The 288358-nt window shown below is 40.6% G+C and overlaps 7 protein-coding genes and 1 long non-coding RNA gene across 15 annotated transcripts; all 8 read left to right on the plus strand.

The window, feature by feature from the left end:
• Positions 1 to 13434: 13434 nt before the first annotated feature.
• map2k5 (mitogen-activated protein kinase kinase 5) lies at positions 13435 to 84199 on the plus strand. Its single transcript, XM_055045032.1, has 22 exons — positions 13435 to 13830; positions 14047 to 14095; positions 15117 to 15184; positions 18872 to 18941; positions 20639 to 20679; positions 21930 to 21997; positions 22100 to 22148; positions 24303 to 24367; positions 28899 to 28938; positions 29059 to 29127; positions 30464 to 30545; positions 31192 to 31253; positions 33815 to 33863; positions 33976 to 34049; positions 35042 to 35092; positions 35219 to 35290; positions 36982 to 37011; positions 42231 to 42257; positions 42597 to 42629; positions 69904 to 69965; positions 70950 to 70995; positions 83537 to 84199. Exons 1-22 carry the CDS (start codon positions 13705 to 13707, stop codon positions 83636 to 83638), a joined length of 1335 nt encoding a protein of 444 aa, XP_054901007.1. The 5' UTR covers positions 13435 to 13704; the 3' UTR covers positions 83639 to 84199.
• On the plus strand, positions 62736 to 63486 carry LOC129369545 (uncharacterized). The gene is made up of 3 exons (XR_008606950.1): positions 62736 to 62816; positions 63094 to 63164; positions 63236 to 63486. It is a non-coding gene; the product is annotated as an uncharacterized LOC129369545 (long non-coding RNA).
• Positions 63997 to 67529, plus strand: LOC129369544 (uncharacterized). The gene is made up of 7 exons (XM_055045033.1): positions 63997 to 65277; positions 65358 to 65474; positions 65565 to 65591; positions 65705 to 65791; positions 65933 to 65980; positions 66082 to 66137; positions 66937 to 67529. The coding sequence occupies exons 1-7, from the start codon at positions 65217 to 65219 to the stop codon at positions 67009 to 67011; spliced, it is 471 nt and encodes a 156-aa protein (XP_054901008.1). The 5' UTR covers positions 63997 to 65216; the 3' UTR covers positions 67012 to 67529.
• A 10175-nt stretch (positions 84200 to 94374) lies between the features above and the next one.
• Positions 94375 to 107252, plus strand: skor1a (SKI family transcriptional corepressor 1a). Of its 5 annotated transcripts, none has more exons than XR_008606959.1 (9): positions 94375 to 94999; positions 95977 to 97723; positions 98228 to 98312; positions 98393 to 98464; positions 98632 to 98694; positions 99610 to 99684; positions 99804 to 99878; positions 103217 to 106231; positions 107021 to 107252. XR_008606959.1 is itself a non-coding variant. In XM_055045136.1 (8 exons), the coding sequence occupies exons 2-8, from the start codon at positions 95987 to 95989 to the stop codon at positions 103312 to 103314; spliced, it is 2205 nt and encodes a 734-aa protein (XP_054901111.1). In that variant the 5' UTR covers positions 94375 to 94999; positions 95977 to 95986; the 3' UTR covers positions 103315 to 107252. The 5 variants fall into 5 exon arrangements, 2 of the variants coding, with proteins under 2 accessions (XP_054901111.1, XP_054901112.1); XR_008606960.1 differs by having other exon boundaries at positions 103217 to 105849; positions 106108 to 107252; XR_008606961.1 differs by lacking the exon at positions 107021 to 107252 and having other exon boundaries at positions 99558 to 99684; positions 103220 to 103232.
• A 3937-nt stretch (positions 107253 to 111189) lies between these two features.
• Positions 111190 to 172490, plus strand: LOC129369623 (E3 SUMO-protein ligase PIAS1-like). Of its 3 annotated transcripts, XM_055045156.1 has the most exons (14): positions 111268 to 111288; positions 125568 to 125684; positions 142484 to 142979; positions 157987 to 158071; positions 158148 to 158286; positions 158371 to 158505; positions 159471 to 159576; positions 161498 to 161571; positions 161804 to 161964; positions 163580 to 163716; positions 163993 to 164236; positions 164771 to 164910; positions 165722 to 165762; positions 166963 to 172490. In XM_055045156.1, the coding sequence occupies exons 2-14, from the start codon at positions 125670 to 125672 to the stop codon at positions 167308 to 167310; spliced, it is 2121 nt and encodes a 706-aa protein (XP_054901131.1). In that variant the 5' UTR covers positions 111268 to 111288; positions 125568 to 125669; the 3' UTR covers positions 167311 to 172490. The 3 variants fall into 3 exon arrangements, with proteins under 3 accessions (XP_054901130.1, XP_054901131.1, XP_054901132.1); XM_055045155.1 differs by lacking the exon at positions 125568 to 125684 and having other exon boundaries at positions 111190 to 111288; XM_055045157.1 differs by lacking the exon at positions 111268 to 111288 and having other exon boundaries at positions 125511 to 125684.
• Positions 172491 to 173371: 881 nt separating this feature from the next.
• Positions 173372 to 186612, plus strand: rxfp3.3a1 (relaxin family peptide receptor 3.3a1). 2 transcript variants are annotated; one of them, XM_055045159.1, is made up of 2 exons: positions 173372 to 174445; positions 186377 to 186612. In XM_055045159.1, the coding sequence occupies exons 1-2, from the start codon at positions 173583 to 173585 to the stop codon at positions 186477 to 186479; spliced, it is 966 nt and encodes a 321-aa protein (XP_054901134.1). In that variant the 5' UTR covers positions 173372 to 173582; the 3' UTR covers positions 186480 to 186612. The 2 variants fall into 2 exon arrangements, with proteins under 2 accessions (XP_054901134.1, XP_054901133.1); XM_055045158.1 differs by lacking the exon at positions 186377 to 186612 and having other exon boundaries at positions 173372 to 175336.
• Positions 186613 to 187599: 987 nt separating this feature from the next.
• Positions 187600 to 195644, plus strand: LOC129369625 (mortality factor 4-like protein 1). The gene is made up of 12 exons (XM_055045160.1): positions 187600 to 188077; positions 188570 to 188616; positions 188753 to 188820; positions 188950 to 189036; positions 189607 to 189687; positions 189950 to 189975; positions 190374 to 190462; positions 191406 to 191507; positions 192683 to 192771; positions 193311 to 193483; positions 194237 to 194321; positions 194818 to 195644. Exons 1-12 carry the CDS (start codon positions 188038 to 188040, stop codon positions 194900 to 194902), a joined length of 972 nt encoding a protein of 323 aa, XP_054901135.1. The 5' UTR covers positions 187600 to 188037; the 3' UTR covers positions 194903 to 195644.
• Positions 195645 to 197488: 1844 nt separating this feature from the next.
• uacab (uveal autoantigen with coiled-coil domains and ankyrin repeats b) lies at positions 197489 to 235749 on the plus strand. The gene is made up of 19 exons (XM_055045161.1): positions 197489 to 197709; positions 218143 to 218273; positions 221214 to 221302; positions 222357 to 222421; positions 223734 to 223791; positions 224437 to 224507; positions 224739 to 224845; positions 225288 to 225469; positions 225664 to 225701; positions 225999 to 226055; positions 226214 to 226321; positions 226535 to 226567; positions 227367 to 227459; positions 227685 to 227715; positions 227829 to 227878; positions 228531 to 231167; positions 231879 to 232031; positions 232890 to 232955; positions 233108 to 235749. The coding sequence occupies exons 1-19, from the start codon at positions 197662 to 197664 to the stop codon at positions 233177 to 233179; spliced, it is 4089 nt and encodes a 1362-aa protein (XP_054901136.1). The 5' UTR covers positions 197489 to 197661; the 3' UTR covers positions 233180 to 235749.
• Positions 235750 to 288358: the final 52609 nt, after the last annotated feature.

Here is a 288358-nt window from a genome sequence, read left to right on the forward strand (position 1 = left end):
ATGGTTCTAATCAGGACATACAGCTTCAGGGTCTAAAATGTTAATTTTTCCTGCTGCTTACAAAGTAGCCTTTGATTTTCTGTCAGGGCACTAATTACAGTGTTGTGCCATTAGACAGGCAGAAAGCTTTGTCTCGTCTAATTATGAGGTAATCATTGCCGTGGAGCCCGCATGTTGTTCTCACCTCTCGGTCTGCGCCGTTTCCATTTCGTTTCCACACCTTGCCACGGTCGAGACTGTCGTTTTCTCCTTCAGGCTCACTCTGCGTTTTCCGCAGAGTTTTTGCGCGTTTTCGCAGAGTCGCCTCCTGGCGACTGGAGTTGTGGTGATGCGGGTGCTGTTAATTACTGGAGTAAACGCTTGAATCGCGGCCAGGACCCCCTTTTTTATTTTTCTTTGTGGTCGCAGAGAGGGCCGCGGAGGCGAGAGACAGAGGCCTGGAAAATTGTTTCTGCCATCTGGGGACCGAGAGGAAAGGAGAAAAGGGTGGAGGGAGGTGAGGGGGGGGGGGGTGAAAGGGGGTGAAACAGCGGCAGACAGGAAGGCCCAATTGGTGGCCAGAGCCCGAGGGTTCCGGGGTCCATATGGAAAGGGAACGCTTTGCCTTGCGCTTTATTGCACACCTTGCTGTTTTAATCAATGGCAAGTCTGTTCACAGAGCCCGGAGCAGCAGTGGTTGCTTCCCATCTTCTCGCCGCAGACCCAAACTTTCCCTGCCCCGCTGCACTCCGACACTTCCCACCAAACCGCCCAAGAGCGGCGCGACACTTCCGGGGTCTCGGAGGAAATATTTACCCTCTGTCGAAAGGCAACAACACACACACAAAAAAAAAGAAAGGAAGAAAAAAAAAGAAAAGCGTCTACTCGGTAATGATAATTTGATACTGCAGTTTTGGCTCCTGCCTGTGCTTTTCTAATTTCCCAGCAAAGCGCGATGAGAGAACCGGCGCCCGCTGCGTCTGGAGCCGTTTCTTGAACCGGGAGGAGGGAGAGAGGAGGGGCGACGCCATTCCATCTGAATTCCTCTCCGAGTGGTAAAAGCTGTGGAATTAGGCAACAAAAAGGCGACGAGACGGGCGCTAATAACGCCATAAAAGCCCCAGCCAGCGGTGGTCCGGCTCCCCCATCATAAGCCCACGCTGTTCGGAGGCACTTCCGGTAATCACCCCCCTCGGAGTGAGCGCGTGTCGGGGAGAGACGGATGGAAGGCCCGGCCCACGGGGGGAGGGCGGCCACGAGCGTCAATATTGTTATTAAATTAGACCCGTTTTTGACGCGAACAGGTAGAAAAGCCACTTGTTTGAAATCGAGCTCGTGCTGGTTTAGTGGTCGTGGATCAGATGAGTTTTAACGTTGGAGCAATTACTGGGGTGCTTAAAGGTTTTGTGATAGAACAGCGTGACTAAGACTGTGTATGTGTTTTATTATTATTATTATTATTATTATTATTATTATTATTATTATTATTATTCTGAACATGAACACGTTCAGATTTTTTTTTCTACATCTGGACACTTTCTAAAGCATTTATATGAGATGAAGAGTCCAACTTTATAAAAACAGAAGCGAAACGCCGTTGAAATGAATCATATTCAGGACAGAATCACAGTGACTTAATATTATATATAAAACAAAAAAATGACTCAAGTTAATCAGTTCAAACAGTCTTCTACGAAGAAGGTAAGACAATCGCTAACGAAGTTGGGTCTGGTTGAAAAAGTTGCACCAGCAGCAATGAGAACTATGACCGGGTTGTGAAGCCCAGTTAAAGTTTTAAGAGAAACACAAATTAGCGACTGGAGTCTACTTGCACAGGGTATTGGCTACATTTGTCGTTACTTCCTGTTAAAAGTAATTTGATTGCAATTACCCGATAAAAGTTATTTTAATTATTGCATAGCAGTACACTGTTACTCAAATGGTACTTACTTGCTAATTACATCAAAATTGGAGCCTTGTAAATGAGAGCCCTCTATTTATGCATGATGTAAATAAGCATTCCATATTTATTTGCTTAATAAATATGGCATAATGCATTATTGTCAGACATAACAGAAATAAACACTTGAATTGTCCACTCTCTGTTGATACTTTTGCGTAATAGATAAAAATAACTTTTCCAACTTAATCACTGAAATAATTGCTATACTAATTTAATGAGATGCATTGCAGTTGTCAAATCATTGACTCGAAATAGTTGCAGTAACCTGTAAAACCTTGAACTCACTTTTGATTACCTTCTCGGTTGTTGTCTCACTCCATGCGTAGAAGGCAAAGCCACGGCTTGTGAAAGCTTTGAAAGCGAAACTCACATTTACCTGTGAGTCAGTGGCAGGGGAATATGAGTCACTGCCACAAGCATCTGCAGCATCTACTCCTGAAAAAACAACTTGAATTCCTTAATAAGTGGTAAAAATCTGAAATATTAAATAATACGCGAGTTTAAATCCTTGACTTTTCTGACCTGCTGTAGGATCTAGCTGTGCTGCAGCGCTAATGCTAGCTAAAAGAAGAACCGCTGATTTAGTTTTAAATGCCACTTTATTTTGGAATAGGCTGCATGTAGAGTTAAACCACACAGCTTTTATGATGGGACGACTTTTTTGAATCCACCTTTTGACTCAGGTGTAAATGAGGCTTTGTAAACGAGATGTTTTTCATGGTACATCAGCACATCATTCAGCTCCTCCTCTGGTGCAATAAACATCTTGCTCGTTAGCATCAGTGTCCCTTTATTTGTCAACCGGCCCATGTTCTGGATCCAGCAGGCAGCCGCGGCTCTTCTCCTGCGTGTCCTTTGGCTCCTTGTGTTACAGCCCTCTCCATTACTTGGATTTTTTGATTAAATTTAGCAAACTGCTGCCGATAGCTGAATTGTCCAGCCACTCTCAATTACCGTCCAGGGAGGGTACCTGAGAAAGCTTAACGCAGCAATTAACAACTTAATTAAGTGCCACAGCCATTGTGCCGTTTCTGGAGCCACGCAACAAGGGTTATATTGATTGTCGGGGATTGCCAGTTGGCCCCCAATTGATCGCCCAATTGATTGGCTTGGATAGGCATTCTGGAAGAGTCGGGGAGGGAGACGGTGTGCGCCGTGTGTTTTGTCTCAGAGGAAGTAGCCGTCATGCTGCAGTGTGACACACTGATAATGACCTGCCAGACTGGCTGTGCGGCCTTCTCCGATCCCCCTGGGTGTGTGACGCGCATGTCCGATGTCAATCACTCCCTCTCTGTCGCACACAGCGCAGAGACAGCGACTCCAATCCTGAGTCACATCAACGGTCTGCTCCTGCTAAATACACTTGACAGGGATGCTGTAATAAATACACACTACAGAATGCACCTCATCTTCCAATGCGGTTACTTCATTCACCCTAGTTCTCTGAGAAGAACTGCCTTTCTCATTGATTTAGTCAAATTTAGGTCTTTTGTCACAATTATTGTTTTAAGAACATCACAATGAAATAAACCCGGATAACGACAAAAAGGCTATAAATAATTATAATTAGTTTTTAAGGAACACGCTGACACTTTTTAAACAACTGACAAAGTCTTTGAGGAATGATGGACTACTTGGTTTTAACTGTGGACTCTGTTTTGTTTTAGCTTTTCTATCATTTTTTTAGTTGTTGTTTGACTCACTCGTAGGAAGACTTGCTGGCTTGCTTTGAATCTTCGTCCTTCTGCACAACCAAAGTGAGGTTGAATTTTGAGGTCTCAAATATTTTTTTGTATTTCTACAACACAAACACAAATGAAAAGGAGCAAATAAAATGAATATCTTTTTTTTTTTTTAAAGATAAGTTTGTCAAGTGCGTTCTTTTTAAACATGTTCTGAACTGAATGCCAGAAACATGTGTCCTTATTTTATCTGGAAAATGACGTTATGCAAAGATAAAACTTACATTACTGGTATGGTGGGTAATGCAAAGAGGTTCAGACTTTTTAAAGTTACTTCAGCAATAAAATCTTTTTTTTCTTGATTTGCTTGGTTGCTTAATTATTTAGGAAATCTGTAAAAACTGTTATGTTTTGTCAGATTATTCTTAAGCGGTGTCTGGTGCATTGAACCCTCTTTTTTTTTGTCCCTTTATTATTGTGGAATAAAGCAACAAATTCAACTGAAGGAAGTGAGACCAGCAGGGCTTTAGATGTTTGCATTCTTTGGTATCTTCCTGGATGGGCCCTGGAAGTACTCTCGGAGTCATTTTGGTGGAACAGGTACACATAGGGAGGATTAAGCCTGTTCAATGTTTTCTCCATTTGTGGGTAATAGTTCTCAGGAGTTCAAGAGTGTCAGTAAGGTTCTCAGTGACCCTCCCAGATTGACAGACAGCTTTTCTCCTCATTTGTTCTTGAATATTTTTAGAGTGAGGCTTGATGTGTTGCTTTTGAGATATTTTTAGCCTATTTCATGTTATTATGAGATGTATTTGTATTATACGGTGATTCTGCAGGTCGGATAGAAATCGGGATGTGAATTGTAACATGGAAGTCAGCTTTCTAAGGAACTAATCACGATAAACAAGACAGACAATTATGTTTTTCAGATTTAAATTGTTTTTGTTTCTCAAAATATGTTGAGACATTTTAAAACTGCTTTATATCACATTCGAGGACATCTTGGGTGTATTATTAACGTTTTCAAAACATTATAATGTAAAAAAAAAATTACAAAAAAATAAATCTCTGACGCAAATATTTTATCAGAGCACTATATATGACGCAAATAGCTAAAATTAAGGTGAAAAAGAAAGAGTGATGCACCCAACAGTATATGCACACACACACACACACACCCACACACACACACACACACACCACACACACACACACACACACACACACACACACGCACACGCACACACACACACACACACACACACACTCTGAGGTGATCCCAGGGGGGCAGTTAGGATGCAGGTTTGGATGTGGTGGAAAGACGTCAAATAAAATGTCATCTCTTATTGTGTCAGTGAAGTAATTCTCTTTTAAAGGCGTGACCTCTCACCCTAGAAGAGCTTGGCCAATTGCACAGCTCCACCACAAAGTGATAACAAATGACTTGAAAGTGCAAAATGGGGAGGCAGGGCTGGGTCTTGGCACGATGAACCCGTTAGGCCAGGAAGAGGATTTGTCCAAATCGATTCAAGATTGCTCACTGTTTAAACTGTGAACCCAACATTCAGCTTTGACCTAATTTAATTTATTTTACTAATTGGTTATGGGAGTTTCAATCATTTTTTCATTTTATATTTTTTTTTTGTTGCTTGGTTATGGAAAGACTTCTTGAAAATCCTTATTCCGACACTTTATCAGGACCATCATCACCATCATGTGCGATTAAACATGACTTTTGCACAAAATAAATAAATAAATAAATACAATTTTAGGTCACTCATTCAGCGGATGGTGCAGGGATTTGTGGTTGTAATGAAGCCTAGGCGTAAATTCAAACTGGAAGACTCTTTAGCCCCACCTGCATCATCCAATCGGTGCATCCTGTTAATCAACGACGACCTATCATCGCTGGACCAAGCCATGTCACGGCCAATCACCGACCATGCCCCGGTTGATAAGGACGTCCATCCAGTGGACGTCCATCTTCGCTGCTGCGCTCAACCCACCTCTACCCCTTCTCCACCTCCACTGTCCTGGCTCTCCAGGCATACTTCATTCACCGACCTCCACCACTAGTATCGGGTCCCAGGGGATGACATTCCTATCAACATCGGGAATGCTCATCCGAGCTTATAGCATCAGCTCGATGTCCTTAGCCAAAGACTTAATTTATGCATGTCAATAAACTTTTCTAATCGCTTTCTTTCTCTGTCCGAGTCTCTCCAGATTGAAATGAAAACTGTGCCGGTCTATATGTACATCAGGGTGTTTGACAGGCTCAGCTTTCACTACAGCTGCTGTGGCACTGAGGCGCTCAACTTATGACCTGTAATTACATCGCCGCTTCCAAATCTCGCCAGAGATGTTTGGTTCCGGCTAAATCTGGATTTTTTTTTTTTTTCCCTTCAGCGGGTCTGATGCCCTCAGATTACATGTGAGACATCAACTGTGCTGGAAGCAGACAGTCTCACAGCAACATTTTGGCAACTAAAGCAAACTTTGACATATTTTTCAAGGCAAACAACCAAACTAGTTGAACCGTTATTATTATATTTAACAAAAGATTAAAAAAAAAAAAAAAAAAACATCTCAGCGATTGCCTTGTAAATCTTATATTCCTTTTAATTTGCGGAGGCTCCAATACTTAAACAAGAGGTGGAGGGAGGCAGGATGCGCAGCGTGGCCGACAACAATGCCCTATAATATTCTTTGGAAATGGTTTGCATTAATTTGCATGCAAACTTGTAAAATAGAGAGGAGCACAAGATCCATCCATCTACTGGGACACATTTGAAGGTTGGGTACAGGTCGCATATGTTTGCCCTTCCAGCGTTCTGTCACATTGTGGTGCACCGAAGCCTCAGCTGCAGGATGGCAATTTTTAATGAAAAATTGGGGGCCGCCACGTTCAGGTAAGACCCCTGGAGGTTGTGTTTCTGGGGCATTGTTACATCCCACAATGAGGCGGAGGGGACATGTGCGTGCACAAAAAGAGAAAAAAAAACCACACACACACACCCAGACACTCATGCATACACATTTTGAAGACAACAATCAAACCCAAAGCAGCGGCTGATATAGACACTCGTGTGTTTTCATGGAAAGGGGACATTTTCTGACGTATCCTTGATCATTTCAAAGACTCTAACGAACATGAGAAATTAAATGTCTCAAAGCCTGTATTAAGTGCTCGATTAAACAGCTGAGGTTATTAAATTCTTAGAAATTGAAACATGGTGCTTTACAAAAACAACCTACCTTTCACTTGTTGAAAAATATAAAACAGATATTTTTTTTCTTTGCAGTTCAAGGCCAAGGTTGCTAATTCTAGACTCAAATGCCTTAAAATGCAAACATTTCCCACTCTGCATTATATCAATCCTTTTGTATTTTTCATCATTCATTTAATTTGTACAGTATTTGCATAAATCACAAGCGAAATATCCTCACAGTTTATAACCATGTCATACATTTGAAGTTGATTCCTTTTTAAAAAGCTGAAAAATAACTTGTACAATGCCACATAAACATTTAAAAGCATTTATGAAGTGCAACTTTCATGTGATTTACGTTTCTGCAAACTTATCTGTGGAGCACTTTTGAATTTGACCAAAAGCAGCTGCCGGGGAGTCATCAGTCGGTGTGCCAATGGAAATGTTTCCTCAGTGTTCAAAAAATATTCTCTGCCACACACGCATCCCGCAAGCTAAAAAAAAACTGCATAATATTCTCTCGTCTGGAAGTTTCTGTTGTCTGCATTTTAATAAAACTTCGTACTTGTGGTTTGCTGTCAAGTTGGGCAGGAACACCTGAGTTTCATCAAGAATATTGATAGATTTTCACAAAGAGCTGCATTTTATTTCTGAGTAAAAGAGAAATAGGGAGGAAATCGTCTGCAGGCCACATTTTTTTAGATTTAGTTTTTTTTTTATTCGTGCACCCTCTTCCTTGGATACTGTTTTTGTTGCTCGGTAATGAAAAAAACTGTTTCAAGAAGACACACCGTAGCTTCTGGTTGTGACGTGACAAACTGGACTTTGAAAGCACGTCGCTCTTTTTGTACTTTTGAGGTTCTTCGTTCCAAGAATGTTGGTTTCTTACTTTTTCGTCGGGAGAAATGGAGACGCCTTAGTTTGCAAAGTTTTAATGTTACCTGTCATCATTTTTACCCTTGAACAAATCTACTCTGACATAAACTTCCCGGAGTATAAAATGAATGAAGACAAACACATACAAACGGGAAAACGTGCAACTCTCCATGCCAACGGTGGCACACTGGATCCTTCAGATGCTGCATGCAGAATTATTCTGGGAACCACCGCAGTGATTTATAGCCGGTATTGACCGTTCCGAGCTGAAGGCCAGACAGCGGACAGAAGGTTAAAAATTTTAAAGCCCAAGCGATCTCGTCTGACAGGCGGAACCAACACACACCTGCAGCACAACTTTCCACTGACTCACTGCAGTATCAGGTAGGTAGATTGTCATGAATTAAAAAACAAGCACAGATAGGCCATAATGGCCTACTTCACCAGCCACAACCTGCTATCTGTGACCCATGACACATTTGCAATTTTAGAAATTCACACCAGAATGTCTTTATGGTTTTAAAAAAAAATGTATTGATTTCCGGGAGAATTCGCATTTAATGCGCGGGACATATCTTCCGTGTCAGCCTAAGATAAGACACGACTCCTCAGAAAATTACAGCACAAAGCACTTCAGCGACCAGTCCAACTGCTTGTCTACTTTCACTGTTTGCTTTGTTGTATTGCCGTACATAGGTCATGTAAAGACCGACCATAATGAGATCTTTCTCAAAGCAAAGGTCAGAGGCATCGCTTACAGCAGGAGATGGACCCCAACACACACCAACGCACAGTCACCAAGTCATTTACCTCATCTTCTATCAATTATTGACATGTTGCTCCCAGCTGAAAAGCCGGCCAGACTTTCCGTTGATCTGTTTGATGAATATTTCAGCTGACAAACAGGCCACCTGAAATACTGCACCAGAGCAATGTGTGGTTGAAGAGAGGTCATGCATCTTGGCCACTGTCACACACATACATGGATGTGTCACAGTGTTAGTGTTGTGCTGTTTAGAGTGTTTTTAGTTCAGTACTTTCATTCTTAGTTGTCTTTCCAGTGGTATAATTAGTCTTGTGTCTTTCTAGTAATATTGTTAATTTAATCATATCTGAAGCCCGGCCTGGCGGGCATTGTGGGGCATTGGCCGCCCATTCATTTTGCCCTCTCACCCCCGTTAAACCCGTCTGAAGCTAACACACTCCCTATAAAGCACTTTAGGGGTTTTCATGTATTTGCTTCTTGCACAACACAACAAAAACTGTCAGCCTGAAAAAATATGGGCTAGCATGTTAAGCTTGGATGCTAACAAAAATGTTGGGTGTAGTATTGTCAAAAAGGAAAACAGTAATAAGATTTACACGACTTCACCCTGCAGCAGGAAGGACGTCAACTATCCAGTGAATATCATTTTTTTTTATATGTCGTGATCGGTTGGACTTTGCTTTTAGTGTGTATTCAGGTTACTATGAGTGTGGTCTTTGATATTTTGGAGCTGCCATCTTTAGCCACTGTTCCTGTCCACAAACCTCCTGATAATGAGTTCAACCTCCAGTCATCACCCTCCCCAGCACATAAAACCTCTCAGTGTTGTCAGCCCTTTGCCAGATCCATCAGTTTTATTCCGCTTTATTTTTCTTTTTCCAACAACTGGTCCCCGTTGTCTCCTGTGATTTTTGTCGCCTGGGCTGTTCTCTCCAGCGTTCATGCTGTTGTCCTGTTGCTTGTTCCACTGTAGCCCTGAGTGTTTCGAGTGTTTCTCTCTTCGTTCTCCCATTTTTGCGAGCTCAGGCTTAAAGTGCGACTGATGGCCACTAATCATATCTCTGTGGCCGGGTCTACAACAATCACCAATGATGAGCTAATCCGCCGCCAAGCAGTTTTTAATCGTCTTCTTCAACTATGGCACGGCGAAAAACAACCATTTCTTTCCATCTGGAAACACACCAACAACAATTCATTCATTTTCTTGTCTTTATTTTTAGTTTACTAAAATGAGATGAAGTTTAAAGATTTGTGTTTATGAGAATAATCTCCTTTATTTTCAAACGAATCAGAATGAAACTTCACAAAAAAACAGAAAACCGGGTTTCTACGAAAACTGAGCTCCATTCTGAAGAGAAATGTTCTCCGTGATTCAGAGCATATTTGTGAAAACACACTATAAAATAAGAAGCATTTATGTCTTACATGTATTAAAGTCAGTTGACCACAACATGAGAACAAGACCAATGGAGCTCAGGTTAACTGGTGAGATGTGTTATTTATGCCAAGCTTTGTTCAAAAGCAGCCTCAACGGAGGGGACACACCTCATAAATTTTCTATGGCCCCTATGAGCAGGTCAGAACGGCACCAATATTTCCTCTTTATTAGAAACAACACGGAGCCATAAAGGGCATCTTTGAGGTGAATTTGAAACACTGGAAACGTCAAGGAAAGCATGCTGCTCAGAGACCTGAGAGTTAGTCACACAATCCATTTCTCGCAGGCCCGACTTGTCCGTGAATTGGAGCACTTCCTCATAACTCTTGGCGACTCGCAAACTCCCCGTGCTTCATCACAGGTCAACTTTTGAGATGAACTTTAAAGGAACGTGTAACAAATGATCGCAACAGCTCAGGCAATTCATATCTGCTGAAGTGCCATAACCCTCTACACATCCTGACCTCAATTTGGAGCCCGTGTTTTGAAGGCCCATCTGAGGTGGATGGTATCGATCTGAGCGCAGACTCTGGCAGCACCAATAAACAATCAGCTTCAGGCTTCAAGGATGAGGAGACACATCTCTATTTCAGCTTGAGGGCTTGGATATCTGAGTTGGGACGTCACGTGGTCCCGGACAGATGGCGGGGACACAATTTTCGTACGTTGCTCGCATCAGATCCTGTGCTTTTGTTAAACCGGAGACACTTAAATGTTCCTGAGAGGCAAAGGGGATCAAACGTTTTTACAGTGATGTGAAAAAGCTGTCAGAGTCATGAAAATGTATCAAAAAGCAACACTTAGTGACATTCAAGAACGTTTGAGAAACAAATCTCCAGAGGCAGAAAACATTTTCTCTGTTGGAGATCTGAAATTAAATTTGACAGGCTTGCTTAGTTATACTGTTTTAGTTAGAATCCATATCATTTAGCTTTGACCTGCCTAGATTATTGGACTGAATCTGACTACATAATATCTCTACATATAGATTACGTTGAAGTGTCTTGAGATGACATTTGTAGTGAATTCATATATAAATAAACTAAAACAAATAGAATTGACGTTCATCAGTGTGGACAATGTTACAAAGCCATTTCTACGCCATTTGTGTCTCCAGCAGACCAGAGTAGGAGCTACAAAAACCCAAAATATGGAACAGGATTGATTTGTCCTCCAAAATTAATCCAAGAGAGAATCAACAACTCATACAGGAGGAAGTAAAGACCCCAAAACAGCATCTTATGGCCTGCAGACTTCACTTTCCTTAGCTTGGATCAGTGTTTATGATTCAACAATAATGGATAGACTGGGCAGAAACAGCCAAAACCACTAATGACTGAAAGGAACATATATGAAGAAAAACTCCATCCAGACTTTTAGGAAAATGTTCAATCGCTGACGAGACAAAAAGTGGAACTTTTTGGAAGTCATGTGTCCTGTTACATCTGGTGTAAAACTAACAAATCATTTCAAATTGTACTGGCAGTGCTGTCATGGGTCAGAAGGGGGGCCAGATGTAAGAAGCAGCTGACACACACACATGTCCATAAAGAAAACATAACATAAAGCGAAAGAGGCAGCCTTGCTGGGCAGCATTATTTCTGTCTTGTTTACTTGCATTTCCCTCTTTGCTGAGAAAGTTAAATAAGTGTGCCTCATATATTTAGAGTCAAACTGAACTCACTTTGTGCTAAGCAGCTTGTCAATAGCAAGGGGCGGAAAAAGCATGGAGCAAAAGAGAAGCTCTGATAAAATGGCTCTTAATTACCAGACAGCGAATGCTGGCCTTCCTTTTCCACTTTCCCCTCCGAGCTAAGTCAGGAGTTTGATTTCTGATAATGTGGATTGCTGACTGCGCTTCGCACTGGCCGGCCCCTAAAGCAGAAGGACCTAACGTCAAGCCCTGGGAGAGCATGTTTGACAAAGTGCCATATAGATCCTGTGCTTTTCATCAGAGGGCACTGCTGGTGGAGGCATTAATCAGATTGCTTGATGGCCCTGCCTTGTCTCCCCTTTACTCTCCTGTAACAATTAGACAAAGTAATAATTTCAGGCATTACATGGAAATCAATGGGTCTTTAGCCCAGCTGTTGGTACGGGTATAAGTGATGTGATTAGTTCAGAAAGAGTCAATAGACCCGTAACGTTTGTGTGTCTGTTGGAGTCTGTGGGAACTAGACAGAAACCCTGCACGCCATAGTTAATTTGAACGGTTTCTTTTCGGCTTTCTTGAAATGAAAGCATTTGGTCGAAAAGTTCATCCCCAGGCCAATCGGGGGTGGGAAAGGTTGTTTTGTAACCTTCTTGAAACCCAACCTGCCACGGTGCCTGGCAGCGCACACAAGCCCCAGGGATACGATTTCAAGTGGCACATCTCTGCCAGATCGGAGGAATAGGGAGAAAGAGCAGGCTTTAACAAGTTCTTATCATTACACATAACCCAGGTCAACAGAGTCAGGTATCAGATCTGGGATCAGTGCGCTGTAAATTAACACAAGACCAGACTTCCCTTTGTCCAAAGATCAATGCCTTGTTGTTAGAAGTGCAATCAAAGCTGCAGGGAGCCACTGCTCCTCAATCATAAGGCCGTAATCAACAACAGTTTTAAGTGCTCTTTTGTTTTACTTTCAATTAAGTTCTAAGGACTGATGCCAAGTGAAAACCTTTAAATACAAATGCTGTGTTAATGATGTGAAAAGGGAACAAAAACTGGTGCAGTTTTCAACTGCAGTTACCATGGCACTGTGGATCAAATTTTTACAAAAAAAAAAAAAAAGTAAAATAAAATCTCGATTTGCTTGTTGAATTTATTACAAATATCTTTTTCTCCTCTGCGATCGAAAGATCAATCAGGGACATTTACGCAACACAAACATCTTTAGAACTGTCATTTATTTGTGATAACAGTTTTTTATCCTGTTATGACCAAAACATTTCATCCTTCTTTATCCATTTAGATGGTCCAGTTTATCTAACAAGTCTGCTTTTTTGGACAGAAGATGGACAACCCGGAGAGAAATTAGAGACACGCCATGCAGTGGGTGACAGCACTAAAATAAAATACATTGCTGTATAATTAACCAAAGCATTGACTCAAGAGATGGCAGTAGTGCAACATTTTGAATGCAAGCTGCCATTAAAAACAGGAGAAGAGAGTAACTTTGAGCCAGGTGTCACAACCAAATGCAAAAGGAACACAAGAAAGTCAGAAAACTTAACACAGATTATCATTCAAAGTGGTTTAAAACTGCTGCAATGTGTTCCTTATTTGTGTAAAATGTGTAACTTCAGAAATTATTAACTTAAAAACTCCAAAACGGAGATGAAATGTCATATAATTAATTTATTTTTAAGAATAAAAAGGTCAATTGTCTAAAATATTTTTTACATAATCTTAAACTGAACACAACATTTGAGCTATGTTATGTTTGAGCTGTCATTCGTTTTAAAAACTTTAAAAAAAGTTTAGATATTCCAAATGCGTCTCTTATTTTGAAATTCCCTGAGCGGATGTTGATTCGGAAACGCTGTCCGTGCTGCTTCCTCTGAATTAGCTTCCTAGCAAAACATATCCTGTGTTCTTGCATAAAAGTTGACTTCGGAGCTTAGAGGAAAAACATATTTGTTTTCCAGTCTGAGGTTTTCCAGGTGATATGTCGTGACATTTTTGAGCCAGCTCCGTCTTTTCAATTTTCACGTCACTTTAATTGGGGAGAAGCGCTGCAGGAAATTAGCTCACTAGCTTCCTGACAACCGAGGAGGATTATGAGGTTCATGCTTCCGTTTTTATGCTCATTTTAAATCACCCTGTGGAAATGGACACCGAGCCGATAGTAATCCGTATAAAGACACCTTTAGGGGACATGGACTCATCCGTGGACTATCCGTCTGTGTTGAACTTCAACGACTTGCTGGTGAGTCAGTGGAGCTAAAAGAAAACGGTGTTTTTTTCTACATTTGTGTCATTTTGAATCCAGACACAAATACTTACATCTGTTCCATATGAGCGTATCGAGCTCTTATATATGTATTTTTCTCTAAACTTGTAAAATCTCACGGGGTGTCATTAAATAATACATAGCTGTTGTTCTGCTTAAAATCTTTGTAATTCTCTCTGCCAAACATTTTAGGTCGCAATCAGAGACGTGATGCCTGAAGCCACTGTCACAGCGTTTGAATGTAAGTTTTTCTTTCTATTTGTTGCATTAGAAACAACCACTGCACTAAAACTCAGTGCTGGACTCAGCCTGTGTAGATAAGTTTATTTGATAGCTCAGATTTCTATATCTCTGCCAATGCATGATGCTGACTTTCTGTCTCTCACTGAGATTCCTATCAGACTGTTTGTGGAGAGGTGAGGAGAAACCAAATGCAAGTGAAGTTTATTGTTTTACTGTATCAAGTAGGATGAATATTACTGTGTCATTGTGTTACTGTAAAAGTACATTTGTGTAAACTAAATGAGTAGGGAACTAGTAGTGGGCAGAATTATTATATGACTTAATGACTCAGAAGTGACTCAGTACTCAGAATTTGTTCAATACATGCATTGTTATGGCATATGCATGTATTGACTGTAAATATTATGTATGAGTTTATAATAGTTTGATTAATTTGTATGCACACTCAAATCTGTAAATATAAAAAAAAGCAAAGTCAACATGATGAAAACAAACAGGTACACTGACAGAATGTCAAGTGTTGATCTAAAATTTTCCTCAGACATTTATTAACTTGATAAAACAGCAGAAAGACGATGTGTCTAAGTTCATTCATAATGAAGGGCACCTACATGTATTTCATCCCCATGGCATATTTATCTATTTATTTCTCTTCATGGTTCTGTAAAGAAAACACATTCGTCATAATTAATTCAGTCTGACGCATAAGATAAGATTTGCTTTTTGATATTTTCCTTTTTCCACTGATGTTGTAATCATCATTTGGACTAGTTGACTGTCATAGCAAAACTAATCAAACCAACTTAACTATGAACAACCTCATCCTGATGGCTGTTCTCTTTTGTATTCATGTTACATTAGTTCCTCAGGGAACATTATGACATTATGATTTGAATATAATCATCAGCTCTCAAAGTGTGTATGTTGGAAGCTCAAATTTTAATGTGCATAATTTAATATACTTAGTCTTATAATCTATGACTCACCATTCTCTGTCTGTGTTTCCCTTTTTTGTTTAGATGAAGATGAGGTGGGAGACAGAATTACTGTACGAAGTGACGAAGAACTCAAAGCTATGTTGTCATATGTGAGTATATTAATGAAAACGCATAAAAACAACACTTAATTAATTGTTGTTTTATCTGTGCACCATTTATGTGAAATGTCAAACCATTCAATTCATGTTTGTCCTTAAAGATAATCAGATTCAATTGATTTCAATAACTCTCCATGTCTAGTGTGCAAAGTGACATGTTTGTTAGAAAGCATTTTAAGGACAGAAAAATAATCAATCATATTAATAAATTTGACTTTTCCATAATATCTGAGTTAACATCTATGAGCTGGAAACTTAAAATAAATATAACACAGCTCGAGCTCAAGTAGTTTGGTAAAACCGTGTTTAGGTTGTAGGCAGCAGAAATGCTCTCAAACACAATAACACAGCTACCCTCTCAGTGATGCCGTCTAATTCAGTGTATTTTTCTATTCCACCATAGTTACTGATCATGCCACGGACAGTAAGAGTAATGGCATGTAATTAGTTTCTGTATGAGGTACACTGAAAGCTAAATGAACTGTCAATTTTTATTATTTATTATTCAGTAGTTAAAGTTTTGCCTCATTAAAGAGCAGCCCCCCTGGGCTGCAGAATTGTTCAAAATCTACTTTCATCTGTGGATGTCTTTTACCCCCCGTCAACTCACAATGATGCTGCTACTGCCACAGGCACGATTTAAACTCCTTGTTTTTTTGGCCATTTTTATCACTTGTGGTTGCTTTTTAATCATTATGCAGCATAGGGTAGCAATGTGATTAGACAAGAAAAGAGGCAGATGTTAGAAGGAGATGGAAAAAGTATTGACCTAAGCCACAATCATGTTTTACTTGATGCTATCAGCGTGGTACTTGTGTCATTTTGTCCTTTGTGTGGTGTGTCCTGTTTTATGTACTTTATCCACCAATCAAAACAGAGACTTAACGTAATTTAAAAAGTATTCAAACAATCTGGACAATCAATCAAAAATGGTAGTAAACTGTACATTTTGATACAGGATACATATTGATTCCTGATTGACCAAAATGTCTCATCTAGTCATCTAACAGTGTACCTGATTTCTTCCAAATGGACATGAATTATAACTTTTCTGATGTATTCACATTACATTAGTTTCCTTACATTTGGGAAGAATAGGCCTCCTAACTAAGTGCAGAGAGTTTGCATAATTTTATTGGCAGCTAATTTAAGAGAAACCCAATTAATTCATTAAGAAACACTTTGCCCAAACGTGAGCTGGGCATTATGAAAAAATTGACTTTTTATAAATTTCTTCTCAGTCCAACACTTCTAAGAAAGGCTGTAGACAACATAATGGAGGAACACTGTTGTGACGACTTGCTGAAGGCGGAGACTTGGAAAGAGCAGAAGCTTCTGAAAGACACAGAATTCAATTTCAAAGTGTCAATTTAGGAAGTCAAATCTCTCTGAAGTAATTTTTCACATCTACATGTACTTTGCTCCATATGCATATATTTTAAATGTCATTGCAGTATGTTTCTCCATCCATTGTATTCACAGGTTCCATATTTAAAGTCCTAGCAAAGTGTGAGTATTTGTGCTACATTTATACAATGTAGCCAAAAAGGGGCTAAGAACCTTTGAGAGATTTGAGTCGGAAAAAGTTTTGGCTTACAGTATAAACATGTAGGAACTCTGCATATATTATCTTTCTCTTTTTATGTATTTGTGCCAATCATATTCCGAGCATTTTTTCATACACTTAGTGCTTTATACAAATGTGACGTGGTTGAGCGTAATGTGCGACCCTGACCTCCAAGCTTTCTACCAAGCACAAATATTAGGTATTCACGCTGCACTTCTGTGCCCACACATTTAAAAACTCATTTGTTCATGAATTTTTGCCAAATGAGTCCAAGAGTTCTGTAATGGCTTTCCACTCATGGGACCACCCGATGTACAAAAAGCTGCTGATCACCTGGAAAATACCGAACACACTGGAATATAATTCAAACCACTCAAGTACATGTACTTTAAATGCATTTTTATTTCCATTTGTGGTTGTTTGCTGTGGTTGCCACTTGGCCCTCCGCTGATGTCCCAGTGGATTTTGACTTCAGTGTTATTAATTCCAGGTGAGCAGACAGCCATTATGTGAAATTAATAGGAATTACAGGAAACAGCATGTTGGGTCAGAGGTGGGGTAATTCATTTAGTATGTCACTTTGTGAATGCAGGTGTTTCTGTCTGGATAGGTCAGATTTTTTGGGGTGGGGAAAAAAAATATAATTACTTTTACACATTTTCAAAATCAATTTTTCTTCTTTTTTTTTTTTCCTTCTCCTAGATTTCTGCTTGCCAAAAAAAAAGACACTTCTGGTCGCTCAAATTAATGCTCAAATTCACAAGTTAATTAACGGGGGTGTGCAGAGGGCATCTGTTCTAAAAAGTCTTGCACTTCTTTGCAAACATTGATTGCTGCTGCATGCTCCTGTGAGACCGGCTCGACTTCCAGGCATCTCTAATCATTGTTCGACACCTTGAAAGACAGACGCCCCTGTTCAAAGTTAAAAACTGCTCTATGTCAGGTGCTAAAATAAAACATATGACCCCTCATACTCCCCGTCCACACTCATGCGGCTCCCCCTGGAGGTAGAGACTCTAATTCCATCGCTTTTACTCCCGTTTCCCCTTATTCTGCTAATGATGATGAGACCCACACTTCTCCTGTGTGTCCCTTAAGGCTTAGCGATACCGTTTGAGTTTGGACACTGTTTAGTTATTGGCCAACAATGGAGAGTGTCTTTTAATAACACACCTACTAAAGATTAGGTGGTAATTGCGGCTTTAATCAATAAGCCAGCTGAGCGGAAAATTAAAGGTACATGAAGCCCGATCTGCTCCCACAACCTCAACACACATTGCATTTTCTTCCCCTTCTTCTTCTGCTTTTTCTTTTTCGGTATTAGGACGTATTGTTCAGATGTGGCCTAGTGAAAGTGCTGGAGGGTAAATGCAGAGGGCTAGGAGCGAGGAGGGGATCTGACAGTGATAAATAGGCCTTTTAATAACAGCTGTGCCACTTGGGTAGCCATTCTGATCCATTCCCATCCAAGCCGGTCCCATCGTCCTCCCTCCCTCCTTCACAATGAGAGAGCAGATTTACATATTGCTGTGGCGACTGCCTTATTCACACTGGATAGAAAATTAAACACAATGAACTCATGTAGGTTTCCTCTACAATACAAACATTTTCGCTGTTTTTGGTATTTTTAGGCGTTCGGATAGAAATCTTGAAAGGAAAACTCAAAAGCACACCCACCCACACACGTTTCCATGCGCAGAAGCTCACTTTAACAGATGGTTTGTTTAACTGAAACATCAATTATTGCATTGCCTTGGCAAGCAGCTGAAAGGCTCCAGAGTGCGTCTGCTCGTGTTAGTCCTGTAGAATATGAGTGTTTGGTGAGCTGCTGACCTGGAGGAGAAAAGGGTTAATGCTACACTCCCTCAGAACAAGCCCACAGGGCATTGGACCTCATCGGCAACAGATTTCAGCACAGCATGCTCACTTTTTTTTTTTTTTTTTTTTTGAAGATGCTTTGGAATTATTCTTACCTAGCTAGAAAAACATCTCTTTTCCTCAATTTTTAACCTAATTGTTCTAGAAACAAGGATGTTTAAGTTGTCTTTTGTGCATTAATGGTCAAGCTAGTATTATTCTTAAATATGTTATTTTTTTCTTCTTGATTTTAGTACTGCAACACGATGAATGAACAGCGCTTAAATGGACTGATGCCAGACCCGCTACAGATTTTTCCAAGAGGTACAGAGTCTTAATTTATAATCACACTAGGTTAGAAGAAGGCTTCCAAGATATTTGGAAAACATGCCACTGGCATTTTGCCGTTTAGCACAGAGGTGAGGGCAGAAGTTGCCATTGAGTCAAATTTTCCTCTTTCTGTTTCGTCATCACAGTCTTTGTCCATGAGTTTTGCATCTGGTTTGCGGAAATCTTTAACAGATGTGGGAACAAAATAGGGCTGCACGATATTAGAAAATCTTGCTATTGGTATGATATTGATAAATATTGCAATATTTTTCAGTTTCTTCTTCCTTCTGTTTCTCATCTGTCTTTGAATCACTGTGTGACCTTTAGCGTTTTGGGCGACGTTATCAGTGTCCGATGCGAGCATCCGCTGAATCTTTTGGATGGAGTGTAATTGCATTTGATGTTCACTCCAGATGAAGGATAGTGGCCAAAATACTAAAGATCATAGAATAAGTTTTTTATTAACCAAGTTTGCTACACTGATGTTAGATCAGCTCTCCAAGCAGCCAAGTCTTGCTCCTATAAACTAGTGCTATCTCAGTGGGTCAGACTAAAGAACCGCTTTGATCAGGAGCTGAAGGCTGGTCCATTGTAATCAACAGCCAAACAAAATGCGAGGTCCATATTTACAACTACAGCTACATACACACATATATATGCCTAATTTAAGACAGAAGAAACCATGTCATCTTTTCAGAGTTCAATTAACATGTAAATACCATAATCTCACTTATTTTTATATCAACTGCTTAAGTTGTTAGAAAAACTTAGAGTTGATCAAGTTGCTTTTGAAGTTTTGTTGTGAATCCATAAACTGCATTTCCAGCTTAGTTATTAGCTAACTTACTGACTAGTTCTCAGTTAGTTAATCTTTTTATATTGCCCCACAGAGGAGATAGACCCTACTTGAAACACTGTGTGTCACACCCACCTGGAGCTCGATTGATACCGATTACATCAGATATCAGAGGATCAGGGATCATACAGCTTTTCTGAACACCGGATGCTGCTGGAAACAAATTTTAAAAGGACGATGTTGATATGAGGCCATCTGTCTGCCAGGATTCTGAGATAGATTATGAGCTATGTGAAGTTAAACTCCCATGTCCCGCTTTGAGTGTAGAAATTCACAATTCAAAAGCTGAAGGATCAACAAAGTGATAGATAAGAAAGATGATGATTTACTTTCACCAATATATCAACATAATAATCACTTTTTTAGTGAGAAATGATCACATTTTCTTCTCAACACATTATCTAGCTCTGTAAGTATTTACCTCCAGCATTGTGTAGCTTCTTCTCTCAGTGGTTTTAACACACTTGCTTCTCCAGTACTTACTTTTTCAACACCACGTTAGTTTCCAGTTCAAAGTCATACAAGATCGCTGGCCTCAAGGGCGGAGTGATAAAACATTCTTTGTATCTCTTTTACTCTGTGAGAGTTGGTCTCTCCTTTATGTCCCCGCTCCAACTATATGATTGTTTTGTTTTTTTCGCCTCTTTCTTTTTTACCTGCCACCAGCTCTCTCAAGAGCCCAGCATCTCAGTCACTCTCATTCTCAGACCAACCCTTGTGCCATTTCATCACCTTATTCTTTTTTTTAAATTATTTATAAAGAACTGATTTCTTTTCAACACATTTGTAAATGGTCCAGTGATGTGTTCTACAATCTAACCAATTACTGTTTCAGCCGGCAAGACTCCAGGGATCCGGAACATACATGGCCTGAAGGTACCCATCTCAATAATTGTTTCGGCTGCCTTACACGGGGAGCGTGGGGGATGGGTAGGGCGGAAAGTTGAGTCAAATGGATTGGTAATGCTGTGTTCCACTTATTGAAATGTCAATTGAAGTCAAGGCTCTCCTTTTCTTTCACTCATTCTCCTTTTTCCATGTTTATGTGTGGAGATACGCGGCTCCGTCTGTCAGAGGGCTCGACTTTCTCCTCCTGAGTCGGTCTGGATTCTCGGGAAAGTCGTTTAGCATAACGGCGTTCCTGAGAAATCCCTGATTCCCCTCCTGAGTATCGTGATCCGTAAGATAGGAGGAATATCAGCGTTGGTTAGAGCAAAATCAGGCAATAAGAAGATGTCATTGTTCAACCGTGAAATTGTCATTACAAGCCCCCAAATGGCCTTTCCCCAGACCTTCCCCTTTTATGTTCGGCATATGTTGAAAGTCGCTGCTAATTATCATGGGTTAAATGACTTGACACCTCCTCCATCTCTCCGGATGATCCATATTACATCCATCTGCATTTCAATGACAAACTCAACCCCCACTAAAACACTGAACTGTTTTTATTTAACCCATCCTCAGAGGAGCTTTTGTAACACCCACTGAACTGTGTCAATTTTTTCTTTTCTTTTCCTGTTTTTTTTTTTTTTTTTTTTTTGAGGTCAAGGGTCTGTTTTGAGAAGATGTCGTTCTCCAGAAACCTTTAGCCGTTTGGTAATGTTTCCCCTTTTTTATAGCACAAAAGTAATTGGCCAAGAGGAACCTTGTGTGGCATTTAAATTAGGTTTTTCTGGGCACTAATTAAAGGGAGAATCCCCCAGCTTTTGTGAACCCAACACATTGGTCTTTTGACCTCAATTTAGGAGTTATTTTTAGTATTCCCTTTTCAGGGTCTTATCTCTTGATTTTTCTTTTTTAATATATATCTGGGTTGATTGTGAAGTGCTCTTGAATAAACAGGTACAGTTGGGTAGACATAGAAACGAGGGAATAAAGTCCCTAATGAGGCATAACATCTTAATACCTTAACTTGCCGATTTATTTTAATCAGTTTTATTTTCTCTAGTGCAAAGCCACATTATTGTACATTAATTTTTCCCCTTCTTTGCAACTTTTCTTGCTTCTCTTTCTTATAAAAACACTGCGCATTTATCCTTCATGAACATATCTGTGTTTCCATCTGTTTGTCTTTCACTTCACGCACTAGTTTGTTTTTGTCACATTTGAGTTTGCTCACCTTCCAGGTTAACACGAGACCCAACCCAGCCAACGACTGCACTCAGGTTGTCCCAGACTCCTTAGCCAACAACAGGTGAGTTTTTCTCACCAAGAAGCTTTTGTGACAGTGCATGGGGTAAGCTGCAGCTGCTTGGAGGGTAGAAAAGTTGAGAAACATTTGGTTTCCTTTGTCCAGTTTGAAGAAATCATCTGCAGAGTTGAAGACGATCTTGACGAATGGGCAGGTGAGTTGTCAAGTTGTCAAATATATACTCTCCACAAGATAGTACTGGCAGCTAATTTTAAGACTTTGACCAATGAAAACTTTCTGCGCACGTATTTTTCATTCTCACATTCATAGTCGGGTATTACTATGCTTGGGAGGAAGAAAATCAGCCTCTCAGGTTTCTTCTGCAAACCGATGAACTAATAGATATGTTGCCTCCCATCTCTTGCACATCTTTTATCCATTTATTTTCTCTCTTTTTACCTCTCTGCTCACTATTAAATAAGTTAGTTTAAATTTATCAAGGAGCTTGTTTGAACAGTATGCTTGAACATTTGCAGTCTTGCTTAAATTATATTTTGAATGCTTTTTTTCCCCCTTCGTTATTAAAAAAAACATTCCTTGGATCCAGTTTGGCCTAAATGAATGTAGTTTCAGTCAGCATTCACCTGCATCTGCAGCCTCAAATTAAACACTTAGCTTAATCGTTATAACTATTTGAAACAACTAATGTTTTGAGAAGATGTCAGTAATGTTCAGACATTAGTTGTAGCGATGGGCAACATGGTAAAAATATTATGCCAATTTATTTTTAAACAGTAAAGAAACAATTGCAATTTATTTCACAATCTACATGAATAAAATGATATCCGGTGAAGAAAAAAATATAGTGGAGCCAAAGTGTAATAATGTTTAGAAACGTAGTTTATTCAGTTTGAACAATTTTGTCAACATGTGTCACAACACAGTTGGCATTATATAACTCTACAAGCATGCTAAATCATTAAAAGGCATTGTAGCTGCAAACAATTAAAATGGTATTTTAGAAAAATAAGCAGCTATGATACTTGTGTATTATGATTATTATTTACAAAATTTATTTCAATTATCGCAGCTGACTTTATTGTTACTATTAATGTTTGTTGTAGTCTCTTTACTCATTTACCTAAGTCCATTTCCCTGGTTTTTCTGCCAATTCATCCACAATACCAGAAACTATCTTATCTCAGCTGCTTGAAAGTTAATGTTTGAAGATGAAGGAAAATGAGGGAAATTATAGTTTCTGAGTGGGAACATGCAGTAGATCTTTAGTGAATCGAATATCCTTTAAAGATGATCCCATAAGCTATCATGACTTTGTGATCGCTTACAGAGTATTATCAATAGAGCCTCCCACCTCTACTCAGACAGTTACTGCTGTTGAACACCATTCTTACACTCATTATATGCAATGAAGGAAGACAGGAGGTAATATAAAGAAATGCCACAATTAAGATACAAAATGCAAAAGTTTATTTCAAGCAAAAAAGCAGCTATTCTTTAATGAAACAATTGAGCACAAGAGTGCATCATCAACATTATGTAAATAGTATCCTGCCTTGATAATGAGACCAACACCTCAGATTTTTATGTCCCAATTACGTTACAAAAAGGGATAAATGTTGTTTTGGCATCATTAAGTAGCAAAAAACAGCTAGTGTGTAAAAATGAGTTGCTGAATAGTTTTATTTTTTATGCTTACAAAAGTTAGGGTTTTGGTCAATTTGCAAATATTTTGAGACGTGTTGAATTACCTTTGGTGTGAATGCCAGCATTTATTTTTTGCAGCAAATCATCATGTTTTGGCTGATGGCTTGTTTTTGTCTTAACAGTCTTTTTTTGTTTAGTTTAGTTTTTTTGATCAATAAATTCCAGGTATATTCAGCTAAATTCTCCAGAAATCAGAATTAAAGCTTTAATGCTTGTTTTAGCATGTTAGGGAATTTCTTTTGGATCCAGTTGAAAAAAATATATAATTTTTTTTAAAGAGAAAAGCAAGAAAGGACAATTAATGTTTTTTTTTTTTTTTTCGATTTAATTCAGTTCAAATGAACTTAAATGATCAAAAGAGAAAAAGACAGCTTTAAACTACCCATAAGTCACTGCATTTCTCACCCAAACCCAATATCCTTTTATAAATTGGACAGCAAGTGTAGTATTGATCTCCTCTTACTGCTCCTCTGTTTTCTCTCTGCATGTCGCTGAACTTGGGTTGACCTGAAGCCTGCCTTGTTTATGGCTTCCAATAACAGTGTAGCCCCTTCTGCTTCACATGGGCGTCTCTCCTAAACAACGCTGTCCTCCCTACTTCCACAGTACCATAACCTGCATACATGTGTTTGCTGCCCTGTAGATAAATGCCCAGGATCTACACTATCAGGAGCAACTTGGCCATGGAAATGGAGGCACAGTTTATAAGTGAGTATTGCTCACACATGGGCAACCAGCATCAGAAGCACAAAGTGGCCTGCTGTAGATTGAGATGTATTGAATTACCTGATCAAGCAACTAAAATGGTTTTAGTTACGCTAAAATGTGAACTTTTCATAGTAAGTAAAATGCTGCTGTGCGGAGAATCCACCATCCTCTGATTCTCTGTTTGGTCATTCATCTCTGTGGTTGGTGTGACATCTATCAGGCTGGTTTGTAGATGTTTATTCTGGTTCGAAGGTTGCAAACATATATGATATTGATTTGGGGGCTATAAGGTATGACAGCCATTGACTTAATCGGTCTGGAGAGTAGCACTCCGCCCGCCACCGTAAAGAGCTCCATCCAGTAGACAAATGTATTACAGACTTGCTGCATTATGACAAGGTTGGCATTTCTGTTGCTCTTCTATCTTTCTCTCCCCACCTTTTCTTTCCATTTCCCATCAATTCTCCCCAATTGAGCTGTTTTATTGAGATTGAAGTATTGATCACTGCTAAGACTAACCTTGACTTGACAGAGCGCTCTGCTTCAAAAACCGTCCTCAGCAAAACCTGTAAATTTTCCCGTCATGGCGCCGGTACAAAACCACACTTTGTTTCGTTTTCCGCCTTTTGCCCTTTTGAACTTCTTTCACTGCTTTTAAAATTGTTTCGGTAGGCTTCATCCTTTAATAGTTAAAAGGGAATAGGATTGTTCATCAGTTTGGCACCAGAAATGGTTACACTGCACTGAAGAAAGCCAATAATGCAACCCCAACAAATTCTCTGGTCAATTTAGTCCAGTAGAAATCTATATGCATTGGTGCTGAAACTGACATGGTTGAAAGAAGAAGATTAACAAAAAAATACGGGGGTTAATAATGGGGCTCTTGATATCGAATGAGTACTTTGTTTATAAGTTTGTTGCAAAGTTTAACTTGAGGAAAACAAATTTCATTTAATATAGGTATTACCTACTGATCATTTAATTTGGGCACATTTAATCATCCTTAGCTGTGTTTTTGAGCCAAACTCTCCAAAAGTATTTATATTCTACATTTACAAACCCTTTGATGAAAGTGTTTGTAATTTTATGTGCTTTATAATTAAGTAACTGGAACAAAGTGAATGAAATGATGTTGAGTTACATTTTAGCAGTACAATGTTTGACAAATATAATGTTGACAAACAAAAATCCATCCAGAACAAGATGTTCACATGGTCGCGATGAGCCAGAGGTCATCATAGGCCTCTGTCACACTGCTTTATAGTACGGTTCAATTGGAGAGCCGCTGTGTTTTCATGGAGTATTTATATACATACGCTCATGGTGTGAGTGGACATTATAAGGTCTTATATCCTTGTCAGTCGCTGCTGTTTGGTGCGGCTTAGATTGGGTTCATCACATGTGAATAGAACTACAAATGGCTCCCCACCTATTAACCTCCTACCCTATTTATGACCCGGAGTCATTTCGACTCGATTGAATGTTACCAACACTTCAGCTCTTCACAGCCACACTTTGACCCTACTCATCCATCAAAGTCTGCCTCCTCCACCCACCTCACCCCCCCATTTTTTATTACACACTGTTCACCAATCTGACCGGCGTTACAGCTTATAAATACTCTAGCAAGGACACACATGACTCATGGATCCAGCGGGGCAATTAAAACATCACATTTGCTTGGATGTGACTGTAGCGACATCTACTTAGACACCCACACCTGGTTCTTCAGCATCGCAGCCCATTTTCTCTATTGATTTTGTTTTCTCACCTCATTGATTAGAGCGTGTATTGAAGGGCTAAACCTGTTTGGTTAATGGTTGTGAGATTCTAGGATTGTATCTTTAGTAGTAGATTGTCTCTCTTAGTAAAATCTAAATCAGTTCAAGTGAAACACTTTCAGAATAATGCAAGCCTCTTATGTATCCAGATGTATTTGCACTTACAGCAAAAGTCACATAAGAGTGTCTTTAAAGTCTTGGAAAGTGCTGAATTTTAAGTATTTTTAAGTTGGATAACAACTAAAATAGCTTGGAAAACTGTTTGTATTTCCCAACCTAATTCCCTATTTCCTCCCAAAATCTATTGAGACTGTATATTAGTGATAGGCTCCTCTTAGCACAACTTGCACGCAGTAGTCTTTTCTAGCGTCCGATCGTTTTTCAGAGCAAGGATGAGTGTAGTATTGATATCTCCATTGGGCCGATGTTTGCAGATGTTGCTGTTACATCAGGTTTACTGGTGTACAAGAAACATGCAAATTCAAAGGTTCTGGCTCTGGATTTTCATATGTATATAGAGTCTATGTAATTAATTAATCACAAATGAATGGGTTAAAGTCCTGGTCCTAGATTTGAACTTTAACAGTGCAAACAGAGATAAAGTGTCGACACCAACGGAAATTTGACTCTGGACAAGTTGTTCCATTTGTACTGGGAAGTCTGAATCACAAGTTCTGAGTTGGACAAATCATCTGTGTGTCATTTGTCTTGACAACAGTTTAAACACTTGTAGTTCCTGCGGAGAGGGAAGAAACTTATTATGTTTGTGAATGTTTGTATTTAGGCTTCTTTGGAGCCCATTTATGTCAGACAGGATGTCCAGCGAGAAGCACAGGTAGAGTGTCATTTATGTAACCCAGCCGAACACGTATGTCTGTTAGCCCTGATCCAAAAAGGCTCGTGTCTGTAACCCACAGCCCCAAGTTTAGAGGCATCCTGAGAGGCCCTATGAATACTGCATGATGGAGCTTTTATTACAGAGCAAGCTGGAGTGTAAATAAGATCCAGGCAATGGGGCACATTTACTAGGGTCAGATCTGGGGGAAGTGACGGTGGGGGTGCCTACGTAACCTTGTCCCCTATCCTCCCGCTGTCACTAGCTTGTCACTGTAACTCATACGAGGATGCTGGGCCCTGGGGTGGTCAAGGCCAGCCTGAGAATAAAGCTTTGACCAAGCGGTCGTCACGACCTCTTTTACAACCCTGATGTGCTTTTTGTTCTAACTTTGACCTTTTTAACTATTCTACGTGGGATTTATACCTTTGGTTTCCATCTCGATGCATCTGTTTTCGAATCATCTCTTTGTTTACCACTCTAAATAACTGAAATTGCTGCCCAAGTGTTATTTTGCTGTGTCACTCCTCTTCTTAGCATGTGGAGACTTCTCTGTCACAACTACAAGTCGTTTGGTATTGCAGTAATTCTTCTCTGAATCGCTCCTACACATGGCTAAGTCGGTACATAACATGTGTACCCCTGCAGTCCTGCATCAATTAACATCCTCCTCTTAATTAAGAGGCAGCTGTCATGCTTAAGTGCTATTGATTGTAGCTAACAGGAGGACAGAGAGATCAAAATGAAAGCGGGGCCATCAGCTTTCTTCCACGATGAGGCATATGATCAACATTCCTTCTAGGAAATCAAACATCCCACATAAGTCAGGAAATGTTTAAGTTTATTATTATGCAGCCTTTTCATTTCCATCGTTTTGATTAGGCTACATGAGAAATGATCATCCGTTTTTAGTTTGGTTTTATTAGAAAGGTGTTTTTTTGTCATACTTTAGTTACCATCCTGGCTGCACAGGATAGCCACATTAGGTGTTTGCCCTGTTTGTTAATACCTGACTCAGCTCTAATAGTTGCCATTAATTAAAGTTCTGGGCCAGTTTAGGAGCGTGTCCCGAAACAGCAATTTGACACCCCAAAGTTGGACACATTAAACACACTTTGTACCATTCTCACAGAGGGCCTGCTGCATGTCGTTGGGTAAGGATCGCGTGTCTTAGACCTGCAAATCAACTGGCCCGCGTGACGTACACCGAACCCACCTCCTCTTCATCACTTGACAGCTGTCGTACAGTATTCGTCCTTGAAGACTGTATGTTAAGAGCTGTTGAGGTATTGTCGGTGCCACTGTAAACCGACCTTCAAGGCCGGTAACTAAAGCCGACGCATGCTGCTAAGGTGTTCGCTAATTAAATCATCATGGGGCCGGTCGGCGACTGCAACTCTAGACTCAAGTCTGGGACGAATAGAGAAAGGCTTGCCTTGATCTGGTTTTAGTCATTTAGTCATTGCTGATTTGAACAACAACAACAAAAAAATCTACTTTTACTGTATTTTATAAGGAAATCAGTTTTGTGGTTTTCTGGAACATTATTTCACTTGCTAATAACAGTGAATATGGCATTCTTAGACAAATAAAGTAGTGGTTGTTACAGTTACCTGTCCACAACGTTAATGAAAGCCTGAAAGTAGGTGGAGATTTGTTTGCAAAGACCTTGGCATATCTTTTGTGCAATAGAAAGGAAAAACTGAACTTAACTGTGATTAAATCAAGAGTGAAGAGATTCACAGCTGGTTCTAAAAACTGACTAGGACCTTTCTAAAGATAAAGAAATAATTATGCATACAGTTGTTCTTTTAAATTCACACAGTTGAAAACGACAGAGAAAGGTAAAGGAGGCAATTTTTAAGATCATGATTTGAATATATTTGACCATTTGTGTTGGGTTTTTTTTCTCTAGAGCGTACCATGTTCTCAGCAAGCGTGTTTTAGCTGTCAAGGTGAGAGTTCCTCTGGTTGTATTGACTCCTTCACTGTGTCTTTCCATTGCACTGAGTTTTTTTTGTTTTTGATTTAATAAACTACTGTCTCCTTTCTGTTTTTGTAATGTGTGAGTACAGGTTATTCCTCTGGATATTACAGTGGAGTTACAGAAGCAAATCATGTCAGAACTGGAAATTCTCTACAAGGTTGGTGTCTCCAGTTCTCATCTGTTCCTCTTCAGCAAAACAATTAGTTTTTCCTAATCCTGAATCTTTTTGACCTGCTCTGTTAATTAACTACTGACTTAAGAAAAATACGAATAACAAAAGAAAATCACCACAAGGTTCATAGAAGTAGCCAAAGCTAAGTTGCTGCGTTGCTATGAGGTGCTTTATTAAGATCAATAGTTATAACATTTGTTCATATAAAATACATTTTGATCTTTGGATTAAATAATTGCAAGTAGTAGATCTGCTTTAACCAACTCTGCATCATTTAGGCGTAGAATGATTCACAAAACCAATCATTTAATCCATTTCATGTTAAAGGGCTCCTGCTTTCACTTCATTGGGTTTTATGCAATATTCGGTTTTTCAAACATCAGTTATTATGAAGATCATGACACAAAGTTACTGTGTTGTGATCATCATACTAAGTCATCATACTTTTGATACTAAATCAGAATATGCTGCAGATTCTCAAAAGGGTTTTTGCTTACTTGTCATAAAAAGGCCTCAAAATGTTTGCCTTAGAGTCCATCTCAAAACATAATCTGTTATTCACAATCAATTCCTAGCAAACAGAAAAAATCAAGTTTTCTTGGTGGTAAAATGCAAGAAGTTCAGTTCCAGAGCTCATCTAAAGGCGTGGTGAAGTTTGGAGGTGACCTCTGCACACTGCCTGATCCCTTCTACTTGTGATAAAATTCCACAAACAGCTGCTTTTTGCATGCTGTCATTTACTCAGCTCTGCTTCTGAAAGCAAACCATTATTTCAAAAATGTCTGTAGGATCAGGCTTGGTGCCAAAACGCTGGATTTTATACAGCGCTGGACATGGAGGATGATTAGCATAGCTGATTTCAATAATTTGGGGGGATGAACCAATATTTTTGGCAAAATGGTGAAGGAAAAGCTACCTGGTAAAATGATAGATTTATTAGGTCCTATCAATGGAGTCATATTTAGCTGCTGATAAATATGGGTAAGTCCTTAAATACAGTATGGTTTATCTTTCAGTGATTAAATCAAGAGAAAGTCTGAGAATACAGCTGGCTGTTTTATTAAATTGAGAAAGCTTTCTGCATTGTGTATCAATATATTTTTTATTTCTCCCTTAGGATGTACTGCAAACACTGTTGCCATTATTAGACACAATGAAAGAAAAAATTGAAATGATAAACATAGTGGAACAGTAGTTTACTTTAGCGAAGAAAGACAGATTTTTTTTGAGCTAGCAAGATGGCATCCACTTTTCCGACTTTATAAATAAATAAAAATGCTTTGGGTTTTTCTTAATTGATCAGCATCTTCTTTATTTGCAGTGCGATTCGCCCTACATCATCACTTTCTTCAGTGCCTTCTTTGTGGAGAACAGGATTTCCATATGTACAGAATTTATGGATGGTGAGTTTTTCTGCTACGTTGCTTTCTCGCTCGCTACCTACAGCTACGCAGAAGAGACTTGAGGGAACAGCCCAGCTCTGTCTCTCTGCTGAGTATCCATTTACACTTCTGCAGATCAAAGGATCGTCTGATCGCCGTGAGCTGCTTAGCATCGCTGTGTGCTAAAAGCTACAAGGGCGTGATAAATCTTGACTGAAGTGCATTTGGAGATGTATGCACTGGTGTGAGATCGGGGACAGTACGGTTCTTAGGTGTGTGTTTGTCTAAGTGCGTGTTAATGCAATGATTCCCATGTTTCACACATTCAGCAGTACATCAGTAAAGTCTGTAACTTCTGACTACTTCATGGAACTTTTCTTAACCTGAGTTATTGGGAAAAGTAAACATTATCAATTATTTGCATCATAGAAGATGGAGTATAGCAAAAATTATTATGTTATTATGTTTGACATCACAGTGATGTTGAAATTGGAGTTTTTCTTATGATTCTGGAACTACTTTTTATAAAAAATAAACAGTTTTGAAGTGAAATTCAAACTAAACTGATATTTACTTTATAACAAAATCTTAAGCCAAGGTATTTTTCCCCCACTCAAATTTTACAAACCCAGGCCTACAAAGATCTTTGTTTTTTTTTTCCATGCAGGTGGATCTTTGGACGTCTACAAAAGAATACCGGAGCACGTTCTGGGAAGGATTGCTGTGGCAGTAAGTTTCTGAGCACAATGATTGTCATATCAGATATTTATTTTAGTAGAGTTAGAGAGAGGATGCGTGTCGATTCCTTTTCTCTCATATTTTCTCGTCCCTGTTAAAGCCAGCTTTTTGACAGAGGCGGCCTTGGAAGTCGATTATTGCATGGCTCTTTTCCACACTCATTACCCTCCCTCCGGCTCCTGCTCCTCTTTTGTGTTGCTTCCCCTTTAACTTTGTCCGTAATCAAACAGTGACAGCTATTTAATCAGTGCTAATTCTGTTTCACAGCTTTCCCTCCTTTCTACTGCCACAGTTGTTAATTATCACTGAAAGAAAAGCACCCGGGGAGGTTGCCAGTTGTTGCTCTTGTACCACAACCTATCAAGACAGTTTTGTGTTTCGTTAATTTCATTCATCTCTTTATGTGGCATATCAGTGATGGATGACAAAAGCCTTGGAAGTGGCTTGCATATTGTGTAAATTGTGTGACAAACATTTGAAAATGAATGATAGTTAAACACCCATTTGCCTTTCTAAAGAGGATCTATCAGGTGGAAGAAACAGTTTACATGTGCCACACATCTTTAAAAACTTCAGGTTAAGGAATTAACCCCGGTTCTCTGAAACTTTTGTTTCGGTATACCACTATGGGAGACGACGCCAGCGCCTGTCCCCCAAAATCCCTATTTCATTACGTCAGTCTTGACTGGCTGGTAGAAGAGACGTCAGTTCCAGGAGGAGGGATCTCCTCCCAGTATAAATGACTGGCGTCACGCAAGCGATCTTCAGTCTTTTAAGCACACCTCTTCCTCGCTCCAGGCAAGGAGGGTGATCTGGTGAGACACTTCCCTTGTGGTTCAGAGAACCGGGGTTAATTCCTTAACCTAAAGTTGTTTTTCAACATGGCTACTCCCGTATTGCCAGATAAGCATACTCGAAGATACATTCTGCAGTTATCTAAGTGTGGATCCCACGCCCAGAACTGTGTAAGCCAGAGTTTGTGCCGTGACATTCAGTCTATAGAACCTAGTGAAGGTGTGAGGAGTTGCCCAGCCGGCAGCATCACAAAGGTTTGATGTTTCAGGGTATATCTCCAATGGTATACCCTGAAACAGTGCCCAGGTTGAGGCCATGCCACGAGTGGCAACTATTCAATCAGTGCACCTCCTACAGTTTGTAGACCTGCAGAAAGTGCAAGGCCTTTACTCTGATGGGCCATAGCAATAGCTCCGACTATCCAATGGGAAAGGCGTTGCTTCGTTAGGGGCTTCCCTTTATGTGGTGAAGCCCATGACACAAACAGCTGCTCAGATTTGCGAAAACCAGCTGTTTTCTCCACATAGATCCTAAGAGATCGCACAGGGCAGAGCGAATGCAGTCGTTCATGCGCCTGAGAGGAGAATGGTGAAGGGCAGAAAGCCATCAACTCCAAAGGGCGGCATGGCAATGCCGGGTTAAAAACCTTTGGTATATAAACCAGATTGGGTTTTAGTAAAACCTTATAATTCGGCTCAGTTAATCGCATGCAGGAGGGGTTCACTGAAGAAGCTTGAATGTCATTTCACACGTTTGGCAGAAACCAATGCAACTAACAAAGCTGTCCTAAATGAGAGCACTTTCAGCTCAGCCTGCTCCAGGGGTTCAAAAGGTACATGTGACCAGGCATCAAGTACCATCGGTAAATCCCTTGAAGGAGTGAGGCTTTTGGACACTGGCTGGAGCCGCCATGCACCCTTCATGAACTGGCACACCAGAGGATGTTGCCCCACTGTTTTGTCTCCAAAGAAGTGAAACCAAACTGGTGTGAAATACTATAACGTATCATTTATATATTGTTGCTCCAATGAAAGCAGGCCTGTCTGCTTTATTTAATTAACATTTCTGCCAAGGTTGGTTGACATTATGAATGTATTTGTAAGCGTTTTAAAACACGAGTGGTTGGGTTTAAACAATGTGCTCTCTGACAAAAACCTCTACCTGTTTGAAAACTCCGGTGCTCATGTTTTACTGTGAGACCACCAGATTGATTTGGTTCAACCAAAAACGTATCGGGTCATAACCACGGCTGGTGCTAGACCCGGCTCTTATCTGGTTCTGTAAAAGAGCCGGTCTACTTTTCCACCACCTGAAAGCAGGAGCCACAATGTTACGCAAGTAAATGTCCTTCAAACTGTTCAACAACCAGCAGGGCTAATGAATCACAATACCAGCTGCTGAAAACAGGAGTTAATCACAGCTTTCAGAGCAAAAATATTTTAGCACCACCTGGAGACATCAAAGGATTAACAGAACTGAGTCAGAGATCAAGTTCATGTATTCTGCGGAAAATAATCAGCCGTGAGCGCAGCTGTGAACAGGGTGTTGACCTGCTTCGGCTCTGACAGCTGATTTCAAAATAAACAGCCATTTTTTAAATTAATTTTTTGTTACTCTGCTATGACTCTGGCATTGTGTTACTGTCGAGTTCTGCTCCTGTGTTTTTACATTTGACCGAACAAAAACGAAACGGAGTTTGAGATCTTTGTCTGTTTAAAGTCGCAATCTTTCTGTTTTCCCGATGCTCGTGTCCCCAGGTTGTAAAAGGCCTGACATATTTGTGGAGCCTGAAGATACTTCACAGAGGTGAGTAAGGTTGCTGCTTTATTAAAAAAAGAAAAAAAAAAGGGCAGAGTTGATAAAGACAAGTGGCAGAGTGCTGATGTCGCAGTTCTTATCAAGCAGTTTGTCTCCACAGATGTCAAGCCTTCCAATATGCTGGTGAACACCCGAGGACAAGTCAAGCTGTGTGACTTTGGTGTCAGCACGCAGGTACTCTGATTTGTTTGTGTTGGAGTGAATGAAAGAAAGCAGGATGGAAATGCGAGGAAGCTGTGGAGTGGAGCTGCACCGCTCCTGTGCATTCATAGTGTGCGTGCGTGTGTGTGTGCGTGCATGTGTGTGTGTGTGTTCACGTGGTCAGCTTGTCAATCACAGAGTTTATTCTACACTCAAGACATCAGAGCCATCCCCAGGGTCATCTTCTCACATTAGTGCCCCCCCCCTTCCATTGTTCTGCATCCTCTGAAAAAAAAAATCACTTGCTATAATTATGACACACACACACACACACACACACACACGTCGAGCCACATTGATATGTATTCAGTAGATTGGAGGGGAAAGCGTGGGCGGCAGACAATAGCCTTGTCATCACGTGTGCGTATGTGTGTGTGTGTGTGTGTGGGGGTGTGTGGGGGTGTGCGTGTGTGCGTGTGTGTGTGTGTGTGTGCGCGCACGCGCCAATGTGTGTTTTGTAATGTAGTCATCAGGGACAGACCTTCACCGTCCCCAAAACACCCAGGGCCGTGGACTCGGTTTTTCCTTTCAGCATCCAGGCACGCAAACAGTTGCCCTTCTTTGGAAAATTGGTCTCCCATTCATAACCTTCACTTCCTTGGTTTCCTAAAGGTGAACACGTGTCCCACCCCTGTTTTTGTTCTTTTTTTGTTGTTTACTTGTGTTTTATGCATGTAAACCCTTCATCCTTGCCTCATATTCAGGAGGACGTTTACCAAAAAAAAGCCTTATGGGAGCAGACAGACATTATCACATACACAATCTGATGCCATCGTCTCTTGTTTGAGTCCTGAGCGCAGCCCACTCACATGATCGTAGATTTAGAGAATGCAAATGACCCATAGCTGTTGTTTTATTTTTGACATTGTAAATCGTAAAACCTGTTAATGTTATTTGTGTTTAACTATTCATGTAATTTTAAGCTTAGTTACTTGATGTGAGGAGTCTTTTCTTTCCTTTTGCAGCTGGTGAATTCTATAGCAAAAACCTATGTGGGAACCAATGCATATATGGCAGTAAGTTTTCTACTTTTTATTGTAATTTCAGGTGAAATTTTGCATTTTGATTTTTAGATACATACATTTTTTTGTTGTTGTTTTTGGTTTGTTTGAAGAATAAGCTAACTTGTTTTATCTCGACAGCCTGAAAGGATATCAGGAGAGCAGTATGGGATCCATGCTGATGTCTGGAGTGTGGGCATCTCTTTCATGGAGGTATGCTATTTTTTTTATTTTATTCATTTATTTTTTTGACAATAACTTAAAGCTTTTCCTTCTATATTTCACGCAGAAAGGAATGTGAACATTTTGCAAGGAGAAAAATATCAAATGCAAAGTAAGGCTGTGAAGGGTGGGAGTTTTCAGAAACCTTCCACGGGTTTGGGATGAGCTGGGAAATTTCAGAAGTATTCAGACCTTTTATGAACATTATGGAGATGTATATGAATCAGATGGAAATCAGAAAATTTGATTCTGATTCTGCAATGTCATATTTGTGCATTAAACATTCAGAAAAAAATTGAAAGTAATTTCACTTCACTAGTCATAGGGAGCAAATATATTGCTTCAATTGTTTTGTAGATTGGAGTTCTACAAATGTCTTGTGACGGAGGAGTTTATGCACTACGCTACGTATGTCTACGTAGAATAGCATAGCTGCACTCAGTTGTACTGGGATTAAATCCAGTTGCTCTAGTCAAGATGTTGCTGTAATTTATTTTCAATAGATACAACAACCTTTTCTTGGGAATTTCTGAATATAAAAAGGAATAAGCCCAGATTTTGCACAAAGAACGTCTTTATACATCTACAGCTGAAACGTAATGGCTAATATCAATTATGATGTGTGTGTCTGTGCACGGTCATCTTATTTCCCATCACTCTCCACGTTGTTGATCTTGTTTGAGAGACACACCGCTGTCTAACATTTCAGCTTAACAACTAGACTTCCCCGTTCTCTCGTCTTCCCATTTGCACCATTGATTTTCCATCTGTTTCTGTCTGCAGTCGTCTCTCTGCCATGCAACAAACGATTCATGCCTCTGTCTCACCTTTGTTTGTCAATAATGTTTAATTCAATCCCCCTAACCAAAATGGATGAGCTCAGTATGATGCAGTCCTGTTGAGATTATTAACAAATAATTTGTGTGCTGAAGATGACCCAACTCTTCGTTGCCTGCTACCGGTGAATGCATTAAGCAAAAAAAAGGAAATGGCCTTCAGTTTCTCTCAGTTTGGGTCAATCTTTGAGCCACAGCTCCATCTATTTGTGATGGAAAAAAAGAAAATGTTGGTTTTTGTTGTCATGGGGACACTTTCAGATGAAAAGTACCTACCTCGTCAACATGTTCTAAAGGCGGCCATGTCTCACATAGCGTTTCACTTAAAATAGCACAAGTACACGTTTTATTACGCAAGGCATTCACTGCGTTGTCTTCTTGTTCTTTATCTGTCTATGTTGTTCTGGGGGGGATTGTATGGAGGTTATCAAGTAATAGCTGACATTTGACCAAGAAGCATTACCAGCAGGTGGGCACTAAGCTTACTTTGAAGGCTGAATGTCTCCGCTAGTATTTCAGCACCCACATTCTCTCACTCTGTCCATTTCTGAATGTTATGCTGTTTGAGTGCATAACATTTAAATATACATTTCAATATAAAGCTTAATGGTGTTCAATTAAGCTCCCATGGAAAGATTATAGCCAGTATTTGCCACAACATTCAGCCCAGTTGTTATTAGGATTGAGTGTCCTAATAAAGCGCTACATAATTTTGATGTTATTAATATTTTCCACTGTTGGGTTTTTTCACATAGGAAAATAGAAATTGTATGAAGTGTTTTTGTAATTTGTCTTTTGATGTTTTAAGATCTCCTTCTTTAGTAATTATTGTTCTTCTTCTTACAGTTGGCTCTTGGCATGTTCCCGTACCCTCAAGTAAGTTGCTTTTAATTTTTTGTGTTTGTATTTGTATTAGTTTTTATAAGTATGAACTGTTCTTGATAGATCAATGGGAGTACCTAAAATGTAGTGAGACATTATGCACGATTGTTAAAAGCGATGGTTTCAAAACTTCTCAATATTAAAGTCTTAATGAGCGGCTAATGATAGCACCACAATAACTGGTAGTTTCTCTGGCAAACAGTGCTACAGCGCTACCCCTCTCCCACCTGTTGCTGTGCACTTTTGTCTTTAGATGGCCTAATTAATAACCAGCTTGTATTTCTTGAAGTGCTTACAATAGTTTTTAAGTGTTGTATAATAGTACAAATTTCACAGTACTATGAGATTTGACAGTTTTTTCTTTCAATTTTTCTGCTACGCTTTTTTCTAGACTTCCTGTTAGTCCGTATGAAAATCAAATTAAGCATGAATGTTTAATTTAAAACAAAAGCACTGATCAAATTTTATGTGATTCCAACAGCAGCAGGACGATTTGTTGCTTTTCTGTTTTTTTAAAGGGATGATTAGTTAATTAATAATGTGTGTGTAAATAGTGGGAGGTCATGATATTTCTAGTCTAGGTTGTTTTACCCCCCAGCAAATTCCTGTGTGTATTTTCTTGGGGGGTGGAGGTTTTGCAGATAGCTCCTAAGTGACACTGATACGCTGATAATCTTTGGATTTTTTCGTTCCTATTCGTACTGATGAATATTTGTTGTTTAGATGCAGCTTTCGGTGTATGAGGCTGTTTGTCTGAGCCCGTTCCCTCCTCCTCATTACAGTAAATTAAAATCCTCCTCAAATGTAATTGCTGACTACAGAAGTGACTTCCCAATCCCATCAAGTCTTAATTAGTACTTTAAGTTGGCTTTAACTTGCTAATCTGGCCCTGAGCAATCTGAAGCTGGTCACCTCAGGTTACTTGCTGACTGCTCCTCTGCTAGGAATATAAAGAAGCGGATTTATGTTCAGGATGTATTGTGTGAAAATCAAGCTCTCTGTCAAATAAAGAGCCTTGACTTTATTTTAAGGATATTAGATTTTTGTATAAAAAAACAAAGTTATATTATCTTTACGTTTTTCAGTCTTGACAGGATGCCAAGGACGTTGTTGGATTTATGTAGACTGCATGGTAAAATTTAACTGTTGGGGAATGAATGAAGGAATCACCAATTCTCTAAAAGCCATCCACTGTATGTCTTCATTTTTTTGGTCACATCTATACCAAGGGTATCTGCAATTATAGAGAGGCGTGCCTCTCCTTTATCTGTTGGCTAGGTGAGCTAAAATACCGCATTTCATAAAAATGAGTATACGCCACATATTTTTTATAATTATTTTATGACATATTTTCAAGAGTCAAGACCCACACATATCTATTTGTGTCTAAACTGCTAGATGAGTACACCCCTAAGTCAGAAAGTCCAAATCATGCTTTAAGTGTCATCATTTTGTGTGGCCACCATTATTTTCAAACACTGCCTTCACTCTCTTAAGCTTGAAGTTCAGTAGATCTTCACAGGTTGCCATTCAGATCTGGAGACATGCTTGGCCTGTCCAGCACCTTTGACAAGGTAGTGGTTAGGGAATACTGCAGTGAACTGAAATCCTGAAAATAATGCTCTGCTTAAGTATGTCACAGTATACAATGTATGTATGTATGTTGGCACGTCAGTAAAGTGTAGAGCCCCACAGCATGCAGCAGTTATGCAGGCCTAAACCATGACAGTTGAGAAATGATTTTATTTGAGTCATAAAATAAAACAATCTCAGTCATAAAAGGCTTGTGAACGATGCAGTTGCTTCTCCAGAACCTGGAAGTTGACTGAAATAATTAAATATATGACTTTTCACACAGCCCTTCCCTCTTCTTGGTGTTACTTCTTTGTGCGATGCCACTGCCTCTCCATCACCTAGGATTTACACCTCATGTGTCTCCGCTGTGCTGCGCACTTTACCGACAGAAATCAGCCATTATTGACCATGCTGACTTGGAGCATGAACATCACTGCATCAAAGCTGAAAGCAGACTTCCAAGCCAAAGTTGACAGTGTCTGTGAGTTTGATGAAAAGCAGCTGGATACAACATGTCACCAGATCAAGTCCCCCTCAAGTGTGACCATTCCTAAATAAATACATATACATGAGTGGGACTTGAAGTCCAAAAAATGCAGTAATTAAGAATTAATCTATAACCTAGTCGGTCTGTTTACATAATCATTGAGGCTGATTACATTGTATTGCTCTTTCTAATGTTCATTCTCAAAATGAGTCATTGTGAAAGGGAAGAAAATGTATATTTCTATGCAACAATACACATCTGCAAGTCAATATATGGCGAGTTTATGTTTGCGAATTTTCGTCTTGAGCTGGTCTAATTTTGGTTAGACGTTCCCTAATTTAAACTAAGTTTGTCATTCTTATGTAGTTCCTTCTTCACCTAATGATTTTGAGGGATTGCCCAGAATATTTGGAATATCTGTCAGTTGTTTATGCTCTCGCGTGTCCAACAGTTTCCTTATTTCGGTCTTAATTTTCCCCTAACTCCATATGGCACTCGAGACAGTTCACCTGCAGGCTGTGGCAGAGCTATGTGGCGAGAACGCTCGGATCCAGCTCGTGAAGCGCAGCCAGCCAAAGTCCTCAGGCCTAAGCTGTCTTTTTTTTTTCAGACGCTGGCACAGCTGTTTGTGCAACTCCCCTCATCCCCCCGCTATACTTCAAAGAAAAACATTTCAGCACAGACCAACGAAGTTGGTTAAGATCGCGAGTGAATTTGTGACACACAAATTTCAGCCTTAAAGTTGCCAAGGATACTGGAAGAGTTACGCTTGGCTTGGAGGCATTCGTAAATTGCACTTCCAAGGAAAGCCAATATTGTGTTTGGGATGTGTCATTCATACTGTAAAATTCTGAGGACGTCTGCTTGTTTTCTATTTGCTTTTATTTGCAGCTTTTTGTTCAGCTGGCGCTCATTCATCCTTTTGTGTGTGTGTGTGTACATGCAGAGTGGAGTCATCACCTCATGTTTGCTATGATTAGAGATGGTCTCTTTAATTCCACTTCACCACATGTTGGGATTCATTTGCGTTCTTTGTCAGGAGTTAATGGAGTTTTGCGCGGCTCGCTCTGAAAGTCTTTGAAGACACCAGACCTGATGATGTGATGTGTATACAGCCGCCAGCAGTATTGCTTCTGATTGATTTGTTGTCGTTTTGGTTTGCTCTATTGTTTTGTTCATTTTTGTCATATTTCTCATATTTGAATAGATTCCCGAATGAAATATCGTGACATTCTGAGTTTTTGTTTTTTTTTCTTTTTTAAGATACTTCATTACACATCACTGCATCTGTCAAAGACTACAGTCACTTTCCCTCCGTTACTTTTTTCCCCTCAACATAAATACAAAGATTATAGTTTCTGTTTCTTTTTTTTACTCGCTGGGTAGTTGTAAACAAAGTTCTGTGTATTTTTTGTCTATCATTTTAACCTCCTTAAATACACGAAAGTATGTGGTTTTAAAATCAATGTGGAAACGTTTGAGGTGCATATGTATCTTTAGATGCTGTCCTAAAGATATGCAAGTATTGGTTTCATGGTAATGAAACATCTAATGTTTATGCAGTAGCTACCTTGTTATTGTCTCTCTTGTTATGATCTCATTACAATGTCAAAACACGCACACTTTTAAATATGATTAAAATGTATATATAAAGTATTTAGGAAAGGAAATCACAATCTTACATATTTTGTGAAGTTATATTGAGCAGGCGGAAAAAAAAAAAAAAAAGTTGTGCATTTGAATATTGATTTTGTGACTTCTGGTTTCACGCTGAGCTTTCCAAGAAAGCGAAAAGCGAAACTTCATAAGCTCAGCAGAGACGGAAAGCTGATGTTTTCCGCAAAGGCATTCATCATGTTGTGTCACAAACACACACATACACAGAAGTAAATACATCCTCATACACAGTGCTGTCGTCTTGTATGTGACATTATAGAGAAGAAAAGCCAGAAGATCTCTCTTTTTTTCCCTGTTTGATGATCATATCAGGCATTGTTTACCCTCAGGATGAACATTCACCTAATGACTTAGGTAAACACACAAATGTATTGAATTCTTCGTTTTGAAACGTGGCCGTGCTGCTATATAGAAGTACAATAGGTCCTCAATTATGTTTTAAATAAGTTAGCCTCCCTCTTTCCAATTTCAAGCCCTGGAGCAGCTTGCAATTCGGTTTTAGTAATTATTTCAGAGCAAATTAGTTTTCCATAGTTGCTTTTAATGTGTCTGAATCAGGCAAAACTGGATATAGAGGCAGTTTAGGAGTCTCTTGGTATTTACAGAGTGCGAAAACCTGTATTTAATTGAGTGAATCAATAAGTGCTCTAATGCACTGTCAAAAAACGTGGAGAAATGAGCAATCTTTTCAGCTGAGCCCAGGTTTTAAGCCTTGTATCATTTATTCTGAGAGATGAATGTATAAATTTAAGGTTTTTAGAAATGAAAACAAGTTGTAGTGAATTCATCCCTAGAGGGGTTTTGAATGGGAAGGCTTAATGCTTTGCTTAGCTCCACTGCCATTTCATGCATTTTAAGTTAAAATGGCATGTCTACATTTTTCAAATCAAAAGCCCCTTTTCTACTTCATACATTTTTAAGAACATTATGCTTTTTTTTCCATCATAGCTGTGTGTGCGTGATTTTTTTATTTTTTTACCAACGTCTTTCCAGAACTAGCCTAAATCTTTCACAGAATGTTCTTTTCCTCACTTTTAAGGACCTGCTCCCGTATCTCCTCACATTTCTTCCCCGTACAAGCAATACCTCCTACCCTTTAGTAGTCACTTAAAACGCACCATTATACCTGTAAAGCAGACATTCAGCGTGGCCCATTGTAAATCTCCTCCAACGCTGTTTTACAGTTATTCTACATCCCAGCACATCTCGATAACCTGGAGGGCAGGAATAAAGAAATGCTCAGAAAATTAGCATTAGTGGATCTTTTACCCCCATTCCCCATTACCCCAGACCAAATTTTAATACGTACTCACAAGACTAGTACGTACTCACAAATTGCCAACAGGAAAGCAATAATTTTCTCCTAGTGATCATAATGTTTCCAAGTGCATCGTCTTGATTATGACACACTAATTACATATTGCCTCATCTCTCTCTTTTTTTTTTTTCTTCCTTCTTCTGTCTTGCCCTACAGATTCAGAAAAACCAAGGATCTCTAATGGTAAGTTTTATTGCTATGGAATAGGGTGCAAGAAGCCAGAGGTCTCCTTCTCTGCATACAGTCTGTCACTCTTGGTTGACTCTCTCATTTAAAAAAAAAAAACTCACTCAGATTGGATTTTTGCAGCAAATTATTAGATTATGCCTAAACTGCTGGTATTACATTAGGTGCTATAATGGAATAATAAAAACCCTGCTTTGCCTGAGCTTGCTGCATGTGATTAATCTTAGTACTTTTTTTTTTTTATCACACAACTGATTTCCCCTATTGCCAAGATATTCCATGTAGGCTAACGTTTCTCCCCCCTCACCCCCGACTCCTTCTGCTTCTCCTCGTCAGCCTCTCCAGTTACTGCAATGCATCGTTGATGAGGTGAGTCGCCGTCTTATGTGCTTCTGCATCTAAAGTCAGTCCTAATGGCCCGGAAAGCTTATATTTTGTTTCCTAATGAAGCAAACCACTCAGGCGGCTTTGCTCCCCATTCACTCAACCCTTCACCCTATGCAACAGCCTCCGGCAGCAGACGTATGCACATTACTGTAGTGGAGGCTGGACTCGTCACGAGTGACAGCCGCACAAAAACAGAGTTCTGAATTCTGTGGACTACAAGAGCCAGAATTATGTCGAAGCAGGATTTTTTTTCGTACCTCTATTATGTAAAAAGGTAATGGTTATCTTAGAGGTTGAGGTTGCATCCTGGTTTCTGAGAAAAAATGTCTGAAATCAGGAGCACATGGGAATATAAGTCTAATAAAAAATTTTGCAAATTTAAAAGAAGAAGTCATGTTTTGCGTAGCCAATTCTAGTCTTCCTTTTAAAAAGACATCACACGACAGGGGTGTGTGACACGAGGTCAAGCATGGAAATTTATCGAGAGCTGTGAAATGTTTTCACTCCTGTTTGTCCAACTATATTCGTTAGTTCATCCATCCATCGAATTTTCCCTCTTTCCTTTTTTCTTCCATATTGATCCAGTAAATGAATTGTGAACTTCTGTGTTTAATTATGAATTCAGTCAAATTCGGATATGGAAACATGTAGAAATCCTAACAATTGTTGTACCAGCTACTCATCCTCTTCAGAATGGGCTTCTGCTGCCAATTAAATCTAAAATGTTATTTTTATTAAACAGTTTATTAGATACCGTTTAAACCAGACTAACATGCAGGGTAAACCCACCTAAGCATGTTTGTTTTTTGATTTATTGCCTTGCTGTTGTCCTCATGAATACTGCATGCGAGCGCACACACTGCCCCTCATCAGAACCAGCAATCACATATTCTTCATGTTTTTTTCCCAGAGCTTTTTGCTGACATTCACTAATAGCCAAAATGCCTCAACAACAACAGCCACCCACTGCCCCCATCACCAGCCATATTGCACATTAAACATACTGTGTCACTTGTCCTTAACTGCCTATGGATTGACCGTAATTAATAATTAAATGCTTTTGGTTGTAATGGATTGACCTGGGCTGAACTGTTCATTAGTCAGCTCGACGTCGCGATCACTCAAACTATTTTTCCCGTGCCCTTTGCTGTCTCCCCTTGAAGGGAGAGAAAGCGCTGTGTTGTCCCTGCCGGAGCAGCAGAGCCTTACTGTCCCTGCTAATTTGGTGCCTTCAAGGAGGAGACAATAGGATAAGCTCTGCCTGGAAAGATGGAAGTCACTTTGAGAGAATCTGTATCCTGACTAATTAACTATTTAGCTGAAGTACATTGGTAATCGTTGAGGCACAACTGGTGTGCGGATACTGGGAGAGCCTACTCTGTTTGTGTGTTGAATATCATGTAAAAAGCTAACAAATTGGGACATTTGACACATGGCAGCAGAAATTTAGGTTTTGCCCTCAAAGAAAGCAGATAAGCAGAAAAACAAAAATCTGTTTTAGCTCGTTTATTGTTGGGAAAATGAAATGAACGTTTTCTGGTAAAGGAATCCCAACAGCTAAAATTTACAGTATCAGTGTAAGGATATGCTTTTTGCTGAATGAGTTAGTCATTAATTATAATAAAAGCTAAGGTTCGAGCTTCTCAGATATGTTTAATTTTATGTCTTACAATTTTTGCAGTCTTATAAATAAAGGACTTGCTGAGAATTAAAAAAAATCCTGTTTTGATTATGTATTTTACCCTTTAACGTATCAATCATAAAACTAAACTAGCTTTTGTGTTTAGTAAAGGTTCAACAGAGATCAGGGACATAAGCTTTGAAATTTAAATAGGTTTTTAATTTTGCAATGTCTTAATTTTCTACTGAATTTAACTCCACTACCTCCATCAAGCAATCTGCCGCACGTTTTTCTTTTGTGCTTATTGTTTGTTACTTTTAATGGCTTATTTACAGGCAAAGAAAAATCGGAAGCAGTGATTCAGTGATGCACACCCACACACACACTATTGTGCACCTCTCCAGAAAAGAAATGAAAATTTAAACTAATGAACTCTGTAGAATTGAGAATAATGGAAAATGATGAAAATGTTTTCTTTTGATCAGTGTTTATATTTACAAATGCTCCTTTTGGCTTTGAGATCCTCTATGATTATTCCTTGCTGCTTTCCGTTTTTGGAGGTATGGCTTACATGCATTCAAACTTTTTTTTTCTAGAAAATAAATAAATCTTTGATTTTTTTTTTCTTTCAAAATTAAAACAAAAAAGAACTTTCTTTTTTTTTTCTTTTTTTTTCTTTTAGTCAGAGGCATTTGACAAGTGGAGCTGTATGGTTGCAGAGTGGGGGAGGAGAGAGCATCATGCTGAAGATTGATCACTTTTCCATAAACAGATTCAGAAACTTTGATAAAAACTCTTCATATTACTTCAATTACAAGAAATGCCAGACATTGACATCTCTGACTCTCAATAGAATGAGTCAGAGATGTCAAAGTTTTATCTAAAAGTTTCTTATAAGGATAATAGTGCGGAATTCTTTTTTGGTTTCAAATACATTTAAAATATTATGAAGATGAGAACTTGGGATGTTTTCACTCCTGATTGTCCAGTAGACTCTGTTTGATCGGGGACCAAATTTACAATAATTGTTACATTTTCATTTGGTCCGGTTCTTTTTCACACTGCATTGTGTTAAATGAACCAAACTCTTTAAGAAAATCACACAAACAAACAAACAACAAAAACACAATTCCCCTCCTTGCCTGTGGTGGTGCTGCATCAAGAACCAGTGAAGAAAATTACAAAAAAATAAATAAATCTGAAGAAGTCTGCTTTTGGAGCGCTGTCCAGTCTGCTTGGTGTTCAAACCAGAGTTCATTCAACCAAAAAGAGACCCAGGCTTTAGGTGGACCAGAGTGTGATTTTTTTTTTTTTAATCTGAATCAGAATTTGCTCATTAATGCCTCCCTAAATAAATTAGACTTTTTAGACAATAGAACTAGTGTTTAGTAAAAGCAAACAAACAGGGCTTGCATGAATGCACCCTAAACTTATCTGCGTGTAACGTTAAGGCAGCTACTCAAAATAAAAAACGAGGTGGGGATTTCTGCCAACAGACTTTAATTTTGCTACATTTGTCCAACATTTTCTTGTATTAAACGCCTTGAAAAACACTGATAAAGATGGCAGACAGAGCAGAGGAAAGCAAATATACTGTTATTACATAGCAAATAATTGCTGCTTTATTAACCTTCATGACACAGAGAATGGGGCTCATTTAAGACCACATGTATGTTTAATTGACGTTAATTTACTTACTCTTCACTTAGATTGTTTTAGTGTGTCCCTGAGAAAAAACGCCCGCGCCTCTGAGCCAAGGTCTTAATTTGGAAGTTCTCTGCAGTCGTCCCCTCCATCTGTCCGCTGTCCTCTCTCATTAATGTGCCGCCTCTCCTCTGTTTGTTGAATAGCAAGCGGCTTCACCAATAAAGAACTCCCACTTTATTCTCAAGCCTGTAATTACTCTTCTAATTTTGCCTAATAATTGCTTCATGGCAATGACATGTATATTTACTCGTACCCTGGTAGCACGCGCGCGCGCCGTCTTGCAGTGGAGCAAATTGACAAGCAGAGGAATAATTTAAACAGGCCAGTCACTTTCATCAGCCTGCTTGTCTTTTGTGCCATCGCCTGCTGCCACATCAAAGCTGCAGCAGTGTTGCGCTCAGCTGGAAACATGAATAAATGCATAACGTGTTTGTGTCTGCGAAAAAAAAAATAAAAAAGGTGCATTAAGGTGCATGCAGATATGTGAGGAGTGTGGACAGAGGTCTAATCTACACAAAGGATGCATTTACTTGCTTGGTCAACTCTTTGAACATACTCCGGGTTTAATTTTGAGTGTGCATGCAGACTGTAATGTCTGTTCAGGGTTTCACCGTCTAAGCAGAGAACATACAGTCGGGCTTGTCGTGTGTGGTGCTCAAGGGCATTTGTTTGTGGGTGCAGGTTTGTGTATGTACTATGATATATTGTTCATCCAAGCGGCGACGTGACTGTGAAGTGCAGTGAGATTATGAGGGAGCCATTCCTTTGTTAATTTAAATGGGTTCATGCATCATGCTTTGCGGGAGGCTGCCGATCAGAGCATTAAGGAATGGCAAACACAGCCCAGAGGTGTTTTCACTGGCACAGCAGGGTTGTGCTTGTAAAGAGGTCTAATTTTTGGCATTTGAATAAATGCCTGGCTTTGAATTCAGATTTTAAGGTTTTGTCTGTGTGTGTGTGTGTGGGGTGTGTGTCTGTGTGTGTGGGGGCAGGGTGTGTTTGCACAGGTGAACTAACAAGACATTTCGCCTCTATACACGCAACACAAATGGGACATTTTGAATTAGTGGGACAGTGCCGATGTCCTCATAATTCTAGCAACAAAAAAACGATTGGAGGGGGTTTCAATGGATGCCAAAGGGTTAAATTCAAAAATCAGGCAAAGTCCCAATTATTCACATTTACAAGACATTTGTGTGTAACCTGTGTATCGCTTTTACGCCCCGGGTGGTAACTATGGGTACTGCACCTTCTCATGAATTATTCACACAAGTGTATTTTTTTAGACATGCTGATTGGCCAGCATATGGGAGTCCCTGTAATGAAGGTTTTTGTGCGGAAAATGTGTGTTAAATAACAATTCTCCTAAAAATATGCTACTTTATTGAATTAAATTCTGGCTAAGTTAAAACAGTGATCATATTAGATGTACTAAAATCTGTAGTTGGCTGTTGGGTGATTCATTTCAATAAAGTTAATCTTTAATCTATGGTTTTATAGCATACTGAAGGAGTAGGAGGATTAATAACATTGAGACTAAAATGTCAGTGGCATAATGATATGGTATTACTGACCATAACATATTTTTGGATTGTAAATTAAATGTTGAATGATTCAAAGATAGCTGTTAATAAATCTTGGGTGATTGAAAGATAATTATCACATGCAAATGTAATAGTTTAGGTGTAGGGACAAACCTTATTCAACTAAATCCTAACCTACAGTGATGCAACTCACTAGATGTTGCAGATTTAATGAGAAAATATTAATTTACTAAAAAGAGACATAGACATGGGCAATAACAGTGAGACCTGGAGGGGGCATTTCTTCCCTAGAGGGAAGAAATGGATCTCCTGATCTGAACCTGAGTGGTGTTCAGTTGTTGGACTTCTGTCCAACAGCTGGAAGAAGTTGTCCAGTTGGTGGACAACAACTGTCCAGTTGGTGGACAACAACTGTCCAACTGGACAACTGAACAACTGTCCAGGGACAACTGTCCAGTTGTTGGACAACTGTTCAGGGACAACTGTCCAGTGTTTGGACAACAACTGTCCAGTTGGTGGACACAACTGTTCAGGGACAACTGTCCAGTTGTTGGACAGTTGTCCAATTTTCCAGTTGTTGGACAACTGGACAACTGAACAACTGTCCAGTTGTTGGACAACAACTGTCCAGTTGGTGGACAGTTGTCCAGTTTTCCAGTTGTTGGACAACTGAACAACTGTCCAGGGACAACAACTGTCCAGTTGTTGGACAACAACTGTTCAGGACAACTGTCCAGTTGTTGGACAGTTGTCCAATTTTCAGTTGTTGGACAACTGGACAACTGAACAACTGTCCAGTTGTTGGACAACAACTGTCCAGTTGGTGACAGTTGTCCAGTTTTCCAGTTGTTGGACAACTGAACAACTGTCCAGGGACAACAACTGTCCAGTTGTTGGACAACAACGTCCAGTTGGTGGACAACAACTGTCCAGTTGGTGGACAGTTTCTTTTTTTAAGCCACAGGCTTAAAAAAAGATTGGTTCTGTTCTGGGACGACTGTCAAAATTCTGAAGATGATGATCTTCATCATGATTTTTTTGATTTTGCATAAAATTAAAAAAAGTTTTAGACAATACTGACCATCCTGCTATTTCAATCGAGTCTCTTCAGCCAGACGTTTCTTCAGATTGGTTGTAAAACGAACTGCTACAGGAGATCTTTCTTTGCTGTTACAATCCATCATAACTCCTTAATTAGATAGGAGTTTAATTTCCATTTTGAATAAGCAAATTACTTTTGAATTTAATTGAATAAAGACCCAATGAGATCAAGATATACACCACAGGTCACTAATAGGTGGACCCTGGTCTGCATCTAGAATAAATGAGGTCTCTTGCGGACCCAAAATCTGATACCAAAACAAAAATGACAACCTAAAATTTTGTTGAGCACTGTTTGATTTACTGGTGCAGATTTTACTGACTAAAGCCAGTGTTTCTCAACCCTGATCCTAATGTTGGGTTTATTTTGTTCCCCAACCTGCAAGAATCAAACAAACACCACTTACTTTTCTGCAGAAAAGGGGAGAGAGCCAGACACGGACAACCAATCGCTAAACACTGTCTGGGCTCAATTCCACTGGCTCTCAGTCCCCAACTGCCTTTTATTATGTTAACTAACAAAGGGTGGGGTTTTTCACACAATCATACAAGTAATTACAAACAATTGACCAATATACTACAGCTACAGGATGTTCTGGAAATCTTCCGTTGATGTCCATTGTTGGAACACAAGGATGGCCACTCTCAAGATACAGATAAAGAATCAACACAGCTTGTAACACAGGAATGTGTGAAACATTTCTAAACCTTAACAGAACACCTAAGAGATAGTCAAAGGTATATATATATAGAGGAAGGAGAAAATAACAACAGAATAATATGAAAACATAACCATTCAAATAAAAGTAAATGAACTAAGAGATTTTTTTTTCCTAACATCCTCACAGCTCCCCTGTCCTGCATGTTTAGGTTAGGGGTCACCAACACTAACGCCCAAAGGGACCTTCTCAGTTGGACCTACTTCTAAAATAACCATTACAGTAAGGAGCACTAACAAAGAATAAATTTAATTAAATGTTTTTACATTGAAGTAATGACATTTGTTTATTTTTAGAGTTCAAAAGAGGGAAATTGTTGGAGAAATTGTGACTTTATTAATCAAATATTAGTTATTTTCATAAACCTTGTCATCATTGTAGAATTAAGAATGTTTCTATGTGTTGATTACTCTGATTCCTTTCTTTACAAGATGTCACTGATGGGAAGCAGAGACAGCAGGTTCCTGGAGTATCTCTTGGTCAGAAGTTCAGCTATGTTGACCTGTTGGACTGCTATAAAACTGTCTCTGTGAAGATTCACTACATGTTCTGTTAAAACTCTGTGTCCGGAATGAGATTATCTAGTGCAGAATAATTTGTGACTTAGTTAGTGAATGACAATCAGCGCTGTAGCTATGTGATAAATATGCATAGTCTGAAATGGGTATTGTAGCTGTGGAAACTGGCCCCTTTTAGGTCGAATATTTCCTGTGGATTATGTTTTGCCAGATTGTACATGCTCTACAGAACTTTTTAGCATATACATTAAAACAACCACTGAAAAATGTTGCTGAATTATATGAACCATCCCCCTTGTGGAAACGTGACAATTCCCATGAGACAAAATTGATGCAGCATTAAAAAGGCTCAAATGGATATCTGAGCCTTTTTGAGGGGTTTCTCAGTTCTCTGAACTGAGAAAACCCACCCCGTAGGCCAGCTCTGTCTCTTAATGGCCTTGATGAATACCCAATCACCTTGTTCCACCCCCTGTGGCTCTGGTGGAGACAGAGGGTCCTCTGGCAGTGAATTTGCATTCACTGCCAGAGGACCACTTTCAGAAAGTTCAATAAAATCCATATGCATAGTCTGAAATGGGTATTGTAGCTGTGGAAAACTGGCCCTTTTAGGTCGAATATTTTCCCTGTGGATTATGTTTTGCACAGATTGTACATGCTCTACAGAACTTTTAGCATATACATTAAAACCAACCACTGAAAAATGTTGCTGAATTATATAACCATCCCCCTTGTGGAAAACGTGACAATTCCCATGAGACAAAATTGATGCAGCATTAAAAAGGCTCAAATGGATATCTGAGCCTTTTTGAGGGATTTCTCAGTTCTCTGAACTGAGAAAAAACCCCACCCCGTAGGCCAGCTCTGTCTCTTAATGGGCCTTGATGAATACTCAATCACCTGGTTCTTGTGGAGACAGAGTGAATTTGCATTTACCATTTTTGTAATGAAAGGTTTTTGTGCGGAAAATGTGTTAAAAACAATTCTCCTAAAAATATGCTACTTTATTGAATGAAAATCTGGCTAAATTAAACAGTGATCATATTAGATGTACTAAATCTGTAGCTGGCTATTGGGTGATTCATTTCAATAAAGTTAATCTTTAATCTATGGTTTCATAGTATACTGAAGGAGGTAGGAGGATTAATAATATTGAGACTAAAATGTCAGTGGCCTAATGATATGGTATTACTAACCATAACATATTTTTGGATTGTAAATTAAATGTTGAATGATTACACAGAGTGTGTCAATTTTGCATTTTCTCGCTGAGATAAAGCTTTTTTGGTCTGAGCTGGGATTTCTTGTCACACTGGATTTTAACTCTATCTGTTCTCCTCGCGAGTAAGAAAGTATCTAACTAAACTCTCTTGTCTTTCCTGTGTTTAATAGTGTTTAAACCTGACAGAAATTATAAAAATGTTTAAAAAATGCTTTATGTATAAAACTTTCTGCTGTTAAAGTTCAGAACTACACACACACTGCACAGGTGAATTAACAGGACATTCGCCTGTATAAACACAACAAATGTGATATTTTGAATTAGTGGCAAAATATGGGAGAGCAGCAGAATTTGTAATGGTCTCTCCCACGTGGGGTAGGTGGGAGATAGGCCAGCTCTGTCTCTAATGGCCTTGATGATACCCAATCACCTGGTTCACCCCTGTGGCTCTGGGGAGACAGGGGTCGTCTGGCAGTGAATTTGCATTTAACGCCTCTTTAGCCTGTAACACCTGGAGTCTGTCAAAAACCTCCTTAACCTTTTTTTGTACTGCCTCCAGTGGAATAATTGTTCAATGCCCAAAGTGGATTCATATTGGAGAACAGCTCCAGCGTCGTATCCAGTATAATTGCCCCGGACTTCTGCCCAATCCTTCCCTAAAGAAGAGTGCATAGCTTGACCAAATTTATGGCCATTTAGTCCATAGGAATTATAAATTCCTTCCATGTCTAAGATCCATTGATCAGGATCTTCCTGTGGGGGAGGTACACCTTCCAAAGAGCACATACACACACATGCATGAAGCTGGTTCTGACATCATTTAAGGACAGGTTAAAATTATGGCATGACAAGCAAGCGCTCATTTCTGTTACTGAAAGCCAACGTAATAAGTGATCTAAGTTTAAAAATGTTCAGTTATTAAATCTGTTAGTTTTTAAATAGTTTAAGTCCAAATGGTAAACAAAAATATAAATCAAGCTTTTTTCAATTTGTTTTTTTTCTGAGGTCAGTCACTTGTCAACATGCAGTTTTCTTGTTTACTTAGGTTCTTCTTTTGACTTGACATCTTACTTTCACTCAGTGAATGAGAGAACATCAAAAATCAGAAATCAAACATACATGTTCAGCTCCCTGTTCATGACAATAAATATTGTCAAAAAGTACTTGAATAAGACTGAATTCATTTAATTTGAAAAGCAAATTAAGGCATGCAGTTGCTGAAACAACTACCTAGCTACTAAGATTTAAGTAATATATATATTACTTAAATATATATATATATATAATATATATATATATATATATATATATATATAAACTGGAAAAATACCAGGGCCTTAGGGAGGAACTGGAGAGGGCCTGGAAGGTGAAGACCACAGTGGTGCCTGTAGTCATCGGGGCCCTCGGGGCAGTAACCCCCAAACTGGAGCAGTGACAGATCCCGGGAACAACATCAGACATCTCAGTCCAGAAATGTGCAGTCCTTGGCACAGCCAAGATACTACGTAGAACCCTCAATCTCCCAGGCCTCTGGTAGAGGACCCGAGCTCAGAGGATAAGAACCACCCGCGGTGGGTGAGAAGGGAATTTATTTTATATATATATATATATATATATATATATATATATATATATATATATATATATATATATATATATACTTTTTCTTCATATACTATATAACTTTGGTTATTACGGAAATGACACCTGTAATAATTGGAAATCAATATCATGAATGTCCCAGGTAGTGGATAAATAATTAATCTATCAGAAAACTAGTGAATGATTTGTTCATCAAAGAACACTAAATTGGAGAAAGAAAAGGGGTGGAGCCTTAACCCCTCTGCACCTGGCATTTTCCTCCCAAGACTGATGTTGAGCTCTCTGCTTGGAATGTACAATTATACTGCACTGCAACTCGGACGGATGTGGATAAGTTTGTAGGTAAGTCTTTTTTTCAAGTTATTTTAACATAAGCAAGGTTTACTGATATTTGCAATGTGACTGACATATATTTTCATGCAGCACTTCCTAATTAAGGCACCGCTAATGAGCAAAAGCTAGCTTGTGTTGAGAAAGTGACCACTTAGAACACGGGGCCACATCCAGCCCGCCGTGTAATCATATCCGGCCCGTAAAACCATTTACATTATCGTTATTTATGGCACGTCTATATGAACAACGCCGTCGAGAATATCCCTTTTTCGCCGTGCTGATAACACAATACTGCACAGAACTACACATCCCACAATGCAACTACACATCCCACAATGCAACGCTTAGGCTGAGACCTTTTTCACGCTTCCGGGTTTTAAAGCCGATGTGGGGTTGGACAACTTCTCGTGTTAAAGGCTAGGAAAATGGCTAATTCTCGGCGCAGTTGTTTTTGTTCAGTCCGTTGTTGTTCATGTGTGGGTTAAGAAAACAGCCATATCTGTCCTCCGTTGGACCCGGACCAACGGAGGCAGTGGATCCAGGCGATCCGAAGAGATGAAAGTCCGGACTTCTGCATAAAGTCGGGGAGTACTTTCGTATGTAGCCACTTCTCACCGGAGGATTTTGTTAGCGGATCCAGCAGCCGTCTTAGCTGTTCCTTCCCGGTTTGCCTGGAATAACTTCACTGCACCGGCAATGAGAGAGTCTGCTTTCGAGAGGGCTAAGAAACGGCAGTTTGTCCTCTCAGAAAGCTAGCTAGGCTAAAGATGCTACTGCTATGATTATATGGCACATCCACCCGCAGGTAAACGTCTAATTAAGGTAATACATTGTATATATTTTCCATGTAAGATCATTTCAGTAACTGTTACTATAAAAATATACTGCTCAAAAAATAAAGGGAACATTCAAACAACACAATATAACTCCAAGTACATTAAACTTCTATGAAATCAAACTGTCCACTTAGGAAGCAACACTGATTGACAATCAACAATGATTTTGTTGTCAGCACATTCAGCTTTGTACAGGACAAAGTATTCAATGAGAATATTTTATTCATTCAGATCTAGGATGTGTTATTTGAGTGTTCCCTTTATTTTTTTAAGCAGTGTATTATTATTATGACCATAATAATGAAATAATAAGATTATGTGGTTATATTTTGTGGAGATTATGCTGTTTTTCACAAACTGTACTGGCAAATACATTTCAGAAAGTAATCAAAATATTATTGAAATGTTTAAATTATGTTTGTCTCCAATATTCCACGTAATTTAACAAACTAAGTTAAGCTTCATTACGATGTTTGTGTGGTTCATATACTGTGGCTAATGGTTAGTTCGCTAAGCTATGTCTTTTCTTAACTTGATAGCGGTGGATATATTTTTCGTGGAAGAACTTGTATCCTTTCACACGTTTGTTGGTGGATGAATTAGCCGCTGCAATTTCCCCGCATCAGCGAAAGATAGTTCTGGCAAATTAAGTAAGGATATGAAAAGGACAGGAGGAGGAGAGGCATTTTTCAGAGTACTTGATTTACAGTCACCAAAACAGGAAGTGCTGCAGCCCTTTCAGATACAGCTTCCGGTTGCCGTGAAAAAGGTCTATTCAGTCTTGCTATTACAAGATATAGCGCAGATAGCCGAAGATACTCCTCACAATGGCGAAGAGAAAAGTTGATTCTGAAAACAGAACTTTTAATAACCGATGGGAGGCTGAGGATATGTTTATTGACATTGCCGGTAAACCCACGTCTCATTTGTAGCGCTAATGTGGCTGTAATTAAAGAATTGAATCTAAGACGGCACTTCAAGACAAAACGTAAGGATGGAATGCGACTTGGCGTTCCTGGCTGACGTAACAGCTCGTCTTAATGCCTTAAATCTGCAGTTCCAGGGACGTGACCGCATGATCACTGACATGCATGACGCACTGAAGGCGTTTCAAGTGAAGCTGCTTTTATGGGAGAACAAATGCAACAGTGCAACTTATCTCACTTTCCCTGTTGCCAAGTAATGTTGAACCAAGTCAGCACAACTGTGTCCCCAAAAACGCACTTTGCCAACAAACTGAGCACACTACGCACTGAGTTCGCACAGCGGTTTAGTGACTTTGAAGCACACAAAAAAGTTGAGCAAAGAAAACGGAATTAGGATTGTTATTTCTAAAAAGTACATATTTTATGTATATTTCCAGGTTTTATAGAATGTTCATATTTCTACTTTTGACAGGAGATATTTTAAGGAGAGCAAAATCTTTTGGGATATTTAAGTTGTTTTTTTTTTAATATATACATTGACATAGGAGCAAAGGAATTTGAATGTTATTTAATGTTAAGTTGTTTAAGTTAAGTTCTAAGTTGTATAATTTAGAATATTTTTTATTTAGAGCAAAATAATAAATACTGTAAGTAATTTAAGGTTTAAATTTAATATTCCTGTCTGTTTTTATTCATATTTATATCCCAAAAAACATTAAGTTTAAGTGTGTTCGATAAATGTTTATCCTGGGTGGCCCGTGACCTTAAGTGTGTTTTTAATTTTGGCCCCTTATGTAAATGAGTTTGACATCCTTGACTTAGAACAAGGTTTAAACACTCCATGTGTTAATTGAAATGGCCATTTAAAAACAGGAATTAGAATGTTACATTTGTGTTAAAACTGACTCGATGTCAACTAGAAACAAAAAGGACAACATGTGCTAATGGCTGCTCACTTCAGTTATGATGTTAGCATGTTCAGCTAACCTTGTCTACTGTTTTACATTTTCATTTTATAAATGTTCAAGAATAGTTTCATTATAGAATACAGTGATTCACATTGCATACCTCATAATCCATATTTCTTTTTTGCAATTTATGGTGCAGTTAATGTAAAAATAAATAAATATTACCAGAAGTTTTTTTATAAGAAAGTTTAAATGCCCAGATCATTCAACAGTTTCACATGGTGTGATTTTAACTTTTTTTGATGTTTCCTTTCTTAACTAGTGCTTTCTAAATATTTTGTAGAAGTTGTTGTTGGCTAAGTTAAACAAATATGAAAATATAAACACCAGCTGCAACTGAGGTTAAGTTGCAGCTGGTTAACATAGAAGTGCAGTCCTATGTTAATTTCCATGACTGTGATAAGAACACAAAGCAGAAAAAAAGCGATGAATAAGTGCATTTATTCATGAAGGAACATCAGACATCAAATAGTGTGGAGTTGTTCCCTACTCAGTCCTGTTTTTATTAAATCAAAGAGGAGCTTTGTTATGCTTATTGTCAATCCTGGTACTAAGGACCACTGCCTTGTATATTTTCCTGCAACTTTTAGATGTCTCTCTTTTTCAGCATACCTGTCTCCAATATTAGCACAGTAGAGGTTGAGGACATTTCACCATGTAATCTAAGAATATAGGACAAGTTGCATATCTAAAAGTTACAGGACATTGGCCCTTGAGTAATGCAGTTTGAGAACACTGTCTTAAGCATTTCCTTATTGTGGCACAGCTGATCTGAGTGAGTTACATTCGCTGTGCTGAAAAAGTGGTATACAGAGTAGGTAATACAATCATTTGATTTTGGTGGAACAAAACCTAAAGGGCAGTGGGCACTGATACCAGTAGACGGTGTAAACAACTGGAATAACTTCTTAACGGTGTAAGTTATTGCTTGCTGCTCTGACTTAGAAAGAATATATGAACAAATTGTACAGGAGTTCCTAGTTTAATTATAATTTAATTTTGCAAATGGTCATTGTGGTTGTTTAGCTGCTGTTCTGTTTAAAACTTGATGGTGATAATATATCCATAGATTTTCTCAGTCTATTATTAAAGCATATGTTACTTTTATTTTCTCTTGATCACCATAGACTTTTTTTTTTCTAGATGCAGACAACAATGAGGCCACACAGATTAAAAATCAAACCAACAGAGGAAGCAGCTCATTTTGTGAGTCTGAGTAAGGACAAAGATGGTTTTTATGTAAAATACATAAATTCTTTTAAGGGTAAGTTGACAAGCCATAGTTTTTAAATGAGATTTTGATACTGTGGGCTGACAATGACATTTCATATGGTCTAACAGGTCGAGGAGTATTTAGTAATTGCCACTTTCAGACTGGAGCCTTCTTATTGGAATATCGAGGCGATGTCATTAACAGCAAAGAATATGAAAGACGGGTCAAAATCTATCATGATGCCCTGAAGGTCTTCATGTTTGAGTTTCGGCATAATGGAAAAAAGATGTGGTATGTAAATTTTAAAAATAACTAAAAGTAATTATAAAAATTATGTTTGAATTGTTTAAATATTTAAATATTTTTAAAGTTTTTAAAAACTTGAAATCATCCCAGAATTATATGGACACTGTTTAATATCTTGTCATCCTTGGCCATTGAGATTTTTCTTCTTATTTCAGTGTTGATGCAGCGAGAGAGGATGGGTCTTTGGGAAGACTGGTTAATGATGACCATTTGAGCCCTAACAGCAAAATGAAGACAATAACACTGAATGGAAAACCTCATCTCTGTCTCTTTGCAATTAAGGACATAAATCCAGGGCAAGAGATTACCTATAACTATGGAAACGCTGAATGGCCATGGAGAGTGAAGGTAAATAACTAGAATTTCTGAAAGCTATTTGACAGTCAATAACACAAAAATGACAAAATTTAACAGAGTACACAGTTTGTTTGCGGTCTACTCCTAAGGTGTCTGCTCGACACAGTCCCAGCAATAATTATTCCTGTCAAAACACAGCATTCCTAAGACTGTGTATAAATAACCCAGAGAGGAATGTGGTTTTCTATCATTCGGACCTTGCTTAAAATACTATTGCCAAACAACTTGCCTATCTTTGCCGCTGCTCTTTATACAGTGTTACTCTATAGTGTTCTAACTTGAAGTCAATATTAAATGAATCTTAATGACTCATTTGCTGTCTTCTCCACAGGTTTCTGCTCACACTGACAAAACTGTAGGTGAAGAACCGATGGGATCACTGTCCTCGTCTTCTGAACCACAGGTGAACAGCTGTCCGAATTGCAAATCTTTGTAATTTTTTCCACGGGTATATTAGTGGAACTGGGTTTTTGAGAGCATAGACACAGTCCCAGCATTGCTTGTTCCTGTCAGGGAACAGCATTATGAGGTCTGTGTGTAGATGACCCGAAGAGTAAGATTGTTGGCAATCACTCGGACATTGGTTTTTGAGAATGTAAACACAGTCCCTGCAATGCTTGTTTCTGTCAGGTGACAGCATTGTGAGGTCTGTGTGTAGATGACCGGAAGAGTAATGCTGTTTGCAATCACTCGGACCTTGCTTAAAATACTATTGCCAAACAACTTGCCTATCTTTGCCGCATCTCTTTATACAGTGTTACTCTATAGTGTTCTAACTTGAAGTCAATATTAAATGAATCTTAATGACTCATTTGCTGTCTTCTCCACAGGTTTCTGCTCACACTGACAAAACTGTAGGTGAAGAACCGATGGGATCACTGTCCTCGTCTTCTGAACCACAGGTGAACAGCTGTCCGAATTGCAAATCTTTGTAATTTTTTCCACGGGTTATTAGTGGAACTGGGTTTTTGAGAGCATAGACACAGTCCTAGCATTGCTTGTTCCTGTCAGGGAACAGCATTATGAGGTCTGTGTGTAGATGACCCGAAGAGTAAGATTGTTGGCAATCACTCGGACATTGGTTTTTGAGAGTGTAAACACAGTCCCTGCAATGCTTGTTTCTGTCAGGTGACAGCATTGTGAGGTCTGTGTGTAGATGACCGGAAGAGTAATACTGTTTGCAATCACTCGGACCTTGCTTAAAATACTATTGCCAAACATCTTGCCTATCTTTGCCGCATCTCTATACAGTGTTACTCTATAGTGTTCTAACTTGAAGTGGATATTAATGAATCTTAATGACTCATTTGCTGTCTTCTCCACAGGTTTCTGCTCACACTGACAAAATTGTAGGTGAAGAACCGATGGGATCACTGTCCTCGTCTCTTAAACCACAGGTGAACAGCTGTCCGACTTGCAAATCTTTGTAATTTTTCCCACGTGTATATTAGTGGACATTGGTTTTTGAGAGTGTAGACACAGTCCCTGCAATGCTCGTTCCTGTCAGGTGACAGCATTATGAGGTCTGTGTGTAGATGACCGGAAGAGTAATGCTGTTTGCAATCACTCGGACCTTGCTTAAAATACTATTGCCAAACAACTTGCCTATCTTTGCCGCTGCTCTTTATACAGTGTTACTCTATAGTGTTCTAACTTGAAGTCAATATTAAATGAATCTTAATGACTCATTTGCTGTCTTCTCCACAGGTTTCTGCTCACACTGACAAAACTGTAGGTGAAGAACCGATGGGATCACTGTCCTCGTCTTCTGAACCACAGGTGAACAGCTGTCCGAATTGCAAATCTTTGTAATTTTTTCCACGGGTATATTAGTGGAACTGGGTTTTTGAGAGCATAGACACAGTCCCAGCATTGCTTGTTCCTGTCAGGGAACAGCATTATGAGGTCTGTGTGTAGATGACCCGAAGAGTAAGATTGTTGGCAATCACTCGGACATTGGTTTTTGAGAGTGTAAACACAGTCCTGCAATGCTTGTTTCTGTCAGGTGACAGCATTGTGAGGTCTGTGTGTAGATGACCGGAAGAGTAATGCTGTTTGCAATCACTCGGACCTTGCTTAAAATACTATTGCCAAACAACTTGCCTATCTTTGCCGCATCTCTTTATACAGTGTTACTCTATAGTGTTCTAACTTGAAGTCAATATTAAATGAATCTTAATGACTCATTTGCTGTCTTCTCCACAGGTTTCTGCTCACACTGACAAAACTGTAGGTGAAGAACCGATGGGATCACTGTCCTCGTCTTCTGAACCACAGGTGAACAGCTGTCCGAATTGCAAATCTTTGTAATTTTTTCCACGGGTATATTAGTGGAACTGGGTTTTTGAGAGCATAGACACAGTCCCAGCATTGCTTGTTCCTGTCAGGGAACAGCATTATGAGGTCTGTGTGTAGATGACCGAAGAGTAAGATTGTTGGCAATCACTCGGACATTGGTTTTTGAGAGTGTAAACACAGTCCCTGCAATGCTTGTTTCTGTCAGGTGACAGCATTGTGAGGTCTGTGTGTAGATGACCGGAAGAGTAATGCTGTTTGCAATCACTCGGACCTTGCTTAAAATACTATTGCCAAACAACTTGCCTATCTTTGCCGCATCTCTTTATACAGTGTTACTCTATAGTGTTCTAACTTGAAGTCAATATTAAATGAATCTTAATGACTCATTTGCTGTCTTCTCCACAGGTTTCTGCTCACACTGACAAAACTGTAGGTGAAGAACCGATGGGCTCACTGTCCTCGTCTTCTGAACCACAGGTGAACAGCTGTCCGAATTGCAAATCTTTGTAATTTTTTCCACGGGTATATTAGTGGAACTGGGTTTTTGAGAGCATAGACACAGTCCCAGCATTGCTTGTTCCTGTCAGGGAACAGCATTATGAGGTCTGTGTGTAGATGACCCGAAGAGTAAGATTGTTGGCAATCACTCGGACATTGGTTTTTGAGAGTGTAAACACAGTCCCTGCAATGCTTGTTTCTGTCAGGTGACAGCATTGTGAGGTCTGTGTGTAGATGACCGGAAGAGTAATGCTGTTTGCAATCACTCGGACCTTGCTTAAAATACTATTGCCAAACAACTTGCCTATCTTTGCCGCATCTCTTTATACAGTGTTACTCTATAGTGTTCTAACTTGAAGTCAATATTAAATGAATCTTAATGACTCATTTGCTGTCTTCTCCACAGGTTTCTGCTCACACTGACAAAACTGTAGGTGAAGAACCGATGGGATCACTGTCCTCGTCTTCTGAACCACAGGTGAACAGCTGTCCGAATTGCAAATCTTTGTAATTTTTTCCACGGGTATATTAGTGGAACTGGGTTTTTGAGAGCATAGACACAGTCCCAGCATTGCTTGTTCCTGTCAGGGAACAGCATTATGAGGTCTGTGTGTAGATGACCCGAAGAGTAAGATTGTTGGCAATCACTTGGACATTGGTTTTTGAGAGTGTAAACACAGTCCCTGCAATGCTTGTTTCTGTCAGGTGACAGCATTGTGAGGTCTGTGTGTAGATGACCGGAAGAGTAATACTGTTTGCAATCACTCGGACCTTGCTTAAAATACTATTGCCAAACATCTTGCCTATCTTTGCCGCATCTCTTTATACAGTGTTACTCTATAGTGTTCTAACTTGAAGTGGATATTAAATGAATCTTAATGACTCATTTGCTGTCTTCTCCACAGGTTTCTGCTCACACTGACAAAACTGTAGGTGAAGAATCGATGGGATCACTGTCCTCGTCCTTTGAACCACAGGTGAACAGCTGTCCGACTTGTAAATCTTTGTAATTTTTCCCACGGGTATGTTAGTGGACATTGGTTTTTGAGAGTGTAGACACAGTTCCTGCAATGCTCGTTCCTGTCAGGTGACAGCATTATGAGGTCTGTGTGTAGATGACCGGAAGAGTAATGCTGTTTGCAATCACTCGGACCTTGCTTAAAATACTATTGCCAAACAACTTGCCTATCTTTGCCGCAGCTCTTTATACAGTGTTACTCTATAGTGTTCTAACTTGAAGTCAATATTAAATGAATCTTAATGACTCATTTGCTGTCTTCTCCACAGGTTTCTGCTCACACTGACAAAACTGTAGGTGAAGAACCGATGGGATCACTGTCCTCGTCTTCTGAACCACAGGTGAACAGCTGTCCGAATTGCAAATCTTTGTAATTTTTTCCACGGGTATATTAGTGGAACTGGGTTTTTGAGAGCATAGACACAGTCCCAGCAATGCTTGTTCCTGTCAGGGAACAGCATTATGAGGTCTGTGTGTAGATGACCCGAAGAGTAAGATTGTTGGCAATCACTCGGACATTGGTTTTTGAGAGTGTAGACACAGTCCCTGCAATGCTTGTTTCTGTCAGGTGACAGCATTGTGAGGTCTGTGTAGATGACCGGAAGAGTAAATACTGTTTGCAATCACTGACCTTGCTTAAAATACTATTGCCAAACAACTTGCCTATCTTTGCCGCAGCTCTTTATACAGTGTTACTCTATAGTGTTCTAACTTGAAGTCAATATTAAATGAATCTTAATGACTCATTTGCTGTCTTCTCCACAGGTTTCTGCTCACACTGACAAAACTGTAGGTGAAGAACCGATGGGATCACTGTCCTCGTCTCTTGAACCACAGGTGAACAGCTGTGTGACTTGCAAATCTTTGTAATTTTCCCACGGGTATATTAGTGGACATTGGTTTTTGAGAGTGTAGACACAGTCCCTGCAATACTTGTTCCTGTCAGGTGACAGCATTATGAGATCTGTGTGTCGATAACCCTTAGTGTAATGTTTTTGGGAGCCTGCTTTAATTTCTTCTCCACCTTTTCCAGGCAATTTGTCTAGCCTTCCATAGCTTTTTACACAATGTTACCAAAGTTAGGGAACAAGAATCCCAGAACTGCATAGTTTGTGTTTGCACATGACTGGAAGTTGCCTACAAAATTATCACTGAATGCTTTCAGGGACTTCTTTTATAAATGAAATGCATCCCTCAATATTCAGTTTCTGAAATTTAAAACCCTTTTAGATCAGAATTGCACTGACATTTTTAACAATGCAATGTTTTTTCTCCAGAAATGCAACCATGTTGTACTGCACTCAACATTTTCAAGCATTGAAAAATGCACACATTGCTTGGACCTTTTGTTGCCCTCAGGTGGAATGGTGTGAAATGTAAAGGTGAGTTTTTCTTGTGTGGTTATTACTCCTTTAGTATTTTCAAAGTGGATTAGGATTGGATTTCTAATTGACTCTTAAAGTTTAACATGTATAGATCTTGTTATTCACATGTAATGGATGATCAAATATGTCATGTTTGTGATTAGTTTTACCTATGGAAATCATAGATTGCTATCTCTACTAGTGAAAATATTTAAATTATGATTTGTTATACAAATTACTGTTTAATAAATACGTCCATAAAAACCTTAACTTTACTCCCAACCTTTTTTTTCAGATTGTTCTTCTATATGGCACAAGATCTGCTATAAAAAGATTCAGAGGACTGATTTTTCACCATCTTCATGGGTAGGTGTCTTTAGTTCTCCTTTTGGAATGTTTTAAAAGAGCAATACTTGAACAATCTCTTTCTTTTTAAGGTTTCTGATGAATCATCTTCAGCTGATGATGTTTCAGACAAAGAATACATACCTGACTCTGTCAGTTACTCAGATAGTTCAGTGGAACTCTCAATAGATGATTCAAATCATTTCAAAGGGACTATTCTTGATCCTGGATTCATTGCATCTTTACCAGACTGTCAAAAGAGTGATGGTGCAGAGAATGACTTGGCTGAAGGTTTTATTTCTGAAAGTGAAGACCGTGCTAAAAAGGTTGTTCAGAAAAAGAAGAAAAGGTCTTCTGAAAATAAAAACATTGACGTTCAAACTGAAGGGAGCTCTGTGGAGCCAGTCACCGGATCTGAAGCTGTTGAAAGCATCCAGTCTACAAGTATATCATCATCAAGAGATGGAAAAAACTACTGCTTTGTTTGTGGCAAGCCCCAGTCTAAGATTGCTCGACACTTAAAAGTCCATGAGAAGACAAATGCTGAAGTCGCTCAAGCTTTGGCACAACCAAAAGCCTCAAAACTGCGAAAAAAATGATAGCACAGTTGCGAAATAAGGGGAACTCTACTCACAACAAAGAGGTTTACAGAAGTGGCAGTGGACTGCTAAAAATCAAACGTAAACCCAAGCTGAAGTATAACATAAACCAGTATGTTCACTGCATGTTTTGCCAGGGGTTGTACCTTCGGAAGCACCTTTGGCGGCATGCTCGTAAATGTAAATCCAAACCAAGAACAACTGATGAGACAGGACCAGGAACAACTGATGAGACAGGACCAAAAAGGGTCTTGAGCTTGGCCTTAATGGCGGATTCTGGACTATGTCAACAAATATCCCAAGGTGTTTTTAAGCTCCTAACAGTCATGAAAGATGATGAAGTGTCTTCTGCAGTGCGAAGTGACTTTTACATTCTACAGCTTGCACAATCATTTTTCAATAAACATGGTCAAGATCCCTCCAAACATGAATATATTCGACAAAAGATTCGTGAAGTTGGAAGGCTTCTGCTGATCCTCCGGAATGAGTTTTCTATATACAACATTGAAGATGCTGTCAGGCCCTCAAACTTCCATGTACTTGTTCAAGCAGTCAAGAGAGTATCTGGCTTTGAAGAAGACAGTCATTCATATAAAACTCCTAGCCTTGCTTTGAAATTAGGACACTCGTTGCACAAGATCAGTGACCTTATATGCTGCACAGCTTTAGTATCAGGGAATGATGAGCTTAAAAATTCATGTCAGGCTTTCAAATCACTTTATTCATCAAAGTGGTCAGAACTTGTTTCTCACAGAGCTTTAACAACCTTGAGTGACAAGCGCTTTAACAAGCCTTCCACGCTTCCCTTCACTGAGGATGTTCAGCGTCTTCACCAGCATTTGGAAAAGGTCGCAAATTTAGCATCTGACACTTTGAAAAGTGATCCGTTACCACAAGCCTATAGGGAACTGTGCAGAAGTACATTGGCAAAAATCATTTTGTTCAACCGAAGACGAGGTGGAGAGGTTTCTAAAATGCAGCTGTCTGCCTTTCTAGAGAGGGACACCACTCCCTTGCATAAAGATGTTGCAGTTGGTCTTACAGCATTTGAACAACAACTTTGTGCCCATTTCAGCAGGGTAGAAATAAAGGGGAAAAGGGGACGAAAAGTTGCTGTGCTTTTATCACCAGACATGGTTCAAGCCATCATCCAGCTCATTAGCAGAAGAAAGGAATGTGGAGTGCCAGACAATAACACCTTTCTTTTTGCTAGACCCAACTGTCTAACCCCTTACAGAGGACAAGACTGTCTGAGGGTTTATGCAATGACAGTGGTGCCCAAAACCCTGAACTTCTAAGATCAACGCAACTTCGCAAGCATGTTGCAACATTGTCCCAAGTGTTAAACCTACGAAATCACGAACTGGACCAAGTTGCAGACTTTCTGGGACATGATATACGTGTTCATAGAGAGTATTACAGGCTACCAGAGGCTACGACTCAACTGGCAAAAATTTCTAAATTGCTTCTGGCAATGGAAAGGGGGACTTTGGCAAATCTGCAAGGCAAAACACTGGAGGAGATCGAAATTGAAGGTACTTTTCAAAATTCTATGTACTTGTTTGGGTTAACGTTTTTATTTGTTACTGAACTGGTTTCGATTTTTCTTTTTTAGATGAGTTGGAACTGACTGACACTGAAAGTGGACAAAGTGAGGTTGATTGTGACCCGTCCCCACTTGTAAATGATACTCAATGCTCTACAAATCAAGAATCTAATGAATCTTCTGGTGGTATGAATATCAATCATCATGCCTGATGTAATATTACATGTTTTTAAAATTAGACATTCAGGTGTGTTCTGTTTACTTATCCAATTACAGATGGTTTAGGAGAAGAGACATCACAAGGTACCTTGTTTTTCTTTAAATTTTGATTACACATTGCTAGAAGATTTTGGCATTTCTTAAGGTTTTTCTTTACCCTCCTTGACAACATTGTTGGAGTTTATGCTATATTCTAGGGAGAACATCCTCTATGCCATCTACTGAGAAGCCGTCAGGCACAGTAGAAGATATGACTACCTTAAAAACCCTCCCCCCACCTCACGGTTAATAATTTAGTTTCAATAACTTAACATAGTAATCATTGCACATTATAATATTGAGCTTTAATTTTGGCTAAAGGTTAGGTTTCTGTGCAGATAAGACTAATATAACAGACAACTTGTTTGTATCTCTTAATTTGACAGGATGCAGAAAACCTCAATCTCCTGTTGAATTACCTGGGACCTCTTCTGGTATGACTTATTTCAATTAACCTTTCATTGGGCATTTAGTGACTTATTTTTAATTTGTATCTTTTAATTTGTTGACCTGAAGTATTACTAATGTATTGTAGGAAAGGGAACGGAGATTATTGCACCACCAACTGAAAAACCTCAGAACCCCAAGATGGTATGACTGTCTTCCTATTCATAGTGGTTTTTAACTTAGTGGTACGGTTTAGAGATACTGTTTTAAGGCTCATCATAACATATTACAATAATTGAGTATTATCCTGAGCTTTAAAAAGACCAGTAAGAAACATGCAGAGAAGGGGTTGGGACTGTGCAATTTTTAAAAAATAAAGCTGAAACAATCTTACAAAGTTAGTTGCTGATTATGATCAAGTAATAAATTGCTTAAAATCAGAATGGACAGGACAGAATCAATCAATCAATCAATAAAATTTTATTTGTATAGCACATTTCAGGTACAAGATATTCCAAAGCGCTTTACATCATAAACACAAAGTCATGCAACATAGAATAAAATACCAAGTGTTTTTTTTTTCTGTCACGGAATTTAAGCGCCTATTACCGCCGGACTGATATGAATGATAAGCATGACCTGGTTCTATAACAACAGGGTCATAAAGCTTGCAGCATAATATAAAATGAAGCTTTGAGTGATAGTTCATATTTGACGTGCCAGGCCTGTAGCTTCATAATTTCTAAGTGTAATAAATACAGTGTATCACAACTTGGTAATCAATTTAATAATTAAAAGAAAATTGGAGAAAAATAATTTTAGTGGATACATATAGGATTCATGTGGTGACTAAATGCACATTGAGAATCTAATTGTCAAAGGGTTGTCTTTAATGAACACAATAAACAGAACTGGAATGTAAAACTTTATCACAAGCATACTTTTATAGCAGATTCCTACATATGATTTATATTTTAAAGAGTAAAATTGTCTCTGTTTGTAGATTTTCCTGAAAAGGACCATCCTCGGAGAAATCAAAAACGGCCCTGGTCGCCTACAGAAATTGCAGCAGTGTTGAAACATTTTCAGAAACACATCGACACTGGGAAGCTGGCAACTTTAGTTGAAATTCAACAGTGTCAACAGGCAGAACATCCTGCTTTAATAAATCGCTCACTTCAGAACATAAGAGACTTTGTTAGAAATCGTGGTGTGTCCAAAAAGAAAAAAGAAAAAGCTAAAAATGTCAGATAAATCTTCAGCCTAGATGTTCTAAACAAAACCTTAAGAACGTTCAACCTTTTTTTTGGGGTTTTTGCTTGTTTATTTTTGCAGTTTCTATAATGTGTTCTGATTTCTAAGTTGGTCCAAGACTGATGTTGTGTGAATAGACTGAACAAAACTTGAACTCTTAATCATTTTCAAAGTAATTCAGAAGATTGATTTTCAGGTTGATGAAAAAGGCAATGCAAAATTGTTCTAGTAAGTCTGTCTAAGAGCTTGTGTTTTGGTTTGCTCCCAAAAATAAAAATAGCAAAAGACAATGTCGTTTGTTTATTCCATAATACATTTTCATTTGTGTAGGTCTGAACATTACCTTATTGGTAATGAACTAGCACTATATTGCTGACCATATTTCTTCTTGATTTTTTTCATATTTGGACTCAGATTGTTGTAGTCTGTGCCTGTGTTTATGACAAATGAACACTACCATTATTGCAGGGTGTGGATTAAATACCATTTGATGCTCATTTTGGTACTTTAATATATTTTGGGGACATTCTTTGAAGTCTTATTTTAATTGTCCTTGGAATGCTCATTGGTACTTATAGTGTATCCTTATGCAAGAGGCGTGGCTTATCTATCTAATTATCTTTGTCCTGTTAATGTTGGAGATAGTCCGGTCATTATATTTAGAGTTGTGTAGTGTGTATACGCAATTTTAACTGAGATCTTTGTTGAGTGGTTCATTGAAGATTTTTTGACACATTCAGCCGGTCTGTAGAGCAAGTGGAAAGGGGTGCTCCTGAAATTCACCCCCGTGTCTGGTTCGGAAAAATTGACCTTAAAGTTCACCCGGACCAGTAGGGGTGTGTGTGTGTGTGTGTGTGTGTGTGTGTGTGTGTGTGTGTGTGTGTGTTGTGTGTGTGTGTGTGTGTGTGTGTGTGTGTGTGTGTGTGTGTGTGTGTGTGTGCGTGCGTGCGTGTGTGTACACATATCTAAAAAGTGTTTTTTGTGCAGATCTCTGGAATTAGGATCTACTAAATAATCCACCTACAAACTAACGTTTTCTTCTTAGATCTGAACTTTATCAGTTCTATTAAAGCCCACATTACCTTCTGCTATGTTGCAGTGGTTCAAAATTGATTAGATCTTTAAAAAATGAAGGAATAAGAAGAAGACTCAACTTTGCTTCACTTCTTTTTCTTTGTTGAAATTGACTACCATAGTTGCAAAAACAACAAAAAGCCCTATTTGTTTTATTTTTCTGTTCTGCTGAGAGCACAAAACAAGAACAGAAGCAGAATAAATGGAACAAAGTGAAGTAATGAGGTAAAGCGATGGTTGCACAGATGGTTTGCATGACATGGTTCAGAGAGCCAATGTTGACAAAGTACATGTCAAAAGATGGGCACAGGGTACAGGTTGTGGATCTTTTCTCCCAGTTTTTGGTTGGTTTTAATTCAGACATGCATTATAGAGCATTTCAGAGGTAAATAATATAACCAGTAACCCAATGTAACATCTGCCAAGCTTTTATGGATTCATATATACTTTTTAAATGTGCTATTACTTGAGCACATTTTTGAAAAGTCAAGTTTATTTTTATACTTTGAATGTACCTTAGTGAGTGCATCCAATGTGTGTAATTTCTGCAAGATATCCTACAAAGCTGGTTCCCATTCTGCATTTATCAGTTGGGGAATAAAACGCTGCCATGTTTTCAAAGCAACAATGTATTCAAAAAAAAAAAACATACATGAATATCTTTTCTTCAGAAATGTAGCCTTGATTTGAATGACCTGAAAACGTTCACGGCAGCTTTTGTCATGTTGGTTTCTTTATCTGGTTTCATTTTTCTGTGCCATTTGGTGGGTTGCTTATATTTGAAACCTCAAAGCCTCTTCAGATTCGGATTCCTTTATTTCCTCTTCATCCAGCGCAGGGCTGGGACCAGAAAGTGGCCCTGACATTTTTGGCCATGCTGGCCCACCCTGATTATCCACACAACATATGAAGGCACATGAAATACGATTACAGGAGTAACCGTGTCTAACGATGTCTCCTCCTACAGACTTCCATACTGGTAGAGACGGCCACAGTGTCACAATCACCATCTTTAAATTAAAGCGGATGTCGAAAAATTTTTTTTTTTTTTTCCAGTTTTTTATGAAGTATGCTATTTATACAAATACACAATTCTGCCCATAATGAACCCATGTTTAATTCAAAGCAATGTTTCATTAATATTAGATGATGATAACAACTGTAAGCTCTAACACCTCGAGACAGGAACGTTATGACAAGCTAAAATATTAAGTTGGACATCAAATTTACTCAGTTCACACACACAAGTTTGTATTTCTACCCGTATTGTTTGTATTGACTTCCACTTATTTTAGTAACTGCATTTATGCCGACCTCAGACATTTTTCCTAGACCTCACCTAAACTAAGTTCACTTCTTAGACCCTCCTTAGGCCCAAACCCCGGGCCCCAGAAGAAGCTACGCACATGGAAGTGGTGTGTTTGAGGTGTTGCCTTTAAATACATCCACATTGTGCCGCAGCCGCTTACCAGGTTATGACATCATCATCATGAGCATTCCCAAATGTTTTAAAGGCGTATTGAGCTTCGTGTGTGTAAATTTCTGATCTAGCAAATAGAAAAAGATATTCAAAAATATATATATTTTCTGTCCATAATCGAATTGTTGTTTTCTAAACAAATGGGTTTGTTTCCTCCTACAGGACCCTCCAGTTCTTCCCGTTGGACAGTTCAGTGAAAAGTTTGTTCACTTCATCACTCAGTGGTGAGTCAGACGAGATGTCACCGGTGCCAATATTTTAAAAATGATTTGTACTTAAAACGCTTTCAACTGTTAACAATTTTTGGGTGATTTTATGTGACATTTGTGTCGTTTTTGTGACCAACAAAAACCCACCAGCTCTGACTCCAGTGTGTCAGGCTGAGCAGTTCAAATCCCTGCAGGCCATATTTGTCGTGAACGGGTCAAATGATCCTGAATGAATCAGGGGTATTATAGTGTTTAATGGCATTAAAGTGCGTGTTCCTGTGTGTGTGTGTGATTTCATTGTGTCGTCGTTGGCTTGAGCCATCATATTTGGGTCTGCTAGCAATAGATTAAAAGCTGTCCCTTTGACAGTGACTGCTTTTCTAATGCATGAGGACAAAATCCAGTGTTTACCCTGTTTGCCTCTGATTCATTAGCCACTTGTAACCTTTACAGTTAGGCAAACATTTACATGCACTCCCAAACCACATGCATGCTCTGTGTATGAGTGTGTGTGCTCAGTGCTCGCCAGCAGACCATAGCAGCTGCTGTTTGTCCCCCATGGCGGCTGTATTTGCTCACACAGGACACCTCTCTGCACAGGTGCTCCGTCCTGCTTTGGTGCAGCGTTTGTACTCTACTGTCTGACTATTCTTAGACGGTCATGGCCCTTTCATTATGATACATAAAGCAGTTTCACGACTAACTGCACACAGTCCCCCGTGTCGGTCGTTCTGACGGATCACAGTAAACACAATATGGAGGACACGCACACAAAATTCTCTAATTATGTGGAATGAATTACCTGTGTTGTATGGCTATTCACGCTTTCTTTTCTCAGCGTCTGTGGCATGAGGGATTTTTTTTTAGAAAGACTTCTTTCATGTATCAATTAATTGATGAAAGTATGCATATATAAATAGAACAAAAACAGCTCTTTTGCACTTTGCAATACAGTGAATGATGACTGGGTGCCCTCCGTTTGTGTCTCTCTTTTCTCAGCATGCGAAAGAACCCCAAGGAGAGACCTGCACCTAATAATCTCTTGGTAAGTTAAACAGTCTTCTGAGGGTATAAAAACATATATATTTGTTTGTTGTTATTGTTGTTATACATGTGTAGAGCTGGCGTTAACATTTGTGTGTTCTGGTAGAGTTTCAAGTAGTTTTATTGGTGTGTTTTGGAAACGCAGTTGGGTTTCTGGCTGTGATTGAGGTGTCTTGGGTCAAGGACCCACCATGTTGGTAGCAGCTTGTAGAAACAGCGGGAATGAACTTTTTGCTACCAAAGAACGATTTCATATCACAGAAAACCTTGAGGCATGTTTGAGACCTCCTTCAATAGTATTTCTTTCAATTTCACCACTTCAAACGCCGTCTTATGTGAACCACGCCTGGTTTCACGAGAATCACATCATTTCTTCATTGAAAAACTTGGTTTCACAACCTTGTCAATTTTGATCTGTTGACATTAAGAAATTCAAATGAAAAATTAAAGCGCCGTTAATGTGTCTGCCAAGCGTTGAACCTAAACAAAAAGAAAGACAGGTCTGTCATTGCTTTATCATCTTTTTAAAACTTATCAGTCGACTTTTATTCAGTAAAGGTCGACTGATAAAATGTAATGAAAGTAATTTCATTACAGGTTCACATCAAGTTGTTGGGTTTCTTTCCACTATTTAATTTATAGTCGTCGCTTCATTTTATTTAGGTAAATTGTTCTTTTTAGAAAGAACAAGTAACATCAATAAATGTCCTGGAAATATTAAGAAAAAAAACAAATTTAAAGAATTCCATCAAATTGGCGAACAAGTTTTTTTTTTTTTTTTTTTTTTGCTCAGAATAACTCAATAATTTGTTTATCTTAATGTTTGTTGCTATTTTTAGCTTTTGGGTTTGTTGAATAGGGAACGATTTTGGCAATAATCAAAACACCAGATTATCTGAAACTCAAAATTGACTTTGCCAAGTTTTAGCTCTTTCTGTCTTGTCTGACAGCCAGGCCAATGCGTCTCTGGCCCGGTGTGACCTCGACAGTTTTCTCACTTCTGGCATTAGCACACGAAACCGGACATTTACTCTAACGGGCTTTTAAGAGTTGCAACACAGCCAGGATTCTGCATGAGGGAGCAATGACGGCGACTTGCGGGTCCACAGAGAAATGAGTGCTGAAGGTTGGCGTTTGCAGAACAGAGTGCTGCAAGGTGTAAATGCAGAGCCGCTGGCAGATTGCATGTTCTCAGTCTCGCACCAGAAAGGAGGAGTAAAGTAAAATGTTGGCTGAACAGGGATTTCAGATTCATTTTTCTGCTTTAAATATCCATTTCCGTTCACGCAGAACTTTCCATAGGAAAATAAGTGTTGCTTCTTCTTCTCATAAATTTTAACCTCTTAACCATTTTTAAATTTGTAAAATGCACCAATTAGACATTAGGATAGTTATTAGATATTAGGAAGGTTGTTCCCTTCACATTGAACTCAGGGTTGAAGATTTCTAAGCAGAACATCGCCCAAAGCGTCACTCTGACCCCACAGACTTGTCCTCATAGTTCATCCTTGAGCTTTTTTGTCCCCTTTGTTTTGCCCTGGATAGTGTCTCTGATGCCCCACTTGTCCCCAAGCACAGGGTGTCCCCACTGTCTCCTTCTTCCTTGTCTGCAGTCACAGATTACTGGACCTGATAGCTGCTATCTTTGTCTTTTTTTATATATATTCCTTTCATAGTCACAGATTTTGCCCTTCCAGCGTTCACATTCTTCGGGTCGGGTCAGTGCTGTTCCAATGCAGCGCTTTACGTTCCTGTCACTGTTTCTTTTTCCTTCACGTTCTCGTTGTGACACACTCATCTGTGATCCCTGAGCTGTTTGCTGAATTTCCTCTATTTTTGACTCCATCTTCCCCTCCATCCTGCTCGTCTTCTCTTTACTCATATATTTCTTTCCTTCCTGTAGGCCTTTCATTTCTTTCCCTGCATGATGAACTGAGATACAAGGTCGCGGATGCCTGCCTCTGTGTCACCACTGTGCTGATTGTCTTTCTCTCTCCTAGTCTTCATTGGCCCTTTCCTCCGCACCTCTCATTCTACGTCTCCATTCCTCCGGCCTCCTGAGTACATTAAAACTCTTTTCCTATTCTATCTGTATGTTAATGCACCAAGTCACCGCTCCTCTTCTCTCCTGTGTCGCACACAAAAAGTGCAACCATTTACTCTCATGTATTTTTTTTTCTTATATATTTATATATTTATTCATGGAAAGTAATGTAGAAAATCGCACAATAGCGCTGGGACTGAGCAAATAATGTTGGTTTATGACTGTATACATTCACCTTGCTGCTATTTGTTTATCATTAGCTTTCAGCTTGTGTTCTCTCTTATCGGTGGCATAGATATTCGTGATGCTATTGTTGTTTCTGGGATCACGTCCCATTAGATGCTCTTTGACGAGACAAACCTTTTCATCCTGCTCACGTACTTTATCAATGACCTAAATTAAGGCGGCTAATGAAAGAAGGTGTATTTACCACACAACACAAATGTCTGAAAGTCAAACTCAGCTCAGGCCAATATTCCTTTGTGAGAACTTTCTAGAAAATGTTGCCATTGACCATTACTTTATCACAAAACCTGAAACATTTATTGACCAGGCTTAGTTAGACCTGTGACTGTAAAATGTGTTTGGCAGTTTTTATGTCATGTATATATTGAGACAAACTGGTTTGTCTTCTTCTCGTGATATGGAAGAAATATTACTGTCTTTAAGATGTAGAGCATCCTCACTTGAGAGCAACTGGAAAAATATATTACTTCTTGGTCCACAACGTCCCACCTGCATTTAGTCTCCATGGTAAACAGGCGCTGTACAAGCGCATTATAACATCAGCTATAGTCATCGCTGTTTCCATTACAGTTTTAGGTTTTATCTCAGGTATACGCCGCTGCAAACGGATGTAGGGTTTGCAGTAGTCGTCTGGACAGAAGGATCCCAGTTTCCACTGAAACATTTTCTGCTATTAGGAGTCATAACAGTCTTGTTAACATATCATGTCATCATGACGGTTTTTCTCAATTTAAAACATTTTGATTGTGAAATGAATGAAAGACCATGTTTTGCTTGTACTTATGGAATCAGTTTTAAACATGTGGGAATCACACTAATATCATGTCTAACAACACAGGAACAAGCAGGAAACGGCTGTTTAAATCGAGATTGTGAAAGAGCTGGTCTCTGTGAAGGTGAACTAAAGCTTCACGCACTATTTGGATGTCTAAATACCTGACTGGAGCCTGAGGGAAGGTTTAGACAAACTCACGAAATAGAGATGTGCCCCAGCAAAGGAAAACCTGGAGGTCAGGTACCGGAAAAACAGCCTCATCATGTAACCAGACAGGGAGTACCTCCATTTTCGGACATTCATTATTTACTTTCTGGGTACCCGCTTCTGCTTCTGCTCCAGTTTCAGTCCGGTCTCTCAGCTTGGTCTCTCCTGGCTCGCACAGCTGCTGTCTGCCCAGGGAGTTCACCCTAAGACTGGAAGGCTGTTGGATATTTTGCTGTTGCTCTCTTGTAAAGGATCCTCTCTCGGCAGCACGTTCTTTAAGTACACATGTGGAGCTTCCCTAATGTTTACTTGGCTCACGACGGTAACATCTAACTCAACATTCAATAAATGCTCCACAAAGAGGGAAAAAAGCAAATATAAGTTACACCTGACTACTAGCAAAATTGTGACTTGTTGCATAGAAAATACATTGAGCTGAATAAAACAATACAATCGAATTTCAACTATGTTGATCCACACTTTCAGTCCAGCTGAGCGGACAGAGATGTCCTGACTTTGTGCTCAAGAAAAAGGCACAGAGTTTTTGCCGCATCTACATTAGATTGCATTAGGAAAAATAGATTCTGTTTTTATAAACCAATTTGTTTTCTTTTCATACAGACCGTGTTCCAGTTTATAAGCAAAAAAAACTGACCCAAAGCAGACATGAAGGACACAGCATGACTACTAGAGAATAAAAGGACAAGGTTACATTCTGTTGAGTTTTAACCTAATCAGATAAAAGATCATAACTTTAAAAAGCTTTCACGTTTTACAAAAGTCATTATAACATCACCTTCATTGCTTTATGGACAGTCTCAAGAGCACAGGCGGTAAAATGAAGATCACATAGTTCAATCTAATGAAGCCTGAAGGCTACTTCACTATTCTTGGTCAGAGAAGTAAAATATTTATATTTTTGTAAAAAAAATATATATATTTTTATATGTTACATACTTGTTAGGTGTTTTGTTGTGAACGCTGAAGTTTTTAGCTAATGTACTGCATGTTATGAACTTTTTATTTAACCAAGGTGATGAGAACTGAATCCATTCTCTTTGGAAGTTTGATTAAATGTTGTAATAACAAGGGGAGCACGGTCATATCAGCCATTTTTCTCAGCGCTCTGACTGTATGGCCTCCAACACAAAACTTACCCTCTGTTTTGAAACCACAGATCCTCTTCCCACTCCTCAAGATGACCCTCACACACCAACAGTCTGAGCAAAGCCAAAGTCACTAAAGTCGATGCATTGCACAATGAATTGTTCATTCCTTTGAAAAGATCAACAGGAATATTAGATGCACATGAGACTTACATGTGAATTAGTCTGAAAATTTGTTGTTAAAACTCAGATCCACAACATCTGTTACTTCAACTTCCACTCAGTCAACAATCTTTCCAGGAATCCTGTAGTGTCTCGATCAACAAATTCCTAGAATGACTCCTTTTGTGAGTTTTTTAAGACTCACCAAAAGCACTTTGCAGTGATCCTATTAGAAGATATGTCTCAACGTTTCCAAGAGTTAATATAACGAACCTTTCAGTAGCTTGTGATTTTCACTGCATCGTTTGTGCGCCCCGTTTCTCTCCGTTTCGTCTTGGTCCTCAGCGACAACCTTCTCCTTTTAGCGCCCTTGTAAACGCATCCCTCCCATTCTGCTTATATATTCTCCGCCGTCCGTGTGTGCGCTGGCAGATACACTCAAATATCTTAGCCCCAGAGAGACCAGATGAGCCCCTCGGTTTTTCACAAAAGACGCCCCTCTTTTCTTGCACAAACGCACGTTATTGGGGAAGAAATGGAGCCGTCGAGCTTTATTTTGTCCGTAGCACATTGAGATCTCATGCACATATTCTTTTTTTTTTAGGTCTTTTAGATCTGATGCACCTTGTGACTTTACTTTATAGTCCTTTAATATTAACACTGTGACCTGAAGCATTTTATTTTTCTTCAAAGCAATAACTGAATGATAAATCTGATTTGCTTTTTATTTCCAATAATTTATTGTCTTGGGAGGATTTCTATTATGAATTATAGTTTTTAAAAAAGTAGTTTTAAAGTTTTAAGCTTTTCGCTCTTTAAAAAAAACACGTCTTAATGTTGACATCAATACATGTGCTTTTTTTTTCACATTTGTGTTTTCGTATCATCGCATCTCTTGTGTCTAACCACTGGCGTCGTCTCCCTTCTAAACTTTTCTGTCAGCGCCTTCCCTGACGCATGTTTTCACATTTCACCCGTGTTTTCATTGATGTAAACCCCATTGACACTTTGGGGTTTTGCTGCTGCTGTCAGTTTTTGTATAAAAACTGGATTTAAAACTTATCTTATAATCAAGATCGAAGACACAAAGCAATTTGACAATAATTGCTAGTGTAAAATAAACAATTTTGCCTCACTTGTGCAGCAGTTTGAAGTTGAGATAATATGAAAATGATTGACAGAAAGTAACAGTATTTTAAATACAACTGAAAAGATAAAGAAAAAAGAAAAGCTACCGCGCTGAGGCAGTAACCCAGAGTGATCCAATCATTTCTGAACGCGTGTGTTGTCATGCAGATGCTGCAGTGTCAAAAGGCCAGCACACATTGGTGGGGGTCGATGTTGACAAAGAGCTTCTTATTAATTATAATCTTATAAATTTGAACCATGTAAATGCACAATAGCAGCGTTTTGGTAGTGCATGCCACTTCTGAGTACAAAGTTTCTCCTGCCCCATCTGATTTTCTAGTGACATCTCTTCAAAAAAAAGAAAAAGCATACAGGAGAGTAGACTAGGGATTTGTGCTTCAGCACTTAAGACTTCCTTTGAGTGTCCTAATCAAAGGGTGAGACGGATGCACTGTGGAGTGGCTCAGGCAAATATTTGCTCAAAACAGGAATTAAAACTCATGAGCAAATGCCTCTGAGACTCTTTTGTAGCACTTGGAGTTTGCATGAGACTACTGTAAAGTAGTTGTTCAGTCAATCCCACATTTAATTCAGTGGCATAAAGATATAATTTATCCACTGCGCCACAAATCCTTCTAGTCAGATTCAAGGATTCATAACATGTTTATTGTCAAATGGTCGACAACCAAGGAATACAGCAGATACCTTCCAACACCCAAGTTCCCCGTCTACTGTAATTACAGAGTTCTTAATTAAACCCACCATTCCTTTTTATTGGACTCTAGTCTGTGAATCATCAAACTTTGTTTGATCTGCTGGTCTCCCATATCAGCGTTTGTGTAACAGGTCCATGAAGAGTGCAAGTGGTGCTGGAAGACCACCAACGTAGAACTTTTTTTTTTCTGTTTATATTGCCAAATGTTACGGCCACTTCTAAAAGGCGCCTGAAATAAGAACTTCTAAGGTCAAACTTCTAAGGTAGCTGTGCGTGTTTCCTAGAAGGACTCCAATTCCTCTGTAGATTCTTCTGTGACAAATGGTGTTGCTGCGACATTCACTGTTTAAAATCAGAGCTCCTGGGAGCCCTGTGCTCCTTAAGCGAGGGCATAAAATATTAATTCTTCACGTCCAAATTCTCTCGAGACAGCCGGCGCACAAAGGTAGATCTGCGACTTAACGATGGACAGAGACGGACAGAGCTATGGATCGGGAAAAGGGGTGTGTGGACATTGAATGCGCAGATTGTCAGACGTTGAGGGTAAATGGCGTTTCAAGACACCTCAGAGAAGTTTGGATACATCATAGGACAAGTTTCCAATGGGATGTAGTGATTAGCATGCAAATCCATAAAGACCTAGTTATTCTATCTACCTCTTCACCTTTTTCTCTCTCTCTCACACATACACACACACACACACACTCGCCATGTTGTCTCCAACACCATTCTAATGAGGTGATGACCAGTCCCTTGTTATAATTGCCCCAAACTGCTTTTAATTTCATCTCGGCGTATTAATCATGCGCAGAGTTATTTAAAATCGCATAAATTAATCTTGGATTAAACAGACCCTTCAAAGGCTTCAAACAATAAAAGTGTTAGGTAGAATTTCCCCTGGGTTTGGGTCATTTCCTTCTGAGCAGAGCAGTTGCAGGTGATTATCCCGGTTTGATTTGGCAAGTCGGTGATTAATGTAACTTTTAAACGAGTCCTTCTCCCCGTCTCACCTCTGACCCTGCTTTAATACGGCGGAAAGTCCATCACCTTGAATGACCTGATCCAGCGAGTAGTTATTCACTCTGCCTTCATAACTCTTCTAATGAAGGTTTCAAACTTAATTTAAGGTGCAGGTAATTTAATTATTACATGATCATGTGTGGAGGAGGGAGAGGAAAGATCAGGAAGCTTTGGTTTTTATAGTCCAAGTCTATTTACCCAATGAGGATTTAAAATTAATAAATAAAAATAATAGAAAAAAAACAAGAGACAAAATATATTTCTTAAAGGTTCTCCTTCCTTTTCACTAAGCGGTAGATTAAGGCTGCTTGGACCGTTTACATTTTTACGCCTTCTTTTTTTAACAGCATTAACCAAAAACAATTAAGGGCCACAAACTGAATTTTACTAAAGATATCAATAAAAATAGAAATAAACATAATAAAAGTGTAAATGAATAGACTTAATCATTATATAAATGATAACATTTTGATTGAGCTTTAAATAACTCTTTAAATCCTAAACCGTGTCAGTAATTGAATATTGTTCATTTGTGCCAAGAAATAATCTGAACCTCTCTCTTCTGCATGTTGTTACAAATTTGAAACATCACAGATAATTCAGTTAATATTTTCATTCAATTTTAATCTCAAATTTTGTTTTCAACTTTTGCATTGTACCGACGGTCAGATTTTAGATTTTTATCCTTCCTGCCCATTTACGGTGAAGATTTAAAACAATAAATCCTTCTTTTGTGACCAAAGCCACTCAACATTAATTCACTGAATTTGTTCTTGAAAGGATTCTTAGTTGATTTGTCAATACTGAAATCAACTCAGTTTCCTTAAATTCCTGGGGTTTTGCTTGTAGCTTCTAAAGAGCAATTTTTCAATGAGACCTGCACTAACTCTATTTGGGAAATAAAATTATTTTAAAGAAAACATGAATTGATTGTGTTCAGAAATAAATAGTTTTAGTCTTTCAAGAGTGGATGATTTTTGTTTTTTCTACAAACCAGGATGTAAACCAGTCTTAATTTTCATACAGGGATTAAGGCTGAAAGTAGTTTTTTTTTAATTGCATCTGGATTTACTAGATTGTATCTATACAGTATTTTTCCAGTCTGTCTTATTAATCAAAGGGTTTTAACATATGGACTCAGACATGCATTTATCTCGTGCTTTTCATTGTACATGCAACACGTTTGGTTTTTAAGACTTCCCGCTGTCCAGAGTTTGACCACATCGGATCCTTTGGTCAAACCAGCGAATTTCCCCACCTCCCAATCTCCACCCACCTCATTATGATGTGCATGTTGCATATGCACTGGTGCGTTTTGACAGCCACCTTCGTCCAGGTCAGACTCCAGCAGATTCCTCTGGTATGTCGGGGTTCATTTCTGGAGCAGAGGTTCCTGAAATTGATTTAAAACAAGAAAAAAGGAAAATGCCACTTAGGACTTCCTCTTTATTCTTATATCACTTGTTCAGTGCAGAGACAAAGAAGAACGATTGATGAGATGGATGTCCAGCTCTTAGAGGGGCACCCGGGAGCGTCCGCTGTGTACGCGGAAGTGTGTCTCTCTCGCCGACACACACATGCTCGCACGGATATGACAGTAATTAACCTCAGACTGTGTTAACCCTAGCTGCCCATTAGAAGGGCAAAAGGATTGATGGGGCTTGCGCCAGTCCTTTACAGTCCGTACACTTTGTTCACAGTCAGAACACTCTGAAGTATGCAACCGCTTCCTCTACTGTGGTGAGTTAAAACATTAACTGTGAGTAAGGGACCCTGGTGAGCAAGCAAGCAGCAACAGTGTTCACCCCGAATTTGATTTGAGAGAATTTTCATGCCCACATATTTCCCTGTGTAGCCAGAAATAGACCAAAGGACCCCTGGGAGGGAGGAAGTGGAGCATCTCCACCAGTGTGTCCTACTTCTTTGCTAATTATACGTGGTGTGAACCTGTTTGTTTGCTGCTGAGAGGTGTTTAATGAGTCCACAGTGTAAAACTGACAGCAAACCTGCAGCGGGACACAGACAATGGCAAATGGAAAGCGGTTTATCCTGTAACTAAACCGGCTTTAAACAGTAAGTTGGCAGCAGAATGCGTGGTGGACGTTAGAATCGTGTCGTTAGTCGGGAGGCTTAATCTTCTAAACATTGAGGGTCAGAGACATTTTACTTGTGTTCTTGCTTTTTGTGTTTTCAACAACCAACAATAAGTAGGGGATTGGTCGTCGTACCCATCCTACCTTTTACAATTTTCTCCAACTTTGATGGAACCGAACCTCATTATTTAGTGTCACTTGGACCCTTACCCATCCATTTATCCCACATTCATGTCTGGGTTAATTTACATGACTCTCCTTCAAGAAACTGATAAATCATCAATTGTGACTTATTCCTCTTTTATACAGTAACTGTATCTGCTGTGTAATGCCCGTTTGTGTTGTCTCTATGGATATTAAGCCTGCAGCAGATACCAGCTCAGGTTATACTCTATGCTTGTTGAGGAAGTACAAAATTACTGCCAAATGTGTTCATATAAGACTGAATCTACTTTCATGTGTATAAAATGTATTTAGATGTTGTAATATTTCAGTGTACTGGCAAAAATTAATAGATGGCACGTAGCAGTTGTGGAAAACGATTGGTTTTGGCACAATGCTGTCCAAATATAGTTGGGAAACAGCCAAAAAATCGTCTCATTGCAAGTACATGATGCTGAAACTCAATTAGAATGTCGGATCATCTTTTTTTCTGAATATCAGAAGGAAATTGCTCAGGAATGAGTATTTTTGTTCTTGTGTTGAGATTAAAATGGAGTCATTTTTATGCTATCATTTTCCTTTCTGACTTGCTGTGAAGAGCTGCAATAATACTAAAATCAGTTCATTAGTATTAAGCAAATTGTAGTGGTAACAATGAGTGTGAAATGTTTTAAGCCGGTATATTTTGTATTTTTTTAATAGTGTTTAGGAAAATCTCATTTATATTTAGCCTTTGTTTTAGCTTCATTGATCAGAGAAGACGCTAGTTTTGGACATTTTCTTCCCACTAAGTACAGCTGGGTTCGGTTTGCACTAGACTATCACTTATACATATCCTCATATGAATGCTTAAAAAACATTTATTATGTTAACTGGTCTCCTCCCTGTCCTCTAAATATTCGGTGAGATACAGAGGACTGCTGCATATTCCACATATTTTTCTTTGGAACATAACTCCAAATTATTTGCAAAAGACTATTTATGGATTTTTCTATAGAGCACATCTAATATATTGAATAAAATGTGGCTTTGGACGCTGACATACCCATCAATTCCACTTGACACACTATTGGCTGGAGATGGTAAAGCTGCCAATCCGGGAGTGTCATTTATTTTCCTTAACACTGATTGGCTGTAAGCTAGAGGGTAGAAATAAGGAAAACCGTAGATATCAGTTTCTGTGACAATCCTTTGGCGGATTCCACTGTGCTTATTAATACACAATATGGTATATTTGGTGTGTGAACTATTAAAACAAGTATTTATTTAAGTGTTTTTAGTGGGAATCTTAAGTATTCATAGATTTTTGTCTGTGGTCATTTGCACAGTGTAGATCCCGACTGTGCAAACAGGAAGCGAAGTGAACCAACAGACTTCTGATCACTAAGATCAATTGTAATCCTACTTGATTCAAATCTGTTTTCAAATTCTGCCAAACACTTTAACTCATGGCTTTCTTGCGCAGCATCACTGAGACGTGTGCTCCGTCTAGATGAGACCAAACAGCAATCCCGATCTTTTTTTTTTTTCTTTGATCGATCTCCTTGTTAGGATCCACACTGTGCACCACTGAGGTGATCTCTTGTTGTTCTGGTCAGACGTTGTTGAAATCAGCGGTGACAAGTTCATTAAAGCCTCCTTGCGAAACCTCTGCCTCTGTAATTGGACAATGAGACATCGCGACGAAAGTTCCTGGTCAGCCTGAGTTGATTTGTTTCATTTACAACCTGCTCCCCTTTCATCCCTGACCTCCGGCTGACCTCTGCGACCTCCCTCCACCCCCCCACCCCCGGCTTCTGCCTGGACAGCCGTCGAGGGGGATCGGGTGACCGGGTTCTGCTCCGACCGCGATATCACATGTGACATCTCTTTTTCCAGTCCTGCTGCAAGCGTACACCGTTTAACAGCCTTTACGAGCCGTCAGTCACCAGGCGGAACATATGCGTTTTGATTTATTTGTTTGCTCTGCTAATGAAACGCAGTCAGAGTTATTCTGAATTTCATTTTTAAAGCGTTTTTATTTATTTCGGGGGTTTTTCTGGGGTTTTTTTATTTTTTATTTTTATTACACATCTCACTTTATATCCCCATGCAGCTCAAGTAGGTCGTTAAAGCCAGGATGTTCTCCGGAACGTCGTCACTTCAAATCTGTCGGGCATTAATATTTAACAGGTTTTATTGCTGTTCTTGTTTACTTTATTTGGATTTTATCAATATTTCGTGGTCCATAGTTGGGGATAAACACAAATCTCACAAATTCTTGTACAGAAAGGCCTAATAACGTTTGCGACTCCCGTCTGTTGGGTAATAAAAAATAATAATGTGGAGTTAAGTGAAAGAAACCTAATGGCTGTTTGACGTGTCTTTGTTTTTCGTGAGGGAGCTCACTGCCTTTTGATTTTGCAACCGATCTGGTATTTTACCCCTTCAGAGTTGCTGTGGAGGTCATGCAGTGATGCGAGCAGATATTTGGTGAAACTCCGACTGTCATTTCAAGATGAAATTAAACCAGTGTCACTTCCAAAGCCTTTCACTGCTAAAAACTCGCAATCTTACAGTCGTTTTGGTCTTTTTTCCAGTGGAAAAAGACGAAACAAACTTTTCAGCAAGATGTGGCAGCTTGTGTTAAGTAAATAATTTCTTAATATTGTCAACAATAGTTTAGATTCTCTCAACAAAATATCAATTTGAGTTGAAGCCTTTTTTTGATCTCTAATAATTTCCTACCATTTAGGAACAATTTTAAAAGTTTAAGTGGAAATATTTAGAGGATTTTAATTCCAAGTTTTTGGTCAACTCATGAAATGCTGCCGTCTGTCCCCAAGACGTCTGTCAGTCCTTTCTAAGCGACCATTTGCTTTCCTGCTTGTTTCTGCGTCTGCAGGACCATTCCTTCATAATCCAGTACAACGACGGGAACGCCGAGGTGGTGTCCATGTGGGTCTGCCGCTGTCTGGAGGGGAGGCGATCTCAGCAGGCCCAGTGACGCGTCGGGCGTCCTCCTGCTGTCCAGACGCTTACTCACCGGGACGTTTGACACCAAACCATGAGCACTTACTAAAGCCTTCAGGGCCGAGTACGTCCACATGCACTGCATTAACGACTGGGTAATAACTGTTACATACTTTATTTGAGAATCTGTTTATTTAAAAAGACTAGGTGGACAAAACACGGAGGAGCTCGCATCCCGGGACGATGTCCAGACTTTGTGCGGTCCGAGTTTCGCTGTCTGTCTCCATCTTGTGTAGCAGATGCTCTGCCATGTTTGTTATTATTGTTATTATTATTATTCTTGGAGAATTCTGAGAATTGACTCAAAGGATCAGAGACAGTACACAACTTCGCAAAACAAAAAAAACACGAGTGGCCGGCGGAGTTTCGCTCTGCCGAGCATTGCCTTCAAGTGAATGTCAAGGTTTCCTCCTGTGAGTAACTGCCCGTCTTCTGTGCCTGGTTTTCATGTGCTTTCATTTATTACCTCAGCAACTTTAAGTTGTCATTTGATATTTGCCAAAAAAAAAAAAAAATAAAGAAAGCTCCCATTTGTGCTTCTGGTCCAGAACAAATGTTTCTCTTTAAACCCAACGGAGGACAAAAAGAAAATAGATGCCACTGGAAGTTTTGGGGTTTTTTTGCCTCTCTGTGTTTTGTGACATTTTGTCGTCAGAGATCTGATCACTCTCTGAGGTGTGTGTGTGTCTGCAACACATTCGTTTGACTGTTGGTAATCAGCAAGCTCACCGGCTCTCCACGAACAAGGAAGAGGATCACGCGCTGCGTTTTGAGACGGAGGGACGAATGCACACTTCTCACTCTGCACCTTTTTCGAGCCGCCTCCGAGACACTGGCCTTCATCTGCCTCTGACTGTCATGGCCGCTCCTTTCAGAGACACATTTCGTCTCTGAAACCTTTGGGAGCCACAGACCAAGACAGGCATCGGTCTCATGATTTTAGTCTGCAGAAGCGGCGCTCATGTGTTACAAAATAAGCTCGTAAGGGTAAAAAAAAAAAAAAAAAGCCTCAACTAGACTTTATTTCAGTTTAAGCTAATTTAACCTTTGGTTTTCTCATTTTTTTAATCAAAGCACTGAAGTTACTGTTTGGGAGGAAGCAGGATCCTCTCACATGAGCTCCCAATGGTTTCAGTCAACAGAATAAAACTATATGTGTAGACTCTATGTTATAAAGAACATCAGTGTATGAACCTGGTCATTTTCTGGTAAAAGTATATATATGTACTTTTCTAACATTTGTATGACATTACATCAGCCTTAACATATAAGCATACATTACAGTCAAACAAAAGAAACCAGTTCAGTTTGGAAACCAGTTCAGAAAACTGTGATGTCGTAATGAAAGCATCACCTCTTTGTAATTATTTTTTTATCCGCCTTTGTTTTTCTTTCCTTTTCAGTCTTCTGACAATGAGCACCACCTTTCTATTCTTTTTAATGTTTCGTTTTCCACATCAAAACCACAAAGCCTTGGAAAAGTGTTGCGATTCAGCAGAATTATTAATGCTGTGACTTTACCGACGGCCTTTTTTTGTCTGGTAGTTAGTGTTGGCACATACTCCAGGTATACTGTTTAAAGTGTTTTGGAGTCTTTTTGTGTTTGATTTAAAACAAATGTATTAGTCTTGGTTTTAAACTTGACTTAAAGTTTAAAATTAAGACAAAGAAATGTATCTGTTCGGGGGGAAATGAGCAATAAAAACTCGTTCAAAAGCCACAGTAGCGCCGGGTTTTCTTTCTTTTTTTTGTTTTAAAGCTGACAGCAGTTTTTGACATGAATCTGTATTTGTAGTAATTTGGGAACTAAAATCTATTACTTCTCTCTTTGTTTTTTTTTGTTTTTTTGTTTTGTTTGCTTTTTTGGAGTCAGCAAAGAAAAATTTGTGTTTTAAATCGGGCCAAGAACGAAGCCTTGAGGAACGCCACGCTGGAGCCTTGTTCACACAGATTCACTTTTACCAAAAAAAAAACAAAAACTAAGAAGTATGTTTTAACATATTAGGCAGAGGAGCTGGCTTTTATGCATAACCCATTAATAAAGCTACGTGTTAGCCTAGCTTGCCTTGGTTTTACTGGAAGCATGAGACCATTGTCCAATGCAACTAGCTGTGGCGAGACTCACAGGTTTATCCACGTTTCAGTGTTCTCCATCTTTTTTTACCATGTTCATCTTTAAGTATTAGATACGACTGGAAGCGAAACAGACCCGCAACGTGACGCTACCACCATCCTAACAGCTAGCACCGCGTTCTTTGACCTTTTATTTGTCGCAAATCTCTCAGAGAATTGTAATTCTAATCTGTTGATCCACATCCCTGGTCACTGCATGTGTTTGTACTATCGTTTCACCCTAAGAAGTGAACTTTTAAGCCCCAATGGAATGACGTTCATGCTGTGATGAGTGGATGAAAACTTTTAAAGCAAGTGTTGGGGGAGGGGGGAAATTGAAAAACTGACTCTTCTGCGGGAATGTTTTGGGTTTTTTCTTTCTCTCTCTTTCTGTTTAGCTTTTGTTGTAATAAAGGCAGAAGGCAAGGAGCCTCAGCTGGTCTTTATTAAAATAAAACAAATAATAGCCTGCATTCAGAGAATGGCCTTCACACTTAACAAGGCCTTAAACATGGTGGGGTAAATTAAAAAAACAAAAAAACAAACATTGTCTTCAATATTCTGAAATGCTGCCATCTTTCACCGCAGTGACCCGACTCTGTAAGCACTTTCCATGAGTTCAGTTGTAATTTGCATTTCATAATTAATCTCCGTCCACCTTTAATTAACACCTGATATATTCTTGAGCGGTAGTTTCCCACGCGACCTGTGAGAGGCGGTTCAAGGCGCGCGGATCCGCGTGTTGAGCGCGAGGCCGACGCTCGCGCCTCAAACGACAAGGACGCGCCGCGTTTCCACCGCTTTTTGTCTGGCGACTTGGAAAAAGCTCGAGTTGAAACAATGCGTTACGTCTACCGCGCGCGTGTCGTAACCTAAAGAAAGAGAGAGAGAGAGAGAAACTCTCCTCTTGTGCGGCTGAACTTCATTAACTCCCGAAGGGAGAGAGGCGCGTGCCGTTTCATTAAGGAAACGAAGGTCACGCATTAACCCGCAACGCGGGAGAGTTTTCACCTTGAACCCCGTCGGCGTGGCGTCGCGGCGACCTCGCTGAACAACTCGAGTTTTTTCCCCTCACAATTCGTCTGAATGGCGAGAGAGAGAAAAGAAATGTCGGGCCGATGAATTAACGGCGTTCAGAATGCAGGAAGAAAAGGAGGAAAACGTCATTATTATTATTTTTTTTTTAACATTAGTCGTGCATTAAATTAACACAAGGCATTCAAATGTGTTCGCTCAGATCTTTGTATGCGGAAAAATTAAGAGCGAATGAGGTCGAGCTCGTTTTTGGAAAAAAAAAATTATTTTTTATTCAATTTTTTTATTTATTTTTTTCTTCAAACAAAGGCCGAGAAAGAGAAAGAAAGGAGTAAGAAAAATCACACAGAGCGGAGCGGGGAATGGAGCTGCAGCTCCGACAGGTGTAATGTCAATGTCGTTCATTTGCAAAATACAAAAATAAACGATTAAGGGTTTTGACGTGAATGGCGCCGTCGGGCAACTAAATCCAACTCGTTTCTATCAAAAACTTTTTTTTTTTCATTTCGCCACAGTTTTCCGTCCTCTTTTGACTGCGGGGACATTTTTAATCATACACTCTAATCCCTTTCTAGTCCCTGAATTAAGCAGCACAATGTTTTTGATATGAAATATAAGTTGCCTCGAACTGGGTGGCTTCTGTGCGCGGATGTGAACGTTAGTTATAGATGAGACTGTTGCCATAAAAACCAGATTCTCTTTGATGGAACTTGTTTTTTAACCAATTTGAATAGTAAACTGAACTTTGAGACTTTTACAAAAACATGTTTTTTGTACTTCTATATTCATTAAAACTGTCACCATGTCATGACAGTGTGGTATTAAACCGATGCTACTATTTAATTTCCCCTTGAGATCCGGATCTCATTATCAAGAGGGACCTGGGCAGAAGTCTGCAACTCACAGCAACCCGTCGGTTTTTCCACGGTCAGAGCTGAGGGGGGAGGATCTTATCGCTGTCAATTAGTTTTGTGTATGCGCTGCTCAAAGTGCTAATGGTGGAAAAGACCGTTGATCTGCCGTCTGTCATCGGTGGCCATGACTAGCTAACTAGCTTTAGCATCCGTGGCAGGCTGTGGTGAATCAGCAGTAGCTTTGCAAAAAAGCAAGTGATTGACAGCGCTAAGACCTTCCTCCTGGCTCTCATTGGTTGTTTCTTACTGGGCGGTGCCAGTTAGCACTGGCAGCACTGGGAAAAGGTAGAAAAGCTGGCTAGCTTTTCAGAGTGACAACAAAATGACAATTTTAACAAATGTGTAAAAATATACTTTTTAAAAAAATAAACATTACTGCAGTTTTAACTGCATTGTTTGATACCTAGGTTCACATGGAACATGTGCTTCATCAGATTGAATGAACCTTTTTTCTCTTGTTTTGATAAAGATGTATATATATATATATATATATATATATATATATATATATATATATATATATATATCACGATTCTGCAAAATAATCTACATTCAATTTGTACTGTCTCCACAGATGTTAAAGCTATAAAATTTCAACACTCAACATTTATGCCACTGTAAAAGATCTTTAGTGTGGCTGAGGTCAAGAGTGTTTCATATTAAGACAGAGCAGGAAGCAGACAGCGGGTGAAGTTGGAAGCTAAGACAGAGGAAACCAAGCGAAGGAGCTCTAACGTGAAAGCAGCACAAGACGACTCAGACTGAGCCATCGACTCGACTGCATAACGACTTTGACAAAGGTAAAGATTTATGAAATGTTTTTTTTAATACTCGCCTTTCTTGTTTACAGATGTGCCGTGTGAGAAACTAAGTCCCTGAAGAAGCAGTTCTTTCCAATTAAAAAGGAACACTTCATAAAAAAATGTTTTGAATGAACTCAGAAATTATTATTTTAAAAAAATCATGTTTTTGAGTAAATGTGTTTTCTTGCATAACCAAGTTGTGCACTTTTGTCATTAACAGCAGGTGTGCATGCATTCTCACTTACACCGTGTCCTATTTGTACCCATATATGTGTCTAACTGAGGGGATTGCAGCACATAATTGCAAACTAAAGAGCAGAAGAACTATTCTTGAGACACTGATTCTTGAACATTCGAATCAAATGTGGTGAGGTAAAAAAGAGTCAAGAAAATGCATCTGCCAAAAAAAAAAACTAAACTTTTTAGGCTTTTCATGGATAAGAAACACGTCAATGTTACAAATGTGGCTCTGCGTGTTGAGTCCTCAACGCAGCTTTCCAGGGTTCAATTCCCAACCTTGAGATTTTTGCTGCATTTCTCCTCCTCTTGCCCCTTTTTTCTCCTCTTTTGCTGTGGCTGTTGTCCTCCTGTCTGCTACAGAAGCTGTTCTAGTGACTTGCCACAATCTCTCCATTGCCTGTTCTTCCTGGTCTTGAGTTCCTTGCCAAAGTGGTCCAGATGATTCTCCTGGACCACTAATAATTCCTCAGCTTCATCACTGGTTCCAATGCCATTCGTCAGAGCTTCTCTAAGTGTGTCCCATTCTGCTGAGTTTCCTTCCCTGGAGCTTGTTTCAGGGATCTCTAACTCTCTTGTCCTGCCAACCAACCAGACACTCTGTGAGGGTCTCCAGATTCCTATTTCCACCTGCATCCTGAAACCCATCTTCTCTACCACCAGCGTCCAAGTCCAGCATCACTGGCCTGCTGACCCACCGTGTGGCCCCTCCACCCATCCCATTTTGGTTGATTTTTGGTTGTTTTTCATTCCTTCTGCTCAGACTCACTCAGGCATCTGGTAGATACCTTTTGGGGAGCAAGAAGTTGTGGGCTTCAGTTTCCTCTATATCGATCTTCTCCTGTTTATTTGCTGTATTTTCAGTCATATTTATTGCAGAAAAATCCCTGTTAGGACTTGCGCTGTCGTTGGGTTACCGGTTTGAACCCCTGCTCCGTCTGTCTCCGTTGTTGTGTGCTTGGACAAGACATTACGCTCGCTTTCTGGCAGATGATTTCCAACTTTCTCTAAAAGATGTAGGTCAGGGTGTGGAGATGAGGTCGGTGTGTGTCTGGTGCGCCATTTCTATCTAGACTACTCCATGTTTTGGATAATTATCTCGTTGAAATCAAAGACCTGATTTTGATTTGCTTGAAGCTTGCAGGAGTTCATAAAGCCATGCATTCTGACAAGGTACCCAGGGCACTAAAATGTGTGTGTGTGTGTGTGTGTGTGTATATTTTAAATTAGCCCATGGCAACACACATTCTCCACTGTTTAGGTCCCTGCGTTTCAGCACTAAACCCACCAGGAGTGATTCTTGCTGAAACAAAGTTCCCAGTTGAACTCCCAGCAGAGTTTTGCAAACTTATGTCTGTGCCGAAAAAGACTTGACTCCTCTCATTTGCCCCAAACTAGCAGTTGGCCCTCAGAGCGGCTCTAGTCGATGTTTTGGACATTTGAAGCCCCAGAGATGCCTCTCTAGCAGTGAGCACTGGAGAGGCTTTCACTGCCTTACCGTCCTGCTCATTGGGTGACATGATAAACTACCTACTCAAGCCTGCTGTAAAGTGCCAAAAAAAAAAAAAAAAAAAAAAAAAAAAACACGGCCTACACATCAGGTTGTATTTGTGTGGATTTACAGATTTCCTGTAAAATTATGCAATTGAGATTAAAAAGAAAAACTCAAGTCTTTTAAGGGTTTAGTGGCAATGGCACCAAATTAATTTGCACCTTTGGATTTTTTTTTTCCATCCAATAATTTTGTATACATTTTTTTGTTAAGTCATAACCACGCACGCCAAATCCCAGGTGTTGATTTAACTAAGCTGCAGTCTGCAGGGGGCCCTGGTGCTGACCGCTCAGCCCAGCCTCGCTGTGTCATTCTTACCTGTCACAAGCGCTTTGTGTGACATGTAAATTGTAGCACCAGATGATCTATGGCTGCGCTCCCTGTGACCTATGGTGATAATACGTCTGGTTGCAGGAGGGAGGGGATGCGGGCTGCATGAGCCGCTCCGGGATATTGACCGCGCTTTGTTTGGAGATGCGTCTTCATTTGAAGCCGTCCGGGACCCTCATATTCCCAAACTCCCAACCGAGCCGCGTCTCCGCTTTGTATCGGCCCGATGACCTTTTTTTTTTTTTTTTTTTTTTTTTTTTTTCTTGTCTTGCCTCCCAGTCCGGCTTGATTAGCGCATCTGGCGGGACAATGAGTGGCCGCCCTGTACGCAGCCATTACCCGGATCCCTTTATCAATGTCCTGTAATTAAAATGTCACCGTTTAATTTTCGAGCCATCGCTTTCCTCTCGGCGGAGTCTTTCCTCCAATAATAAAAAAAAGAAGTGCAATCGAAATGCTCTTTTAACTGGAAAACAAAAAAGAGAGACGGAGAAAGCGTTTAAGAGAGCCGAGCAGAGGGGGATCGATAGGCCCTTTGGTCCAGGAGGAGGATTGATTGGTCTCTAAAATGGGATTTATAGGGGTCATGGTTTTATGGGGTGCTGATACAACTGTTAATTAGAAAACATTTGGCGACAATTGCTGCCGTTATTAAACCTGTCCCGGTTGAGCTGGGCTCCATTGATCTTTTTACATCATAAGGCGAGACGATGACAACAAAATGCGGAAGAAATGAGCATGCTTATTATTATTATTATTTATTTATTTATTTTAAAGTGCATGCATTCATTTAGTTCTCATGGATGCGAAAAAAAGTTTCGTAGTGGCGGTGAAGTTAGGGGTCTAAACCGACAGGGGCGCTACCAAGGAGGAGCAAGGGAGGCCAGCGGCCCCTGCTGCAGATTAGGTAGTCAAACAGTCTTGTTTTGTGTATATATATATATATATATATATATATATATATATATATATATATATATATATATATATATATATATATATATATATATATATATATATATATATATATATATATATATATATATATATATATATATCTTATAGTGAATATCAGACAGGAGAGGAAGAACTTTTTTTTAAAACAAACTGAAAGTTTTTTTTTTTAATTCATTTTAACTTCTGTCCTTTTTGTTTTATTTTATGCACCTATTTTTTTTATTAAATTTTTTTTTACTATCCGCTTTCAAAGTCCCGCTCTGACTTTGGGTCCTCCGGCAGCCTCAACATCCTCTGGAGATGGCCTTATTCTCAGAGGCTGAGTATTATTAATAACATAAAATGCATATTTTCTTATTTGTCATGTCCATGGACAGTTTTCTGCGCAGCGTCAAAAGCAAAAGACCATCTAACATTTTATTTTATTTTTTTATATCATCAGAAATGAGAGGTATGGTCTTTCTTAACACAAAAGGTCGAATGACTAAATAAAGAAAATGAAAGGGGGGGGGAGCAGCAGAAGAGCATGAGCATGCTTATTATTATTATTATTAGCGTGCTCATGCTTAAATTTTTTATTTTTTATGGTTTTATTTATCAGCTCCATCTCCTCTATTTGAGCGTCGTGCTGAAGCTCACCTGCTGAGTTGGGGACGGACACCTGAAGGCGCGCTACTCCTGCGGGCTAAAAGCTTTTCTGTCGAGCGCATATCAATGAGGCCGGGGTAATTTGTATCCAACGGGAATAATGAAGGGCGCTCGCGTAAAATTACCGCTGAAATGTCTCTAATTAAAAACTCCTCGCTGCTGATCTGCGGCCGCGTCAGCTCACGTTTCTCCCGGAATAAGCGGCGACAAAAGGCTGCATTCAGCTCGGCGGCCTAAATAATTAAAAGGAGAGGAATAATTACAGTATAAAATTGTAATTATTAGGGGAGGGGGGGAAGGGGGGGCATTTCTCCATGGCGAAAGAGGAGAGGATGCGCCTATAGGATCAGGTTCTGCATCAATATTGCAGGGAGGTAAGAGAGATAGAGATAGAGAGAGATAGAGAGAGAGAGAGAGAGAGAGAGAGAGAGAGAGAGAGAGAGAGAGAGAGAGAGAGAGAGAGAGCTGCACGCAGGCTGATGAGCGACAACATGAAGGCGTTCTTGTGTTTTGTTTTTTTTTTTTTGTTTTTGTTTTTTTATCAAACCGTCCAAAAAAAAAAAAAAAAAAAAAAAAAACACGCGTTTTGCATCTGGTAACAAATTCGCTGCGTGATCAGGGCCGGTCAGAGCCTTTCAGGGTCTGCTGTGCCCTCTGGTCCCCCTCTTCCCCCCAGAACCCGCTAACTCCCATGCAAAACGTGCTACAACGAGCCACTTAATGCAAGTGACAATTCATTGTTCTGTCACAGACTTGGCTGCATGATGGAGCCATCAGAAGAACTTTTTTTGGCCGAGCGACTTGCCTCGCTGTTTCACGTTGCGTAAATGGCAAACCGAGTAGCAGCTGTAAATATTTGTCTGAGGGTTGATTTTTATTATTATTCTTTGCTCGACTTCTTTTGGTGGAAGTTCAGAGTTTCCTGGGCTGCGTTGAGATGCAGGTCATTACTCCCTGATAGCAGATACGCCTCTTTGGCAACTTATGTTTTGTAGCAACCGGCCATAAGTCAGCTCGTAGCCGTCAGAGGAACCTTTTGATAACATATGATTGAAAATACTTTTAGGCGTCATGCAGTAAATGCAGTAGTTTGACCCTCGAAAGACAGTCTGTTTGAAAAGAACAGGAATGAATGAAAACTGGGCACAATATCTGGAGTTCAATTGTACAACGCTGATAAAAAATGAAAATGGGGAAAGGGAAAACCGACCCACATCTGGAGCACTTCATCCAGATGTTCTGCATCGCTGTTAAAAATATATGTTTATTAAAAAAAAAAAAAAACATCTTGGCTTAAAACTGACCATTTGAACAAAGTAACTCAAAAAATGAACTTATGTGCCATGTTGTCTAATTAGCTCAACAGTGTCTTACAATAAATCATAGGCCAATAAACATATGAGTCTGATATATTTAAAACGTTCGTTATATTATTGGGTCATTTGATCAAGGAAAATTAATTCATTTTTCACTGGAAAGGAATGCTACAAAGTGCTGTAATGTGTGTTTTTTTTCATTTCTTTATCTGTTATTCTAATTCTGTTTTTGCAGCATGCAAGTTTGTTTTTTTTTTTTTTTGTATTTATTATTTATTTATTATTGGGGGTCTCACCCCGTATGATCAACCCTTTGAAAGGCTTTCTAGGGACACCCCTGCATTTAATATCAATAGTTTTGACAATATTTACTTCACTATGGTGCTTCATTCAGGTGTCATTGCAAAAAGTCAGAACTCAACCTGCTTAAATTTCCACGCATCTGTCTTTCATTAGCGTCCTCCTTCCTTTCAGCCTCTTTCTTCTTCTTTTTTTTTTTTTTTTTGTTATTTATTTTTTTATTACGTCCCTAAAGCTGCAGAAGGTGTTTTTTGTGCGTGGCGAGCGTGGAAACCTGACAGATGGCCGAGTAACTTGATAAATAATCCGGGGCCCTTTCCGGTGCTCTGTCCGCCCTCCGCAGCGCCACGCGTGCTGCAGCTCGCTTTGACTCCGGGAGCAAATTACGCAAGACGCGCAGTCGCAACCGAGCTGATCCTTAATGCAAATGTAACGCCGTGATCGGTTTGACCCCGGCGGGGCCTCCAGAGGGTCTTCACTAACTAGAGTTTAAAGGGGCCGCCTCACACGCCGCCCACTTGACTGCATCCCCGGCGAATGCTGCACGTTTCTGATAAATCGTCTTATAATTCGCTTTTGTGAGTCGATTCGGAATTAGCAGGAGCTCGCGATAATCTCGAGGCCACATTTCTCCCAACACGGGGGTCAGCGGGGGCTTAATTGTGGAACTATCTCTCTTATCATCTCCGTGAGTCAAAAACAATTGCGAATTATCCAAAGCGTTGTGCAGCTCGGCGTGTGTTTGCGTGTGCGTTAGAGGAGGGGAGGCAGAGAGGGAGAGCCATTACACATCAGCATGACAGCAGGGAGAGCAGGAGGAGGAAGAGGAGGAGGAGAGAGGTGCCATGTGCTTCCTGTCTACCCGCCATTCACCTCCCTGAGCTCCAACAGGATGGAGGTCCTGTGCGCCGCTGCTGCTTCTTCTTCTTCTTCTTCTTCTTCTTCTTCTTCTTCTCGCATTTCAGCCAACTGACATAGAGTTCACACTCTGCGGTGTTTTGTCCCCTGTTTTCAATCGTCGTTTCCATCCGGGACGCATTGATCCTGAAATTTCATCTCCTTGTCGTTTTTATTTTATTGTTTTATTTTTCCACTCTGATCGTCGCTGGAGTGTCTTTTCTGGAGAGAAAGGTACGTGGTATTCTATTATTATTATTATTATTATTATTATTATTATTATTATTATTATTAAAACTTCAATTAACTAAAAAATACCTATATCAATGTCTACATATGTTTTGTTGCCATTTCCAGCACGAATCGAGTTCGGAGCACGCGCGTCCCGTATCAAACTGTATCACTCGGCCGTTAAACTTTAATGAAAACCCCGCGTGCCAGATCTCCGCGGCCTCCATTACGCAGTCCGTGGGCGCAGGTGAACGCGCTCGCGCGTTTGCGCGCGCGCGCGCGAGAGAGGGCCCTACTCCAACCTAATTCCCGGCTACTGTCTGAGGCTAATCTGCGCTGAAGCTTTAATTATATATAGGGCTGGTCTTTTATTAACAATGCGGGGACGCACGCTTGGATCCGTGTAATTACCTGAAAAGCAGCTTACAGTTGCTCTTTTCCTCTCCGCTAAGCGCATTGGCGCAGCTCAGGCGGCGCTCTCCTTCTGTCCCTTTCCGTGTGTAAGGATCTTATGTGACTCTTAAGTAGCTGCTCCGTAAGTGCTGAGCCGATTTGAAGATAAGGGGAGCAGAAGAGGTCCTCCTTCCACGCAGGAGGTCACCCAAAAAAAAAAACAACAACCAAAAAACCAAAAACAAACAAGAAATCCGGTAGAGGAGGCCGGACGCGCAAAAGAAGAAGAGCTCAGACTGATTTCACTTTTGCAGTTATAAAAACCTTCATAAACTATTATTATTTCCATATTTGTTTATTTATTATTATAACTACAAGTAATAATACAAATTATTAATGGCATTATTAGTGTTTTTATTTGCATATTGATTACTTATTTAGATTTAAATTAGCACCAAAAAATTGTTTTGGTTAAATAGTTGATATAATTACATTATTTGCTTTTTTGACTATATGCCTATAATAAATGGTTGTACACCCCCCAGACCCCCTCCAAGCTATTTCAGCACTTTGTTTTTGACCGTCAGGCTTCCAGGGATGGAGTCGATGCCCGGACATCTTGGAGACGCGGGACGAGACGCCAGCTCTTCCCCGAGTTTGAAGCAGGACGCGCAGAGCTTCTCCGGCCCAAACTCCCTCAAACCGAACCAAGTGAGTGAAACCTCCCTGTACGGGGTGCCCATCGTCTCTCTAGTCATAGATGGGAAAGAGAGACTCTGCCTGGCCCAGATTTCCAACACGCTGCTGAAGAACTACAGCTACAACGAGATCCACAACCGCCGCGTGGCTCTGGGCATCACCTGCGTGCAGTGCACGCCCGTCCAGCTGGAGCTGCTGCGGCGCGCCGGGGCCATGCCTATCTCGTCCAGGCGCTGCGGCATGATCACCAAACGGGAGGCCGAGCGGCTCTGCAAGTCGTTCCTGGGGGCGCACAGCCCCCCGAAGCTGCCGGAGAATTTCGCCTTCGACGTGTCGCACGAGTGCGCGTGGGGCTGCAGGGGCAGCTTCATCCCCGCCAGGTACAACAGCTCCAGGGCGAAGTGCATCAAATGCAGCTTTTGCAACATGTATTTCTCCCCGAATAAGTTCATCTTTCACTCCCACCGCACTCCGGAGTCCAAGTACCTGCAGCCGGACGCGGCGAACTTCAATTCGTGGAGACGGCACCTGAAACTGACGGACAAGAAGCCGTCTGAGGATATAAACCACGCGTGGGAGGACGTTAAGGCCATGTTCAACGGGGGGAGCAGGAAAAGGACTCTGCCCATGAGCGGGTCGGGGATGTCCTCGTCGCTGAAATCGCAGGCCTCGTCCAGCTTGGCTCCAACTAGCTCCCCTGAGGTCCCTCACAAAACTTTACGGTGCGACGAGGAGCAGGGAAGCAATAACTTAAGCTTGGCGGGCGGCGCGAGGAGCTACCCGGTCATCCCGGTGCCCAGCAAGAGCTTTGGCATGCTCCAGAAGATCCCCCCACCTCTGTTCCCTCCCCACCCGTATGGCTTCCCCAGCTACGCGCTGTGTCAGAAAAAGAGCGACGGAGTGACTGAGGGTAGCAAGCCCAGTGTTCCCGGGGTGTTTTGGCCCGGCGCAAAGGACTCCCTCTACCCCGCTTTCCCCATGTTCTGGCCCGCAGCCGGTGGCCTGCCCATGCCGCCCTATCCGGGCTCCCCGCCCAAGCCTCCGGCAGAGCGGCCGGGCGTCCGGCAAGCCGAGTTGGACCTGTCTGACCAGAGCGAAAGGGGCGCGAACACACCCAAAGACACAACCCCGCACCCCCACCACGAGCGCAGTCCCAGCTCTCAGTCCTCCTCCGCCAGGAACGACGAGGACAAGTCCGGGGACGAGGCCTCCCAGAGGAAGATCAGCTACATCTCGGCCTTCAGGCCCGTGGTCAAGGACGCGGAGACCATCGCCAAACTCTACGGCAACCGGGACGGGTTCGGCGCGCGCCCGGGCTACCTGTCCCCGGATTTCATCAGCGAGAGCTCCAGCTACAGGTCGGCCTCTCCGGACAGGGACAGCGTGGTGGACGAGGAAGACGACGACCCGGACGTGGACGTGGAGTCCAACCGGGGTCCCGAGGAAGAGGAGTCGGGCCTGATCTCCCCCGGTGGGGACCTGCGCGGTTCCCCCGCGCTCGAGCGGGTCTGTTCTGTTGCGGAGGAGAGCCAGGAGCGGCCCGACGGCTCCTCCAGCCCCGGGGCAGCTGGGGCATCACCGCGGGGCTCGTCGGATGAGAACCGGCAGATGCGCAACGGCTCCCCGCTTCATGAGGTGAGATTAGATGAGATGAAGCTTTAATGATCCCCGGAGGGAAAGTTAGACTGAAGCAGCAGGGGTAAATATGAGAGAAATGGTGACCAGCACGGACTTAATCAAAGGCAATTGGCCTTTGTACTTTATACAACAGAGAGAAAATTAGTAGCTCTTGAGCAAGGCAGCAGGACTTTTATAATTTTTTATTATTATTTAAATATAGGCTATACATAAAAAAACTACTACAACGGTTATTATTATTATTATTATTATTATTATTATTATTATTATTATTATTATTATTATTATTATTATTATTATTATTATTTCAACGGACCTGGTCAGTTACTAGTCATAATTTTAAATAAAAGCCTTTAATTATTACTATTATTAATTATTATTATTATCATTATTATTGTTGTTGTTAAAAAAAATTAAATAAAACAGAGCTTCTTTTTTTTTTTTTTTTTTTTTTTTTGAATGGCTGCAATTAATGGCGTGTAATTGCCCTCTGTCTTGCAGGTGTACCCACATGAAAAGGACGGCCCGGCGCTCCTCCTGAGCGAACCTCCCGCCTTCGGCTCCAAGCAGTCGAGCAGACCCAGCGGTGAGATTATCGATCCGATTCATTCCCGGCTGTTCGCCTTTTAACGCCAAAGACAACCGTCCTCCCGTTTCTCTGTCCAGGCGTCCATCACATGACCGAAATGCAAACGCAGCGCGGTGCGGCGTCCTATCCGGAGCAGACGGACAGACAAGGTTTTAAAGCATCCTCTCGTGTATTTCCCGATGAATATGATTGTTTAGCCTACAACTGAAAGCTTGAAAATCATCAGATGATTTTTTTAAAAAATATAAAAACATTGTTTTAAATTCATATGATTTATTTTACTGTTTTTATTTTTGTTTTGTTTATTCTTTTACAGGTGATGGAGCTTTACGCATCGACATCAGCGTCCACGAGAGAGATCTGGAGAACATGGCCAAAGGTAGGAAGCGCTTTAAGCCTCAAAACCTTAAAGTTAACACATCATCCGCAACAATTCACGACGTGGCAGCGATTTGGACGGGGAGGAGGGGAGGGGGGGGAGGAGGAGGTGCAGATCTTATTTCCTTGTTTTTATTTTTGATCGTTCACGTTTACGAAGCGAAACTGGGGCCCCTGGGCGATTTAAAGAAACCCAACGCGCGCCTGAATAAAACCAACCCTCGGATTTCCACCTGATTCGAAAAGGAAGCCGCTAAAGGCGCGAGAACACACACACACACACACACACACACACACACACACACACACACACACACACACACACACACACACACACACACACACACACGCACGCACAAACGCGCGCGTCCAAGTCTCCCGAACGCGAATTTGCATTTTATAGGCCTACAGTGTTTCCATAGTTGTTAACCACTTAATCACGAGATGTAGGAGTTTTGACTTATTATTGTAAGGGGGAAATCGTTTAGAGGCTATTAATATTTTAACGAACAGAGCCGTAACCCCGAGGCGCGGCAGCTAATTATTTTACAACGCTTGGAAAAACCCTGGGACTCCGTTATTATCGTCTCCACCTCCAGGCAATGCATGGCAATTACTGCGGCAGCCTGAGAGAGAGAGAGAGAGAGAGAGGGAGGGAGAGAGGGAGGGAGAGAGAGAGAGAGAGAGAGAGAGAGAGAGAGAGAGAGAATGGTTGTTATCAAGGATAGAAATACACCTGAAGTCGTTTTACTGCAGGAGCTGCAACAGATCCTTATGAGTAGCAAAAAAAAAAAAAAAAGAAAAAAGGATGTGAATTTGATGAGGTGTGTTTTTTTAAATATATATATTTTTTACTTGTATTAGTTTGTGGAGATGCGATGGGATCGTCCGTCTTGACGCTAACGTCTCTTTCCAGAAGAGTTGCAGAAGCAGCTGGTGGAGCAAGTGGAGCTGAGGAAGAAGCTGGAGAGAGAATTTCAGCATCTGAAAGGTATGAGAGGCAAAAAGTGAGTGCGCTCGGCGAGCGAGGAGCCGTCAGAGAGACGAGAAGCAAAAGGCGAGACGCAGAGCGAGTCTGTCCACACGATGAGGGTCCCTTGTTCTCCTCAGATAATTTCCAGGACCAAATGAAGCGTGAGCTGTCCTACAGGGAGGAGATGGTCCAGCAGCTGCAGATTGTTCGAGGTGGGTCTCTTTCTGCTGCCCTGGCAAGCAGACTCAGATCGGTCCTCCTTTAAGTTGAAGCAACACGACTCCTTGTCCGTTGAATCCAGCTAGCTTCTCACGCTCATAAAAAGGAAAAAATGACACTCGCGTGTTTGAAATATCAACACACGAAGTTGAGTTGTGTTGGGTTGCCCCCTCCCCACGCCGCAAAGCTCCACGTTCATTTCTGATTTGGTGCCATGGCCGAGGTGAAAACTGAAACCACATTGTTTTGCTTGCAAATGTCATTTTCTCCTAAATCATGTTCTGGAAAATTGAATAGACAGACCATTATGTAGCTCTGTATCGGTTACATGCAGCAGACATCAACTAATGCCACCCGTTAAAGGATTGGTTTAACGTTACAGTCGTTTAAATACAAGGTTCAAGTACACAGAGGGGTCACTCTAAATACCACAGGGGCAAACGGCACACATTACACTCCTCCACATAATGCTCACCATTTGATTTTAGTCTTATTTTTTTCTCCCTTTCCTCAGTAATCCTCGTCGACCAGGATTTTTTTATTTTATTTTACTTCTTTAATCGACGGTTTGTGCAACGAGCCTTTTTAGCAGAAGCTGAACGGTAAATTTGATCTGGTCCACAGGGAGAAAACAATACTCACATTTTCACCCACAAGCTCAGAAAATATATGCAAGAGCTACTTTTGTTGTTGTTGTTGTTATTATTATTATTTTTCAGTCAGCCTCTCCTTTCGTCAGTGGTCAGTATTTACTGTAAGGAAGAGTTAAAGTGCAGGCCCTCATTTTTCTAGCCTGCCTCCAGTGGAAAGCACCATTGGCCATTCCTTCGTTTCATAACGGCTGGAAGGTATTTTTATTGTGAGTGACGAAGACAAAGAAAAAAAACGACTCAAACAAAGATGATCTGACTTAATAAAATCAAATTGTCTGTCGTTTAGAGCGATTGTTTTATTTATTTGTTCATTTTGCCGAAAATTGTGTTTCTGAGATGAGACCTGAGCTCAGCTAATCGGGTTGTCGTTAATTTTCCTTCAAAATGTGTTTCTGCATGGGGAAAACATGCAAAAAAAAAACAAAAAAAAAAACGACAGTGCAATTTATAAACCAAATTAAACAAAATGTGACAATTTTGAATGTAAGTGTCATTAAATGAGCCTACAGAACAACCAATTATGACAAATTTCTCTTATTTCTCTTATTTAACTTTTTGGTTTTTTTTGTCAAAAATACTTCTTTTTCTCTCTTTTTTCTATTTTCATCAGAGAGGCTTGTTGGTGCTCAGCAGGACAGAAAATCTCCCAAACCACTTCTATTTGGACCCGCAGTTAAACTGGATGAAATAAACAAACCTGCTGCTTTTCTCTAGCAGAAGCTGAAACCACAAATATCTCCCCGAACGTCGATGTTCGCAGTTACGCCATCGGGAAAACTCAATAGCAGGGGGTGGGAAAGCCAGTTCCGCAAGAGTCCGCTTTCTTAACGTCGCGTGTGGCCAGATTGTTTTGTAGATTTTCTTCAAAATGCAAATAAGGTTTTCAAATTTCCGATGACATTCTCGTGGCGGTCGAATCATGGTTTCAAACTTCAAAGCTGCACTAAAAAACAAACAAACAAACAAACAAACACCCACATGATTGTGAAACGGTGTTAAAATGAAAGATGAAGGGGAGAAATGTCGCGTTGATCATTATCACAACAACTATGACAACATCTACAGAATCCAGTTTATGAATTGTGAAGCTTCAGGCTATTGGATGTTTCTCTATCCCTGAGTTGTTTGGTATTTAAATACAGTTATTTTCACTAGACGCCAAGACTATTAGACACACATGCATATAGACAAATGATGGTGCTGGTAAAAGTTTGTCTAAGAAGAACAAGAAACTGGGCGACTAAAGAAAGAGAAAATAATCTGAAAGCTCAAGTTTGAAAGAATAACTGGTTCATGGTTAAACCTTCTGTATTTGCAGGGTTCAGGCGGTTTGCTTTACTAAACAGTATCGGTAATGGAAGAAACCAGGTATGAAAAAGTATGGCCGATGAGTTTATGAAAACCAGAATATGTGACAAAAATCAATGAACGACACTTTGACGTTATTTGGAGCCTAACGATTAGTCAAAGTTGCCGGTCGACATCGTTTCTGAAAGACGTGCGAAAAAAAAACTCTTTGAGCTGCTAGAACATTAAAACTCTTATGTCCACAGACAGGAAAACACAACAAATCTCAGTAAAATAAAATAAAATAAAATAAAATAATCAAAGGCCCCTCCCATCAGGAGCAAGTTGGTTGAAAAGTGTTAATCATCGTGTCCTTTTGCATATCTTTGCTACACTTTCCTTATTTCTCCACCTGCTGCCATCATTTACCTGAAAGTGTGGCACTTCATCCTTGACCAAGAGAGGCAGAACAGCTAAAGCATAATAAAAAACAGCTTTTTGACTGATTTCTCTTATTCCCTGGAGGAAAATCGTCTAGCAGCTGCAGAAGACTCTAAACTGTGGCAGAGATTCGCCTCCAGCAGGTCACAGAACACACAGCCAGAGCTCCAGTGCAGCGGCTAAGATCAAAATGCATTCCCGCGTCAGGGCGGTCCAGTTGAAGTTCAAACGTAAATTAAATTGTTCCTTTAAAACGGCAACAAGGAGCAGCGTGACGCAGATGTGAGGAAACTCACCAACTTCCTGCAGCTTTCAGCTTTTCTTCTGAGCTGCGGAGCAGAACAGATGAAGGGCAGCAGCTGGAGATGCTGTCAGTCCACCACTCAGACATGTGATATTAACAAAATCAAATGTCATATTTCTGTTTAGGACAGCTTCTATTTGTTAAGTGTTTAAGGCCAGGAATCAAATCCAGACACCGGTTTAGGCTTATTTGTCCTGATATACATATATAAAGATTAGGCTTCCACTCTGTGCACAGATATTTTCTGGAGGTTTTGTGACGTTTTGTCGAATGAGATCAAAGTGCTTAAATTTAAGATTTAATGAAAAAGTTAAACACAAATTTTATGTTTCATCCTTCATGTTTTTTTTGTTTTTTACTTTCAAATGCTCAAGAGATAAACTGAACATGGTTTGTTTTAACAGAAGAAACAAAGTGGACATTTTTTAATGTATTTATTTTCATAACTTCTGAAATTTCCCGCTCGTTTGTCAACAGAAACAGGTTGCGCGTTTGCTCTTTCTTCAAACGCGCCTGCTGCTGCAGCGCCGCGCTTCGGACAGGCCTCATGAAACGTGTGGGAATCAAAACAGAACCGGTCACTAACCGAACTCTTGTTGTTGTTCTCGCCTTCATGTCGTCACCGATGGGCCCCCTTCGCCCCCAGAAGCTCACGACGCCCTTCACCATTTCTCCTGCAAGATGCTCACTCCCCGTCAGTGCACCGGCGCCTGCACCTTCAAGCCGCCCCTGCTGCCCCCTTAGTGCCGCCGCACCCCAGCAGCCCGAGGAGACACACTCACGCCCCACACACACTCAAAGGTCCGGCCTCGAGAGCCTTCATGTGTCCACCTCTCCCACCTGTGACCCCGGGACTGCTCCTCCTCCTCCTGCTGCTGCTGCTGCTGCTGCTGTGTGGATACATCTCTGAGAGAATCCGTCAAGGCTCCGGAGGAGACGGACTGGGCCGCGGCCTCTCCTCCAAAGAACCGGACTCTTGTGTCAAAGAGGAAATGTGAGCTTCACGCTGCGAACCGGAGGACTGCTGATCCGAGGCTGCAAAGCTCAAACCAAGGAACGAATGGAAACTGTCTGCTCTTTCACTACTCTGAAGAGAAAATACATTATATACATACAAATATATATATATATACACACATATATATATATATACATATATATACACGTCATGTGACAATGTGCAATGCTTGTATTTATTACGACATTAAGTTAAAAGCTCATTTGTTAGATTTTGTTGCACCTTTGAATATGTTTTTACATGTATTTGTAATTGATCTTGGGTTTGTACTCTGTGTTTGTCATGAAGCACTTTAACCGGACGACATTTCCAAACACCAAAACTCCCTCCTCCAGCTCGTCTCTGCGCGTCACAAACGCAGCACTTCAGGCTCTCGCTTCAGGCCGTAAAGAAACGTTCTGCAGCAAGCTAAAAGGAAGCAGAAGAGAAGCAAAACACGCGGATGCATCTGTTTAAGAACGCTTCTCACTGTCGCTTTCTGTTGAATTCGTCTGTCTCAGCAAGCTGAACCGAGACCTTCTTTCCTTTTTTGTCCTTTTCACCTGAAGCGCTTTTTATACGAACACCGATCCAAGTGTGTAAACTACAAACTGCTTCTTTTTTTGTTTGTTTTTTTTTTTTTGTCGTTCGCTGAACTCGTTCAAAAGAAGAATGGACTCTTGCTTTCTGACACAAACACACCGTTCTCCTCTTTATCCCTGTACAAATTCAAATAAAACCTGAAAAGCTGTCTGGGCTTCATGTCCCTGACTTTTACTGGTTTTGTTTTGTTTTTCCCTGAGTACCCTGGTGGGAGCCTGACACCTGCTGGCTTCTTTCCAGAACAGATCCCCTCTCCTCCCTCCCTCTGCCCCCTCTGCCCCCCGGGGGGTGGATCGGGTTGCCTCCCATGGCTGTTTGAGCTCAACATGATCTCTTTCATTAGGCGTCCGACATCAGCGCATGACATGTCCAGTCATCTTCCACTGCTTGACGTGGAGTCGGGGAGGTTAGGGGAGGCAGGTTGATCCACTGGTGAAATCTAATTCTTCAGACGGGACGACTAATAGATATTGATTACCCTGCGCGCCTCATGCTGAGACAGATACTCGCATAATGCCACCAGTGCAGGTGGAATGCTAATCGCCCCCTGTGGCAGAGCTTGTAACCCTCTGAGTGCCTGACGAGGTCCAGGAGATGAACAGCATCGAGACATTGGTGGGGATGACTGGGGCTGGTATGTGGAGACAAACACTGATGGATTACTTGCCCTGTTGAGTTTTATCTCGGTTAATCGACCGGCTGTCCCTGGGATTATTTGGAGGATTTGCGATTCTCTCTGTGCTCGTTTTGTGATGTTTTGGGGGTTTTTTGGCACGTGTCACTCGCCTGTGATTGTTTTGAGATCGACTCTCTTTCTGTTTGCTGTTCTTTTTTATACATATTTGCAGGTTGATTTGTGTTTGTTGATTTATTTTTAATTTATTTCCTTTTTTTTTGAGATATTGATTTGTGTCTTTTTTTCAACCTTTTTTAAAGAAATTATTTAACTTTTTTTTTTTTTGCTTGGTTGTTTTGTGACCTTTCTGTGACCTTTCTGTGACCAGTCAGCGACGTCTGGCCTGTGAACAGCAGGCCCTTCTTCAGGCACAAGGCGCTTTACAAGCAGACAAAATACGGTCGTCATTTTAATGTCGTTGTTTTGTGATTTTCCTTTTTTCTTTTTTTATTTGTGTCATTGTGGTTGTTCGAGAATAGTTCTGTGTATGTTTTTGTGTTATTGTTTAATGTTTGTTCATTTATTTTGTATGCTCGGGTTTTCCAGACTCTAATTTCAGTTTAAAAAAAAAAAAGTCTGATAAAATAGTTTTTTATTTTTGCATTTTTTATAGCCTTCTTGCATCATTCTTTAATTTCCTTGTGTTCATATTGTGGATGTACACAAACAGAGCCAGGACAAGGTACATGCAAGCTAAGCTGCTTCAGCTAAAGGTCCATTTCACATAAATTATTGCTAAAACCTCCAATATATTCAAAACAAAACTTGAGATAATATCTTTTAATTTACAGAAATTGTAGCTTTTTATTTGCTTGAGGCTCAAGTAGTTTGCTGAGGAAGAATTTCATTGATATTTATGTTAACATATGTGATCTACTGTTGCTGGTTGACTCATTTCTGCTGCTCGTGTCTTCAAAACCAATCGATAAATAAACGACAGATGGAAGCTCTTCTCTGACTGCTGAGTCTGCTGTACTCCACACACATCTGTCACACCAAGCAAGTAAGTCATACTTTGCCTCCACAGTTTAATTATGCCTATTTATTTCAGAAATAATGTGCGCTGGAATTTGGGGCTCACAAGCCTCAAGCGGCTCTGGTTTCGGATGTGAGCAGGTTTCCTTTCTGTGTCTGCATATTGCTCATGGTAAAAAAAATAAAAAATACAAAGTGTACGCATGCTTGTTAGTCCTTTCAGTGTCAATTTCTCCTTCTTATATCTCTGTCTTTCTGTTGGATCAGATCTCTTTTACTTTTTAAGCTTCTGTTTCAGGAGGTTTGTGTTGCTGGTGTCCCTGGAGTCTCTGCTGTCTGCGGTGAAGAGGAACAAAACTCTCCTCGTTAAGATGTTGTACAAAACTATTCTCTCTCCCAAAGACGAAAAGGTAAACCGGATTATTTACATTTTCCAGCAACTTCTGTTACGAATATTGCAAGTAAAATCATCAGCACCGCAGTTCCCTTTTGCTAAAGGACTAGTAAAATGTCCTGTCATTTTAAAGAGTCCACTGCATGGGCCCACAGCATCACAGATCCTCCACCATATTTTGAGATTGTCCAGGTAACGTCCAAACGCAGTTTGGGAAACTCCACAAGTTTTTCCTGAACATCACTCCCAAACAGCTGGTGAGCATAAAAACAGCATCCAATGGTTATTTTAAAGACTTGGGAACTCTGAGGTGCCTCCGTTTGCTGCAACGTCAAGCTTTGAGGTTTTAATACCCGAGTTCTGCTGTCTCTTTCTGGCTGCAAGATAAACTAAGTTTCTCTCCCAACAGTTCCAGCTGTGATGGTTAACGTGTCATGTTTTATTCTGTTCCAGCAGCTATTCTGATTTGAGTCATTTTCTAAAGATGAACACTGATCCATCTTAAGGTCTCGTTGTGTTCGTGTGTGTGTGTGTGTGTGTATGTGTGTGTGTGTGTGTGTGTGAGCTGCTTGGACCTTGTGCAAAAGCAAACGCTTTTATTCGTACGACATTCAGCCGATCAACCATGTTCCACTCAGAGATGTACAATTTACACTTTGACTTGTTCTGGGGTGACACAATGTGACGGTTTCTACATTGTGAAAGACGGAGAAGAAAATCACAGAAACAAATAAATGATCCACTTTGACGTGTCTTTTTTATTATTATTTATTTGAACTTCTTCACCTCATATTTTCTTCACCAGGGTCTCTAAGCCATCGTTTTCTTGATGTAGTGTGTGTTTGGTGCCACCGTCCGGCTGGAGGCAAAACTACCAATTCAGCACAGCCACAAAAAAACTGAACTGCACCAGAATCTCACAGTGACCCCGGTGAGCCGCACATGACTCTGTCTTTACAGTCAAACAAAGAGTAGAGTGGACTGCAAGGAATAAATCAGCTCTGGACTGGCATGCTCTCCAGTCTTACCAACAATTTAAAGGTGAAAACAAAACTTTACATGTTAATGTGGGAATTTTTGCCTGAACTGAATAAATATTTTAGTTGAGTTTTTTTTTTGTGTGTGTGTCTTTTTCTAAAAGTCGCAGTGTGAGATTTTGTTCAGCGATGAAAGATGAAAACATTTTCTAGGGTTTTTTGTTTTTTATTTTTACCAGAACTACCAATAAATATGGATGGCATCATGCAAACCACCCCATTATCAATTTTGTTTCCCTCTACTTTATTGCTGCGCAGTTTAATCAGAAGGACGGATTCAGAGTTGCCTGCATTGCATTCAATGTCTTGATTACACGATGTAGTTTTGGACGTTTTTGTCACGTGCCGGTGCACCGACAGAGTCCATTTGTTTGATGTCAGGCCTACATGCTTCACTTTAAGTGCATCGATGGATCCCATTCACAGTCATATCAAGCATTTTGTAAGAAGAATAACTCTTTATTTTTGCTTCTGGATCTTGCTCTCACACTATTTGCTCCCTGGGATGTGGATTGATTATTTGCTCGACAGTCATTTGTGGTCAGTGGACACCTGTCCCCTCGCCGGGCATCAACAATGCAACAGATGGCAACGACACATGATGACATAATGAGGCCTCTTCAAGCGACAGAACTGGTTTGTCAATAAGTCTTTGTGCATTTGGGTTTTTTTTTTCATAATGGATTTGTGCACAAAGCCAAAATGTGTTTAGTGTTATAAAGTTCGGTGCAGTGTGGCAGAACAAACCTATTACAGTAAGCAGGGATGTGAATGTTTGGTAATTGTGCAGGATAAACTCTGGAGGATTCACGTCATGCTGGATTTGTTCTCTTTTGAAATCACTTGGCGCCCCCTACTGGCCTCCAAAAACAAAGTAAGGAATAGTTTGGGGGTTTTTTTCTCCATAAAGGTACCATAATAGGAAGATTCCTAGTTTGAGTTTGAGCCAAATTGAAAAACTGTGAAAGAAACAAATGAAGGCTTAAAATATTTTTAAATACTTTTCATATTCACTCCTAACAAAGATGCTCTTTGTGGCATCAACAAAACATGCAGCATTAGAGTGATAACATTTTTTTGAAATTGTAAAATCATCAAAAAGACCCCAAATATTTGTCAGCTCTGATCTGCAAAGAACTGAACTGATCCACTGTTTACAGAGGCAGAGAAAACATCATGCGACGGCCAAGGTCTGAAGCAGTATGTAAACATGTGTGGCCTTCAGCTTGTTGAGCCACAGCATGAAGGAGAGTCAGAACCTGGCTGTCAGAGAACAAAATGTGCTGAAGGCCGTTTGATGGAGGCCGACGTTTCGAATTGAGGAGAAAGTACCAGGTTTGCATTTAAGTTTTGGTTGTGTAAAGTTACAAAAATGACAACCCAAGGGTTGCAATTGCAAAAATAGTTTTGCAATTTTAACTTTCGGTAGAAACTTTCTGGCGACGGGAAATTTCTGAAAAGAGTCAAACGCTTCCAACATGTTGGGATCAGTGTTAAGTTTGATGGGACGTTTTTATCATTTTTTTTAGTCAAAGACTTTTGACTGGGATGCAATTTAATTTGTTTTGCATTTTAGTCAGTCAACTAAGTTTACTTAAATAACTAGAAACAAGAATTGAATTTTTATGCCCCCTTATAATGTGACACCACAACACCTAGAGGAAATATTTAGTCATTGCAAGCAACTAGTCCCATCTTTTCAGACAACTAAAATTAATCTTCATACAATATTGTGGTCTTGTTTTTTATTTGTTGTCAAAAACCTCAATATTTCATTATAGTTGTTCTCTTTCTACATGGCTTTTGCCTAGTTTTAGTTTGTGACTAATTGTTGATGAAATATTTTCATTATAGTTTCAGTCAACTGAATTAGCACGAGTTGGATCAGTTTTTTGGACATTATTTAATGGTTAAAGCAACTCAGTACTTAATTTATATTTTCACCTTGTCGCCATTATATCTCATTATGTCTTTCGAATGAAAGAAAGATAAATCGCTTTTCAGATTACCACAAATCTAGATAATAGGACAAATGTTGGGTTCTGTGCCTTTTAACCATTTTACTTTTTTTCTACAGGGTTTTGAAGACAAAACTATTGAAAACAGTTCAGAAGGTTTAATTTTTGTCATGTCAAAATTCCTACAACTCGACTCTTCTCCTTTTTAACTTTTAAAATTTTCTCTTTGTCAACTTCTGGGACAAAATCTGACTATTCTTGACTTACAGTTTTTGTTCAGGGCGTTTGGTGGATTTTTCAGCTCACTTAGCATTTATGTAACAGCTTTTGCATTTAAAAAAAAAACTAAAAACAAACAAACGGAAACAAAAACCCTACAAACTACAAAGCCTGGCTGATAACTGGCAAAATGCTCAAAGTGGATTCTTCATTCATCAAAAGCAAGAATCATGTCATCAGAGTGAAAAGTCCTTGTGTGTTTATGAACAATATATTCAAATAGCTTTGTCATGATTTCACTGTAACTGTTTGCCCTGTTTGTTTGTTTATTTGTTTTTTGTGTGTGTGAAAACAGTCTGGTCTTGGTGACACTAACTAAAAATACTCAACAGGACAGCACTTTGCAGCCATTTGAACACTAACAAATACAGTAAGTTGCAGTTAGTTGTATTTTGTGAGTTAAATGAGTACCAGACACTGAATGTGCATTTGCATTTTTACTGCCCGTTGCTGTACCTGTTTGCTCACAACATTACGCAAAAGAATGCACAAATTTGTTTTCAACGAACATTAGAAACAGCCTGTGGGTAAAGCTGTGCACGTCTGTAAACATGGTCAGTGAGAGCTGAGAGACACTGTTCAGTTTGGGAGACATTTTTGAGACATAAGTGCAGAGAACATTACAAAACAACAGAGCGTTGCATATGCGCAATCGACATATGGACAAAATAATTGGCAATTTTCTGGAAGAAATGGCAAAAGGCATCGATGATACGCAAGGGTCTAAATGTTGTGGATGTTGAACCAAAGGTAGGACAAGTGTTATTTCCTGGAGTTGTTCAGCTCTGCTTTTTGACCTGTGCTGAGCGAACTGACCACAGGTAATTAAAAAGGGCGTGTTGTTGGAAAAGGGGTCAAAGTGCAGAGAGAGAGGATGCAAAATGTCAAAGTTCTGCTGTTTGATTTACTTTGTTATTCTTGGTTCAGTGCACGGCGCTCCATCATGCTGGCAGATGCACCGAGTTGCTCTCAGAGGACTTTGATCAAAGTCCTCTGAGAGGACTTTTTTTTAAATTATTTTCTTGGCAGTGATCTTGTGAAGCACTGGGACCAAGGCCATGAGATGATCAGAACTCCACGCCACGCCGGCCACATATCAAATCTCACTTTTTATTTTTCTTCTCAGGACAAATCATCTCCCACATGACCCTGAAAATCCAAAGTAGTTTCCCGTTGTGCGTCTTTGTGCTTTCTGCAAAATTTCAGTCCGTCATTGTTGTTCCTCTTGGACAAAGGTGGTAGAGCTAGTTTGGTTTCATGCAAAGAGATGAAACCAAAAAGCTACAGGAAGACAAAGATTTACAGACACATCTTAGGTCAAAAACATTGATTCACAACTTGCATTTATTTGACCATATAACATTGCAGTTTTATTAGCTCATAAACAAATATTTATTTATAAATATAAATAAGTATAATAATTAATAATAAATAATTAGTTGTAATCGTTGCTTGTCATCATGTTGAAGTTTCTGTTTAAGTAACTTACACAACTAAAGGTGACACAGACATAGCTTTACCAATAAAACCACTGTACTGAAACTAAACAAGCCAGTAACTTTGCATAGATGAAACATATATTAATGTAAAATAATAATGTCTTTTTTTTTTGCCGTTGTTCAAAAGTGGACGGACGGAGGGATGGATAGTTGTTTTTCCCATCTTCGGGTGTGCTCCTGAACGCATCGCTGTCGCTCTGTGCGCGCTCACGAATCCCCTCTGCGCGTCCCAGTCATGTGACAACACCTCAGCACGCCTGCGCACAGAAATAGAAGATGGCGGAGAGTGCGGACCTGAAGGTAAGGCGCAGCCTGAAATTATCACGAATGTAAGCCGGTCCTGCAGCGCTTCATTGCGGCTCCGTGCAGTTCCGGAGGGGACTGAGTGTCGGGAGGGCTCGGAGCCGGTCGGGCTGAGCGTTTCCCACCGAAATGCGGCAGAAACTTTTTTTTTTCCCCCCCTCAAATCCGCCAGCAGCTCCTGCGAACATGTTTATGTTGATGTTGAGAGGCGCTGGTTCTGGCTGAGACGGACGCCAGCTCCTTCCCGGGCGCCTGTCACTCCTCCCGGGTCCAACCGGGTCTGCAGGGGTGGAAACTGTAGGGTTTTTTTTAGGCGAGTTTGTCCTGCGTGCCGCGGCGGCAGCCTCCAGACTGCGAGGCGGGTTGAACGCGAGAGCAGCTTCTTCACACCTGTGAATCCTCAGTTCAGACCCGCTCGTTGCTTCCACGACCCGGAGATTGTTGTCGATATGCAGCTTCGATTGAGAGCAGAGGCCCAGGCTGCCCGCAGGTGGATGCAGCTCACCTGGCCTGGACCAGTAAACCTCAGGTTTAGTTTACCTGTTGATGAGCCAACACACCTGTGTGTGTGTGTGTGTGTGTGTGTGTGTGTGTGTGTGTGTGTGTGTGTGTGTGTGTAACGGTGCGCAGGCTGCTCACTCCCGTTATCCCGGGGTCGGTAATGCATGAGGCTCCGGGATGATTTGATTAATCGATTGTCTGATTTTTAGAGGTTTTCTTATGCCGGTTTCTTGGATCTGTCCAGCCCGTTCAAGCACTGTACCGACTGGGTTCGGTACGGTGTTTATTGGTTTGCACCGATTCGATTTGGCCGGGCCGATATTTGTATCGAGCTGGTTTGCAACGAAGGTTGTCTTATGTTAGTTGGAATTAAGCTCCAGTAAAGTGTTAATTATGCACTGTTTGATTTCATCCTCAAATGGATGAATAAAATTCATTTTGTCATTGAAAGAAGTGGAAAAAAAAAGTTTTCCATCCAAAGCCAACAGATTTCATAAGTTAGTCTGAATACAAATGGTCAGTTTTATGGATATCTCAGTTGTTATGAACTGATTACAAGGTTATCCTCTTTTATGCATTACAGGATATTTCCCTAAATTGTCAAGCTTTTTTTGCTAGTTTGTTTTGTTAAGTTGAATCATTGCACCAAGCCAGTTGAATTAGTTGAATTGTTGAAGAAAACAGTGGGAATTCTTTGTTTGAGGGTAAAACAAAGGGCCCAGGTTTTGTAATAATTGGACAGCTCACCACAGCTGGCCAAAGTAAAATTGACCCAGTTCTGACATATTTAGTTCTATTTTCATCACGGCTTCTTCTAATTAAGTTCTTCTCTGCAGGTGTTTGCGGCGATTAAGTGGTTGCAAATTCTGAAACTTTACGGATTTCTTCTGTGTAACTTCAACCTCGTACCTCTATTAAGATACGTCTTGTGTTCCAAATTATTATGCAAACTGGATTTAAGTGATACTCCAGAGGCTTGGGGTGCATGAACCTACTATTGGGCCCCTAACCAGAGCAGAAACGGTGGCAGTGGGCCCAGCCGTACATGAAGATTAATTTTCAAACAGACTTGTTCACTAATGACTGCTATGCAACCGTGGATGGTCCAGATGGACGCAGTAATGGATTGGTGGTGGGCGGCACCATGTCCCAACATGGCTGTGACATCAGCAAGGAGGTGGTGGAGTCATGCTTTGGGCCCAAGAGCTGGTCGGCCCCTTCAGAGTCCCTGAAGGTGTGAAAATGACCTCAGTAAAGTATGGACTTTCTGACTGATCACTTTCTGTCATGGTTCAAAAAGAAGAGCCGAACCTTCAGAAGCAAAATCATCTTCATGCATGACGATGCACCATCTCATGCTGCAAGGAATATCACTGTGTCTTTGGCTGCTGTGGGCATAAAAGGGGAGAAACTCATGGTGTGGTCACCATCCTCCTCTGACCTCAATCCTATTGAGAACCTTTAGAGTATCAGAAGATGTGAGGGTGGGATGCAGTTCATATCCAACAGCAGCTCTGGGAAGGTTTTCTGACATCTTGCAAAGAAATTCAATCAGAAACTTTCCACAAACTCACAAGTTCAATGGATGCAAGAATTGTGCAGGTGACACCAAAGAAGATCCTATGTTAACATGTAACTCTGTCTGTTAAGATGCTTCTGAAATAGCTTTGGATTTTAGTACATGTGACAAACTTAATGCTGCACATTCAAAGAATGACTGTTTGCAGTTCTTTATGATCCATAAAATGTTGAGAAAATCTGCTGTGCATAATAATTTGGAGCAGTGCATTTTGAGTTTTTTATTTTTGAAAAAAATACTGTTCTCGTGGGGAGCTTTGTTCAGTAAAATTAGATTTATACTGTAATAGTTCATGACTTGAAAATTATACTGACCATCATTTGCATTGACTGTTTAAGAAAATCAAAAAAAATATCCCTTGCATAATGTAGTTTGAATTTCTTTGTCTTTTTAAAAAATGTTCAACCAAACACTGGGTTTGCAAATCAGCCCAGGGCTAGAAAACCTCCGTACAAACAACCGCTGCGTTGTTTTTAACATGCAACATTGTTTGATGTTCTGTCCTTGATGAAATAAACTTAAATTCAATTGAAATTTTATCGTAAATTAATCAATAAGGAAGGCTAGAAATTAGTGGATAAGCAAACAATGTTGTGAAAATATCAGATGATTAAACACTAAGAAGCAGAAAGTCTTTCAAGGTTTACTTTAAAATGTAACACGTGGTTTTATGACGCGTCTTGTGTAGATCAGACTCCTTGGTGTCGTATTCGCTTTTTCCTCATCTGTGTATCTCCTTTCTTCTCAAACTTTTTTTTGCCATACTTTGCTCCCATTCTCTTTCTGTCTTCTTGATGTTCTTTTCCGTCACTCTGTCCATTGCATTTTAAATAAACCCAATGCAATTTCTAATCCGAGTTTATATAATCATGTCAATGATAAACTTCTTGGTACTCAGACAGCAATTCAGTTCTGAATGCCATACCGCCAGACAGGACGTAAGCGAAAGATCAGAGAAATAAAAGAACTCTTTAGCTCGGTATTTATGTTATATTCTTCATTTTTGTTTCGTCACATCAAAGGTTGCAATTTTGTTAAGAATTATTGATGGCTGTGGGTTTTGTTTGTCCAACAGAGAAGCATCTAACAACTTCATTCTTCGGTCTGGGTTTTTTGTTTTTGTATAAAAATATCAATGTTACGAAATGCCAACAGAAAATTTCTGAAAAATATTTGTAGTTGAAAACCCTGTTACTGAATTATTCACTCTTGCTTTCTTCCCAATTTAAACACAAGTGTCAAATATGTCCCTCGGTGTTAGAGCCACAATGTCCTGAACATCTACGATGCGCAAGACTTTTCATCGCAATGCCTCTGACCAAAAACCACACATCCACTCAAACATTAAGTGAACAGAGAAAAATATGTAAAGGTCGGCGATCTTTAAGCGTGGAATAGGCATTGAGTGTAACAGAAAGACGTCCAGAAAGAAACTAAACGTGACGTGTTGCTGGTAACGTTGTCTCTGTAAGAGAGTTGAAATGGCTCTGGCCTCCACAGGCCATCATTATTTTCAGATGTGCGGTTTCAGATTCAAAGTGTTTTCTGGCAGCCATTGACACAGACAATGGTTCTCGTGGATTTGTCATCCCCGTTGCACCAGCGACGCATTTTAAACGGACTGATTGCTGCAGATCTGCGTTCGGTTCAGGTTTCATGCTGATACATCAAACTGGACGTTTTCATACCAGTGAAGCATTAGCGCCCATAAAGTCCCGACATGTTTACGATAACTGTGATTCATTTACGTCCTCTCTCACTTTGTTTGGAGATAAATAACGGAGCCATCATGCTTTTAATTCCGTTTCATACTTTATGGAGGAAAGTTGACCTTTCAAAATAAGAGGGGGTTTTCTCTCCGTGTGAGCAGAACCAGCCGTCATGTTGACCACTGCAGTTGCCAAGTCTGCAGATTTACAGTTGTGACTGGAGATTTATAATGTGAGTAAACAACTGTTTGCGTGCTTTCATCTGCCGTTTGAGCGAAACAGTTTTTGCCTGATCATAACACATCCTCTTAATATAACATAGTTATGTTTTTGCTGAACGTGGAAATGAGTCGTCATGAGGTTTTACTTGCTGTATAAAACATCACAAAATTATGAGGAAAAAGAGCCAGCCGCATATTTCAAAAGCTCCATGCAAACTCTCAGAATTTTTCATGATGTCGGCTTTTATGGAATCTGCAAAGAAACCCAGTGAAGATCTTTTTTGAAAACTTTTTTTTAATGCTTTAAGCAGATCAAATAACTTAGTTTCATTCAAGAACCAGAACTAATAGGATCACTAACATCCTGGCTTAAATGGTAGCAGTTTGCAGGAGCTTGAACTTATGACCCATCATGTTTATTATATCTCACTTATATATATATATATATATATATATTTTTTTTTTTAAATTTGCATGCACTTAAGCGAGCGTTATGGCTTCATATTTATTGAGCGTTGCTTTGAATCCTGTAGCCACCTGGAGTTGGGTCTGTCCTAAAGGAGACTGAAACAGATTTAAACACTTCCAGGGTTGTTTTATTCAGTTAAAACTCCCCTCATGCAAAATAAAATCCATCCCCAGGACGTTGGGAAGAGGCGATCATGCTTTCTTCATTTATTAGGCTCCTGATTGTATAGTTTAATACTTCACATCCTGAATCAATGCATAAAGCTGCCGTGCAGTCATCTCCCATGAAATCCTCACGAAAGCCTCTGATGTTGTTAACCCCCCTGTCCCCCCCTCTCACTCCAGCATGTCCTGTTGCATCGCATTTTGTTTGAGAGGAGTCTCGATCCGCCTTTAGCTCCTTTGAACTGTCTTCTTTCTTCTCGGAGCCGCTGCAGCAGCAACCTGGCAATACAAATGACTGTCTATGTGCAGGCAGCTTATAGGTGGAGACAGTCTATTTGTAGAGCCTCTGGCTAGGTTAATCCCTAATGATACAGGCCCTCGTCTTTGCTTCCCTACATCCTTTCAACACCTGCCTATGTCTTTTATTGCCGTTGTCATTATCGCCGCACTTAATTTCCAGTTTGAGCAGAATGAGAAGTTCAGGTGGAAATGTCAGATTGCGCGATTGCTGATCTCGTGAATGCTACACGCAGCTTTTTAAGACGTAAAGGTTTCGATGTGAAGCTTGTTACCCAACCCAGAAAAAAGGAGAAATATATATGTATATCTATAAAAAAAAAGAGTTGATAAATGGAGTTATGATGTGTAGCAGCGCAAAAACAGATGTGATAAACCACACAATGCCAAACCTGATGCAGATGTTGCATGTTTCTTCTGCCCCAGAGATGTCAGAGATGTTTAGCGTGAAAACATCTGGAGCAAACTGTTGTAGACGGTTTGTTGCCTTTTTAACCCATGTTCTCAGTATTCAGGGAGGTTCAGCAGTCGACCTGCCAGACAAAGATAACAAACATGTTTTGTCACTTCAGGCAACGTGATATATGTTCTACATGTTCCGCCCAGTCAAAGCGCCATTCGAGCTCCATTATCATCAGACTTTTCTTGCCCCGCGAGAGTACACACTTGTCTGCAGCCATCGACTTTTGTGCGGTTTTCGGAGAGACGGAGCTTTCCTCAACTCCTGTGGTGATTTAGTTGCACAGTGCTGTTGCTGTGGAAACATGTCACATTTGAGATGGACATGGGTCGGCAGCAGCGTGGAGCTCAATTGTTTGTTTCCTCCTGGAGGAAGGAGACAGACGGAGAGAGGAGAGGGGGGAAAAGGCATTTTTCTTCCAGCATATTTTCCAGGCTGTTGAATTATTTCAGGTATTAGAGATGTTTTGCTGGGAAACAAGAAAAAGTAAACGGTTGGAAAGTTGGGTTCATCAAAGAATATTCCTTCCTTTCTACAGTGGCACACATCAGGAGCGCTGTGTGTTCAGAATCAATAACTCCCTCCATCTGCGGCTTTCTGCAATGGTGATTTGTGACTTTTATGACTTATCAAGCACTTATTATGATTATTATTATTTGCTGCTGTGTGGCACAACAGTCAGAGAATAACGTACACCAGCATTAATATCCGATTCCTAATCAATCTCTGTCACAGTCAGGTTCTCTATTCAGGACACTCTCTCTGCAGTATGATGGACCACATTTAATGAGTCTTTAAATCACCAAAATATAGAATAAACATCAGCAAGAAACACAGTACTTTCATGTTTTATTTGCTAAATAAGAAAACCATGACAAAAACTAAATATTGTACTCAGGGTCTCCCCCAGAAAACTTGCTAAGCCCGGCGTTTGGGGCCAAAAGCAGTCATTCAGCGATCTGCATTGCTTTTGGATTAAAAAATGTTTAAAGTTGACAGAAATTTTGCAAATATAACTTTATTGGAAGATTAATACCAAAACACCAACAATTATTATTCTTATTTTTCTTTAAAAAAAAAGCAATCAGTGAAAAAAAACTAAAATAGATGAATAATGTAAAGCCTGGTGACCCGCCAGGCTTATAATACATGTGGCGTAACCCTGCTATTTTAAAATGTTGCTGTAGATATATTTGTTTTCTTATAGCTATTTTAGTTTTGCTGAAAAGATAACAGGTAATGAGAAATAGTGTAACACACAGAAAAGGTACTGAAACAAGCCGGTTTTCTTTGAACTAGTCTGACTTTGTCTTTCTTTATTTCTCCATCACAGCTTTTGCAGGACATTTCTTTTAAGTTAACCTTATCTTATCTGTGTAGTACATAAAAGTTGTTAAATGTTTTTTCTTGCAAGAGTAAGTATTTCTAAACAACCAACTTTGTCTTTCTTTCAACAAAGTCAAGTTTATGAGAGTTTCCTTCCTCCAGCCAGCTTGACTGACAGTGTGCAGCAACACACACTCGGTCCGTTACTCTGGTCTAACACGTGACAGTGAAATAAATAACCCGTCATGCGAACTGACGCTTCCTGGTATTAACTAGAAATTAGAACAACAAAATGACTACAGCATGTAGTCCCAGTCAGTGTTGGCGGTCAAGCTGGGAGTTTTCATGCTTTTATTTCTCTTGATCACTTCTGGTTGAGGTGAATGACTGATTAGTTGGCCTTAGCAAAACTTTGTGACTGTGGAGATAATTCAGTCGTCTGAATGAGACGTTTTGGAGGCGGGATACAGCCAATAACCGCAATAAATCTTCATCAGTACTTGGAGACGGAAGGACTTTGTGAAACCACACAAAAGGTGGACGGTGTGCTGGTGGTAATGATGCCGTGCAGGATTGTGAGGTGTTGAGCTGAAGCAGTGAAGCAATGTCAGTGGTGTGGAGAAATAAATATAAAATTGGTAAAAATCAACCATAACAGCAAAGTTTATATTGATTTTTATAGGCCCAAATACTCCTATTGGTGCAGTTGTGCTGACTTAAATCTGTTAGAGGATCTGGACAGGGAGATAAAATATTAGGATGATGGCAAAGATACATCCATCCTCAAAGATCTGGATCCCAAATTAAAAGATTAATCATCCAAATACCATTTGAAACATAAAACATTATATGAAAATTATATAATGCTGTAATACAAACATTAGTTTCCATTAATATTTAAAAGAGTATATCTCATTTTCAACTTGCCATCTGAAATGAAAAATAAAAACATTTTGTTTTAGCAGCTACCTACTGCTGCAATGCTAGCAGTACATAGCATTGTTTTACCACCTACTTCTATCTTTTTTTCCTCCGAAACGCATCTTGGTTAAAATAATTTTCAATCTAAATCTGATGGCTAATGCAGGTCCTACTTTATATCAGAAATAAGTAAATGTTCACTTCTGGTAAAATAGAAATTTGACATTTCTTACCGTTGATGAATATGAAATAGAAACTGAAGCATCCGTCTACAGTGGAAGAAAATATTTTTTGTCATGAAACGCATCAGATGAGGTGACGTAATAACTCGTGCTTACTGGAAAATATGTTTTTATTGCAGTCTGACCAGTCGCAGCCGCGACACTGACCTTTTGACCTTAGGGAGTGCTGCTGAACCCAGCGATTCACCAAACGCTCCTCATTCTTCAGGAAGTAATCCTTTTGGATCTGCGAGAAAACTTCAGACTGCGCTTCTCTGTCTTCCACTTGTGAAATCTCCAAATTAGATTAAGGACAGCAACGCACAATGTTGTAATCATCATCAAGTGATTAACTGAAAAAGCAAGTTATTTTTTTTGTGAGATAAAGGTTAGTTTGATTAAAACGACAGCTTGTTTGTTTGTCCTCATCTGTTTAATTAGTGGACCATTTGTCTGTGGCAGAGTTTTAAAGTAATCTCTGTTTTTGTTTGTCAGAAAAAGCTGTTTGGGGAATCTTGTTTATTGACCACAGCGTCTCTGACTCATAACGAGCTGTGTACAGTTCTGCATCCTTTATCACCCCAGGTAATCTGATAAAGCCTCTGCTTCACCTTTTTACAACTCTAATTGCCTGCAATATTTATCATTAGGTTTCCTGAGATTGCTGTTTTACAGTCTGATCTTTGGCCAAATCGATTTGTTTCGTTAAAAACAGGAAACTATTCTTAGAATCACAGCGAACAATATCAGTGTGGATTGTTAAGGCAAAGGTCCAAATAGCCCATCGGAAAATATATGAGCTATAAGTGACCCGTAGTGTCCTCCATCATATACCTCACCACAATTTGTGAGGTTCAGAATATCAGCTGCTAAAGAAAAAATGCATCGAAGATTTATCTGACTGATCTGACAGTGAATTTTTGGATTAATTGTATTATATGCATTATTTTTTTCCATTGTTTTATAGATGAGGTGGAAATGTGCCACACTGTTCCTCTGTCTTTTTTCTCTTATGAAAGAAAAGAAACAAAAAACGCAGGATGAGATACAAGATGCTATGAGATATTTTGGGTTCCTAGCTGGAGCTGCATGGCATTGGAAAAACGCGCAATATTGTTGAATATTGTGACAAATTTGGCTGCAATTACCCTAAATTTCCCCCACTGTTTTGCTTCCTTTAAATTACATCTACAAGTTTTAACATCTTGGTCTCAAAATCTATATCATTTTTGAAAATCTGCGATTTTCAATTAATCGAAGATGTTGCTGTCCATTATTCATCTCATACAAGATCTTACGATATTGAAATACCCCAGTACTTCTTGTTCTGTTGAATGCTACCTCGCGAGTGCTAGTATGACTTTTCCTCATCCTGTGATGAGGAAAAGTCATACTGTGATGCTCTCAAATCCATCACAGGATTTGAGAGCAACTACTCTCAAATCCTGTGATGGGCAACTTTTTGGGTTTTTAGGGGTGAACCGATTGCAGTTTTCTGACCGGTCACCGATTAACAATCCATTATAAAGCCTGACCTACCGATTCCAATTTTGGCCAATACCAATTTTTTTTTTGTCTAAAATGTTGCAAAATGTAGCAAGAAAGTTGACGAGTTGCCAACAGTGAGATGATTATTGTTAACAGCAAACATATAGACCTGATCTGGTGGGCCGGTCTGCCAGTGAAACTTCTCTCACAGCAGAGCAGAAAAATAAACCAGTTGATTTAAATACCTTTGCTGAGGTAGATAAAATCGGTAGTTAAGATCGGCTTCACATGTAAAAATCGGCCGGTCACCGATTTCCCAAAATTGGGGAAATCGGCACCGATAAATTGGTGCTATGACAACCAGTGACTTGATGTCTAGGAGTATGTTGAGCGACATCGCAGTCACAGCACACACTGTCAGCGGTCAATGCTGTACTGCAGACCATGCACTGTGCTAAGATCTGAAGAGAGAAAAAGAAATCCTAACGAAAAACATGTCAGTTTATTGAATTTGTTGTAAAATCAATAAAAATGCAAAATAAAGGCCTTCTTGTAGCATAAACTTGATCTTTGAAGTTTTCTTGAAAGCAATATGAAAATCCGATCTTGTTCTTGTGAAATCATTATCATGTCTCGTCTCGTCCTGTGAGTTTTAGGTTTTGTTACGCCCGTAATTATTTGCATGACGTGCATCAGATCAAGAGGAGTTCTTGTGATTGTGACATTAAATACGTTGACATCTCAAACATTTCAATTACTGCAGCCAAGTACACAAGTGCAGTACTTGTGTGCAAATTGTCAGAAAGGTAGATGGCACCTTGGATGGAGAGTCTTTTGGGACTGAATCCACTTGTCTTTAGGTCGTAAGATGATGTAACCATGTGTTAGACTATGTTTTCAGGTATCTTTAAAGGGACGTCTCACAGCATTAGTAAAGGGTTTTGTGTTTGACATAATTTTGTGCTTTAGCCGTTAACTTAAGATGCAACAAACCACTTAAATTTGGTGTTTTTACCTCTTTCTGCATCAGTGTCACGCATTTGAAGTTAGATATAGAGCAAAAAAGGAAATGAAATCTTATGAACACATCAAGGCTCTCATCTTTCCTCCTACTGAAACTCCGGACCGGAGCTCAGCGACGTAACCACATTTACGCGGTCCGTATATGCAGTCAAACATCAAAGAGGGTCCTCTCATGATAAAAGGCATCTGTGGTCCTGCCCAGCCTGTAGTCTGCTGCTCCCGTCTCTGCCATTCCCCTTCATCTCAAGTTCTGCCAACCTCTGCCAACCGAGCTGGACTGCAGCAGAGAGCGAGCACAGCTCCTCTTTTCTGTCTTCGACATCCGGCTTTGCACTTTTTAAGACGGCCACTCCGTCTTTACGAAACGGGGGATTTGGTTCTTCTCGTTCACAGGCGATTTTGTTAGCATTTACAAACGGTGCGACTCGAGCCTTCGCCATCTTGGCCTCGGATCAGAAACGCCCTTGTCAACATTTTACGATGCTCGGCATTGAACACAGCTGGTTTTAGATGTCTATCTTCCCGCGGCAAGCTGGGACTAGACCTCAGTAGCCTCAGGTGTGGATGAATGGCGTTTAATGATTAAAAGAGACGTCTTCCAGGTCTATGTCCAGTTGGGTTACCTGATCCTATCCAGCTTCAAGAAGACATGCACTCATGTACGTCTTTATCTCCCCCAAAATGTTCTTTTGTTTGAGCCACAATGCTCACCGTGATTGGGGCTCCAGAGAGAGGAGAGAGGGAGAAAACAACAGGCGGAGGCATTTCATAGTTAAGCTTGAGTCAGAGAAGCTGGAAGGCTAAGAGGTGGGGGGATGGGAGGACAAAGAGGGGAGGAGGCTGGCGCTCAGTACAGAGCCCTGCAGCCGAGAGTTGGAGCTTTATATAATGGCCAGGTAGTGTTCAACCTCTGCTTCCACCCCCCATCCACCACACACCTACACACACACACACACACGCACACATGCACTCACACACATCCTGCAGAGACTGCCTGGCACAACATGAGCCTCACCATCTCCCAGCCTCCAGGGATTCAGAAGAACTGCAGTACTGTTCACCTTCTCAAAACCAAATGAAAGAATTGCACAGGTTTATTTTAGCCGCGCAAGTAAACACAGAGAGCTCAGCTGTGTTTTTCTGGATAACAACAAGGCAGATATTTAGGATTTGTACTACCTGGTGATTTTTTTTTTTATTTTTATTTATATGGCTTAACAACAGGCGCAGGTGAAATGAAGTCATTGATTTTCATGATTTTTGTTTATGGCTGCAGGTTGTGTTAAGGGTGGAAACTTCCAGATTTTGTTTGTCTGAGTTTGTTTGTTTGAAGATAAAACGAAACAAACAGATTTGACCGTAATTTAGCCAAGCAGGAGAGAAAAACAGTGATTACATGTGAGTGGTTTTGGTTTGTCTTTAATTTGACTATTGTGTGTTATTATTCCACTTATTTTTTCAAAGCGAATCACATCTGCACTGATATTCCACCCTGGTCTTCTTCATTACGGGAGACCGGCCGATACCTGCAGGTGAAACCAATAGTATATTTTTTAATCTACTCTGGAAATGTCTGGAAATCAGCCACAGTCCCCATTTCCTCCACCATGAGAGAGGGTTTACTGACAATAGACTTAATATGATTTTATCATGACATAACATGATTTTTATAGTATTATTTATTTCATTTTGTATGTTTTTAATTTGATTCCAATTAGGAAATGTTTACCATTGTACCGGGAGCTCGGATAAGTTGTAGTGAAAACTTTTGACAACTATTTTTCATACACTTGAAAGTCTTTAATCATCCCATATTTGTTTATGTTTTACTTCCAACCAGCCAGATCTTCTCCTAAGCCAAAAATGTTTTTATTTGTATATTTTGTCTTTTTTAAAGACAAATTGTGACACCAGCGGTTTTGTTTCTGCTCTCGTCTAGATACCTCGATACCTGACTAATTTATTAGGAATGTTGTTTATGTTATGTAAGCCACTTAACCCTGACCTGTGAATCATTCAGATATAAATAACTCAAGGGATGGTCCAGTGTTGTGTCAATTTTGGCTTAAAAAACCCAATAATTATCTGCATGGATCGCTCAGGTTCTGATTAAAAGTTTTGAGATGTAATTTTCAGATACTGTTAATTTGTTGTAGACGGACATTAAACTTCGTCACGGTCAGTTTCATGAGTGTAATTGACAGTTTGTTGACTCAAAGTTACTCAAAGGCTTTCAGGCACTCCGGGAGAATTAGGACCGCTTCCTAATATTTACCAGAAAAAGTTTGTCTCCTTAGAACTAAATGATTAACAAATCATGTGCAGTTTAACTCTTAAGAAGTAAAAATCAAACATTTTTTTTTCTTTTTAAAAGTGAATACTTTTCCTGATTAAATAAATAATAACTGATTAAAGAAATCAGTTTCTTTTGTTTTTTAGCCACCAGTCCCCTAAAAAAAACAACCTTTGGCTCATATGATTTTGACAAAGTCTTGCTGCTTTCAGACTTCACATTCAAAACATTACAGCTGTCTGAAAGCCTAATTCTTCTTAGAAAAGCTCTATATTTAACTTTGCATGTCTTTTGTTGAAGCACACATTATGGACATTGTGTTTGCAGAATATATGTGTTCTAAAAGGCTTCTCTTTTGACAAATCCAAGCCGCAAATGGGTCATATTCTGCTCATATTTTCTTACAGTTGGAGCATTTGCCAGCAGCGTGCCTGGTAATTAGATTAACTGTTAGATCATAATCCCCAGAGTCCTGTCTCATAAAGTTATAGCTGGAGTGTTTGTTTTAGATAATTGATTGCAGTAGGAGCTCTAAAGGCAATCCACATGTTTTCATACGCAGTGATGAATGTTCGCTGCCCCCACCCTGCATGACTGCAGACGTTTTCCTGAAGGTTTTCAAGTGTAAATTCAGGGGAGTGTCGAAGGCCTGGCGTCAAAAACAAGGCGTGGTCTGGAGGCTCGCGTTTCACCGCATTACTTCTCTGTGTCGTCATGAAAGGAAGAAACTATTCGTGGTATTTTTTTGTCCCAGTAAGCGAGGGAAGCAAAAGAAATGTTTGCATTTCAACATTTTAATCATTCCCCTCGTTAAATGGTACAGGAAGTAATCATGGGTAGAACTCCCTTCGTATTTTTAAAGAGGGTTTGAACTGGAAGGCTTCCTGGTACCATTGCAGATGTTCTTTTTCACACACACACAGGGGGTAAAATATAATTGTGTTTGTGTCATATGATCGTCATGTGGCTGAGAGCTGCACTTGACGTTTTGTGCATGCATAAACCATTTGGCCGGCATATGCGATCACCGTGAGCTTAATTGTGTCCAGTAGTGGTGCGGTGTTGACCCGCTGTGTGTCGGGTCTGGAGAACGTGGCTGCAATTTGCATGCAGCTTCAACTTGAGCTCAAATACTTTGCATTGCAAGTGATATCTGAAATAATTGTTTTGTAGGGGGGAAAAAAATGAAGTGGAATCGAAAATTGTACAGGGGAAGTTGGCTGAATTTACTCTCTAATTTCAGTTCAGGCCCTGAAGGTTGACTGTCATTTAGATACAACTTGAAAAGAGAAAAACTGCAAGATTTTATGCATGCACTGAAAATTATGTGCATGCAGTAACATTACTGGTACGCTAATAGCCTCAAAGTTTCGTGGTAGTTTACACTGAGTAACATTTATAAAATATGAGACGCATGCAAAAACAGCACTGTGTGTACTGGCTGATGACATGCAAAGTTTCTCAAACTGTCCAAAGAAAAACACCCTTGTTAGGTAGACATACATGGTAAATACAACAGATGGTGAAAATATCTTAGGTATTTAACATTTTCCTCACTCTTCTGCTTGTTTCCCAACATCAATGTTTTCTCTCTGATTTCTCAGCGTTTAAGCATCTGACCCAGCCGGTGTTAAGACAAGTTTGGTTTCAGTGGCAGAGGTGTCCATCTGACTGGCCAGACAAGTTCTTCCCATCCCATATTAGGCATGTCGCAAGAAGCAGTAAGGCACTCAATCGCATGCTAAATTGAAGCGAAGTCATTTTCCATGTACATGATTTATTGTTTTTCTCTCTTTCTACCAAAAACTGGATGACAAATTGACCTTTGGACCTTTTGCTGAAGGACATTGTTGTTTACAGAGACGTCAAAACTCATTTTATTTATTTATTGTTTCTGTTGTTGAGTTTATGTTGGATATTTGAAATCTCTTCCAGTTGCAGTGTTAAATGTTCATTACAATTTAAAGTTAATTGGTCTAGGTAAATAATGACACATTTAATTCAAAATTACATTAAAAGTGTCTTTAGTTACCAAATGACACTTCATGACAAAAAGACTCCTTCATGTTCATGAGAGGTGATACTATGTCATGTTTATGACAATGTTATGTCAGTCATATGCTCATCCCATCAAATAAATTGCTACTTTTAATGGAAATGTTAACCTTTGATGTACATTTTAGCACCAATGATAAGAAAATAAAGGTAACAGGATAGTTTTCAGGCTCTGTTAGCATGACGTGTGCAAATCATTATTGTTTCCATAAGTAAAATGTTTAAAAAAAGCTTGATAAAACGAGACCCTAAATATCAGTCTGGAACAACTTCTTTCTTCTCCGAGAAATAAAATCATGACAATAGCTTGGCGCTTGCAACCTTTACCGAGGAAGATTTTCTCAGAAACCTGACTGCGATGCCAGCCAGTCGCCCGTTTCGGAGGCCACTGTGTCTCCCGTCAGATAAAACGGCCCATTCAGGACCAGTCGGCCGCTGGCCAGTTCCATCCCGTCTGCCCTCATCAAACAGGCGTCCATGCTGCCCGTTTCCTTTCATTACGGCTTCAGCACAGGCCACCGCTCCGAACTGCAGCACCGCAGCGCTGACAAGAGTGTTTTCTGTGACGGTGAGGTTTAGGTGTGTGTTAGGATGGAGATGAAGCGTGCATAACTCAGTGTAGTTGTTTGTGTGTGTGTGTTTTTAAAAAATATATAATCGGGTGTTTACAGGAATCTTGAACTGCAAGAGAAATGCAACGTTATACAACTTTGAAGAAATTTAGCTTTGGAGAACATTTTCTCAAGGTTATCTTTGTTGCAATTCTGATCCCAGCTGAATCTCCGAAACAATATCTGAGTGACCTTGTCGTGCGTTATCTGATCTGTGGGGGTTTTGGACTGAAGTCAAGGACATTCTGCTTACAAAAAAAAAAAAAAAAAATCACAAAGCTCACAACCAACACGGTGAGCTAATCATTTAGCGGGACAGAAACAGCTTTACTCGGTCGAATGCCTACTTCAGAAACACTGGGTTCGATTCAGTTTGCTTCTGTAGTTCCAGTTGACAAAGCATGTAATTTCAGGCGCTTTACAAAAAAAGTAATTTCAACTCATGCATGGAGTGACGGCATAGAGGAAAAACTTTAACAGTTCAGTGCAAGCGGCCGTCTGCCACGACCGACTGGGGGTTTGGGAAGACGTAGAAAAGAAAAGCAAAAAGTAGTTGACAATGACACCAATTGGAGCGCAGTAGGAGAAGAAACTAAACAAAAGTAAAGCGATAGCTCAGATAATCTAATCCTTAGAATTAAGCACGAGAGAGAAAGTTATTTGAACTGTCACTTTAATTGAAAAGAGAAGTTTTAAGTCGAGTGTTAAAAATGGACAGGGTGTCTTCCTCACGGACTGAGAGCTGTTTCCACATGAGAGGAGCCTGATGACTTAATGATCCAAATCTACTTGTAGAAAATCTAGTAACCAGCAGTAAACCAAAGTCCTCTCCTATGAACATACGGACATTTTAATATTATCCGATCTCCAGCTGCAGCATTTTTGGATTAGGTAATGATTAGCTGAGAACTTCCTGATTGTAAAAAATGACAGTAGTCCACCCTTGAAGAAACAAACACATGGACTAGTTTTTCAGAGTCTCTCCTTTTTGGCAACATTACATATGTGGAAGAAGGAAATCCTAGAAACCTGTTCAATATGATTTAAATGACATATGCTGGTCGAGCGGTTCTTAAAAACAAGTAATGAGATTTTGTTAAACTGTGTCACTTTTTAAATGGCTTTCTATTGTTTTACACTTTATTAATTAGTTTTATTTTGTCACCAGGATGCTGTGTATTGCAGACTTCTCTCCAGGTCCCTGTTGAAAATGAGATCTACATCTCAACTGGTTAAATAAAGGAAATAATTTTTTAAAAAAGACCAGCATATGTCATTCTGTACTTAATGATCAGAGGCCAATTTAATGCCATTCAGATCACATGGTGGACTACACAAGTTATTTTTCATCAGGTCTGGTACAAAGACAACAACAAAGAGAATTTAAAAGAAGAAAGTGTGAATAATAAATCTTTGATCCTCTCTGAGAACGAGGTGTAGATATTTTTGTAGCTTCCTACTTTCTAAATCTGCAGATGTCCTGCTGTTCATTAATACTCACATATTTAAATGTTTCTATGAAATAAGTGGTCCAAACTCTGCCTGAATTTAACTTTCTATTGTGATTGATGGAATCTCATCATTTCAATGGATGGGAATTTATTACAGGCTGTCAGGAGCTGAGCAAGATGAATCATTCAAAGTTTTTAAAAAAATTTTTTTTAGCTTATTCGTTTCCAGGAAATGACAAAACTTATAGGAAATTCGGCGTCAGGAAGACGCAGTGAGACAGAACTGTGTAAAGTCATAGACGGCCATGTCGTATACACTTGTGAGAAAATGTGATCAAACGATGAAGCAGTTCTTCATTAAGAGATTTTGATGTCTAATCTTTGGTTTGACAATCGGAATGAAACGTGCAAATTAAACAAAATAAATCGATATGAATGTTTTCTGACCCAGGAAGAAGTTAAACTGTGTCACTGTGTCACAGTCAATCTCAGTTCAAATCACCCACAGCATTTCAAAACATTTAAAGCTGGACTGTGATTAAGGAACTTCCCACTTCTTGGTTTTCAGTATGACCCTAACAAATTTACGTGCATGTTTTGGGTTCTTAACATCTTTGAGGATGTAGTTGAGTTTAACCTTTAATTTATTTACAGATTTCTCATATTTTTCTGTGACACAAGGTCTAAAATCACGTGAAATCCTTCTGTTGCAAACATTCCCATATCACAACACTTCCAATGTTTCATTATTCAACATATTTTATTCCTGGGTTTCAGAATTTGGTTTATGAAGAAAATTATCCCAGACGTCCTGGTCTTGGGTCGCCTTCCTACTGGGCTGTTTGTGATTCTGACTCTTCTTGCTTCCTCATTTCACCAAGTAAACAATCTGATATTTTCCAAATGAGCAGGGAAGAAGGCGTGACTGATGCGTTCAAGATCGCGTGGGGAAAAATGAACTTCCGACAAATGAGATGCAGGCCAACACTGGTTGCTGTGCAAGTGTAAACCCAAACAGTCCCGATGTCATTATTGAGAGCGTTCAGTGTCGCCATGATGTTCGCTCTCACTGCAGCAGTCAGAGGAACCAAACTAAATGTCTAAAACCTTCAAAATCTGCATCATGGTCGCTTGATGTGATACACCTGAGGGTAACGTTAGCCATTTTGTGTAGGGAATAATTCACCATAAATTCTTTTTTTTTTTTTTCAATTTTATTTTAGTTTTTGTTTTAAGTGGTCAATTACGTGATTATGTTTTTTTTTTTTTTTTTTTTTATTAAAACATTCATTTGCATTAGCATCTTGGTTAACCGGATTTCCCAGTTTTTCACAACTCTATAAAGTAAATAATCAGCTCTTTTAAAATATTAAATACTTGTCAATGATTGACTTCTGGTCAAACTTTTTATTTAGTTGCTGCAGCATTATCGCCATGCTCATTTCAGAAATGTTTGTTGTGGTTTTTTCCGTGTCCATCCAGACCCCCGCCATCAGCTCTCCCACCCTCTCCCTCCCTCCAGCTTTTTCACTGGAGCTGTGGAGAATTTCATTCGGTTTGGAGGCTCAGCTGCAGGCGCTCTCTTCCCCCATCCCCCACCCTCTCTCCATCCGTCATTCTCGCCAGCTCTGGACAGAAAATTATTACCCTACACACTGCTTTTCAGTCTGACAGGAGTTTGCTGAGTGTCTGCGGGTCTTAAAAACCCTTAAAAGACAAAAAAAATTAAAAATAAATTGTTCCTGGAGAAGGTCTCAGAGTCGGTTCCGAAAGCTGTGCATAATTTCACCCTCATGATGTTTGACGTAAAATGACAGGCTCTCAGCTGTCAGGAGACGTTACACAAATTGGCCATCAGGGACAAAATTATTGAGTGTCGATATTTCTGCTTGGTGGATCCATTTTTCTCGATGATGTGTTGGGACACTTTTATGCTGATTTATTTGATTAAATTGTTAGACATTCATTTACAAATTGCCTGTAAGTGGAGCAATTTTAATCTATTACATTTGAATTCTAGTTATAAATACAGAAGGATTTCACGTGTTTTATTACGTGTTCTTGTTTGGAAAAACTGTGTTTTTACTTAACACATGTTTTAGATTGTCATGTTGGGATTTATTTATTTTTTTACATAATTTGAAACATTAAATTTGCCGCTAAATGCTGTTCCCTCTCCCTTTCCTGGTAGGCGTAGAACAAAGTTGAACGAATGGAAAAAAGAAATGATGGAGAACAGTGGAAACCTTTGTGGTTGGACGTTTTCATTCGGGTTTTTATTGTCCGCAATTAATGCAAAGCCTTGATGCATTTGTCACGTTCCAGGCCAGAATTATTACATGTGAAAAAAACAAAAACAGCATTTTGTACTAGAAGAACCGCAACATGTCGTAGGAGTCTGTGGCTTTTTCGAGTGGTTCAAACCTTTAATGGCCTTTTCTGATATTTACTCACCTCAAATGTGTCAAAGAGCGTGTTTTTCTTGACAAGTTTGCTGGCAGAAACGATTAAGTTTCCAGACTTAATTCTTCACTTGCTAATTAACTGGTGAATGTGTATCAGCTAGTTTGACTCCACTTTCTCTAAACCTCCACATGTCTTCTGTTTTACACATTGAAACAAATTTATAAAGTTTAATTTCTGTCCTTTTTATGAAAAAAAAGAAAAGAAAAGAAACCAAAGCTTTGCCACAGTTTGCCTCCAGGGAGTCTAATAATCTATTTACTCATTTGGCCATAAGGTTCTACAGGCTGTGTAAAGATAAAACACTCTTTTTAGAAAAGAGGCTCAAAAGGTGATGTTTTAGATTCCAGATAAAGTCTATTCAGCGGATGTTTTTTTTTTTTTTTTTGCAATCGATTAGTCCGCCCTCAGGAAACCCGTGGACCCTCACCGAAACGCAACATGCCTGGCATTACCAGCAGTAATCGTTATGTACTTTTCAGAGAATTGACATGATCAAGATTTTCTCCTCCATTGCTGTTTGCTATTTACTTGAACCCAACTCAACTTAGTGAGCACGCTGAAAGCACGAGGGGTAAAGAGTCTGAACATCACTAGAAACGGGTGGAACTGTTTATGAATTTAAAGGCAGCATTAATTGGCCGTAAAGCTGCAGCCTGGTGTGCAGGCAGTGGGAAGTTTAACCAACACTTAGGCTACTTTCTGAGATGCTGCTTCATTTTCAGGTTTTCTTCAGTGTACTGCTGCTGCTGCTGCTTAAATTTGGGAATTTTATGATGATAAACATTTGTTCATGTCCTAAAGCAGCTATCTGCATGTGCCCATGCAAAACGATGGTAGCGCTTTATCAGTATTTAATACTAGTTGGCACGCTGAACTTCTTGCTTCTTTCTATTTTGCGCTGCATCCCAGGAGCTCTTAATAAATCAAATAACAGTCCCCAGGTCTTAGTAAAATGAAATAACTGCAAATTACACTTTTTAATTAGTGGCCCCATCAAAAAATAAAACAGATAAAAGCTGACCATATTTTTTGAAAAAGCCGCCCATTGCAGGCCTGTTCCAGTAGTCACTCACCACTGTTCTTCGATCCACAGTTTCTGGTGCAGAGAAGGTTCTGGTGCCTTGTCTTTCAGAAAACAATCCATGTTTCTCGGTGAAGGCCGTGGGAAACGCAAAGCAATCCACAGCAGCCAGTCTCTCCCCTTTAGCAGGCTCGTATGCAGAACTCCAGCTCCACGCATGTCCCTCCAGTGCACAGAAAAGTTGTTGCACTTATTGAGCAGACTTCCAACAAACTCCTCCAAAAGTTGCTGCAGACTCCACGGAGTCTCCACATTGCTTTTGTTTCTCTCCCCTTCGTCTCTCCTCTTGGTTAGTCCCGCCTCTTAATGAATCATAATTCAGGAGAATTTTGATCAATAGTCAGTCGGTCACTAGCAGTGCCTGACTTTAGGCAGAACAATATAAAAATACACAACACCAACACTGACGCACTTGGTCAAATCAACAACAAAAATTTTCCTTTGGATACTCAAGGAGGTGGAAAATTTTAATTCTTACTTTCTTAACATTTAAGAAAGTAAGAATTTAAAGAAATATCCTTCGACACCTTTACGTATGTGACATATTGTTTTGTATGCATCCTCATAAACCCATCATTATTCCGCCACAGAGAGAATGATATTCCCTCTTAAGTTTGCAGCAACTTCAGAGGTAACTGCAAACTGATAGCCTCTATGAACTGCAATATAACGGGATTTAATGTGATTTATGAAGCAAAGCAAAGATGGCAGCTGCAGCAGGAATCTGTTGTGTGCACCGAGCAGAGGCACATCACGGTTCACAATTTGATGCCGATGCTAACGTGGAGGACGGTGCACAGCAACTTCGCTCATTTTTGACACACTGCGTGCATTTTTGCATTGCAAAGAACTTTGTCTTCTCTGCTGTTCTTTGTGCCGTAGTCTGCTGAATGCTGGGAGTTGTAGAGCACGCCCCTCTGGCTCCGTAATCCCAGCTGTTTGCTCTGAAAGCACACACGGCCTTTGATCACTGTGGATTGGCTGCTATAATATGAGTTGGATGTTGGAATGTCGTCAGACTGGTACATCGAGAATTTTGGTATTCGGCTCAGCTTTTTCTTTCACAACAGACCGGAGCAACAGACCGTAGCGTTGTAGATGAGTCCCCTAATCCATCTGTCCACCCCCACTAAACAACTCAAAACAAGAAACCAATAAACTTAAACGTCACTGAAAGGAGTTTAAGCATCTTAAGGCATCGTAGCTCATTCACACTTAGGAACACCTGTGTCAGATCAGCCCCTTAGAGTTAAGCCCCTTTTACAAGGAGCAATCCACCATTTTCTGGAGGAGAACTATTGTCTCACACATATTGGAGCCGTCTCATCCTGGCTGCTTCAGTCTCAGCTTCAAGCTGCTCCGGTTCACCCTGAAGGTCACTCCCTCTAGAACCACTTTCTCTACTGAAAGTGCAGAGCAAATTGTGACGTACCCGAACCAGACACCCTCCTCTCCATGACTACTCCTTGAGATCCTGTCCATGAACAAACTGGATCAGAGACCAGGTGCAAGCTCTGGTGGAATCCAACTCACACTAGACATAAGTTCGAATGTGTGCCAGGAATGCAAACGTGGCCCTTGATTGAGTTTTACTAGATGACTCGTAAAAGCATCCTGGGAACCCTGCACTCCCTCTACACCAGGGGTGTCAAGCTCCAGTCCTCCATGGCAGCTGTCCTGCAACTTTTAGATGAGCCTCTGCTGCACCACATCTGAACAGAATAATTAGGTAATTAGCAAGACTCTGGAGAACTGATCCACACAAGAAGGAGGTAATTAAGCCGTTTCATTCCAGTTTTCTATACCTGTGGCACATCTAAAAACTGCAGGACAACGGCTGTGCTCTACACGCTCTGCAAAATACCTCTGGGGACCCGTGTGGATCGGAGAACCAATCTTCCCTCAGCGGTTCTGCGGTCTGGTCCGCTGTTCCACAGACAGAACGAAGGCCACGCTGCTGGATCTGAGGTTGAACGATCAGTCGGCACCATAAAGCAAACTTTCCCAGGGTAGCTAAGAAGTTTACACGCACTGTTCGTCTCCGATCTGGATTAGGGTCTAGTTCCCTTAATAATTGTGTGATGTTTTTCTTTGTTTCACAAAAATAAGCAAATCTACAGTAAATCGAACCTGTTTTGATTCATTCATCTTGATAATTGTAGCAAACATGCTTTTACTATCTGTTGATGCACAGCCTCCAGCTGGTTCACAGACGCTTTGATTTGTACAGTGTTTCAGCTTTCACTCATCTCATAAATAATATACCTTAACCTCATGTTTTCTTGAACTTAAACTGAGCTTAAACAATAAGACGGTTCACAATTTCAATAAATTATTTATTTATTTTACCATCTTTAAAGCCCTAAAATGGACAGCAACTACTCTCTTTAATAATCTCGCCTTGGCCTCATATAATGTCCTAGTATTTCAATGTTTTTATTTTGATTTAAAAAAAGTCCAGAAGAGAGAATGCTTAATGTATTTATACATTGATACTTTTTACTGTGACTCAGGGAAATTAATTTGTATCTCATAAAAACAGGGCTTTATGACAATTTGGGAAAATAATAACCTTTTTTCATTAAAACATATGCCTTTAACATATAGATGATTTATTTGAAAAGTAGTGCCTCAATGAATTTGTTTAGTGATGCATTCACAGACCAAAACAAAGTGGGCTTTTTCAGTGTTGAGCCATTTGTCATTTGATTTGTCACTTTTGACCCACTGATCACTGATTGGTTGCACTAATTTAGCTTTAGGAACTGCCAAACGAGACAGGATTTGACTGCGCCGTTTATCACTAATGATCTATTCCCTCCTTAGGTCTTTAGCTTTTAGAGGAAGAAATGTGAACAAAGCGGCATCTGTTGGTTTAGCTCTGCTCCTCATTCAAGAACAAAGCTTTCCGTCTGTCTGCAGTGATGAGAAGGATTTTTAACATTTGGTGGAAAACATATTGTGCACAAAGAAAGATTTCTGGAATAAATCATTTATTAAACAGAGCTCGAAGCCTCACGCTGCTGACCGGGAATGCTGAAGTGAATGATTGACAGCGGAAAGAAAGGAAAAGGAGGAAGGGGGGGGCAGGCAGTGAACTGTTCATCTGTCTCTCCTCCAACACTTCCCTTGCCACTTCTTTTTCCCTCCTCCCTGTTTGTTCTCCCTCTATTTTTTGAAGCCAGAGGAATGTAACACATCCGCAATGTGGTGGAAGTGTGTTGTGTGTCGGTGTGTGCGCCAGGTTTATTTGAGGCACTGTTTGTGCTTTTGTGTATTTGCCTTCCTTTTGTGTGTGTTTGCTTTGTGGCAGCAGTGGGCGGGGGAGGTGGGCTTGGCGTGTGTGTGAAACGATCGGCAGCCAATGTCACCATTTCTCCACGTCGCCTCCCCCCCACCCCCTAACTCACACATTTACATGCATATTTCATGAAACTTGACCATTCATGTCGGCAGCAGAGGAATTGATAAACTGCGTGTTCATGTTTGGATAATTCCAGATCATGTTGAATTATCCGGCATTGTACGAAGCACATATGTGGCAGACCGGGAGTCTATAGGCGGCTGCACCTGTGATTGAGCCTCCTGCTGTCTTGTGTTTGAATGATGTGTTTTTATGACTGCAGTGTGGTTCAGACCAGAGGCATTAGAATTGCATTCACATATTGGCGCCTGCCTCCCGCTTGTCTCTGTGTGTATTGGCAGAAAACAGGTCTGGTTTACTCTGGGTGGACCTGTTACACTGTGCAGCCACAAGTTTCTGTTCTGCACAGGAATCGGCTTTTCGGTACATGATGGTTTGTTTGCAAGTAGTGTGCAGTGTTAGAGCAGGTCTCAGGGATTTACTGAAACTGTGTGAAAAATTGCACAGTCCGCATTTTGTGGCAGCGGCGCATAAGATGCAGCTCTGTCACTTCAGACGGTGTGAAGGTTAGTTGGCTTTCAGACCTTTGGTGTTAAACGACCCCATGACCTGCATCATTCTGCAGCCAACGTATCAGGAAGCGGAGGTTAGGCCTGATGAAGTCTAACTTCATCAGGTGAGACTTGTGCATGTTCAAGAAATAGGATATGATTCATAAAATAAAATAAAAATAAGTGCCTGGTGGGAAACATAAAACATGAAGGTTTTTTTTGAGGTGTTAATTAAAGGAAGATGGTTTAAATATAAATAAGTTTGCTTCAAATGTCAAGTTTAACTCGAATGCTACAACAAAATGTTCCTTATTACTGAATATAAGGAATAGATGGAGACCACCTGTTACCCCAACAGCCCCCCGCCCTTTGCAAAGCTGCACTGTAAATAAGAAATTGTTCTAATCCGTCCTTCTAGGTAAATAAAGATGAAGTAGAAAAAAAAGAAATCCTAATTTCAAGACTCTTTACCAAACAAATCGGTCCAATTCAGTTCAATCTCTAACTCCAGTTTAAATTCACTTCCTCCAGTCAGATACTTTAGAGTCAGACTCATGTTTCATCCAGATTCAGGTCCAAGTCTAAGGAAAGGAAAACACAGCAGGATGTCTTCAGGCGTGTTTTTTATAGGAAAGAAAAACAAAATGCACAAAGCTAACAGAAACGCAGGGAACCTGGACAGTCTGGAAAACTGTGGAATCTGATTTCAGTATTTAATAGATTCACATCAACATGGAAAAATGTTTGTGTCTCTAGTCTGTATTGCTGATTGTGTAAAGGACAGAGAAAATGTTCCTTCCGCCATCTTTTATTTATCGTCCCTGTACTTCCTTCCTCGTGTCCATCCTTCATTATTCCTTCCTTATTCTTTCTACTCTTCCCTCTCTTGTGCTAGAAATGTCTGCCATATGTTCAAAGTGAATGTCTTTATTTTATTTTAATACACAAAAATTCCGAAAAGTCTGAAAAATGGACTATGGACAAATGTGGAATGCTTAGAAATCTTGGGATTTCGAATGTCTAATGTCTCCATCTTGGAAAGAGACATCACTGAACCACTGAAGAAGAAGAAGAAGAAGAAGAAGAAGAAGAAGAAGAAGAAGAAGAAGAAGGAGCACTGAGGTGCTGAGCAAGGAGTGGTTTATATGAGAAAGAAAAACACAGAGGATGCATAATTCAGATGAATTAATTTTGATTAAACTCAGATATTATGCTTTTTAAATCAGAACGGCAATATCGCAGAAATTGCAATATAAATGTTTGTATCATTAAATTGTTAATATCAGACATTCATACTAATAAAATCACCACAAACCTTAACATTTTCCATTTAAGGTAAGGGAAAAAGTGACGAGGGAAACGATTAGGGGGGAAGATGAGCGTTCATCACGTTCGATATTATTATTGCAACATTTAGCAGTGACAAGTTTTCCTTACAAGAAAGTCAGAAAACATCCTATTTAGTAGCTGTCTGTAAAAGAATCCTTATTCATAATGTGTTGTTAAACTAATTAAAAGATCTTCACATAAAATTTATGCTGGCCTACTTGCAGCCTTGTGAATAATCTGGTTGCCATGTTTTTGCTCTGGGTCGTTTAAGCCACTTATTATCAGCAGTACTAAGTCTAGACATGGCTGGGTTCCTGGATAACTATTATCCAAATGCGGTATGTCACTTTTGGCTCCAGTTCTGACTTTTTGTCCATCATTGTCACTGCAGAGTGGGTTGAGATGATCAAGGCGGGTTATCAGCTTCTGGCAAGGCTGCATTTAAAATCAACCACTATGGTTAGGAGGCTCATTATTTGCATAGAGTACTACTTAAAGTTGCCATATAATCAAAGTTGACGTTTAGTCATTTTTAATAAGATGCCTTCGGCAGAAATTGTCACACAGAGGAAACAACAGAAATCCACAGGAATTGTAAACCCGCTTTATTTAAATAGCAAACGTTTGTTTGTTACTGCACTCAGACTGATCCTTCAGTGAAACATTTTGTACTTTTAATTTCTATTGGGGCTGGTTCCCAATGGAGCCGCTTCTTCTTTTTTAAGCGAACTGGATGATGAGGCTGAAACACTTTTGAGTTTCTATTCTTCCATGAACACCAGTAATTAATCTAAATCTATATGGAATAGTTGTACGGGAACACTTCCTGTGAATGCAGAACAGAAATTGTTTTGCGACATTTGCAGAGTGAAAGTTCAGTGTGCAAAAGTGGAGCATGACTTACAGTAAAGCGTGAATCGTTTGGGGTTTCTGTTCCGTTCAGATTTACTGGTATTATTGCTGCGCTTTGGTTTTAATCACACGGCTCGGGTCCGTGGTTGAACCAGCGTGAGAGGTGCGCTTTACACCTGAGGCACTCGAGATAAAAATAAGTTGACATTTCCAAGGATAATTGTCACAGCAAAGTGCAAAAAGCTTCAGATTTCAGTGTTGTCTCAGACTTTGAAGGAACCGGGACAAAACAATTTAAACCAGACTTTACAGTTTAGTATTTCATCTGTGGATAACCTCTGAAAACTATGGCTATTCGTTGAAGAACAGACAGGTGCCCTGACAAAAATGGATTAAAATTAGTCTGAAAGTGTTTTTGTTTTGTTTCTTTTGCAACATGTTTCTTAGTTTCTGTGTAAAAAGCAGCTGCTGTGGTTAGGTCACAGAACGTGGCCCACATATGTCGTGTATATATTTCTGTCATTTCAAATGTCAACTGAATACAAAACACATAGGTTACATGTGGCTCCTGTGAACATTGCTGCATGAAACTGATGCAGTGTTTAATACTTTTTAATCAAGCTACATTCAAACTTAAGTAAGAAAATGTTCATCAGGTGAGGTTTTGTCGCCGTGAAACAAAACGTATTTGAAAAGTTAAGGTTGCATTTACTTCAAAAGCAGAAATGCAACAACTATTATAAGTACCGATTAAAGCCTTGCATTGCTTTAAATACGTCAGTGTAGCTTCAATAATGTTGTTTGTAGTGTTTTTGTTTGTATTTTTTTATACACAGAAACATTTAGAGAACAAATGTTCTTTAAAAGTTTAACCTAAAATAGGGCACAATGTCCTAAAATTAAAATATCGCCTGGTGGCACTTAAACATGAGTGTGAAATCAGTTTTATCTTTTAACATATTGGTAGTTAAACTGGAAAAAATCACACACAATTTATGTTTATAGAACAGAGTTTAAGGTACCATCTTTAAATTATACAATTTGGTCTGGCGAGACGATTCTTCTGCAAACTGTTGTTAAAGCCTAAAGCTGGATATTTTTGTTATTTATTTCCTCTTTCTGTGCTATTGTTGAACCTGCTCCATCCTACTGTCCCGTGGGAGTTTGGCTCTCAGCCCTATTTTAAGTAAAAAAAATAAAAATAAAAAATAAAGCCTTCGTGGGTTTATTCCAATCCAAAGAAAAAAGTCTTGCTTAAAAAGACCTGTTCATTGTTTATTCTTGTTTTATTTGTTTGTGCAGAACTTGGATTGCTTTTGCGAACAGGTTGGACATTTCTAACTTGATATCTTTATTTTTATATGGCGTGGTTGGGTGAAATGCTGTTTTTGTTAGGAACTCACAGCATGGTTGAACCTGTTACTTTATGTATTTGTTTGCAATGGTGAAGCTCCTAACAAAGCAGCAGAATTGAGTATTGTACTCATGAGTTGGTGTGAAACTAGTACCGCAATAACCACAATTAATTATTAATCTAAACAATCAATTTTGCTTCTCGAAAGGTTTTTTTTGTCCCCCTATAAATTAGACTGGTATTAGACTGGTTCTGAACCATTGCCGACCACCGAGAGCTGAAACCCGTGAATACTCGAGACCCCTTCAAGAGACGCCTGGAGCCGCTAAATTTAATAGTTCAGGCACCAAATCTACCTGAATACACACAGTGGAAACCATCTTAGCACGACTGTAAAGAAGCTACAGTCTTTATTTCTGCTCTTGGGGGATTCAGCCAATCGGCACTAAGGAACATAAACGCTTCTCCTGGATTGGCTGTTTTGTAAATGAAGCGACCCAAACAGAAACAACAGAAATGCTTTAGAATATCGTAAATATGCTCTACAAAACAGAAAACAAACGTTTTTCTTTTGAACTTTGAATTGCGTGTATAAATTATTTTTAACATTCATCAATAATTGAAGCCCTTATTATTTATGCAGTTACATATAAAAATTAAGCCTTGACTATTCAGATTATATTATACATTACAATATTACATATTCTTTGATAGTCATCGGTTCGGTCATCACTGCAATCTGTTTCTGTTTTATATTTCAACCAAGAGGCAATAATAGAGGAGGTTTTAATTTTAAAATGCCTTGTATTTAATAAATGTTTATTTTTTTAGGGAGTTTTTCTTGTTTAGTTTTCAGTTCCTTATCTCTCTGTGTTTCATAATAAAACCTACAAATCTGTTTATTATTACTAACCTCGAATTCGAGCTTTGGTAAAAGTTTTGAGGAAATAAAACGATAAAAATAATAAACTAAGATATTTACGTCCACAGATTGTTGTGGCTTAGAAAATCAAAACTCAATGCTGCTTGCAATCAGTAATACTTATAACAATGTTATGTGTGCTTCTTTGTTTCAATTGTTATCGACTGAAGCAGAAAGTTAGAAGAAGCACCAGCTTGATTCAGAGTTTAAATGTGCATGTCTTTGTATCGTGAACGTTTTGCTGTTCTGTGTGTTGTAGAGTTACACTAGGAGGATAACAAGCTCATAATAGCTGGTTAATTAATGGAGCTTTGTGCTTCAGTAACCAACCTGCAGGTGGCTGCTAACACACTCCCTGCTCACAGCTCTTCAACTACACTTCTTATAAAACTGTAATTAGAGTGGTAGGTGGTGGGTAAGTTATGCTTTCTGGGGAAGAATGCTTTAGCCTTCTATCAGCCAGCTAACAGTCAGTGTGCAGCAGCAAGTTGGGAGTAGGTAGTGCCATGAAAATCTGGCATTTCTCATTTTAAACTGTAAAAAAAGGGAAAAGAGGAAAAAATATCTGCCTACAGTCTTTAGGCTTGGATTGAGGATTTTTATTTATTTATTTATTTATTTTTATTTTATTTTTTTTACATTTTTGCTTCCCTTTGCACAGTTTGTTTCCTTCGTGCTTTTAATTTTACTTTAAGGTCACGTTGGCTGAGAGGGGGGAGCCCAAACCAGTTCCCCCACTTCACTATTGTAAACAAGAACAAAAACTCTGCGCTCGTTTTTTACTGGGAATCAATTGAACGCGGTTCGCTTTTGCTGGTGGCATTTTGCTCACACTGGGCTTTTCTCGACGTTTCCCTCTGAGAATAGAAAAAGAATTGAAATGTCCTTAATTGTCCCATTGAGGGGAAATGCAGGTGTGCTGTGGGTTAATGCCGTCCAATGTGTTTTAAAACGCCACGGCTCAGCAGGGGGCGATGGACTGCAACATCAGATTAACGATGAATAGGAAGTGAACATGTGGATATGTTTGGTTTCAGGGCACTCAGTTCTAGCTTTCATGTGTAACTTTGGAGTACTGTCATTCAGAGAAGGAGTTTACCTGCTTGATTCATTCTAAGATGTTTTAGGTTTTTTATTTTTGGACAGGAAACAAGTGAGAAATAAATTTAAGACTCAAAAAATAAAAAAGCTTCAGAAAACAAGAATTTTGGATCAAGATGCCTAGATTGAGAAACGGACTCAAAGTGAAACATTCCCGCATCACAAACTGCCAGGGTGTGAATGAGGAACTCGTATGCAACCTTGAAATTGCACGTTTGTTTTATTTATTTTTTATCCCTTTGAGTGTTACTGATTCTAAGTTTTAGTTCTCCACACAGATAGACTGCCCGCACATTAAAAGTTAAGGAGGATTAACATCGAGTGCCGGTTATCTATCTAAGTGAAACTGCACACGTTACGTTGGTTGGGCCTTTTGTCGCTCAATCTGATCATTTCCTTTTGCAACTTTACTCTCTTTGTTCATTTTTTGGAAGTCTGCTTAAAACATTAAAACTGTACGTATGCGCCTGAGCTTGACGACATGCTGCAGCTAAAGAATGAAGTCAAGACGCGGCGACGCTAAAAACTCGAAGTCTGACTCCAGATGTGAGTCAGTTCTTATGGACCTTTGGGGTAAAATGCCAAACTTTACAGCCAGCTGAAATCAGGCAGGTACAGGCCGGTATAAACATATAGGGCATTAACATTCGAAGCTACTTTTAGTGTTCTGTGAAACATCTTGCAGATAAATGCTTAAAGTCGAATGTTTTATCACACTTGTCCAGATTTGGTTTGGTCGTCAGCGATCTTGTTTTATTGATGATTCCTTCACATATTTAATTGAGATTTTAGAAAGATGGATGTAGGGCTGCAAACTGACGATCATTTTAGTGATCGATTAACCTATCTATTATGATGACAATTAATGAATTAATCGAATTAAGAAAAATTTAAAAACATTAAAATGTATAAGTAAACAAATGATTCAATTCCCTTTTTAAGTAAGAAAATAAACATTTGATTGCATACATACGCGACTGATCATTTGTTGCAAGGGACGCATCTGCAGTTAAATAATGACTGACATCAATATGCTCAACTCTTTCTGCTGCACTGAACATCAATTCACTAATTAATAATTGGATTCAAACTTTGCTTAATAGAATAATTTTACTAAATTTGAACAAGGTGAAGCTAAAACAGATTAGAAAATATTTAAAGACAAAGTTTTTAATCTTTATAAATATATATATCTTTATCTATATATATATATATTTTTTGTTTGTTTTGTTTTATTTATTCCAGTTAACAATTAATCAGTTACTAACTCAATTATTCCAGTAATCAATTCATCATAATTAATCATTTCAGCTGTTTCATGTTATTAGCACTGAGGTTACACGTCAGGAGTTTATTCTCATTATTTTTGTCTCCCTCTCTTAGCAAATGGTGATGAGCCTGCGGGTGTCGGAGCTGCAGGTGCTGCTGGGCTACGCGGGGCGCAACAAACATGGACGCAAGCACGAGCTGCTGACCAAAGCGCTCCACCTGCTGAAATCCGGCTGCAGTCCCGCCGTGCACATGAAGATCAAAGAGCTCTACCGAAGACGCTTCCCTGCCAAAATGGTCTCCCACCCCGAGCTGGCGCTGACCGGGCCGCACCACCCGGCTTCAGTCGGAGTCGTCGGGGGAGGCGGGGCGGCGCTGCCTGCCGGCTTGACGCAGCTGGCGTACGAGGGCCACGCCGGTCACGGCAGCGCCCCGTCGCCCGCTGCCTTACTGCCCCTCTCGCTGCTCGGACCCGGGAAGCACGAGCTGACCGCGCTGACGCACCACCTGCCCACTTCGGCCTCGCTGCACCCGGTCCACCCGGATGTTAAGCTCCAGAGGCTGCCTTTCTACGACCTGCTTGACGAACTTATCAAGCCGACGAGTCTAGGTAGGTAGAGAGTTATTGTGATCTGCAAAGTGAAGATACAAATATATGTATTTGGTGTACAGTGCCTTGCATAAATACTCATAGTGCTGCAGATATGTGTGATGCACTAACGCTAATAGTGGCTGTGAAAAGAAATAATAATAAATTAATGCAACTTGAAATTCAGCCTCTTTTTCAACTTCGAGTCTGGAAGAGTAAGAATGCAGCCACAGTTTTCTAATTTCACTTGATCAAGTCCAACTCGTGTATCCGCTCCACGTCTGCAAAGAGTTGTGGAAACGCCTGCATCAACTCTTCGACGCCGCTGATATAACAAGTGGCAGCTTCTATTCTTAAAAATTTGTACAGATATTCAAACATTTTTCTGCTCAGAAAACAGCTGCAAACTTTTTTTTGTCCTCCTTTCTGTCTAAACTACTTTTTCCAAAACACATTGACATTTGTGACAAAACGTGAAAAAAATTCAATGTGTTTGGAAACCAAGTCCTGCTGCTCAGCCTCTGTGTTGCTGCATATCTTTACAGTTCGAGTCATTTTTTTTCCCCTTACTCCCGTTGGTTTTCTTCCCGTATCTTTTTCATCAAAATATCTTGTGAGCGTGAAACTGACCCAAAAATATTATCAGAGAGGTTCTGGATATTTATATGAGCGTATTGTTCCTATAATAATCTCAGCGGCAGGCAGCGCAGACACCGACATTTGTAGTTCGCCTGTTTATATAAAAAGGCTCCCTGCCAGCGTCTGTGTCGCACTTCCTGGTAAAATGGGCTGACTGGGCGAAGGAAACTTCTCTCAAGGCTTCAGAATAAACACGAAACACTCTGGGTCCCCTAGAACTGGAGGTGAAAATAGAATCTGGGCTTTTTATCCGTGAAGCTGAAAGAACCCAAAACGTCTCTTGTAATCATTGGTCGTGGCTGCGGCTGTTAATGTTTATCGGTTAACGAGCGCAGCAGAAGCCGTTTTACCCTCGTAAATGATCACATAAATATTTTGTCTCGGGCGTTGTGCAGTCGTGGGTTAGGTTTCAGGACGTGCTAAACCATGATTCTTTGATTTATTTATTTATTTTGCCATGTGAAAAAGTATTCCCCCCCCATATCAGACATGCCTTTTCTCTTTAAAGTGGGTGGCAGTTTATCTAAAACGAGTCAAAAGTCTTTCATACCCCTTAAGTCAGAGCGCCGCAAGTGAGATGGTACACAGGGTGTTTCAAAAGGTTTGGTCACCAGCAGACAATCGTTGCAATTTTGGCCCTCAATCGAACCGAGCTTAACGGCTACCAGGTGTGAAAATACCCTTCGGCTTGTGCAGGTCGGTTTAAAGAAAAGATAAAACAAGATTTAAGTCATTTGCGACATATTAAAAAAATGGTTTACTGCAGAACATTTTTAATTCTCTTATTTAAAACCAGGGACTCGTGTTGTGGCTCTCTTCGATCTCCCGTTTTGGTTTGAGTTTGAGTTGTACAGCAGCAGCTGAAAATGTGGTTCGAGTTTTTTTTGTTGCTGTGGGAAAATTTTCAAATTTGACTTTGCATTACAACCCACTATGCTCTTTGTGTATTTGTCCCGAAGCAACATTGTCGATTAACTTTTACGTATTCACAGTGCCGCTATGAATGTGACATGGAGATGGAAAACAATAGAATATTTTAGTTGCCATTTCAAGACTCTGCAGAAGCATGAAGATGTGCTCCTTGGAGCTGAATAAATAAAAGCAATGTACAGAACTGGTACCTCATACACAGGCAATAGAGAAAATAAGGATTTGATATACCGCTGATTAAGTTTTTCCTTTTACAAAGAAGGTCTGTGAGTTTTGCCGTGGGTATATCTCAACTCTAAGAGACGGTGTCTACGATAAAAATCCAAAAACTCTCAATGTTTGATTTTAAAATAATTGTTGCGTGAAAGAAGGATTTGATGCAACACGTGGCACAGAAACCAGAGGTCAGACGTTTCTTCCTGCAGTTCTCGCCCAGGTTTGCAGCAGGGATTTTTTTGCTCCACTCCTCCATACAAATCTTCTCCCCATCTTTCCTGTTTCAGGGCTGTTGTTAGGCAACATGGAGTCACACCTCCCTCCAAAGATTTGATTTTGGTTTCATGTGTGGAGGCCGGCTGGGCCGCTCCAGGACCTTGAAATTCTTCTAAGGGAATCGATTGCTCTCTGTGTGTTTAGGTCAGTAGCTGCGTTTTCTGTTGACCATACACAAGGTTTCAGAAATTAATTTGCTTTATTGAAACGCAGCAATTTGTGGGGGGGAAAAAAAACAACAAGTCCTTTTAGGCTGAAAAGTTTTGTCGCAAGAAAGCGTTTTTTTTCTCTGGCCATATCAAAATTGGTTTATTTTGTGAAAGTGCGATGAAACGCTTTTTTTTTTTGCATCACACGAGTCACATGATCAATAACCGAATGTTTCCACTGCAAGAAGATGACAGGAAGTAGTTGGAGCATGATAAATCATCACCAAACTTATTCGCATATGATTTAAATCTAGTTACTTAACAGAATCACAGAAATTGCAGTTAAATTTTTTTTTTTGCAGAATATTGACAAAGTTTTTGCACACATTTGTAATGCAAATGGGCTGAGTCAGCTACTGACCCCTTTCTGAGTTTAGGGAAGGAGATTGTTGCCCGAAATCTCACGATACACAACCCCCATCCATCCTCTCTTCCGTATGGTTTGCCATAACCGTATGTTTTTTAGTAGCTGATCAACAAGTACTGCGCTTTGTCTGACTGCATGAGGACTCATAGTTTCAGTGTTGCTCCATGCTTCTTCTCTACGCTTTACTTCATTACTTAAGAGACATTTCATTTGGGCTTTATCTTGGTTAGATTTGTCTTTGCATTTCATCTGGCAGCCAGCCTGTACTTAGCATAATAATCTCTGGGCTCTGGGATACATTGCAAATATATGAAAATGTCTAGATTTTCCTACATTAGCATTTTAATGGACTAAGAGGCTGGCTTGTGATTAATTTGCCTGCAGATGCATGTACAAACACTGCGCCTGCAGCTTTGTCATCACACCATCCTTCTCCTTTTCTTTCCCTCTCTCTTTCTCCCCGTTTCCTGCACATGTTCCCTCCTTCGCCGCCTCCCTTCTCTCTCTCTTTTTGTCTCGCTCTCTCTCCTTCCTCTCCATGGCCATCCCTGGTCGAAATTTGCATGTAGAGTGATGAAATCACACAGGCGTACACCTGTGCCTGCGGAACCCCTCCTCCCCCCTTATTTGAATTTGAATCGAGCATTGTCACTTACAATATTTTTGAAACGGACTTTCCGATAAATAATGCATGTGTTGCACTTACTGGTCTCAAAGAAGCACAAAAAAGATGATTGACAAAGGCATAAAAACTTGCCAGAGAATTTTGTACGTCGTTTGATGAAACTACATATTTGTGTTTGCAGGAAGGAGAAGCTTTGAGGCGATGAACCCTTTCAGCCCTCATAGCTGAGACCTTCTAAACCAGGTTTAATTCCCATTTAGAAAACATATATTTTTGCTTCCAGACAGTTTTTCTCTCTCCTACATGCATCACTTTCTTTTTTTTTGTTTGTCGTTTTTTCCTGAGAGCGACTCTTTTTTGCTGGTTTCTCGCTTTCTTCCCATTCTTTCGGCTCCTGTTTTTTTTTTTGCTTTCACTTTTTTCCCCCCCATCTCCCTTATCCTTATTTGCTGCCTATCCTACTCTGTATTTTTCTTTCTGGTGAAATAATAAATGTCATAGTAGTTCGTACAAAAGTTTATGTCATAACTGGAATACAAGGTAAACCTTAAAGGTACAGCGTCCATAAATAATTGTCGCCTTTTTGGGCGTTTTAACCATTTTGTTGCTAATGTTCAACCAGCAAATTCATATCAAAGTGAATACTGATTTGTACAAAAATAATAATGATATAACATGTAGCATAAGAGCGAGTATAGATGATAGTGTGTGTTGGTCTGTGAGTGATTTTCATAAAAGTAAGCAATCAGTGCGTCTTTTCTATACCAATACAATTGTCCTTTAGTTCACCTAAAGAAATGAATTGATTAAATTAGATCTAAATTGTTGCGAGCTCTTTTGTTTCTCTCTCACTTTTCTTTTATCTTGTTTGTCTTTTCTCTAATTCATGTAAAGCACTTTGAATTGCCTTGTTGCTGAGTATCTGCTATATCAATAAGATGACCTTTTCTAGCAACAGATGAGTAACAAACGAAAGAACCGGACTGATTTTTGTCTGGCTCAAACTCTTAATTTTTCTTCTTTTTTTTACGGTTCCCGACAGCAGCTGCTTCATAAATCTGCCCCTTTAACTGGGCCGTGATTACATTACTCTTTGCCTAAATTTTAACATTTCACTGGTCGGGGGCAGTAATTTATTTTTGCACCTATAGATGAGTTGCGCTATTTTCTAAGTCCCTAAATTGGATTTAATAAGAACTGGGGCTTTTTTGTAAGTTCTGGCTAAGTGGATTTGACTGGAATGCTTCTGGGTCTTTTTTTTTTTTTTAATATATAAAACTGGATTTAGATCATATGAGCTTCTCTCCCACAACCAATTGAGGTAATGAAAATGTGCAATAAAAAAAAAAAAATGAAATATGATGTAAAGACATGAGTTTCCATGCTGAAACGCCCTCTGCTGCAAACAAACAATCCGACGCATGAGATTAAACTATGACCGCTAAGCTTAACGCATGTAGAGGAGGGCTTGAACGCTTAATGCTGCTTATAGATCAAGTTTATAGTTAGAGAAACACAGCACTCTGTCGGAGCATGTTCTCAGGTTTCCTGCCTCACACTGATTTGTCTCAATACCTGGGTTTCTTCTGTGCATATAAATGTAGTTATTATCACTCTCACACCATCTTCCTCTCCTCCCTCCCGCCTCTCTGTGCCATTATCCCTCCCCGTGGTGCAGTCCTGTGCTCTCTGCTGAGTCTTATCACTCTGGGGAATAAAGGTTAGGCGGCCCACGGCTCAGCCCTGCCAGCATCCTCCGCTCGATGGTCTTAGCTCCTCCATCCTCTCCTTGATTACCATGACGACCTCACGGGTTGCACTCTGTCTCATCCCCATTGTCGGCTGTCCTTCTTAAAGAAAGATGCCTCATTATGGCTATCATTAAGCACACACACGATGATTAAATCAGCATGTGTTACGGAAAAGGACAAAGGTTTTGAATAAATTGCGCGTTTCCTCTCCTTCAAAGTCGATTTTTTTTTTTATTGATTGTTTTTGTAAAATCTAGACCTTCAACCCTCTTTTTTTATTATTATTCGCTAGGATTTTATTATTTATTTATGTATTTTTTTAAGCTTTAGTCAGCTAGGCAGTCTGCATTATGTCTTATGATGCACGTTATGGGGAACAATCCCCTCAGTATGTCTGTCAGGTTGAGAGCTCTGCAGGATTTAAAAAGAAAACTATTCTCTCAATGACAGAAATGTCCCACAGTAGAAAACACTCTGTAGTTATGACAGTTTTTTTGTGGTAAAATGCTGAGGAAATGTGATTTATATATTTATTTTTGCAGCAATTTGCGCTCTTGAAATCCTGTGACGTGTTCACAATACGTAAAAATAAACAACCATATAGAAGTTCAGCCTCAGCTGGAAACGATTAAAACCAAGGGCAGCCAAAATGTGAACAGCTGCATATTGTCACAGATTAAACACTTCACATAAAGGATGATCAGAAATCCTGAACGTGGATGAAATGACGTCTAGATTCTGCCTCCTGTAGTTGTTTATTCATCAAGCAGAGAAAAAGACGAAACGTTTTACTGACCAAGGCGTTTTCAGTGAAGCTGCAGCTCGACTCTCTGGCAGAGGAAAACCAGAGCTAGGTTTTTATAGAAGCTGTTAAAAAGCAGCATTTTCTCCAGACCTGAGTTAGAACTGGACTGACTTTGGTGGAAAAAAAAACTCTACAGGATGCAGGGCTGTGTAGTTCTGATGTCAATATTAAAAAAGGACGTCAGTCTATAAGTGGCTAATCGTAGCTTCTGCTCCCGCTGAATTTCTGACCTTCCTGACCTCTCTGACCTCTCTCTTTCACTCCTGCAATGTCTGTGACCAATCCCGTCTGCACCCACCACTGAAATGGAGGCACTTTATGGCTCAATGTTCATTGAATATTTCAGTGCAGGTCAACTAGAACAGAATAAATAAAACACATTAAGTTAAAAAAAAAAAGATCTCTTTTTAATGTCGAATTGGCACGTAAATTGCATAACTGCACTGAAGAAAAATATACATCATGTGTAAAAATTAATATGCAAGAATGTTACAAAAATATATGAAACTCCCAAGAAACAATTGAAGCAATAGGTTAGATTTGGAATGACTGGAATTAAAAATAAGCAAAAATGCTGCTGTTGCATCTTTCTTTTAATAAATACACACAGATACCAAATGCTCTCCTATTTATACAGGCTTTTAGTTAATTATTTTATCATTTATCTTATTCTGGTGAAGCATTTTGTGATGTTTTTTGTAATCCGCAAAAGGCGCTATATTAGTAAAAAATCACTTACTCTCTCTGGTGGCACACTGGCCTCTCAAAATAAAACTTGCATGCTTTTATATTGAAGAAATGTTTTTTTCTATGTCATTTCCTCCCGTTGGTTTGGGTCTGGCTCATCTGATTTTTGGGCGGTGAATTCTTCCTCAACAGATTCTCTTTGTTTTCTGTGACAAAAGCCTGTGTTCATGAAAGTAGTCATATTTTAATTCACACGTGTGTTTATGTGTATTTAAGACATAGACCGATTCTACTGTTTGTTGCTATTTTTGTGTGTCATTTGAACATTTATTTTTGTAAAAGAGATTTTTAATTTCAGTAGGATTTCCATGGTGAAATCTAGGTGAATAAAACATTAATATTGTATTATTTGATTCATTAAATCAAATATTTGTTGTTTTCTCCACCCTTCCAACATTCTTGGGACCGGCCGTCTATTTTTGCTGCCTTCTCCAGCTTCCCTTAAAACCTTTCACTCCCACCAGATTCAAATAAAATCACAGATTTAACAAAGTAATGTTAATTAATGCAAACAAATTAAATAATAAACGAATAACCTCTTGTTTGTAAGAAGAAACCAAGAGTTTACCAATTTCCGATCAGGAGTTGGACTGTGTCAATAAATTATTTGATAAGCTGGTGGCTAAACATCTAATTGGAGAAATAAGCATAAGCACCAGTATTTGTAATAAACATTAAAAATTTTACTTTTTTAAACAAGAAGGGGAAAAAAATTGCTTTATTAAATTATTAAAGTAGCCATATCAACATTTCTTCAGCAGCACAAAATGTACAATTTACAACTCAGTTGCAGCCTTTCCCACCAGTTAAGATAATAAACATTCGATTTGGTTTTAATCGCCACTGTTTCTTTCCAAAACAAAAATCACAAGCAGTTTGGAGCATATCAGTCCTATCAAGCTTTAAAGCCATGCAAATGGGCGGGATGAAGTTTTCTCTGTGGCCTGCAGCCTTGTCTAAAGTCTCGTTCCCCTTTTTCCATTATTTATTTCATGCCTGTGTCCATTTTGAGAAAAGAAGAAAATCCACAGCTTCATTCATCAATTTCCTTAAATATTTAAAATATTCTACTTTGTTACAGAAACTAAAAAACCAAAAGAATGGAAGTGAGTAAAACCAAATCATATCTTCTTTTAGTATTACAGTCTGTCTTTAGAGAGAGGTTATTACTGCTAGTGAAATCAGATTTAATTTATTTTATTAAGATGTTTTTTCCTGCTGCTGCTCCGCTGATTGGCTGATGCCAAGTTCTCTAAACGAGTTCAGAAGCAGTTTCAGTCATATTAGCTGCTTTATTATAAAATAACTTGTCAGAATGTAATTATCAGCTCTCTTCCACCCAAGCAGCTGATACAGCTTTCAGGGCAGCTGTATCAGTTTTGAATTATTGAATCATAAACTCAAATACGAGGTCTGGCCTTCCACATGAGCTTTCACTCTTAAAGTTCACAGAGTAGATCTAATCAAACGCAGCACATTGATCATTTTCCTGGTTGGCCGTAACAATAGCAGGACGTGACCGTCGGGCATCTTGTTTTGTGCTTCCGTTGCTCACAAAAGAATGAAATCCAGAGTTTCTGGGTAGTATTAAAAAGTCTAGTTACAATTTTTAAAGGTTATTATGGCAAAAGGGCCCTTTATTTACAGAACTCGTTTACAAGGCTTTAATCCTTATTCCATTTTTATGTACTTTGTACATAAAAATCTGAATCTCTGAAAAATGTTGCAAAATTTATTTAGTGAGCCACTTTACAAGCATGTAAAGTGGCTCACTGTACAAAAATATTTAAAAAGACAAAGTTAAACTGTTTTATTTGACTTTTTGGCTATAGATTATTTAGATACTTTGTTTGAATTTGTGGGAGGAAAAAGATAAAGCTATCGAAGATCAAACACTGTGCTTTAAGGAATTGTATTTAGTGAACAAATACAATTTTTACAGCTTTTACAAGTATAATACAATATCACACGCTTTTTTTTTATTTCATACCTTTGTAAAAATGAAATTTATGTACAATCACCCGGTTGCAAAAATGTGTGCACGCCCTTAAACTTTGCTGAATGAGCTTTTGTTTTAATTTGTGCATTATGCTCGTAGACTGTCAGCATACCAGATCTTAACCTGGTCATATTTTCCCACTGTGCTTTGCCAAAGATCTCAACATCTCCTGTCCACACAAAGATTTCAGGAGCTTGTGGTAATCACACGCAGAGTGAAGTTTGTCATCCGTCCGTTTTCCCTTATTATCTCCAATTATTGATAACTGTTTTGTTTTTTTCTTCTGTCCCTACAGTCAATCAATGAGAAGGTGTGTTCAGCTGGGGCTGCTCTGTCAGATTGAACATATCTTCTGAAAATAACTTGTTAGCGAGTATTAAACATAAACTTTTCATTAAATCCATATTTCTGTGTTGCTGTTTTTTTTATTCGTCTGATAAGATGTTCTATGGAGGTCCAAAGGGGAATTTTTTTTGGTGTTACCTTGCAATAAAAGTTGAAACTGAATTAAAAGAACCAGTAAAGTATTTGCGGCACAGTGTGCACATTAACTCGCTTCAGCTAACAGATTTGTTTGTGTTTCAGCTGAGTCACATTAAAGGTGGAAAAAGTTTTGAAATGAATCGACGTTTTTAGGTCTCAGAAACCTGTGTATATAGTTTTGTTGTATAATTTGTTTAGGCCGTCATGGTGGCTATTTCTTTGACCACTTTGCTGCATGCGAAAACACAAGCTGATATTTACCGGCTCGTACTCTGACCTCTGCGTGACCCTCCTCCAACTGAAATTTTCATTTCGCTGTCAACAACTCCGCCTTCTCGCAGCAAATGAACATCAACAACAAGAGCCTTGGCTGCATACAACTATAAACAGCTTGCTGTGAATGGCCTCCATCTCTCCGAGCCTATTAAACCTGCATTATCCTGTCTGAGTTGGTTCATCATCAACTCCGCGAGTCGTTTCATCAGACACATCCGACCCTTTTTAAAATTGTGAACATTTGCAGCTCTGCTCCTTTCGTTCATCTCCTGCAAAAATAAGTATTTTCCTCCTCTAGAAATTCATTTAAGAGTTTTTTTTTCTTTTTTTGCAGTGAATGAAAGATAAAATGATGTCCATGTGGATTTTTATTGTTTTTTTTTTTATATAAAGCCATGGCCTAAAGGCGATTTGAAATGCCTTCTGCGTTTGGTAATGGAGATTGCAGAGCAAGCTGACTGCCCAGACACCTTAAATGCCAGCCTTAGTGGCCCTAAATGAGCCTTGTCAGTTTTCCTTACTTTACAACATCCATATGCAGATAATGAAGGTAATTACTGCTGTCAGAGGGGCAGCGAGGAACGTTTGTGGAACAATTTTTAGTTGTCATTGTGTTGAAGTGTGGGCGAAACATCCAGATCTGACCTTTTGTTGTGGATCCTTCCAGCGTCAGAATTTCCCTTTTGACTGACACAAGAAAGAATTTCTGGCTTTGTTCTGCTGCTGAACGTTGTTTTATCTTGTGTTGGTTGCACAGTGCCTGGCAGGCTTTTTGTGTGTTTGTGCCTGTGGTGCAGAGAAAAAAGTAGCAAAGCCACTAACAAGTTAATAAACTCCAGCTGGGCTTTGTGGTGCTGAAGACGGGCTACACGGTGGAGCACATTCTCTGAAGTTTAGCTCATGCAATTTCTCTTAAAGGCAGAATGAAATCAGCAGCTCAAACTTTCTGGGCTTGTGCTTCTCGCGTTGTCAGACTGCTCGTTTGTTTCAGAAACACGCGCTGCGGTAGCCACAAGCTAGCAAGCGGCCCGCTCCTTTTGTTTTCTCACAGAGGAGGGTTGAATGGTTGTGCAGTGAACGAGAAAGTTGCTGTGGTACAAAAAATGTGACCAATCTTTAGTAAAAATGTCTTATTAGTCGGTTTGGGCACATTTATAAAGGACAGACCTCCGCTGAGATCTGTTGCGCAGACTCACCATTAACATTTAAACGTTTGATCACTCAGGATCCGGTCAATAAATTGTTCACTGATGTGTGGAAAATCCAACGAAAGCGCTTCACTTTCAAACACACTTTCCAGAGGCTAGCCGCTAAATGCATAAAAATAATTCTGCAGCATAAAACATCGGTACACCGGTCAGCACACCACGGGCCCAACACTGTGATGAGAACATGACTGCTGTAAGGACCAGAGTTGGTTTTGTTGGCTTCTTTTAGTCTGCCATCTGAACGAGTGACCTCTGAACCACCTGGAAATGTCATCACACCAGCCCTGCGCGGTCCGCTTTAATCGAAGTCTGGTCCGTTTGCTTTCGTAACGGCACAACATTGTCCAACCGGATTGGTATGCTCTTAAAAGTGCAGTGTGAGAGTGATCCAAAGCACATCAGACCCGAACGCATGCAACGACAACGATAAAAGAGAAAAAAAATAAAAAGCAAACACTGAGGCACAACAAGAACGAAACAACCAGATTCTTCCCAGAATAACTCGGAGCCATGGACTCATTTATTGTTTTTCTCCTGTTTATGATAATCATTTGTCGCATTACGTGCAGGTCCATTCTGTTTTCAGAACAATTCGCAATGTTTGCAACTCAATTCATTTAAACTGCTGGGTTGTTTTATCACCAGGTGGTGTTAATGAACGCTGTGTGAGACGGTGTGTGTGACTCCATTTGCATCACTGCTCATAAATAATCAGAAGTCCCAGCTACGATTAGAGAGAGCTTTTGATACACACCGGTTATAAAAACAACATTTTATGAAATGGTCTGCAGGTAAATGCAAAAAGAAAAACTGATGTTTTTCTGCTGAAAAAGTTTTTTTGTGTGTGTGTGTTTTTACAGAAGCTGGTAATAGCCAGCCCTGGCCTAACACCAGAGCAGTTTTTTTTTTTGGAGAAAAAAAACAACAAAAAAAACACAGAGAATCAGGTTTCTTTATCCGTAGATGTTCCACACAATAATTCAGAGACAAATAACAGAATAAATGTCTGATGCTCCGTCCTGAGTGATCACATATGCCGAGATAATCTGAAGTTGTGCTATTGTCAGCCCAGGAGTGTACCCAGAATAATGTGAGCTGCTTTACTAATATGCTAATTGTTAGTGGCGTTACGCAAAAACAAGTAATCACATTTATTCTTAGTTGTTCAATTGATCAATAACTGAAGAAAATTAGAGACCTTGAGGAAATTATTTTCATTTAGTAACAACAAAGTGATAGGCAAAGAGAAGGTTCAGTGGATTAAGAGGTATTATTGTTACATTTGTCCTAATCATTATTGAAAATCAAGAGCAAACGAGGAATTAAAAACAAAATCTAGATCCCAAAGCTGGTGCTGATTTACAGGAGCAACATCTGAACGAGGGAAAGGAAACATGTCATTAATAATGAGCCAGGGTGGAAATTGTCTCTGGTGTCTGATGTTAATGTTTGTCTGCTGCTGAACACCTGATGCCACGGTTCAGTTCAGAGGCTGGCTTCCTGATCCCAGCTCGGCTGATCGGCTGTCCAGGTTTGCTTTAGGAATTTGATCAAAATATTTTCCGGCCCTGCATAAGCACGAAAAAACAAAACAGAGGAAGGAAAGTTATTTCTGCGCCACGTAAAAAGATATTTTTACGGGCCCCGGGTTTCGGTGAGGCACCGAAGTTATCCTGGTGGACGTAAAATAAACTCTCTGCTTTCTGTGCAGCTTGATGTTGGATGCAGTTTGTTTCTGCTGCTGAGTAAAACGGCCACGACAGAAAAATGCACTTACCACATCAAAGTGTCTCTCCAGCCCAGTTATCAGTCCGAAGGCTGAGGGGATTTTAAACTCTGCTGTCCCCTCGCTACTTTCCATCATCCTGTGTGGTTATTCCTGTCATTCTCCTGTAAACAGCATTCTTCATTAATGAGCTTCAGAGCAGCTGGGAGGCAGATTTTGTTGTTTTTGGACTCAAAAAGCCTCCCTTTTTCTGGTGTTTATGTAGAACTAAGATAACCGGACGCTGAGACTAGTTCATATTTACCTGAGAAAGATGATCCTGCTCTCTGACGGCAAATGAAGCATTTATAATTTCTCCTTTTAAGGAAGCGTGCACCGTCATGGGGACTTTGAGTTTCATAGAATACGGGATAAATGTGACAGATCCTATTTCATCGCAAATAATACGGGGAGAAAGAGCAGCTTTGTGGTTCCAGTTCACAGTTTGTAATGCATCTATTATTTCCTTATCATCAAACTGATCAAACATTTCGTTTTCATCTTAAATAAACCATTGTCTAAGTTTTTGTCTGGAGATGAAGGAGTCCATCTTCTATCTCCTGGCCAGGCACACTGAAACACTAGCAAAAAGAAAAAAAAAATCCACTACCACAGACAAGAGGGTGAGTTTCAGAGTGATTGGAGAGTGAGAGAAGGGGAGAGAGAGCACTTTCTATTTATAACCTGTGTGCCCGGAGAGGAGAGGAGAGAGACTGTTGTTGGAAAGCACACTCACGCTTTGCGTTTGTTCTGCAGCACACAACGCTGCAGCTCAAAGGACGCAGCGACATGGATGTCAAGTTAAACGCGTTGCACGTGAATGCTAAGGAGTGGGAGGAGAGATGGGTCATTACTGGGAAAATTAGTCGCATTTTGAACGGCTGATGGTGGAAGGAGCAGGATTGGCCTGTTCAATCCTCCACAGGAACTATAGCTCTCAGCCCCCTCAACGCCTACATGGAAATAAATTACCAGCATGGACATAATCCTGCTGAGAGTTTGTGTTTGTGTACGCGGCCGTGCAGGTTCCCAGAATTTTGTGAAAGGTTTAGTAGGTCTAGTTTAGTAAAATCTATTTTAAAAAAAAAGTTAAATAGTAGTAGCAAAAAAAAAAAAGTACTTGATCAAAGTCATTTTTAGTTCATGCAACATATTGAAAATAATGCAGATATTACAGGGTTTCCGAGGTTTTTTTTCTCCAGAAAAGAAACTCACAGTTTGTAAAACGGTACGTCTAAAAGATGTTTTTTGTTGAAATACACACAAAGGCAGAATAGTGTGAAATTCAGCTGCACTCTGTTGAGACTCATTTTTGAAATCACAGAAAGAAAGTCATCGGTTCAAATCCCAGCCAGAGTCTTGCTCTCTTTCCAGCATCTTTCCAGATCTCTCTGGGTCCCCGTTTCCCCATTAAAAATTGCACATTATGTTTACTGGCCTCTCTGAGTAACAATAAAAAAAACACACTGCTTTAAAAACACGACATACCACAGCTTTAATAATGCCGTTTAGGATCCAATCATTTAAAACGAGTGCAAACGTGTTGATGAGTAATAACTGTTATTTTTTGCACCTTTGGACAAATCAGCCTCAGCTTGCTTGCATTCTGCATATTCCTAATGCCCCAAGCTGTGAGGCTGCTTCTTTTCTTTTCTCTTTGGTTTCTGTTCTGGCTGAAAATAGTTTGGCATATCTTCTAAAATCTGTCATATGAGGGAACCCGTAGTGTCTCTGTAGTTATTTATGAACTGCATTTTATTCCGAAACGCCTCATTTTTAGCTCCTTTCTCCTTAAGTCGTCTCTCATAAAGACCAAAAACGTCCCGGCCCGAGTCAGGATGTTCACGCTTTCTTTATAATGCACCGGTTTAGCCACAAGACAATCATCAGGCGTCTCAAAGAAGCAAAAGGAAGCCGGACCCAGATGACTAAGCAGCTCATGAGAAGCCTCTGTGAGACAATTATTCCAAACCTTTTACCTTTGAGGAAGTTTTATATCCAGACAAAGCTCCTACTGGAAGTTGAAGAAGTGCTCAGAAAAGTGACATGTAGCCATTGTAGCTCAGTTATGCAAATATATTTAAATCAGAACACCTCTTTGTCTCTTTCTAACCTCCCGCTAACACTAACTTATTCTCTAACTTTACGAACCTGCTGGCCGGGGTCAGGAGCTCCGGTTATTTCCACCACCTGTGGGTGGGCCTATAAATAGAGCAGGTTTTTATCCCCACCTCAGTGTGAGGTCTCTTTCTGACATCCAGCCGCTCGTTAGCAGGTCTTTCCACTGCAGATGAGATCAACCGCATAATGATTTTCTTCAAGAATGAAAATCTCGGCACCCTGCTGTGCGCAGACATCTTCGCTCTTTCTTGCCTTTTATTTGTCAGCTTACTGTTGCTATTTACTCTCAGTTTTGGTTCCATGAGCAGAAAGAGTCACAGGTTGAGGTCATCAATCAAGCAGAGTTTTATCAGCAATTGTAAAATCAGGATGAAAGAAAACATGGTTTTAAAAAATAATGGGTGGTCTGTAAGACATGCATATGTGACGTGCCTTTTTTTTTTATTGAATATTATTTCAAAATTAAACTTTGCTTAAGCTTTCATACCTTTCATATCAAATGTGTGAATTTGACCTGACATCAAATTATCTCCCTAGTTTCTTAAAGTTCAAATTAACTTGAGTTTTGTTAATAGTAAAGACTCTGTTCTTCTGTCTTTGTTTCTCCGCAGCGTCAGACAACAGCCAGCGGTTTCAGGAGACGTGTTTCGCCTTCGCGTTAACGCCGCAGCAGGTCCAGCAGATCAGCAGCTCTATGTCAGTACAACGCTGATTATTGCACCGCCGTTGAATGTAAGGTTGTGCTGATGGTAATCGTCGCCTCTCCTCACAGGGACATCTCGGGGACCAAATGTGACTTCTCAGTTCAGGTTCAGCTGCGGTTCTGCCTGTCGGAGACAAGCTGTCCTCAGGAAGACCATTTCCCTCCCAATCTTTGTGTCAAAGTCAACGGGAAGCCATGCAACCTGCCGGTGAGGAGTCCTGGTCGACTCGGCGTCTTCGTCTAGCGTTTAACGAGATTCACTGCGAGTCTCACGTTTCTTTCTGATTTTCAGGGTTATCTCCCTCCAACCAAAAATGGCGTCGAGCCCAAGCGGCCGAGCCGGCCGATCAACATTACCTCACTTGTCAGATTGTCCACCACAGTCCCGAACACCATCGTGGTATCGTGGACCGCAGAGATCGGAAGGGTAGGAGCTAAACCCATCTGCTCTTTCTCCTCTCAGGACAGTGGGGGGGTCTGAGAAAATCCAATCTGTTTTTTAATCATTATTATAAAATACCCGGTAAAATAATTAACTAAAATTGGCCATGCCAGTCTTTCTGTCAGTCAAATGCATCAGGCTCCTTCTCAAGCTAGCATAGCCAGCAAAAGCCAGAAAGTATGAGGCAGCATTTATGCTAAGCACATTTAATAGTTATTGAAGGGAGAATAAAAATTTATGCTTATATATCAACTTTTACTGATACACAAGCACCAATAAATGCTTAGATCAAACATTTAGTGATGTTTGATACACCACTACATTTTTAACATTTTTCTGTGTCACATTTTTGGCAAATGTAACTAAAAATCCTCTGGCATCACATTTTTATCCCCTTTTCTTTCTCCGAACGTTTAAAATATTTTTTAATTTCTCAACATATAATTCTCACTGAAACTGTTCATATGTCGTTTATTTTGAACATTTTTTTTTCTTTTTGTGTTAACCTGAATTATTCCCCTTTGCTTGTCATCGTTTGTTAGTTTTCAGACGTAACGATCCTTTCCATAAGCAGGGCCGTAAAGTTTTCACACCGCCGTTAAAATCACATTCACACCTTTCAAGTTACTTGGCCAACAAAAACTCAGATCATTCATTTAGGCCTTTCGCAGTTTGATTACTAGACAAACCAGTGAAACAAATTTTGGCTGTGTTTAGAAGCTTAAAGTTCTGCTGAATTTTAATTTTAACATTACACGTTAAAAGTCAACATGTAGTTCTTAACATGTAAAAATCGCATGTTGATTTTCAACAGGATTAAGTCAAACGAATCCTGACGATACGTCCTCAGCCCAGTGAAGGCAACTTTTGCGACACTAATGAGTCATAAATCAGCTCTTTTTGACTCTTGCTGGCTGTGACTGATGTTGTGTCTTAATTTGTGTGTGCAGAGTTACTCCATGGCAGTCTACTTGGTGAAGCAGCAGTCCTCCACAGTGCTGCTACAAAGACTGCGGGCAAAAGGCATCAGAAACCCAGACCACTCCAGAGCGCTCAGTAAGAACCGCCAGCCTCTCTCTTCACACATGAACTGATCCGATAAGCTGCGATGCTTCAGGGCCAAAACTGTTCTGATTCAAATCTGTCCTCGGCTCTGGGAAAGAAAAAATAAAAAAGTTGCTAATGATCTAATCTCCACGTTGAATCAAAAGTACTCAGAAGACTAAATGGGAACTGGGAGTTTTCTTCACCGACCACTTTCAGTGGTACGGTCTGTGCATTGAGGGAGATTTAAACAGAAATTTACTGACACAAGCTGCTGTGTGATTATCTGTATGGGACGATTTTAATCGAACATTTCCTCTGACAGTTTACAGATCTGTTTCTGATCCAATACTTTTCTGAAAGCAATGTGAAATCGTACCGGCACTTGTGACAACGTCAGGTTTTGGATTTTAAGATTTAATGCATTTTCCTGGTCATCATGGCGGACAGCTTCTCCCCCCGTCCTCCTCTCCTCACCAGTTTTGCCACGCATTGCAGTCATGATGACCAGGAGGCAGAACCTTAAATCCGCTTGGAAGCTCACCCCGAGCAGAACCAGTAAAGTTAGGATTTGTGTTTCAAAAGACTAAAAAGGACGTAGATAAAAAATAAACTGGTGATGAAAACACAGAACTTCAACAGATTACAGTTTTTGTTTAAGATATAAACAGACCAGGTGTAACAGTTGCCTCGCATTGCAATGCTCTTTCTGTATCAGTGACCAGCATTGACATCTGAAGAAAGAAGCGGAGTCTATGAAACACAAAAGATTTATTGGCGCTCGCTCTTTACCCCAAAGACGACATCACTTCCGCTGCATCCTTACCTCCAGGCTACGAAAAGTTCAGCGTCTGCCGCCCATCAGATCTCGTCGTGAGGCTTTAATTTGCAGACATAAATAAGCATGCAAACCCTGCAGCTTTCTTTTCTCGTACAACCTGGCCTTTCCTCCGTCTCAGGAAATCTGGGTTCCATCATTAAGAATCCCAGCGCCAAATAGGTCAGGCACAAAAAAAGAGACTGAAGGACACAATGCCTAATGTGGAGACTAAATAAAAAGGTCAAAAAAGTGTTAATTTAGGGGTGGAGACACTTACACAACGATTCGATTTTTTTGAAAAAACACTTACAAACTAATGCCTGTCAGTGCAAGAATCTACTTAGAGCAAAAATGTCAGCTAAATAAAACTAAAAATAATGTAACAAATGACTCAAAACACATATAAAGAAACCACAAAACCATATGAGAGAGAAAGCTTCTCCAGCATGCCATGTGAGACTACAACCAGAATATTATCAGATTTTTGTAGTTTTTCTGTTCTATCATAGTTTCATTCAGATTTGTTCTCTTTTGCATCTTAAAAACTTTCAAATCATTTATGAAATCTTTCTACGTCCAAACCCCCAGGGATTTTAACAGCTACAGGCCATTGTAATATATCAAATATATAAATATATCAATTTCTAATCAAGTTTTGGATATTGGCTTGAATTGCACATTTTTTACATTGCGTTTAATTCTTAGCTCTTAAGTTATGTAGCTATAACTGTTAAACAGTCTCCAACTTTATACGTTTATTCATTGAGAAAGAGTCTGCAGGCAAGGTTGACGTAGGTTCGGAGAACAATTGGTGGCGTAAATAAAATGACTCGAGCGTCTTTCACCGGACTGACTTACGGCTATGTACGTTAAACTAATGGAAAACATCCTCAGTTCAAAGTACGTTTGTAGTTTTTGTTCCAGCCAGACGGTAACTAAGAGTTTCGAAATGTACCTGAAGGTTGCGGTGCAGCGTGAAGAGCTCCTGCATTCATTCACAGCGCCGGCCTGGTGTCTGACAGTGACTGAGCGAGCACATCTGGAAGAAGAGCTCCTTCCATCTGTTTCTCACTGACTCATACGGCGCTGTTGTCCTTTTCCTCTCCCCTCCAGTAAAAGAGAAGCTCACGGCGGACCCTGACAGTGAAATCGCCACGACCAGCCTGCGTGTGTCCCTGCTCTGCCCGGTAACCACCTTTCCTGCTCCTCATTCGCTCAATCTTGTGTTAAGAACATATATAAATGTATAATTATCTAGTCACGTATTGCTCAACACGCCGCTGTCTGCGTAACTCTTCTTAAGCAACGTCCTGCGTTGTCATGTGGTCTTGGCATGTTTTTGGCGCTCGAGAGTGTAATTCACCCCTAATCCGTGTTTCCTCTGCGGGTTCGCCGCCCGTCGGTGCGCTGGCGGTGCAGCTGGGGAAGATGCGGTTGATGATCCCGTGCAGGGCGCTGACGTGCTCCCATCTGCAGTGCTTCGACGCCACGCTTTACATCCAGATGAATGAGAAGAAGCCCACCTGGGTCTGTCCTGTCTGCGACAAGAAGGCCCCGTATGAGCATCTTATCATCGATGGGTAAGTCAGACAAAGACACAAGCAGCCTCTGAGTTTTATGAAGGAGATGTGATGATTAACTCTCTGAAATATTCTTTTATTTGTCCAGACTTTGCTTCCTGAAATCTTCTAATGAATATGGCATAAAGCTTTCCGAATTTGTTTAAAAAAGTGTTTTAACTCGGCCTTTGACTGCTTTTCTCCTATCTTCGTGCAGTACTTAAAGAAAAATCTTTATGCATGAAGCTTTTAGTAAAAAAAGATTCAGTGCAGAAAACAAGAAAGAAAAAGTAGGTGGTAATAAAATGCTTTAGTACTCACTGGATAAGCTGATTTTGGAAAATGGCCAAAAGGCCTTTATTTTACATTTTACTTCTGGGTGAACCTCTGTGTCTGTTGTAGCTGAGCTCAATAAACAACTTTCCACCAATCAGCAAAGTCAAAGTCCATCAAGAAAAAAGGATGCATTTTATAAAGGAAAGCCTTTAAAAAAATGAAACATTTTAAAAGTCACAAAAACAAGGGAAAGGCAGAGACACAGATGCTGCAGGGTTGAAGTTAGTGCAGAAGAGGAGTATGAGAGTAGAGAACAGACAGTGACCCTGATGAAGACCAAGTTTGATCTTAACATGTTTATGGTCGCTCTGCACTTTAGAAAAGGAAAGTTAGAATATAGAAAATACTAGATTTTATATCATGTTGTCTAAAAGTGAGATTTTTCCACAGCTCTCTTTCTTTTCCGTCTTTGCTTCTTTTGTTTTTGTTTGTTTCTACTCGTATTTCTTTTATTTTTGTTTTCTTTTTCTTCCTTTCTCTCTTTCTTCCTTTGATATTTCACTTCTGGTTTTCCTTGGTTCCATTTTCAAGGCCTCATCACTGCCACAAATTCATTGTGAACTTCAGTCATTTATCTTTTTTTCAATTGTTAATTCCAAACTTTTATTGTATCTTAAAACACTAAAAAGAGCATTTCTTTTTTATTATTATTTCTCATTTTCTTTGGCATTCGGACCGCTTTACTTGAGAAAGCCTTCAAAACCACATTCTGTCCAGAAGTCTTCATTTTGATAAGATCTAATCTCGTCTTGTTCGTACAACAACGATATCATGTAAACGTCTCTTCATGTGAGCTAATTGCATCGTTACGCTTTTCCACAAAACCTATTTTAAGTTGGATCTATTATTAAGGAAAGTTGTTTTCCACAAATTAGTTGCTGCTGCTAAACTGTTCTGTCTGTCAAGCTGTCATATTTGATATTAGTCACAGAAAGTGAGACGAACTGTCTCTCAGTGACAGACTGATTCTTACAAAATGACTAAATGTTAAATGGGATCTTCAGGCACTTGTTCATCGCAGCCTGTCACAAAGAGACAACTTGTTCCCATTTGCTGCATTTTTCTTTGCTGCATTTTTGTTCCACTTGAAAGCCAAGACTTTTAGACATTTTGGATCTGCGGTCGTTTTTTTCGATTTATACGTTGTGAGCGAACTTTGAAAGAGAATGTGCTGCGTCGATCTGGAAGACGCTTTTAAAAAAAACACTAACTACCGCTAAGATCATCTGATTGATTCCAGATTTTCATTTGAAATGAATTATTTTGAGCTAATCCTTGCCTGCCCTGTGTCTTCTCCCAGACTTTTTGTCGAGATCTTGAACAGCTGCTCAGACTGTGACGAGATCCAGTTTAAGGAGGATGGCAGCTGGGCCCCCATGAGGTCTAAGAAGGAAGTGCAGGAGGTCTCCTCAGCTTCCCTTAACAACGGGATGGATGGTGAGTTTTGTGGGTTGGGAAGCCAATTCGGCTAAAAAATAAAACCAAACCGATTCATGTATGTCCTCTGCCACTTGGTTTGCATTGTCCGTTTTAATTTGCCAAATCGTCAGAAATATTACCTCTGAATAAACTGCCTCAATGCCAACAAACACTCTATGATTCATGTTCAGCAGATCAGATGAGTTTTCTGAGCTTTGGAGAACCTTCTGGGTTTTTCTGGCTCCTTTCTCTGTGAATCCCGACCCAAACTGAGACGTCTGTGCTTCCCCTCAGGCTCCTGTCGGACGTCCGAAGGCTCGGATCAGCACAGCTCCTCATCCTCCAGCCACAGCGACAGCAGCCACAGCAAAAAGGTGGAAGTGATCGACCTGACACTCGACAGCTCCTCGGACGAAGAAGAACCAGATTCCCCGCCGCCGCCGCCTCCTCCTCCGCCTTCCTCTGCAGCACTTCCTCCTCCGGTCAAAAGAGCGTGTCCGTCTCTGTCTCCGACCTCGCCGCCTGTCATAAACAAAGGGTGAGTCGACCACAGGAGCAGGGATGGACGTTTATTACTTCGTTTTACCACTTATCACGCTAAATTTCTTATCACGGTAGAAATTTAGACTTATTTTTGTCATGATAAATTCCAATTGATGATGTTTAAAACCCTCCAAACGGTCCGTACTGTTGGGATTGTTAGTGTCAATAAATTTGAAAATGTGACCTGATGCGATACAAATCACAGTTCTTCAAATGACTTGTATCCTAAAGAATCTTAATACTTAAAGGGAATGTTTTTCAAGATCAGTTTTTGTGGTGACCTCAACAACCGTAAACAATAAAAACCCAGGATAAGGAAAATTTGGTTGACTTTTAATTAAGCAAAGTAGCATGGATACAGTTTTCTTTCATCGCTGCATTTTCTGCCAGATTAACTTTCATGGAGACTTTACTGCTTCAATTTTCCTTGATGAATCTTGCGTTGGTCTCAGCATTCTGCTCAAAGCGTGACGGTGGGCGCAGCGGTTCTCTGACCTCTTTGCGTTTTCCGTGTGCACGCGCTCTGCAGGGTGTTGAACCTGCACCACCAGGCCTCTCCCGTCAGCCGCACCCCCAGCATGCCAGCCATGGACACCAACTACATCCCTCCGTTGCCCCCGCTCATCCAGGACTACAGGCCCTACTACCACACCCCCAACGACCTGTCAGGTAACAACCAGGAATCCAGAAACGTTTTCCAGATCTGGATAGACAATGAAAATATCTGTTTATTCCAAACTTTTTTCCCCGTCCCAATGTCATGCTGTCTCTTTTCTTTTCTCTGGACTTCCTTCCTCTTGTTCCCTTTCTGTCCATTTTTCTCTCTTTCCTGTCTTCTTCTTTCTTCCTTCCTTATATGGGCCCCTCTCTGTGCCCTTCCTGTCCTGCCTGTCCTTCCTCTCTTTGTTTTGCTTGTTTGTTTTTTTCTGCTGTACTTATCTTCTTCCATCCTCCTTTCTGTCTTTTCTGCTTTATCTGTTTCTTGTTGTTTCCTCCGTATCTCCATTGGCCATGACCTCTTTATTTTTATCTCTTCTGACCTTCCATCTTTCTTTCTGTCCCTCCTCTGTCATGTCTTCCCTTGTTTCTGTCCTTCTTTTTAGTTCTGTCCTTTTTTTTCCTCCTTTCCACCCTTGTTTTCAGTTTCTTCTTACTGTCTTGTGCCCTTACTTAGTTTTCTGGAACGTTGGATCTGGAAAAGCATAGATATGAACAACACAGACGAGTCTTATCTGGACATTTTGGACCAATTAAACAATAGTTGTTAGATACCAAAGAAGAAGAACGCTTTGGACTGATGACTTGTTAAGAATGAGCTGCAAAAAGGTTTTCGTGGGTGGGCAAACCTCATGTGAGACCTGTCCACGTCAGGTCTTCATTTTTTGCGCTGTTTTTGCTTGCAGGTTCACGCTGGCGTGTGCCATCCCCCAATTTCTAGATGTAATTAACACCGACTTTCCTTTGTGCTTTTTTTTTCCAGAGTTGAACTTCTTCTCTTTCCTTCCAGGAGACAATCATCAGGTACGTTCAACTGTACACAGGAATACGGGGGTGTTCCTGTGTGTCACGTAGCACAGGAATAACCCCCAATAGTGTCATGAACGCACCGTCTCTACTTGGACCGTATGCAGCCAGCTACTGGTGGGTTCTCGGTGACGAGATGTTCCCTGTCATAAAAAGAAATTATTTAAATAGACATATCCTAATTCTGAGTAACCCACCTAAAATTTTAATTTGACACATCTTGAAACCTGATGATGGAGGAGAACGTCACATAAAATCCTTCCTGTACTCCTTGTTCCCACTTTTTTTTTTTTTTTTTTTACTGCTTTTACTACTGGCTCTTAGTCTCAATCTGTACAGGAGCAAAACATTTGATAAATGAAAGTCGTCTGGTGCAGCAGAAACGTCGGGGCACTTAGCTGAAAGTCGTGTGATATCCTGCTGCTTTCGCTCCGCCGTGTCGGTGTCAGATTTCTGCTGCCAGCCTGGAACAACGAAGCCGAAGGGATTTTAAATATGACTCACGGTGTTGGAAATGTTTTGTCTAACATGTTTATCGCCAAAATATTGCCAACTGTTTCCTTTCTTAGTTTTTCTTATACGTTGAGGGTGTTCAGAGTGGGGCGCACTGGACATTTGCCACAGTTCAGGTATAAATTACATTAAAACTATGACTTTAAATCGAAATCGATAATTTTTTATTTTTTTAAATGCGACACAAAGTGTTTTTTGCTTTCCCTACGTTGTCATGCTGACTACGAACACATCTAGTCTAAAGTACAGCTTGTTGCATCCAAATGTGCTTTTAGTTGTTGCAGTAAAACTTGGATGAATACAGGAAGCGTTTTCAAATGAAGACTGACCGAGAATAGACAAAATTTTCATTTTACTTTTTTTCTTTCGAGATCAAAGTAGCAATAAGCGAGAACAGGATGCCTTTCGTTTAACAAGGAAAACCCCGTAAAGCTCTGGATCCACGATGCAGTTCTTCCAAAAGAGTCGGATTACTTCATTTAGCTAAAACAGTTTATGCTTAGCTTCTTTTTGGTCATTTTAGTTTTTAAAGAATGATATTTTTTTGTCCTGTGAGTGGTTTTGAGCTGACGATTTTGCTCATAAAAGAACACACACACACACACACATCTATACACACACACACACATATGTTTATATAAAATGCTGTCCCACTAACAGCTCTTCCTCGTTGCCGCCCTGCAGCATTACAACATGGTCATGGCGGCGGCTGCCTCGGCCTCAGAGGACCACGAGCTCCTCCTCAACCGGTTCCTGCCCTACAGCACCTCCTCGTCGGCCTCCCAGCTGTTCCTCGACCAATCAGGTACCCCCTCGCTGACGGCGCCGACCAACGGGGTGAGCAGCACGGGCGGCGGCGGCTTGGTCTCGTCCAGTAGCCTTCGAGACACTCACTCCACACACTCGTCGTCTTCGCACTCGTCCTCACACCCCTCACACACACACCCCGGGGTGGTGGCCAGTCGAAGCAGCGCCGAGGCGGCAGTGGCAGCTATCTACGGCGGGATACCTGACGTCATATCACTGGACTGACCCGAGGCGGGGGGCGACGCTCTGGGCCCAGCGTGAGTGCAGTACCACGCCGGACCCGGTGCTGACCGCAGGGTAAACGTTTCTTGTTTTTTTTTTTGTGGATTTTATTTTATTTTTTTGTTTTGTTTTGCTCCAGAGATTAGACCGGCCCCATGTCATCGAACTCTGTCAGCCTTTTCGGAGCCATAATGTGGAGAAAAGCACTAAATATCTGAGTAGGTGACATCACTTAAAGGGAGGGGGAGATGGAGGGATGTGGATTTGGTGTTACTGACCTCAGATGAGGAACCAGTCCGACGTTTGGACCACATCTGATCTTTACTGGTACAAACTTGGCACAAACAGCGGAGATGCTGCCCGAGTGAAAAAAAAACACGAGGTTGGAGGGTTCCTTACAGTTTTCTTTTTCCCCCTTTCTACAAAAACAAGGAGCAGCACCGTGACCAGAGAACAAAATCTATTTTCCTCTTTTACTTTTCTACGTCGGGATCGTTTTCAGTGTAGTGAGCTGCTTCTGTCGCCGTTTCCAGGCGGAGGGAGGACTGGACCTCCTCTCCCTTCAACACCTGCTGCCATGTTTGCTTAACTTTCCATCCGCATCTCCGGCAGCAACCACGTTCCTTTTGCTTTCCTCCCTCTTCGACCTCATGTCCAGATTCATCGTGTATTTTGTTTTTCTCTATAATGAGACTGAGTTAACAGTTGAATCATGTCGTAGTAGTTTTAATATTCTTTTTAACTTATGTATGATATTTAAACAGTGAAATATGCATTCCCCTCGACCTTCAGGTTGATTCTGTGTTGGTTATTTTCACTCCTTGTAAAGAATCTGCCGGCGTACAGCATTTAAACTGTTGAAGCTATTTATACTTGCCAATTTTGACTTTTAGCTGGAAGATATTTTTTCTTTTCTTTTTTTTTTGCACAATGCCAAAAAGTAGGTACTAATATGAAAGTGATCCGAGTGCTGTTGAATGTGTGTGTGTGTCAGTGTTTTCAGTGCGTTTCTCCGGGTTCAGTGTGTTGCTTTGCGTCTCGCGGCCGACTGTCATAAAAGGACTTTCCGACGAAGCCGTCGTAGCAACGCCGGGCCTTTTAAAGACACAGTCGTCCGCAGCATGCGACCCAGCTTAAAGCAGTGCCTGTTTATTCTGTGCTCATGTTTGAGGAACCTTGCAGTAATGTCTTAAAATCGTCACTTTCTGCGTCTGACGGTTTTGAACCTGCGACTGGTTGCCCGCACCCATCCGGGGGTGGAAAGCTGAGTCAGGACGGAGCGCTTGCGGCTGACGTCTTGAGAAGTGAACGAAGGCGGCCTCGGCAGGTCAACGCGGGCCCCGCTCCGAATTAGACGGTTTAAAAATGCATGGCCTGCCAGGAGAAAGCCTTGAGTGTCGGAGCAAAGCGCGTTCGCTGTGTTTCACGCATGGTTTGCTCGTGAATGTACATTTTTAAGACAACGCACGCTTTCGTTTGTCGTTGTCCAAGCCGCGTTTCCCCGACATCCTTTAAATGTTCCCAGCGTCTGGCTCTATGAGCGTCTCTCTGACGTCCCCCTTCCAGGCGCCGGAGACAGGCAGCGTCTAATTATCCCAGCGATCACGAGATAATGGGCTCTGACAGCGGCTCCCGTCACCTCCCGTCCCATTCCTCGATAACCGGACGGGGATCTGACACGGGGTGACCTCCTCCCTCCCCCTCTGCTCTCCTCTTGGCATTTCTAACTTCATTCCTCGCTCCTCTCATGGGAACCAACTCCTGCCTCTCCGTGGGACTCCATCAGCTGGTGGAGCAAGTTCTGTTAGTGCGTTTCCTCTGTTGTACAGTATTTTATTTATTTTGTATCCTTCGTGTCTATATATTGAATTTTTTTTTACATTTTTTAAAAAAATTGCTCAGTGGCTGAAAGCGAGTGTGAGTCACTGTCATGCGGGAGCTGATTGTGAAAAGATTTTATTTAATATGCATTGAATAATTATTTAGCAGCAGCTCGACTACTCAGTAAGGTGTTGTGATGATTCTCTAGGGAAATAAATGCCACTGTGCATTTACTCTGGTAGCAGACTCTGGTAATCCTTTTATGGGCACAAAACGAATGCTTAATTAATTCATGCATGATTAATTGTTTCTTTTGAATTAATTGTGTCGTGTGTTCCGGAATGCAGCGGTGTAGAAAGGAGTGCAGAAAAAATAAATAAATACAAAAATAGGCTACGCAACCAGAAACCCAGCAGACAAATCCAAATATTAGGTCGTTTTCCGAGATAATAGCATAAAGAATAAAGATGATACACGTTACACAAGCTAGGAGGCGTGGGCTGGTTTCCACTATGTTTCATGTCCTCTTAATTTGAAAGTGCAGAGAGGAAGTGCCTGTCTGTTTGGAGCAGGTGTGGGAACTAGCGCCACCTATCAACCAAGTTGCTCCGATACAGACAACTGTATAGGAGCACACTTTGCATAAACCCTGAAAGTATCATAAAATTTATTCTATGTTTTGGCTTGCCTCACAAGGCTACATGGACCATTATATACCCTGATGTTTTATTTTCCTTCAAAAACCTGCAACATTTCACCCCCATTTTTTGTCTTCCACCCCCTGGTGGAGCACTGAGGCATTACAGATGACCTGTCGAGGTTTTTCTAGAAGTCCAAGATTATCTGCAGGTGACTGATGGGAGTTTTGAAGCTGCACAAAGTCGTTTTCTTTGAGTCGGTCACAGTCAGATGTGTGTAGAGCAACACGATGTTTTACTCAACCAAAAGAAGCAAATGTTGGCATTTGTTTTATTTTTTCACTCAAGTAAAAGTAAAACCTTTCCATACAAAAAATGAGTAAGGTGAGAATAAAAAAAAGCGTTCCTTCGAAATGCTACTCATGTATTTAGTAATTGTTTGATTGCAACACCTGATGTGATATTTAGAGATGATGGCAACAAAAAATATGCAAACAAGTCAAATTGTTATATGCAGAAGAAAGATTTAGCTTTTCCAAATCAATCTGTTTCAACAGAAACCTTAGAAAACTGATGCTTAAAATAAACGTCGCTAGTTGCCACCCTCCTCTGCTCCCAGTGAGTGAAGCGTAAAAAGAGTTGGTCGTTTATCCAAACTGGTCTTAAATTGCGACGTTTTACCCCAAAACCAAACCAAGAGAGCGCTCACTGTTCTGGTCACTTATTAAAAAGTAAACATGAAAAAAAAAAAACACCTCAGAAAAAGAAAGAAAAGAAAAAAGACAAAGCGTCGCCACAAATAAATGCAGCACTGAGCTTTTTGTTTTGACCCTTCATTAATTTAAAGATAAGCATTGCTAGAGGGTGCGCTCAAAACAGTTTTTAAAAGTGAGTAAATTATTAAGTGTACAATTTGATTTTTAATTCATACAGATAATTATTTTTATTGGGAAATTATATTGAAAAACATTTATCCTAACATGTGACTTAAGGTATAAAAAAGCTGAGAATTTTTTTATCATGTTCCAAATTAGCAGTTCAGACTAAAATGTCTTAAGTTAAGCTTTAAACAGTGATGTGTTCAAAATCAAAGTGGCAACTAAAGCATGTTGTAATCATTTTTTTGTTTTGTTTCATTTTTTTGTTTTTGCTTTTTAGCATTGTTTTAAAGCAATTAGATTATTTTTATATAGTTTTAATCATTTGTTAATAGCATAGTGAACACTGTGGGATTATATTCCAGGTTGTCATAGCGTGAGGCTCGACGGTAAACAACCGTCTCATTTTTAGATCTGCCTTGTTCATATTCACACCAACTCAGCCCGTTTACCTCGTGTTACCATCTGGCGCCGGTTCAGGGCTTGTCTGTTCGCGCGTCGACGACACTGAAAAATACATCGCGAGGGCCTGAAAAGCTTTTCACTCCAGCCGTTTGGATCCGAGTTGGACGGCGCCCTGTTGTGCTGAACGCTGAGAGGCAGCCAAGCTGTCCTCCTCCTCAAACATCCTTTGTAAAGTAGCACAAAATTTTTAAAAAAAATCTCCATTTGAGAATTTTAAATGTATGCTGATTATGAAACTGAAACAGGACGTCCTTCCTAAATAAAACATTTGAAAAGCAGCTTTGTTTGCAGAGTCCTGCAGGGCTTCTGGACGGAGGTGCAGAGAGTTTCCCTCCAGGCCATCAGGGAGTCTGTAAATCTTTAATCCTTATCATTCAGACGCATGGACAGAATGTGCCTTTAATATAAAGCGTTACCAGATTCCTGCTGCTCCACCCCCAAACCCCTCCGCCCCGCCCTCCCGTGTTGGGATACTTGACGAGACAGTCACTGTAACTGAAAGCTTTTGATTGCGGCTTAACTTATTGAAGCTTCTGTCCTCACTCCCGTCATGCTGCTGACTTCATGACGGCCAGGGGGCGCCAGAGCAAGCTGTGTTGAATGTGTTTCTGCTCAAACATCACAAGCTTCTGTGTGGGATTACCAAAAATGATGAAGTTGGATCTCCTCCTGGTTTCTCTCCACTGTTATTATTATTATTTGTGGCTCTTCAACAGTGGACTCTGGGAAAGCAGCTCCTCTCTTCGGTCATCCTCACCTTAACTTAAAGGGAAAAAGTGTTTATATTCTGTCAGTATGGGAAAACCCTGAAAACCGAACGTTCAGATCCAAACGTGAGCCGTTCGATGTCCGCTCGTATGCGTCTGTTTTTTTTTTTTTTTTTTGTGTGTGTGTGTGTGTGTGTGTGCGTGTGTGCGGGAGCGTGCGTGCGTGCGCGTCACTTCAGAGCGAAAGGAATAAAAATAATTTATATATTTTTTAGAAAACGAAAGTTGTAAAACAAAAAAACAAACAAAAAAAAAGACGACTGTGGCCAATAAAGAGTCTCACACAGCAGAAATGATCTCCTTCGACGGACTCGAGTCGACATCTGCACTCACTGCCTTATTAACAGGTTTCACAGCTCCAATCTGAGAGAAAGAAAAACTTGTTTTGACAAAAAAAAACATAAATAAAATAAATAGATTTAAAAAGAAAGAAAAAAAAAGGCTTTTCATGGACGGAAGGAGGAAGACGGTGTACAGTAGACCCACGTCAGTTTGTACAAATATACCAAGTGAAAAAAAAAATATTTATTACCTGCATTGGAAGAAATTGTTTACTTATTGAATGTTACTTGTTTATGTAGAAAAGTAGATGTAATAAAATGCATTCTGCTACATCTGTGTGTTTCAATTTATTTCTGGAGTTTGCCTGGTTTTTTGTTTTTGTTTTCATTTCGAAAGAGAAAAAAAAAGCTGATTTACCTCTTGCTGCTCAGCTGATTTTGTCTTATTTCAATCTTATCAAACACTTGCTGAGGTTTTCCACCAGCGTTTTCCTTCATTGTGTCTGCCCTTCATTCCTTTCTTCCTTTCTTTCCTTCCTTCTTTATGTCCATCCTTACATCTTCCTCCCTTTTGTTCATCATCTCTGTCCGTACTTCCTTTCTGTTTTTCTTCTTGTTTCTCACTTTATCATTTCCTCTCTCCAATGTCCTTCCTTCCGTGTGTCCTTTCTCGTTCTTTTTCCTTCTTTCCTTTCCTTTTTGTCCTCTTTTTCACCACCTTTCTTCCTTCCAGCCCCCTCTATCCCCCAGATGTCATATGATGGTGAATTTTGTATTTTGAGTGTAGAGCACTGAAAACTGGAGTTGGACTCGAGTCTGGCATTTTTACACAGATGAACGCAGATGACCCTTCGCTGTCGCTTGGCCGCTGGGTGGCAGCAGTGAGTCGTTGATGAACTTTCAGCTTATTTTGAAGGGGACTCGCTCAGTTCCAGTTTTGCGTCTTGGCGGCTTCAGGTGCGACTTATCTAACAGAGTCATGTCAGCATCATTTATCCGTTAGATTTGAACGAAACAATTTGTTTTTTTTTTTTTTGTTTTGTTTTGTTTTTTTATGCTTATGGCGAAAATGATTTGGGTTCGTTTGCGCGCAAGACTGATGGATGCATCCTGCTCACCAATGAGCATGTAACTCCACCCATGGTCTAAAACACAGAGACAGAGAGAGAGAGAGAGAGAGAGGGGGGGGGGAGAGAGAGAGAGAGAGAGAGAGAGAGAGAGAGAGAGAGAGAGAGAGAGAGGGGGAGAGACAGAGAGAGACGGTGGGTGGAACTGTCCTGTCGCCAGGAGCCGCAGGCTGTCATATGAGACGACTGTGCGTCTTCAAGAGGAGATGAGAAGTTGGGATGGCAGCACTCCAAGCTGCGCCTCTGTTTGGGGATAAACGTCCAGGCGTTTGAATTAAACTCCCCAGATGCCAGCAGCATGAGTGAGGTCAACGAGAGCGACTTTCTGAACAGGTCCCTGTTGCCGGACCTCTTCAGCAACCTGGAGGACATCGACGTGACGGCCGACGGGAGTCCGGTCCTCAGATTCGTCATCTGCCTCGTCTACTCCGTGGTGTGCGCCGCGGGGCTGGTCGGCAACCTGCTGGTCCTCTTCTTCATCAGGGTCACGCAGGAGCGCCGCAAGTCCAGGGTCAACTTCTTTGTGCTCAACTTGGCGGTGACGGACCTGCAGTTCGTCCTCACGCTGCCCTTCTGGGCCGTGGACACCGTCATGGACTTCAGCTGGCCGTTCGGAGACGCCATGTGCAAGATCATCCTGTCGGTCACCGTCATGAACATGTACGCCAGCGTCTTCTTCCTCACCGCCATGAGCGTGACCCGCTACTGGTCGCTGGCCTCGGCCTTGAAGAACCGCACCGTGCAGAGGTCGTGCTCCGCCAAGTGGGTGTGCGCGGTCATCTGGACTCTGGCGACCGTGGCCACCGCGCCCACGTCGATCTTCTCCACGGTCACCAACGTGACGGGGGAGAAGCTGTGCCTGCTGAGGTTCCCGGGCGGCCAGTACTGGCTGGCGGTTTACCACATCCAGAAAATAGTCGTGGGCTTCGTTCTGCCCATGTCCATCGTGTCGGTCAGCTACTTCATGCTGCTGCGCATCATCCGCAAGCGCAGCATGAAGACCAGCAGCTCCAAGCGGAGATCCCAGGTGACCAAGTCCATCAGCATCGTCATGCTGTCGTTCTTCTTCTGCTGGATGCCGAACCACGCCATCACCCTGTGGAGCGTCCTGGTCAAACTGAACGTCGCCAACTGGGACAGCGCGTATTACATCGTCCACACGTACGTGTTCCCGCTCACCGTGTGCCTGGCGCACACCAACAGCTGCCTGAACCCGATCATTTACTGCCTGATGAGGAAGGAGTTTCGGGACAAACTGCGGGGTCTGGTCCGCAGGACATAGAGGTTTTAAAGGCTCAGGGAGCGAATCAATGACGCGCTTAACGCGTTCCGCAAACTGTAACCAAGGCGCTCCGGATGCGCAAATTGGAACCCGTCAGCACGCTTCTTGCCGCTCACCTTTATGATAAGATTGTTCTGGCTCGTTCAGAGCTACATGAATGTGTTTTTTTTTACGTTAAATTATAAAGAAATTAATTTGCTACGTTGCTATGCGTCAAAAAAAAAAAAAAGTCGTCCACGGGTAGTGCGTAAAAGCGTGCGCCACAATCTGTGTGTTGTGCTTTTGGTATCAGTCGCTTTCCATTTCCATGTTTTGACTATAAGTGCATTTCTAGGAAGCTGATGGAGCCGCGCGCATCAGTTTTCTCCCCCACAAAAAAAAAAAAAAAAAAAAAAAAAAAGCTAAAATGATTATTGTAACTATGGGCAGCAAAACCTCATGTGTGCCAATAAAACACAGCAAGTTCGGACTATTCTTATCCATTTATTTATTTGTCCAAGTGTCTTAAAGAGCGATGACAGTCACACAGTTTTGCTTTAGTCAAAGTTTGATCTGATAGAAACAGCAACAGAGTGGAACAGAGCAGAGGGGCTCAGACATGAGCAGCGCAGCGGAAATGGACTTTGAAATGGGCACCGACGTTCCCCTCGGTGTGACGCGTCACAGGAAATTAGTTCCATGGACGCGCAGAACGCGTCCATGCAGTTAAAGGACTGAATCACAATAATGAAATGAAATGACTAGAAAGAGACCAATTACCAACAGCCTCATTTTTGTGCCACATTCAGTGCTGCGTTTCTTTTTTCTTTTTCTATAAAAAAAGGGGGTGGGGGGTCACTTGGTTAAAAACAAGACTTTAGTTACCTTCACTGACTCTCATCTGAGACTCACCTCATTTACCTCAGAGAGAGTTTTCTGACTCACTTGAACTTAGAAAGAAAAGAAGAAATACAGAAACATAAGTATGTCCTTCCACTTGGGTTGATACCACTTCTTTGTAAATTAGTATTTTCAAGGGTAAAAAAAAAGAAAAGGAAAAAAATATCTTAGTAAATAATTTTTCCATCTAATCTTAACCTCTCAAAGTGGCTTCCTTCGAGGCCATTCATTCTTTTGGAAAATGAAAAAGAGAAGTTGGTAAATAACTAATGACTTGCCGGGCGCGCGCGCACACACACACACTGGAAGGGAAATAATTAATCAGGCACTAAATCAGTTCATGTTAATGAAACATGGCTGAGCACTGGGAGTGGATGAGAGTCATCAGAGGAAGAGCAGCGCGTCCAAACAGTGTTCATGCACGTGTGTCACGTCACGTCCACCGACTTCAGTGTGGTTTACTGATGTTTTATGATGCATGGTTTTTAATTTAATGTGTTCGCAACTGAAGGAGAAGGAAACATGCAGCGTTTGTTTGTATTAAACCCCTTGAAATCATTTTTCGCTACATTTGCAATGTTTTACCACAGAGAAATTGCTTTTACCTAAGCCATTCTTCTTGCAGCTCTGGCTGTGTGTCTAGAATCACAATTTTTCAGAAATGTGTATATCTGCTGTAGCGGCATAAAAAAAAAAAAGAAAAAAGATTTTTTATTTTTTGTATTCCCACCTGCGAATCTCTGCAGCTCCTCCAGAGATGTGTAGCTCTTAGTTGCTCCTGGCCTGTCAGTTCAGGGGAACAGAAATGCTCAGGTCCGTCTGCAGTTTCTGCTTTGAGATGATGGCTTGAGCAGAGCTCTGCAGGACCGTCAGAGCTTTCTAAAGCGTTTTCCTGCTTTAAACTTCCCTACAGCTGTCTGCCGCGTCCCTCAGTCTTCATTAAATTGTTTGCCCTCTAATTCTCTCCAACAAACCTCCGAGGCTTCAGAGGCTGTTTGTCGCAGGGCCATGAAATATGAGAGAACACGTGGAGAATTACAAAATGTAAGGTAAATAATTGTGAGACATAATCAGTAGTCAAGGACAAAACAAAACAAAAACAAAAAAAACAACAGCAAAAAAACATGGTTGTAAAAGTGGACGCCGTGCAAAGAAAGAAAACGGACCACAATCAGACTCTGAAAGCCCAAACCAACACCTTTTCCTTCATACTTTGCGTCCAGGGAGTCTCACATTCGGCTGAAAATAAACGTTCAAATGCTTTTGTTGGTTTCTGAAGGTCTGTATTGAGTGGTATGCTACCAGACATTTGCTAAACTTTGCTAAAGAGGTCACTCAGTTAGTCTGAAAACTCCAGGACAGATTTCAGGACTGGCGTCGGAGACCCCTGATCCACAAAAATTGAACTATTAATCATTCATACTCCACGCAGAGACAGGTTTTATCTCCACAGACCACAGAGCAAAGTGCATGTTTTGGGGATGTTTTCAGCATTTAGCTGACGACATCCTGTCATAAAGATGCATCTAATTCGCTTGGATCAATCCAGGAGAAACATCTCTGATTTCAAGTTTGACAAGCACCTATAACTTGATTTATTAAATATCAGACTTAGGAAATGACTGGAGTTTGTCACATCAGACAGAAAATCTGAATTTGTGTCCAAATGTAAAACATTAGGGGACAGCTGTCCCTTACTCTGCCTTTGCACTGCGAAGTACAAGAGAGAAAGACCAGCTGCACAGTGGAGTTGTGAGCTGCGCCTATGTGCAACACCGAAGGGACTCTGTGATAATGTGCTTGAGCTGCAAAAAATGATGAATGTATAAAGGCAGGAAAGATCCAGCAGATTTTAATCCGCTCCGCCATCTGGAAGCTGGCTGATTGGCAAGACCTTTCATTTTTCTGCATGCTGTGTCTCGGATTCGCTGTCATCAGAATTAAAAGCTTATCCAGACCAGAATTTAAAACAACCAAAAAGTCCGCAAATCACCCGCAGCCCTGCAGAGCACGTCACTGAAGCAGCACAGGCCCATCTTGATGCAGAGCAGTGACAGCCGAAGCCTGGAGGAGGGCTATAAACGTCCTGTGGGACGCCTTAAGGCCCGATCCTAAAGTAAATCATGAGAAAGGTTCCCAAAGTCGAGAACTGAACTCTGCAGGTTAACGGTACCGGCCCGATTTTGCTTTTTCAAACAGTCAGAGTCACTTCATATAAAGTTTCTGACCTAAATAACATGTTTGGGTAATGCAGTTGTTTTTCCCCGTTCTTCTTATTTATATGTGATATGGCGTAGAAATCAATTCTGCCCTCCAAAACAAGGTCTCTGGAGGGCAGAAACAAAGGGCATGAGGATGCTGAGGGTAGCTTTCCTGCCCACGGCCGTCAGCTTTTTGTTGTTGTTTGTCTTTACATTTTGTCATTACTATTCCACCTCCAAAAGTGTGTGTGTGTGGGCCTGTGTGTGTGTGACCTGCATGGATGAACCTTTTAGTCATGTGTATGAGAACTGTATGGATTACAGGAAAAATCGGTGACCGAAAAAAAAAAAGAGAGAAGAAAAAACACAGAATTGGATTGTAAACAGGAACAGCTCAAACTATGAGAACCGTCTTTGATCATTTGGGCAAAACTGTTTCAAAAACATCTGTTCTGGTCGACGGTTTTTCACGTTCAGACATTTTTTTTGCCTCCCCCCCCTCACTACAAATATCACATGATCTCAGTCCTACCAGCAAACATCGCTGATCAGGATCAGACTCCGAACTTGTACAATTTTAGTCGTTTGCAATGCATGCAAAGTAACGTTTTTTTTGTTTTTGTTTTTTCAGTGAACTTTAAAGAAGAAGAAAAAAGAAAAACTTAATTTTCAGAAATCCAGAAACCCACTCAGTAGAAAACCTTTACTTTTGGAAAGATTCACCACTGCATGGTGTTTTCAAAAAGGTCTGGAGTTAAGAGATTGTTTTTCAGCATTTTGTTTCTCAGACCAAAGTTTCTTGAGGAGCTGCTAACGGCGAATGAGCCTCTGAGCTCTTTCAAAGAGCCAAATAAAGAGCCGAAAGCAGTGAAACATCTGGAGTTTTGTCTGTCTCCTGTATTAACTCAGGAAGAAAGTATTGCGTTGACCCATTCTTTGGTCCCTAAAGAAACTATAAGGGCTCGGCTTTTTCTTTATTCACGAGAAACTCATTGAGAACGCCTCTTGTTTATAATTGTTGCAGCTCTAGTTTTATCATATGTAATTGCATTAAAAAGGATGCAATTAATCTGAGCATCTACGTCCAAGATGAATTTATGCAAATTTCTGACGAGACACATTTCACAAAAATACGCTTTTCTGTGTGTTTTCTGACAAACTCAGAAGTCGATACTTTCACCTTTCTTAATCCTGCTCTCATTTTTCTTCTGTAAAATCTCAAAACCAAAACACTGAACAGGAGCATCAGAGCCTGTCTTAATTTAAAACAAACACACAATAAACCGTTGCATTTTTAGCCCATCGTCATCACGCATGTGCTTTAGTTGCTGCTCCTGTTTCCAGTTTTCCTGGAAACAAATTGAAATGCAAAAGGGAGGAAGTTCGAAGCTTTACGCATTCATCAATTTTCAAATGGCTATTTATTAATGTCTAAAATAAATGTAGTAAATATTTAAAAGGAAAAAAAAAAAACAGCCGCCTGCGTTGATGTAACTGTAGCATAAAACGTCCACATCGGCTCAACGTCTCCGCCTGACCTTGAAAATCACTGCGTGTGTGTTTTTCTTTCAATTTTTCATCCAGTGGCAGCTCTGCTCTGGGTGTAGGTGACACACACACATAAAGTGCGTAGGGGCAGGTTGTGGCTCAGTGAGCTCTCCTCTCTGTTGTGACCAGGTGGAATGGCCTTTAAAGAGCATCATAATCATGTTTCATTCTGATGGAAATGTAAACGTGTTGCAAAGATCGTAACCCTCAGATCTGCTTCAATCTCACAGTTATTATTATTATTATTATTAACATGAGAAAAATATTGTCAACTTGTCAACTCCTTGTCAAGGCCTTCCTTTTTTTTTAACTGTCACTATGCTGTGATAGCATAACATGAGACAGATAATCTGTGAAAAAACATGCATGTGATTGGCAGCGCTAAGCCCATCGTCCTGGCTCTGATTGGTTGCTTGACCGAGAGGCGCGTTACTGCAGATGACAGTATGACCACAGAGCAGAAGAAGAGGAGCTTGATTTCTTAAAACTATACTTTCAAAACAGAGCGACAGCTTTGAGAATATATTTAAAAAAAACAGATTTTTCTCTAAAAGTTAGATACTGGAGCTTTGAAAAGAGACGGTGATTAAATCCCACAGAAGGCGACTCCTGAGATTCTTGCAACAACGTTCTTCTTCGTCAGCTTGTACTGACAGAATGTACCTGAACTTTTTTTTTTTTTGACAATTTCTGTCTGCTATCCACGTAAATGTCTGTGTGAAGCTGATGTTGGGTTATGCAAACTCCATTCGGGTTAGTGTAAGTCTGCACAAGATACGTGTAACTCTGTGATGCAATGTCCTGTGAAGTGAGGGAAACCTGGAGCTGGGGTCTGAGCTGACACACAGGTGTACAAGGCCAAGTTTCAGACTTCAGCATCAGCGGACTTAAAGCTATTATGCACAGGAGTTTTCCTCTCGCTACTTTTAACCACTTACTTTTATACTATTGCTGTGACGTATAGAACGGAGGGCGGTGCAGTGCCAAAGTGTTTTCAGGCTGGATAAAGAAATCGGAAACGACTCCAGACGGTCCGGGATGATGCTGCGTCCTGAATCAAGTGAGTGGTGCGTTACCAGGATTTTGCTAAACTTTGCTAAAGAGGTGATTCAGTTAGTCTGAAAACTGCAGGACAGATTTCAGGACTAGCGTTTGGAGACCCCAGATCCACATGAGCAAGAGAAAACCAAAGAGACAGAACTCCAGCCTTTACTTACATTTTCATTTCATTTTGTTTACTTTCTTTAGGAAGAGAAGTGTTTAGTACTCAGGTGTCTAACTCCAGTCCTGGAGACCCACCGCCCTGCAACTTTTAGACGTGCCTCTGCTGCACCACCTGAATTTAATAATTAGTTCATTAGCAAGGCTCTGGAGGTCTGATCTACACATGGAAGAGGAAATTAAGCCGTTTCATTCCAGCGTTTTGTACCTGTGGCACGTCTAAAACCTGCAGGACAGCGGCTCTTGAGGTCTGGAGTTTGACGCCCCTGGTTTAGTCGGACCTGAAGAAGAACCCCATTCAGTCCCTTGTGGCTTTAGAAATGCTTTGCTTAGGGTCGTTTTTCTATTTTGAGTTCAGGCTCGTTTTACAGTACTGAGAGGACAATGCAAGCATAGAAACCCAAAAAGCCATTTTGTCCCCCCCCCCCTCAGCCAGAACCCAGAAAGCTGGACTTAGACGGGTTCAGTGACACTATGACCCAAAACCTATTGCAGAAAAATCACGACGGTGTCAGGACCTCAAGTCCACAGAAAATCGTGAGGAGCCCAAGCTTTTAATCGCTAAACCAGCTCTGACTATTAGTTTGTGTTTGGATGTGTTCAAACCTGCTGACCAAATGCGTGATGCATCTTTTTTCTACACTGATACATAGAAGCAGCGACTTCTTCAACCAACTTGTGTTTGTTTGGCACTTATTTCAGCCAATGACATGCAAACTATTTCGTATTTGGTAATGTGTTTCTGGTTGATGTTTTGTCTAAACCATAAAATAAATAAATAAATAAGGAGCACGGTTGTTGTGGGTGAGCAGAGTTCAAGCAGGCGATCCAATCCCTGCGCTCTATTGCACGTCTGGCAGCTTATTGTGACCCAGAGCATGGAGGAGGAGTTAACGCTCATGACTTCTGCCTGAGCAGAAACACATAAACGCCCTGAAACAATCAGGTCCTGGACTCTCAGGGGCCGGTCGAGTCTCCAACATGGCGTCTCTTGACATTTTGATAAGTGTCTCCAGTGTTTGCAGGTGCTTTAATCACGACGAGGCGCTCAGGTCTAATAAAGGTCATCTCCTGAGCCGTGGAGGGCGCTGACATTTGGACAAAACGTTGAAAGTGCTGACGAGGTCCACGGTAAACATGTGTCTGCGCTATAGAGCACGGTGAATCCAAGGAAAGACTCCACAAATATCCGCACAGTGTTGGGTTTCCATATATAACGGCGTCAATGTCGGTATTCCCTGATTTTAGGATTTGCGTCAGTCTGATAAGTGGAACTGGACTGATATTAACGATCAGTGTCTAAATCCAATTTGTTGATGTTTGTGTTGCTGGAGAGACATTGTGTGACGCAGCACAGGATTATGGGACGTCTAAACGAAGCAGGGAAGCAATAGAGGCAGCGTGGTCGCTTTTGCACGCTGTCAAAAACAGATTAAAAAAAAAAAAAGTATGATACTGGTAAATGTCAGCTGTCGACTTTAGCAGCAGTATTAATAATAGATATCAATATTGGCCAACATTTTTTATATCGGTAAATTCCTAGTATCACAGTAACAATCCTGTAGAAACAAAACCAAACATGGAGTGAACGCAGCTCTGGTTTTCACACAAACCTTTCCATAAGCAGCTTATTCATTCTGCACCAAATATCTCCAAAATTGAAATCCCACAAGTTCATGACTGAGTTCTTTGGTGAACTCCATCGTCATTGAGTTCACACTTCAGCGATTCAAATGCAGCTCTCATTACACTCCAACAAGAACTTTTTTATGTCCAATAAGCAAGATAATGAGAAGTGTCAACTTGGTCCAGGTCTCTTCTTCCTCCTCAATTATGTGTCCAAATTGATTTTTCTTTCCTGAATGGCATCAGTATTGTAGTAGATTTAAAGGGTAGCTTCTTTTTTTTTTGTTTGTTTGTCCTTTGTGGCAACGCAACATCGTTTAAACCGAGGCAGAGACCCTGAGGCTCGTGTCTCTCCTGTCCTCAACAAGCCCTTAACATTCTGCCCATGAAACCCACATAAAATACAATTAGACACAAGGACCAAACCTGCTGGGGTCTGTGCCTTGAATGAGGCTGTGATCTCACTTTGAGTGCAGGACAAGTTTGTTGTCTATTCCAATATAATAAAAAAAGAAAAAAGAAAGAAAGAAGATGTGGGAAATGCTGGAGGGAAGGTGGGCCGACAAAAGAAGCGCCGAGTTCTCTGAGCTTGGATGTTACACAGGGAAGGATAAAGGGCAGAGGTGAATGTAATAGCATATGGCGGTGAGATTTATTGCATTTTCACTTCTGTGTGCAGACACTGTGTGGGTAGCAAAGCAGTGGAGCTGAGGAGAGGTTGATTACTTCAACCCACCTACCTGTACTTTCACAATCAGGCTGGAATGGCTTCAGACTCTGTAGTGAAGGGAGGGAACATCAGCATGAAAGCCTTTCTTTCTTCTCTTATTTCCATATGCAACTCAGTAGGGTTCGCAAAATCCTCCTCCACAGCACTCACTGCATTACACCAACAGCAGGATATGAGTCCGGTTCTGCTCCAAAAGTGGCCGCATCCGCTGCGTTTCAGTAAAACCTGCACAATCTCCAATGAGGGGGATTTACATTTCGCATGCAGCCAGGTCGAGTCTTCTCCGAGGCAAGAAAACTCAACGTCAGACTGCCGTTCCTGGGTTTTTAATCTGTTTATAGCACAATTAATATGTCTATAAATAATTGTTGCGGTGTCAGCCGGAGTCTTCCAGGGAGTGAATAGGGGCCTGTCAGTGGAAATGTCATCATCCACAGGAGCCCCCTCAGGGTTGCTTCCTTTTATCTGTTCTCCGCAGCAGCGACTGCTACAGGTAATCCGGAAATCTGTTGATGATTCTGTTATGCTTCTTCTGAGTGAGGAGGTTCTGTCGTCAGCCGGCGACTTGTGACTTTGTTGACTGAGCGCAGCCATCATGGGACGTTTTCATGTCACCGGGACACTTCATTTGCTGTAAAATAACAGGGTGCGCAGCAGCTCCCACTGAGAAGCCTTTTTCCAGCCTGCCTCGCTTCACCCATCTCCTGCACTCAGCTGCAGCTCTCCTGGCCCCTCTGGCTCTAACGCTCTATTTGGTGCGGCAGCTGCAGAAGCTCCTCCACCACCACAAGTATTGCAAACTCAAAAAACAACCCTCCTTAGCGGGGGAAAATATAAAGAGAAGCCTTTGGTCCAAAAGACGGTGTAACACAGCTGGCATTTAGATGAAATGTCTATGTTTAGCTTCACGAATGTTGGTAATTCCCAACGGATTTCAACAGGACACCATTTCCCAGATTCATTCAATCAGCTTGGTTGTGCTAGCGGTGTCTTCCTGTTAAGTGGGAGCTGCTCCTCCCCACTGTCGCCGTACGCTGAAGGACGTGGCTGGGCAGCTTCATATCCGGGAAGCAGAGCAGAACGTCCTGGATGCCTCCTCACTTGTTGGCAAGCTCTGCTAATGAGTGAAAAGATTAGGAAAGTGTGATCCGGAACGCGGTTCTGGAACCTAGAATTTCGTCTCAGGTTTATACAAGGAGGTTTCCTGCAGAAACAGAACATCAACACCATTTTGTGACTATAGAAATTTGGTTCTTTTTATGAAATGTCTGCAGAATATTTCCCCAAAAGTCATGGAGACCATCAACATGCTTTGTGGAAAATATGGGGGCGGTTTGGACAGCAGTGTTGCTCACCTTTGAACCCTCACGTGGGCTGACGTTTTGTCCATTTTGCCCAGGCGAGGCCGGCAGGGCATGTCGTTCTTGGTTCCATGGTCACCTTCTGGATGACTTTTTTTATTCCCTCGGTCACTCTGGGAAGGTTTTCCACTGCTTCATGTTTTCTCCATGTGTTCATAATCGGTCTTTCTGAGGTTTCTTTAGAAATGGCTTTCCAAACCGATAAACATCAGGGACTTTGCTTCTCGTCGGTTCTTGAATTTTTATTTTTTAGATCAAGAAACGACAGCGGATGTCGCTTCTTGGTATATTTTTGGTCTGCTTCTTGTCAGGCAGGTTTTTTTTTTTTTTTTTTTTTGAGTCAACAGGAAAAGGAGATACAGCATGAGGCCTGAGTGTTGAAATAAAAAAAAAAAAGTGGGTATTTACGATTTAACTAAAGACTTGATTATTTTTCACTCCTTGCATGTTTTGGTTTGGACTTCCTCCAGACTTGTTGAAGGGCTCGGTGGAAACCTCGGTGAAACAGAGGACCAGCGCAAGTCTGGCATACAGTCAGGCTTGCAGAAAGAACACCTGTCACTTGATTGCGTGGTGAAGTCCGCAAGACAGCCCAAATCGAATTCAAGCCACAGCCGCTGCCAACTGAGCGACCTCTGGATCCACTTCCTGCTGTGTAATCTCAATCACACAGCCTTATCTTTGTCCTCAGGAAACCTCGGCTCCGACGGCCGTTGGTTTCACTGGGCAGGAACAAAGCAGAGCAAATTAAAGAGACTTGAAGCTCTTTTTGGGAGCCTTAAATCATCCTGAAGAGATTTAAATCGTACAGTGAGAACATGATGAACAGTAAAAAAATGTCTACAGAGTTAGGGAGTTTCATCACAGTGTTTGAGACGTGGTGAGTGAAAAGCGTGGAGTTGTGTCTCGGACTGCTGAGAGCTGGTCCTCCAATTTAGAAACGTTCAACTTTAGGACAGAAAGGGCAGGAAGCGGCTGCCAGCCGTGAACCTGTAGGCGTCCATCTTTCATCAGACACTGAGTCAGACTGAACCCGTTTTCTTTGATTCTGTGGGAAGAGAGAGAAAGAGAGAGAGAGAAAAAAACTTTACTGCTTTTATGCCTTTGGGTTATTTTCTGCTCTTTCTGACGGAGCCACTTTCATCTGCATAGTTCCGTCTCAGCAGAAACCGTGCAGTGTCGCTCTTAAAAGGCACTTGGAAGCTTTCATTTCTGGAGCACCTGAAGAAGTTAAGTTAGGGGGTCAGCACTTTCACGTTTTCGCCGGTTTTATGCCGTGTTTACGTCTCAATTTTCTCTTTTTCTTCGAATGGACTATTGCCACGCACATTCAGGAAATTTGTCTGACAATGTGAAGCTTTTACCCGCTGGGAAAATTCAGATCTGAGAAATTCACAGGAAAGGCATCTTTGAACTGAATTTATAGGTCAACATGCAAATTTCTTTCCTGAAACAGAAGAATTACTTTCTCATATGTGTCAAGCTACTTTCCCAGGATCTATTGATTGCATTCTTAGTATTTACATGTTCCTTAATATTATTGGTTACTTTTAAGAAGATGAGAAAGATTGCTTTATGGGAATTCATAGATGTCTTAACTGGATCTTAGAGGTTACTATCTCACTTTATGTTCTTGTCATTTACAAATCACATTTATCGAATTTTTGGGATTGTATTCCCAGGACACGTAGTGTCTCTTTTCTGGAATTTATAGGTTTCCCTTCCTTCCAAAGGTTGTTGATTTCTATACTATATGTTCACAGGTTTCTGTGTTTTATTACATTCCCGGAAGCTGTAGGTTACTTGAAATGTGTGTGTCATTTTCCCAGTCCTCAATGACCAACAAGAACTAATTTATTCCATTTGCAGAACAAATAAATGAATTGAATTTGTTTAACAAATTACTTTTCTGTGACTTTTTGCAGGTGTTGGTGGAATTTACGAATCATTGCTCCACTTTTTGTAGATTTATTCTGTAGATAATCACTTATAAAATGCTAAAATCTCTTGTGATACATTTTTTTTTTTTTTTTTTTTGGGGTGGGGGAAAATAATGTCTGAAGCAGGATATATTATAACGTTAGAAATGCAAAGTAGGTTTTTTTTTCACAGACGTTGTCCACAAGTACCTAACTGAAGTAAATTTTGTGTGCACATTCGCCTCCCCAGAAACCTGTAAGATGCTTTTTTTTTTTTTAGCTCCTGTGACTTTATGTGACAGATATTCATCCTCTGGTTTTTCAGGACCTCATCAATAAAAAGCCCTCCAGAGGAATTGCATGAAGAGAAGACTTTCTGTGCGTACTCCACTTCTCCATCCAAGGGTAAACACCACTTGAGGAGCTGAAAAGATGTTTGTCTACCGCTTTTGAAAGGATAATTCATTTCGAGCTGTACATCCAATCCTCGGGGGATTTTAGAAGCCTCTGCAGCTGCCTTTTTTTCATATCTTTATTTTTTTTAAATAATAAATTAAATAAAAACTTGCATCTTCTGGCAGATGTAGCTTTCATCATTCTGAACTCATGCCTTTATTTGAGTGTCTCTTATGTAGGCCGTGGATTCTCAAGTTTGAGGCAGATTGCCAGTATTTCTGCAACAGCTGGCGACAAACACATGGATGACCACTTGATCCGTTATTTCCTCTGCGAATCGCAGATGTGAACCGCGATTCGTCTCGCATGGCGATGCGACGGCTTCGTTCGCTCTGGGTTCATGAGAAATGCATGTGACCAGAAAAGGCTGAGAAGCTGCGACGTAATAAATCGACGTCGAGGCCGTCTTCCTTTAGGCCGCCGAAACCACAGGGGGTCGATTTCATTCCCTCGTTTTTCACATGCGCCACTTGACTTCCAGGCCAGTTTTTCCTCTCTTCAGACAGTCAGCGCTCTGAAAAAGAAACGAAAAGAAAAGAATGCACAATTTGTTTTGGTCAAACCCAGACGCAATCACTGGAGCGCCATAGAAGGAAAAGTATGTCCATGAAGCTCAGGGTCTTCAGGACCTTTTTTGATTTATGAGGTTATTATGCCGCTAATGCTGTTTGTCCAGGACTCTTTGGATCACGTCTCTAACTTGTGCTTTGAAGCATTTAGTTTTTCAGGCTTAGTCTTTTTTTTTTTTTTTTTTTTTTGAAAACGTAGTTATCAAATCATTTCACGTTGAAAAAGCAAATAATAAAATCATTTGAAGAGCAGCTAGCTTACATATTAAAGTATTTTTATGTCACTGCCTGCTGTAACAACTCCTCATGCACTTAAATCTGTGTATCCATGTTTATGTAACAAATGTATGGATGTGTTATAAGGCTGAATTATTGTGTTTATTTCCAGGACACCTATAAAAATCCAGCGAAAGGCCTGCAGCTTATCTAAAACGCTGTGTTGAGTCTTCTGGTGAAATCAACTGAGTGATTCTTCGATAATAAGAAGAATTTTTTATGATAACAGAAAATTTCAGATTCCTCTCCTCACATTAAGTCCTCAATAATTGAACAGTTTGCTCCCAAAACCCAACACTTTACTCTTAGACTGCAAGTTTACAGGTAGATCTTTCATCACAAGCCCCAGTTATTGTCTATGAGCTAAAGACTGACTATAACACTGGGCTTTGCACTTTTGTTTTTGCACCAGTTGTGCTGAACTGAATCCGCTCCATCAGCGACACGGCATCTCCATCCTTGAACCAGATCTCATAACAATCTCTTATTTGTCGGAGTTTTAGGCGCAGCCCCTGAACGCACCGCGGCTCCACCGTGGTCAGGTGACCAGCAGCAGCAGCAGCAGCCGCCTCAGAGCTGATCTCTGGCTTCTTCCTCGATGTCGGAGGGGAGTGCATCTGGAGGAAATGGGCTCTGGCAATGCTCGAGTTTGATCACCCAGAGATCCGACCAGCTGAGTCTGTGAATGGCGCCAAAACAGGACCCTAAGCCGAAATTTCAAGAAGGTCGGTGTGTGCGTGCGTGCGTGTGTGTGTGTGTGTGTGCGCGTGTGTCTGTGTGTGTGTGTGTGTGTGTGGAGGTGGGGGTATGACACGGATGGTGGCTGTGAATGTCTGGAAGAGGAAGGGGGCGGGTTTGTTATTGTTGTTTTCGTTCTGCAGGAGCAGCTCCACAGGAAGGGACAGGGAGGCTTCGTTGCAGCTTTTAGTTGAAATAATCCGATTAAAAATCTTCCTGAGGATGAATTTTTGCTGTTGTGAATCGTTTAAAAAATGGAGGCGTTTAAACCTAAATTCCCCGCGGAAGAGACAGAGGGAGAAGGAGAGAGGGTGGGGGGTTGAGGCTGTATCTGTAAAATGTCACACAGTGGATGCATCAATCAGCTGGAACAAAAGCACTGCATAGCATAAAACGCTAAATAGAAAAATGCTGTTTTCAAGCACACATGTTAATGTATTTCTATGTGTGTGTGTGAGATGATTTTCTCTCCTTTCCAGGTGAAAGAGTCCTGTGCTTTCATGGGCCCCTGCTCTATGAGGCAAAGGTTTGTCTCCCTGAAGGGTTTTTTTTTTTTTTTTTTTTTTTTTTGATATTATTATCTGTTTCCTTTATGTAAAAAAAAAGAAGCAAATATCTGGCACCGACTTAACGGGATGGTGTTTGTATTTCTTGCTTTCCAGTGTGTCAAAATCAACGTAAAGGACAAGCAGATAAAATACTTCATTCACTACAGCGGCTGGAACAAAAAGTGAGCGGCCTGGTGTTATTTTCTCCTCTAACAAGTGCTGCTGTTTGACTTATTTTGTCTGTCAGGGAGCGGCTGTGTTTCATGTCGCATATTTTTTAAAATGATTTTTTTTTTTGGTTTTTTTTGCAGCTGGGATGAATGGGTTCCTGAAAGCAGAGTTCTCAAATATGTGGACAGCAACCTTGCAAAACAAAGAGAGCTTCAAAAGGCCAATCAGTGAGTTGATGCTTTCGTACACAGAAACGTGGGTTTTACCAGACCTCTCTCTCTCTATCTCTCCCTCTGTCTCTCTCTGTTTTTTATTAACGTAATTTCTTGATTTGATTACTTCAGCTGTTTTCAACAGTGTTATACAGCATATCCACTACTGTTTGTGCACTGGTGACTTTGTACGAGTGCCTTTCACCTCTGCGGTGGCCATTGGTCTTCCCCTGGAACATTTCACAAGGTTACAGCAAACAGAAACAGAGAGGAGGGGAAATCTTTGACCTTTCATTTTTGCACAGTCTCTCAAAATCCCGAGTCCTTGTTTATGCTCTCTTCTCTTCAACTCACTCCCACAAGTTTTCCATTGGCTTAATGCTCAGGAGTTGAAATAGCAATTTAATTTTAAGTTGAGTTTGAACTCTGTCAACAGTTTTCCTGTTTATTCCACTGTACTGTACTGTATGTTGTGGAATATCATCCTGCTGGGGAACCCGTAATGACCGCGATGCTGCATATATTTATCCGTGTCTGCAGTGCAGCACATTCCTGATAACCGCTTCTGTCTTCCGTCTTTTTCAGGGATCATTATGTTGAGGGAAAGATGAGGGGTTTCGCACCGAGCAAGAAGATTGCTGCTGTGCAGCAAAAAAATGTCGATCTGTAAGTTTATTCACTTAAATTTGCTTTTTTTTTTTTTTTTTTGTTTGTTTGTTTCATGCTTTCCTGTATGTATGTTTGAGGACAAATGCCGTCATCCTTGATATGAAAATCTTAAGTATATGTACTATAAAACATTTTGTTCTAAGTTTTAACTGTAAGTGAGATAATAAATGTCTTTTTCACGCAGCTTTTGTTGAATCCTAAAAGACTCGTTCGTTTGTCACACTGACAGTCGTTCATATTTATGTTTCATCCATTTTAGGAAAATGAAAAAGGCAAAACAGAAAAGTGAGTAAAATATTTTGACATATTTGTGATTAGCTTTTAACTGAGGTTGAAAGTCTATTGCAACCCATGGATGTTTTTGCCAAAAGTGTAAATATCAAGTGATCGAGATGCATGAATGTTTTAGAGGCTTGCCATAAAGACGGTTTTAGATAAAACCTATCAAAACTTTTTTTACATTTTGAATTTAAGCAACAGGAAACAATGTCATGGTTTATTCCTTTGGCAGATTGTGTTTCTGAAAACACTGTAAATGTGTGAAAGCAACAGTAAACGCGTGTAAGCGACAGAAAGTGAAAATAGGAAAGAGCTAAATGAAACTCGAGAAGCTGTGTTGTACGATCAAAAGTGATTTAATAGTGATTGTAACTACGTTTAAACACGTTTCATGTGTCGTCCAGTCCCCGGATCAGGCGAAGGCACCAGCAGTGGCGAAACACCCCAGGCGCCACGGAAGAAACGAGCGCGGGTCGACCCGACTGTGGAGTGTGTACGTATCTCGGCCTACTGGGGAATCTTCTTGGGTTTACGTCTTTTTACTGACATTTTGTCAGTCAGCTCTTCCTTGAGCATTTTTCTTCTGGTTCTTTGTCATCAATGGCAAAACGCGAACACCTACTATCGTTTTTAACTCTGTGTGGTTCTTTGATACCGTCAAAGTTTTGTTGCGTTACATCTTTTTAGTTGAGCTTCACTTGTTGACGCAATGACCTCACGCAGTAGGCTTATTGTGGGATTTTAAATTGAAGCCGAGTGATGTTAATAGAGTAGGGAGAGATATGTAGTGTCAGTGGAAAATATTACTTAAATAAGTGGTTGTAATGGCCATATTAATACCAGACATCCATTTTGAGCCACAAGTTCATGTCAGTGCATCCCCCAGTTCTGTGGATCAAAATGAAACCCAAAGCAAGTAAATAATGATGCAACGTCATAAGTTGTTTTGTTTGTGTGTTGTTTTTTTTTCTCTACCCAGTTTTATGGGTAGAGAAAAAAATAGATGATTTCTTTTAAAGGTATTTTCAGTGTGTTTTACCTCATCTTGTCTTGGTGATGTGACTAAAGACCCTCTCACCTGTGTATAATCTGACCTTTTATCAGACGTGAGAAAAAGGGAAACGTCATAGTTTAACAGTTCAGTTGACTTTTTTTCCTTTCATTAATGTCACTCGTTGCCATTTCCTGCTCTATGCAAACAGAGTAAGAAACTGAACTGTTTCTGAAATTGTCTTTTTGTGTAACTGATGCTAATTGCGGTGATCAACGGGTTGAATTGTGTGGCCAGTAATTGGCTCAGGTCAGGTGGAATATGTTTTTTTTTTTTTTTGTCATCCTTTATGGATGAAAAATTGACGAAAAGGGAGAATCTACTCTGTCTCTTGTGGTTTTAACCTCTACATATGTTAAATTAGATGAGGCGTGTGTTTACCCAGGAGGAGATGTTTGCGAACCGTGTGGAGGTGAAGGTGAAGATTCCCGAGGAGCTGAAACCTTGGCTGGTGGACGACTGGGACCTCATCACACGGCAGAAACAGGTGTGAAGAAAAACAAGCGCACTCGCACCTGCAAAACACCCTGTGACAAGCTTCCTGTCTTTCACCTCAGCTCAGGAATTACCTGGCCTCACAATGACAAAAATATCAGAGCTGCCCCCAAAGAAACAACAACAATAATAGGCGTGCTTCTGTCTTGCTGCCGCAATCTTCCTGAGAGAATCAAATGACATATTTACCGGCCTTTATCAAATGAAGGAGAACACCTCTGCCGTTTCTAATACTGCATGTGATTGCATAAAGTCCGCAGCGCTGTAAGCCCACCAGTCGACTCACAGATGATGTTATGGCGATACAAAGCAACAATCTGGCTTCAATGTCAAAAGGAAGAGAGGTGTGCTTTCTTACAGACAGATGGTGTTAAAACATATCTCGCCAGGTCTGACAAAAGTCGCTTTTCTCAAAATAAAAAAAACACATTACCAAACAATCTGGGGTTTTTTTCTTTTTCGACCAAGCAAAACCAGTTTGAAAGCATGAGAAACAAAACCCGACTTCCATGTAACCCTCTTCTTCAGTTACATGGAAGGAGATCCCAACCCGTTTGGGCTCCGTCGTTCTGCTCTGAGAGTTCATTCAAGCGGAAATCATTAAAAACGGTTTCCAATCTCCCCAGGAGTGCATGTTCCGCCGGGTTCGGCTGGAGGTCAGACTGTGCAGTTTTCAGGAAGCTTCCTGACAACCTAAGAGCTCCTTCCCGGACTCGATTGGCTTTTAAATGTTAAGGTTCGTGACCGTGAGTGTGGAGGGAAAAAAAAACGAGTGTGGAAGGAGAAGGTCTCGTCACACTGAATACAACACAGCAGCATGTCTTTGGTTTGCAAGGTTGAATCATCAAACTAAAAACTCGGAACAATGTTCAGACAAAAGTCAGTGTTTAGAGAGAAAAAACAAAACAACAATGCTAATATGCTAATTTATCGGTCTGACAAGTCGGCAGGCTTAGGTTATTTCTTTTTATTCATAGCCTCTTTTTCTCCTTAACAAGGAGAATTTGTGTACAAAGTTATAAAGAAAACAGAAAACTAAAGCAATCAAGGTCCAACCTGAACAACTGAGATTCTCAGGAAATGCTATAATTACACACCAAAATGAACCGTGAACTCAGTGAATGCATCATAACCTTCAGAAAGCATTTATTGTTTTCCTGCTTCCAGTTATTTCATTTGCCTGCTAAGAAGAGCGTGGAGGGAATCTTGGAGGACTATGCAAACTACAAGAAATCAAAAGGAAACTCCGACAACAAGTAAGACGCTCCCCTTCGCCTCCCCCGCCCACCTGATGTTTTCTGAATGGCTAAAGACAAGAGACACCGACATCCTGTTAGCCCTGCTTCATGTGTCCACCTCATTACCGCCTGTCACATAATGTGTTTTCCACATTAGCGGCCTTACTTTCCTCCTCTGAACCCACTTTACGAGCAGTTTTATTGCTCTTTGTTGCGCTTTATGCCAGGAGGAGGTTTGCTTGTGCTCATCGTGTTCAGTTGTCTCAACTATAATTGCATTTCACGTGGATTGAATTTAAAATGCCGTATCGAAAACATTTTTCTCTCTTTAGCTTGTTTACAGGCATTGGTGTATTTTTTCTTTCTTCACGTCTTCTAGTCTTTCTCCTGGTTTCTTTAAGTGCATTAAAATGGCACAATGCTAAACACGTGGAGGAGGCTTGAGCTCAAAAGCGATAACTCATTCTCTTGACGGCTGCATTTCAGGCTCGGACTTTGACTGGACGCTTTTTGAGGTGCTGTTTGGTGCAACGGGATTCGCTCTTCTTTTCCTGCAGGGAGTACGCCGTGAACGAGGTGGTGGCCGGGATCCGGGAGTACTTCAACGTCATGCTGGGCACTCAGCTGCTTTACAAGTTCGAGAGGCCGCAGTACGCCGACATCCTGTCTGAGCGCCCGGACGTGCCGATGTCTCAGGTGTACGGAGCTCCACACCTGCTGCGTCTTTTTGGTGCGTCTGAACGAAAAGCGCCAGAGTGAACACGGTTAATATCACCACAGGGTGAATCTTTCGCTGAGAGGCACGCTGCTGCTTGATTTTTAGATCACCTGACAAGTTTATTTCCTTTGTTAAACGCTGAGCTGCCTTTTTAGTCTTTGCACAAACTTAATCAGTTAAACCAAAGTCATCACTATAAATCAAAACTCATAGAAAGAGCCACCTTGCAGCCCTGTAGCGTCACATAATAAAACAGCCGTGTCATGTAAATACTATTTAACATGTAAAATTTGAAACGTCTGATCGGTTTCCTTTTGCAGTCAGGTTATTTCAGACCAATAAGCTTTACTTGATCAGTTGATTATGTTCACTGGCTTTGATGGGAAATGCTTTCTGATTTGAAAAATAAACAATTAGCATAATTTGCTGAAGCAATTTACTTTTGTAAATTAGGCAGAGGTATTGATTCATCACTTGTCCAACTATGTGTATGAAGTTATTTATGCACTTCTTTCCAAATATTTCATGCTCCACATTTAACCAATATAATAACCATGACAGTAATTTTGATTTTATAAACGGATAATCAAACCTTAGGAATGAATTATTTCATTTGATGTTTTTCATTTGATCTGTTCCTATTCCTGATTTCACACATGAAACATGATAGCTTTAACCAGCTTTAGTTCTTAAGCTTGTTTATTATGAGAACTAAAAGCATAAATTAAGTATACATTTTCTGCTCCTCCTCTTATTCATCAACAGTTCGTATAGGAGCCATGTTGGCATACACTTTACTGGACGAGAAGAGTCTGGCCCTGCTGCTCAGTTACCTCCAAGATTTCCTCAAGTAAGCTCCGCCTCCTGGCCCTGCGTGAGAGACTCCGTGTCATGTTTGCCTGATTCACAGATGACTAGTTTTCTTCCTTCCACTTTCATATTAGTGCAGCCACGCTTGGCGGAAATGCTTTGAAACGGAGGCTATGAAATTGATTTTTCTGCTCAGGAAGCAGCTCTATTTTTTTCTTTCTTTTTGCGTTTTTTTTTTAAATCAGGATGACTTCGACAGTGGCTGCAGCTCACTGCTCACTGAGCTGCTGTGTGGAGATTCAAGGCAGAATATGTAGATCATTCATTGCAGATTATTTGGTTGTGTTTAATCCAGTAACTTGCATGAGTTCCGAATAAAAACGTCAATATGCCCAACACAAAAAAACACAAACACAGTTTAAAAGTGAGGCTTTATGTGGATTTCGCTGATGTTCCTGAGCCAGTGCCTTTGCACAAGCTGTCCCAAGATTCCAGCCTTGCTCCACTGGTGACAAATAGTCTCACTGTTTCTCCAGGTACCTGGTGAAGAACTCGGCCAGCCTCTTCAGCGCCAGCGACTACGAGGTCGCCCCCCCTGAGTACCACCGGAAAGCTGTGTGAGAGCTCTCAGCAACGCAGCGCTCTGAGCGAGACACATCACCGCCCTGTCAGGCCGCAAGTAAAAATAACCATTAGTTCAGAGTGAATTGAAGATCCTTTTTTCACTTCGGCTGACATGTTTCATCTGGAAAGATCCTAGGTGCTCGTGACAGTTTGCAGGGGAAGAAAATGTAACCTACTTTTGATATCACTTTGTGTAAAAAGAGGCAAAATAAACAGTCATTTCAACAGCCAACTTTATTCTATTTTTGTGCTTGTTTTCAGCAGAGGTGCCTGTTACTATTGCATGCTTATCATTATTATTTATGCTTCTTTGGCCAGGTGAGCTTTGAGTCAATGCTGAACGGCAAGGTCAGCAGCCAAACAACAAAAAAGTTTGTATGTTGTGCGTTTATATCGATTTGTAAAAATGAAAAAAAAAAAAAAAAAAAATAAAGAAGAAAAAGTTGTCTAAAATCTTCCAAATTGTTTACTGTGTCTGCAAAAGTTACGTCTTTACATGATTTGATGTTGTTATTGTTCTTTAAAGATGCAATAAGTTAAACGTAATCTTCTGAAAACAACCAAAACTCCTCTCTGCTTTGGTATATATCAGTCCTCTGAGATTTGTTTTGTAAAAATTTGATTTTATATTCATCTGAATCAACAACATATTGAGAAGTTTATTTGTTTTTGTTTTTTTTCTGATCCAAATGCGAGTTTATTTAAAAAAGCTAATTAAATTCACAGTGTGTAAATGTCATCTTTTTGTGCCTTTTTATTATTTATTTTACAATCATAAAACCTGTTTAATTTACCCATCTTTAACACTGTCACTGAACGCACAACGAGCTACATTTATTCTCTAAATACCCTGTGATAAATCTAAATAAGTAATGATGGATGAATTATTAAATAATAATTACAGTATTCAACAGCAGTCTGGTTCTTGTTACCACCCAGCACTGCTGGAGTCAGAAGACTTACAATAAGCAACCAGCTGAACCCCAGATTCATTTGATTAATGAAAGCACAATGACTTACCAGTTAAAAAATGTCCAGGATATTAAAAAATAAAATTACACATATGATGTTGATTTTAAATTGGATAAATGGAGTGGATTTTGTCTTGAAAGAGTTAAAGGTTGCTCCATTTGGGTAAAAAAAAACTTTTTTCCCCCCTTATAGTGCAATATATAACACAACACAAGGGGGCAGCATTTCTCTCTAGTTTTATCAGATTCTCTCAAAAATCGTTTTTGGTTTTCACCCACTACTTTGGAGATTTCTGTTTGCATGCAATTGTGAAAGTAATTAAATGATCCCATAGTTTAAGCAAAGCAAACAAGGCACAAAAGGATTTGCGTAGTTGTTGCTGAAAAGAAGGAAAACTGGAGGAATGTGTTTTAAAAGCAAATAGCAGCAACGTACCATCCATTCTGCAAAACACTAAAATTGTGTGAAAATTGTTTTTCAATCTAAATTGTTGCTTTGTAATGCAATGAACACACAAATGAACTCATCAAAAAAAAAAAAAAAAACACAAAAAGGTTTGGAAACACCAAGATGGTCATTTTTCTCATTTTATATTAATTAGTGGTGTAGCCTGATCAGACACCTTTACCACAAGTTATAACATGTAAACATGATGCATCTGTGAAATGAGCGACACAGCAAAAGGTTTGCTGGTGTGCCACCTCCTCTCAACATCCAACATTCAAAAAGTGCTAAAATCCCTTATTGAAATTCTCCTGCTGCTACTCTTTCTCATTAAGAGCTTCAAGGGCTGTCAGGTTTGTGCAGGTCTGATTTAGAGCTAATTGACAACAGTTGTCTCCATGGATCCCGCAACTTTGATGAGTTTGTGTGTGCGTCAAGCAGCAGCATGCCACAACGTCGTCCCTTCAAGGTGAGGCCTGGGCAACAGGAAGACAAGAAGCTGTATGCCATTTACATTAATACAATCAAAGTAATCAAAAACTAAAGAAAGAATGGTAAAAGTGTGCTATTGTCTAAAAAGCAGCAGAATTATATAGCTTAGTTCACAAATCAGACGTTTGGACTATTTTACTTTATAAAACTTACGCTATGCGTGGTCTGCAAAACGATTTGGTGAAGATCATTCTTTTACAGCTATCTTCAAGTCCAAGAATTAAAAAATAGTTGTATGTATGTGTTACATTTCATGTGCATGGTCTGAAGAAGTCAGATTTCATTAGCAAATGATAACATGTTAAGATTCAATGAAAAAAAAAATCAATTCTGTTTTTATTGGAAACTGTTGACAGATTCTTACTTAAGTGACCATAAAACATGAGAACAGACACCTAGTTTAATATAATCCCAAATAAGTTATTTTGTGTATGTGGTGAAAGAAAATTTTTTTTTTTTTAGGATTATTATGTGCGGGTGATGACAGTGCTCAGGGTGTTTCTGTTTCAGGTAAACCTGCTCACATTTTTCCTTCTTCTGTCCCAGGACGTCTTCAACGTTTCCCAACTGCACCACCAAGGGAAGTCCCGCCCCCCGGGAGCTCCTATTGGATGAACGGCCAACTGCCGCGCTCATTCCCGTTTTGATTGGATGAGCAGGCTGTCACGCGAAATGCAACCAGCGTTCACAGTTAAAAGCGTCAGGTGAAACTCGGGTTGTGAAGGCGAGGGAACGGATAAAAATAAAAGAAACTTCGCTAGTTCGAAATTTTTAGGTCAGTTAGCGTTATATTTATAAACTTTAGCGGTGGGGAATACTTTTAATATCACAGACAAGCACGTTACAAGATGAAGAGCTTCATAAATCGACGGAAAAAACACGAAGTTACCATCACAGTAAGTTGGATACTTTGGTTTTGCTAATATCCCAACTTTTGTCGCTGAACTCAGGCTAGTTTTGAGCTGAACAACGCTGTTCTGGTCAGGCGTTTTGTGTACTAGGAGTTATTTTGTGTAACCCCGGCCTCCCCCCTTCCTAGTGAACACACTATCCGCGGTCTTGTTCCCACGGTGGTTCTGGGCTGTTTGGGAAAACACTTTAAGCACCTGCAGCTCCGCGCGAGACGCGGAGGAGGAGCGGTACGTTCGGAAAGACCCTGCACGGATTTGGGCCAGTGTATCTTTGACCCGTTGACTCTTTCTTCGCCGCAGGACCATGCGGTTTGTTCATCACAAAGTGCAGTTTTGAAACAAAGTCGAGGTTTATTACAGGACAAATCGATGCGCCTGTTATCGTAGAAACTTGCAGAGCTCACACGGACAAAATCTTTTGGTTCTGTTGACATTTTGCCCTTTATTGAACTCGGCATCAACTATAAGAAGTTACCTTGTATAGTATATTTATGTTGTTTTTTGTTAGCCATTTTTGCTATCTTCTCAGACATAAAATATTTGTGAAGAAAACACGAAGACATTAAACCCAATTCAGTTTTAATTTCGCACAGACTGTCTTTATTATACTCCGCTGCATTTTAAAAAATTATTTAGAGATGGCATACTGATAACTAAAGGAGAAAAGAAGACTGCTGAATATTCAGTTTGATTTAGATTTGAATCACTAACAATACAACAACATTTAAATATGTGAAGATCTCAGTTTTTCTGGCCTACACTGATTTTCATTTTTCTTCTACCTCCGTTTTGTTGATTCAGATAAATGGTAGCTTTCAAACCAACTGAAAATGAAGGAAATGCAAGATTTAGCAAGACAAGCATTGTATGTCCCCAACTGTAATCTATCTGTGTAATCTATAATCAATCTTAAACAACTGTTTGATTTCTAGACCATTACTGGCTTAGTTTCATACTTTAGATGTATTTGATGAACAGCAAAATAATATTCTTTCTAATATTTTTTGTTTTTGTTTTGTAATGTCTGTCAGAGGAGACCAGTGGATTTAATCAAATATTTAGACTTCAGATTTTATTTTTCTGTAGGGAAAATGTTTTTCCCCCAAACCATCCCCTGTACTTGCACCACCAAATGGACATTAACATATAGTATGGGACAAAACAAAACACCTCCACACAAGACAATAACACACAAAAAATGCTCTTCCTCATTCTGAACAAATACAAGGTGACAGTGGAGAGGAACAACTTTCTTTTACTAGGAAGAAACTTGCATTTTACTATGAATTGGTTAATATCTGCAAAAGATTTACAGGGTAGACAGCAAATATGGAGTATCAAGCCAAATTCTTAACAGAATTTCAAAAGTATTTACTGGCAAATATCATCTGTTGGTGAAATAACACTATACCCAAAAAAACAACATACAACTGACTCCAAATTCCACTGAACTGAAAACTGTGTTTCTGCACCAGTGAGTTTCAAGAGTGCAGGCACTTCTGCAGCATTTCTAGTAAACAACTCTCGGGGTCCAAGGCACCATGGATACATGCAAGTCCTTCCAGGAATGTTATTCTTCTTGCCTGTCTAAGAAATGTCTTTGTGCAAAATGGTGTCACCTATAGGTGCGCTACCTAATGTATAGTTTACTTGCGATCCGCAAAAACTGAATTAATTCTTCATTATCTAGTTTGGTCTTGAAAATTTACTTAACAGTCATTACAATTCTGAAACAGTCCGGCTTGGAGTGTGTGTTTTGGCACAACACACTGCTTCCTCTGTCCAGGATTACCATGAAAAAGAAATTCAGCCCATAAGATCTTTGTTTGGCAAACTGTCAGGTCTCATTCTGTTCAAAAGGGGAAAGCAGCCATTCCAAATATATATTTTCTTATTTCTTTTTACCTGCAATGACGGGTGACTCGCTACCTCTGAGAAATGCAGAGGGTACCAATTCAGAAATCAAGTGGACAAAAGAAAACCAACTTATTTCCCAGAAGTATTTTATAGGGACCTCCAGAAAAAAAAAGTTCACTGTTAGCTGTGATGAGGAAACAGACATGACATTTTGCTCAGGTATCTGTGGAGATTTCATAGCAGCCATTTTATTCCCCAGTGAAGGTGAGATACCAAAAAAATACAACCTTCAAGCACACGGACGGAACTGAAGCCACTTTTCAATGTGAAGAAAGAGGTGCTGCTGTAGCTTATTGAAAATTGATATTCTGCCAGTTGCAAAGAGCATAGTTGTCATACAGTGCATTGTGAGTCATCACTTTTGATCTATTTCTATCAGAAAACCTTGGCTATCCATGTGCATCATAGCCATAAATCAACCTTAAAGCTGGGAGAAATGAAGTTTCATTGGAAATATGTTGGATGACAGTTAGGCCATTGTGATTGTGAGGCACATAACCTATTCCTGCTGGGAAAATTGTTATGAAAACATAAGCATTTTTGGACTGGGAGTGGTTTGAGCAAATGAAAAAGAAACTTGGAGGAATTGCAAAGTCTTGTGAAAACATTCAACTTTATCAAATTTAGTTTGTTGAGTTCAGTCTAAAGTATTTGGTGACTAATTTACCTGTGTGCCTATCCGTACTTTCAAGTCACACCTCTATCCTACATTTAACTTTGGTTTTATTGTGTTCTTTATTGTTTTTGAATCACAGTGTGCAAGTAAAGCTTTGGTAAGACCCTATTTCAGCAAAGGAATGCCAACTATGCCCTCATACGCCCTTTTAAGGGCGTACAAAGCTGAATATCTAGCAGTCTGAATACAAAATACCAAGGTGTTCTTCTAATACCGGCTGCGGATTTGATAGAATGAGAGCTTGTTGGTTTCTGTTCTCTCAGGTTTCTGTTTTTCCTTTTGTGTGTGAGGCCTTTTATTCTAGAAACCTCTCATGTGTATTGTCATTTGGATCTGCTTTTTTTGTGGTGGAAAGATTTCTCGCTTGAAAAAGTTGAAGATGAGTGCAAATGCTGTTTTCATATTTTGAGTTTGTTCATGTATTTAGATAAGCATTGAATGTAATTATTTAAAAAAATGTTTTCAGAATGTTTTAATGCAGCAGAACATCTTAAAGCGCGTTTCTCTTAGATTTTAGTTTTCTGCAACTTAACACGTGGCTCAGTTCAATTGGAATCGAAATGAAAATTGATCTGTTCAAAGGACTTATCGGCATCAAAGCAACATTTAAAAGGCATCCAGAGAAGATGCAAAGATATGGATGTTTGGATGTATTCCGATCAAATTTCTGGCAGTGGTGCAGCTGACATTCCTCAAAAATTGTATCATTCTAGAAAAGCAGTAAGAATTCCCACACATAAAGCAAGGTCAAAAGCCAGCCCAGGTGTGTTTAGCAATCATTTCAGTTTGAGTCCGTTTTTAACTGTCCAAAATGACAAATGGTTGCTGTAATATCTACCCAGGCATTTTTTTTTCCTACATTGATTTCATCTTCCCTCACTGCCCTTTTCGTACTAGAGGTAAAGCTTTTTTGTCAATAAGACAGGACAATATAGAGAATGTTGTAAACTAATCTGATTTCCAACAGGTTGACATTACAATGACAAATGCTACTCTGCTGTAAATATGAATCTAGATCATATGGAATGTGTTATTATGGTTAACTAGTCTTCAAGGGATGAGTGATTTCTGTTAAGTTCTCTTCAGAAAACAGCTGGGAAGATTGTGACTGATCACGTAGACGTATGCACGAGAGGAAAAACTGAGTTTAAATAAGCTGTTTTGCTTCGATAGAAGTGTGCATGGTTCGCACGCCGCTTTTTGTTTCAGTCATCGTCTGCATTGTCGCTTCAGGAAATCCTCTGTTTTATACGTGCAGTCGAGTCAGAGAGACCTAAACTTCTCCGTTGTGCAAACCGGTTTGTTCAATTTCTTTGTGACGGAAATAATGTGCTCGTCAGTCATCGGTTGTTCAACTTTGATGAAATGTCAGTCAATGGGTAAGGCGTGGCTGCTGGTATTTTGATTTCTTCTCACACTGTAACCATCAAGGGCTTCTGCCTTATTATTCCTGTTGGAGTTTAACATTGAAAGTTTCTCTTGCAGACTTGTAGACTGTAGCTTCCAGTGGTTGTGATGGTGATCTAGTTCTAATCATGTCAACACATGGCTTTACAAGACCTGAGAAAAACTGTGAGCAAAGTCCTTCGCACAATTTTAGTGACGTGCATTGACCTTAGCTACTCCTGGCAGCCATGTAATAACAGAAACCTGTGTATGTACATTGTACATGTTGTGGTGCATGCAGAAAATCATGTGTTAACACCAAATTGTATTACATCTGTCAGAAGAGATGACCAGAATATCACCCCACACTACACAATCACCCAGCGGGAGGCTGCATTACACTATGTTTTGGGAATGTGTTGGACTCAGTGATGCCTGAAATAATGTGGTAGGGATAGAAAGTTGCAGAATTACAGTTCTTGTGAAATATTGTGTTTAGATAAGAGAGAGAGAGACAGACAGAGATTGGACTGAAAAGAAATGTTTAAAAACTACACCCCATGTGGCTTGCTGACATTCAGGTTAATAATCTAAGACATATTTCAGCTCTGTACTGGTCTGAGTGTGATGATGATTAAATTTTTTCTGTCCGTCATTCTCATACTTTTTTTTTTTCTTACAAGTGTTTCTACATGTGGATGAGTTGATGTTTTAACATTTAGAGCTTGCTTATTTTTGAGCAGTGTACCTTTAGGTTTGGTAGAACTGTGGTTTACCAAGAGTATGGTTTAGAATCGGATTCATGATGCTTTATCGACACCTCTTGTCAATATAAATGCATTAAGTATTACATTAACATTGTTCTCTCTCTGTCTCCCAGAGGCTTGCAACGCATCATGTCTGAAAATTTTGTGCCAACACTATAATATTTGGAGTGGGTTGCAAACTGCCCAGCTGTATGCACCCACATGTTTTTGCATTATATTTTGCCATCAGTGGAGTTTCTCATTCTGCCACTCGTCAGCTGATTTCAACTCCATGGAAACAGAACTGTCTGCAGGGGAAGATGAAGCAGATACGAGTCGAGAGTTAAAACACAATACATCAAGCAGCTGAATGGTTGGGTTGTGTGCTTTCATAGCAGAAACATACATGCACATACTTGTACAGATGAGTACATTATGTACAGGAAGTATTTTTGTCACAAGGGTAACTGTAAAATCACAATTAGATAAGCTCAGTTCTGCTCTAAAAACTGCTGTGCTCTCTGATTCACCTTTATGGTTCAGATCTGCCTATTTAGAAGAGCTGCAGAAAGATGTGCTACCCTTGTTCAGAAAGATACACATTTAGAAGATCACAGGCACTAAGTAGAGGTAATGATACAAAATAACAGTATTTTATGAAAAAGAAGATGCAAAAGGGTTATTGCATTAACCTCAATTCAGTTTATGCCATTTTACACCGCGCCTTTTATTTGTAAGAGATGTAAAAAGTACTTTTGTCTTCCATAGCTCAGGGACAATATAATGGAAAAAATTTAGAGGTTCTTAAACATTAGCTTTATAAAAACATTTTGAGACTGGAACCAGCTGACTAGTTGTAGGAGGCTTTTTTTTTTTGAAGATTGCTATTCTGATCATCACAAATGGTGTTTTTGTTTAGCTTTAGCCCCCATCAGCCTTCAGATGGCTCGAACACTGAGCTAATCAGAAGCTTCCCTGAGGCAAAGACGCGGCAGCCCAGTGTAATGAAGGAAGTAAATCAAGGATTAAGCAATCAATCCAGTATTTGCTGTTCTTCCAGAACAGCCAGGCGTATTCTTCAACTTTTAAAGCAACTTGCCTTCGATTTAACTAGCAGTGGAGTCAGTCATTGCAATCCTTTTAGGGATTCCAAATCTTTCTGCGACCTGTAATCTGAAAGTCTCACCGTGTGACTCTCCACATTATTAAAAATAAAAGTTCGCACTCAGTTTATAATGTTCATGAAAGATTGTATTTCTAAAATGTTTCTGTGTCACTGGCTCATTCTTTGTACATTTTCTTTCTCTCTTCTTCCTCATTGATGTGAAAGGTAAGACTGTCCTTCACCCCTCGAAGCACAGTTTTATAAAATAAGTTGCTGGGCTGATTGTATTGTTGATAGCATAGTGTTTAGGACAAAGGACATACTGGATATGTTGTCTGACAGCTGAAGCTGCTCCAACTCCAGCTTAATAGCTGTTTTCATTTTAAGGAGGGCAGGGTTTGGAGAAGCAAACATTCTTTCCGGATGCCACCAAACGTTTTGCGTAACAAGTTCGTGCTGAATGAGAACTGATTTCATTTTGAACCACAGCTGGCAGCTTGTCAGAAAACCATTTCTTTTCCCCGAATTAGATTCAGAGAAAAACATTAACTCTTGCAACTTTACTTCACTAGGGAGCTTTGTGGACATTTACTGTTTTAAAAATGTTCAAATTACACATTTTAGTATGCAGTTTGGTATGTGTACTAGATTTCACTCGTACTGTTACAATTTCTTACCGATTCAAAACCATCACAACTACTTCAATCTACATTTGGCAAATTGCTGAATTAGTGATATTGTTTATTTTGGCACTTTTGCTGGTGCTACACCCTCAAGTCACAGCCTAAAGTTTCTGCTTAATCTTCTTTAAACAAGTTTAGATTTCAAATAAATCGAGAAGCATTTAGAAGTTTTATTTCTTAGCAATAGTACAAATGTATGGACTTATGTTTGTTAAAGGTGTCCAAATACAGCTATGCCTCCGAAGGTTAACAGTGGCATGCAATGCGTTTTAGCTCTTTGACCTGATGTGTCGTTAGTTATTTGAGAAGACATAAAAATCCATCAAACATCTAACTTTGTCATTGCGTTTTTGGCTTTTTGTGCCACTTTGTTCTGTCACCTCCTTGTTGCACATCGAGGCTTTTAGAACTGGCCACTCTTTGGAGACTTCAGTAATGGGTTCCTGAAATTTTTACTCCAGAAATGTACATGAGTTGACTTTAGGTTTTTTAGAAGGTTTTTGAAGCAGAACAGCAGTACTCTGAAGGACACAACGCATCATTTCATAAGTGAATGTGATGGTTTTGTCTGGCTGTACAAAATGATGTCATGCAAAAGTAAATAAACATTCATGTCGTGACTTTTTTTTTTAGTTTAGCAGTACTTTCTGATAATTTTGTTGTGTGAGAAGTACCATTTTAAGACCATTGCTTAATTTTCAAACTGCAATTGGAAAAGAAGAAAAGTGTGCTGATTCATAGTAATATAGCTTTTTGCATCCTCTTGTGAAGGGTTTTTTGTGTTACAGTCTCTTAAACCTAGAAGGGATCTCCCAAACTGCTAAACCTTAAAGACTCAAAGGCTGCAGTTTTGCATCACCGAACTGGTTGCCTTTAATCTTTGCCAGAAGGAGTGAGGCTTGATGAAATCCTCTTTTTTTTTGCCCTCCCACTTTTTAAACGCATGTCTCCTCTTTGGGGCCTGGATTATACAGTTTTGCTCCTTATTTATATTATTCTGTTCTCTGATTAGAGATCTGTTCAAGGTGACGAACCAAAGCACCGGTGTTAAAAAAAAAAGATTGCATTGTTTAGCCTTGCTAGATGATAGAGTATAGATCGCTCACCAACTCTTTGAACAGAATGCACTGTCTCTGTCTCTTGTTTGTGGTCTGAACCCTAAACCGCCAAGTATAGAAGAAGGCCTGTAGGCAAAACATACCCACTACACTGTCAGGTCGACTGATTTCTTATCCCCCCTTTTGTTTTTTGGTTATAAGAAAAAAAATAGTCTTAATGTTTGAGCCTACTGGTTGAATATGAAGGTCAATTCTGTAATACATAAGAGATGCTAGTGTATATCCCCATGTGGGCACATTAGTGAACTTCCTGAGTTCATACCACATCATCTGCAAGGTCTTTTTTTTTTGTGCAAAATTTGACAAGTATATTGAGTACCACCTTCAATGTCTAAAAATCACAATGTTTATGGTTATTCTTGGTGAATCTGTGATCCTGATCCCTCATCTGTGTGCTGTGTACCTACCTTTCCTTAGAATTTTCTTAAATTTTGTATTGTACGAGCAACATGACATGTGCATAAAATTTTAATGGTTTTAAAGCTTTGGATGGTTATCTGCACACTGTGATCTCAGTAATGACAAATGAAAGTTATAGACTTCTCTGCAACATTTTAGCAGGGGGCATTAAATATATATGTTTATTTTAAAAACAAATTAGATAATGTTATAAGTTTTTGCTTAATGGATTTGTTTTTAAAGTGATATATTTATTTAGTGTTATCATACCATGAAATTTAAATATCATTCTCTAAGAACTTCGAAAAATATTTCTAACTCGCCATAAGATTGGTCAGATAAAGCAAACTGACTCATGCAGCCCTAGTTAATGGGGAGCTCCTCAGCACACACAATAATTTGGAGAAAAATAACTTCTGCTTTTGCTGAGAGTTTTAAGAAAATAAAAGTAAATTCCTAAAACTGTTTTTGTAGACTGAAAGTATTTATGTTGACTAGTTATTACAGCAACCTCATTGACTGTTACATTATCAATTCCTGGTAGCTCTATTTTGAATATCGGGACGGATATGGACAATAGGGAGAAAACTGTAAGCGAGGATCTGTACAAGTATATAATCGGCTGAATGTTGTTTTGGCTGAGCAGTAAGTGGCAGTCGAGCGACGTATGATTTTTAGGATTAAGGTCTGGCTCCACGGGAGCTGCCGTGAGGTCATCTCAGCGGAGCGGCCCGTCTGTGTTCCCATGCTGTGCCTGTCCTGGGCTTCATGGAGCTTAGAGCTCAGTCATGCCAGAGTCACCGGGGAAGACAAATGTGCATGTTGTGATAAAGTTACCCCGTGCTTTTCCGATTGTTAGTGATATCTGATTTTTATGGCATTATCAACTATGCAGGCTGTGTGAGTGATACGAGCCGTCTGTGTTGTATCATAGAGAGAGATCACCGGTGTTGGGGGAAGGGAACGTCAGATAGGGGACTGAGTTTACTGACTGAGTTTGGGAGGGCTTGGGCTGACATCAGCTGTTCCTCGCTCTCACACAAACTTGCACATACAACCAATCATACTGAGCAACAGGAGCACAAAGATTTTGCTGATGTAGAACAAAGTGTCTCAGATAAAGCCTCTTTAAACTATTTTCTCTGTTTGCAAACTTTCTTCTCTCTCCAGATTGTTTTTAAGAGTCTCTAAGCTATGAAAAAATTTGATGCTAACAAAACTAAATTCTGGACTAAATTTTCCAGAAGCTTAGTTCAAGTGACAGTGCTCCTTTATTTGTCAGAAGCCTACAGTCAAACTGAAACAGCATTTTGCAATCTGATGTATTTGCTGCATTTTACATGCAAGGTATCATTTTGTTTTGTCACCTCTATTTTTCATGTAGAAGCCAGATAATCATGAAATTCAAAACTGAACCTGGAATGCTTTTTAGAATGCCATATAGAGGGCATAACCTTAGAATAACCTCACCAAAAATTAGAAATAGTGCTACAGAAATACAATTTTTCTTAGATGGTGTTATAGCTCATACTGAATTATACCTGTTTGCTGAAAATACATGCCACATAGCAAAAGTAGATGAAGTGCAGCAAACATAAATCAAGAGGAAAATATGTGGGAATGAACAATATAATGTAAAACTGTAATTATCACATAACTGTTACAGTCTATGCTATAGAAAAAACAGACTCATAACCATGTCGAAATGTTTCAACATTAACAGATTAGGAAAGCATTCTGCTGAAGAGCACTCACATAAGGGATTCCATGAGCCTGCTGACAATGAAGGGAATTAGCTCCATCAAACATTAATCTATGAATGTTTTTATAGCAGTTATGTTCTAGGCACAAAGAAACTTGACCCTACAAACCAATGTAAAATTTAACCAGGCTGTGAATTTGGTCTTCCAGGTTCTGCTGCTTCAATGCTCCCTCTCACTGTTTTGGTGCACAATATATTGAATCGCATTTATCACAATCCAGTGCCTGCAGTTGAAAATGACTGCGAAGATGTGGTATTTGGTTGGATTACAGATTTTAAGTACGATGCATGCAAATTTGATATCGCTAATAATATCTCTGGTCTTTAAAGAATCTTTGTTGTGGTAGAGGTACTAAAGATTATTGTGGCCATGAAGAAAGTGAAAAGCATCAGGAAATTGTGGAGAAATCATGATATATTTTGTTATATGTTCAGTAGTATAAAGGTTTTCCTGATGTAAACCAGACCTAGTCTGTGCCTTTAGAGCAGTGGTCCCCAACCTTTTTATTACTGCAGACCGGTCAAGACTTGCTTGTCGATTGATTTGCCAGAACCTTTTTTTTTTTTTCCCCCCAATATTCCCTTTACGACAATCTTACAACATCCTCCAGTGTATGGTGTTACGTGGTGGTGTGTCAAATATACCCGATCTTAAATCGGGTATATTTAACGTTGTCTTGGCCCGATTATCGCAGCCTGTGAGGTTTTCCCTGACTAGGAGCGAGAACGCAGCCTGTTGAATGTGACAGGTGGCCAATCAGAAAGTGCAGTGACGCAAGAATGGAGGGGAATCCCAAACAATTGACATAGCAACTGAGAGTCTGGTGGACATCGGAAGTGATATGTGCAAAAGTTTATGCCCGGAGGTTGGGGACCACTGCTTTAGAGCATAGAGTTAATGCAAAGTATTTTATCTCCCAAGATTCTGATAGTAAAACACAGACTGTTTAAGTCCTAGGAACAGGTCAAACTACCCTCAAGTTGATAAGTAACTATTCTGCTTCTTATCAGCATTGATGCTTAACAGTAAACATACACTTCACAGATGCATGTCCAACATGCTATACCATGTTTGTACCTCTTGGGGTGAAGCCAGTTCTGTTTCAAAAGTCAGTGAACCATTTTAGGGTGTTGGCTCCAATGCCGTGTTTATAATCCATTAAAATGCCATGTGCCAAAATGATTTAAGTTCATATCATCTCCATAAACAAACCAGTGTTTAGAAATATTTCTAAATAACCTGTTTGAAATATCTTCACTAAATAACATAAAAGTGAGGTGACACTACTTTGTTCAAAATTAGACATCTTTCTTCGATATTTTATAGAAAAAAAATCAAATGAGAGGAAAGTTTTTATAAATGGCAAGAAATGGTGTAGAGAAACAATATTGCATCTAAAGTTAATCTTTGTTAAAGACATGTTAAGATTTTCATTAGAAAATGGTCAGAAAAAAGAAAGCAAGTATTTTTCAGGCAAGTCCAGACCTGCTTTATAAATTCCAGGATATTCAGGAACCTCTGATTTGTAAGAATACTCACCCTGAACATTTTATTTTATTTTTTAAAAGAAAGAATGTCATTGGGGTTTTTTTTCTGAAGAAGCTTTTATCTATACATACTTTTTTTAGCTGACTACATTAGTCTGTAAATTTTGTGCTACATACTTGGAACAAGCAGTTTACCAAGGCAGAGAAAGAGAGAAAATATCCAATAGTAGAACAACACCACCTTTGAGCTAATCTCAATAAAAACAGTACCAGTTTGACATAGCCCCCCTCTCAGTCACATACCTCTATGTCCGTCTCCATCTGATGACTTGTGAATGCTGGCTGCAGAAGTGTCAAGTACCAGCATGCCCAAATATTTCCTTGTGTAACCAAACACGGGCATAACATTGTTTTTCTTTTACCCATCTACAGTCTCATCATTTTCTTGGAATGAACTCACAACATCCCGCATTCTTCAGAATATTTATTTTAGCCAAATAACACTTTCACATGTGTAAACATGAATTGTAGATATGTCCATATTTCTTGTCCTCTTGTCTTACATACCCTTCCTGAAAATAGAAATTCAAATCATGTTTTGTATTTTACATCATTAATGTAGTTGTTACATTATTTACTTCCGACAGGGTTTTGTTTCCCCGCCATTTGTGTCAGGATTTTTTTCTTGTCTGGTCTTTAATCCCCCCAGCTGCTCATCATTGTTTTTTTTTTATTATTATTTATTTTGTACAACACCAAACCCAGCTGGGACAAAATCAGTAAAATCAGCAGTCAAGCCAACCAAGATATTTCTTCTGGAGGGGAACATTGTTGTTAGAAAGTGTGACCTAAAAATATTACCTAAACTGGTATTATAATCTCATTCATAAGTTTGCGAAGCAGTGTCCTCCTCCTCATTTAACATAACACATACCTTGGTTGTTATTAAATCATCTTTCATTTCCAATTGTTACAAATTAACTATGTAATTTTATATACTCAAATTTTTAATCTGCATTGAAATGTGCCCATTAGGTGGCCACATAAACATTATCATTGCAGTTCATGTCAATTGTACGTGTTCTAAAAAGTGAAACCTCGTATTGGAAGAAGATATGTTTTACACAGATGTCATAAAGCATAACAATTCATAAAAGTTTTGACAAACTGTGCAATGCCTCCAGGAAGTTACACATTATTACACATTTTGTTATATTTCAGCATATTCCAAAATATTTTTCCCCCTCAAAGCTACTTAATGAAAATGTGAAACATTTATGTAAATCTTTTTTCACTGCTCATCCTGGAGATGTTTCTACAGCTTAATTGGAGTCCACATGTGGTAAACTAAGGTGATTAGAGCAGATTTGGAAAATGCACTCAAATTTTGCCTTTTTAATTTCTCAGTCTTTCTAGACTTATGGTTTTTATGATTATCACTAAGACTATCTTAACTGGCAGGGCAAAGTTTATGGTGTTTGGGCAACTGGAGAGCTGATCTCCTGTCTTGCTCTCGGAAGCAAAGTGAAAATAGCTTAGAAAAGCTTTGCCCTCTGGGTCGCAAGTCATCCAAAAGTGTGTGTGTTACCTGGCAGATGGATTGATGAATAGTCTCCATTTATGGTCTGTGGGTAACCCACGTTATAATGTCTAGGGATTCACCAGGAATCACCCAGTTGGGCAAATGAAGTAAAACCAGGCAATCATAAGATTTCCACCTGTCCATCCATCCTCATACAGTAGATTTGATGGACTGAACTTGTTGTTTTTCTGTCCACCACCAGAGGGTGTGGCAGTCTCTTCTTCTACTTTCAGTCCAGGTGAATGGGTCTGTTGTAGCTGCCTATGGCCACTACTTGATGTGTATACCAAAAACCTGACACCTGGTCTGGGACATCAGTTTGCATCTGACCTTATCCAAAAAGAGACTTTCTCTCTGTAGCATCGACCTACCTGTCCCTTACTGACAGATCGAACGCGAGCCTGCTAGATCTAGTCACTTTCACACCTATCGTTTGCACTCCACTCCACATTGTTTATCTCACACACACTCTCAGTCTTTCCCTCCTCCGCCCTTTTTGTCTGTACTCCAGGGGGTTTTCGGTTACACACATGCCCAGACAGCTGCGCACAGTTCACAGGTCTTCAGTCATAGATCAGAAGGATATGCGTGAAGGGGTAGGGTCTAAAACTACAAACAGCAGTCGGAGAAAATCCCAGCTGAATGAAAAAGGCTCGCAGTGTGGCACAAAAGGGGAAGTATGTCATTTTGATTACGTATTTAAAGGCGCACTTGCCATGGTTCCCAATTCACACGCAATTTATTGCAACATATTGAACAAAGTGTTTTCTGTGTGCCATCACCATACTCCTGGATGTCAAATGTCCTCCTGTTTCTCAGAATTGTTTTTTTGTTTTTGTTTTGTTTTTTAATTGTTTGTATGTTCACTCACCTTTCTTTGGCAACAGCTGCGATTCACATAATGTGTGGAGATTTCTGAGGCACAGTTTATGCTATTTGAGGGTCTCTGTAACTCTGAACTCTGCTGGAGTATTCTAGCCATTAACTTTCATGGTGGTATATTGCACCAATAAATCAAATTGTCACTGAGGTATTCACACAGCATGCAGCTATGTGTAATGTCACAAGCAGGTATCTCTGTGGAGATAAATGATAAAATTAGAAAGCAGTGACTGGAGTCATTTCTGAGCATGTCTTTAAAGGCACAGAGATTCTGTCCTAGTAAGACTAGTTTTAGTTTTTTTACTCTATATGTGGACCTGTTGTTTTAATTGAGATAATAATTATTTTTACTTAACAAAATTTACAGCTTTGATCAAATAAACTGCTTGGTCAAAACATTAAGAATGTTGTCTGTCTGTTGGAAAAGTAACATTTCATTTGTCAAACAAAACTGAGATTAGCTTTGCATGAAATATGGTGTTTTATGACCATAACAACATTTTCTGACATATTATTGTCACAAAAAATAAAGCATACATAACTCGTTCAAAAATAAGTCAGATGAACTCAGGATAAATATTTTAAAGCAAAACCACTCCGACATATTTTAGACATGACCAGTTGGATATAGAGGTCGTATGAAGTCCTGTGTTAATGATAAGCATTTTCCAGGACAAGATGGTTTATATTTTATAATGGCATGTAGTTCTTCTGCTATGTCACCTGTCTACATAAAACAGCACCCTCTAGTGTACTGGAAGGGAACATCAGATCACACTAACTAAATAGAACTTTTGTTTGTGCATATTATTGATTTCCCCATTTTATTCAGCATACTTGTTTTTTGACTTATGCACTTCAAACAGATGACTACAAAATTATTTTGAAGTTATTGTATATATTTTTCACAATGATAATTCACCAAACTTCAGCAGTCCAAACAAATGCTGTTGTGCTCAAGCAGCACTTTGAGCACAAAGTGCTTCTATGCTTCATCTTTTGCATAGAAATTTCATCCCGTGACTAGCATAATTCACAAGCTCAACGGACACTTGGGGTTTTTCCACAGGTCAGAGTTTCTAGTAAAAAAAATAAATAAATAAGGAAATCAATTGATAAAGACCCAAATTGACCTGGAGCCACCTGATGTTATCTTTAGTTTTGCAAATAGGGTTTAGCTCATGTTGGTTAGAGAGAGACATAGCCTGTATTTTACCAGCGCACCATCATTTGGATGTATTGATTGATCTATCCAACTAAATTTCCTATAAGAACTTTAAAGACATTTCAGTTGATGCCAGATTAATAATTTAAACCTAAATAATTTCTGATTCGGTTATCATTTTGACTTCTTGTTGCAAATCTTATCTTTAGCAATTCTTATAAAACCCAGTCACTTTTAGTTTTGTATTATTTTATTCTTACTGGATTTTGCACCTTCTTAATAGCTTTATGGTAAAATTGCACAAATTCAAAAACTATTAAATCATCATAAATGAGTATTTATTTTAAAGTATTTCCATTTTATCCTGGCTGTGCATGGCTTTCTTGTCATTGGACAGTGCTCAACAATAGGCACTAATTTCTGGAGGAAAAAAATTACACCAATTACAACCTTCATAGCCTAAGACTCCAGAACAAAGTCTTAGGTTATGACTAACATGAGTTAACACTAATCTGAGAAAGACAGGTCTGCCAGCTGAAGAGCAAGATAGTTAACGACCCAAGTGTTCACAGGTTTGGTGTCATCAATGTTTGAAAGGGTTCATTTGCAGAGTGGGATTTCAACTCGTAAATTTCATATCAGTCAAGGTTTCCACATTTTGCTTCTTTCTTTGTGTCTAATTGGTGTGGAGTAAAAGTAGGCCCAACACCTTTATTTTTGGTGACACATATTGGTGTTAAACAATCATTGTAAACACTTAGGAATCCTACTGATCTCTGGTGTAAATTGGTTTATTCGTTTTATTAAAATAAGATATTTCTTAAAAATCTTGATCCATTCTTGATGGAATGTGAGGATTCCCTTTTTGCCGTTATTGTGAAGTACTAATATTTTTTATATTTAAAAAAAAAAAAATCTCTTGGTGCCTAAGAACTTTGCTTATAAATGTCAAAGGGGTTAGATTATATGACTTAATATCTCTTTGCAGACGTCTCCCGCGATAACTATCATCCTCTCACTCATAATTTAAAACCATATCAGTCATTTCATTTTGCTGAGCACAACTGTCATCTAACACATTTGCGTGTAGTTTTTATGTTTTGGATTTGGCTTCGGTCTGTTGTCATGACCAGTTAGGTATTTTCTGCTGGTGATTTCATCTGTAAGGATATTAGACACCCATTAGGGCGTCTGGTAGCTGGGAGGGGGAGGAAAAAGAGGTGTTGGAGAAGATGTACAGCCTGTCAAGTGAGAGCAAATCTGAAGTGAGGTTGACAAGGAATTCTAAGTGAAGTATTAACAGACACCCAGAATAATCAGTGAAGACAGGTAGGGACCTAAACCACCTTATGCAGTGTCAGGTGATGTTATGTCTCAAAGGTCATTCTGTTTAAAATAGAAGCTTTAAGTAATGTTTTTGTTTAGTTTGTATAGGATTGAGTGCAACTACAGTATCTGTACTAAGCAGTTTTTCTTTTCAAGAGATAAGATTACAAAATTCTCAAAACGAAACGAGTCTTACGCAAATATTTTTTGAAAAATAAGTGGAAACTAAAATCCATTTGTTGGAATGAGGTGACGGGTAATTTTAAATGAAAACAAATAAAAAGTGAGAATACATGAAAACAAGGGATTAAATATGGACTTTGGTAAAAGCCAGTACAGGGCTCTATTCTGTCTATAATGGGAACAAGCAGGTAGTGTTTGTTTAAGAAGGGTCACAAACTACATCTGCTACACAAAGCACCAGGAATTTTAAGATTTAATTCCAGGTTCACTGATCAAGGAAGAAGGTCACAGTTGGATGTTAAAGTCGATAAATAATATTAATAAATGCAGACGGCTATGAATGTAACAGATTATAAAAAAGAAACTTGATTCAGTGGGATTATCATCACAAGTTGCAATTAAGTTTACTAATTGCTATGGGGCAATTAGTAAAAAATCTGTTTTTGGTAAGATATACAATTATGGAATATTTTCAATTAGTTTTTTAAGAAAACATTAGCAAACCTCAAATTTTACCAATTGCTCTATTAGACAAACCATCCTCAATTCATCTTCCCTCTCCTACAGAGAATAATAGCTGGTGCATGGATCCCAAGTTCAGATCATGTTTTTGTGTTTTGTCTTGCGTATTGCGGTGTCATTCGGCCAAAGTTGGTTTTGCCAAGTTTAGTTTTTACCGTACTTGTACATACTTTAAAAGACACCAAGATAAATATTTGCTAATCTTTCTTAATTATGCACTTATGTCAGAATAAATATTTCTCAGGAATAGTTCTAATCATTAGATTTGTGAGAAGTGCAATCTCTTCTGCTATTATCTGTTAGGTTAACACCAGCAGCCTCAGGAACTGAATGATGATTCACTGAAGGATTAATGTACCAATCTTCACAAGATAGTAATTCAGAAACAAAGTGGTCTTCAGTTCAGTGGCTTACTGATATTGCTGCAACACAGACTCTACAGGAGATCATTCCTGCCCACACCTGTAATATTTCCAAATGATTCTTAGAAGGCAATTAAAGGAATAATCCCTACTTTTTTTTCTCTTTGGAATTAAGAAATTGTTTTTGAATTGAACCGAATTGAATGTGCTGCTGAACTTTTAGTTTTTTCAGTGAAACTTCAGGAAACCTGTCATAATGCCTAGCTTTATCACATTTTTAGCTTTTATTAGCAGTTTTCAAGTTCTCTGAGTCAAAAAATAATACAAAAATCTTGATCATAATTCAAAACCCTTTATTCATTAAGATGAGTTCAGGACAATTTATGTTTTCCACAGGACATTAAAAATGATAGCTAAGCATTGAGGTATCTTGACCCCTCTTTTGTGCAACAAGTATTGTTCCAGCCCTTGTTGCTATCATCCCTATTATTAACTAGTACATAAACGGATTCCCAAGCAAATCCACACACAAGCGCACCCGTGTGAGATATTTACGTGACTGCCGTATGCAATGGCGACATGCCATTTTGGCGTCTTTGTCTCCATGCGAGGGTGAGCAGCTTTTGTAAGTCGACACCTACTTCTTCATATGACATGTCATGTGGAGGAGGTCTTTTTGCATGTTTGTGAATATCACTGTTGCTCTGTAAACGCCAGTCTGGCAGCAGGCGGTAACCAGAGCCCACAGAGAGCTGATGCCGTGTGTAAATTAAACGGGCCCTCCAAGCATTCTCCTTCACTTGGGGTTGCTGTGTCTGTGCATTTTTCCCCATCTAGAGGTTTTGCCTCATAAAAGTGAAAGTTCTGCTTTTAATTTGTGTCGCAGTAAGTTGGTGGAAGTTGAGATCTGGATGTATGACTGAAGTTTTGCGCAACTATGTGTAAAATGCCTGATTGAGCTTTGCTACTTTACAGAATGGATCGCAGTGCTTCTGTCTTCAACACTGCGTCCCTGCATCTTTAAAATTCATGTTAAAAAAGTAATATGGCCCTTAACATGTTTTCATAGATCCTAAATTTTGTTTTGACAGAACTATTTAATTTCGTAGATTTTGTGTGCTTGTTTTTTCTCGTGGGGCTGTTCTGTCCGGCAAAAAATCAGCAGACCTCTTCATTGCATGTAACCTGTGACAGTTAAGGCTAACATACCCTTGCTAAGTAGCTACCTCACATTTTTGTGTCCGTCATGTGTAAGTGCAAATTTGTCATCAGTGGGCTGGACGACATTTGTACATTTCTGAGGAGATACAGGCCTTAAATTCCATTCTTTATGGTCTTTAAAAAGTCTTACATTTAAGTTGGGGAGATCTGCAGAGACCCCTGTTCGAGATGAGCGGGTTATCTTGAGGTGATTATGATTCTGTCGTGTCCTGTGAGGGTCTTTGCCAAGACTACTTCAAATGATCCCCCCTGACATTAATATTTTCACTTGGAGGCAGTAGGGGATCAAGGTGGGGGGGCAATGTAAGCAAGATTTTTTTGGCTGGCCTTGTTTTATGTTGGCAGTGATGAAAGACACCAAAGCCATTACTCATTGTTCTGGCATGCCCAGAATGTATTATTAGCTCCCGTCTTCCTATTAGTCTCTACAGAAAGGTTGGAGGGTCAAAAAATAAAGAGGTAACCAGTCTGCAGGGCTGTCTGCACTGCTGCTGTTTACCAGGGAGGGGGGGATATTTTAGACCTCCGAGAGCTTGCATATTTACCCCACTGAGCCTGACTGACCTTGCCATTTGGTGGTGTGAGGAAGCTGGAACCACGAACAGCAGAGAGACTAGGCAAAGGGAGAAACCGTCTGGTTTGATAAGCAAGTAGCGTTTGAAGATAAGACTCCAGAAAGCAGGATTGTTTAAATAGAAGAAGACTGAGCTAAGCAGAAGGTTTCAGGAGAGAAGCGAGGAGGGGGTGGGGGACTTAGCGGGAGCAGCGGCCATCGGTGGAGAGTGGCAGCCAGGCTGAGCTGACTCTTCCCCAGAGGAGGAGTTGCAGTTGCCGGCCAGGGCAGGTCCCGGTGCTGGCAGGGCTGGCCCTACTGCTTCTCCACCTCCATTCCTTCCTCCCCTCTCACTCCTCCTTCATTTCACTATCACCCAAACTGCTGAGCAGTGATGGAATTGCGAGCTGGGCTCCTAAGCTAAAGGAACGCTTAGAAAATCTTAACAATTACATTTTTCTGCCACTAGTAAGGGCGCGGGGGAGTAGTGGGTCACCGCCGGAAAGACTTCTTATCCTTTTGTCTTATCGGTGTTATTGCACTCACTGGTTGAGTGCACTGAGAAGACAAAGGAAGTTATTTTTTTTAGTGTGTAAATATTTTTTTCTTCATTTTGGTTTTGATTTCGCAAACCGGAACAGTGGCAACGTTTTCAGTAGCACGGTGCAAGGACCAGCTCCACTCACCCAAGATGAGCCGCTGGCTGAAATGCACCTCCATGCACTTTGTATGTATTCTTTTGTTGTTGCTTTTAAGTTATTTTTTTTTTTACAGACGATTGATCTAGGTTTGTGATTTTCTAGATATGGTTACATAAAGTCAGAGTTTAAATAAAATAAAGGAATGCCTAATCATGCATATAGATTAGCGGTTATTGGTTAACAGGCAACATTTAGCCTATATACTCTTATAAGTTTGGTTTGTTTGTACTGAGATTGGATGTTCAGTATAAAGGTCATGTTGTTTCTTTCTTAGAGAAGGACTCTGTTCCCATGTTTTGTATCTGTCACTCATGGGTTGATGGGATTCAGTGCTGATTTAGTGGGATTGCTGTACAGCGCATTCTTCGCATATTCCTGCTCTAACTTGTGTTCCAAGCAGTTGCTGTGGAAAAGCATCAAAATTACTCAACCATTGTGTTCTTTTTAAGTTCCCAAATGTCCTTTTTTTTTTGTAATCTGAAGGAATTGGAAACCAAAATCCCATTCTTCCTTTTACCCATCAAGCCATGAGAGACTTCTTCCTTATATGGCAGCAGTTATCCTTACATGTTGAATCAAGCCAGCTGTGGAGAGTACATATTTGGTTCTGCATGTCTGATGGTGTTTCTTGTTTGTGTCAGAACACAGACTGGAACAAGTACGATGATCGGTTGATGAAGGCGGTGGAACGTGGTGAGGTGGACAAGGTCGCCGCTGTTCTCGGCAAGAAGGGCATCGTTCCCACCAAACTCGACGTGGAGGGACGCTCTGCGTGAGTAAACAAACGCACACAAACACCGGTATGCTGATGTAGTCAGCAAAATGGATGAAATTTGTGCTAAGCACCTTTATATGTTCCAATCAAACTCCTAAATTTAGTTAAGACTCCCCATCAAGAACCCCAAACATTACCATTCTCTCCACATCACATGACATTCCATGTCTCGACCCTCAGATAAGGAATCTATCGTGGAATTTCCTTAATGATTACCTAACCAGTTGATCTCTTTTTTATGTTCAAGGTTTGAACAATAAAAGTTTCATCCAGCTGCCCTGCAAAGGAGATATGTTCCAGTTTTATATTTTTGTGTCTATTTTTTTTCTATTTAGAATTTTCCCTTTTTCTGTCCAACTTACTTGAGGTCAATGTGGGAGTTGGCATAAGGACTGTTTGTAGACACGGAGAGCTTGACCACGCTGACCAGAGGCTGTTTATGTAGTCCTTGCAGGAAATAACTCCCTTCCAAGTCAAATCAGATCCACTATGTTGTTCCCAACAATAACGAATCCATTTAGGCCCAGCTGCAGAAAATGATCAGGATCAGCTGATATGTTGAAGAACCGGCTTAGAGCTGTTTAGTGGGAATCAGAGTTTCTTTTTTCCCATCTAGAATGTCTTGATTATTGGTCCAACTTGTGGAATTAGTGTAAATGTGAGTAATGTAGGATTAATGGACCAATCGGCATCTGTTGTGTGCATAAACATCTTTATGGGTCCAATAATTGCCTGCTGTTATAATCAGGTTTTAATCTATTTCTGACCACTTTCATCAACTGACCGTATCTGATGGTTTCGGAGTCATGGCGACCGTCCTAGAACTGGCTGCACCAAAACAAAGTTATTCTCAATATCTGGTGTTTAGATTGATCTATTCTACTGTAAATCTATTCAAATGAACTCAGTATTTTGGAAAAGAGGACAAGCTTTTACCAAAGTCTGTCCAAAATGCAAAAAAAAGAAAACCTGAACCATAATCACAGCTCTTGACAGTCTGTATATAGTTTCAGCAGGGCCACACACAGACCACACATCTCCATGGCATCCCAGCCTTCGCAAAAACAGACATGGGAATGTTGAACGGTGATTCCCTGTAATCACAAACCTCTGAGGAGGAACTAATTACAAACAGTTAACCCCTGTACATGATCGACTGTGCCTTGGATTAGCCTCGTTATGTCCGGCTAATGAATTCAGACCAAGCCTTTCTGTCTCGGCCTCCAGCTGAGTAAACAGTTCACATCTTTCCTCTGGCATCAGCCAGCGAGGCAGGCCCACCCATAACCCGTGCTTATTCTGTGCCACCGTGTCAACGAGGGGTCAAGCAGCAAAGCAGTCTTCATAATAGCACACTGTGTGAGGCAGGTGCTCACTGTGGCTTTTTGAGTAGAAGGCAATGATTTTTGACAGAATTTCTCTGAACATGCGCAATCGACGTCCTTGATAATAATAATTTTTATGTCTACTATCACAGATTACAGAGCTTCTAACTTGCAGAGATTTGCTGGTGGGAATTGTGCAGTTTAGGTATTAAAATTGTTTTAAAGTATCAGAAATAGCCTTAAAAAAGTGCATTGCTGCAGTGTTGAAGCTGCTAATTTTACCAAATGGATGTGGGACCATCATATGGTTTAGCTACATGCATATACTTTATGGATCACTCTTCCAGCTCCTTTAAAAATAGCAGGCATGTCCTGTAGAGGGTAAAGATGAAATGACACCTCCACTTTCTGAAAGGCCAATTTCAAAGCTTGTTAATAAGCTCCTATGTATGAAAAATGTACATTTGTCTGTGCCAGTAACAGTAACAAAGCTGACTGTTAATTTTTTTTGGAGTGACCTGCTGCTAAGATCTGATAGAGGAGTGATGGAAAAGTATTTTACTCTGGACATCCTCTGAACGACTTCCTGCTCTTTTCTGGATCTAAACTGATCTTGATTTAACATCAGATTGTTCATTAATGACATTTATAGGAAAAGTAGCTCACAGTTGCACTCACTTCCTCTCTGCCGTATCATAATTTTATCATAACTACAGAAAGTGCACCTCTTCACTGTGTCATTCTGTGAAATGTGTTCAGAATGATTTATTTAGTTGTTATACGGAAAATGCTCCGGCTCCTGAACTTGTCACTTGTGTCCACCAAACATGATTTGCTCTGGTCGACTTCCTGTCTGCTTTTTTGCCCCTCCGGGGTCATGACCCTCCTCTGCTCCCGAGAGGACCAGCATCTCCTCGCCATCAACACAGCTTTTAATATCCACGCCAGTGTTGAGGTGACAGCCTAGCTGTCTCCTTGGCAGATACTTCGGGGCCTAGTGTATAAACGGGTTCATGTGGCTTGAGGGCTGACAGGCTGAGATTAGTTTACATACAGTGGCTTTGCAGCCCTTCATGGCTGGTGGCAGCAGAGCGGCTACGGATTACATCAATGAATTTCAGCTTGAATGTTTCAGGTTGGGATTGATTATGAAAGACATGGCGTGAAATTGATCAACTAAGGATGCTCTTTTCAATACAAACTTGCTCAAATATTTGAAAAATGTATCAATTTGAAGATTAAGTGTGAAGTTCTAACATTTTTAGCCCACTTCCAGTATCCATATTTTATGCATTTAAAATGTATGCTTCCAAATTTAGAACGATGTGTTTTCTGTTTAAAAGTGCTCGCATAAAGTAGAAACACCACATTATCTTCCAAACTTGTTGTCATGGAGGGTTCTTGTTGTGGACCTCAAGAATGCTGATCTTGCTGTCAGTATGGAGCCAAGTCTCCATTTTCAGTTTGTCCTTAAGTTTCACCCTCCCCCTCCTCTCCACCAGGTCACTTCTTCATTTCCCTGTCCTAAATCTCTGCCATCTCCTCACTGGTCTATCTATCTCATATTTATTTTTCATGTCATATTTTTTTTGCCATTTATTTAAACTCCCAGGTTTCATCTGGCAGCCACACAAGGACAGCTTGAATGTCTCAACCTCATGCTGGGACACAATGTCGACATCACTGCAAAAGACGCCTCTGGTGAGTTTGGGTTCAGCATAAGATATAACCTTTGAAGTGTAACATAATATTCAGCCTATGTGTAGTTGAAGTCAAAGTGTTTTTAAGCTACCACAGAGAATTAGTATTGAACTTGAGTTGAATATTGAGCTTATTTTAGCCTAAGTTATTTTTAGTTTTGCAGATTTGAATTTACAAGACAGACAAATATATGCAGACTTTGGAAACTTTGGTTTCATCAATGAAATAAAAAAAAAAGATTCTGTAACGCATGTGTCTTTGAACTCAAAATATTAAAAGTGCAATATGTTACTTTTATAAAAATGTTTTTTTACATATTTGTTTCAACTGTTAATATGTCATGACATAGTGGTATAAGCTTGTGGGTCCTACTGCCCAGGAGGAAGGTCTTAGTGTTGTCAGCAATGATCGTGTGTGCGCTGCTCAATGTGCTGATGGAGAAACAACTCGCTGTTCAAAACAAAACAAAAAACTTTTCACTGTCATTGGTAACTCAATGAATTTTTTTGAAGCTCAATTTTTTTGTCGCAGTTTACCTGTCTCATTTTCTACTGTCAGAACATAGTGACAGTATTAAAATGACCAAAAAAAAACAGAATAAATATCTTAACCCAAACTAAAACATTTCTTGTCAATTACTACGAATGTTTTATACATACTTGCTACCTTACAGTCTATTGGTTAAGAGCAAGATCAGATTATACCATATACAATCTGTTTTTTAATTAACCACACAATTGAATTCAAGCTTCAGATGTCACGTCAAGAACATTAACACTTAGTGTCATCTTATCTCCTGTTTTGCTTTACAGAAAAGCAACATTTATGTTTTTAAATGGCTGCTGAATTGCTTGCTGCTAATTGATTCTGCCTTAATTAAGATTGAAAAGATACTATCATGCAATTATTGGTTATACTTCCCTGATCTTAATTAGAGCAAACACCATGCCTTCAATAAAGCTTTCCACAGAATTGTATTAGTCATTAAGTACTTAGTGTTGGAAAAGAGTTTGAATTTTAATTAACCCAAAATTGTCCCATTTGTCTGCATTAGGAAAAACCGCTCTTCATCTGGCTTCAAAGTACAGAAATTCTGTGTGTGTGCAGAAACTCCTGCAGGTAAAGTGAATTTCATTATTTACCTATAAGAGAGAAGAAAAAAAAGCACAGTGCTATTTATTATTCATGTGTTTTCTTCTCCATTAGTGTTCACACACAGCATGTCTACACGCCATTGTATTTTGGTTCCAGACGCCTCGTCGGTCAGACCAGTTGTCCCTTCGGCCCCCTTAAATAATTATTGCCGACCAGCCCTCACCGCTGAGCCCTCTCCATATCAGGGCCCTGTTGAGTCACCAGGGCCTCTCTGGGGGCTTACATGTTTACAATGAGGGATTTCACTCCAGCATTGTTCTCTCATTGTTGGAAACCTTTCCCCTGCTTCCATCTCTCACATGACAGCGATCTAATGGAGGTTGTGGCTGTTGGCAGGGGATTGTCAGCAGTGTTGACAAGCTCACCCTCCTACACTCCCCTCCACCCTCCCCACCCCATCCATTCTTAGTGCCGTCATCACGCTTCCTGTAGCAGCTTGATGCCAACAGCCACAGCCTCCCCTATCTCTCTCAGTCAGCCTGAACCCTCCAGGTATAGGATATCCCCCCTCTACTTCGACCCTCGCTGCCAGGTCATTTGAGCATGTAGATAATTTTTGCCACTTGTTGCTAGAGAGAGCTGGGTTTTAGCTGGCAGGGCTTACCCAGCAACATCAGGCCCCTATTAGAGTCCTCAAGGTTTTCATCACAGCCCCTTGTTGGTACAGTAGTATGGTGTCCGTCCGGCTGAGTGAGAGATATCACGAGCATTTCAGCACAGCGCCGTCCAGTGTGACGCAAGGCGCCTGCTGCTGTTGCTCAGATTGCATGGCCTGGCCAGCCACTTGTGGAGAAGTTATGTTGATGATGAAATTCTACCCTTATTCACATTGGGAGCGTTTTACTAAACCAATCTTTGTAACATTTAGACCAAAGAGTTTATGTTTTGCATATGGGCCAAATTGTACGACACCACGTTCACACTTCAGGCGGATGTGACCATGTGCGACCCATATCATACTTTTTCACAACATTTCCAATGATTTTTCTGTTAAAAAATATCCAATTTGAGCCACTGCTATATGTGGTACTAAATCAAAAATGTGTCTTATTCTTTTTCAAAGAGTCATGTCGCAGTCAATGCTCATTTTACATGATATTTCTTTTCCAAGAAGAAGCAATAACGGATGAAAAACTATGGCTGTTTTATGAAATTACGAATGAAATTAGGATTTTAGCTTTCTGGATGTATAACCTGGTTTTTCTGTGAAAAAAAGGAAAACATTGAAATGAAAATAACAAATTGTATGTCAAGCTGAACTTTTGCTCCGTTCCAGCACAACTGTCCAGTCGGAAACGTGGACCTACAAGGACGCACTGCTCTACATGATGCCGGTAAGACTCCACTTCACTCTGCTGGTGGCTGAATTCGGCTTTAACGTAGCGCTGCTGCTAACGTGTGACTACTTCTTCTCGGAGAAAGTCAGCAATGACTCAACACTTCTAGACCAGACTTGACTTCACACTACTCTTGTGGTGGCTTGACTCTGGTAGTTTGTATAAAAATCACACCTTCTTCCTACATAAACGTCACAAGAACTGATCACATTCTGGCATCATAAATAGTCTTTTTTTTCTGCTGTCTTACTGGGACAATTAAAATTCTTTAACAAGAGATTTATTTCAGGAAGGGGGAAGATACTTTCTCATACCTCTGAACCTTGGGTTTAATATCCTGAAGCTTTTACTGTCATTCTAACTATAGTTATCTCTGTCCTTTGTAGAGATAATGATACCCTCAAAGGCCAGACTTTCTCAATGTATTCCTGCATCACAAGCTACTTTGCATTTAATATGTGCCACATTAAATGAGTTCATTTTAGAGATATGTGCTGACATTTAAATACTAGCCTCTTCGGGCTTTAAATCCACAGACTGCAGGAGGAACAAAGTGGATCTGCATGTACCTCTTCCTGTTAAATGGAGTGAAATAATTGTAGGTGTGTCACTTCTTGTTTTTGTTGTTTTTTTTCTCCTCAGTGATGGGGGGCTGCACCTCCAGTGTGAAGCTTCTTTGTGACCGTGGGGCTTCTGTGAACATCTCTGATTTTGTAAGAAACACAATGAACCGTTTATTTCATTCATAATAGAGCCGTTTCTTTCTTAGATACAGAATGTGCTTTTCATTTGATTTTTTTGAAAAGACAAATTTTTCTGTTCTGCTGATAAATCCATTTGCTTTATAAATGCAAGTAAAGTCTAAAGCAGTTTGTGTTTGTTAATTAATTGTCTGGATTAGTCACTACATGCCTGTATAGATTTCTGTGTGTGCTTTTCTGCAGGATGGCAGGACTCCTCTGATTCTGGCAACACAGATGTGTCACCCTCATATCTGTCAGCTGCTGCTGGAGCGAGGAGCCGATTTCAATGTCCGAGACAAACAAAACAAGTAAGTTCCTGTACCCCTCGGGCTGTTTCTCTTTGATAAGCCTGTTGCATGTCAGCTTTGATTATTTTCAGTCTAAGCTGCAGACAGAAAGCTGCTTTGGGCAGATTATGTAGGATTGATGAGTTGGATCTCACACGGAAACGGTGTCCGTGACATTACAATATCTTGTTCCAGGTTTTTTGAGTTGCCACACATTAGCTTGTGTCAGAAACGTAACACTGCTGGATGTAGATATTGTAAACTAGAAACCAAAAAAAAAAAATGCTGGTTTTCATGTTTACGATTAGTTTTCTTCCCGTAATTCAAATTTTCTACAAATGACTTAGCCCAACACAACTAAAGTCATCGTTCAGCATTCGAAGCAGGACACATTTCTTTGAAAGGCCTGGGGGGATGTTTGGACATGTTCTCCTCCTGAACCTGTCTCTGTTGCCTCCCTAAGGACACCTCTGATTTTGGGCTGCGAGTTCGGCTGCAAGGACGCCGTGGAGGTGTTATTGAAAACCGGCACTGATGTGAAAGCAGTCGACAACATGGGTCACGATGCATTTCACTACGCTCGCCTCAGCAACAAGCCAGACCTCCTTGCATTGATCAAAAGTCACCTTGAGAAGGTCAACAGAGGTCAGACTGGGAACAACCTGCATGGCTTTGTTTGTGATGAAGACAAGACAAAGTGTCATCATGCTGTACAGTGGCTTAAGAAATGTTTAATTTGGTCTTGCATAACTACATGATGCCTTCATTTCATTTGCAAATGGAAGGAAACAGGAAATTAGAACATGTTTTTTATTTTTATTTATTTATTTATTTTTCAGAAAAAGAAGCTGCAAAGATCGAACATTGGAAGCGGCAGGTAACCCAGTGGGATTTGGTTCAATCTCGCATCATCGTTCACAATGTAGTTGCAGAGAAAAACACACATTGGTCTACATTACACTTATATACAGATATACCAGTATGCTTTTATTTCTATGGTTTTGAAATTGTGTGTCTATATGCCTACATTTCTGATTTGTCATTGTTTATTGTAGGGTACTCTGGAGTTGATCATGACTGCCCCCTAGTGATAAAATGTCATAATGTTACAAATGAACTTTTCTTTTTTTTTAAAACCACCATAACTTTGTAAAAATAATGTCCTTTTTCTCAGCTTTCAGTGGACAGATCGGATGCGGCGGAGTCTAACAGAAAGGATCAGATCATATTTGTAAGTTAACTTCTTTGATGTAACTTCTTTATGCTTTTTGACATAATGCATTTATACAGTAATCCAAGTCATTTGTTTCACATAAAATACCAATGATGAATAGGTAAAATGTCATGTGTTTTTTATTTGTTATGTGTTGGATTTATTTCTCTGTTTAGGATCTGGAGAGGCAGAACGAGGCTCTTCAGGAAGGCCTCAGGAAGTACCACCTGGAGCAGAAACTTCTGACAGATAAGGTCAACATGCTGCAACATCAACTCATGCAGGTATTTTGTCATTTTTTTACGAGATCTTGGTGAAAATTAGCTTCAGCATGAGGGGGGCCAGAAGTTTTATCCAATATGATCTAGTCCAGTCACCAGGGACTTTAAAATGCATCATTCACCAAACCCAGTCGTTGTATGCAGAAAATTACTTAATACAGATTATGAATTCATTAATCTACTCCCAGGTAAAATATATATATTTTTTATCTGCAGGGGAAAAAAGCAGTGGAAGATTCTCAAAAAGAGGTAAGAGTTTTATTTTAATTTATTTTACTATAAAAAAAAAAACGTTTGAAGTGTGTTCGTCCAATAAGCTCCATTTTCCTACAGTGATAGGTTAGGATCTCTCCAGTAAAATCTTGGATTACAAACGTCTATTCTAAAACTTAAATGAGAAACTTCAACTTTGTTTTCCCTGTGGTTTACCAGGCCATCCGATTTCTCAACTTAAAGCAGAAAATGTCATCCTTTGCTGAAATCTAGGTCTTTATTTTAAAACCACCACAAATTAGCTGTTGTTTTGAGTAAAATACACAACAAAACCTTCCATGTTTATGTTGCCTTTTGCCTCTGCTTGAAGAACCATCGATGGATCCATTTTTTTCCACATAATTAAGAGTCTGAATCATGTGGTTCTAAAATCACATGATTAAATCATGTTCTAGATTAAAGTATGCCCTGACTTAAAAGTCAGCACTGAAGTTGATATACTGCCCTGACTCCTGCAGTTTCATGTTGACTCAATGTGTGCTTTGTAGGATTTTCCAAACTTCATTTAGACGGAAAAACCCATCCCTATTGTCAAATTGGCTGCAGTTCTGCTGGAGGTAGCTTTTAGCTCTTTGGAGACATCTGTTTACACATCAGTTTCCCTAACTCCGATTTACCATGAAAAGATCATCTCAGTTGTGCTTCAGAGCTTTAGGTATTTTTTTACAGCCTTAGAAAGGTCCTTCACTTGGTATCATTTACGTCTTATAGTTAAATAAAAACATCTGATTCCTGCCCCATCACCCACCTCTACTTTTTCTTGTTAATGCATCAGAAAGAGCAGTTGAAGGCGTTATTCAGTGCCAAAGACAAAGATGAAGGCGGTCGCAGTCCGGAGACTGTCAGGGTTCAGCTCCGGAGTGCTTTGGTCAGTGATTTTATGCACCTCTGACTTTTGATCCATAACATTAACATCTTTTAGTGTTAACTCTTATTATGAACGTTTGTTTGCCCCCAGTAAATGTTTTAAAATAATACTACTGAAAGAAACAACTACAAAGCATGGAACGAGTTTGTTGTTGTTTGTGTTTACACACATATATTTTTTAACATCTACAGTGTTTTTACTCATGTTCACTTTGTGTATTCACAGGGGGAATATCCAGGCCAGTCTATTATTAAAGGTCAGACCATTTTTTTCCCTTACAAATGGAATAATATACTGCCAGATTATCAAGTTTGCCAAACTCAGCTTGCGAAATTCCAAGTGTTTTAGTTGCGTGTTGTCATCCTGCAGGAAAAGAAAGCATTTTAGTCAAGCAAGCGCAAAGTCTGGATTTCGAGCAGGTAGGTTTTCATTCGCAACCTGGATATGAAGTGAACATCCTTTAAAATAATTTGTTTGCCAATAAATTCTTAACTAAGACTTATTTACAGTCAAACGTCATTTACTTTGCGAGTTCTGATCCGCTTCATAATGTTCATTTACACTATTGGTTGCCCACAATAATTCTTCAGATTTGTGCAAAAGCCTTGAGCTTTTAAATTTTGGTCAGTATAATTATCAACACACATATTGGTGTATTTCTGTACTAATATGTGAATTTATGAATCTGATCTTTTGAAGATTGGTGAGGCGTTCAGCCTGCACATATTTAGGCACAAGTCAAGTTCATTTGTTTCGCACATTTCAGCAACAAAGTGCTTTACACCACACACATATAGTACAGTAATATCACTTAATTTAGTTATATTTTCAAATTTACTGATCTCATGGAATAAAACAGGAGAAAATAATAAATTTAGTCAGATTCCTTTTAACTTTGACTGAAATTTTATTGTGATGATCAAAATTCTCATAAGAAATAATGCAATAAAAACTCATCCAAGCTTAACAATATTTAACACTTAAAAGAAAGCACTTAAAAACTATACTTTTATACTATTAAAATGTGCTAATTGTGTCTTGTTTTTTTGTTGTTGCTTTTTTTTTCACCAGATGCCACAGGAGCGTCCTGCGTCCAGACAACTCCAGAGGAGCCAAACTGCAGGAGGCTGGGACCACCCCGAAGTGGAATCCCTTCGACGCGAACTCGACACGATGCGGAGAAAACTGCAGACCGCAGAAGAAGAGAAGGGTCCGCTTCAGACGGCGCTGAACCAGAAGAGCCGCGAGTGCCAAGAGCTCGCTCAGAGCCGGGACGCCGTCCAGAAGCGGGCCGACCAGCAGGTCCAGGAGCTGGAGGACGCTTTGGGCGACGTCCAGAAGCGGATGCTGGACTCCGAGTGTAAAGTCAAGCAGCTGCAGGCTCACGTCGTCGCCGTGAAGGAACACCTGGGGGGCCAGGCGACAGAAGAACTGCGCGCACAGCTGCAGGACGTGAAGGCCAAATACGAAGGCGCTTCGGCTGAAGTCGGTCGGGTTCGTAACCGCCTGAAGCAGAGTGAAAAAGCCTTGGAGGAATACAAGAGCAGCGAGAGCCAGCTGGCCGCCGAGACGGAGCGGCTCAACCAGGAGCTGGCAGCGCAGGCAGCGGAGAGAGACGAGCTGAGCAAAGCCCTCTCAGCGATGGAAACCCTCCTGAACAACACCGTCCCGGCCGAGAAGTTTGACAACATGAAGAACCTGCTGACCAACGCGGTGGACGAGAAAGAGCGGCAGCTCGCCGAGCTGAGAGAGGACTACGACCGCGTGTTGGAGGAAGTGGCTGAGCTCCACCGGAAACTGGACGCCCCGTCGTCCCGGGCGATGTCCGTGGAGGAGCATCAGAGGATCGTTTCTGCCCTGGAAGAGCAGAACGCAACTCTGAAACGGAAGCTGATGGATGTGACAGCGAAAAGCCAAACCCTTATCGAAGAGGTGGAGGAGAGCGAAGAGGAGCGAGATCTGCTGAGAGAGCAGCTGGACGAGCTCAACAGCAGGATGGAGAATGAATTCATATCCATCCAGGATCATGAGGCAATTCGGAATGACATGGCGGCGGCTCTGGAAGAGCTGAAGGACAAACTGGTGGAGGCCAGCGAACGATACGGAAAAGCAGAGGGTCAGCTGCAACAGGTTCAGGCCGAGAAGGCCGGGTTGCAGGAGAGCATGCAGGGCGGCAGCGAGAAGACTCAGAGGGAGCTGGACGCGCTGAAGGCTCACAACGGCGAACTGATGAAGAAACTCCAACTGGTGCAGAAGAGATACGAAGACGGAGAGAAAGAACGGGAAGAGCTGACGGTGCAGAAGCAGGCTCTGAAGCGGAGCGTGGAGGAGCAGTTTGTCTCCAGGCAGCAGCATGAGAAGGTGAAGACAGAGTTGAGCTCCACCTTGGAAAGTCTGAAAGCCGACAAGTTGAAGTTGGACGCCAAGCTAAAAGAAAGTGCGGAAGAGCTGAAGAATGTGAAAGAAGGAAATGAAAAGTTGAAAGAGCAGTTGGAAAAAGTGACGTCAGAGATGAAGAGTGAGTGCATACGTATGAAAGAGCACAGAGGTGTCACAGACAAGCTGAACGCTGCTGTCGTCGAGGCCGAAAACCGAGCTAACCAGGCGTCGGCGCTGCATGCTCTGGCTCAGGAGGAAGTGGCAAAGCTCAGTCGGGAGCTGGAGGCCCAGAAGACGGAACTCGATGCCATACAGGAAGCTATTCAGTCCAAGTTTATCCCACTGACGGCAGCCGAGGCGAAGGAAACCACCTACAGCTCTCGGGTGAAGGAGCTGGAGCAGAAACTGGCAGAAACAGAGGAGAAGTATCACAGAGAGAGATCTGTCTGGGAAAGCATGAAACAGGAGAAAGACAAACTTAAAGTTGAAACGGAATCCGTCCAGCAGAGACTGGACTCTGCTTTGGTCAGTAGCAAAAAACACATACAAGCTGAGGAAGAGTTCAAGGCTAAACTCGAGGCGCTGGCGCAGAAGTCGGCCAGCTTGGAGGAGCAACTCCAGGAGGCGACGCTGCAGAAAACTGAACTGCAAGACCAGAACGCCCTCTGCAACACTCAGATCCAGAACCTGCAGGAGCAGCTGAAGTCCAAGCTGACACGGATAGCGACCTATGATACGGAGCTGACGGCGCTCCATGACGCCGCGCAGCAAGCTCAGGTCGACTGCAAGAAGGCGAGAGAGGCCCAGCAGGAGGAAGCGCAAAGAGTCGCCGCCCTCCAGAAGGAACTTCAGGAGCAGCGCAGGGAACAAACGTCACTGCTGCAACAGCACGAGGCCGAGGTCGCCAAACTCCGAGCGACACTCCGCGAAGAGGAAGAGAGCAATGCCCAGAGGGCCGAAGACGTGCGCACCCTGCAGTCGGAGCTGCTGCGAGCCACGCAGGCGCTGGAGGACGTCCGCCACAAGGAGGAGCAGGTGAACGAGCTGAAGAAGGTGAAGCGGCTGCTGGAGGACGACATCGTCGGCCTGGACAACAAGCTGCTGAGTTTGACACAGGAGTGTCAGAAGGCTCACCAGGAGGAGCGGGAAGCCAGAGAGGGTGAGAGCAGGGCCAGGGCCGACATGGCGGCCGCCCAGGTGGCGAGCCGGGCCGTCGAGAGGGAAATCGGGGAGCTGAGGGAACGGTACGATGAGTCGCTCAGCACCATCTCCGATCTGCAGAGGAGGATTCTCAGAACCGCGAGGGCTGCAACTAGCGGATGTTATTCAGTCGATGATTGATCACTGTTTGTGAATTGATTAATCAATTGTCCTGATGATTAATTGGATTATTCTCAAAAATGTATCAGTTTAATGTGTAGAATGAGCCATTTTCATTTATCCACTTAATCCTTTCTTTTTTGACACAAAATTAGAAATACATTAAAACGTTCCAATAAGCAAATATTTAAATTCACTTAAAATGACAAAATAAATATTTTATAGAAGGTGAATCTGAAAGATTGCTGCCTGAGGACTTGTTGGGGAAAACATTTTTACAAACAAAAGTGTTTTTATATTCAATGCAAAATATATATATATTTATATTTTGTGCAGTGTTGACTAAATTACTGCTCTGAATACGTTGGATGTTTTTTTCAGTAAATTACCTTTTTGAGTTTGTTTAGTTGATGATTAATCAATTACTAAATTGACAGTTATTTCAAAAATGGTCAACTATTATTTTAGTACTCGATTATTCTGATGTTTAATCGATTAATAAAAAGAAAATATCCGGTTTATCAGATCAGTTGGCGATTAGTTGATAACCAAATTGGTAGATGATTATGTCAATAATTGATTCATTGCGATGAATTGCTTCAGCACTAACACATGCTTTACTGTTCAGCTCGTCAGCAAAACGTGCTTCACTGGAGATAAAAAGGAAAAAAGTTTTTATCTGTCTAAACAGAAGTTTTACGACATGCATTGTGTTTATAGATCACAGAGTTACTGACTGACGTGGAGCGACTGAAGCAGGCGCTCAACGGTTTATCTCAGCTGACGTACACAAGCAGCACACCAAACAAGAGACAGACACAGCAAGTGGACGCCCTGCAGGCCCAGATCACGAGTCTACAGCAGCAGCTGGCTGTGAGTGAATAACCTGCATGCAGTCAGTGTTTACTCTGAAGTACTGTGTGGTATCGTGTAAAAGTAGACATTTGATTTACTTGCATTTGCTGTTGCACACCAAAATTTCCGGTGGGATTATTCAAATATAATATTTAGGCCCTCTGTTTCATTTGAAGACTTTCCAGGTTCTGATAAGATCAGAAAACAAAGGGGTCAAGTATGACGTTCCAGGTTGCATATCTTAATCCATTATCAAAAAAATAAAAACCATCATTTCTGGAAATTACAGGGTTCATTTATAAATAGATGATGACATTTGTGTTATGTTGGACACAACATAACTGGCTTCTGTTACTTTGATTTTTTATTTTAAAAAAATCAAAGTACGACTGATCACAAGCTGTGATTTTAAAGGGTTGCTGTTATCTGGAATGGTCCAGTAGGGATTCTTCTGGTATGTGAATATATATTAATTGATTCAGATGCCAAAAAGATCTAAAATGACTCGTTGGCCGACTGTTGAATCAGAGGCCAACTTCAGATTTTGTTTCATAATTTTTGGAGGTAAAAATCAACAATAAAACCCACTAATAGGGATTTTTGTTTTAGTCAAATGTAAAAACTGCAGGGAAAAAAAAGAGATTCTGGAATAGTATGGAATATTAAATGGAAATATGTAAAACTTTAAAATCTGATATGCTCAGTGTTGTTGGGTTTTGTCAGTGATTGGTATGTATGTTTGTCTGGTATCCTGATATGTGCTGGACTCTTTGTAGTGATGTGATGCTGCGGTTCAGTACCGAGGACGTGTGCTGCCGCTGAAGGCATCAAAGTAACACCGTGTCTTTCATGTCTTCTGCTTTTCTCCGTGATAAGGATGCTGAGAGGAAGCACAGAGAGGTGGTTTCCATTTATCGGATTCATCTTCTCCGGGCAGCACAGGTGAGTTCCTCGCTCTCAAAACGCTGCAGACTTTATGCTAAACCAGCTTTTCACATTTTAGAAATGTAAAATTCAATTCATAAGTGTGGTTATTGACACCATTTGGCTTTAAGGGAGTTGTGGGAGCTTTTGTCTGACTGCGTGTCTTTCAGGGTCACATGGATGAGGACGTCCAGGCCGTCTTACTGCAGATCCTCCGTATGAGAGAGGAATTCGTCTGTTGAAGTCTCCAAAACCAAAACCGACAAAAAAACTCAGCCTTCTCCAATTTACTCATCTATATTTTTCTAATATAGCTATGAAGAGAAACAAGCAATGATTTCCACTGTTTTTTTTTTCTGAAATCTGTTTGTCTGTAGTATCTCAGCACCTTGATTCTTGGATTAAATCTGAAAGTGGCTGCAGATTAGGAACAAACAGCTTTTACAGGTACAAACATGTGTCTCTGTCAAACTGTTTTCTTTGAATTACCTAAAGAAACATCTCAGTTCCAGCTTTAAATTCAGTTTATTTCTTCGCCATGATTCATTTTTGTAAAATCTTCTGGAGTAGAACCAGCAGCTTTGGCCCATTTAGCTCAGTAATGTAGAACTTATTTGAAATGTGGGTTTGTTTAGTTTTTTTCTTCTTCTTCTTCATAACACACTCCTAAATGCGCAGCTGAAATGAAAACTGGACATGATCACAAGACTACTTTCACATTCCCACCTCACAGTCGACACTGCAGACAGTTCTCATTGTTTATTGAAGTGTTGCTGCGAAACAATTTAAGGACAGGTTCATATTTTAATTATCTACTAATGTTGCAGTAATTATTCCTGCTGATTGCGAGTCACTCAGAAAATATAAAGATATGCAAACTTTGTTCGATAGTGAAACCTTAAACTGTGTCTCACATGAACAAAGTCAGAAACTCTGGATTTAAAACGGTCAAAGGCAACAGTCTGAATTTCAGTTTTGGCTATTTGCGCAACAACAGAAAATGTTTAAAATGTTATTTTTAAAAACCTTGAATGAAATGTTTAGACGTAATATTTCAATTTTTTACCTCCTGATTGTTTCTTTTCAGAAAAGATGCGTATATTTATTGCTCTTGGCGTAACTTCGGAGTTCATATGGTGAAATCCTTAAATTTTTGGATAAGTGTAGAATCTGTTTTAATATTTGTAAGGTAAGTAAATAGCGAGAAAGGAAATGAGTGAGGACTTCATTCCCGATTAAGCTGATACCAGGTAAATGTGAGTAAAAAAGTCCTTGTGTGTTAGATTCATATTAAAAATTAAATACTTTTTAAATTTGCTTTATTATGTTCAACATTTTAGTTATCAGAAGTTTGGTATTCAACATGCTGAGCGATAAATACACATAAAAAAAGATGTAATTTCAACACTTTAATGCTCCCAAACCACCTTAAATAAGCATTTTAAACTTGTTTTGTTGCTTAAAGCATTAACAGCACCTTTGTAAATCCAGGTCAAATTTAAAAGTGTTGGAGACTAGAACTGGAAACCAACTTCAGCATCAAGTTATATTAAAAAAGATCTAAAAGAACTACCTGGTAATATCAGAAATTGAAGTCTGCAACATTAGAGTTTGAAAAGAAAATTGTATGTGATCCTTATAATGGTGGAAAATGTCTTGATTCTAAGCCACTACTAAATACTAAATAAATAAATACTTTAGCCAATACTAAATTTTTTGTCAGCATGAAATTCTGGCTCTTAAATGGATCCAGAAGGAATAGCAATTTCTGTGACATTTCAAAAATATGAATCTGTCCTTTAACCTGTTTCATGTCGGTCGCTTCTTGTAATCGACTTCCAGTGAATCGGCCTCGATTTTATAACACCGCTTAACCATTTCTGAAGGTCCAAACTCAAAAGACTACAGGGGGTCAGAGGTCGAATTTCAGCCGCTTGTGCCCATCAGTCGGATTGCATGAGGCTGCGTGCCGATGATGCCGGGTTGGAGTCTGTGCTGATCTGCTGTTTCCCAAAGTTTGCAGTGAAATGTTCTTTTTTTGTTGAAACCAGAGCTCCCTCTAGTGGTGAGACTTGGCAGGCCAAGTCCATAAATGTAACCATTGTAGCTCAGGGGGATTCAGTTGTTTTTCAAAGCTCTAAGTTCTGCACGCTTAAATTTAAGTAGGAGAATAATTTAAATATTTAAAATGAAAATGTAAAACCTAATGCTTAAACCACTTTAATTCTATTTCTTGAAAGAAAAGAAAAAACTAAATCTCGTCTTTTATCTAACTCTTGCTGCAGTGAACTCAGAAGCGGCCTTAAAGCAACAGGTTCCCCTGAGCCAGCTTTGTGTGACTACTGACGCTGTTGTGTTGTGCTGTTTTGTAATTTTGGAGCAAGTCTCTTTTTGCCTTTACACTGATCTGTTTTTCATAGCTTTGTACTACTTTAATTAGTTTACGAAAGTCTGAGGAATCGGATAATTCAGCAGGTCTGGAAGTAGAGCGGCACAAACATGTCCAGAGGAACATCTGACAATTTAGGAATCAAACTGGTGCATTTATTTATGTAGAGAAACCTTCCCATTCGCAGTAACTTGAAACACTCCTGTCTTTAGTTTGGAAAGTGATGGTAGGTGTGTGGCGTTCTGCAGGTTTAAAGCTCTGACGCTAATATTTTGGGATCTGTTTCAACTACAAGCTGAACCCATGTCTGCAGAACCATACTGTCCAACCGTTGTGGTAAAACTGGATGATGTTTATCTTTAATAACACTTTCTGTTTGTTGAACATTCATACGTCAATAAAAGTGCCTAACATAGAAAACTACATGCTTGTCAGCGCCTGATGTTCTTGTGATTCTGTCATTTCCAACCTTCACTAAGCTTTCCTTTGGCTTCATCCTTTCACAGTTTTGACCTTGACGTGTCGACGTTTTTCATGTATGAAAAGAAGCCGTATGCCTCAAAATGTTTTGCAGCTGCTTCCAGCACTTTTTCTAGCCTCTTTGAACTCTGGTTAAAGTAATTTTCTATTAACTGACCAGACTACTGTAAGAAATGAAGATTTAAACCTGCAGCAATGTAATTGTTGTTTCGGGCCAAGCTGGAGTCATGATCTAATTTTTTTTAACTTAACTTGGTTCTCTGATGCACAAACTACTTTTGCCAGGAATAATCTAGAAAATGGATAATGGTGTTAATTTCAGGAAAGATGGGAACAATAAAATACCCAACATGGCCTCCAATGTTCATACCTGATCAGCCTGACTGAACCTGAGACGGTCTGCAGAGAAACGACCAAAAAAAAAAAACGAGTGAAGCTTCATTTTTATTTTTATTTATTTTTTTTGTTGTTGTTTTGGGGTTTTTAAAGAGAAATGTACCTCTGAATGTGAATGAAGTGAAGCGGTTTGAAAATTGCCAACGTTAATGCACCCTGCAGCGGTTTTTGGGTTGGTGAGCGCTGACGTCAGTTTGCTTGGCGGCGGCGCCGTTCATGTGGTTCCACTTGAAGTCCAATCAGCCCAGGAATGAGAGCGAGGATCTCTCTGGCACACAGCGCCCACTTCTATCCTGGAGCCTGCCCCTATATTGATTTGTCTGCTTCTCTTTGTGACTTCAACAGATTTATTTTTCATCGATAGATTTAATTTTTTTTAAGGGGCGGCCTGAGGGCAGAGGTCAGCACTGAATGTCAGATAAAACTCCTTGGCGCGCGGGTTCACTCCGCAGGTGGGGGATTTTTCGTTTTCGGGAGCAAAATGTGGCTAAATAAACTCGAGTGATTGATTATTGAAAGTAGTTAGTAGTAAAAGCAGTTACACTCAGAGCTAATCCATCTGTTGCTTCACCTTCTGTTCAGGCATGCACACACACCCTCTAATCTCTGCAAGGTTTGTCCTGAGTTTCTTTCAGCAAATCTCTGTGGTCCTCCTCCTTCCTCTCTTTTATGGTGCTCTTATTTTTGCGGTCTGGCCTGAATAAGCTGTTCTCAGCAATCATGGCAAATACATTTCAATCTGTTGCTTGGAAATCTCTTTAATCTTATTTCCAGTGTCCTAATCAGTCCCATGCATCCACTTGCGGCAGCCTGGTTAACCATCATAACCCCCTTTCCTCACCGCAGAAGAAAGAAAAAGGGAAAATGGGGGGGGGGGATAAAATGAAATAAAAATAAAAAAAATCCCGTCTTTATAAAATTTGTCGCCCCGAAAAGGATCAGACAGTATTTATGTTGGATTGGGCCCGACCGTCCGCTGCGCGCCTGCTGAGTGGTGAGCTGGCTGGGGAGCCGGGCGGGTGGTTATAGACACATCAAACACGCCCACGTATTTCCTCGCGGCCCTCTGGGCTGTCATGAACATTTGCTATCTAACGCAGCAGCTCTTCCACCTCGGTGGCTGCTCATTTCTCTCCCCCACGCTCGGTCTCTCCGGAGGAGCGGCTGCGGTTCGCCGGTCATACAGCGGGGGCCACAGGGGCCTTTTCTGCATGTCTGGATTGAGATAACTTTTTGTTGTGACTGTGTTAAACGCAGCACTTGCACTCTGATCAGCTTGGGACTCTCAGGTCCCTGTTAAAGGAACTCTTTGTTTTGGTTTTTTTTTATTATTATTTTTCAATTTTTTGGAGCCGAAGAGTCCCACTGACCAAACCTGAAACGTTTACTCAGAATGAGAAGTGAACCCTAGCACAAGGTAGTGTTGGTATATTTGAGCTGAAGGCTTCGTTTGAAAATGAAAAGCAGACTTTCGACTCTGATAACCTTTCGCTTCATCACCAGATGGTTTTCATTTTCAAACTTGGAGTCTTCATCGGTCGAAGCAGCTCAGCGTTTCTTCTCAACCACAAAAACCCTCATATAACTCCGCACAACTCCCTGAGACCAGTAAACACATTTTTACTGTGTTTACTGGTCAGTAAAAGATCGACTGGGTTCCTTTTTAAACCAGATATTCTGTATGCCACAGAGGTACGGTAGCCTTGTCTCCTTCCTGTGGATTGCTTTAGGTTTTTGTCTTGGTAAATGCAAAAGATTTTAAAGGTGGTTGAAAGCTGGTGGGTGGACCAGCAGCTCCGATGGACGAAACGTTTTTCCTCGGCGAACAAGTTGCAAAACATCTCCGGATGTCGCCGGTCAAGTTGAAAACACAGCTCTCTAGAAATCCGTTTCATTCATTATTTAACAAGCGGAGAAATGGCTTTTACACATAAAATCTGAGAACTGCGTGTTTTGTTTTGTTTTGTTTTTCTTGTTGTTTTCATCTCGTATCAAAATGTCTCTGATCTAGAGCTTCCTAGTTTGACTGAAAAAGCAGAAACCGTATAAATCTGTGTAGGGGTCAAGTGCTTCTTGGCAGAGCCGCGCTAACCTTTCCTCCTCCTCTCCGTTCCTGTCGCCTCTCATCCTTCCTTCCTGGTTACCCTCACAGGGGTCAGGTGGTTCAGGGGGCCTGCGCTATATTTGTCTGCTCTGTGTAATAGCAAACTATTTCTCTGTCACTAATAGGCTATTACTCAGACGTACCCCGCAGTCTGAGGGCAGCAAACATGAGGCCAGGGGCCCCGTGTTTCTCTTTTTTTTTTTTCCATGCATCCCCTGAGGAACAGGACTCCTCTTGGCCCCAGGCCGAGACAGGCGGGGGCCCCTTTAATGTTTTCGCAGAGCTCCAAAGCACTTTGTTGCCTCAATAAAGTTCATTTATGGGATAATAAGACTCTGAAGGACACATGGTGCTGATTTGAGCCGAATGGTTTCAGCATGGCTCACATTCCCAAACCGGGCTCTCCTGTCTCCTGCCTGTTCTCCATCACTTTATTTAATTTTCATCCCGTTTCTGTTTCTTCGGCCCCAAGCCCTCCCGCCCCCGGTTCTCACCTTTCCCTTGCCGTTCGCCTCACATCCCTCTGTACTTGTCATCTGCCGCCGCACGGTGCCCCTCTATGTAACACGTTGGCGGTGTTGCAGCGTGATCCTGGGCTGACCCGGGATTTGCACACCTGGGAATGAGTTTCGGCGTGGGGGCAGGAGGCCCGCTCTTTTCCCAAGATTTATTCCAGGGCTTGGAGAGGTGGATGAGGGAAGAGAGCGGGGATCAGAGAAATGAAAACCAGCAAACCCCCAAACGCTGGCAGAAGGCGCTGCATTTACACGCCAAGACCAGAACCCAGAGCCCGGGACTTTTTGCTGAATCCAACGTGTGGAAGTGTGTGTATAGGATACATGTGTGAAAACAGCTTTCCTTATTCCAGAGATTAGAAACAGAGCTGATCGTCTCTCATTGTTATCCCCTTGGTTATTACAGACGAGGCTTACGTGAGTGTTGGCCGTCCTTCCCTGAAACCCAGTAAGGACATCACACACTCCCACTGGCTAAACAGTTTCATCTGAGTTCAATGTTTTTCTTTTCCCCTCATTAGTAGTTGGTTAACCGCTAATGCTTAGCGTATCTGTTGGGCTTTTCTTCCTCCCTCCATTGACTTAGCGAGAAACAGATGGGTCCCCACCACCGCATATCCCACTCCAAAATACCTTCCCGTCCTCCTTCCACAACAGCCTCTCGCTTTGAAACGGGAAATTTAGCATTTTGGTTCAGATAAGATTTTCAGATTTGGTCTGTGCTTGGAAACACGGCGGAGGCCGTCTGGGAGATGTCACATTATGCCTGAGGGTGTGAGCCAGAAGTGGTTGGAGTGGCTGGGGTTCGACTCCTTGAAGAAATGTTGTAAGTTTGTAGGAATGACACCAATTTTGCCGGAGACGATCCAGCTTGATTGATGTTGCAGGATAGTGAGCAAGAACATTTATGCAGCTGGGGTGAAACTCGTTGCTTCATGCGAGAAATTGTCGTGTGGATATTCAGGTTTTGCCCTTTGTGGTATTTCAACTTTCACAGAGATTATTTGCGCATCTCATTAAATCATTGCTTTAACGCAGTGTTTCTCAAGCTTTTTTTGGGCCAGGGCCCCCCTGTCCATTATCCAGGCCCCTCGCCGCCCCCCATCAAAGAATCTGTAGGCTACTTTGCACTGAATATTATTTTATTACTAATATTGCCATCACATATTGTTGATGTTTTGATTTTTATGCTTGTTTCCAGTCATAGTTTTACTAGACAGAAATTGTAAAGAACAAAGCTGGTTCTTAGTCAAATCCTAATGACTCATATATCATGGAGTCACTTGACACCATCATGACATTAACGATGACATGAGATATAATATTGAAGATATACATATATAAAATATAATCTAATAAAAACACAAACAAGTGATAAGTACCTCACTGTTATTGTCTGTAAAACGTATTTCTTCTGAGTATTAGATGTGGTCCCAACAAACCCATGGCACTTTAACAATGTTATTTTACCTTTTATCTGAAAACAATGACTGTTCTTGCAGTAATATTCAGTGCAGAAGAAGCTAACGTTAGCAGCAGAAGCTAACGTCAGCAGCAGAAGCTAACGTTAGCAGCAGAAGCTAACGTTAGCAGCAGAAGCTAACGTCAGCAGCAGAAGCTAACGTTAGCAGCAGAAGCTAACGTTAGCAGCAGAAGCTAACGCCCCGTTGAGAAGCGCTACTGTAACAGAACTGATGACTGAAATACTTTCATTATTCGACACCATATCAAACCTTTCTGACACAGAAAGTCTAAAGGTGCTTTCAATCTGGCAAAAGAGTGTCATTGAAACGTATTTAATTTCTTCCAGTTACTTTTAGACTGGAGTAAAAAGAGAGAGCACATCAAAAGAAAACTCAATCACCACTATTGATCAGGGTGAATGTGCTACTGATTAACCAAGGTTAATATGAAAGCTGGAGATGCCTCATTAGACCATAACAAACTTTCTGGACAACAAAAGAAATCTTTCTTTAATTTTTCTATACTTGAAAAGGTCATTTCCTGGGAGTCTTTTTTTTTTCTTGGTCCGGCTGAGTCACAGTCGGCGATTGTTTTCTATTCGAGGGCACCAAGCGCCGAGACTAATTCAGAGCATTCAGCTCTTTCCCTAATTTGCTGCCTCTTGCCCAACATGAATTGCATTTGCTTTGTAGTGAACTGATGATGATGAAGTGGCTCGGAGGGTTCATTTCCTCCGCCGAGCTGGGATTTCAGTAGCGTGGAGGCCAAAAGGTCAAGCAGTCAAAACGGCCTTCCTGTTTGACTGGCGGTTTTCGGTGGCTGAGTTATCGTCGGCTGATCTCGGGGCTGTTTTACAGGACCGAGGTCAAGATCTGAGTTTTATTAGGTAGTATTGTCACACCATCCAACTGGACGACTGGATGAGAGTGCAGGAGTTTAAGACGCAACCGGTTATAAATCGGACGTCGGTTTCTGTTACTTTCTTCTCATCAGAGCGTTTCTTTGGTTTTTCTTTTTCAAATCTTCACAGCTAATTTTCATCCTGTCAACGACGTTCCTTCAACCGGCACGAGAAGACGGCCTGTAAAAAGGAAAAAAGCAGATTACACGAGGCGAATTGTTTGTTGTGACATTTCCAAAGCGTGAACGTCGCGACCTTTTTGAAGTCCCCGTCCCCGCTGTGAAGACACCGGCTTAATCGCGCTCATTTTTTTCCTCCCTGACAACAAGTTATTGCCGTCGTTAAACTGCGTTTAGCGCTTTTATTTCCACGGAGCCTCTTGGTCTCTCCTCTGCGACCCCGACCTGATGGTGACTGCTTTGAGTCGAACTCGGAGTGACTGGAGGTTTCCGGCCTGAGTGCCTTGTGATCTACTCAGAAGTGTTCACCTGATCACAGTTATTCTGCTGCTGAGGTGTGTGTGTGTGTGTGTGTGTGTGTGTGTGTGTGTGTGTGTGTGTGTGTGTGTGTGTGTCTGGCAGAGATGAGAGGGTACGGTGCTGCAGGTTGTGTGTATTGAGGCACGCAGAATTTACTTTTATGGCTTCACTTCAGAGAGAGCTTTCGCCCTGGCGAGATGCTCTGCCCTTGGTGAGACCAAAGGTAAATATTCATAAATCATCCGTACAACAAATATTGAAGCTGACCTGCAGGGCAAAGCTATTCCGTGGATACCCTTGCCAGAAATGTGCAAATACACCTCTAAGTCTGCCCGCTGACCCGTGCCGGGTCCCTGAATCCGTGTCTCTGACCCACTTAGATGACTTGTGTTTTTGCACACACACCATCCTGACCTATTAATACCGGCACGCTCCCTCTGGAGTGTGAAACTGCCGCTTGTGCCGTATGACCGACTTGCAAACATGTGGCGCTTCAGCGCCGAAATGACCCCCAGCACCCAGACTCCGCTCTCTGCTTTTCGTGCTGCTGTTTTGTCGAATCTGGTTCGACTCGTTCTTGTAAAAATCGATACGAGCGTCGCAGCAACAGCTTCGTCATGCTGCCTGAGGTTTTTATTTGACCCTGAATCTGCTGTTTGGAAACTGACATCCTGCAGGGTGAACTGACTCCTGGATTTTGAACCTTCGCCTCTGAAGAGTCTCTGCTCTCATGCCGAGTTCATCTTATCAGCTGCGTTTTATAGTTCAGAGATCATTATCGTTCGGTGTAGTCGAGATGAAGCATATTTCCCAGAGCAGAAGCTGTTTTTGTTGCTGCTGTGCCATTCTGATATGAAAACCAGCTGCAGTCAATGTTTTTGCAAGAGGCAATGAAGGTTACTCATGTTATTTCATTTTAATAATAACTAAAGAAGCTCATTAACCATTATTAAATTCAGTTTTAGACATGCATGAAACGTTTTGGACGTCAAAAACTGCTAATCCCTGCATGCGTTAACATTCATTTTATGCACAAACTACTTATAGTTTTAAGTTAGTTTTTTTTTTTTTTTTTATTGTTTCCAAAAAGTATCAATCCCAAAATCGGTGGGATGTCACAGGGAGGAAGAACTCTTGTGATTGGCTCATTTCAGCCTTCCTTTTAAATCTCCAAATTGTCCAAAAGTCACATTTTTATTTTTGGTTGAAAGTCAAAGTCTTGCATTAAAATTAACTCTCAAAACAAAAACTTTTACTTGATAACTTTCAAGTTTTTTTTTTTAAACCAGAAAAATGTCTTTGCTTTCTCAGTCAAGCAGTAGTGTGTCATTAGTTAACTAGGTTTTACTGTTAACACAGAGAGCAGCTGCTCTGTCCTGAGTTAACTATGGTTATCTTTATGGATCAAGTAGTTTCAGCTGCAATATCATTCTTAGCCAGACGAGGGCAGCATGTGACCATCTCATTACTCCAGATATGTCTAAAAACTGTCTGAAAAGCAACAAAAAAAAAAAACACAAAACAAAAATACTGAACAGTTTGTTTCTCCTCCGTAAAACCTAAACTGTGACATGAAAGCCAAAATATCTATGCTGCATAAAAGCCTTTAAAGATTTCCCTCCAGGGTTTGCTTTCATCTTTATTGTCCTCCATAAACTTCTTTTCTGGGATCGCTTATTTTGCAAAATCTAACACTGACCGTACAAGCCTGTTTTTGGGGCTTTGTGCTCAGGGAACAGCTCATTGTACAATGATAAAACTTCCATGCTGCAGGGCTGTAAATACCGCGGCCCCACAGAAACAAATTGACTGCAAAAATGTGTCTTGCTGCAGGAAGGAAAGCAGGGAGGGTGGGAGAGGTGGGGGAGTGGGGGGCAGTAGCTGTGGAGAGAAAATGAAAGAGAGTTCTTGTTTCCAGCACTCTTGTTATTGCAGCCTGTTCTGGCTGTCAAAGGACCTGAATGAACCCTGACCTCGCTGCCTGCAGCATGAGGAAGTGGTTAGACAGACTCACAACAAGAAGTGGTGCAGCTGAGTACTGAGAAGCCCTGGCTGTTCCCTCTGAGTGTGCTGCTGGCACGGCACCTCGGGCCACCGCCGCGGCTCCCCCCAGCCTCCCAGACCCCTCCCTCTGGGCCGTCTGTCCGCCGTCAGGCCCTCGTGTTCGTGTGTCGAGTTTAACCGCACCTCTCCTGCCCGAAAAGGGCCGCTGACCTCATTCTCAGCCCGAGAGCCGTGCTCTCGTAGGAAAAATGGGCCCGAATGCCCACTGATGCGACTCTGTGCCCTGACCGCCTGGGTGCACCACGCTGCCAGCCTCCCTGCTCATAAACACAGTCAGGGCTCAGTTAAAGCCCGCTCCTTGTTGAACTCCCACTCTCCAAAAATCCCTCCATATTGTCGCAGCAAAACTCTCCCTCTCACACACGCGTGTCAGCAGTCTGGAGGGGACATGTCAGATGTCGGCGCTCTGTCTTGGAGTAATTAAACCGGTTGTTATGATGAAAGAATTCACTTGCCATTTGTTTCTCCTACTCAGATCTAATTGAGTGATTGAAATCTTAATTAGATTAGCTCTTCTTCTCACCTCCATTGTTCCTCAGCCTCTTTAATCCCTCATTTATATTTTAATCTTCGCTGCTGCAGTCGGGAACCCGGTGTTGAAATTCAGCTGAGCAGATAATTGCAGCAAAGCATTTTCTAACATAGTTAGCGGTTCTATTTTGAAACATACTCAGACTTTTAAAGATTTATTTATTTTTTTTCACTATCCAGACTGTCTGTAAGTTTGCTTTCTGTCTTGTCAGCAGCAGTCGTTGTTTAATATGGTCATTTAAAAGAAGGAAAAACAAAAAGTCCCATGATGGGGTTGATTTGGGAACTCTCTTGTAAAGGCAAACCCGCAGAGAGCCGTCTCCGGAGTTTGACTTTCCTGTCATGACTGTGGATCAGTCGCATTTTTTTGTTTTGTTTTTTTGTTTCCACAGCTTCACTTTTCTGGGTTTAGTTTCACTTCTTTATCATATTTTTTTTCCAACCAACAAACCAATAGCAGGAACTAAACTTTGACCTCTGAAGGTGCTGATCAGTTCTGAACCGCTTTTCATTTCATATTGAAGCGGAATGGAAATACCGACATCTACAGAACACTGTCACGTGTTCAAAAACCAGAAATAGACATAGAAGGTTTGTTTGTTTTGTCTTTTTTTTCTCAGATTGTTGATATGCTCAGATTAGGAGCTGATTTGAGCTGGATTAGGCTTGTAGATCATTTTTGGCTGAAGAAGGCTGTAAATAATCCTGTGGCCAGTTGTGTTTTTTTATTTTTATTTTTTTACTGTAATTTGAAAGTTTAGGTTACTATGAGTAACTGCTTCAAACTAATGATTCAAAGGGTTAAAGACCTTTTGAATGAAATGCTAAAAAGCTAAATTGAACTTATTGGTTGTTCTGATGCTTTTTTTGTTTTTCAGATCTTTGAAGGTTGTTTTTGCTGAAGCCACCCGGTCGGAGGTCTGATGGGTTTTTGTCTTTGGCCTGATGTGTGAGGATGTTTACTTGATGACGTCCTAAAATGCGCGCCGTACATGAGGCTTTGTGAGGATTCAACTTGAGTTGCGCCAACATCTGTTTGTCACAATGAAACAACGGAGCCCAAAACTTTGTCTCTGATAAAATTAGTATTTACCTTGTAGACATCGCTATTTCAGAGCCTGTTAGACATTTGAGTATTTTTTCTTTTTTTCTTTTTTGTATGCATGTTCAAAACAGGCCAGCTGTTTGGTGAAAGCTATAAATTATGTATTTGGTGGTTTGTGATCCGAGATGCTCTGGATGCTAATAAACTCCTGAGATGTTTGATCTCTTCTGCACTTTCTCTGAAAATAGCTGGTTGTGGCTGGATCGTATGTCAAACCAGCTCCTCCATTTGCTGTTGGCGGTTGGTTTATTTGTGGGTCAAGTCAATAAAAACTGTTCAGGTCACTGCAGTGACTGAGTGAAGCTTCATGACTCTTTTATACAACTTGTGTGCATTTGTAAATCTCCCCGCTGATGTTTTTGTGCTAAACAGTACTTTATTACGACTGAACTAGAGATTTGTGAGTTACTGTCATGCCAAACTTGAACCTTTTTCACATTTTGTCCCATAACAGCAACATACTACAATAAATCTTACTGGGATTTTAACCCATTTAAACCCGTCGGACATGATCAGGTCCAAGAAGTGGTGGTGGCCCGTCTCAAAAGTGCATCTGTAAACAGGATGACTGTAGCTTAGGAGGTAGGAGTTTATCTTTAACTGGTGGGTTGCCAGCTGGAAGAACCCACTTCGTCTGTGTCAGTGGTTGTGGCCTTGATCAAGAGGATATTTCACCCGCCATGCCAGGCTGTGGTGGTCAGAGGACTCGATGGTGCCAGGGTCTGACTGCACCAGGGAAGCTGTGGCTACAACATAGTAGCTTAGTGCTATCAGTGTGTGAATGTATGTGTGAGAGGTGAAAAGCTCTTTCAGATCATTTGGATTTGATAAAGAACTGCACAAGTAAAGGCCGTTTACCTTTAATATATTACTTTACAAATGTGATCACCTTCTCACGGCCAAACCTTTTCTTATGAAAATGTATATAAAGTGATTTTTTTTTATCAACATACAAAAAAAGGTTAGTTACTTCCAGCTTCGGTGGCTGAATATCTTGACTTAACTTCTCTTTGCCTGCTTGAGTTAGAGATGGATTGGTTGTGTGTTTTAGCAGGTAGGAGCTGCAGGTCCGGAAACACGAGTGGCACAGCGAGGTGCTTATCTGACGGGATGAGATGTTAAAGAACACAGAAGGCGTGTTCAATCATCCAGACTGCTGGAAAGTCAAAACGTGGAGGAAAATATGTTCGGAAGATTCAGAGAAGTTATCACCGCCGCCGGCTGATCTCTCCTGGCCTCATGTTGCCTTTCTGTAGGTGAGGAGGTTAGACGGCAAACATCTGCCCTTCATAATCTGCATTTTTCATATTTTCTTTTTTTTCCACTGGAGGTTTTTTGGTTGGAATTTTTTCTGTCAACATTTAATTAAGATGCTTTTCTAAGCCTTGGAAAAACATTGTACCACTCCCTGTTAAAATGATTTCCTTCTGTGGTTGTCAGCTCTGTCACTCCCGAACCTGATGGATACCACCGCAGGCGCTTGTAATGGACAATCAGACCTTTCACGCTCGGTGAACTTTGATGTTAGTGTTACAAGCTTAACGCCAAGGCGGGCCGGGAGTCAAAAATAGCAGCTCTCTGCAGGCTGTGAATGGATTTGTCAGTGGAAACCACACGCTTCGTGAAGCAGGTCCTCATAATTGCCCACTGACACACAGCCTGTTGGTGAACTCTCTGCTCCTTACCGCAGAGTTTGAAAACCGAGCTGGAAAAAGTAAAAGAGGTGGCAGCGGGGGGAGAGAAAATGCAGGTCCAGAGCCTTCACTCAATTCTCTGTTGCATAAGAGAGGAAAAGCAGCATTGTGTTGGTTGGGAATGTTAAGCATCATTGACCTGTGATTGATTGGTATTGTAATCATGTCAACAAATTAACACTATGTCCTCTCTCCGTCAGCATCCTCTTAGACTCTGACAAACATTCACTTTCAGCAACGTCAGGCTGGCTTATTAATCCTCCTGCTCCAGAGGGAAATTACCTGCAAGTTTTTATTTTTCTTCTTTTAATGGGGGCCGGCAGACCTCCGTGAACAGTGTTCCTCCTAAATATGCATTGCTTGACTTAAAAGGGGGGCAAATTATGGTTATTAGATGGCGTGAGAGTTATTAGAAAATCTACGAGTGAAACGTTACTGCTGTGAAAGGGAGCAAAGGGACTCATAAAACTTTTTTTATTTTTTTTTTTTAGCTTTTTCACCAAACTCTGAGGTTTGTAACCGTGTGCTGTGCCCCTTCTGTTCTGCTCTTTTGTATCAACACGGAGCTTCATGAGGTGAAGCAAAGCTTTGGATTCCTGCTGTGAAAATTATTAAAAGAACTGCAGGACTCTGAGCTTTCTGCAAACATTGTCCTCCCCCTCCATTTGTGGTGAAAGTAGGAATTCTTGAAATGAACACATAGGTAGTTTATTCATACAGCAAAACCGACTGTCATATAAAAAGCTTTATGCACCAAGATTATGTGCACCAACAAGGAATTTGACTTGGGTTTTCAATCGTTCCAGTGTGCAGGCAGAAGTACAGGCACATGATCTTCAGGGGAAATGAAATAAGAACAAAGGAGCAAAATGTGAATCAATTTATATTATTTTTTTTTTATCACGGCAAGCTTTTAACATATATAATGGTTCAAAAATCCAAGGCTCATTTAGAGGAGCCATGTTTATTATTATCTTGGGGTTTGATAGATGAATGGGGCAAAGTGACTCATTCATTCATCCTTCCACAAAATCGATTGTGGATGCTTTTCAGCGACAAATTTTCTACCTTTTACCCAAACAGAACAACATTTTTGTCATAGTTCCGGCATTAACATTTTTGTCTTGTTGCATCAGAAGGCAAAGTTGAGCCGCTTTTAAGTTCGACAGAAGTTTTCTATTAATATTACAATATATTTTTTTCTTTTTTCCGCGGTTGTGCATGTTAATAGTTTAAGACAAGTACAAAAGACTGACATTAGCAGGTTAATCGTGTGTCTGCTTGGTCAGCTGTCCAGATAAGTTGCTCTCAGCTCTTTGCCGTTTTTAAAGCCGGTCTTTTAAATAAGAGAAAAAAGAGAACGTGCAGGTTGGTGCTCAGGAACAGCACTGATGTTTTCATGTGCTTTCTCTCTCCTCCCCGTTCCTGTCCAGCTACTGCACAATAAAACTCAAACCTTTCAAACACATTGAACTTTGATTGCAGAAATTCACGCGTCTCTTGTTCGGCTCTAAATGTTATGCTCAGTCTAAGTGTCTTGATGCATGCCAGAATATTTTACCTATGTGAATGGTGCCATTCTGCATCCTTAGAAATTCAGAAAGTTTCTCTCTTTTTTTGTTTTTAAATCTATGATGACTTTAAAATGCTGTATTTTTATTCACTAGAAAGGCATGTTTGGAAGCTGTGAGAAAAAGCACCAGATTTGCTTACAGTCATAGTTGTTTACGTTGTTCCGTCTCTCTTGGGTTTAACAGAAATGTTGCTCCCCCAGAGGAGCTGAGCGGTTTGCCGACTTCAACAAAGACAGAAGAACTAACAAAAATCTTATTCCCAATCGATTCAGACCAACGTTGAATTCTGTTGTTGAATTTTTCATATTTTTTTTTAGATAGATGTGTTTTATTTTTGTTTAGTTTACATTTGAAGCTCCTGCCAGGTTTTCATGTTCCCACTCTTCTTCAGTGACGTTAGAGTAGTTTTCTTTTGTATTCAGTTTGGACTCAAAGGGCTTGAAAGTGAGCGGCACCCAACAAACAGAACCAGAATCTAAAACGAAGGCTGCTCTTCAGTCTCCTCTCTGGGCTCAGTGAAGAGACGGTCATGTGGACGGGTCACATCTGGAGTGACCCGGTCGGTTCTGATTCCAACGCTTTCTTGTCCATGTGGCACGTTTGTGGCGAAAGGCTTTTCATCCATTTCGCTTCCAGTGCTTGTTTGTACAATTAAGAATTTTTCATTAACTTATTCATTAGAAAAACGTACTGCAATAAATATTTTTGCTTGATAAAGTATTTAATAATTAATTGTAATGCCATTGCTTGTTTTAGATTTGCAGTAAAAAATTGTCTTGTGTATTATTCGATTTGCAGGAGCCATTAAAATGCTACATTTACATCTCATTAAATGACTTGATGATTCATGATACAAAAGTTATGGAAGGGAATATTAGCAGTTTTGAAATTGTAATTTTTTTTTCTGAAATCATGGTGTTTATTATAATTACTCGCGGAGCAATCAAGCTTTTACTTTTGCCATCGCGATAAACTGAGTTTAACATTCTGCTTTTGTTTATGTGCATAAACACTTTTATCCATGCAATAATTTGTCACGTCTAAGCAGACGGGAAAGAAAAACAATAACTAAGTGAGACTCTTTTATTAAGCACAGTCTGAACCTTTGTGCCCAGAAGGAATATGGTATGTTAGTCGAACAGATGTAAACATAACCTTTGTCTTCTAGAGTACTAATTTAAAACATTGTTTGTGTTTCACGTTGTCACGGCGGGAACGTTTTTCTTTATCAAGAGACAAGTCCCATTAACAGCCAGATTTAAAGTCAGGTCAGGAATTCACATCGCGAAAAGTTAGCAGATTTTATTCGATCTGGTCTCTTTTTAAAACACGTCACATAACATTTGGATGGGGTTTAGATCAGGGAAACGTGGTCTAAAAGAGGAATATTACTGTCTGCAAGAAGTCCTCAGACTAAGGACTAAGGCTTTTCTCAGCAATGCATCCCCTCAGATCATGGGAGACATCAAGAACACAAATACATGGTTTTTCTCATTGGACTTTGAAACTGCCTGATTAAAAAAAAACCCAGTTATCTAATCTCTCTCAACATATTTGATGCAGACTTTGCAGTGGATACGGTTTTGTTCTTTCAGCCTTTCTCTCATAAACGGTTATATAGTTATTGAACTGCGGTCAGCGTCAGTAACAGGCCTTAGTTTGTCTTGAGGATGCCCCTGTTTTCTAACAGCAGAGATGTCTCTTGCTCTTGTTTTTTAGTTTTGCGTCCTGAAGCCCTACTTCCACCCACCTGCACAAAAGGCAAATGCCTTCATTTTCCAGTCTTAAGACTTTCATCCGGACTGTATACTAGACCTTTTAGATTTCTTGCTGTGAGGTTAAGTACTGTGGTCAAGCTGACGTGCAAAAAGCTGGAACAGATTAAAGATAATTCACAGCTTTGACTGCCAGGTTTAACCACAAACCAGACACAATTCAGAATTTCACCATTTTAAGTCACTGCGTTGCTTTCTGTTTCGTTTGCTTGACCCAGTTCAGAGAACTTGTTGAAGTCCTTTTTTTACCGACTAATTAGCAGACGGATCAAAATCAGGAAGTTTTTAAATGGTCTGAGCGAACCCGGAGCCCCATGGCGAGCCTGGTTAATGCAAAGGAGTTGCACACTTGTGTAAACTCTTGCTGTTTTAATTCTTTTCACCACAGAGGACCGTGTTGTTTATAGCCCCAGCCGAACAGACCACCGCGTTTGTATTTGGAAGCTCTGCTCGCCATGAGAGCCGTAACAACCCAACGCGGCTCCACAGAAGTTTCTGTTCGACGAGGTGCTCCAGACAGGAAACGACACTCTGGGGAACCGCAGGTATCCATAAATATTCAGGCCTGGAGAAGTTTATAGAGTTTGTCGTTAAGGATTTATGGCAAACTGCAGAAGTGGGTCTGAGCATTGTTTCATTCTTAACTACAGAGTCTTCAGAGGGCAGGTGCTAACGTTGAAAAGCTGGACTGGTGCAAACATCATGGAGTTAAAAGGAGCAGGGTCTGTGCTGCCTGCATGCTCTGAGCTTAATGAATCCTGCGGTTGGCTGCCTTCACAGAGCACCGTTGGTTTCTCTGATGGAAGGATTTCCATCTGTCCTGTGGTTTGAAGGACTGTGTCAGGGCAATCCAGGTGACGCTTCATTGCACCATAATTTTAAGATAAGCACATGTGTCGACTTCTCATTTAAAACCAAGTATGAACTCAGTTTTAACATGATGCTGTCTGGGGCTTTTTTTTTTTTTTTGGGCAATGCATTAAAAGAGGAACATGACATGTCTCAGATAGTCGGCTTGCATTTTCACTGCTTGTTTTTTAGCAAAAAAAAGAAACCAATCTTTTGCGGAACATGGGGGTTTTGGGTCAGCATATTTTGCGTTTCACAACCTGTTTTCCTCTCGGCTGGACGATGCCCATGTGTGCTCACCACAACCGCATGATGCTTCAACCAATACCCAGAATAAGCACTACTACGTCCTGCATTTCACACCTACTTCTTTTTCTCTCTCTCATTTCTACACTTCTGCTTGTTTATGTGTCACGTCGGTGCATCTCGAGACTGTCTGACTTCATTGCCACTGTGCCACTTTCCGTCAAAACACGAGTCAGCGGCGCTTCTGCTTCACACCAACATATCGCAGTAACAATTTGAAACTAAAGGTCACGGCGGCTGCATTCTTAATACGAGCTTTGAGGCCTATTAGTGGGCGACTGAGCAGTGCTACCTATTTATTTGTTTCAGTCATAATGCTGAGAAGGGTCAGCATTGCATTGATTCCCTTAGCAACCAGCTGGTGATTAAATATGCCTGCGGCAATAGATGACTTAGCAGCACCCTATCACGCCATTTCTAATGTGCCGACGCTTCTGCAGATGGAACGTAACAGAGTGAGCGATGTTACTGTGCGGACAAATTGATAACTGCTTCAAGATGTCTACCGTCCAGATGTTTACCATCCGGTGTGCTCTGTGATTATTTTTATCGCTTGTTTTCCGGGGGGCAGAATATCGGGTACAACAGAAGAGACTTTGTGGGTATTTTTAGCTGATTTAAAGACGTTGATGTCGTCTGCGTACGTCTTAATGTGCACACTGTGAGTGGAGTCTGCAGGGCAGGAATCAACTAAAGCCACCTAACAAATGACCCTGGAGGGAAACATTAAGGAAACCACATTCCACTTAGCGTGATATTTTGTTTTACGCTGGATAAACACAACTCGGGTTTTAGAGCATTTGTAGAAAATTTTAGTCAGTGAGCCTGAGTAGAAGGATTTGATGACTTTATGATGATTTAAAGTCCTCTTTAAATCCAAATATACAGTGGCAACCGCACCATCCTTTCCATTTTTTTAGATGTAGACTTATAGGGTTGTTTTAGTTGAGGAACGGGCGCATAAAATGACCTGCATGAGATTCAAATGTTAGGGGTCACAATGTAAGTGCTCTACAAAATGTTAGGCATTTTTGGGTTTAATATATATATATATATATTCAAAAACACTTTAGCACTGTTTGCTTAAGAATAATTTTTTTAATGGATGCATAATTGGTTTCACCATCTATTCTTTATTGTCTGATTTTTGAGCTGGGTCTTTATCCAAGCATTTATGTATGACACACACACACACACACACACACACGCACGCACGCACGCGCACACACACACACACACACACACACACACACACACACACACACACACACACACAGGTCACCAATTAATTGTTTTACGGACAACGATGACGAAATTACTTACCACAATGTTGATATGGTTGGTTGAGCTCTCAGATTATTTAGTTGTGCAGTAACATGCAGGTTTGTGCAGGATTCGTGATTACATTTCTTAGGTGAACATGTTTGTAACAGAGCCATCGAAAGAAATTGTTGTGGTTTGCTTGTTCTTGCTTAAAGCCACACATCTCCTGCAGAGTCATGTGTTCCTACTAGCAGCCCAATAAAAAGCAGGAAGCTTCATTTCCTATCCTGTCGACAACATTGCTTATCCATCCTCCCCCAACTTCACAAGACCTCAGATTTAATGACAAAAAGAAAAAAAACTAAACTGAAAACACATGTTACAAAAGAGAAAACAAGGGTGGCATGAGGTATTTACTTACAATTTTGCACTATGAGAAAAGTGAAATGTTTTCTGCTATAACCGAGACACAATTTTTGCAACTACCAGATGTGATGAGGTGATCTGAAATCCAGAAATATATAAATAATTCAATATTTGATGTGGAGTGTAGATGCAGTAATGGTTGGGTTAACCAGTGGTTCCCATAGTATGTAGTGTGGGGCGCGCCCCCTAGGGGTGGCGCAGCGCCATTGCAGGGGCAAGCAGTATGGATGAATGGCACCCCCCACCCCCCCCAAAAAATGTTAAAAAAAAAACACAGTTACATAAAAGTGTTTGTAGTGTGTTTTGTTGTAACCTGAAGTGCGAAATGAACTTCAGGGGATTTTAAAAAGAAGAATTGAACATAAAAAGTTTTACATTTATATATGTGTATATAAATTAAATCTCTCCGTCATCGGCGGGTTTGTTTTCAGAGCCTGTTTTGTCAAGCTCCTCTGTGTTGAACAGAGGCAGCTCTGCTCTGGTTCAGGAAGCAGAAAAATTGTTTAAAAATGTAAAAATCCCACTTTCCTTAAACCAGAAGTAATCCAGTTATGAGGGTAGACTATTAAATAACTAACAGGCAGAAACTGTCAAGTGAGGATTTCCTGCTTTTCCTGACAGCACTGATCTGGATTGTATTAGGAATTTGTCATGCAATAGGAAGGTTGCCGGTTCAATTCCCGCCCGCGCTACTGCCTGAATGCGGTGTGAACCGCTTTGGGGTCCTCTGGAAGTCAAGTTCTCAAATTGAATTTATGATCGTATTGATTTTGCTTTTTGCTGGTTTAGGAGACAAGCGAATCAGCCTTGTATAATTCAGAGCATTAAAGAGGATTTAGCTGATTAAAGGAGAATTGTACAACTATAATGGGTTAGTATGATGCACAGCAAATGGCCTCTAGCAACTGGAGCTAGAGACCGTAGTTCACAATATGAGAGGTTTCAAAGGTTGTCATTAGTGAAGCTGATGGGACTAAATGCGGGGCTATTTTCTCGTCTGTTTCATTACTTCCTCTTCAAACTGACGTCTGCACATGAGTAGTGAAAACAGGCCTGCTAATATTTTTAGTTTTTAGTCTTTTAGAAGGAAAAACCCCCGCTCCAATGTTTTCCTCATTGCCTTTATCTTAAACTGTACAATTTCAACAATAATTGCATATGTATGCAAATTCATCCTGTCTGTTGTAAACCTGCATACAGGAAGGAAATATCAGGTCTCCTCCCCTCTTGATTATAATTTTCTTTTAAAGGAATGGCAACCCCTCCCTTTCGGTGTCAATCACTGCACATTATGCCAGCGGCGATTAAAAACCCGTTATATTTTCCCATCTGGCTCACGGTATAATCACAGTTTATGCCTCGTTGAAATTCAAGTTTCAGGACCAATCCGGTCGACAGCATGTTGTGCTGTCCATCAGGATTTGATTAGGACCCTCAGGAGTTTGACAGGCCTTTCAGGCTGATAAGGCTGCAACATTTGGATCCCTTTTAGACCTAATCTTTTAAACAGCAGCTTCAAATTTCTCCTTATGTTACGTGCCCTGCAACATCCTCCAAATTAACTGGACTCCTCCATTTCTAATCTTCGTTTTAGGTCCTAATTAAGTCCTCATGTGTTTCAATGATCAATGTAACTTTATTTTAATATTTAGAGCATGCATGCATGGACATGCATAAATAAAGACATTAACAATTAGTTGGCTTAATTTGAGGAGATGATTGACTTTCTTTCTGTTTCTACATTTATCTTTATTGCTTTGCTATTCAATTTGGAACAAATTGTTGTTGCTGTGGTTTTAGATTAAATATTTACATTTAAAGCCATTGGTTAATGTCATGTGTATCTAAAAAAAATATCTTCTAAACCTGTAAAAATGAAGGTGAAATTTCGGTCAGGTTCTGTGTTGGTCAGTCCGTCTGTCGCCATATTTGCAGGCGTTTCCTGAGGCTCTCTGCATGTTAGATGTTTCCTGTTTCATCTGTGCCATCAGGTGCCGCTAACTGCTCCTCTGTGACGTCTGACTGGGCCCAGTGCTACGACTGAGTTATGTGTTGTGATTCTGCACCGTCTGATGACATTTGTCTGAATTTACTGGTGAACAAAAGCCTCTATTTTTTTTTCCTCCTCTTTTTTTTCTCGGTGACTCGTTGACAAGGTCACACAAAGTTCACCTTGTGTTTGTTGGGAGCACAACCAGCCAGACATGTACGGGCTGTGGCAGGTTGTCTTTGTTGGGGTTCGGCTGATGCAGACGTTTCCCCGCGGACGTCAAAAGGCGACTGCAGGTGAAATATTTCCGTCCCTCCTCTCTGTGTGGCTCATCCCTGTCCTCGTATTACATGATCATGTTTTTTTTTTTTACCTTCCTGCTTTTGCTTAATGTTCGGTGTGCGGTAGATCTGACTTCAGGAAGTTTTCCTTTGATAAAAATCCAGAGACCAAACTCATCCTGGCACTGCAATGGCTTTCAAGGGTTTTGCTAAGCATGGAGGTGTTTCAGAGTCTTGTGTTACAGCCACAGTTTGCAGTCTATTTTACCGGGATTTTATTAGAACGACCAACACAAATTAGTGAATGATTGTGAAGTCGAAGAAAAAGGTGAAATGCTCTTCACATCTACCAGTTTTGAAAGCTTGATTTGCAAACGTCTACAGCTTCCTCTTACTTCGATGCCCATAAATAATAAATACAAACTGCCCTACAATTCAATATTTAAAGTCCACATTTTAAACATAATCTCAATATATATCAAGAGCCATTCTGTGACCACATTGTCAAGAGAACCTTATGTCCATTGAAACTGGCAAATGAAAAACTAGAAAATGAATCTAGGAGGCTCACAGTAACTAAAATGTACAGCTCAAGTGGAAAAATCTGTTGGCAAGACCTTTATTTAGCCTTTATGGAAGAATGACAATTCAAAGAAAACCATGTTTGTAGTCTGCTTCAAACAATGTACAATGTTGGTGTCACAGTGGGATGAAGGCAAATTGAACTTTGTAAACGCTGTCAGTGAGAAGACGTCTGAAAACCCCCAGTTTATTGGTGATGAAGGGTGTAAAACCTACAGCATGTCACTGCTGTTGCTTTGGTTGTGTAAGTCGTCAAATGATTATGAGCTGAATTACTCATAAAGTAGGGTAGAAAATATCAGAACTAGAAAAATTCAGCATCCCGAGCCAGTTAAATCTTCATCAGCACAGACTGAACTCATGCACAGCATGAAAATACATGAATAAATAAATAAAACAGGTGCATTTTTTTGAGTTCCCTGATGTGTTATTCAGCCTAAATTTCATTGTCACCACACAGGTCAAAGGTCAAACTGTCACATCTAGGTTTTGCCTAGTTGTCCACACCCATCACGTTGAAATGTCCCTCAGCTCTGGGATTTTTCTGACCACCCTAATGCACCATGTTCCCTGCAAGCTCTCATAATTCTTTCATTACAACATTTACCTGACAAGAGCAGACAGGCGGTATCCAGGCCATCTTTAAAGATTAATAAAACGTTGTAAAAAAACAAAAAAAAAAACAGAATGCAAACACACAGACGGAGCTCCAAACTAGCAATTGGGTTTAATGCGATGCTGCTGACGGAATTATTAATCAGGAACTAAAGGATATTCAGACTTTTACTCTCAGCAGCTTCGCTTAAAGTCTTTTAGTTACCACCATTACATAGCAACTGAAGGTCGGGAGGTCTGGCACTAATTGGTTCTACAGGGCTTTGAATAACAATGAGCACAGCCCAATTATAAAATCACTATGAGCCACCACAGAGGAGTAAGACGGAGCGAGTGTAAGAAACAGAGGGAGGGACCATGAAAGAGTAACGAGGGACCAGCGATAGAAAAGAGAGGAGAGAGAAGAACTGAAGCAGTTTCATCTCTTTTGCTTCACTTTCCCCAGCAGCTATTAATAAATTTTATAAATCAGCAGTGGCATAAATTTAAAAAAATAAAATAAAATAACGGGCTGTGGAAAAACTGTCAAGGCCTGTGAAGATGGCTCCCCCTCATTGGCAATTCCATTTGCATAAAAGATTCACGTAACACAGAGGATTTGAAGGGAATATTTTCTGTTTTATCGTCGGTTCATTTATTAGTTATAGGAGCCGCTTTACATGGCGGGATCTGACGAGAGTGGTTTGGAATATAAATCAGTGTCTCTCTAAAACAAGTCTTCCTTCTCTTTATTGTTATTTAGTCACCAGGTTTTTTTGGGTTCCCCTCCCTGTTTGTACATACAACAGTTCAACATGTCACCATAGTGTGTGTCAGCAGACTCTCCTGTCATGCTGTGCTCAGCATGACAGGAGAGTCCTGATGTGACTTCAGCAGCCACCTGGTGGCTCCGTTCCTCTGGGAAACGTAGGAAAACAAAACACTCACATATTAACGCCGCGTCATGTGGGTGGAGAAACCGTGTCAGGTGGAGCAACATCCTCTCCCCTCAGCTGACTTTTCCACACTCACCAGTCAGTGGGAAGCGACAAACTGCCTGTTGATCTGGCAGGACGCCCTTTACGACGGGAGTTTCTGGGATCCCACGCAGCAGCAGCAGCAGCAGCAGCAGCAGCAGCTTCGCTTCGCTCTGAGCACAAAACCCGTTTCCCAAAGTTTGCCTGCACATAAAAACTTAATTCATTCACGTTTATTCATCGTCTAAACCAGTAATCTGCTACCTATGCAGCCCTAAAAAAACATTTTTTCCTTTTGTCCAGAAAAGAAAAATTGGTTTTGAGCCACAAATGCAACATGGCTCTTTGAAATAAAATAGCTTGTTTTTATAATGCTTACTTTAGGGCGTTAGTTTAGATTTTTAAATATAATAATAATAATAATAATAATAATAATAATAATAATAATAATAATAATAATAATAATAATAATTTAAAAAACAAGATTTTAATTTAGTTTTTAGGTTTGATGCTGCAAACTCCTGATTTAAACTTTTTAGAGTTTTTGTTATTTATTTATTTTTTTAAACTGAATTGAATAAAGTCTTTATATAGACCATGTTGTGTTGCTCCACAGTGAACATATTACACCATGCCATTCCAGTTCGCTTTCATCTGTTTCACAGAAACCTGCATATACGTAGACGAGTACAATGAAACAGTTTTATTCCCATGCCTACATAGAATCTAATGTCTAAGGCCTTCAAAGTGAAACTTGTAGTGAACAGGCACATTTTGTGCATTAACAGGTGAAGATAATCACTGGACATAACACGTCGAGTCCCAGAGGCTCATTCTCTCTGATCATTGTGTTATTGATCACTGTAACATATTCACATAATAACAGTGTTGATCATTAGCCGGGGTCTGTCCTCTGAGACCCTCATGCTCTGCAGTCGGCCTCTGATCAATCGGGAGTCAAAGCAGTGGTTTTTGTCCGACCTCCTATGAATGTAATGATTCTGTTTAGCCTGGAAAAGGCGTGTGATTGATATTCCAAAGAAATGGATAAAACTCGCCGCGCACGTTTCGAAGCTAAATATCCTTGACTAAAATTATTTGCCAGGTAAAGGGTAAAGAAAACGTGAACCTGCTGGATGAACCTGACGATGCTTCTCCTCTCCTATTTGTTTTGCGTCCTAATTAAGCAATTAATGTCTGGCATTTCTTCTGTTTACTGTTTACCTTAGCGTGGCCATAATAGTGCAGTGTTTGTCTGTGCGCAGGCAGAAGGGGTTGTGCTGAATAATGCATGGCACATCGCAGCATCAGACAGTGTTGCCATTTGAATTATGAACACACTGGCGGAGAGACGCTAACGCGCTCTGACTAGCCCGAGGTAAAAAGGAGAGAAGAAAGGCGGAATAAATGAGTCTCATCCCGAGTTTCTGCTGCTTCACATTCATCGAAGGTGATGGATGAGAGGAACGCCGGACATTTTAGGAACTTTGATGTGTCTTGTTAAAACCCTGTGAAATCTGAAAGGTGGGGACGTGCAGCTGTCACCGCACTCCATCAGGCACATAAATATTTCTGATTTGTGGGTGAATTTAACGTTTCTCCTCTGACATTCAAGGGGATGTGTTCACTTATACATGCATGCAAGTGGAAATAATATAAAAGGGGCCACGGCATGCTCCCTTAATCTTTTCATCGTCCTCCTCTTCTCAGTACGGTTTTACTTCTCTAATGCATTTAACTTGGTGTTTTTATTAACAAGCTTGCTTTAGCCACATTTATACAGAGCTTGGCAGTGAAAAATAGATACCAAATAATCCTTGGACACCTGTCACACAAGTACACCTCGAGATACTTTTAAAAAATCCTCACGTTTAGTAAAAGAAGCTGAGATTTTTAAAGATAAAACATATTTTTTTAAATAAAAAAGTCACACATTGTTTTTTTTTTAGGTATTTATTGTTCTAATTTTCATCGATCAGTGATTGGCGGGAATGCGATGCTTTCAGGTGGGTTGGATTTCTAACCTGCTCCAGATCAGCTCGTTCTCCCAGCATCAGTTACCAGAAGCTGGCAGACCCAGGTAAGAAGAACCAGAACCAGAACCAGTGAGGAGAAACCAAATATCCTGAAGAGGTTTCAATGAGCCACTAATCCTGCTTCATATTACAAGACACAGAAGCCACGACAGTGAACACATACGCACATGCATTGGTCGTTTTTCCTTCTCGCACAAATACTGTCGGCTTTGGTTTTAAATTTTAATCTCTGTATATTTAATCATATTTTGTTTTCTTCTTTGTAACCTTGGATTTAGCAGCCTTGTTGCCAGAGAAGTGAAGCTGATGCATGTTTGTTTTTTATTACAATGCAGCGCTCTTATTATTGCTGGACGATTAAATCATAAATTAAATGCAAGAGTTTCATCTCGGGAAACACACAATCTGAAAACTGTTTTGCCTGTTCCATGTTTTCCACATCAGCCTGCAAAACGCAGCGCAAAATAAATACTTGATTTTGTTGAATGTTGCTTTCAGATCATCAGTAAACAAATTCACTCAGCAATTCTTTCATTGCCCCATGTAAGAAAAGTTTTTTTTTTTTGTTTTCCCCTGGCATTTCTTTTCACATTTGACCTGCAAATAGACACATTTACAGACTTGCCTGCTAATTTATGCAGGGACGTGCAGGTGTTTCTGTTGTAGCCGCGCTAAGCTTCTCTTTGGTGAAGCTTTCTTCAGGATGAAATGACGTCTGATCTGAGGGTGAAGGTGGGCCGTTTGTACCGGAGACGGAGGGTGTAAGACACTGGGGCGTGTTTTAGGGGCAAATTGGGTTCAAGCGCAGCCGACAATAGTCTGTCACCTTGAAGTGAGGCAGGATGTGTAAGCTCAGATCTGCAGGGAGCAGATCTGTCATGAAAACAACCTGGGCATCCTTCCCCTGGGAGGCAGCGAGGAGACAAGAGGAGCTGTGAGTGAGAGACAAGTCAGGATGGCTCTGTGAAAAAAAGCTCTACTGATAAAGGAGTAATGACAAAGTGTGTGCGCGTGTGTCTGTACCTGTGCCAAAATCCAGAGCCACCTCTGACAGCTTATTAGCACATTAAAGTAGAGAGACGGGAAAACTACAGCAAAACAAAAACTCACTAAAGCTGCTTTGTCTTTTCTCCCCACCCTATTTCTGCAGTGATAAACATTTTAAGCAATGCAGATTAGGCTCACTATTTGCATACTTAAAAAAAAAAAAAAAAAACAGTTTTTTTTTTCATATTAACAGCAGAAGAAAATAAAAAAAAATACTAGCTGCGGGTTATTTTACGTCTCCCAGCGGGAAGTTTGCAAATTAACAAAAAGAAAATTAAATGCAACATTTGGCGCCTCTGTTATTTCTGCGTTCTCAATCTCCCTCTCCCCGCACGAGAGTGCAGCATGCTCTAAATTAATTAGCTGCGGATATGTTTTAATGATATTTATACTTTTTCGGTGTAATTGTCTAAATGTGCTCTCCTAGAGAAACGCATACAGTGGGTTTTAGACGACAAGCACAGTGCGGCGGTAAGGGAGAGAAAACCAGCTTATTAAGAATTGTTTTATGTTCAGCACATCATTAAGTCTGCTCCCAGTGTGATTGTGCCTAACCAGCCTCCTCTCTCCTCCTCTCTGCTGTTGCTCAGGGGGAACAATCTACACCAGGATGGTGGTCAATTAGCTGCTGTGTGCAACTCCAGGGCTGAGAAGAGAACAAAGCGAGAGGAGATTATGTACGTGGCGCTCGGCTCGTTTCAAGGAGACTGTTGGTGTCCTAGTTCACGAAATGGAAAATTGATTTTTAGATGTTCTCCCCTAAGAACAAAACGCATAGACGCACAACAGAATGTGCTCGAAGCCTCATGTGTTGCACTGCAGCTCGGCCAAATGTGCACCAGTGTCAGAGTTTTGATGGCCAGTAGACAGAGGCAATTAACCCGCATTAAGGTATGATGTGATTTTCAAAAGTGCTTTCCTTCCACGTGCTTTGAAGTTCAGCTGATAAAATTAGGGATGCACAGGCGAGAAATTAACACAAGCTTTAATCCCTGGTTTCATACCCAAAAATTATTTTAATGATCCAAAGTGTTCATTGAATTTAACGATGTAATATGAAAGAGCTTACAATTTCTACAATAGTACCAAAATCATGTATTACGCTGATTTAGACTAATATTACTTATTTGCATTCCATTAAAGCCTATTGCCAATAAAAACACCGATCAACAGCCAAAACAGTGTCTGGAGTTTTTCCAGCTGTTTTAGGGTCATTTTGATTTGCTGAATCCAGAAATCACAAGGAGGTCAAGTTTGTGCATCATGGAGCAACATGAGCATCAAAATGCGTGACTTGCTCTCATGTCTGGATCCGTTTCCTGATGATCTGGGATCAGTGAGAGACGAGCTGCAGGAGAGACTGCATCAGGACAGAAAAGACATGAAGTTCAATTCACATGAACTTACCTCTCAGTGCTTATGCAGTTTACAGAAATGCAAGTTTGTGACATTTCATTAAACAAACTGAAAAGGTCACAAAAATGTAATCGATTTGATCAAAAGATCAGATTTCACTAAATCAAATTAGAATAAAAATCTGACCTGATTGAGAAAAATGGATGTGATCTTTGGATTCACAATAGCTCTGATTCAGTTGAAAACCCATAAAAAAAATATGTTTTTGTGACCCAGTGAAATCTTCCAATTCCAAATTAGAAGCAAAGTTTGACATGTCCATCACCAGCTGCAGAAGTAAAACTGTGCTGGACGACACAACGCTACATATTTAATTTATCAACCAAAGTCCATGATGTCTGCCCAGTCCTCATGAACAAGTTGTATTTTGACTACTTTATGATCAAAGCACTTCCAGTGGTATCCTCAACATGAAGCTTTAGCATCAACCAACAATTTGGTATTCACACAGCTACCCAGGACGGCTACGGAGCCAATTAGCGTCGCTCGCCCATAAAAGATAGTAATTATACAGTACATATGTGAAGAGAGAGAGGACACAGATCAACTGGAAAATATAAGGTTTCTATTTTATTAGATCAAAGGTTACAAAGTGGCCATTTTTACAAACAGTTTTTACATGTTTTGTATGCGTTTGCAGCAATTGGTTAATGTTCTCAGCAGTGCGAACTGTAAGGGCGAGCTCTGTCTGCATTTTCACCAAACCTCGGCCCAAAATAGTAGTAGCCATTTTCTGGTGGAGGTTGAAAGCTCGAAAAGACAAAACAGAACTGTTTTTGAATTATGCAACTCTTTCAGGCTTCCTCTGTTCCTCGCAAAGTATGCTGGGCGGCTCAGTCTGGAACAGAGACCCTCCGGCTATAGCTGCAGCAGACAGATCTCTGTTCAAAATAAAGTTTTCTTTCAAGTCAGATTTTCACCCTTTGTGCCCTTTCTGATTTGAAAACCTTTACTGGGATTTAAATGAGCTAACTTTCAGTCTCTATGTCTCGGTAAAAGTGCTCCAAATGAAACCTGTGGGGATTGGGTGATCCGCCGTGACTCGTTCACTGACCACTGTTCGGAGCTCAGACCGGTCAGTGTTTTGCTTTTGATTGATTTGATTCACTGATTTGCTGCCTCGCGCCTGTTAGTTTTCGAGATGCCCACACCTCAATAGAAAACGTCACAAATCCGAAAAATGATCAATGCGTAGCTAAGAACAACGTCGACCAGAATTAGAGTTACAGCAGCTCAAGAAACTTTGTTTAAATAATCCGATTTGCAATTTTTATGAACTCTGTTTGTAGTCAGTGAAAACACTTTGCTGATCAATAAAGTGAGGTTTTCCTCCACTCTGTTTTCTGTCTTGGAGATCAGAAGCTGCAGATTTCAGAGACTGGTACCAGTGGCATTGTGGATGCAACGTGTCAGACAAACATTTGCTGCACACAACCAAAGCAGAGCATTTTAATTAATAATTGATTGATTATGGAGGGGGGGAATAATTATCACAATTACTTTGCTCAAAACTGAAATCCTGATTACTTAAAACAATTATTCACTGAGTTTGGAAACAGTGCGTTCATCCCACTTGGAGGACAGTGGAAAGAGAAATATGAAAACAACTGCATGACACAGAAAAACAACAACAAATAATAATAATAATTGTCTCTACTAATTCATTTCAACAAAAGAGAAAAAAACTAATTTCAGTTCTACCACATTTCAGTATTTGGGATTTTCATATTGAACAGATGCAGCAGTTTGTCATCTGGTGCTTTTCCTGACAGAGCAGACGTCTCCGTTTTTTTTTTTTTTTTTGATGAATTATGTGTAATCTTGTCAGAATAATGCATTAAAAAAAATAAATAAAAAATCAGATTCAGAACTTTTCACATGATTTTTCTTTTTTTCCTTCAGAGGCCCAACGTGTGATTACAACTCTGTCGATAAGCTCTGCCTCTGGCCTGCTTGGGGATCTGCTGAAGGAGACACATGAAAGTTATGAAAAGTTCTGCCTTGGTTCAAACACTCTGTCAGTAATGTACCCTACATTCACTCTCAACCAAAGGAAATCCTGCTTTCTCATGCAGTCTTCCACCTGTTCTTTTCATCTCTGCACCACAGATTAATATTGCAGCGTGTGCAGCCCCCTACCCTCATCTTCTCCCCTCTGCCTTCTTGTTGTTCCTGCATCCCACCGTTCCCAGGCACTTTCACTTCTTCGCCTCCCCCCACTGCCTCCTCTCCCTCCATCCTCTACTTGTGGGTGTTACATGTTCTTCCATCCCTCCCCGCATTGTCTTCTGCCTCTCCGTCTCAATCAAGAACGCCTATGAATACATCAAAAACGATCGCGGACGATCCGGGGGAGGCAACAAGGCGAGACGACTGCAGCTGGAACAGAGGGATGAGAAAGAGGAAGAGAAAGGTGGAAGAAAGAAGAGCAAAGAGAGGGAGTGATGCAGCACTGTAGAATTTTAATGAGGACCACGGGGAATATCGTTTTCACTTTTATTATTATTATTGTTTTTTTTGTCTTGCTCATTTTTCATATTTTTCCTTTTCGGGAGGCACCCTTACATGGCCTGATAAATTTGACTGAGAAATGACCATAAGAAAAATGTTTTTTTTTTTTTTTTTTTTGGAGTTGTGTGGAGCGCTTAAAAGAACGCAGTATCATACCTGCATCAGATAAACCTCAGAAAAATTGAAGTCAACGTTCTCGATATTCTTAATGTTTCCAAATCTTTTTTCCCCCCAATTTTGACAAACAAAATAGTAGTAACATCAGTTACTATCAGCTATGAGACTTTTAAAAATTATTATTGTCATATTTGACCTGCAGGTTTTTTTGTATTGAATTTTTCTATGATTTTTAAGACGAGGAAAATATTATTGATATATTGATATTATTAATATATATTGATATATTGATCTGGACTTGTCAGGGAGTTGACATGTTGGGTTCATAAATCTTGTAATCGGCCCGGCAGCATCAGAAGCTCTCAGACCCCATTATCTTTTCTTGTATTGATGTTTTGTTTCTTTCTCCCCCTTCCTCACTGCTTTTATGTTCTATCTTCCAAAGTTATGCCCACTTCTTCTTTACACTATCCATGTTCTCTCTTTTCTTCCCGTCTGCCTTTTTCCTCCTGGGAAGAGTTTATTGTGCTTTGCTCCGACAGCAAAGTACACAGATAAAAGATAATTGCTTGGCTTGACTCCTCCATTGATATGAAAATAGGATTTAAATTATTCACAGTGGTTTAAAGGTTAGATGAAGGTTATTACTGGCAGATAGGAGTGGGTGGGAGCAGGGTGAGGCAAGTGGGGAGAGGTGGAGGGGGGGGATGGTCTGTGTTGCAAGCTGTGGCCGGAAGGTGAGGTGCTTTTCTGAAAGGCTAATTTGCAGTGCAGGCAGAGGAGACATCTAGCAAACTAACCACAAAAGCCTCTCAGGGGGGATTTGAACATGGTGGTGGAAGTCAGTTATTAAGCAGCAAATTAAGGGTAGCTTCTCTGCAGAAAAAAGAGAAAGGAACGCTGTCAGCCGTAAATAGAACCGCATGCGATCCTTGCCTGCGCTCTAATCCATTTACTTTGTCTCCTGTCTCGCCTCGCAAAGAATCTCCTGCTTCATGCAAAGTTCGCCGCGCTTGGAAGGTAATAACCATTGGCTTTCTCAGAAGGGATAAAAGGTGCAAGTGTAGGGTTTAAATAAGAGCCGGCTCTGTTTGGAGATTGACTTGTTTTGAACTGGACATGATGGAGTCTGGAGGGGGGGAGGCAGGATTACCTGCTCCGCGGTTGCCAGAGTCCCCGAGGACACATTCTGTGATCACAGCAGGGTTTTTGTGGGATGACTAGAATGTGGAGAGGTTATGAGAAGTCCTCTCTTTTCTTTTTTTTTGACTGTATTACACTGGCCTGTGTGTCCAAAGAGCTTTGTGATCCTTGCAGACATGGTTCAGGTATTTCTTTACTCGGGGAGGATCTCAAGGGGTCTGGAAACAAACCTCTGTGACAATCATGCACAGGATCAGATGCAGCGACTGTGTGCCTGCAGTCATCATCTCCATATTTGATCGTAGTTTTAAATAAGGGTTTTTCCCACCTGACAGTGCAGTACCTCCGTTTAACTGGGGGCCAAAATGGCAACGCTGGTTACATTTTCGTCTGGTGCGGTTGGTTTTCACACTGCACTGTCAAATGATCCGAACTCCTTGAACGAACTGTTCATCCTCCTCGCCTGCGGTGGCGCCGCACCAAGAACCTCTGAAGGAAACGACTCGAAAACATGCAAAGACATGAGTGCAACTTTATTTTTTGCAAAATGAGAACAGAAATGGAGCGTCGTCAGATTTTTAGCGATTTTGACTTTTGTGGAAGACTCTTATGATTGGTCACTTTTCCCAAGTTTACTTATTAAAAAAAGCAGAGTTCGAGCAAAGCGGACCGAACAGGGCCGGTGTGGATGCACCCCGATTCTTGATCAGGCGACACAGAGACGCAGTGGGTTGCGATGTTGCCTTTCAGCAAGAAGGTCCTGAGTTTGATGAGGCGGAGCTTCAAAACTGACATGGCAGAAAAAGCTCCAAGTGCCAAATGGAGCTGGGTTTGAAAAGTTTTTTCAAGGTTCTCTAAGAAGAAAGTGGGTCTAAAGTGGGAATGAACTTCATACAAGGTGACAACAGAGATGTCGAAAGTGTTGTGAGTTTAATGAAAAGCAGCAGCAGCGGCGGCGGCGGCGGCGGCGGCGGCGGCGGCAGCAGCCCAGGGCCGCTGATGCACATTTAATCACATTCGGTTGTGTAAACATGAATATTAACATGAATCTGTGTAAACCAGACAACAGATACAAATGAATTATTTAAAGTGTTATTTTAACGCGATTCTTTTTTTCTTTTCATCAAACGTAGAAAAAACTCGACTGATCTGATCTTTATTTCACATTCCAAATACTTCTGCTTTGTTTTTTTTTTTTTTTAAATATGACCAGTCGGGGTTTAATTTTCATTTTCTTGCTTCAACACAATTTATGCCTGGAAATTCTTCTCTTCGTTTTCATTTTGTTCTGTGGCATGTATCCAATGAGAGTTGATTGTAAATCCATAAAATAGCTTTAGCGGGAGGGGAAAAAAATCTAACTGTTAAAAGATTCATGGAAAAGGAAAAAATAAAAAAGTTGGCGGGAGCCCCAGCAGAGACTGACAGAACAAAAATTTATGTTCCAACTTCTCTATATTTTCTAAGCACTGCTGCAGCTCAGTGTGTTCTTCGTTTCTGTATGGATGCTGCATTTCTCTCCCCCTGCTTTGACCAAGCAAAACAAGTAGCGCGGCTTATTCATCCTCTAGTTTTGACTCAACATTCAGAAACAAAGGTGTGATTCCGCGCCGCCTCCGCCCCTGCAGCTGATTGATTACCTGGAGCCAATCACTTGACGGCGCCATGTCCTTCGAGAGCAGCCAAGTGCCGTTTTTCCCTCTTATTCATTAATTAGTGATACAACCCGTGGGCACTAATCTATGCGTTGCCTCTTTGATATTTCTCAGATGTGCTCTCGCTTTGATTTCTCTGACCCAACAACCAGGGCTGGGATTGGTGTGCGCCGCAGGAATGCTAACATGTTCCTGGAAAAGCCGACGCTGTCAAGCCTGTTGGCAGACAAGAGATCAAGCAAGACTTTCTTCTCCTCCATCTTCACCCCTGTACTCATCATTCCTTAAAAAAGAAAAAAATAAATCAATAAAGATTCTCTATATTGCCACCCTCTACAAAGTCTGGTTGTAATGCCCAAATCTTGCAGTTGAGGAGACTGCAAAGAGGCTCATCCAAACCCGTGTCCTTGAAAGTCCTCTTGGAATATTTTAACGGGGTGACGGACAGGAGCTTCAAAAAAGCTGCATGAATTAGAATCGTGCAGCTCGTTTGTCTCGTGTTTTGCTGAGCTCACCAAATAGAAAGGTTTCTCAAAGATTTGCTCCTGGAAGCTGCGCCAAAGCGATCAAAGATTTTTTTGGGGGGTGTTTTTGCCTCTCTTTAAGCTGGCAGCTTTTGTTCATGAACTAGCAATTCTTCCTCACCCAGATGTCTTCCCTGCAATCTCGCTGCCTGGTTGGGAAGCCTCGGCAATCAAGTGAAGAGCAGGATGTGAATAAATCAGTGGATGTATGACTAAAGCGAAGGGATGGGCTGCCTGGGCATCCCTTTGATGAGTCCAGATTTGTGAATCAGTCATAAGCCAGAGCAGCCACGTAGCACTTCACACAGGCTTAGTGCGAAACCATTTAGCGTGACTTTGCGTGAAGTTGATTCGCCTGCAACATGGAGCAGGTTGGGGTTTAATTGCCAAACTGGTTGATGGTAATTTCTTGCAGGACATGGAGAGCCGAGCTGTGAGGTAAACAAGGCAACAGGTTGGACGTGTTGGTGGAGCAGGACGTGGACACAGCCTGAGCAAAATGCTTTCCTGCCAAAAAGAAACAAAAAAAAGAAAAAGGGTAACGGAGCTTCAGGCTAAGTATGAATTTTTACTCTTCAGCATCCACTCTTTGGTGGAAGCAGTGATGGAAACGGAAAGGCAAATGAGGGACATGTTCATGGTTTAGGAGAGACAAATTACAGTATTTTCATGCTGACGTCATTTAGCATGAAAAAAAGAGTTTAAAAAAATAACATCTCGACTGAAAAAATATTCACAGCATTCATTTGAAGAATTAAAAAATCAAATTAAATTACAGCGCAAGGCTTTATGAGCCAGACTAAATCCTGTTCAAAGTTAGTTTGAAGCAAGCGTTGTGGTCTCTAAGGTTTCGAACCCACATGCAAGGACACAATCAGGTAAGCGGTTAATGAACAATGATGATTTATTGAGTTTGAGGGAAAGAGGGATGGTTTCTGGAACGGGTCACCGGTTCGTCAGACTGTCAATGAGATGGTTCGGGTTAGTTAGCGGGTAGGAGAGACTCTCCGGGAAACAGATTGGATCTTACTTTGGAGGGTGTGAGTGACGGCTGGCAGAGCACTGGAGAATTGGGCTGGTGGGAGCCGGACAGGTAGAGCGATCAGAACGAGATTCGTCAAGGCCCAGGCCAAGGCACCTCCAGGGGATCCAAGCTCGGTCAGGGAGTCCTGCTTCCTGGAGAGGCGTCCGAGGCGACCGAGTAAATCTGGAGGCTAAGGGTTCCGGGCAGACGGCCCACTCAGGGAATCAACAGGGAGACGCGGGTTCACCTAATGTGAGAAAAAACAGAGGTTAAATCGACGTAGATCTCGGGGGCCTATCATGTAACGATCGTTACCGAGGTAAACAAAACACTCAGGCGGAGAGGAGTCTTCCGCCGCTCCTATAAACACCCAGGCTGAGCCCTCCGAACAAGCTGCAGGTGTGTCGACGGGGTTGACATGGCACAACTCCAGGGGCTCTGCATCCTAGCGGCACCTGGTGGATGCCATGAGAAGCAGCAGGTGCTCCAGGGAGACACAACAGAAAAAAAAAGGAAAAACTAAAAAACAAAAACACAGACCCTGACAGTACCCCCCCCTCAATGGACGCCACCCGGCGGCCGAGCAGAAGAGGAGGGCTGGGAGTCCCAAAAGTCTCTAATGAGGGAGGGATCCAAAATAAACGATCCAGGCACCCAGGAGCGTTCCTCTGGACCATAACCCTCCCAGTCAACGAGGTACTGGAAACCCCGACCCGCCGCCGGGAGGCGACGACCCGGCGGACGGAGAAGGCGGATGGCCATCGACGATACGGGCGGGAGGAGGGGGTTCGGCCCGGAGGGCAAAGGTCACTAGAAAGGACAGGCTTAATCTGGGACACATGAAAGGTTGGGTGAATGCGCAGGGACGGAGGAAGACGAAGACGTACGGCAGATGGGCTGATAACTGACGACACCTCGAAAGGGGCCTAAACTTGGGAGACAACTTTTTGGACATCGCCTTGAGGGGGATGTCGCGTGTAGACAACCCACCTTTTGACCTACGGTGTAATTAGGAGCAGGAGTCCTGCGGTCCGCCAGGCGTTTATTGCGTGCAGTGGTGTTGGTGAGCGCATCTATGGTGTCTTTCCAGATCTTTCGACTTTTACGAATGTGGTGTTGAACAGAGGTAACAGAGATTGTCGTTTCATCAGAGGGCAGGAGTGGTGGCTGGTAACCCAGCACTATTTCAAAAGGAGAAAGACCTGTGGCTGCAGAGATGTGACTGTTGTGCGCATACTCAGGGAAGGTACTGGGCCCAGTCGTCAGGATTGGTGGAGGTCAGGCACCGCAGGGTAGCTTCTAGTTCTTGATTCATGCGCTCTGTCTGTCCGTTGGTTTGAGGATGGTAACCAGAAGTGAGCATCACCTTGGCCTCCAAGGCAGAACAGAATTGGCGCCAAACCTGAGAGACAAACTGGGGACCACGATCTGAGAGGATCCTGAGGAATGCCATGGAGTTTAAACACATGTTTAATCAGAAGCATGGCAGTCTGGGTGGCAGTAGGCAATCTACGGAGAGGAACAAGATGACAAGCCTTGGAAGCGATCGACGATGGTGAGAATGGTAGTCATACCTTTAGAGGTAGGTAGTCCAGTGACAAAGTCGACCGCGATGTGGGACCAGGGTCGTCGGGGTATGGGTAGTGGCTGAAGGAGGCCCGCAGGATGATGGTTCGACGGATTGCGGGAGCAGACCACACAGGCCGAGACGTACTCCTTCACGTCCTTGTGTACCGATTCCCACCAGAACCTCCGATTTATTAGCCCAATGGTGCGACTGATGCCAGGGTGGCCAGAAAACTTTGAAGCGTGTCTGGAGGAAACGGGATCGAACCGATAAGGGTACGTACATTTTACCTGATGGACAGTGTTCAGGGGCAGGTTCCTTTTGCTGTGCTTGGCGAATAAGGTCTCGATCTCCCAGGTGACCACTCCCACTGTGCAGGTGGGGGGAAGGATAGGAGCCGGATCTTCTTCAGAGTCATCTGAGGAATAAACTCGAGAGAGCGCATCAGGCTTGACATTCTTGGAGCCTGGGCGATATGAAATAGACAGGTTAAAGCGAGAAAAAAATAAAGACCAACGCGACTGGCGTGGGTTGGACCTCCTAGCGGATTGGAGATAGGATAAGTTTTTGATCTGTCCAAACCAGAATGGGTTGTTCAGCTCCCTCAAGCCAATGTCGCCATTCTTCCAAGGCTAACTTGATCGCCAGGAGCTCTCTGTCCCCAACGTTGTAATTTCTTTCCGCCGGTGAGAGTCTGCGGGAGAAAAAGGCACAGGGTGAAGCTTATGGTCATGGTCGGTGGTCTGGGAGAGGACAGCTCCGACCCTGTGTCGGAGGCATCAACTTCCACCACAAACTGCTTCTTGGGATCGGGCTGGACGAGTATGGGTGCATGAGCAAACCGGGACTTGAGTTCCGCGAAGGCAGCCTCTGCTTGAGGGGTCCAGGCAAATACCCTCTTGGTGGAGGTCAGAGCCGTTAGGGGAGATGCAGTTTGGCTATAGTTGCGTATGAATCTTCGATAGAAGTTAGGAACCCCAAGAATCGTTGTAGTTGTTTACGGGTCTCAGGCTTGGGCCAGTCCAGTACTGCTTTTATCTTGTCCTCTGACGCTCTTACCTGTCGCCCTCCAGTACGTATCCCAGGAAAGTTTACTGATCGACGGTGAAACTCACATTTTTCGGCTTTTACGTATAGTTTGTTTTCAAGCAACCGCTGGAGAACCAAACGGACGTGTCTTCTGTGTTCAACGAGGGACTTGGAGTAGATCAGAATGTCGTCTAGGTAGACAAACACAAAAACGTTAATGAAATCTCTGAGGACATCGTTCACAAGTGCCTGAAAAAAGGCAGGCATTAGAGAGACCAAAAGGCATCACCAAATACTCATAGTGCCCATAGGAGTCTTAAATGCCGTTTTCCACTCATCACCTTCTCTAATACGGAGAAGATGATAAGCGTTTCTGAGGTCTAGCTTCGTGAAAATGGTTGCGTCTTGCACAGGCTCGAAAGCTGAGGACAACAGTGGTAATGGATATTTGTTCTTTATTGTGATTTGATTTAGTCCCCTGTAATCTATGCAGGGCCGTAGGGACCCATCTTTTTTCCCACAAAAAAAAACCCTGCACCTAATGGGGAAGAGGACGTGCGGATTATGCCGGCAGCGAGAGATTTGTTTATGTAGTCCTCCATTGTCTGTCGCTCACTTCTGGAAATGTTGTATAACCTGCTGGGTAATGGAGCTCCTGGCAAAAGGTCAATGCTGCAGTCATACGGCCTGTGGGGTGGTAGAGATAACGCCTTGTCTTTGCTGAAAACCGTAGATAAATCATGGTACTCACTGGGAATGGAGGATATGTCAGGTGGATCGACCCTGTTCAGTCAGGGAGGTCCTGCCGGAACGGCGGAGAGAAGACAGGTGGAATGACACCTTGTGGACAGGACTCGATCTTGGCTTCAGCCCAATTGATATGAGGGTTGTGTGCGTGTAACCAGTCGAATCCCAGAACTAAGGAGGAACTGGTAGCAGGGAAAACAAAAAATGCAATCTCTTCGGTGTGATTACCTGAGATCAATAGGCGTATGGACTTCGTACGGTGGGTGATTTGTGGTAGGTTCCCTCCGTCCAGGGCTGAAACACGGAGAGGGGTAGGCAGAGGTTCAACCTTGATGCCCAGTTGCTGGACTATTTCTGAGTTATGAGGTTTTGTTCGCATCCCGAGTCAATGAGTGCTGACAGGGGAAAAGATTCGTTATTGCTAAGGAGGGTGACTGGAATGATGAGACGGGATTTAGTTGACTGTGATGATAACGCCGACAGTTCCCCCGTCTTTACTGCCGGACCTGCGGGTTTAAACGAATGGGACAGTTAGCGATAACATGGTTAGGCTCACCACAGTAGAGACAGAGCCGGGAACGCATCCGCTTCTGGCGTTCCTCTGGGGTTAGGCGTGTGTGTCCCAGTTGCATAGGTTCAGGTTCAGGGGCAGAGGTAGGGGAATCCTGAACTTCGGACGGTTACTGTGTTGGGAAACACCTGGGGAAAAAACCCGGCTGGACCGCTCACTCGCCCTGGAGCGGATTCGGTTATCCAATTTTATGGTTAGGTTGATGAATTCGTCTAGAGTCTCAGGTTCATCTAGAGTTGCCAGTTCATCTTTAATTCGCTCATTTAATGCATGGAAAAATGCACTTTTAAGTGCAGGGCATTCCAACCAGAAGCTGCGGCTTTGATTCTGAAATCAATGGCAAAATCAGCCACACTCCTCTGGCCCTGCTTCAAACCATGCAAATCACGGGAGGCTGAAGTCTTTTCAGTCTCCTGACAAAAAACTTGTTTCAACTCCTTAGGAACTCAGGAAACGTACATCCATAATTCAAGGCGGATGTAAACCTGGCTTCGGCCCACTCTAGTGCTCGACCCGTCAACAGGGATAACATGTACGATATCTTTGAATCATCATGGGGAAAGCTCTGCGGTGAATGATTAAAGATATATTACACTGGAGAATGAAACCTTTTACCTTCTTAATGTCTCCTGAAAATTTATCTGGTGCAGATGGACGAACATCCGAAAACATGGAGCGGTTCGGCGGATCAGGAGCCGCAGAGGGTGGAAGAAACGCTAGGTACCTGCTGGACTGGGTTCTGTAGGAAATTTGAAAGTTCTGTTAGCCGACGATTTGTTTCTGCTTGGCGGCTTCCCAGCTCTCTTAAAGCGGAGTCGTGGGACTGAATCAGGGCATGTTGTTCGGATAGAGCCCTTCTGATTGTGTCCGCTGAGGTTGTGGTATGGCCTGAGTGTTCTGTCATGGTGTCTCTAAGGTTTCGAACCCACATGCAAGGACACAATCAGGTAAGCGGTTAATGAACAATGATGATTTATTGAGTTTGAGGGAAAAGGAAAGAGGGATGGTTTCTGGAACGGGTCACCGTTCGTCAGACTGTCAATGAGATGGTTCGGGTTAGTTAGCGGGTAGGAGAGACTCTCCGGGATAAACAGATTGGATCTTACTTTGGAGGGTGTGAGTATGACGGCTGGCAGAGCACTGGAGAATTGGGCTGGTGGGAGGCCGGACAGGTAGAGCGATCAGAACGAGATTCGTCAAGGCCCAGGCCAAGGCACCTCCAGGTGGATCCAAGCTCGGTCAGGGAGTCCTGCTTTCCTGGAGAGGCGTCCGAGGCGACCGAGTAAATCTGGAGGCTAAGGGTTCCGGGGCAGACGGCCCACTCAGGGAATCAACAGGGAGACGGCGGGTTCACCTAATGTGAAAAAACAGAGGTTAAATCGACGTAGATCTCGGGGGGCCTATCATGTAACGATCGTTACCGAGTAAACAAAACACTCAGGCGGAGAGGAGTCGTTCCGCCGCTCCTATAAACACCCAGGCTGAGCCCTCCGAACAAGCTGCAGGTGTGTCGACGGGGTTGACATGGCACAACTCCAGGGGCTCTGCATCCTAGCGGCACCTGGTGGATGCCATGAGAAGCAGCAGGTGCTCCAGGGAGACACAACAGGAAAAAAAAAGCAAAAACTAAAAAACAAAAACACAGACCCTGACAAGCGTGACACTGGGGTGACACGGTTGTGTTTTTAACTCAAATATCAGGCGTGGAAATATTTCTGGAGACAGATGAATTGTTATAAACCCTCAGCTCACATGGACATCTGATACCTGTCACCTAAAGACTGCAGAGTGCAGAGGTTAGAAGTGGGTTAAATAAACAGAGCTGTCACTTAGTTCCTCTTCTGCTTGATAGTTTGTTCCAGGATGTAAAACACAGATTTGCAGCCAAACTCTTAAGTAAGGCTTTGGATAAGAAACAAATACAAGAAGCTGTGATTTCCTGAGGCCTCGCCATGGAGCTGGTTTGTGATTTTCTCGACCAAGAAACGCTCAGAATGTGATCGATGGAACGCGATTTGTTCGCCTTCACCTGGCAACGTGGGGATGAACTTGAAAATTTATCACAATATTGTCTGATATTTATAGCAACGATGATTTAAAGGCTGGGGAAAAAGATTCAACAGCCTTTTGGCCATAAATCGCAAACACAAATATTGACCTAGAATGAATTATGCCCTTCATCAAACAACACCGAGATTCCAGTCAAATATATTTAAACATAAACGAATAATAATTTATTCCTCCATGACACCGAGGTTGGGGTTTCAAAGTTTTTACAGGATTATTACTTGTTATTGTCGTTGGGTGACTTGTAATTGCAATTACCGGCATTTTTTTTCCAGCTTTGTTTTAAGCGATATATTTTCGATGCTTACTTTTGAGCAGTGCAGTTTTGAGTCGGCGTTTTACACAGTCCTAATGTACATACATTTGTCCCATAATCTATAAAAACAATAATAAATCAATAATAATGAGTAAATAAATAAATATTTCGTTCTTGCTGAAACCAACAGACTTGTAAGGGCAAGAAGATTTCCATATGTTTAAAATTAAAATCTGAGAGTGAATTAAGACAGAAGATAAGAAATCATCAGGAACTTGTAATAACGAAATGAATTAATGCGTTGTTTCTAAAGTTTGATTAAATTCAAAGGGACAAAAATCAAACTACGACATGAACTACACAGAGATCTCTGGATGGGAAATTGAAAGTTTAATATATCACGAGCTGGTGTAACATTTACCATGCCGCGTTTACCAGTCGCAGGTGAGTTTGAAGAAAGTTGCTCATTCAGACGTGAAACAGCCGGCAGTAATCTGACGCTTCCAGCATCTGACTGTCCCACCAGAGAAATGCTCTCTCTCGAGAGAGTAAATTATTGCAGACTTGTTGTGAAATTTCTGTTACTGTCAAAAGAATTGTGATTTGTTGTGACAATGATACACTGGAAATGTTGATTCCCCCCCCCACAAAGCCTAAAACTTATTGTCCAGGTTGTTACTTTTGCTGTTTTCGGCTCTACGGCAGCAGCAATAAATAAAATGTTGAATCAAATTTGTTACAGTGTATTGTGCTGGAACCGCATTCTTTAATGTAACTGGGGTCCTGAAGTAACCTTTTTGATAGTCCGTAAATCGTTTGTGCTGATTTATTTTTTTTTGTTGTTGTTTGTTTTGATTTTGTTTTATGAGCACACGCAGTCCTAGCCGTTCGTTCTGTTGCCAAAAAGAGTGCAATTTGTTTCTAAATACATTTTATCACCACAAAATACTGTCAGACCTGCTCCGGTCTGATATGGAGCCGCTGAGAACTGGTTGTGCACTTCCAGAAATCCTCTCCCTCTCGCCGTGGCTGAGATCCATTGTTTGGCTGGAAAGTCACCAAGTCTGGAAGGTTCTGGTTCTGTCGGCTGGATGTTTTGGTGGTCGATCGCTTTGGAGCCGGAGTTGGGTTGGACGCAAAGTAAAACTTGTGTCCAGCCTGAACTTAACTCGCATTAAAAAACAAACAAACAAAGAAAAAACGTGAAAAAAGGTAAAGTTGGGCCCGCATGGAGGTAAAACAAAACAAAAACTCAAGAGGAAACAAAGTTTGCCAAACACAGCAAAGTGTATGATGCAAATAAAAACATTTATTGCAACTGAATCTGAAGGAGTCGTCCCATCTTGCTCTGACCCGTTTGGGATTCTTGGTTTATCGCTGGGTTTTTCTCAGTTCAGGGTTTCTGTGAGTACAGAGCAGTTCCTGCGCTGCCAGGACTTCTGGGGGGTGGAGAGGTCGAGACGGACGAAGTAAGCTGAATCGAAATCAGCCAGCAAGAAATGAACATTGTGAAACATGCAGGTTGTTTATACAGCCAAGCAAAATTTTGATATTGTGTTTATGTTTTTTCTAAAAATCTCACTCTTTTCACTTGGAAGAGCCCAAAACTATCAGAGTGTCATTTTGTCACCTTCCTAAAATAACAGGAAACTAATATTTAGCCAAAAGTTAGTTTGGGGGGAAAAAAATTTTTTTGCAAAAAAATGACATAAGCCATTATTTTAGGAAAGTGGCGATTTCAACTATGATCTAAAGGATTCGGTGTGTGTGTGTGTGTGTGTGTGTGCATGTTTGTTTGTAATACCTTGTGGGAACACACGCACTCGCCTGGCTATCTTTGTGGGGACTTGCCATTGATTTCCATTCATTTCTACAACCTAAACCTTACCCTCACCCCTATCCTAACCCTACCCATTGCATACCGAACCCTAACCAAAACTCAATTCACACCGAAGTCCTAAATATAACCCCAGACCCAAAAACAGCGTTTCCCTTGTGGGGACCAGGCTTCGTCCCCACAAAGTGGTATATGTCAGGAAAATGGCGTGTGAGTGTGTGTATACTGGGTGCAGTGAGTGCAGCCCAGGCTCAGATCTGAGAAGGCCTGCAGGAATGTTCGCTGCCTTTGAAGAGTCTGCTGCCTGTGCTCAACAAATATCAGTTCCAGAATGAAGGGAATGCGGCTTCACAAGGTTTCATCCAGCCCTGTTTTATTAAGGGATCCCACTCGTTTTTTCATCCTGTTGCCTCTGTTGTTGCAGGGGATGAAGAAGGTACATACATACTGATGAGGTGAGCTCAACTCCAGGCAGAGGCTCAAAAAAAAAAAAAAGATACACAGGCTGGTTTAGTCCAGGATGAGGGGCGCACAGTGCAATAGGTCAGAGGGTGGATTGTGTTTGATCTGTTTGCCTGTATGATGAACTTGGTAGTCCATAAGAGAGATTTGAAAAAAAGAGAAAAATCAGCAGAAACTGGAAAAGAAGTTGTTTTATTTAAGTCCATGTTTTCAACTCATTTCCCCTATTCCTAAACCAACAAAATGCATCTGTGTCATGAAATGGAAACCACTGGTTCAGTGGAGACATGGGGTTGTATGGAGGCCTTTTCAGTAGTCAGTATGTCACCCATTGTGGACATTTGGTTCATGCTCACATCTTTGCACCTGTGTTCGTCATAACTTGCATTGTTAACTTTTTTTTTTCTTTTTTCCCCTTTTTATCTCGTTAAATTTTCATGACTTCGCTTACATTTTCATCGGAAGTCAACGAAACATTTTCTGAACCTGGAGTCTTGAAACCCTTGGTGCCCAAATAACTAAATAAAAAACATCAAAAGAAAGCACTTTGTCTGAAACGTATTTCTGATTTTGAAGTAATTGTTTTGCTCAGTTTGTACAGGCAGAAATAAATCAAACTAAAATCTCATCGTTTGCAAAAAATAAATAAATAAATAAAAATCATAAAGACATGACTGTTGTTGCAAATGAGACTTGAGGCGTCTATAGCCAAAACATAAATGCAGAATAAAGAGTGACTTCCTAAGCAGTACAACAGACCTAAACTGTGGACTTCACTTGACAAAGAAAACAGACATTTTTGGCTCAGAATATGTTTTTAAATGCAGACAATAGAACAGAGGGTCAGTGAAAATACATGCGATGCATAGACAAATGTATAGAAATATATACTGGTCATTTTGTATCAGTGGGATTCTTTAAAGCTGGGATATTACTGGCTTTATTGGCTAATCTACTAAAATATTCCTATTAGAGTCATGAGAGAAATGATAGATGAACTCTGTGCTGTTTGTAAGCAGATCTGTTTACTGACCTTCAAGTGGATGGAGCTTACCCATGTTGTTTATCCCTTCACACCTCCACCTCTCCGTCTCCCCCCATCCACCCCCCGGCACTGCATTACTTACTCCTGACTCAGCGTCTCACCAGCCCAGACAACAATATTGAGTCCTTTTTATCATGGCCGCACTTTTTCCTCATTTGAAACAATATAGCCTGAGCGTTGGTATTGATTCCAGTGGATTGTGCTCTGGTAAGCACTCCTTCCAGCCTCTGCTGCTATGTTAAGAAATCATTTCCCACAACAGACGACACTGTTTCTCTGTCTCTCGGTTGGCTCTAATGGGCCCGGCGTTACTCAAACCAGGCATCGATTGCACAGCGGAGGACTTTGACAGGAGTCGACGAGGTCTCCGTCGATGCGGTTGCCGCAAATTAGCCTCCCTTTTAGAATCCAAGAATCGTGTACCGTAAAATTTCACTCAAAGATGCAGGGTGATGCAGGCGTAAGGCGCGTGCTAAACCAAACTCAATAGCTAACTCTGAAGGGTCTCGCGTTGGGAATGAAATCTCAAAACAGTGATGCGCTTGGTTTGATTCCATTGGCCCTCCGTTTATTTGCATTTCTTTGGTTTTAATGTGATGTGACCGCATTCCTCTGCCAGGCGCCGAGGCCCTCTCAAGTGTGCCTCTTTAAATCACCGGGGGGCGCCGGGAGTGCAACTGCAAATGGTTTTAGACGCTGGGCTGCTTTTCACATCAGTTGTGGTGCATTGGATTCCTGCTACGCTATCTCCTATCTCCTCCCTATGTCACGAGCGTCAATAAATCAGGCGAGGGAACATGTAGGGGATAACACGCCCTGTAGTCACGCATATTTAAATATACAAGGGCTGTGCGCTGCTGACGACTGGGCCAAACATCACAGGCTGGCTGACTCAAGACAGCGGGGAAAAAAATAAAATGGCTGCCGTTTGGGAACACTTAAGTGGTAAAGCCATCCAGCATGTGACTTGCCAGGGCACTGTCAGGTTAATGTGAGAGTGTCTTTTTTTTCCTCATATGTGAAGCAGTGGGCGTCGGAGCCTTGAACGCACCGTGTCTTTATGAACCAGTGCAGAAAATACGTCTTAAATACTTTAGCTGGCTGGTAAAAACTTTAGCTGGCTGGTTTCTCTGCAGCGTCTTCATTTTGTGGCATTTCTTACATTTTCCTGCAAGTGCTGCAGATAATTCCTCGATTACGAGTAGATTATGAAAAGCGGTTATTCACATGACCTCATACAGTCATATATTTTTTGATATATTTTCACAACTTTGATTAGTTTTGTCTCAACTTCATCCACAAAGTCTACTAAACATTTGCATAAATGAGGAGAGATGAGATAGAAATATTCAGCCTTTTTCCACCCTGTAGTCAGGGAGAAAGTTGAGGTTTTAAAAGCAGGTCATAAAACAATATCTCAAGAGTAATTCTCCTGGTCACTCTTGTGGAGCTGCAGGGATCCACAGCTCAGGTGGGCGGCTCTGTTTACTGGACACTATTAGTCAAATGACACCAAAATGGACGATTTTGGCCGACTTACAAATCGAAAACGACCACTGCACATCACTCTGACTATAAAACATGGTGGTGAGCGAAGCGTTTGTTAAAGCAAAGAGAAAACTCGGGTTACAAACAGCTTTAGCTTCAGCTAACAGGGTTCAGCTCACTGCAGGATGACCGTAGGCAAACAGGCAGAGCAAGAAAGGAGAAATTTTAACAAATATATTCACGTGGATAAGTCCAAGTCTCTGTCAAATTAAAAAAATTTTTAAAAAGTTGCTAAAGGTTTAAAATTGATGTTCACATATTCTCTCCATCTTGTCTGAGGTTGAGCTGCTTTCTAAGGATTAATGGGAAAACATTTGACTTGAAACGTGTAACCCTGAATGAGACGTATCCTAAAAAACGTAAAGCCGTAACTGCAGGAATTACGCCCTTTCTGTCCCAAAAAAAAACCCCAACTGAAGTGATTGCGACATGATAAAACATGAGAAATGTATAAAATAGGAATACTTCTTCAAGCCACTTTCTGCAAAGGCTTGAAAAGGCACAGATTTATTTATGTTATTCTTTTACCACAACAGTCCTGTCAAAGGAAACCTGCATGCTGGGCCCAGTGAGCCCCCCTCCTGATGCTGCCCTGCTGTGCAGACAGAAAACTTAACCAAAGGAAGCGGGTGGGTGGTGCGACTATTGCAGTCTGGACTGTGTGGCATGCGTCCATGTGAAAGGCGGCGGTAACCCGCCCAGCTGTCTGTCAGCTTCTCTGAGGGGACAACTGTCAGATTAAGAGCCCTCGCCTAATGTCAGTAGATCACAATCTGCCTCCTGGCCTCAATTATACTGCCTCTCGTTCTGAAACGTCCCCCCGGTGTGGAGAGAAGTATTAGTTTTGAGGCTCATCTTGTATTCAGAGCTGTAATGGTTTCTCTGTGCCTGCACCGCATAGATTAGCGCCGAGGGCCGACGGGAAGCTACATGTTGGCAAAGGCTTTATGAACATTGCCGTGATGGATGTCAGGCCCGAGTGTCATTAGTGTTGTTGTGCTGTGAATTCAGCAGTAGATTGCCAGAAAATCCTCTCAGCATGGCTTGATATCCTGTTAGTATCACCATGGCGTTGGACATGTCCTGTGAGAACTCATTTATAATAGAGGATGCACAAAAAAAGGGAGATTTTTTTCCTGGGTTGGCATGGTTTGTATTTTTTATTTTTTTTTGCCAGTTTTTTTGCTATTTATCCAGAGCTCTTCTGGGTGTTATGCTGCTGTTTTTATTTGTTTTGGGTTTTTTTGCTTCAGTTGTAGGTCTGTTTGGCACATATGGGGTCTAGAAATACATAGTTTCCCCCCCCAATCTTCATCTTCCACTTATTGCTTTTACTCCCCCACTCTTTCACACATGGCCAGTCCCTCCGGGCTCACCTCTGCCAGCCAAGGTTTATTATCTGTTTGACAGAAGGGCTGGCGAAAGGCATTCGAACAGCCCATAAATTGTCATGCAGGCTGCAGTGTGATGCCCACCAGTTTCATTTCCTCGGCAACCTGGCACACAACCCGAGCGCCAAGCCATCGCGCCGCCACGTGCAGATCCAAGCTGAACCACTGCAGAGCAATTAACGGCATAGATCATTTACATAGAGACGGGGCTCATATTCATAATGTTTCTTTTATTATCTGAGGAAGAAATTAACCCAAGAATATATTTGCATACCAGCCACCAATGATAACAGCTTGCTAATTGCCTGTTAGATGATTAATACGCTTACAACAGATGCTAATGAATTGAGCACTCATTGTTTCAAAGGTGCTCATGTGGCAGTTCTCCTGTGTGTGTGTGTGTGTGTGTCTGTGTGTGTGCAGCTTAATTATAGCCATAATTATCTACTTGTTGCATTGGTTTTAAATCAAACACAATCAAATAGTGGAGACAATATATACAATATCAATGGAAGAGTGATTAGGGTTTACTGTCGTCTCTCGCCAACAGGACATAACTTCAGGACATGTAGAGAGAGAGAGAGAGAGAGAGAGTGTTCAAGCATGTAAATCTGAGGTGTGCATTCCTTTTGCTTCTTCACATAGATTTTCAATTGGATTGAAGAGAGATGATCGACTTGACCATTCTACCCAGTTTTATTTTCTTTCTTTGAAACCAGTTGATGACTTTGGGACTATTGTCTTGCTTGGAAATCCAAATCCGCTTCAAATTCAGATCATTATCCCAAATGTTCCGGCGCATTTCTCCGTTCATCCCGCTTTTAGTTTTGCCATCAGAATGTGTTACAAACCATCTGACACCACGACGTTTCCAACCTGTAAGCCTTTCACTTCTGGCCCGTTCTTTTGGGGCCGGGGTGTTCCGGTGCCCTGCGCAGTGAATGTGCAGAGAGGCTGCTGTGGTTGAGTGCATCACCTCATGTGTTCATAGAATGAACTTCTATTTCCATGTTGTAGTTGTTTTATGAAAGATCTATACAGTCACTCCTTGGTTCCTGCTTCTGATGACTCTTTTGACTCTTCTGTCAGAAATGTTTTAAAGAGGCGCCCATCCACGGCTGGTTTAAGGTGAAGCCAGCCATGGACAGGTTCTCCCCGCCCCTGAATTATGGCTCCAGTGGCTCTCACTGGAACATTTACAAGCTCAGCTGCAACCATTGGCGATTTTAGGTTTTTTTTGTGTAATGTACGACTGTTTCTCTCTTTGCTTTTACCAGTACCTTGGCAATGAGAAATCTTTTTTCAAATCCTGACAGTTTGTTGTCTTTTTGAAACGCAGCCAAATCAATGGACTACTTTATTTTCTCGCTGGTTTTGGCCACTTCTTTGAAAGTCTTCCCCACATGGTTTCCATATTCAGAACCTTTTTCCTTCTGCAAAGATGCCTTTTATGCATCGTTTGCTGTTATTGCTACTATTAACTTTGTGTTTCTGTCAGTTTTCTTTGTTTATGAGACACTTTTGGCTCATTGATTCTGTTTTCAGCTGTCATTCTTTCACAGACATAATCTTGTGGGGAGCGACTGCTGCATTTACCCATGTGCATAAAAAGTACTTCAGGCTTATTGCCTCCACGTTTAGCTTTGTCTTTTTCTTGGATAGATCGATTGATGACTTATTGCTGCCTTTAGCGATTTGTCATATCTTGGTTTTTCTATGCCAATGAATGTATTTCTGATTCAGGGTTTTAGTGCTACTACTTTTTTTAATATTTTTTTTTACCCAAATAGAGTAATTCACTGAGTCGCTCTGGCCAAAACGTTGAGTGATTTTTGTTTTTATCTCCCATAGAAAGCTCACCGTGTTCACAGATCCATCGCTGCCATTATCTTTAGGCATATTTTGTTGTTCTCATCAAAACTTTTCCTGGTAAAGTCATTCCTTTTTTTTAATTTATTTTTTATTGTTAATATCATAGGGCGTTTGCAGCCATTGTGCTCTGTTTTCCATATAAAAAAAATGTCTGGTCCAGGGTAAGTGTTTGTTAGTGTTGGCTTTTATCGTCTGGCTCTAAATGTTCGACTGGCTTTGAGCTGAATTGGTGCAATTTAGATAAGATGAAGCTCTGATCACTCTGACCCAGACACTTTGCCAGACAGACATCATTTCACATTATGTTGTGCTCTGCAGCTCCCCAACAAAACAAAGAGTTTTATATGAGGACAACTCAAGTGGTTGTTTTCAAATAGTTTGAAGATGTGTCAGATGTACGGGGTGGATTGGACACTCAGAACATCTCATAAATGTTTTAAAATCACCAGTTTGTGAAATTACTCGGGCCAGTAGTACAAACAAGAGTCACTTAAAATCCCACCTGACGTGTTCTTCGTAAGCGAACGGCTGTGACTTTTACCCTTTTCACCATGTGTCTGATACGGTTCTGAAGCTTAGCGCGAACCAATCGCCTGTTTGACGCACTGCCATCACAAACAATAGGGCACGTTTGTTTTGGAGGTGCTACGACATCTGTGTGAGTGCAGGCAAACTCATAAGCGTGGCATGTTGACCCACACAGCCGTGATCTGAGCTACTCCTGGGTTCTGTCATCCAGATCTTAACAGACAAATCATTTTCTGGTTTCTGAGATGAAATTAGACTGTCTGGTCGCGATCCCGGACCAAATAAATCAAATCTTCAGCTGCTTTTTCAGATTTTTCAGATTTTTTTTTTTACGCTTTTTTAATTTTTCGTTTTCTTTTTTTTCTGCTGCACAGAAATTTTTTTTACAGGGAAGCATGTTCAACGCCCATGTTGCACATCTGCATACACTGATTTCCCTCCCCACCTCTGCCCTCCTTCTCCTTGCTTCCATTTCAACAAATGGCTGTGATTTAATTGGACCGCAGAACAGCACTCTCAGAGCAGGAAGCGATTAGCACGACAATGTCTCCTAAAACCCCGCGCTGCCGTTTATTTAATTGTGCCTGTGATCCTGCAGCCATGCTCTATTTATTTTGTCGCTTAACTAAAACAAAAGGCAAGGTTCAACTGTAGTGGAGACTCATGCAATATTGAGCAGAGTGGAAGACTGCACTGCACTCCAGAGACGAGCCTCCCAAACTCTGTGCAAAAACCAAAGCAGCTTGCGTGCCTGTGAGTGTTCGCTTGTGTTCGTTCAGTGTTTTTGCCAAGACAGCGAATAACATAACATTCACTCTATGAATAATTTCCTGTGTTTATGCTTTCTTTGCCCCCTGAGCTGCTATTTTTCCCTCCTGGCTCTCCTACATTCCTAATGCAGATTTTTTTTTTATGTTCTTATTTTATTTTATTTTTTCCTCCTTCATGTCCTACAGTTGCCTCTCTATTCCAGCATTATTACGTATAATAATTATATGAATACATTTAAGAGAATGCTGTACTTTTCATCGTTTGCAACGTCCCCAAGTCAGTCGTACAATACGCAAACTTTGAAAGCAATTCTACCTTTAAAAAAAATAAAAAATAAAAAATCTGAATAATAAAGAGAAAAACACCTACATTCGGGTAAGTTAGCACTAAATGTCCCAGCATGAATCTACCAACACAGTTTAAACTGCAGGCAGAATATTGTTATGGCTTTTCTCTTCCAGAGTGCAACTGGATTTCATGTTGCACTGGTATAAATGTGGTTCCTGCTGCTGTGACCCGGATCCACTTTCTGCAGGAGATTTGACTTCTTGCACATTTAAAGATGTTCAAAGATGACGTCTGAATGTCGTTTCTTTTCAGCTACATGCAGCTGCGACCACAGTTGAAGCTCAAATTTGATTTGACAAATGATTGCACATATTTTACTTTTAAGTCTTTTGGAAAAATAGTTACAGAAATCATGGAGAAACTATAGCGGTAGTTTTGTACAAAATGGTGGCAACACGAGGTGCTTTACGCCTTCACTGCTGATCAAGTGGTCCACTTTGGATTATTCACAAACCGACACAAATAGTTAAAGAATAGTTCAAGTTTGAGTAACTTAAGAGTGTGTTCATGTTTTGTTCTTGCAACAATCTGTTCACAGTTTGGACAAATGCCATGTCAATTCATCCTGGACTCCCTCCGCATGTCTGAGGCGCGTCTTAAAGAACCTTAGACCAAACATGATGTCGAGCTTCGTGAACTGATACGACGAGGTAAATTAGAATAAACCAAGAAGATGACGATTTACACTGAAATAGAAATTATCCTAATTTTTTATTTTTTATTTCCACATGAACTCAAAGCCAAAACAAAAAACAAAAAAAAAACAAAAACAAAAAAAGCAGAGTAATTCTCCTTATAAACACTAGGAGGCACTATTGAAAAAACAAAAGTATTTACCACCAGAATTGGGTCTTGGAGTGACTAATGCTGCTTTCACTTAGAAATGGAGGCTCAGATATGTTTGTGACGTCACACTTGAGCAGAGCATTTTGTTGGAAGTCGTTGTAAATTGGAAAGCCGGAGGGATTTGCTCATTGTCTGCTAGCTGTGCTAATTGGATCAGGCTGAGCGACTACAAGCTGACAACATTTTTGTCTTTGCCTTCGAATAGGAACTTCTGTGTGAGCCTTTAGTTTAGTGTGAAATAACCTGTCAGAACTACAAATAAGTTTCCTCCTGTTGTATGGTCAGAGTTACGAGCAGCAGCCATATTTAATCCTTTCTACTGAATATTCCCAGACAGAAAATTAACTGATTATGTCTCACGTTTCCTTTTCCTTCTAAATCGATGACATTTTATTGCCACGTCTTGTTATACACTCGGGTTGACAACTCTATTCATTTTCACGTCTCGGGGCAAACTGGCAAAATGTTTATTTTGAAATGTTGATTGAAAAAATAATAATAATGATAATAAAGCTGGGTCGTAAGAAAAAAAAGAAAGAAGACGAAACCACATGTAATACACAAGAAAACAGAACATATTGCGCCTGAGACGTTTCCAGTAAATTCCTGCTTTGATGTTTGAGCGCTCCTTCGTGGCTTTGATGCACAATAACAAGATGTTTTTCAAGACTAATGGAGGAGTCGGTCGCAGTTTTATTTTTGCATCATGACCTTGTTGCATATTCAACAGTCTGTTTCCTCTGTGCATCAATGCTATGATCCGTACGCACTAAGGCGGATTTGACGCTGAGTAGCCTCTGTGAAGATAAGCCCAGTGAACGACTCTCTGAACGTCATCATCTGGTTTCGTTTGACCTTCCTGGACGAATCACCTCAAACTCAAATCACCTTTTATTGTCAGCTGTTTGTCTTGATCTGCACGGAAACAAATAATCAGCCTTTGTGGGTTTTTTTTTTTTTTCTTTTGGGTCATTTTCTCTGAAGGCTTTCTTTGCATGTCAGGAAACTGATAATTGCCACATGATGTCTGTAATTTTAGAAGTAGCCCTAAACCTCTTTTATTGTAACCAGAAGTGTTCTGAGTTGAGCTCACCACATTTCTGATGAGAGCAGCATGTGCCGGCAGGCACAGCTTCACCTTTATAATCCATCATGCTGTTGATCAAAGACATGGTGATACAGAGGCTATAAGACCTGGAACAATGAGCAGCCTCGCTTTGTGTCTGCGGAAATTCCTCCAGGAAGAATCGATGGCTTCAATTTAAAACTACTGATCACACCGAAGTCTGGAGAACCATAACTGTGAAACCGATTGAAGCTGTGAACATAATGAACTAAGACTTAAAAATAATTACAATAGGAAAAAGTTGTTGGCTTTGATTATTATCATTTTTTATTTTTTATTTTTTTGCACAAAATCAGTTTCTAAAGTCTCAGAAAAAAACACCAGATTTTGAATGTTTGGAGTGAATTTATATCCTAAAGATATAAAAACTAGGGTTGCATGATATATCACAAATGTAATCACAATATCTTTTTTCGTGATGCACGTCTCTCAAGGAATTGCTTCGTCTGCAATAAATAACTTTTTAAAGTTGCATCTAGGCTCTCTATGCTGTCATATATTTTGTGACTAATCTGCAAATTAAGTTTAAGACAAAGAGAATGTGGAAAAGTCAAGAAAAGCCTACAGCTGTGTTGTCTCAATACAAAAACAGGCACCAAACAGGTGCAATGTTTCCAATAAAAACTTGATGAGATTGAAATAAAGATGTTTTTTTTTTTTTCTGTGAATCAAAAGCAGAACGACATTAACGCTGCTCACTTATTTGATTTTTCAATGTGAGTCGTATCATTATTGGAACATTCACAAACATTGCTGTGAATTGCACGGTTTTTCCTGCTATCCCACTCTTCATACTGAGTTCTTTTAATTTTGATGACACCAGTTTACGTAGAAGTCGGACGTTGACTCAATTATTATTTGAAATGTACCTCCTCTGCTTATGAAATGGGAAGTCAGAGTGAGGGAAACAAGCGGTTTTCTATTTACTTCCTGGGAGGACCATGGAGACGGACGCACATATGGAAGGCAGATTTAAAATGAAAAGAAGCTGGCATGCGAGTCTGGACACTCCAATCTCAGCTAATTAATCTAAAAAAGATGTCCAGATTCTGCAAAACCCTCTTCATGAAATATTAACATGAACAAATCTTAAAGAGATGTGTAAGAAAATATATAGGGACTAATTAGGCAGAATGCCTAAAGATTATTACAGTTCTGCAGTGAGGTTTATTTATGCTAACATGTTTAACACTGACAG

This window comes from Poeciliopsis prolifica, unplaced genomic scaffold (genome assembly GCF_027474105.1).
Source record: "Poeciliopsis prolifica strain line A6 unplaced genomic scaffold, Auburn_PproV2 SCAFFOLD021, whole genome shotgun sequence".
Lineage (NCBI taxonomy): Eukaryota > Metazoa > Chordata > Actinopteri > Cyprinodontiformes > Poeciliidae > Poeciliopsis > Poeciliopsis prolifica.

Coding starts and splice junctions, on each gene's coding strand:
- LOC129369625 (XM_055045160.1), top strand. CDS start 188,038: ATGGCGCCAAAACAGGACCCTAAGCCGAAATTTCAAGAAG. Junction 189,037..189,606: donor GAGCTTCAAAAGGCCAATCA/GTGAGTTGATGC, acceptor CGTCTTTTTCAG/GGATCATTATGTTGAGGGAA. Junction 194,322..194,817: donor TACCTCCAAGATTTCCTCAA/GTAAGCTCCGCC, acceptor CTGTTTCTCCAG/GTACCTGGTGAAGAACTCGG.
- map2k5 (XM_055045032.1), top strand. CDS start 13,705: ATGCTCATTTTAAATCACCCTGTGGAAATGGACACCGAGCCGATAGTA. Junction 18,942..20,638: donor GCTACAGATTTTTCCAAGAG/GTACAGAGTCTT, acceptor TTACTGTTTCAG/CCGGCAAGACTCCAGGGATC. Junction 70,996..83,536: donor CTGCACCTAATAATCTCTTG/GTAAGTTAAACA, acceptor CTGCGTCTGCAG/GACCATTCCTTCATAATCCA.
- uacab (XM_055045161.1), top strand. CDS start 197,662: ATGAAGAGCTTCATAAATCGACGGAAAAAACACGAAGTTACCATCACA. Junction 226,322..226,534: donor TGCAACATCAACTCATGCAG/GTATTTTGTCAT, acceptor TTTTATCTGCAG/GGGAAAAAAGCAGTGGAAGA. Junction 227,460..227,684: donor TTCAGCTCCGGAGTGCTTTG/GTCAGTGATTTT, acceptor GTGTATTCACAG/GGGGAATATCCAGGCCAGTC.
- rxfp3.3a1 (XM_055045158.1), top strand. CDS start 173,583: ATGAGTGAGGTCAACGAGAGCGACTTTCTGAACAGGTCCCTGTTGCCG.
- skor1a (XM_055045136.1), top strand. CDS start 95,987: ATGGAGTCGATGCCCGGACATCTTGGAGACGCGGGACGAGACGCCAGC. Junction 98,695..99,609: donor TCTGGAGAACATGGCCAAAG/GTAGGAAGCGCT, acceptor GTCTCTTTCCAG/AAGAGTTGCAGAAGCAGCTG. Junction 99,879..103,216: donor GCAGCTGCAGATTGTTCGAG/GTGGGTCTCTTT, acceptor CTTCGCCCCCAG/AAGCTCACGACGCCCTTCAC.
- LOC129369544 (XM_055045033.1), top strand. CDS start 65,217: ATGGAAAGGGGGACTTTGGCAAATCTGCAAGGCAAAACACTGGAGGAG. Junction 65,475..65,564: donor ATCTAATGAATCTTCTGGTG/GTATGAATATCA, acceptor ATCCAATTACAG/ATGGTTTAGGAGAAGAGACA. Junction 65,592..65,704: donor AGGAGAAGAGACATCACAAG/GTACCTTGTTTT, acceptor GCTATATTCTAG/GGAGAACATCCTCTATGCCA.
- LOC129369623 (XM_055045155.1), top strand. CDS start 111,265: ATGGCGGAGAGTGCGGACCTGAAG. Junction 111,289..142,483: donor CGGAGAGTGCGGACCTGAAG/GTAAGGCGCAGC, acceptor TCCCTCTCTTAG/CAAATGGTGATGAGCCTGCG. Junction 158,072..158,147: donor CAGCAGATCAGCAGCTCTAT/GTCAGTACAACG, acceptor CTCTCCTCACAG/GGACATCTCGGGGACCAAAT.